Source organism: Erpetoichthys calabaricus, chromosome 17, assembly GCF_900747795.2.
Source record: "Erpetoichthys calabaricus chromosome 17, fErpCal1.3, whole genome shotgun sequence".
Classification (NCBI taxonomy): domain Eukaryota; kingdom Metazoa; phylum Chordata; class Cladistia; order Polypteriformes; family Polypteridae; genus Erpetoichthys; species Erpetoichthys calabaricus.
Genome location: NC_041410.2, coordinates 143,958 through 432,315, shown reverse-complemented (window position 1 = coordinate 432,315; position 288,358 = coordinate 143,958). Strand labels below are relative to the sequence as shown.

The 288,358-nt window shown below is 45.1% G+C and overlaps 6 protein-coding genes across 14 annotated transcripts in view; 2 read left to right on the top strand and 4 right to left on the bottom strand.

Moving 5' to 3' along the window:
- LOC114667923 (sodium channel subunit beta-1-like) overlaps positions 1-340 on the bottom strand; it is a 10,141-nt gene extending 9,801 nt beyond the window's left edge. The window contains exon 1 of the mRNA XM_051920767.1: positions 236-340. Within this exon, the coding sequence (XP_051776727.1) occupies positions 236-340 (105 nt within the window). The remainder of the gene's footprint in view (positions 1-235) is intronic.
- Positions 341-26,984: 26,644 nt separating this feature from the next.
- Positions 26,985-60,875, top strand: ppox (protoporphyrinogen oxidase). 4 transcript variants are annotated; one of them, XM_028823197.2, is made up of 13 exons: positions 26,985-27,168; positions 30,227-30,331; positions 30,524-30,658; positions 40,219-40,334; positions 40,416-40,548; positions 44,447-44,600; positions 47,556-47,746; positions 48,109-48,169; positions 51,165-51,283; positions 54,222-54,335; positions 56,882-57,031; positions 58,320-58,362; positions 60,556-60,875. In XM_028823197.2, exons 2-13 carry the CDS (start codon positions 30,245-30,247, stop codon positions 60,684-60,686), a joined length of 1,434 nt encoding a protein of 477 aa, XP_028679030.1. In that variant the 5' UTR covers positions 26,985-27,168; positions 30,227-30,244; the 3' UTR covers positions 60,687-60,875. The 4 variants fall into 4 exon arrangements, with proteins under 4 accessions (XP_028679030.1, XP_028679029.1, XP_051776771.1 ...); XM_028823196.2 differs by having other exon boundaries at positions 47,553-47,746; XM_051920811.1 differs by lacking the exon at positions 60,556-60,875 and adding an exon at positions 60,003-60,091 and having other exon boundaries at positions 47,553-47,746.
- Positions 60,876-94,329: 33,454 nt separating this feature from the next.
- kcnj21 (potassium inwardly rectifying channel subfamily J member 21) lies at positions 94,330-113,219 on the top strand. Of its 3 annotated transcripts, none has more exons than XM_028822876.2 (5): positions 94,330-94,674; positions 95,752-95,949; positions 109,360-109,455; positions 110,668-111,508; positions 112,574-113,217. In XM_028822876.2, exons 3-5 carry the CDS (start codon positions 109,363-109,365, stop codon positions 112,927-112,929), a joined length of 1,290 nt encoding a protein of 429 aa, XP_028678709.1. In that variant the 5' UTR covers positions 94,330-94,674; positions 95,752-95,949; positions 109,360-109,362; the 3' UTR covers positions 112,930-113,217. The 3 variants fall into 3 exon arrangements, with proteins under 3 accessions (XP_028678709.1, XP_028678708.1, XP_051776772.1); XM_028822875.2 differs by having other exon boundaries at positions 95,749-95,949; XM_051920812.1 differs by lacking the exon at positions 94,330-94,674 and having other exon boundaries at positions 95,790-95,949; positions 112,574-113,219.
- Positions 113,220-119,695: 6,476 nt separating this feature from the next.
- On the bottom strand, positions 119,696-224,971 carry dyrk1b (dual-specificity tyrosine-(Y)-phosphorylation regulated kinase 1B). 3 transcript variants are annotated; one of them, XM_028822874.2, is made up of 11 exons: positions 224,514-224,971; positions 139,304-139,461; positions 138,784-138,903; positions 137,969-138,157; positions 136,747-136,894; positions 136,041-136,327; positions 132,397-132,543; positions 131,622-131,783; positions 124,471-124,774; positions 123,334-123,437; positions 119,696-120,987 (listed from the first exon to the last, which is right to left on the bottom strand). In XM_028822874.2, the coding sequence occupies exons 2-11, from the start codon at positions 139,364-139,366 to the stop codon at positions 120,361-120,363; spliced, it is 2,151 nt and encodes a 716-aa protein (XP_028678707.1). In that variant the 5' UTR covers positions 139,367-139,461; positions 224,514-224,971; the 3' UTR covers positions 119,696-120,360. The 3 variants fall into 3 exon arrangements, with proteins under 3 accessions (XP_028678707.1, XP_028678705.1, XP_028678706.1); XM_028822872.2 differs by lacking the exon at positions 224,514-224,971 and adding an exon at positions 157,997-160,125; XM_028822873.2 differs by lacking the exon at positions 224,514-224,971 and adding an exon at positions 157,997-160,125 and having other exon boundaries at positions 131,643-131,783.
- A 9,240-nt stretch (positions 224,972-234,211) lies between these two features.
- Positions 234,212-244,338, bottom strand: fbl (fibrillarin). 2 transcript variants are annotated; one of them, XM_051920383.1, is made up of 10 exons: positions 244,218-244,301; positions 243,239-243,280; positions 243,119-243,172; positions 241,319-241,435; positions 240,626-240,720; positions 240,050-240,220; positions 239,232-239,364; positions 236,784-236,896; positions 234,953-235,098; positions 234,212-234,504 (listed from the first exon to the last, which is right to left on the bottom strand). In XM_051920383.1, the coding sequence occupies exons 1-10, from the start codon at positions 244,225-244,227 to the stop codon at positions 234,480-234,482; spliced, it is 906 nt and encodes a 301-aa protein (XP_051776343.1). In that variant the 5' UTR covers positions 244,228-244,301; the 3' UTR covers positions 234,212-234,479. The 2 variants fall into 2 exon arrangements, with proteins under 2 accessions (XP_051776343.1, XP_028678710.1); XM_028822877.2 differs by having other exon boundaries at positions 243,119-243,280; positions 244,218-244,338.
- A 16,228-nt stretch (positions 244,339-260,566) lies between these two features.
- On the bottom strand, positions 260,567-284,623 carry rbm42 (RNA binding motif protein 42). Its single transcript, XM_028823129.2, has 11 exons — positions 284,412-284,623; positions 283,791-283,890; positions 278,658-278,793; positions 275,233-275,302; positions 268,109-268,174; positions 267,105-267,259; positions 266,594-266,752; positions 266,340-266,486; positions 263,427-263,544; positions 263,131-263,325; positions 260,567-262,124 (listed from the first exon to the last, which is right to left on the bottom strand). Exons 2-11 carry the CDS (start codon positions 283,844-283,846, stop codon positions 262,012-262,014), a joined length of 1,215 nt encoding a protein of 404 aa, XP_028678962.1. The 5' UTR covers positions 283,847-283,890; positions 284,412-284,623; the 3' UTR covers positions 260,567-262,011.
- Positions 284,624-288,358: the final 3,735 nt, after the last annotated feature.

The window sequence follows — 288,358 nt, the reverse complement described above, 5'->3', positions numbered from 1 at the left end:
ATCAGTGGAAGAAGTAGCTGCCATCAGACATAAGACAGCTGCCCATTCGGGACGCTGAATCTGGGCATTACGTGAAGGGCACTATATTATCGCAAGCCTGGATGACTGCCCTCATGCCCTTCACTGGTCACTCACCACACATGTCACATTAGCCTCGGGTGCTTTGTGGGTCCCGCCGTGCCCAAACCAAAACACGTTTTGACGACAGGTGTGCCATCCTTGCTGACGGCCTCACCTCCCCAAAGGCTTCCTGGAATGGCACGGCTGCGGCTTTATCCGTCATTAAGCCTGCAGTCCGCTGAGACTGGCGTGCCAGGCGGGGTGGCACCTGCGTCAGCATGGCATTGTGGAGTCTAACATGGGTACTGCCCTCCTATGCCTCTATTACACACTGTAGGGCCTCTAATATCTGCACATCAGTCAGCCGCGTTGTTATATAGCGCCTTTCACATCCACGTCTTGTGCCTTTGATATCTGTATGCTGATGGGGCTCTTCATGGCACGGTGTGCCCATATGCCAGTCCATGACAGGGCTCACCTCCACACACAGTGCCAGTCTAAAGATGCCAAGTGACCTGGCAGACACGTGCCACTCTGGCAGGCACAGGACCCTGAGTGAATGACTTGCCCAGGGATGTACAGACTGTGTCTACACAGTATGTGGGCACACGGGGGGCAAAATCCCTGGGCCTGCCAGTACCATCAAGCTTCTCCACTCCTTTCCTTTGCCCACTTTTGGCAGTTCCAGGACAGCGTAGCTCACCTCACCAGCAGGGGGGTTTAAGGCAGGAGCCCACACTGGCCGGGCAGCCAACCCATCACAAGGCTAGCCCACTCAACCAGGCCCAGGTCAGAGCATGCCACACGTGGGAGGAGGCGGGCGCACTTCACTGCATCACCTCTGACCTGCCGTCACTGACTTGCGCCCGATGCCCGCCTGCATTTGCTGCTCCTGGAGCCCCTAATGGCTCTCAGATCAATAAGTAATTAACAGAAAACCATCAAGCCATCTCGAGTGAGCGCGGCCAGCGCATTAAGGCACTTTGTGACGCCAGCGGGCACCTCTCATCTGGACCCTCTGCTGCGCCTGCCAGTCCACCGAACGAGGACTTCAGCACAACTCACGAGTCGGGGCCCAAATTTGAATGTTCTCCTCGTGTCACAGGCCGTGGTGACATTAAGTGGCCCAGCCTTGTAGCCAGTGCTGCCAAGATGCCATCAGGACCCCCAAGGGCAGATCATGTGGAATGAGCGGAATCGCAGCAGGGGGCCCTAGCTGGCATCCATGAGTGGGCAGAGGGGAGTGCGTGGAGGGGGTAAGTGGCGACCCGGTGGGCTGCTCAGTGTCCGACCAAGCAGACTAAGAAGATGCCTGCCATGTCACGGGGGGCTACGCTGAAGGTTCAGCTCACGTGGAGTGCCAGCAACGCAGGGGGGCCATTGGAGGGGGGAGCCGAGACCCTGGTGGTGCTCATGAACGTTGTAAGCTATGGGGGGGGGGCATCCTTAAGTCCTGGGTGGTCTCCATATTGCAAGAAGGACACCGCCAGGGCTGGACAAGAAGACCCCATAGCAGCGACACCAGCCGAGGGGGGACATCTGACTGAAAGGTGGCAGTTTTGGGTGGGCGATTCTGGTGGACCCCAGCTGTGACTTTAAAATGAGCTCAGGGGGCACACGGAATAAGGGGACCGGGTGGGGTGGTGGGCCGCGGGGCTTTCAGGACATTTAAATCTCATCGGCGAGGTCACCGCTCTTGTGACAATCGTCCAAATGTTCTTAAAGACCACTGGGGCTCCATTGCTGTTGAATGGGGTCTTCCCCTCCCCCAAGTGCAACATCCTGGCTGAAGCCCCTCCAGCCGTGGGAGTCGTCATTCCAGTCTGGTGGTCTGCCAGACCTTTGGTGGTCACCTATTGCATTGTTTGTGGTCCACGCACGTTTGATTCAAGGGGGTGACAAGGGGACCCCAAGCCCGACTGCATTAACTTGGCCAGCCCCCCGAGAGTCCCCACCCGGACAGAAGGCCAGGTCAGCACCTTGGACAGCTGTTGGACACAGCAGGGGAGACCCCCGTATTGGGGGGCCAGCGCTGCCACTTAGGTTGTATATACGCCTTTCCACAGTTCCTCCCATCTCTCCTGTACTGCGATTACGCTGAGGTAACAGACCACCAGGCGGCGGCGTCTTTATATAGCGCCTTTCCAGTTATTTTTATGTGGCCCCCTCCTTTCACCGGTGACCACGGAGAGCCCTCAGGTGACACAAGTGACCCTCATACAGTGTCTTGTCATTGTGGCCGGCCACCAGATCAGAGGTGAGCCCTTTATATAGCGCCTTTCACCATCTTGTGCAGACAGAGGGTGCAGTGCCCCCTGACAGGGGGCCCAGCTGGCACCCCATCCTTTATAAATCATTTCCTGCCATCTCCAGCCACTGTGACGAGGTCAGCAGCGGGCACACGTGGCACATATGGGGAGTGACATGGGCAGCACACTGAGGTCCTCACCTGGCACGACAGTGGCAGTGCTTGAACAGAAATGAAGAAGGAACAGGAGAGAGTGACCATGGGGGTCAGGCAGAAGGGACACGGCGAGTGCGGGGGTCCACATGCTGTCACTCTGCTATAAGGTGTGACTGGGGTCTGGGGGCTAAGAAGTCAGTGTGCCTGCCAGCTGTGACTGAGGGGGAGTCTGCAGACAGGGTGACCGGGCACTGCCAGCGTTCAGAGTGTCTCTGCTGGTGTCACAAGGCCGCCATACCATAGGCATCTGCTCCAGACTGGTCAGACAGGCAGCCATCTTTGTTCCTTTCTTACCGTCTCAATCGGTCACTTGCTGTCATTCCGTCTTTTCCATTAGAGACACATGGGGACAGGGACACACTGGACATTTGAACTCAAGTCCCGCCATGCTGCCCACAGGACTCCTCCCCGGACATCGGGCAGAAAACCTCCCAAAGCCTGAAAATGGAGTCAGGCTGGCAAATGGCATTGCCCACTTGAGCCTGGCAGTAGGTGTGCCATGTGGGCCGTGCTTCAAGTTACAAAAAGGTGAGAGGGCACAGTGGACCAAAAATCGGGGTGGCTGAGATCTGCATGGAAATATGGGGGGCATGGGGCATCAGATTTACAGAGGTGTGCAAACCACAAGGGAGGGATGACAACACAAAATCCCAAATGAAGAAGAGAGCCTCCTGCCCGCTGTGGCTGGTTAAGCGACGATGTGCCCATGCCTCCCACTCAAACCCCTTACGGTGCCATCTCCAGCCTTGGGTGCCAAAGGCAGGGTGGCCAGTCCAGAGCGCCCCCCGGTGGCTGCTGAAGCCCGTAGAGGAGCACGTGCTCCCATAAACCTCACGTGCCCTGAGGTGTCACCTACCAAGTGTCCTGCCAGTCCCGCCTGGCCACGCTACAGTGCCAGTATGGCCCTGATCCTTTCCTCTGCCACCTGTGGGTGCTTTAAGTCCCCTTGTCATGTCCAAATATATTGATACAGACTGGCAGCAGGAGCCTCGTGCCACCCACTCTGCCCTTCCTAAAGAAGACAATGCCCACTTTTCACCCCCAAATCCATGCCAGCCTTCTCCTGTAACTTCTTTCTTCTGCCCAGTGGTCCTGCGTCCTTCTGCTCTCCCTGAGCTTTTGCCTTCTCTGCCCAACTGCATTATGGGGTCCGAATTGAAACACGGGCACTGGTGGGCCGAGCTCAGGGAGTCTTCCACAGCCAACAACAGAATGCCAGCGAGCGCTGACGCCCCCGTCACCACATGAATGCCAGCTTTGTGTCGGAGGCCGATTCTTCTCTCAAGGATGTTGTGCTGCGTGGGCGTCTCAGACTTTTGAGTGGAGAGGAGGAGGAGGCGGGGGGTCCTCAGTGTGTTAACCCGGGCACAGAATGCCCACGCAGAGCCAGTGTAAGTCTGGCGTTACACTTAAAGCAGTGGGCACCTCTAACGACATGGGTTCAAGTCATCACATGGTCACCATGAGGGGCTCCTACACCCCTTCAAAGACGTGACCACCACTCCCTCCCTCCCTTGATCATACGTGTGGTCTGCATGCCCTAATGCCCCCTGTGTGCCCACCTATACCATTGGCAGAGTCCTGTCTAACTCCTCAGTGTTTGGGCAGGACCCCCCAGTCTGCATTTTCCATGGCTTTTGCTGCCTTGTCTGCCATGGCTACCCTTTTCTTGTCCATCCCTGGTGGTCTGATGTCAGGGACTTGATCGTTGTGATGCCACCTTGCTGTCAATTTTGGCCACTCTCCTGTGATTGGCGCTGCCCATGTGTCTGTGCCCGGCTGGGTGGGTGCTTGTGAAGACCCTTATGGATGGAGTTGTTGAAACCTGTGGCTTCACCTTTGGATGGCATCCCAACGCCCACCCTGTTAGTCCGTCTGCCAGGGTCTTTGGGAGTGGGGGAGTGGGACTGTGACAAGCATTTGTGTGGCATGATGGCACCAGTCAGCGTGCCTTTGTCACACCTCAAAGGTACACGGCAGACAAAGAGCCACAAGGAGAGAGGGGACACCGAACAGAAGTGAGGCACAGCACATGAAAATGGTGGCTGGGACTGCGGTGGTCTTCTTCGTGCCAAGTGCCCACCGTCGGGCAGTCTGTCAGCCCCTGCGTTTCCTATTTGTGTGAGCCCGGTAACCGCCGGAGGGGATCGGAGCGATTTGTGATCGTCGTCCTTCATGTCCTCGCCTCCCCTTTGCCCCGAGTGTCCCACGTGTGACGTCCCAGCGCATTACTTGGCTTTCGAGGCTCGTGACGGTCATGTGATCCACTCCCAGTCCAGTAACTGGATGTCCTGAAGTGTCACAAGCTCAGCCACTGCTGGCCCAACTTCACGCCTCCACTGTCAACGGACGTCACGATTCGGGGGGAATGTCATGAGGCCTGTGGTGGGCAAACTGCACCCCAACTTCTGCAAAACCATCCGAAAATGCGAGCCCTTCAAGTGTATTAATGGGGCAAAGCCTACGTGACGGTGACCAGTGGTGGCATCACAGGCGACACGGCCGGGCAGAGCAGCTGCTGTCAGAAGGGACGACGCCATCAAGAGAAGGGCAGCAACATCCAAAATGGCCACCGGTGACAAAGACCGCCGAGCGGACGCTGAGACTTCACCAGCATCGACGAACACAACGACGGAGACGTCCCTCACTGTTTGCCCCGCACATCCCACCTGTGGCGTCCGAGGGCTACTTTGTCATCTAAAAGCCAGCAGGACACGGGTGTGGTGGGCCAATCGGTGCACAGCATCAGGCCCCCCCCGAGTCAAAACGATGCAAGTCAGAAGATTGACCAAGCGTGTGTGTGTGTGTGTGCCCTCAGGTCTGGACCCCCGCCACCATGCCCAAGACTGCTGTGGGGAGCCCACCGGACGTTTGCTTTTCAAAGGGTCTTCTGACATCGATGAACACCAGCAGGGTCGGGGCAGCAGGACCCCCAGGCTGCGCTCCCACACAGGCTGTCTGTTATTTAAAAAGCAATCGTCTCACTGCCCCCCCGCTGACCTGGAGGGGTCTCACTGCCCCCCCGCTGACCTGGAGGGGTCTCACTGCCCCCCCGCTGACCTGGAGGGGTCTCACTGCCCCCCTGCTGGTGCTCCTTCATTACACGCCTGCAGATGTTGTGGTGACCGGCCAGCCGGGGGGCTCCGCTCGTGCTGACCGTCTTTCTGGGGCACGACGCCCGCCCACTGAAGCTTTTCATCTTCTGGTTGCTAACACGTGGGGGTCTGCTGGTCCCCTCCAATGTCTCGGAGTTCAGAAAGCCCCCCAAGTTTACCCCGTGTCCTGCCGGACCAATGAATTCAAAAGTAAAAACCGAGCCCCTTGTGTCAGGTCGCCTCTCTCTACCCTGATAACTGACAGTGCAGGGCGCTATATGGCCCCGCGTCCTCTGGGCCTTCCTGGGTGGGCTGGCAGCGGGGGGGGGGGGGGTCCTTGAAATATTAATATCTCTGGATGTTTTATGTCGAGGAAGGTTTCAAGGAAGAGACGCTCACCAAATCACCGGCCGGGCCCATTAGGAGGCTCCATCAATAAATGATAACAGGCCTGGGGGGGCAAAGCAAACTCAGAAGTGCAGAAGGTTCTGGAAATAAAACCTGAAACCTCCTCGGCTACGAGACTTGAAACCCTATTGGCCGTCACTGAGGGTCCGTCTGGTAGTGAAGTCACACACCTGTCACGCTGGCGAGAGAGCTGGCCAAGAACCCAATGGTCACTCTGGCTGAGAAGGTGGCAGAAACTTCCAGAAGGACGACCTCCGGCCCAGCAGTCCACCGACGTGGGCTTCACGGCCGAGTGGCCTCATGAAAGTCTGATGAGACCGTCTGGAGGAGAGCGGGGACCACCAGTGCCAGGTGAGCGCAGACCAGGAGGAGGAGGAGGAGGAGGAAGGTGAAACATTAATGGCACATCGTGATGAAGTCCGGACTATTTATACAAGTTGTGAATGTTTTGGACCCGAGACTTGAAGTGGGGTTCTGGTTTGGGGTGGGAGGCACACACACACACACACACACCCACTGTATATATGAAAGGGCCCTAAAAACGCGGCCCCATTTCAACACCCCTCAATATTTACAGAGAAGTCGACGTGTTACAAATGTCACCGACAACACGGAGCTCAGACTCGCCAGCCACACGTCTGGAGGTGTCAGCTTCTCTGTTAAACCTTTGAAAAAGTGAAATGACGTGTCACAGGTGGGCTTCACAACGAGTGGGCCTGGGTGGCATGAAATGTGCAAAGCATGGCTGCCACATTTAATCGAAATGAGCGCCACTTAGGAATGTCACCGCATACTGTGAGGGCCTGGCGTCCTGTCCTGGGTCTGTTCCTGCCTCGCGCCCTTGTAACTGCGAGAGGCTCCAGCAGGCCCCAATGACCCTGTTCAGTGACGGGTATGGCATAGGAGAAGGTCCGTCCCAGTGCTCGGGTGTGTGTGTGTGTGCCCACTTTGGCACTGCGCTTGTTGTGCTGTGTGTCTCTCAAATGAGCCTTAAAAGAGTGAACACTTCAGCTAAACGGACCTGAAAGGCGCTATACAACGACCCACGCCGCCCCCCTGTGCCCCACTCGCCCACAGCCCGGATGTCGAGAAGCCGCAGTCGGCCATTTCAGCTTCGCTTTGTGTGAATTCGCCTTTCACTCCCCGCATTGCTGACCCGCTCACGTTCTCCTCTAATGACTCGAGTGGCCTGCGCTCTCGTTTGTCACTCGCCGATCCCGCCGCTTTGCTGACCGATGGCCTCTGTAACCCGCGGTCACTTTGAACTTTTTAGAAGATTCGACTGGACTTTCTGTCCCTCCACGAAGTCTCCCCAGGTCCCCACCCGCGTCTCCCACTTTTCGCCGTTATATAGCGTAGCCCCGGGGGGCTGTGCCAGGTTGTCATCCCGTCTGGACTTGGGACTATCACGGGACCGTCTCTCTGTGACACTAGGCCCAGCTAACGACAGCGGCGCCCACCCCCGCACCCCACAGGTCCCCGGAGCGACTTACCACAGAGTACGCAGAAGACCACGAACCCCACAATTCGGTGAGAAGTCATCGTCTTCTTCAAACGGTTCGCCTTTCCCAGTCCGGTGTCGAGCTCGGCGCTCCGGTGGCTCCTCTGGAAATGCAAGGCTGTTTTGAATCTCGATCCCGAGCCGCGGTCCTTTCGGTGAAGGGGCTCACCGCCAGTCTCAAAAATGAAGGAAGGCAAAAGTCGGGTGGCGGGGGCTCGCTCGCTGCTCTGTCCGCCAGTAGCCCCTCCGAAGCCGTGCGCGGGTCCGTCCTCAGCGCCTGTTCATCTGATATTCCGCTCAAGGGGGATATTTTTAGAGCCGCTAATAACCCCGTGTCCAGAATTCAAGACGTTCTTGGAATGAACTTGGTCAGTGTCTTAGGCGGCAGGGGGCTCTTCTCATGGGGGTGCGTCGCCGTCCCGTTTAAAACTTCCCGACAGACAGACGAAGGCTTAACAGGGAGACGCTCTGCACCGATTTTAACCCGAGAGCACCGGGGATGTCATCGCCATTCGAAGGCCCGTCCGAGATGGAGGTATCCGCCGAGAATATGCGACAAATAACAATGAAGCAAAACATTCAATGCATCCGCCACACACCCGCATACAGCGCCTGAACACGCTGTCCGCTAAAGGTGTTGCTTAAAAAACACGATCCTCGATGTTAGAACTTTGGACGAAAGACATTCACGGTCTTATTGCTTTACAGTGTAAAAGGTTAAAGTGCCCGTCACGCTTGGACATTCGTGCATTTGCTTTCCGATCGAGCGCCGTTCTCGCGTTTCTGGTAGCGCCTCGGTCGGTGGAGATACTTTGGCCAGTTGCCGTGGTGTCGCGTTTAATTTTAAAAGTCGCCAACAGATTTCGCGTAACAGATGGCCGAAATAGAAGACTCGTTCATTGAATCGCGCGTGCATGCAGCTGACAGTCCCTAAACTCTACCTAGACGCGACACCAGTGACACGATTAGGCCGAGCCCCGCCGGATTTGGACGCGCGCTTGATGCGGAGAAGAGCCGTCCGTGTTAGCGATGAGAAGCCCCGGGCGCGGAGAGGAGCGGGGCTTGAGCGTGTCGTCTCCGTCCAAGGCTCTCCGTGCTCTTCTCGGTTCTTGAGGTCATTGCACTATCGTGCTATTCGGCCCGGATGCTCGAATCAGTTCCGATTTCGACTTCGTTTGATTTTATGACGCGAAACGCATACTGGCACGCAAGACGAGCGGCTTCACAAGTCATCCATACTTGTACCAAGTGTTAATGTCGTTTAGGGAGCCGAGATCAACTTTAGGTAGCGATGCGCATCATCAAATTAGCACCGTTGCAGGCGAAGCGAAGCCGAACCGGACCCGGCGCAGCCCGCCACACATTCGCTGAAGAGCCCAAAGTAACCGGGCGTTCACAAAACCTTCCTCCACATCCCGCGGTCTCCTATGGATTTATTAGAATTTGTTTTATTTCTTATGTCGTTTCTCCAGAGGGAGTGACAATAAACTCACAAACAGCAGCAGTCCGTGTGTTCCTAGTGCGGGTGCGCTGAGTATTCCCAGGTTTCGGAAGCCTCGCTAATCCTTACAATCTTTGATCCGGGAATTCGTCCTCTTGCCGTTTTCGGGTTTGATATCCTTGCCTTAATCGCTCAGCTTCTTTTTCCTTTTGGACCATCTGGTGAGAATGCAGCGTTGTCTTTCCGTGGAGATCTCGTCCGCAATCGAACCGCAGCTTGCATGGTGTGCAGCCTACCGGTCACTGCCAGCTACTTTCAACTAAAGGGCCAACGGGGGAAAGGAAAGGAAAAAAAAAGCCGCAGCTAGAAACGCGGAGACCGAGGGAGGGAGGGAGGGACGGAGGGAGCGAGCGAGCGAGGCAGCGGTAACGAGCGTCGCTTCCGAGGCGTCTTTGTTGCTATAAGCAGTTTTTAAATTCATATCCTGAATCGCCTCCCATTAACTCTTAAGGCGCACCGGAGCTGCAGCACTTCGGAGGCTGAGAGGGACGCAGAGCGCGCGGAGGGGGCGGGGCCGAGACAGGGGGAGGGGTGGGGGTGGGGGTGGGGGGGGGGCCGAGGTGATGCATTGCAGTATGGAGTGACGATGTACAGGAAACGGGGGAGCAACGCGGCCGAAGCAGCGCTCGAGTAACCGGGACTGCTGCTCTCATGGCCGGCATCACCAGCGAGTCAGCTCGACGTCCTAACTGCTGGCCGGTGGAGGAGACCCGCAGTCCGCCTACCGCGTACGGCGTGCGCTGAACGGGAAGGATCGGACAGCCACACATAAATAAGGGACAGAGAGAGACAGCCGAGAGGCGCTCCCTCAGTTAGGAAAGGCACTATATATATCGTTGCAAAAGTACTGCAAAATCAGCGATGTGACACACATGTATGGGAAGTGTGCCTGGTCCGTGACAGCGAGCACTGGAAGCCGACAGAGGGGGTACTCAAGTGTGACAGGAGGCAGGGAGGGCGCAAAAAGTCACTGCAGTGGAAATGTAAGGTTGACGATAAATACGGCCGATAAAAAACTAAAGAGGTTGTATAACAGCAAAGGTAGAAAACACATAAAGAAAGTGTCCAAGTAGGGCCAGCTGGTTCTGAAGGGGGCTACAAAACAAAAACATTACAGAGACAAACGGGTAGTTACGAAAGGCGCTATATTAAAGAAGCAAACAGAAAAGGCCTTATAATTACACAGCCACACGGATAAAGAGCCCTTGTACAGTAGGTGGGAACGAATAGTGCAGTGAAGGACCGATAAAAAGGCGCTATATTACACAGATAGAGGACGATGTGTTTCGACAATGTGCCAAAGTTCTGCTAGGTGTGTATGGGGGGGCACCGCTGAGTTACCTGAAGGGATGTCATGGTCGTCATATTACAGTGCCAGACGGAGAAAAGGAAATGTAGCTGTGAGCGACCCTGCGTTACAGAAATACAGGAGAGAGAGAGAGATAGATGTGAAAGGCACTATATGATAGATAGATAGATAGATAGATGTGAAAGGCACTATATGATAGATAGATAATGTGAAAGGCACTATATGATAGATAGATAGATAGATAGATAGATAGATAGATAGATAGATAGATAGATGTGAAAGGCACTATATGATAGATAGATAGATAGATAGATAGATAGATAGATAGATAGATAGATAGATAGATAGATAGATAATGTGAAAGGCACTATATGATAAGACAGATACTGTATGAAAGGCACTGTGCTACGTTGAGAGATAACGGATGCCGTGAGGCTCTTATAGGGTAAGTGGGTATGGAAGACCCTTTAGGAGGTGAACAGAGGGGTCCCGTACTCAAGTGGTGACAGATGGTCACAGAAGGTGCTGTAATACACAGGCAGATAGATCAGGCGACACGTGAGACAGCCCTGTAGATCGATACGCTGCGTGTGTTTATGCCCGGCGCCATATTACATATAAACAGACAGAGAGAGATGGTAAAGCTGAATGAAAGGCATACACATATTGTGTAGTTTGTTTGTTAGACTGGCACCCTAAGCACAACTGTTGGCCGTGTTGTGCCCAGTGCAATAGCTCACATTTCAAAGTGTACGTCACCCGATCACGTCCCATTGGTGTCTCCATGCACACCCAAAGCGCTATACCAAGAGCAGCAGTGGCGTGTGGACCACCATGTGGCTACAATAAAGATAAAAACTTAACAAGTTGGTGGGAAGCCCTCCTGGAAGAAGCAGACGCCCTTAAGGCCCTGCTTCCTGCATCTGCCTGGCACTACTGCTGGAGAGCTCTCCTGGCATCGGCTAAGAGCGAGTGGCCTTACTCCATTTAATAATTTAACGGCTATCTGCTGAGTAAAGTGATTTTTCAGAGCAGCGCCTTGTTAGTTTAGCTTGAGGCAGGCAAAAACAAAAGGCAAAGGAACGCAGAATAAAGTGGCCTGTGTGCCCAGATCAATGCCAGGCTGCACTGCATGCTGTGTGGCGTCTGCATGTCCACCCCGTGTTCATGTGGGTCCCTCTCTAAAGGCATGTGGGGAGTTAGACTGGTGACTTCACCTCTTGCCCATGTGTGTGGGTGCATCTGGGTGAGCCCAGGCATGAACTGGTGTGCCATCCTTGGTGTTTCTTCTGTCCCTTGCCCCACAACTGCTTCCGGAATGAATCAACTCCAGTGACCTGCAGGCCTGGCGCAAGTTTAGAAAACAAAGGGACACGTGGATGGGCAGACAGCATGGCAAAACAAGTCAGATCCGTGCCAGGTTTGATCAGATCTGTAGAGTTCATTCACTCCTTCATTCTTCCTTTTGTTCACTCATTCATTCCTTCACTTTCTTTCACTCCTTCACTCGTTTGTTCATATTTTCACTCATTCACGGTGGTTTATTATTGCTATGCCCAGTGCCGGTCACATGACATGCCATGTCGTCATGTTCCTTCTATATAAGATGGCAGCACCCAGCAGCACACACCGAGTCCTGAACTGCCCCTTAAACAAACAATTAAACCAACCGTGATGACCTCCGCTCAGATGTGACAACAGGCCGTGACATGGAGCATCGTGTCAATGGTAGATGCAGGAAGTGTCATTTGTTGGCTGGTGTCCTGTGTGACAAAACAATGCCAGCAGTGTAGAAGGGCAAAGCGTACAAGGCCATTCTTAGGCCTGCCCTCAAGTGTGGTCCAGAAAGTCGGGCAAGAGAGGAAAAGCACCAGCAATGAATGAATGGAACTGAGATGTGGGCACTGAGATGGTCACCTTGTGTGACTGGACACGTAAGGAGCACGTCCATCAGAGAAGAGTCTGCCAGCCAGCCAGGCCTATTCACCTCCTGTGTGGACACACAGTCCTAGTGTCCACCACACTGTTGGGTCACTTGGCTTCTCTCTGTGAAATCTGCACTTGACATGAAGGTCACTGCCACAGAATCCATTTTAGGACCCCGTCTTACTCCTGGCCAATCCCTAGCAGAGAGCCACGCCCCTGGTGTGTGTCTAGGTGGGCGGAGCTACCTTTCCGATGCCCTCGTCGCCAGTATGTTCTCTGCCACGCTGCTGGTCATTATGCCTTACATAAGAGTTTAGTAATCAGCTCAGCACCTTTCCTTTTCTCCCGATGCTTGGTCATCTCTGAAGCGCGGAGGGGCAGTCAGAGGCTGTTGCCCATTTCAGCCTGGCGTATTCACTTTGCGATTTATCGACTCATAATGAGCTCTGCCTGTGCTTTTGAAGGTGAAGCCTCACCCACCCAGGTGTCCTTCTAAGCCCCTCTTCAGGAATTGTGCCCCTCCACCCCCGATCTTCCAGCTTTGTGTCTGAGGCAGGACAGAGGTTGTTATCGGACACTTCGAGGACCTTCAAATGTCCACTCGGTGTGTGAGCCGCCAGTCATGTGACTTTTTGGACCCCAGCTGCCCACTGGTGTTGGTGTCTATATGAGGCCGAAGGAGCCACTTGCAGCCCTGCTCAGAAGGTGAGGGCACAAAAACACAGTCCGTCCACCCACTGATCCCAGCGGACACACCCACGCCAGGCCAATGAGCGCAGAGACTGCAGGCCACCAGCAGGCCACCAGCAGGCCACCAGCTGAATTTGGTGACGCTGCAGCGCTAACTGCTGAGCCCTCATAACATCAACCTTTAACAACGTGAGAGCAAAAAAGACACAACGGATAAAAGATGGAAACATGACAGGGACAAAAAGGTCAACAAACAAGCAGCTGAGGGACACGGGGGACTCCCGTGTGCTGGCATGGAGTGCAGTGGCTCTGTGGGAGGGCAAACTCTCAAAGAAGCGCAGGCCACAAATTGGCTCCTTTAAAGATGGACAAGCTGGCCTGGAAAGCAGAAACTCCCCGAAAACGTCTGCAAACAGGGAAGGGGCCTGCAGAGGAGTCCTTCAGGTGCCAGCCCCTCCCACCCTCTTGGAGCAGGGCACGCCAGCTGGGCTGACGGGCACAATGTCCAGTTTGCGGTCATGCCACCCGTGCAGGTGTTCAGCATGAAGACGCACCTCTCAGTGTGCGTCTCCCTATTCAGGTTACAGCCGACGTTTTAACAATGCGCGGCCTTTTCAGCCTGTGCAGCTTGCGCCCAGAGCCACAGAGATGGCAGCCGTTACATGTGCACGCATGTGACTGCTGATGCCATGAAGGTCAAGCATCCGATTAACGGACAGCAAACTGGCAAAGAGCTTATGGGAGCAGAACAGCGGCCATCTGCAAGTTTGGATAAATCTCTCGTCCCCACCCCTGGGCATTTGAATTCACATTTGGGGGATTTGTGGCTCACCCCTGACCTGCGCGCTTCAAGGCAGGCAGCCGTGCCCGCTGTCGTCATGCCAGGCAGACTTCGCTGATCACGGCTCATTTTCCCTTCAACGTCACAATGTCATTGACAGAATGAGAATGATTATCATTAAGCTTGTCACCGGTAGAGAATGACATGGCTGCCCACTGGCCCACTCGGGTGGGCCGCCTTGGATTACTGTGCTCAATCACTTGGGCGCACGTGGCACTGGAGGATTTATCACCAGCCAGCCTGCTTGTAGCCCTAAAGCCCTGCTAGTCTTTCCCATGGCCACCTGAGGATCACTTATGGGGACCACCCACTTACATGGAATACTAAAAACGTAAAGTGTCTTCAGGGGTCCGTTCAAAAGGCCTCCCCTCAATGCAGATGCCAGGCAGCTTTTGGATTCTACAGGATGGCTAAGAACTTTCCAGTTGAGAAAAGGTTCATGCAGGACAGAAGACGAGCATATACAGGCCACCAGTGGGACAGGGCATCCCCTCTGGACAGAAACTGGCTGGCGCTGTGATCCCACAGGACAAGCAGCTACGCTGTGTCGTGATATGCCCACCAGGCAGACAAATGCCCATCAGCTCTCCAATTATACCCGGTGGAGGTGGGTCAGGATTGAGACGTGCAGGCCTTCTCATTGGACATATGCCAGCTGACCTGCCAATTCCACAGAACTCACAAGTGGGTCCCTTTCCCATCTGTGCTGTGAAAGCCCACCACCCAGACAGATGCCCATTAACACTTTAATCAAAGAAGAGCAAGCAGTGAATTGGTAATGGGCACCCAAGGCTCACTGATGCACGGGGGGAGTGAAGACCATCACGTCAGGTCTGATCCCACACAAGAACGACTACAACACGTAATGCTGGCCACGACAGAGAGGAGTCAGAAGACACAGAGCTGAGCCCACCCTCTGCCAACAGTGCCTACCATGGACACGAGGGTCAGGACAGAAGCTTTTCGATCATGTGGACAGCCAGCTGCATGGACGTCATTTACCTGGGAAGAAGGCAAGTGGGCAGAGCCAGCGTGTGCTGCCGAGTCCTGGCATTCATGTAGACGTCATATGACACCCACACCCCCACCAACCTAGCTAAAGGGTGCTGCAGACCACGTCCACACTTTCACTGCAATGGTATTCCGATGGCAGTGGCCTCTTTCAGCAGGATAAGGCGCCCTGCCTCACTGCAGTAACTGTGGGAGGAAAATGACAAAGGGGTCAAGGTGTTGGCTTTACCCAAATCTCAGTCCCATTAGCATCTGTGGGATGTGCTGGAAAAACAAGTCCCATCCACCTTGGAACTTGCAAAGGATCTGCTGCTAACGTCTTGGTGCGAGACAACATCCATGTGGCGTCCATGCCTTGAGGGGTCAGAGCTGCTTTGATGGCACAATACACAATGGTGAGCAGATGCTTTTCAGTAAATGACAGTGCAGTACTTGCATATCTGTGATTGTGTGGACATGTCTACACGCGTATATGAACTGTACACACACACACACACACACACACACACACACACGCACACGAATGCCAAGAGCACAGCACATACCAGAGGGGCACTAAAGTCACAATTGTCTGACTGGGCTCTCATACATCACATCAGCTAACAGGACACACTGAACCCCATTAATTGGAGTCGCTGAGGGTCAGTGGCATATCTAAGAGCAGGTAGTGTCCTGCACGGGGTGGTGCCACTTGGGGGCAGTGCCCGTTTCACTCCTGTCACAGGCGATGCAGTGGAACAGGCCGAGCGTCACTTCTCATCTCCCTGCCTCGTCTTTCTCATCCCCTCCTTCTCACGCACTTTCCCTGCTTCTGTACTTCACTCCCCCCTCAGGGTAAATGGGACAGCAAATGTGTAAGGTGACCTTGATGCAGTGCACTGACTAAGAAGATCCTGCCAGCTCCGATTGTGGGCGATGAGACAAAGCTGACAGCGATGCTCCGGCCCTTCCAGCTGAGGAGTCACGTGGCTGCAATGAGGGCGGCGGAGCAGCCACAGGGGAAGGAGTAGCGGAGACACCAGCGTGCGGGGCCCAAGCACACAGGACCATAAGCTGGTGAAGGGTTAAACCTGGAACAGGGGCGTCACGCAGGTGATTAGGGGAGGGGGCTTTGATCAGACGGATGACAAGGGGCCCAGAAACTAAGGAGATGGCATCACTCACAGCCAGTGGAAGAGAATCTGCTGGAGACGGGAGTCGTGAAGTGAATGTCACTGGCGTAATGGAAAGCATTTATTTAAATGAAAAATCAGGCAGCCACAAGAACGACAGGGAGATGTGTGTGTGTGTGTGTGTGTGTGCGCGCGTCTGCGGACCCCTAATGAGACGCTCCATAAATCAGGCCGAGTCAGCAGAGCCTTGCAGCCATACAGCAGCCCTGCAACATCAGAGTGGAAAACTGAAACATGAAGAGGAGGAACAAGAAGAAGGGGGCTGGTGCAAGGAGCTCCAGGCAAAGGCAGAGATCTGTACTGAGGTGGGTATGAAAGGCGCCATGTGACACAAAGACAGACAGAACAGGAGATAGAAAAGGCGCCATCTTCGAAAGAGATATAGAAGGTACGACAGAGCAGACAGACAATAAAGGCACTAGATAACAGATAGCACCTGTGATGGTCCATTACCAGGCCGGGATGCCTCTGAAATGGAAGGACAGGGGGAGTGGGTTTCCGAGGGGCGCCATCTTCCCCAAACTGTTATTTGGCAGCCCCCCCTGGGTTGCAATGGTGACTCAGACACCCGAAGGGCTGTATGGGAATTACTATTTGCCGGCACAGCCCTGTTGGGACCAATGGATGCCACAAGGGGGAGCTGCAGAGCCCTCTGTTGGGCTTCAGCCACACCTGGGAGCAATTCCTGACCTCCGTACTGAACCACCTGGAGTGCCACCCCCCCAACGTGTGGCTTACAGAGAAGGTCTGCAGCACCTGTGAGGGAGAATGGGGGCTGCAAGGCTCTGGAGGAAAGGGACGGAGTGTCACTGTCCTCTGGGTCTGCTCTGGGTGTCTTTCAATGAATAAAAGGCTTTTGTTGGGCTGAGCTGGTGTTGGTGCCCGTTGGTCTCAGCCCGTGTCCCTAGTCTTCACACATTTTTATTCAGCTGCTCACAGATGTTATGGGACATCATTATTTTTCACCACAGTGCCCCGTCTTCCAATCCCTTTCCCTGTCCAGCGTTTGGATATTTTTAGTAAAACATTTCTGACCAGGCAGCCCAGCACTTCACCTGGTAGCCTCTTTTAGGGTTTGCTCAAAACAGTCCAGAGTGAGGTGGGCAGAGTGTGTGGAGCACTGTGCATGTCACCGGGTGCTGCTGTCCTGTGGCATCCACCTCGATGACCCATTGGCTGAGAATTTCGGTCCTTCATTCTGACGGGATGACCCTCTCCAAGACCAAACAATCACAGCAGAACAAAAACCTTATTCTGTACCCCCATGAGGCACAGAGTGGCACCGCAAGATCCCAGCTCACAGAGAGGAGAGTGACACTTTGACTTGCACGGCCCTGGCCAGAGCTTGAAGGGACAGACACTGAGGTGACCGATGATCTGGTCCTGCCATGTAGATGGCATGCAGCCAGGCAGTGGTGCCCATGGTGGTGGGGGGGGGGGGGCTGCCTGCTTAGTTCAGTGGGTCTACCACTGGCAGCCACCTGCGGCTCTCCAAGTCCACAGCAGCACAGAGCCAGCCGTTCACTGAAGGAAGAGGAAGTAAAGCACTAGGGGCGGGCAGTTCTTGGGCATAATCCACAAACAACGCAGCTCAAAGAAGTGGCACAGTGGCATAAATGGCACTATGCAGTACATATAGGCCCAGATAACAATCTGAGCAAGGACAACATGTTTGCAAGGGGCATAAGCCTGGGCACACTAGGGTTCTAGAGGCCTATTTGAGTATAAGGTGAGTGGGCACGGCCTCATTCCATTACTTAAACCCAACACAAAATTGAAAACCCCAAGAAGTTTATGTTAAGGATGCTGACACCAACAACTTCACCCTGCTGACCGGCCCCTCTCGTCTCCCTGATGCCAGACCTCCTGTATCTTGCCTGGAGGTATACGTTACTTTCCCTCTTTAAAATGCCACCGCCAACTTTGGGTGACACCAGGCTGCAGTGACCTCTGAAAGCTCCGGTTGGCTTTCCGCCCTTAAACTCGATCCACATTTAAAAGGCCCCAGGAGTGCCCTCCTACATGGGTTCCTGGTTGGTGACCTAACTTGTCGAGTGTCCTCATGCAGACCCCTCAACAAAGCATATGACCACTGCTCCCTAGTAGTGGTAGGGGTGTGTGGTTGGAAGGCAGCACTTTGTAACTGCAGGTCTGCTCAAGGGGTCTTTGTGTGCGACCCCCTAACAGCCTGGCGACAGCCATCTGATATACATGGACACCCCCAGTGCTTCACCAGGCAGAATTGTATAAAAAAGTAAACCAATCTTCTGACCCCTGGAGATGGCAGTGGTGTACTCAGGCCAACACCCTTCCCTTACTGGATACCTTCCTGACTAGCAGTGCCACCCTCAGTGACAAAAGCAGTTGGACCCCAAAGGCAGATTTCCACGTTCATTTCTGAAAATCAAAAGCACATCTTCTGAGACAGGAAGGGAAGGAACAGAAAGAAGGAGACGTCCGGGACTCACCCTCCACTCGGCTCCTCCGCTCCGTTTACTTTGCACATTTGCATTGTGAGGAATGTCACCGTCAGGCTCTCATTTACACTGTCGCCTGCAAGTGTTGACTCTGCCAACGATGGGCATCCAGTATTCGTGTACTCCGTCACTGAAAAAGCAAAGAAACAGGGAAACCATCTGAGAAGGAGAAATAAAGAGCTGGCAGCCCATCATGTATCCTTCAATCCAAGTTCTGAAGTTGGGTGGCAACAGGTCAGAGCCTGGCACAAGACTGGGACCAACCCTGGACAGGACAGCAGTCTCTTTAACAAGACACACTCCCACTCACATTGACGAAGGGCCACTTTGGAGTCACTAGCCTTCTACTTATCTGGCATCAGCATTCTGTGAAGTGGCAATGCCCTGGGATGCCATGGGAATGGTGGCCAAGGAGCTTACCTCTGTGGAGATGGAACACAAGATATCGGGCCAGGAATTAACTTGGCATTGGCATTCTGTTAGGCAGCAATACCCAGGGTTGACATGGGGATGGCAACCTAATGGGCATCTCTGTTAACACCAAGTTCAAATGTACTGTAAAAGGGGCGCAGTGCTGGTGTCATAAGATGTGGACAAGGACAGGTCTTTGTGATGGGGTGCCCCCGCCTGTAGCACAGATGACCTACAAAAGCCTGCAGCTGGTACACTTGGGGTTGCAGGGTGCCACATTGATAGGGTCACCTGTGCGCTTTAGCTGTAGTGAGCCAGCCACCCTCAAACTGGTCAATCCAGTTTAATTTTATAGAGCGCCCTTTATTATTATTATAGTAATTGTTATTATTGTCCCTGTCACTGGTATAAGCTGGCAATTAGGAAAGGTCATAATGAACAAAGGCCAGCCACCCATGAGACTGGGCAGCAGAAGGTACAAAAATACTAGATAAGCAGCTCCTAAAAACTGACACTGGGCACAAGGTGAGGCGAGACGTCCCTTATTGCCCACTTCCTTTGTATGCCCCTTCACTGACTGACCGCCAATTCAGTTCAAAAGACACAAACATGGGCACCATAGACAGCAGGCAAGGCTTTGGTGCATTTCTTTATCTCATCACCACTGATGGCAAGGGGAGTTATTAACATTTTATACACTTTTAAGAACAGGAATTGGGCAACATTGTGGCACTGCGGTAAGGTGATGGTGCCCAAGCGCTTCAGTTCCCAGTACGCTCATCTTCCAGTATCCTCATGCACTGCCTCTTGCTCCTGGCGCCTTTAACCCAACTGTATGTGTGTGTGTGAGGCATCATGGTGCCCGTCCAGGGTTGGTTCCTGCCTCATACTCGCATCATCGCAAGGGGTAAAGCCCTCCACAGGCCCGTGCGAGTCAGCAGCACTATTTAAATTGTATAGCGCCTTTTGCAGCTGTATGACAGAGGACACATTCCAACAGTACAGTTACAGGATACACAAATGTTAAGAGTCTGAACAGAAGGCCGGGAGCAGACCTCGACGGGGTGCCAGTCCATCACAGACCAGTTTAGTGTGCCCACACGTGTTTGGAGGTCAGAAAGGAAGCCCACCTAATCACACAGGGGATCATCAGGCACCACGTATCTAACAGCCAGGCTAGCATTCGAACCCAGGACACCGGCCGGGTCTGCGGAACAGCAGTGCTAGAATGAGGACTGCCCTTAAGAAAGACGTGGCCTTTTGGGTGAAGCTGCATCAGATTCTGCCATATTGGTATCAAGTTGGCTTCTTGATGTTACAAGGATGCCAATTCACTGCCAACAGCTAAACTAGTGTGCCCTGCTATAGTTGGTTCTCAGAACATTGCATTCTGAACGCCTTTCAGTTCAGCTCAGAGTTGCTGGGAGGCTGAAGTCCATCTCAGCAGCATTGGGTTCAAAGCAGGAACCAGCCTTAAACCGGGTGCCCATGTGCCCACACCATGAGTCACGAGTTAATCCATCCTGCAATTATTTGGAATGTCTGAGGAAAAGTGGAATACTTTAAGAAACCAAACATTCCAAGGAGAACATGCAGACTCTACACAGACAGTGCCCAGCCTGGGATTTGAACCCAGGATGCTGTATAAACACTGCACCACCCGGCCAACCAAAAAAAGACTCGCTGACTATTTTCATTTCATATTGTGCCAGTCTTAAAGAGTATTAGGAGAAAGAGCTGTAGAGCAAGAAATGTTCAGGGACGGCCTGATGAGACACAAGAAGGAGGAGCTTGCAGAGGACTGGCAGAGGGAGAGTGGACAAGGGGGCTGTGATTGACAGGCAGGAAATGGAAAGTGGGTGGGGGGGGAGAGTGAGGTGGGCAGAGATTTGTTAGAAGGAGGAGGAGCCTGGAAGGGACCCACAATGCTTTAGGTTTGTGTCAGCCACGCCCCTTTTCATAAGCATGAGAAAAGTGGACAGTAGAGACACACCCCATGGGATAGCTCAATGTCACCTTTATTCCGGATGGTCGTCGCATGTCCACAGTCCTGAGTGCCTCTTCAAATGCCACTTGTTGGCAAGACCTTCTGATTCACCACACTGCAGTCTCAGAGGTTAAAGGTCATGCAGAGCCTTGACAGCTGCCACCATCCACACAGAAATAGAAGCTGTGACGAATGTCTGAGAGGGCACAGGCCAACGCGTGCCACTGCTGAGGTGCTACGGGATTTACAGCAAGCCCACCAGAGTAGTGCCTGGCACATCAGCTGCTCTGATGGTCACAAGAATCAGCACCACGAGCGACCCCTCCTTGTCTGTGTGCCTTCTGACCCACTGGGTCCTTAAAAAAAAAAAAAAACAGTCCAAATCAAATAAAGGAGAAAAGGGGATTAAAAAAAATAATAAATAAATACACCAAAATGAAAGGCGCAATAGAAGACAGATATTAGAAAACACAAGCCTATGGTATATAGTGCCTTTTAGTAAAGAACACCCCCCAAATGGACTTCACAAGTACAGGACAAATTAAAGATGGCACACGAGACAGTCAGTAGTGGGAACTGAGCCCGTGGGAGTCAGCGGGTCCCCTCAGAGAGGCCACAGTGCCACATCACGTGATGTAAAAGGTGCAACACAAGCCCATTTCACTGTATATAGCGCCTTTCACCAATGGAAACTTGCTCAATTATGAGGTGGCACACTTGACATAAGACAGTCATGTGCAGGACTGAACCAGCAAGCCAGCCATGGAGAAAGCAGGTACCCACCCATAATTAGTGAGTGCCCACCCTACCCCTAGGGGGCCTCTGTCCCTGGACGATGTTATGAAAGGCGTAGTACAGTAAAACTGGCACCTTTCAATGATGAACACCATTCCAAATAGGCGCAATCCCATGGCCAGTGACTTGCATTGATGGGTCAGGCCCGTAGCCACTATGGGGCATACGGCCGGCCTGAAGACGGGCACAGGCAAACACAAGCCTACTGTAACGGGTGCAGCGCCTTTCAGCACAGACCACCATCCCGATGGGCTTCACAAACACAAGACAACTACTAAGTGGCACGCTTGACATCAGGTACTCCTAACTGGTAATCCCCAGCCTTACCAGTAGGGGGTCCCATTATCTGATTGACTGATATAAAAGGTACATTTTATATTAGTTTATAGTGCCTTTCACCAGTGAACACCGCTCTCAGGTGCTTTAGGCATTCAGAGGAACAGTGCAGGTACAGTTAGGGTTTACAAGTCAAATTAATAAAACCGAAAGGTGCAACATATGACAACAAACAGAAAGACTGAACGTGCATTTTACAGTGTTCCCCCCCCCCCCCCCCCCCCCATCCTAAGTAGTCTCATGCATTCCCATTTAATTGGAAAGTCTTCACCCTGCCACCTTGCCAACTTCACTGCCTGACAGTGACTCTGCTCTGTTGGGCCCTTAACCTGCAATTGCTGAGCGCTTTGAGTGGTGAGAAAAAGCACTATATAAATGTAAAGAATTATTATACACAACCTAGAAGACAAGTCTCCTTTATTTTCTATAGTGCCCATCAGCGATGTTCACCCCATGAAGACCCCCAACACATTTGGTGACATGTTAGGGCCTGAACCTGCTGCCTCGTGCTTTACAGGCTTGTGTCCTACAACACTATTATTACCAGCTGAGGTGGCACCAGTTGAACTCATGAGCCATTCATAATTCATAAATCCTCACTGAATGACACATCAATTCTACATTCTTCAGGTCCACCCATCCCTTTTCCTGATCTTGAAGGGTGTCACAGGTCAGCAATGGACATGAGGCAGGACCCAAGTCTGGATGGGATGCCAGTTAACCCGACTGCACAGCCTAAGTCTGCATTTCTGAATGAAGTGGGTGTCCCCTGAGAGGCAGTGTGCCATATGGTAAAATTAACCTGCTGTACCCTCATGCCACCAGCTGGGCATGGCTGCCTGCCCATTTACATTCCTGCTTTTAATGGTCCTCAATGGACTGAGCACCACGTGGCACACCTAATAAAGCTGAAGTTTGGTCTAACAGAACACGCACCTCAGCAAGCCAAAAGTGGACCAGGGTTCAAGTGATGCTTTACTGTTACCTTAGAGCATTACATGCGGTAGGATACTGAAGACTATGGTCAAACAGAGCCAAGGGCACCATACACGATACGCAAAACATGATTAACCCAATGCTGGCTAGCGCCCTCTTCAGGAGACACAAGGTAAGTGCCCTGTGAAGGCGGGAAAAAAAAAACAAAAAAAAAATTGGGGGTGCTCTCCCCTCGACTTTCTCGTATACTCAGATATGGGGATGAATATTTGGGGAGTAACCCACATATATTTTTATATTATGTACATTAAAGAACCGTCAACAACAAATCCAATTAATAATATACTGAACAATTATTACAAAAGTTGAATAAATCGGACTCTGCAGCTGCAGGAACAAAAGGCAAAGGACCACCTCTGGTTAGCGGAATACTTGTATGCAACATTTGATTGACTTAAGTGAAAGTGTCCTCAAGTGATCATGTTTACACACACACACATCATTCCAAAAATGGCATTTTTCAGACTTGGGGAGGTCTAAAACAGAATCTCAAAATGGAATTTTTGGAGGATTCCAATACTTTCCCTATACATGAAAGTAAAAAACACACACAACCCTTGCCTTCCTCAGACTAAAATGTCCTCCATCTGAAAAAGGCAATACACGTTCATTTGAAGACGTTAATTAACACACCAAACTCCCAGAACAGATTACACCAGCAGAATATTAAATATGAAGAAGTAGGACCCCCGGGACTAGCGCCGCACCATATCCAGGAGGAATTGGGGTAGAGGAATAATGCATTAAGAGTTCTGCTGAACCCAGCGTGGCATTTGTGGGACATTTTGGGCAGAGTACCTGCGGTTTGAGAAAGGTGATACACAAGTAGAGCCTGCTGTCTTTTAAAGGGGCACCAGGTGAACTCCTCAAGCTGGAAGGCTCTCCGCCATGACACATCCCGTTACCCTGGCATCGCCACCCTTCTGGCTGCTCCACAATGTGCCTGTAGCTGCGAGGCGACTGTGTGGTTGGCCTTTCGGTGCTCTGTACCTTCCAGCTTTGCCTACCAGCTGGGCTCGCTTGCTGCTCTTCATCTTGTGTTCATTTGTCACCATCCATTCATTTAGATATTTAACAGGACGAGCAAGCGAGCCTCAGGGCAGCCATTAATCATCGTGGGTCTTCTCCCTTTCTGTCCACCCCCACTGTCGCTTTAGCCATCCACCTCACTTTCTTCACAGAGAATCAATCTTACGAGCACTGGGTTACTCAATCTACCCAGAAGTCTGTGAGGTCACTGGGGTGCCATGATGGATCACGTCTCACATCGCCCACTGGGACTACAGGAACAAATCGCTCTGGAGAAAGCCAAAAATCAATCAATCAGTCCTCCCTTTCAATATTGACCACTAGCCAATGTGCTTCATACGCACTGAACAATTATGAGGTGGCCCACTTCACATCATACAGAGGTCAACCCGGCAGCGGTCATCAGGTAACCCTAATGAGTGTGTCCACAGCCATACCACTAAGGGTGGAGACATTGTCTGATCACACAATAAAGGAGATGCAAAACACACAGCGGGGCTGCTTTTTTGTAAAAGTCTGTGTAGTGCCCCCCCACCAATGGATACAGCCCTTCAAAATGAATGGGTGGCCCAAACTGAAATGGTGGCCCTTTTCCACATTGCTATCTGAAATCAGGTTAAGCAGATTTATCAACTTGAAAGCCAGAGTTACGGTGAAGGAGTCTTCAAAGAGCAGGAGGGCCGCCTGCACTTCTTTAACTGAGTGATGAAATGTCGCCACTTAGTGACACATTTTGGAAATGCAACACAAAATGAGGTTTATTTCTTTTCTAATAGGTATCTTGTTGAACCAGCATGGGTGGCATGACCTGCTTTACTACCCCTTATTTGATATGTAGCCTATGATGAATGACATGAGGAGAGTTCATTTGGAGGACCTATGAAGTTGGTGTTATCAAGATAATTAACTTACGTTCAGGTAAAAAGCCAAGGCAGGTAAGCATTGACTTGTTTTATATGAAAGCAATGTAGTAGTCACAGGTAAATGGTACAGTTGGACATGAAGTGTAGCCCCCAGGGAGTCAGGGCTGGCATAGCATGTTCTAGAGCACCAGCAGGAGAAATCAATGCCATATGTGGCAATAGGAAGGACTGAAAGGTGTGATTTTATACAGTATTTTTCAAAAGGACACTCATCCCTATGCAAGTATAGCAGTGCTGTTTCCACGGGCAGAAGCAACTCACTCAGGGTCACCCAAGTACTGAGTGGTGGCCTTAGTCAGTAGGTTTCCACCGTCTACAGTATTGATCTGGCGAGTGTCCACAGCCACGTATTGTACAGATGGACTTTCTTGAATGTTCCTGTGCCAAGGCACTTTACAGGTACAGCTGGAGCTTTGACTGGTTAATTGACACAGTTGGGGTCACACAGAGTGGCAGTTGTGGCATCTTGGATACCAGACGAAAGGGCCTGCCATGCACCTAAACATTGGGAAACTTAGAATGCAGCGAAAAGTATTTGTGAAAGAGAGACGATCCAGTGATTCTGGACATACAGTAACTTTAGCACGTGCATATTAGACAGTAAAAACAGGGAGACTGATGGACCTGAAAAACAGAAACACGGCAAAGGAAGAAAAGGAAAATAACCTGGTGAGGCAGCAATACATGGGCACAATACACAGTAAGCGTACAGGGGCCTGACTGTCATGTGTACAGACACACCATTCTGCAGTGGCATAATTAGGCAAAAACAGAGAGCTCTAAAAGTCAAATATATTCTAAATAGATGTCTAATAGATACACACTTAGGGTCATTATTGTCACGTGCACAAAGTACAGTGAAATTCATACATGGATGTGCTAATCAGCTTGCAACACATTACCACACTAAAAAAAATTAATACTTTCTTAAAGTAGTAAAAATGCATTAATGAAATATTCCATACAGTACATTGAAAAAGAAACAGCATTGGAGAATCGCAAGAAAAAGATGGATACTTACAGACACGACCTTTAGATTGTGAAAATGAATGTAGAGACGGACAAGAATGACGCAGACTCTCTCACCATTTTGTTCAAACCAGTTTCTTAAATAGAAGCCCCCCGTTTCTGCTAAAGAAACACTTCATTCCATTCTGTGGTGTGTATTTCACCACGTCAGTATTTTCCAAATATTTTTTGCTTTCCCATTTTTATGGGAGACTCCTCTAAACGTTTTCTGGATCAGAACAAATCGATATTTCCAAGCCTTCTCTTGATTTTCTTTTCGTACATTTTATTAAACACATACCGCATGACAGGGACACAAGTGCAACAATGGAATCAAGTTTGATGGAGATCATTTAATTGTAGCGTCGCAACGCTGTTCACCTGCTAGACAAGAAAACAGAAATGCATGAAGGTTTGAGAATGTTAACAGTACGAGGCAGTCCAAATCTGGACAAAGAGGCCCGTTAGCAGCAGCAACTCTACAACAATCAAGAAAGTACCCGACAAGAAAACCGGAGGCCCTCCGGGACGTCCTGTCTGAATACTCGAGCGTAACGGACGTAAAAACCAGCAGCCTGTCGCCTAATGGACAGCCATTCGAACTGAACGGTCAGGTCACCTGCCTGTACCTGTCAAGGTCTTAGAGGCTTTTCGTCTCCGTTATTCAGTGGGTTTCGTTTTCTAAGAGCTTCATATTTCCACTCGACACACGTTCTGAACAAAACGTGTTTCTACATTTTTGTCATTTACACAGCAAACTTTATACTATTTTATTAAAAAAATGAAAGGACACGTCACGCCGATAAAAATGTTCTTCTTTCTTACACTGCCACAAAGAAGTCGTCGTCGTCTCACTCCGTAACTACTAAGAAGTCACCGACCTCTCTTTAAATCGGCGCGCAGCTCCTTTAACGCCTTCTGCCCCGCCCACATTCGCAGCGCAACGCGTTCTGTCTCCTCCCGCCACAAGATGATTGGTTAAGAGGCTCTGGGCGCCTTGTCTTCTCATTGGAGCAGGCAGAGTGGTCTACGGCACACTAGGCGGAATGTGAGTGACGTAACAGATGCGACGAGGCTCACGGGCGGCTCCTGAACGACTGGTGACAGAAGTTGAACATTTTTAATGTCGCCTTTTAACACTCGTGCTGTACCTTTGAGGTGTTGCTGTTAAGAGAGCGGGCCGTTCAAGAGCTTCAATTAGGTGTCCGTTTGCTGCCGCAGGTGACAGGTAAGCGGCGGATACTGTAAATGTGTGTGGGACACTGTAACAGACTGTCGTCAAACGGTTACAGAAAATGCAATCGACGTTTGTCACCTCGGCAGGCGGCACTTTCGAAGGACTTAGTTATGTGGACACACTTTGGTTTAGTTTGTTGCCGTAAAATGTCGGTCCGTTTACTCGAATATAGCGCCCAGCACGCAGTGCCACACCCCCGCAGTAAGATTTAATTTAAACCTCTCAAATGTGTGCCTTCGTGACATTTGCATACGAGTGTTCTGTTCGTTTTCGACTGTAAACTGACCCCGTGTGATTGGGTGACTGTGTCCCCTGATGGAGGGGCTCCCCAGCCTGGCATGGTTAAAGTCCGTGAACCCAGTTGGGGTTACATCAAAGTCAAAGTGAACTTTATTGTCATCTCAACCATAGACAAGTATACAGATAGACGAAATTGCGAAGCTCAGGGTTCACAGTGTAACAACATGACGTGCAATAAATAAATTAAAAATAGAATTAAAATTTAAAAATAAAAACACAAACAAGACAAGACATTGTGCAAAGATAGGACAAAGAAGTAGCAGCAATATTGATGTGTAAGATACGTAATATAATAAATAATTTCTGTATTATCTATTATTTATTATCAGTGTATGCTAATAGTTGTTTAAGACGTGTAAACAGTGACAGGTCAGAATGTTTCACAGCAGAATGATCTCAAGAATGTCAAAATACTTAAAGGTCAGTATGAGATTTTCAGTTCTTCTCTCCCTGCACACTCGTCTTCACAGGACAGTGGCTCGCATGTATGAAAGTTCTGTTTTTAGAGGTGGTTGAGGCCATGTGGAAGGTCCCAGGGGGCAGCCTGGTGTTAAGGAGTCTAACAGCTTGGGAGTAAAAACTCTCCTGCAGCCTGGCAGATCTGGCTTTGATGCTGCAGTATCTTCTCTTGGATGGCAGAAGTGTGAAAAGTCCATGTGAGGGGTGTAAGGGGTCGTGCTCAATGCTGCAGGCCTTGCGGACACTGTGTTTGTAAAATATGTCCTGTAGTGAAGGGATGGATGGATGGAAAGCATTTGCTCAGGAAATGGAATCACAGCTCTATATGGACTCCAAATTAAATATATAAAAAAAAAAATCAAAATTTATTTATATAGCACATTTTCATACAAAGAAGTAGCTCAAAGTGCTTTACATAAAGAAGAAAAGAAAAATAAAAGACAAAATAAATTAAAATAAGACAACATTAGTTAACATAGAAAAAGAGTAAGGTCCGATGGCCAGGGGGGACAAAAAACACAAAAAAAAAAACTCCAGACGGCTGGAGAAAAAAATAAAATCTGCAGGGGTTCCAGGCCACGAGACCGCCCAGTCCCGTGGGCATTCTACGTAACATAAATGAAATAGTCCTCTTTGTTTTTAGGGTTCTCACGGAAGGACTTGATGATGATGGTCAGGCAGACTTCTGGCTTTTAATCCATCACTGTTGGAACATTACGGTGCTTTGAGTAGATGGTGGTGGCACAAGCCACCACCATAAGGACACTGGAAAAGGAAACAGAAGAGAGAGTAGGGGTTAGTACAGATTTTAGAGCCACCATGAATAGTTATTATAATGAATTGGATATACAGAATATCAGGATTAAATTACAGTGAAGTTATGAGAAGGCCATGTTACAGTAATGTGTTTTCAGCAGTTTTTTAAAGTGCTCCACTGTATTAGCCTGGCGAATTCCTACTGGCAGGCTATTCCAGATTTTAGGTGCATAACAGCAGAAGGTCACCCGCCTCACCACTTCTTTTAAGTTTTGCTCTTGGAATTCTAAGACAATTCAGACAACACAGGTACGACAGTTTGGTGACAAAGTGAGAGAGGCGAGATTGCGATGGTTTGGGCACACACAGAGGAGAGATGAGGGGTACATCAGGAAAAGAATGTTGAGGAAGGAACTGCCAGGCAAGAGGAAAAGAGGAAGGTCAAAGGGGAGGTTTATGGAAGTGGTGAGGGAAGACATGAAGGCAGTCAGTGTGGCAGAAAATGACATAAAAGATAGGAATAGATGGTAATGGATGATCTGCTGTGGCAACACCAAAATGGGAGCAACTGAAAGAGGAAGAATACCTGCGTTTTATCTCAGAACTTGTCACAAGACTGCACCTGCACTAAGTGAATAGCACTTTATGTACGAGGTGGAGCCAAGCTAAAGTTCAAAAATGAAAATGGAGGTCATTTCCCAATGGGGTCTCCACCCTTCTTACCACCACTCGTGCATCGCTTTCTTCACGTCGGCATCTGTCTTGAATCGACGACCACCCAGATGTTTTTTTTTTTTTTTTTAGCGCTCCAAAAAGATGGAAATCAAATCTGGCGAATAAAGAGGATGTGGCAATACCTCAAACTTCACTTTCCCCAGATAAGCCGTGGTGTTCTTAGCAGCGTGTCATTGTCTTGCAACAAAAGGACTCCTGAGTCTCCACCACTTGGATCAAATAGCAGGCTTCACATTGGCCTCGGCATGTCATGTTTGACTATATTTCGGGTGCACAAGTGGTTGTGAGGACAAGGCAAAACCTTTTATTCTGCTGGAATCTGGGTACTGCCAGGCAGGTGGTGCAAGTGCATTGAGAAGAGTGGAGACTCCATTGAGAAATGACCTGATCATCCATTTTCTAACTTTAGCTGGACTCCCCCTCTTAAAGTAACCAAAATGAACTGAATCGCTTAATGGGCCCGGAGTGAATATCCAGGGCAGCTGCACGCTTTCTTCACCGGAGTGTGTCTGCCTGTGACCTCCGGAAGCTCCAGTGGGGAGGGTCACGTGACTTGTGTGGTTTTGGGTGAGGTCTCGATAAAGCCAAGCTGCCCCCTTATCACAGGACAGAGACTTGGCTCCTCCCGTCTCCTGGCCCCATTTTTGGTGATGTGACAAAAGTGAAGAAGCCCAGAGACCGTTCCTTTTAAATAAAGCTGTGTGTTGTCGCCCTTACAGTGGGCCCAGTTCAGTGCCAACTAGTGTCTGGTGGGAGGCACCTTGAAGTGTAACGTTTTTTTTCTGCTCTTTCCATTTAGTTTTGTCCAGCAAGTTGAATGCAGAAGACTGTGGTGGTTATAGGCGGTGGCATCAGTGGACTGTCCACTTGCTACTATCTTAGTAAAAACTCTCAGTCATCCAAGGTAAGCCTTTTGAGAAGTTCTCCTTCGGGGTTATTTGTACTCTTATGTGTGATATAATAGCCGACTGCAGGGCTGTTTCTTGCCTTGTGCTTCTGTGATAGTCCCATGGCCCTGAATTGAATTAGCAAGTTTGCGACTCGGTGAATGTTCTAAAACATCATTTCATTGTATTGTGGGTTTTTCCTTTTTCAGATTATTTTACTTGAGGCTAACAAACGTCTTGGAGGATGGATGCATACTATCAGAAGAGAAGACGGAGCAGTCTTCGAACAGGGACCACGAGCTATCCGCCCTGCTGGGGTCATTGGAAGGAATACTCTAAAAATGGTACCTGTGTGCTTTGAGAAGTGTTATCATTAATATTCATTCGTTCGTGCTGCATTTATTATTTTACATGAATGACATTGGCACCCCACCTGGGCTTGGTTTCAGTTCCCAGAGTCAGATGTGTCTTGCTATTTTGAGCGCTTTGGGTTGGCAGGTAGGTTTATGGAGCTTCACTCGATCACAGCCTCAGAATGAGGAACTGGTGGTTGGGGACTCAACAGTCAAGCCGAGGATGTGACGCACAGACCCTAGGGGGCCACAGTGGCAGGCACATTTTAAATTGTCTTTATTTGAACTGACTTGCTTGTTAAGCCTTAATTGTTTCCTTTCTCAATAATGAGATACTTAGAACATTAGAACACTCTAGACAAGAACAGGCCATTCGGCCCAACAAAGCTTGCCAGTCCTATCCACTTATTTTTTCCAAAAAAACATCAAGTCAAGTTTTTAAAGTCCCTAAAGTCCTACTGTCTACCGCGCTACTTGGTCGCTTATTCCAAGTGTCTGTCATTCTTTGTGTAAAGAAAAACTTCTTACTGCTTGTGCAAAATTTACCCTTAACAAGTTTCCAACTGTGTCCCCGTGTTCTTGATGAACTCATTTTAAAATAACAGTCTCGATCCACTGGACTAATTCCCTTCATAATTTTAAACACTTCAGTCAGGTCACCTCTTAATCTTCTTTTGCTTAAACTGTAAAGGCTCAGCTCTTTTAATCTTTCCTCACAATTCATCCCCTGTAGCCCTGGAATGAGCCTAGTTGCTCTTCTCTGGATCTTTTCTAGTGCTGCTATGTCCTTTTTGTAGCCTGGAGACCCAAACTGCACACAGGACTCCAGATGAGGCCTCACCAGTGCGTTATAAAGCTTGAGCAGAACCTCCTGTGACTTGTACTCCACACATCAAGGCGCTATATAACCTGACATTCTGTTAATGGCTTCTGAACTCTGTCGGGAAGTCGATAGCTTACAATACAATACAATACAGTTTATTTTTGTATAGCCCAAAATCACACAGGAAGTGCTGCAATGGGCTTTAACAGGCCCTGCCTCTTGACAGCCCCCCAGCCTTGACTCTCTAAGAAGACAAGGAAAAACTCCCAAAAAAAAAAACCTATTAGGGAAAAATGGAAGAAACCTTGGGAAAGGCAGTTCAAAGAGAGACCCCTTTCCAGGTAGGTTGGGCGTGCAGTGGGTGTCAAAAGAAGGGGGTCAATACAATACAATGCAGTACACAGAACAATTTCTCATTATAGTAAGAAATAAAAAATATAAATTTTAGAAGTACAGAGCAGAATTTAACAGTAGATGATATATCCCATAATAAGATTTGGATTTGTATAGAGTCCTGGAGACCTCATCCTTCAAGCTGCCTCCCCCATTTGGCCACTCCACGGCTGAAACAGTGCTGGGCCAGCCAATCCGATGAAAGGACCCCTGATTCCCGCGATCCTCCATCTGGGATGACTTTTCCTTAGGCAGGCAAAACAACTTGGCAGGTGGGCCGTGGCACCAAGTGCCACATTTGAGTACCGAGAAGAAAAACAGAATAAGTGAGGGTTAGTATACAATTATAACTATCATGTTACTTATGTTTAAGTGCTAATGACTAACAACAGAGATGCAGTCTGTACAGTTAATCAGCAGCTCTAGCCAGGATATGCTAAACTGAAGTAGTGAGTCTTCAGCCGGGATTTAAAAGCAGAGACCGAAGGGGCATCTCTTATAGTAGCAGGCAGACCACTCCACAGTTTAGGGCCCCCCTGTAACTAAAAGCTCGACCTCCCATTGTTATTTTATTAATCCTTGGAATCATAAGCAGACCGGCATCTTGAGATCTTAATGTGCGCTCTGGCTCGCAAGTCATGATAAGTTCAGACAAGTAAGCCGGACCTCGACCATTTAACGCTTTATATGTTAAAAGAAGGATTTTGAAATCTGCCCTAAACTTAACCGGGAGCCAGTGTAAGGATTTAAGAACTGGAGTTATGTGATCGTATTTTCTTGTTCTTGTAATAATTCTCGCAGCCGCATTTTGGATTAACTGGAGGCTGTATAAAGAACAGTTTGAACATCCAGTGAACACCGCATTGCAGTAGTCAATCCTACTAGAGATAAATGCATGAATTAGTTTCTCAGAATCCTGTTTATTTAAAAAGCGCCTTAATTTCCTAACATTTTTAAGATGGAAGAAACATGTTTTGGACAACTTTGTAATATGCGCTTTAAATGACATGCTAGAGTCAAAGATAACTCCTAGATTGCGGGCTGATTCAGTAAAATTGACTGGGATTCCCACTGAGTTAAATGATGACAAAATATTGTTGTGATCAGCATCATTCCCTCCAACAATTAACATCTCTGTTTTATCTGTATTTAAAGACAAGTAGTTCTTTTTCATCCACTCCTTTAATTCACTAACACAACTAATTAAAGACAACATCAGGGAAACTTCATTTGATTTGAATGAAAGGTATAACTGGGTGTCATCTGCATACGAGTGAAAATTAACATTATGTTTCCTAATGATAGATCCCAGTGGAAGCATGTAAAGTGAAAACAGTAAAGGTCCCAGTACTGAGCCCTGCGGGACACCATATTGAACTTCTGTGTATAATGATGGAGTACTGTCAGCACATTTCTGCACATATTGGAATCGATTTGATAAGTAAGAACTAAACCAAGCGAGCACGGTGCCTGTAAGCCCAACATCATTTTCTAGCCTGTGCAGTAAAATAGAATGGTCGATGGTGTCAAATGCTGCACTTAAGTCCAACAACATAATTACAGTGGAGTTTCCTTCATCAGAGGATTATCAGAATGTCATTTACAACCCGTGTTAGTGCCGTTTCTGTACTATGACCAGTGCGAAAACCAGACTGGAATTTCTCAAATAAATTGTAATGCATAAGGTGTGTCTGAAGCTGACTGGCGACTACTTTTTCTAGTATTTTAGAGAGAAACAGTAAATTTGAAATAGGCCTATAATTATTTAGTATATGTGGGTCAAGGTCTGACTTTTTAAGTAATGGTTTAATGACTGACACTTTTAGTGTATCAGGTACTGTGCCATGCAATAATGAACTATTGATAATGTTTAGGATAGGCGCTGCAAGAACATCCATTGCACTTTTTACTAGTTTTGTTGGCACTGGATCTAGGGAACAAGTAGTGGGCTTCATTTTAGAAATTAAACTTAAGACTTCCTGCTCAGTTACAGGATTAAAATTACCAAAGTGATGAGTGCAACGTGAGACAGGGTCTGCTAAGCTAGTATTTGGTTTGTACTGTGATGCAGAGATCTGGGATCTTATATTTTTAATTTTATCATTGAAGAAGTTCATAAAGTCTGTACTGCTAATGTCTGTTGGTATTTTGCACTGTTGATCTGAATTTCCATTTGTTAATTTAGCCACTGTTCTAAACAGTGCCCGAGGATTTTTATTATTGCTATCTATTAATGTAGAATAGTATTCTGACCGAGCTTTAAAGAGGGCTTTTTTATATTTATTAACACTCTCTGTCCATGCAATTTGAAAGACCTGTAGCTTTGTTGTTCTCCATCTGCGTTCCAGTTTTCGACACTCTAATTTAAGAGCTCGAGTGTTTTCATTAAACCAGGGAGAGTTTCTATGTGCTTTGATCACTTTTGTTTTAAGGGGTGCCACTGTGTCCAGAGCATCTCTCAAGGTCACATTATAATGTGGTGTTAGCTCATCTAAATTGTTTTCCGTGTTTACATTTGATGTTAACTGATCTAAATGGTTCTCCACAATTACACTCGACTTACTCAAAGTATCTATAAATTTTGGAGCAGAATTACAATCTAGATGTCGCACTGTCTTTGTTTTAATCTGGGAGTGTGTTGGCAAGGGCAGGACTAAATCAAATGTAATTAAGTAGTGATCAGAAATAACTTCATTTAATGGAGTAATAATTAAATTTTGAATTTCAACTTTGTAAGTTATAATTAAATCTAATGTGTGGTTATGATTATGAGTTGGACCTTTGACATTCTGACAAAATCCTACTGAATTTAACAAATAAGTAAAACATTTGCTAAAAGTGTCAGTTTCCACATCAATGTGTACATTAAAATCCCCCATCAGTACTACGTGATCATAATTTATAGCCAAGTCAGATAGAAGGTTGCTAAATTCACACATGAACAATGAATACGGCCCTGGTGGTCTATAGACTAGCACTATAATTGTGTTGGAATCTGTTTTAATATTTAAAATGAATGCTTCAAAGGATATAAAGTTGCCTAAATTTTTAGAAGTGATTTGCATTTTGTTACAATGAATTATTCCAAGGCCTCCTCCTCGACCTGAATCTCTAGACTTATGAAGGAACGAGTATCCATCTGGTGACGCCTCAGCTAGGGGGACAGTGTCACATTTACTAAGCCAGGTTTCGGTGAGAAGACACAGATCAGATTTTGTACTTAATATAATATCATTTACCAAAACAGCTTTAGTGCCAAGAGAGCGAATGTTCAATAAGCAGCATTTAAAACTGTATGCTTCTTTCTGAATTGCTGATATACTTTTTGTTTTAATTTGTAGTAAATTTCTATTACAGATGCCCCTGGTGGAGGGTCTGGTTTTATCCCTTGGTCTAATTATACACCTTATTTTTAGAGTACACTATGACTCCTAAATCCTTCTCATAAGGTGGACTCTCGATTTTCCGACCGCCCATTGTGTATTCAAACCTCACATTTTTACTTCTTATGTGTAATTCTGTACATTTACTGACATTAAATTTCATCTGCCACAATTCTGCCCAAGTCTGTATGCTGCTCAAGTCATTCTGTGATGATATAACGGATTCCAAATTATCTGCTAATCCACCTATCTTGGTATCATCTGCAAACTTAACCAGCTTGTTACTCATATTTCTATCTAAATCATTTATCTATATACTGTGTATAAAATTCTTTTCGCGTTTGAAACGGAAATTACGTATGAGTACAGAGGAATAGGAAAAACATTCTTAATAAACCTGAATCTTTCCAAGCGAGCGAATGGTGACATAGCTCTGGCTGTAGCGTCATGGGGAATTGCTTCTACATTATTAGATGGAGGCCGTACAGCACATTCGGCATTGCAATTACCATTAAACCTCGCTCACGACGAAAATCCAATTTGCAACATACACAAGGGCTCTGGAAAGGCAAAGTCTTGCAGCATTCAAAGATAATAGTTTGGGATGAGTGCTCCATGACACATAAAATAGCTTATAAAGCCTTGAACCGAACAATGCAAGATCTCAGAGATCCTACCAAAACAATGGGAGGTACTGTCGTTTTACTCGCAGGAGATTTTCATCAAACATTCCACGTTATTCCACGAGGGACACCAGCAGATGAACTGACGTGGAGCGGTCAGTACTTTCCTTGACGTTTCTCCATCTGTTGTACCACACCCGCTGATGAGTGCACACTGGTTGGCTGTGATGGTCATGATGTTTTGTATTCATCTGTCCTGCACTCGTTCAAAAATCTTCATGGTGTGGCAGAGTAGGTGAATTGGGCGGTAGGTTGCACAGTCACTTATGTCTCAAGGATCATAGTGCTGGTAGACCAGTGTTTGGGGATCTTGCCTTCAATGACGATTCGACTGAAGAGTATTGCCAGTAGGTTGGCACCACTGTCACCAAGTATCTTCCATACTTATGCTGGCACGGCGTCGGGTGTTGTGGCTTTCAGATTGTTTTCATCTCTTTAACGGTTATCCAGGGGACTGGGTCTTCAACCAGCTTAACCTCTGCAGTGGGTGGGTGCAGGAACTCTTTGTTGAAGATCTTTGAGAAGATTTTGTCCCACTGCTTCAGGAAATTGGTCAGATTTTGTAGGAGTGGCTGGTCCTGTGCCTGGATGTTCTTGACTTGTCCGATGTCCTGTGTCGATCGATGACCTGCATTGGCAGTAATTTGCTGGCACTTCTGGGTTTATCCAGCTATCTGGACAGTTCTTCATAGTGCTTGGCTTTTGCATTGGCCACAGCCCGCTTTGTTCTTGATTTTAAGTGCTTTATAGTTCTGCCGGTTGGCATCTAAGGGTGATTTGTGCCATTTCTTGAGCACCAGTTTCTTCTCCTTCTCCTCCCCACCACCATGCATGCTAGTCAATAAACCACTTGCCAGGCTTAATTGTCCCCAGTGTCTGGGTGGCACCTTCGTGTATCTGGTCGATGATGCTTGACCAGAGGTCTTCTGCTGATTGATTAGGGTCCAGTCCTAGGTTCCCAAGCACATCTTTGAACTGTCCACCTTTTGATCCTCTCTCCTCTTGTCTTTCGGGTTATTGGTTGTCCATTGAGCTTGATTGCGAGGTCCAGCACAAGGAGACGGTGCTGTGGGGCCACATTGTCTGACGGGCTCACCTTGGCGTCTGTCACCAGCTTTTGATCACCTTGTCCACCATGGTGCTGCACATCACCTTCTATGGTCAATCTAACGTGTCTGTTCAAATCACCGCCAGTAAGAAGAGAGTCATCGTCAGGTGTTGATTGTGTGAGCGTGTCGACGCTTCCCCAACACTCATCTTTACTTGTATCCCGAGTAGCTGGCTTGAGGTGCATAGCATGATGTAACTCGAAGTGGGGTTGTTCCACAGTCAAGTTTGATGGTGAGAAGATGGTCAGAGATTTGTTACACTTCCACAACACCATCCCTAAGTCTTTCACTTACTGCCATCGCCACACCATTTCGGGTGGCAGTCTAGCTTTAATAATAAAGCTTGAAGCCGACTCCTTCACTTTGGAGCCTTTCCATTCCCTTTGTTGGACACAGGCGATGTACACTCGCCATCTCTTCAGCACTTCGGCCAACTCGTGGCTTCAACTGGTGAGTGATACGATGTTGATGCTTGCCATTCTAATCCGCTGATGTTGCTGTTGATGTTGGACTTGCTTCTTTAGCCCACCTCATCCATGGGCAGGTAGCCCTTGAAATTTGTCCTTGCCACTTGAGTGAGGGCAACATGCGTTCCTACCGGGCGATCCCTAGCAGAATCTTAAAGGTGATGACTGTCCAGTTCCATGAGATGCAACAAAATAATTCTGAACAGTGTGACACAGCACCTGAGGCCGTACCCTCACCGTTGGGCAAAGTCCCTAGGGTTCCTGTTACCAGCTGTCACTGCGAGGAGGTAGTGATGGGATTTCATTGAGACAACAGAGGTGAGGACAACAAAACTCAGCAATTGGAAGCATTAACAGGGAAGATAACCCACTGTGGGAATCTCTTATATAAGTATATTTAATACAGTGTGTTAAAGCACCAGAGTGGGGTGAAGCTTATCTGGATTTAGGATTTTATAATAATTACGATAGAAGTGAGGGTGTCGATGTGATTGGACCACTAGGGTCAGGTGACCAGAATATCATACAATTCTCAGTGTTTTGTGAGAGTGCAGAGGCAAAGACTAAAATTGTTAAGTTGAACTTTGGTAGGGCAAATTTTGAGCAGATGCGGCAAAGTCTAAGAAGGATATACTGGGATAAGACAGTCGAGGAGCAGTGGGACAGGTTTAAAAATGTAATGCAGGACAGGGACAGACCTACAATTGGAGTTAATAGGAAATTTAAAACACTGCAGTGGGTTTATAAAGAGTTAAAAAAGAAGCTGCAAAGGAAAAAACAGACTAATAAGATGAATAAGATTAATAACTCCAAAGTGAATTGTAGAGCGCATGAGAACACAAGGGCTACCATTAAGAAGGATATCAGGGAGGCTAAAAAAAAGTCAGAGAGGAATATAGCAGATAAGGAGAAAGACCATCCTGTTGACACACATTCTAAAGGACTGGAAAATGGCAAATATCATCCCATTATATAAAAAGGGTGACAGGGCAAATCAACCAACTACAGGCCAGTAAGCTTAACATGAAACATCACAGGAAAATTAATGGAAGGAATTATTAAGGAGATTGAGGAACACCTGGCAAGGACAGGACAGTCAGCGTTGGCTCAGAAGAGGAGGTCGTGTTTTACTAACAGGCAGGAATTCTATGAGGTTGCAACAAAAGGATACGACCAGAGAGGAGCAGATGAGATTATTGATGTGGACTTTCAGAAAGCATTTGATAAGGTGCCACATGAGAGGTTGGCATCAAACTAAAAGAAGTGGCAGTGCAGGGTGATGTTTTTAGATGGGTGCAGAATTGGCTCAGACACAGCAAGCAGAGGGTGATGGTGCGAGGAACCTCATCAGAATTGGCTGATGTTGAGTGGTGACCAGCAGGGGTCACTGGAGGGGCCACTGCTATTTTTAATATCTATAAACGATTTAGATAGGAGTATAAAGGACAAGCTGGTTAAGTGTATAGATGATACCAAGATAGGTGGATTAGCAGATAATTGAGAATCCGTTATATCATCACAGAAGGACTTGGACAGCAGACAGACTTGGGCAGACTTGTGGCAGATGAAATTTAATGTCAGTAAATGTAAAGAATTACACATAGGAAGTAAAAATGTGAGGTTTGAATACACAATGGGCGGCCTGAACATCGAGAGTCCACCTTATGAGAAGGATTTAGGAGTCATAGTGGACTCTAAGCTATCGACTTCCAGACAGCGTTCAGAAGCCATTAACAGAATGTCAGGTTATATAGCACCTTGATGTGTGGAGTACAAGTGACAGGAGGTTCTGCTCAGGCTTTATAACACACTGGTGAGGCCTCATCTGGAGTCCTGGGTGCAGTTTTGGTCTCCAAGCTACAAAAAGGACATAGCAGTACTAAAAAAGGTCCAGAGAAGAGCGATTCAGCTGATTCAGGGCTACAGGGGATGAGTGATGAGGAAAGATGAAAAGAGCTGAGCCTTTACAGTTCAAGGAGATGAAGAGGAGACCTGACTGAAGTTTTTAAAATGATGAAGGGAATCAGTACAGTGGATCGAGCTGGTGACTTTAAAATGAGTTCATCAAGAACAGGGGGACACAGTTGGAAACTTGTGAAGGGTAATTTTACACAAACATTAGGAAGTTTTTCTTTACACAAAGAACAATAGACACTTGGAATAAGCAACCAAGTAGTGTGATGGACAGGAGGACTTTAGGGGCCTTCAAAACTCGACTTGATGTTTTTTTTAGAAGAATTAAGTGTATAGGACTGGTGAGCTTTGTTGAGCTGAATGGCCTGTTCTCGTCCAGATTGTTCTAATGTTCTAACAAAGTAGGCAGATCATCCACAGCTTTGGTGCCCTGTACCTAAAAGCTTGATGACCTACTGTTTTTTTTTTATCCTTGGAATCTTTAGCGGGCCGGCAGATTGGCGTCTTAATATTGTATCTGGTTTGTAAGTAATAATAAGATTCAGATAAGTAAACAGGGCCTCAGCCCTAAGCTTACCTGGGAGCCAGTGCAGGGACCTAAGGACGGGGGTTATGGGGTCAATCTTTCCAGTTTATTTCTATAAAGAATATCTGTTCATTATAAGATTGAAGCAGGGATGGAATATGGATTGGTGGTTTTAAATGTGAATGAAACAAAATCTATTATTCAGTACATGACCAAACCCTGGCTAACAAAAATCTTTTTGTTTCTTTCTCAGGTTTCAGAATTGGGGCTGGAAAATGAAATCCTCCCAGTTACTGCTGAGAATCCTGCCTCTAGGAACAGATTCCTTTTTGTCAATGGGAAGCTGCAGAAACTGCCTTCTAGCCCTGTGTAAGCTTCTGAATAATCTCCATGAAAGACAATATAACTTCATTTTACTCTAAGACGTCACGAGTGATCTTGTGATTACAGGGCAGCTTTGAAGGCCACCCCACCTTTCAGCAAGTCCATCTTTCACAGCATCCTGGAGGAGATCTTCGTGAAGCGTGGGACCCTGGATGATGAGAGCGTGCATGGCTTTGTGGAGCGACGCTTGGGGAAGGAGGTGAGAAGCTCTGGCGGTGCTCTCCGAGTTTCATTTTGGGCTCTGACTTTGGCCAGTAGTTTCTGGTTGGGTTGTAGCAGCGTCCTAATTAAGAATAACTTATCTGACTGTTAAATACATGCAGTCTTTAGGTCTGGCACATGGCGCATGAAGGTATAAAATTTCATGAGCAGGTTGTGTGAGTGCAAATACACAGAATACAGTGACACTTCACGCATTGTCCCACCATTAGTTGAAGCAATAGATCTGACCTCCTGCTCACAGCACTAAAGTGTTAGCCTGGTTAGCTCTTTATGATCTGCAATACAAAATAAGAAGAGGATCGACAAGAACAGAAACCATTTAGCCTAACATGCAGTGGATTCAGAAAATGTTCACTTTCTCTACACTTTATTGTGTTGAAGAAGTAATTTAAATGGTTGCATTGGCCATTTTTACCCATCAGTCTGCACTCAATGACCCATAACTGCAAAGTGATAACATGTTCTACAACATTTTGCAAACTTACTACAAATCAGAAAGTGAAATCTCTCATTCCTCGAAGTATTCAGACCCTCAGTTTAGTACTCTGTAGTAGCCGCAGTTCCAGCTTTGAGTCCTCTTGGCTAGGTCTCTACAGGCTTTACATGCCTGGATTTGTGCAGTTTATCCCATTCTTCCTGGCAGATCCTCCCGTCTTCATGTCACGTCTCTCCACAGATACTCTGTGGGGTTTAAGACTGAGCTTTGGCAGGGCCTCAAAGGAGAGTCACGCACTTGTCTTGAAGACGCTCCAAGGTTGACTTGCTGAAAGTTGAGCCAATGTCCCAGTCCCAGTCCGGAGTGGCTTGCACTCTGGGGCAGGTTTTCTTCAAAGGCCTCTCTGTATTTGTCTAAGTTCCCCATTTCCTCAGTTCTGCCCATTCTCCCTGTCCCCATATCATGATGCTGCCACCTCATGCTTCGCTGTGAGGATGGTATTAGGCAGGTGACAAGTAGTTCCTGGTCTTCAGCAGACATGGCGCTTGGAGTTTTTCCCAGAGGGCTCAATTTTTGAATCTTTTTCTTTATGCTATCAGAGTCCAAGCAGGGTGTCATTTGCCTTTACTCATGAGTGGCTTCCATCTAGCCACTAGAATAATGGGTGTCCTTCTCACAGGCTCTCCCAGCTTAGCAGAGGACTTCTGAAGCTCTTTTGGAGTGACCATTAGAGTCTTCTTGCCCAGTTACTCAGTTTGACTGGATGACCAGCTCTAGAAAGAGTACCGGTGGTTCCAAACGTCTTCCATCTCTCAACTCTTGAAGCCACTGTGCTCCTGGGAGTGCTCAGGTCTTTAGAAGTGCTTTTATCTCCATGCTCTGACCTCTGCCTCACCACAGTTTGATTGTGGAGGTCCACAGAGAGTTCTTTGGTCTTCATGACTTGGTTTCTGTAATGACATGCACATGTGAATTGTGGGACCTTACATACATAAATGACGTCCAATCGATTCCATTTTCCACAGGTGGACTCCAGTCAAGTTCAGGCACATCTCAAGGAGAACTAAATGGAACAGGGGGCACCTGAGCACAATTTGGGGTGCCACAGCAGAGGAATGAGAGGTTTCAGCTTTTGAATTTTAGTAAATTTGCAGCCCTTTCTGAAACCTTGTGTTCACTTTGTCATTGAGTGTGGACTGATGGGCAAAGATGGCAGATTTCTCCGTTCCAAATGAAACCTTTAACAACAACAACATGTATTTATATAGCACATTTTCATACAAAAAAGTATCTCAAAGTGCTTTACATAATGAAGAAAATAAAATAAAAATAAAAGATAAAATAAGAAATTAAAATAAGACAACATTAGTTAACATAGAAAAAGAGTAAGGTCTGATGGCCAGGGGGGACAGAAAAAATAAATAAATAAATAAATAAATAATATTTTAACACGCTCCAATGTGCTGAAAGTGAAGGGACCTGAATACTTTCTGAAGCCACTGTAACTTGTCGATATCTCCTTACCTGGGCCTTTTCAAAACCTCAAAGTGATTTCTAAATATCCTTAAAGTTATTTTATCTGCCACACTGCTTTGTATTTTATTTTACATGTTTGTGGTTTTTGGGAGTTGAAATAGCTTCTCACATTGGGGTGAAATTTCCCTGTAAGCGGTTACTCTCCCATTTTAAGGTAAGAGCTGGCATCCACCGTATTTAGTCCAGCCGTGCTTCTGATCTCTTACATCATGCTTCCTCTTGGTTAAAAGAAAAAGATTTGTCTCCTTGAGTCTTCTCGGGTGAACTCACTGACTAAAGTGGCAGGCATGTAAAACTACAAACACAAACTGCGCACATTTCTAGCAGATGCTCTTTGGTGGTCTTCCACTGTGTGGCCATGTCACTTCAGAGTTCCTTTGGGTCATCTCACTGTTTGCTAGAATCGCACAATAGAGGAAGATTACATAAAGTCAAATCATATATATACGATTACACATGCAGGAGGTGGACAAGATAATGGAAGCACCTGCCAGTCTGTTAATATCAAGGACGTGCGAAGGAGCAGGCCCGGCTGTCCATCACAACAGCCCTTCTTAAATGCTGCCGTCCAAGTCCAGAATTGAGTCCAGTGGGATCCACAGATACTCGGAGAGATGAAGGAGTCTGACTTTGGACTTTGTGCTACAGGACTTTCCTTAAAGGTTCAGTTGTTTCAATGGTGTTCAGGTCTGGTTATTGTGGAGGCCATGGACAGCACTTGAGTTCATCCAGCTGTCCGTGATGCCAACTTTAAATTAGTTTTGATCTTTGAATGGGTGACATCATGAGGGAGCAGCGTTTGTAGCACAGGGTGCACCTGCTTCTGTAAAATGGCCTTATGCTCCTTAGATGGGAATCCCATGAGGTGACTGTGACGGCTGTGTCATGGCTGATCCCCCACCATGTTTAGCCTTGTAGGTTCTAAGCGTCTTTTTTTGTTTTCTTCTCCTTCTGGATATAGGACATAGAATGAAAGAAGACCCCCTCAGACCAGATCAGGGGTCCAGGCTTCAGGCTTGTTACATCAGGTTTTGTGTATTGGTCTTGGATGCACCCGGTTTGCTAATGACCACCTTGCCATCAATTTTAACTCTGCGCTCACAATGTTTAGTTTTTGTTGAGAAGGGATCACACATTGAATATTCAGTCGTGTGTGTTCGTCCCCATCAGTGAGTTTCAGCTTGACCCCTCTTGGCCAGTGCAGCTTCTTCACATTTGGCAGATGCTACCATTCATTTAGAGATTGCCCCCCTTGACGTTTTTGTGCAGCTGTTGTGGCCAATATCCCTTCAGCATGCCCCTGTTAGTTGTCATGTGTGGCTTTGACAGTCCAAGTGGCAATTTTCAGAGCTGGTTGATAGCTGGCACATCCTGCTGATTGGCCACCCACCTTGTACGGCTCATCTGGATTTGGAATTGGACCGTAGTGACTTCAGGCTTCAGCTCCTTCTCAGGTTATTTTGTTCACTGCATGCCGTGTCTGAAGACATTCTGTTGAATATTTACTTCTGGCAGGTGTTTTTGAGTCTCCTTTTCTTAGTTATTTGTAAGATCTTGAGTGGCTTTTATTTTATTTTATTTTTCTACTATTACTTTCTCTTTGTAGTGTGATGGGTGAGTGTGAGTAAGCCCAGCGATGGACTGGCAGCGCGTCCCAGGATAAACCTCAGCTCTGGGCACCTCTGAGCTGGATATGCAGGTTAAGGGATGGATGGACGGATGGATGTGTTGAAAGCCTTGTTGTTGGGTCACTGATCTTAATTGTGCCTGTCTTGTTGTGATTTTGCCACCTAATTTATTTCCTTATTCAGGACTAGCTTTATTTTGGGTCTGTAACCTTATTGCTGGAGAGGAAACTCATTGGCACTGCAATTCACTTTTATTCTGTGATCTCCCCCTCCAGTTGGCTGACATTGCAATAGACAGCCTTTGCCGTGGAGTGTTTGCTGGAGACTGCCGGAAGCTTAGCATGCGTTCCTGCTTTCCTCCGTTATTCCATGCTGAACGCAAACATGGGTCCATCACACTGGGAATGGTGCTTGGAGCAAGAATGAAAGGTAAGGAAAAAATAAACAGTACAGCTGAGAGGGAGTGACTGCAATCTGTACGCGTGACGATCTGACTGAGATGGCGGCCCTGATTCTGGTGTCACCACTACTGTGGTGCCTGGTGATTGACACTGGGAGAAGAACTCAGTGTGTCATCGATGTGCACCAATACAGAATCCACCAGGACTTCTTCGTCGTCTTCTTCTTCTTTCGGCCACTCCTTTTAGGGGTCACCACAGCAGATCATTTGTCTTCATCTCTTCCTGTCCTCGTCATCTTGTTCTGTCACACCCATCACCTGCATGTCCTTTCTCACCACATCCATAAACCTTCTCTTAGGCCATCCTGTTCTCCTCTTCCCTGGCAGCTCTATCCTTAGCACCCTTCACCCAATATACTCAGCATCTCTCCTCTGCACATGTCCAAACCATCACAATCTCGCCTCTCTGACTTTGTCTCCCACCCATCCAACTTGAGCTGACCCTCTAATGCCCTCATTTCTAATCCTGTCCATCCTCATCACATCCAATGCGAATCTTAGCATCTTTAACTCTGCCACCTCCAGCTCTGTCTCCTGTGCCACTGTCTCCAGCGTCCTGTAGACGTTCACTGTCACTCTCGCTGATACCCGTCTGTCACAAATCACTCCTGACACTCTTCTTCACCCACTCCACCCTGCCTGCACTCTCTTCTTCACTTCTCTCCCACAATCACTGTTACTCTGTAGTGTTGATCTCAAGTATTTTCAAAATCCCCCAGGACATCTCTGAAAATATCATTTACAAATGCGGCTACAGGAGATTATACAGTAAATACGTGCTTATAGGGTCGTTACTGTCTCACGCACAGTACCTGCCTGTGCCAGTCGACATGCCACACATTACTACTCTCTAGTGCCATGACTGTGTGTGCACTTACAGGTAGAATTGAGAGACACTTTAGAGCTGTCAGTCATTATGAACCTGTGGTGATGGGGGCCATTACTGTCCATGTAGACTGAAATACTAATCAACCTGCAACACGTCCCCACTCCCTGTACTGTGAATGGTAATACTGGCTTTGGAAGACAATATCTGAGATGAGACCAGTGTCTTCTGTACTTGGTCCAGTGAAATTCTTACTTGCACGTGTTAGTCAACATGCAACATGTCCCCACTCTCCAGAGCTGAGGTTAGTAAGCAGAACCATGTGAGGTGCTTATGGCGTATGTGCGCTGCCAGCAGAGTTAGGCGGGCAGGCAGGTGGAAGTCCAAGTCGGACCAGCACATTAAAACATGAACCAAAGACTAAGCCTAGTCAGGAGGACAAGTGATCTTATGATGTGTGTATCAGGAAACTCCGAGCCAAAGGCCAATGATCGGACTGTCAAAAGCAAAACGTTCCCGAGACAATGTTTGGTTTTAGAATTGTATGAGCATAGCTTGGCCTCCAGGGCCGGGCTCCCGACAGCAGGTTGTTGTGTTGTAGTAATGGATGCTTAAAGCGCCAACACTCATGAAAAACAAGAAGTTGTTGTGGTAAATTTAAATAACATCAATAAAACAAGTTACGGGTTCAAAAACAAAACAAATGTGAAACTTAATTCTGCAGGGTTCAAAAAACAAGAAACCTGTATAAGTCCCAGGGGACGCTTAGCAGAGTGCTGACATTCGTACGAGCGGACAGGCCAGTGCCCCGGGGGTTCTAATTCTTTTACAGGTGCCTTGGGAGTCAAGGTGCTGCTCTGCATTGGTGACCTGCTGATGGTTTTCCCCTGACATTGATCACCATGTGCAGCAGGTCAGAAAGGTGTTCATGTGTTCCAGCCTTACCTGTAGCTGAACTTGCAAGGAATGAGGAGTTTCATTCAGCAACGAGGACGATTCTAACGGAATGTCTGAATGGTCTCCAACCTCCATTACTGGACACAGCCTTTGGCTCATTGACCCTCGTGTTTGGTTGTGTTGAGAGACAATTAGAGTAAAGGCAGATCAGGCAATAGGAGTGTAAACTTGAGACAGGCTAAGGTCAAAACTGGGCCAAAGTTAGGAAGCACTAACCAAAGTCAATGCCCTAATTTGTTGCTAGAAATTCTAAACTAGAGTGGAAGACACCAATAAGATTGTAGAAGTTGACGGTCTTGGCCTAAACCACATCCAAGATGGCGCCCTTTGTATGCTTATGTTGATGAGATCACTGTGTAGGACGTCTGTGGCCACACCCCCTAACAGCAACTGTTCAAATAAAGAGAAGAAGGCGGTACCATTTACAAACTGGTAACAACAAAATGTGAAAAAAGGATCTCTTTGTTAAAATGAAACTAAAAGTAAAAATTAACGAGAAAAACAAATTTCACATAAAATAAAACCCATGGAGGAAAGTGCAAAATAAAACAAAAACTTTACATAACCATAACACTGTTGATGGCGGGTACCTCTGCCAAGGCATTTGCTGGTTGCCAGCGTTAATCACCTGCAGAGTTTCAGGCTGAGCAGAGGGTGTTGGCGTCCACCAGAGAGATCCACCTGAGGGTGGCTTCACAGAAACTTACACCTGGTGCCTTGTAAATTGGCCCTCCATCTTGCTGTAGGGGGGTCTCAGTTAAAGGCAATTCATTCCTGTCCTGATTAGAGAACGGCGATTCTGCACCCCTAGTTCATTGGGATGGGGCAAAACATTGTAGCTTCATGTTCAGTTTTTTATTTGGTCCATTGGCACTGGGCATCGTTCCTGGGTGCCTTTATGTCATCTACATGCACCCTGTTTGTTGTACAGATTTCACCCTTGACATCTTTTTCTGAGACTTTGTCATTTGTAGTCTCTTACTTTTTGTTTTAGTTTTGACTTTGCCCGTTTCTCACTGTCTTCTGATTTTTCTTCATGTTTATTATTGTTGTCTAGTTTTTAGTCTTGGTGAGGACAGTTCGATTTTAGTTTAAGCCCCAAATGCACAATGCATTCATTTTATTTCTTTTTCTTCAGAAGAAAGTGACGTGAAGCAAAACAGACTCGTCCAGCAGTCCCGGAAAGAACACTGGTCCCAGTGGTCACTGAAGCAGGGATTGCAGACCCTAGCTGAGTCTCTGGAGGACCACCTCAGAAATACGGACCGGGTAGAGATACACCAAGAGGCTGCTGTTCAGCAGATACAGATGGGCAGAGAGGGTGCTTGGGAGGTCAGTCATCTTTGGGTCGTTTTACTAGTTTAATAAACACAGAATTGCTTGATGACATTTACTCCGGTAAAGGCAGAGTCCAGCCTACAGCAGGCGAGAGGAGCTTTTATGTCTCAGGGTGGAAAATGAGTGGCATGGATGCACAATCTGCTTCTGTGCCCTAAACCAAGACAAGCAATTGCTGAGAGATCTCAAAATGCCATGGACCATGCTGGGCACAAAAAAGCCAGTCGTGTTGAAGAAGGGTTGCTGATTGTCACAATCAAACAGTTACTCTTCAACACGTTAAGGATATTTGATGAGAGATCATTTCTTTTTGATTTTCCACTCCTACTTGTTTTCAATTTCTTTTCTTGCTGTAGGTTCACGTAGAAGGTGGCCGATTCAAAGCAGATTATATTGTTTCTGCAGTGCAGGCGAAAGGTAAGTAAAGTGGACTTGAACAGTTTTAATAGCCTCTTGGGACTGCACTGAGATTTGATCAGAAAAGGCTGAAAATTGATTTTTTAAATGAACAATTGAGATGTATTGTCTTCCTAGTTCTGTGTACCCTAATGACATGTGGATCAGTTGGCCAACAATTGAAATTAGCCAAATGATCTGCCAGTCATCTTCTACCATTTATCCAGTCTGGGTCATTGTGGTGGTGGCAGTCTAAGCAAAGATGTCCAGAAGTCCCCTTGACCCCCCCATAATATCCAAAATCATCCACCTGCAGAGCCACAGCACCATACATCACCGCACATTTAGGCCAGCAGTTTCAGGATGGAAGTGACATCAGCACAGTTTCAGGAGGTTGGAAGGTTTTGGCAGGTCTCGGCAAGGTCCGGAAATAATGTGTCATGGACCTGTTCGAAAATGAGAAGGAAAAACAATACATCAAACCAGACAGTATGTATCATTGTGAAGTTCGTGTCATGTCATGGATCAAACTAAACAATGCAGGCTCATTTCTGAACCTTTACCTTGTGTTCGGGTCTGTAAGAACCACGTAACATGTCGACTCAACTAAAATCATTACAAACTGAAAATAGTTTCTTGTTTATGTTCATGAACACGATAAATAATAAATTGACAATGTTTACGTCATGTCAGATTTAAGTAAAAAGTTCATTAGAAATATGATTAAAATCAAGAAATACAATTCATGTATATAATATTGTTCTAAATCAATTTAAAATGAAAAGTTCAGCCAATCTGTTATATTTGTAAAGAAAACAACGGGACACATTGCACTATTCTTTATTTTATTTGCCTTGTATAGAACTTCTCTTGCTTTTGTCACTTATTATGAATGACAGGCCACCAAAAGAAAAAAAATAAACATGAGTAATAACATAATTTATTTATATGGCACCTTTCTCAGGCTCAAAGCATTTCACAAAATTCATATATGTAGGGTCATATGTAACATTGGCTACAAATAAAATAAATAAAGATAAATCCAGGATATACAAAGCGTTCAAACAGAATAAAAGACAATAATCCAGGCTAAAATACAACATTGAATACTACAAATAACATAACTTATGATACAAACACACAGACAAAGAAGGGCCAACATGTCGGGTCTGTTTAGTGCCTTCCTAAATCGATGATTTGAGTCGACTGAAGTCATTCATTTCAGGAGGTCATTCTGGGTGCTATACAGGTGTCACCCGGAGCAGAGTGATGGTGCTGGAGAAGATCACTCATGTATTCCCATGAAGGTGAAGCAGGGCAGCTGTGATGTGCCCGCTGTTTCCAGTCTGCGTCTGTCACTCCATATTGGTCTTTCTGATCTTCTATCAGAGCTCCACTTGACTCACAGCTCTGCTTTGCGTGTCCTCACACAGACGTTTAGATTCTCTTGGACTCTTTTGGGTTTTTTCTTTCTTTATTTGTCTTCATGCCGTTTTCCTGACTCGCTCTGCTTGTTTGTTCTTTTTATATATGTTACAGCCAAAACCTGAAGTTCGGCCAGTTCCTGAATTGGCCGACCGTTTCGCATTTTGGCAGAGAGGTGTGGCCAATGTCCGAATTACCAGAAATGACCAGTGTATATGCTACTTTGGCCGGCCATTTCGCGAAGTGATGAGAACTCCCTGGCCAAAATTTGATGCGCTGATGTAAGACTGTCCGCTCGAGACGCAAAGATGCTTAAAACTTTCACATGCAGATTCAGAAGTGAGTTTTCCATTCTGCACAAGAAACTGCTCAAGGAAGGTCTTGTCCAGAAAGTGGACGCCACTTGAGATGGCCTTCCCCTCACCCAAACGCTAACCTTAAGGTCAATTAAATAGCTCCCTGATGTTAAGTCACTATTTTAGGGCTAAAATGATAACAGAAATGTGAAACCTACTTATATACCTAATCTTAATTATTGTGAAACAACCAAGTGGCGTCCACTTTCTAAACAAGAGCCGCCAAGGCTACACTCGATGCAATTGCACTACTAAGTGCGCAACAAATTGTTGCTCATGCCTTTTTTCTTCCGACTTTGGCTGATCGCCCCGTGCCATTTCACAAATCCTGAAATCGAGGAAAAGATCGGACATTGGCTGCTCAATTTACAGCGACATTGGCCATTTCCCGCTTTGGCCGACTTCGGGTGTTGGCCGTAACATATATATTTTTTTAATGTCATTTGTAATGTTGCCCTGGTCCCTTATGTGTTTCAGACTTTCGGTTATCCCACCAGGCCTTTATATTCCAGTGGATGGCGGTGCCGCTAGTCAGTTATCGCCGGCTTTGGCTCTTCACCTTCCTTTTTTTCTTCCATTTCTGCTGATTTTGTTCATCTTTAGACCATTTTACATTTTTGACTTTTGCCCTTTATTTTAGTTTGCTCTTTTGACTTGGTGGGTTTGGTGTGGTAATTTTTTGATTACATTTTGCTTATTTCGTATGAAATATTTCAATTTTTATAATTTTTTGAATATTATTTTTGTTTTAGAATGTATTACTTTTGCATTTTTGTACCTTTTAAGATGTTTCATTATTTTGTTGTATTGCGTTTTCTTGATTTAATACAGTAAATTTAGATCATTAATAGTCTTGCCTATTTGGGCCAGGGCTGTGGAGGCTCTCCTTCCCCTTTTTGGGTTGTTAGGCCTTAGCCCTTTATTATCTTTAGGGCATTTGGCCCCTTTTCTGTGTGCTTCGGCCCTGAGTCACAGTGGCGGCACATTGTGCTTGTCTGGTGGCTCACACTTATGTACTAACGGAATGACACGACAGTGGAGACCGTCATTGGTCCATGGTACACTTGTGAGAAGCAGGAGATGTAGTTAAGCAAGTCACTTCCTAATCCTTTGGAGATATCTTCTTTTTAATCACATTGTCTTCTAACTGGACATCAATAAAAATCATTTCTAAGTTGTTGGCAGTCAGATAAAATATCTGATAAAATATCTGATTGACTGTTTTCTGTCTGCAGTCCTGAGCTCAATGCTACCTCCTGCTGCACAGCCCCTTGCAGAAGAACTTCAGAAAATCTCACCAGCGTCTGTGGCTGTGGTCAACCTGGAGTACGATGGACTCGTTCTGCCTGTTACAGTAAGTGGAGGTGGGCTGGGGTTCATATTTTATGGCAGCTCCCCTTGTGATGACCAGTGTCGATGCCTTTTTGATTTTGTATGTTTATTAATTAGCAGGGCTGCTGTTTGTGATTACAGTTTTATTCTGCTGCTCTGTAAGCTGCCAGTGAATCTTAGAAAAGAACAATTAGAATATTAGAACAATTCAGAGAACAGGCTGATTAGCCCAGTATGGTTGCCAGTCCTGTTCACGTCATCTCTCTAAAATGACTCTGAGACTTGAAGGTCCCCACAACCTGCTGTCCACCACACTGTTTGGTCACTTATTCCATCAGTCTGGGTGAACTTTCTAAGATTTGTGCAGAATTTGCTCTTATCAAGCCTCCAGCTGCGTTCACTGTGGTCTTGTAGAAGAGCTCATTTTGAAGTAACAGCAGGTATCCTCTGTACCAATTCCATTCATCATTTAGAATTTTTCAATCATCTCTCATCTTAAACTCTGTTTGCCTAAACTCTAAAGGTTCATCTTCTCGAGTCTTTCCTCCTCACTTGTTTTGTATGGTCTTCTTCTGTCTTTTGTAATATGGGGGTCAAACCTGCACACAGGTTAGGCTTCACCAGTGTGTCGCATAACTCAAGAGTACCTTTCATTGACTTGTCCCCCACACACTGGGGCGCTATATAACCTAACAGCCTATTAGCTTTGTTAATTGCTTCTGTCCATTGTCTGGATATACTGTAGGTAGTGACCGGTCCACTACAACTCCCAGGTCCTTCTCATAAGGGCTATTTTCAATCAAACATATTTCATTCCTACACATAAAATACTTTAATACGTTTGCAGCCTCACACCATGCATACGCACATTTCTGCTCAGTTTTCCGAAGGGTGGCACCCAGCATCAAGGCAGTGCATTGTTTCTGTGTGATCTCCCATTCTTTGTTATGATTCATATCCATGACACTGGCATTATCAAATACACGGAAATTAATTGCATATCTTTTACACATTTAGGGCACTTTTTTGTAATCTTTCTTTAACGATATAATGGTGCACAGAATGGCCAGACTATTCCAAATACTGTAGCTGCTTTGGCGTTGTTAACCCATTGTATCTGAGTGTGGTATCACAGCAGCTGATCGGAAAGCTCTACGGCGAGTCGTGTCGAGAGCGCAAGGGATTATATGGGATACAGCTTTACTTCATTTAAATAATGTATACTGTTAATAATTAAACATGTGAGGGTGCAGTGGCACAGCAGTAGTGATGAGCTGGTGCCCCGTTCAGGGATTGTTCCTGCCTTGCACTGTATGCTTGCTAGGACTGGCACGACCCTGGATGGATAGATAGATGGAATAATTAAACATGTATAATGAAGATTTTTCACTGTTCCTTAAAAGTTTTGAAGAATTGTCACTCTAAGCTTACCGCTGGTTTTACATTTATTACAGACGCTTATTGTGAGGCAGTTGGTTACATGGAGAAAGAAAACGGAAGGGCAGGAATTGGGAGTCGGTACGTTTGCTAGACACAGTGCTGCTGCAATAAATGTTTCCACCCAGGGTTGTACGTGTCCTGGAGGTCTGAAATCTGCAATATCATGAATGTAATGTATTCTGTGTGGCATTCACTGCCTACGCGCACCTGTCAGCGTAACAGAATTCCCATTTAAGAAACATTTGGTAATTAACGAGTGGGTCAAGGAACACTTAGAATACGAAAGATTTAACATGCTACTTTAGTTACAGTGGGCTTTGAGAAACTAGTAAATTAAACATTGATTTTAAGATGAAGTTCGACTTTCATGACAAAATAAGTACAAGATTAAAGTGGAAATTTCAAGATTAAAATTGCCATTTTGATTGTAATCTCGACAGACTTTGTCTTCTTTACTGTGTCCCTATTTTTTTCGTTCTTTTCTGTGGTCCTAATATGTTTCTGTATGACACTCAAGACATTCGCCTTTTCCTGTCAACTTTTTTTTTTGGCACTGTTTGAATTTTTGAGTGCCACACCATCGGTTTCCTTTTGTTGCTCATATCACTGCCTGAGCCACCAAACAATACGTTTTTCTTTGCCTCCACTTTACTGAGCAGGACCCCCACTTCGCATTTGGTGAAATTCTTCTTTTTTACATGTGCTTTTGACATTGTCTTTTAACAAAACACTGAACAGAAAGGGCTATTTATATTGACTTGCAAATTCAAATAGGCGTAATTCTGGGAGGAGTCGAGGTGGGGCTGTAGGAGCGTGCACGTGCGTTAAAATTCATGTTGATTGGAATTTATAAAGTAGAAGTGCATGGAACTTTGCTTATGCACCTTTCTATGCATCTGAGTTTTTTTGTGCGTACACACGTTTCTGTTTCTGTTCGTAGGCCATGTTTTAGTGTGAGTTCTACTCATGAGGCCCCTGGTGATTTGTTAGATTTCAGCATGCTTAATCTTGGCAGCTCCTCTCTCTTTACATTTTCTGAATCCCACAGTAGCTCTTTGGCAGTCCCTTTTCCTGCCTCTTCATATAGGAATTGAATGTGAATTTAGGGCATGTGCCGCCCATAGTCCGTATGCTTTAGTTCTCTCTGACTTTTCCTAATGTGCTTCCAGTCCTTTCTTGTCTCTTCATTTTCTCCTACAATAATAAGAGAACCTCAGTGGTCTCAATATTTTTCTCTAGATGTCTTTACGCTTCCCTAATTCCTTTTTAACTGTTGCCCTCATGTTCTCTTAAGACCCTTGGTTGGCACTGCAGTTAGTTTACTTGCACACTTTTGGCAATTGTTGTGTTTTTTCCTTTTTCTACTGCTGGGTTAGACAAATTGGACTTCCATTTGACTGAATAACTGGCAGAGTTTTTTTAATGGCCATATTTAAATGTAACACTAACTTTCTTGACAATTGAAGTAAGATGGTAACCCAGAATTCCAGTGTATTAATGTCTGCTTTCTCTTTTTAAAGGGCTTTGGTCATTTGATACCATCAACAGAAAACCGAGCTGTGCTGGGCATTGTGTATGACTCTGACGCTTTCCCCGAACACAACCGGAAAGGCCCTCCTAGCACCCGGCTAACGGTGAGACGCAGCTTTAAACTTCAAACAAACCAGAGAACTTGAGTACAGACTTTAAACTTTTGTGGTTTCAGAATTGCTCAGGTTCTGTTGTGAATTCATTTTGCTCTTTATTTTTTTCCCTTTTTAATGGTCTTCTTGGAGGTTTTATTACTCCAGGATAATTATTCACTAGTTATTTTACTTTTTTACACCAGTCTAACAGTGTTGATTTTATTTTTACAGCATTTCATGTTTGCCATGTGTTTTGATGGCATTTTGCAGCCTCATCATCATAACGCTAGTCGGGCTGTCAGGGTCTCAGTCACTTCGACACCAGTTATGACATTAAGGTTAAGAGATGGCCTTGGTGTCCATTTTCTGTCCTCGTTTCTTTGCTTTGCTTATCTAAACTCTTTTCAGTAACAGCTTTTTGGCTGAGTGGGTGTTCAGCTATTTTTAAAGGAGCTTTTTGATTTCCCGGCTACACTCCTGGTGTGTCACATCGTGTGTCCTGGTCTTCTGTTCTAAATACGTGTCTCTCTTTGAGACAATACGGGTTACGCATGAAACAACTGTTGTAAAAAAATAATTGAATATGTGATAAAGTGCATGATTCTTATATCCATTAAAAGTAGGGTTTCTATATTAAAACACGAGGTTCAGTCATAAGCTTGACATCTTTATTTAACTCTTAGTTAGAATACAAATAAATGATGAGGTCTCTGAGTGTTGAGCTTAACTTTGTCATCTGTAAAGTGTCACAGGGGGCTACCCACAAACCCATCCTCAAACCCCTAAGAGTCTCGTCACACCTGAAACCCCATAAATTCAAACCACAAAAGAATAAAGAAGACACAAAGAATAAAGAAGAAGAATTTTCATATAATGATCAAAGAAAAAATAAGTCTAAGTTAATTCTTGTAGAATTGTGTTGTTAGTGAGATACAGTATGTGCGGCAGTTCTGTCTAACAGTAGGAGGTCTAACTCTTTATATTTAGGAATGCTACAGTTTTATATCCTTCACTATGTTAGGATTAGGGTTGTATGTGAGGTTCATGAAGCTCAAAGAGTTTAAGCGGCCGGCCTAAAGGCTCCACAGAGGCCTACTCTGAAGGCCGCACCCTAAACTCTTGAAGCAGGCTTCTGGCCTGCAATGTAAGTTCAGAAATCTCAGAGAAGGAAGAGGCCCCTGGCCCATGGTAAGAAAAACAGTGTTGTTTCATATTTAGAAATGTACCGCAAATATTAAAAAATAAGTACAAACACAGCACAAAAAAAAGAAATCAAAGTCTGTAATCCATAAATCTTAATACTAATAACAACAAACGTTTAAATACCTAAAACACGAGGAACAAAACATTAAGAACCTAAATACCAAAATACTAAGTAATCAGTAAACCAAACAGCATTCAATAATAAAAGCAGAGACAAAATCTAAATTACAAAATCTAACTCAACAGAAGACAAAATGAATAAATAAAAAGAAGAGGCAGATGAGCCAGGACGAGACCAGGGCTACTTCCTAACAATAAGGAAGATAAAAAGCTTTGAGGTCAGGCAGTTGTAGACACAAATGATGGCGGCGGGTGGTGATGAGTTGTATGTTTTTAGCACATGAAAGTAACAATTTCACTGGAGTCAAGGGACAATAAACAAGGTCTAGGCAAACCCATCGTACCTATTATATAGCGCTTTTCACATCCATCCATCCATCTATAATGTATTGCCTTTTAGAACCATCTATCATTAATCATTGTCCCGGGTGTGCCAGTGTGCTGCGTGTTGATTGGCACATGCCAGTAAGAACATCACTGGACTCTGTGCAGGTGACAGTAAAGTCCCAATAAATCCATTCCATTGGGCCAATGCAGGATACGCTGATTTAATTGTTCAGATTTTAACCTTAAATCAGATTTGATATGAATAAGGGACACGTCACCACAGTGGGACCGTTAACATTCTGCTGGCAGAGGCCTTCATGCTACGTGGAACATAACTGCACTCAGTGACACTATGGTCACCATATATGACTAGTTAAATGCAGACCGTAGCTTGGACTTCGAGATTTTCCTTACCCTGAAAGTGATTTGTTTGGGAGGTACAAAGGGATTAGTGTGGTATTAGTGTGTGATCTTCAACTAAACATGGCTGATTAAGGCGGACTCCTTCAAATGGAGACACTACACCTTCAGCTTTATCTGGCCTCATTCAGACAGGAGATCACACTTGATGGAGCTGACAGCACAAGTGAAATGCGCCATACACCTGATTTAGCATGTGATGTCAGTCTGTGATTGATTATGAACTTCCATTTCATCTCCGTTGTTCCATTGGTATTTCATCTTGGTGTGTATCTGCTCTTGATGTCCGAGTGTGCCCAGTCATTACCCGTGGTCTGCTTGGTGTTTCTAAACTGGCTCCATGTGAGTGTGGGTGTTGTGTGTGACCGACCGTACGGTGGGCAGACACAAGATGCGATGCTCTTGAGACTCTCTGTTTAATTAAGCAGATTAGAGAGTATTTCAACAGTATGCCCATTATTCGTTTGGCACTTTTGTATTCTCAGGTGATGATGGGAGGAGCCTGGTTTACAGAAGAGTTTGGCAGCCCAGAGGAGGCCGACCGGACACGGCTTTTACATGTGGCAGTACAGGCAGTCAAGTCCCATTTAAATGTCAAGGAGATGCCGTCGTGGAGCAATGTTAACGTTCATAAGGTGGGTTTCATTGGTGAACTGGAAATTGAAAGGTGGACCAGGGTCCTCTGTCACTGCAGCATCAGCAGTGATCACTATCTGTAGACTCCCCTCTCATAATAACAAAAGGTGAACTAAGGATGACAAGGATTTCTTACCATTGTCCGTCTCTGTTTTACACATTTTAATCAACATGTCAAGTACGTATGGCAAACGTCTTAAGGTAAGCTTGTTCTGCTCACTGATCGTGGCATCAGAACGTGGTGACGTGATTAGCACATACTAGTAAGAATTTCACTGGACTCCACACTTGACAGCGAGGACAATAGAAACCTTTTCATTCACACAGCATTCTCTGATCTGCTTAATCCCAGCAGCTGTGGCCTTGAATCAAGTATCAACCCAGGATTGGGCACCAGGCTATCATCCGGCCATTCACTCTTACTGGGCCAATCCAGAGTCACCTATTTATCTAACACGTAACTCTTTAGAAAAATCCACACAGACATAAGAAGAATGACTGAGCTCAACACAGGCAGCAACCCACAGTGAGATTCAAGCAGAGGATGCTGGATCCGTGAGGCAGTAATACCCACCACTGCGTCATCGTACTGAACGCGGAGCCTAAGGTGCTGTCATAAATGGGAATATAATTAACTACAGAACGGTTCTAGGTCATGGGGGCCATAGCCTGTTCCAGCATGGCAGGAGTTGGGGTCTGGGCAGGCTCACTCGTCGCACCCTACACTGTCACTCACACAGGGGTGACTTGGAATCGCCAGTTAACCTGCCACACTTGTGTTTGGGGATGTGAGTGAAAAGTAGGAGTACCTGGAGGAAAACTCACACAGGCGGACACAAACCCTGGATGGTGTATCTCTGTGTATACATAGGAAGGGCAGCTAAATGCCATGATAACCTAAACTTTTATTTTAAGCCCTTAGCCATGGCCATGTGTAGTGTATGCCCACCCTTAGGCAATGCAGTGTCAGGAGGCCCCAGTGGGCTCAACATACACATTTAACAAATAAACAAATGCACATAATTAAGAATTACAGTGTGCAAATACCACAAAGAAACACAGAGACATAGCAAGATATCAAATAGAAGAAAATGTTTACAAAATACGCCATCTAAAATGCAGAAGCCTGAGGTCGGGGCGGTAGGACGCCCTCTACAGGTTCCTTCTTGTTATTTGGCCCTTCTCTAAGATAGAGCTGTCAGGTTGTATGCTGGAGTATTCCGGTCTGTCATTTTGATTCCACAGGTGCTTTTTGTTGACCACTCAGGTGCCTTTCTTCTCTTTCAGGACTGCATACCTCAGTACTTGGTGGGACACTGGAAGTGCCTTGGTAAGTTGATTTGCTGCAGAGGATTGTTGTTTTCCAGTGTTGTTTTTTGCATTGTGTCCCATCTGTACTGCTACTTCAGGGTAGGAGATCTGCAGAGGCAGATAGAGCAATGTCCAGTACACTGCGGGGATTTTCAGGTGATTGCTTTACAAAGCCTTGTCATAGTGGAAGGAAACATGGCGTAAGAAAGGCTGGAGAGCGTAAACTCCAAATAGTTGATTGTAAAAGTCCTTGTTGGCGTGAGCTGGACACCTGGGTGCTGCACACATCCTTCTGACCGGTGGTCCTGTCTTTAAGCCCAGCATCCAAGCAGTGGTTCTCTAGTTTAGTCCTGGGGACCCCCGGGCCTTCACTTTTTCAGTTTCACAATCAGTCATTTTAGCTTCTCATTTATTTAGCACCCCTCTTGTCTTATACGGCGTTCAGCAGCGTGGCACGTAGACAGTCAGCAGAGCTTTAAACGTCAAACTCTCTTCTGGTTTTCCTATCAGTTTGCCTTTTTTGGTGGCATTTGCTCCCCTAATTGTGTCATAATACTAACGTTTAAGAAGGAGCAGAGCAGACACAGGCCAAAACAACACGGGATGCTGAAAAGCCAGAACTGCTTCAGCATCACACTATCAAAGTGCTCAGTAAGAAATAACGTGTGAAATAAGCAGGACACCTGGAAAAGCAGGGTGAAAATCTTAAGAACCAAATTTTAAAAAACAAAACACTAAATTATCCATTTAAATTATCACTTAATGTGCCAGTGCACCAAATGTCAAAATGAAAAAATGCACACAAGAGCCGAGAGTTACCATCATCCCCTATGTTGCCTTGCACAGGGGTGTCTTTAATAAATAGACGAGTATCGACTGTCTGTGCCCGGCCTTGACAGACTTAGCCCTGCATTACCGCCTGGCTGCTGGTTTTCATTGCTTCCCATTTACTTCTGCGTATAATTTGGCCCTTATGTTATCCTGACATTTCCTTGTTTCTGTCTGAAAATACTCCGTTGTCTTGTAATGTTCAGGCTGAAGTTTGTTAAACAGGGAAAAGGAACGACAATCTGAAATGCTAAGTCGCTCGTACAGTAGCTCATTAAATGTAACAAAGTCAGAAACCCCATGAACTCTAACACCAGTTATGTTGCACACGACTTGCACTAGGAATGAAACCCCTGAAAATCCAAACTTAATTGTTTTATACTTCTGCACCATCTTAGAAGTCGTCAGCATTGACCTTTGTGCCAGAGTCTCAGTGAATTGTGGCTGTCATGGCACGGCCTCTGGAGCCGCTGCTACCCTGAGTGCTAAAATGACATCAAAATATGATGTTAGGAAATATAAGACAAAAAAAAATGCAATGAACTGCATCTTTCAAATCATCACAGTCCCAAACCCACGATGCTCAAGATTAAGCGTAGAACAAAAGAAGAATCTTCCTAAATAAGAAATGTCTGTGGGTTTACCTCAGAGGAGCAGATTACAGCACCTTTGTAAGCTCAAAATGGCTGCACACAGTTAGACAATCAAACTGCTGCTGCTGCTGCTGCGGTGGTCTCATTGGCACCAGGGGCTGATGTTTATTTTTCAAATTTGAAGTAAAAAGAGGAAGACCCCCCCACCATCCATCGATTTCATATTGTGAGTATTTAGTTTAGGGTCACAGGACGCTGTTGTCTCTACTGGCAGGATTTGGGACCCGGGTTGTGGTGCCAGCCCATCACTGGGCACAGTCACCCGCACTGGGCCATTGTAAAGTCCCCCTTAACCTGCAAACTCCACATGGTCAGTCCTGGGCTTTGACCCCGCTGCGCCAGCCCTTTAGTATGAAAGTCAGTCCTTCAAATGAAGCTGAATGAAGAGCCCTGAGTACCACAGCCTGCAACACGGCGGTCCGTTCATTGCATCGCCCGACTGTTGTAAGACACTTAAAGAATTTACAGAACGTCAGCAGCTACACACGGGTGCAAATTCAAGGCAGTCAATGGCCTCTGAGTAACAAACTGGTTACCTGACAACTGGAAGCCATGGCAGCACACCATCCACTTTGGCTCAGGGTCCCAGAGTTTAGGCCATCGCAGCAGCAGTAAGTGAACATACAGATGGCCTGGTGAAAGAAGGCCTGTGGGATGGGGGGGCTGCGCTGGATAACACGGGGGTCCAGCACTCGGAGTGTAAGTTCTTGTGCCTCTCTCTTTTAACACAGACAATATCTGGAGTTTGATCGAGCAGCACCGCCTGCCTCTCAGTCTCGTAGGAGCCTCGTATGAAGGGGTGTCGGTAAACGACTGCATCTTCGGTGGGAAGAGAGCAGCAGAGAGGCTGCTGGGAAACTGACTGCTCAGTTGAGCCTTGTTCAGGTCTGAGGTCCAGAGAACCCTTGGGATGGGCCCACTCTCGATTGGCACTTTGGGCTTTTCATGGCTTGCTGCTTTGTCTTAGCTGGGCTTTGTTTGCTTGGGCAGTAATGTAGGGGCCTTGGGATCAAAACTATTTTTGAAATAAAAATGTACCAAAGTGCTTACAGTGAATGTTCTAAAATGTTCTTGGTCCTGTTCCTGTCCCCATGCCCCGGTGCACTGACGGCTTAGGGGGCACAACTCGGTGGGCTACTGAAATGGTCTGAAGGTGGAGCAGGCAGCAAACTGGTGTATTTGGTGAATTGGGAAATTAAAGGGCCACATAATGTCCTTCAGACTAAAGGAAAAGACCAAGCAAGCGTTATGTTGTGTTGCGTATTTGACCGAGTGTGCCCACCCGCTAAGTGCTCTCGTTTGCAATGCAGCTTCACCCTGCTGTTCGTATTACACTCACACACTGATGACAAGTCATGGAGGTATCGTGGATGTGAGTGCCACCATCAGCATGAAAGTGTAAAGCAACGACCGAAGGAGCTGGCAGGGGTACGGTCACTAAATAAACTCTCCAGGCACCCCAAATCGGACATTAACTCGCCATGAGAAGTAACTTCAGGTAGCTGTGCCAAGTCCTAGGTGGCAGCTCTGACGTGTGATGCTAAACGTGCGTTTGTCAAATCCACTCGTCTCCGCCACGTTTTGCATTGATAGTCCAGTTGTGCAGGCTTGGGGCGCACAGGCGGCATTTTATTCCAAAATTTGATTCCTTGTGGAACTTAGAAAAGCCCCTTGGAGGCATTTTTGTAACTTAACCTTTCAATGATGTTCAGTGGGACATCTACAGTGAACAGGAGGGTGCAATGAGTAGTTGATGAGTTCCTGGTCAGTTGTCAGTCGATCCCACAAGCATCGGACTCAAGTTATCGTAGTGCTGGAGAGTGGCAACACATGAAAGGCATCGAGAATTTCATGGCCGTCCTGCTCTGGGCACATGCCAGTAAGGACTTGATGCGCCGCTCTTCTCTCTTATATCGTCTCTTTATCTCTGTGTTGTCGCTGCTCATGTTGATGTATTGTGTGATGATTACTAGCATGTAGGACTAAGAAGTTCATTGAACTGTACGTGAGGTGGTACACCGCTATCTGGGGGTCTGTCATGTCCATCTATCTGTTATTTCTTTACCTGTCTGGTCAAGTGAAGCTCTGTACGTTGATCCATTCTGGTTTCTCTGGGCACTAGAGAGTAGTGACATGGAAGTGACTGGAACAATAAGGACTAATCTCACTTCCATCTGTGACACGTCAGAGCTTTGTGTCTGTCGCTGGACATGGCGCGGCCGAGCGTTCCTGTGGATTAACACACACAAGTCTGCACACATGACAGCCTGAGCAGGATGTGTAGCGTCCCCTAGGCCGTGACAGACCAGCATTACAAACGGGAGGGCACACGTCAAAGACAGCCACCTACTGGCGGTGGCCTTCACCCAAAGTGCGTCACAATCATCTGCCACATCCACTGCTAAAGCACAAGTTGTTGCAAGTCCCGATGTGAGGGGGACAGTTTGTTTGAAAGGCTTACCGAGGTCCTCTCTGACAATGGCAGGGGTAAAGAGTGTCCCACAATGTGCCATTAACAACTGTAGGTCCTCGGCTGGAAACCTACTGGTGGAGAGAGCCGTTGAGAAGACTAATGAATGGGGGGTCTTGTGTCCAGAAATGCTGGACTCTTGACAGGTGGGTGGGCGCCACGCGAGTTACTGGAGGTGTTTGAGTGAATGTTTTCGGATTGTCTGCTGTTGTTTACGCAGGGTCTCCATTCAGGAATGTCCTCTCGGTGTGTGATGGCTGCTATCCACTTGAACACGAGGTTTAAATGATTTCTCAGCCATCACTACAAACATGTTTGTATCATATTCACGTGAAGTACAATCTTGTTGTGTCTTTTCATTTTACGGTTCTTCCCTCATTAAAGCCGACTAAGACTGCAAATGTGACCGGTGGAAGAAACACAGCGGCTTGCTGCCCTCCGTGTGGCCGCCATGAGTTAGGAGACACCCGGGCACAGTAAGAGAACAGGCCTCTGCGCTGGCGTCTCTTAGGAAATAAGCCGATTAATTATTCCAAATGAAAGGCCAGGCCGAGGCTCACATCCTCAGCAAGTGCGATAAGACCAGCAGCTCCCTGCTCTCTGGCCTGTCATGCTATGCCAGCCCCAGCAGGTGGCGCCCTTGGCCTGCCATTTAATTCTGCTGCCCCGATGGCCGTCACATCTTGTAGCCGCGTTTGCATCGAGGACTCCTTATGCCTTGTAGGCTGTGGCAGGGGTCTGAAATGTTTAGACTTTGAAAGTCTTTGAGAAAATGAGCTCTACAGGAACACATTTTATTTTTATCTTTCAACTGGTGAACTGGTGAACAGGTTCTGTTTGTCTTCTCGGTACTCAAATGTGGCACTTAGTGCCACGGCCCCCCTGCCAAGTTGTTTTGACTGCCTAAGTTAAAGTCATCCCTGATGGAGGATCGCAGGAATTGTGGGTAGAGGGGTCCTTTCATCAGATTAGCGCTACTTCAGCTGTGTGTGGAATGGCCAAATGGGGGAGACAGCTTGATGGATGAGGTCTCCAGGGCTCTGAACAAATCCAAATCATATTATGGGATATCATCTACTGTTAAATTCTACTCCGTACTTCTAAAGTTTTTATTTTTATACTGTATTGAGGATGACTCGTGTTCTCTTCTGTGTATTGTATTGTATTGACCCCCCTTTTTCTTTTTGACACCCACTGCACGCCCATCCTACCTGGTAAGGGGTCTCTCTTTGACTGCCTTTCCGGAGGTTTCTTCCGTTTTTTCCCTACAAGGGCTTTTTGGAAGTTTTTTCTTGTCTTCTTAGAGAGTCAGTGCTGGGGGGCTGTCAAGAGGCAGGCCTGTTAAAGCCCATTGCGGCACTTCTTGTGTGATTTTGAGCTGCACAAAAATAAATTGTATTGTATTGTCTTGTAACTCTTGAGCCTTCTGTGAGTCTCCCCCAGTCCAGCTTTAGAGCAAGGAAGGGGGCCGCGTTCAGGGAGGGGTCATTAGACAGGCCAGACTCTGACTGGCAGCGCCACCTTCATTTATTCTCGGGTGTGTCCTTTAGCGCCTCCGCCACTATCGTGTCATCCCATAGGAATGTTTAGTTTGGAATTCCCTCACACTGACCGCATCCATCACACTCCCTGGTTTCCACCTTGTGTTTTACAAATGGACCACTTTGGATGTCCTCCCCACCTTGAAAGTTCACTTTACAGTCTCCTGAAACAACAAACAGCAGCAGCCTTCCAAGACTGGCACTTGGGGGCCAAGCTTAGTAGTTCAGGGTCAGCACTGCCAGCTGCGGTGAGGACACGGGTGGCAGCAGGTGAGTCAGTCCTCACCCCCTGAGGGTGCCTGAGTTCTCCTTCATCCACTGATCCATGTTTCCCTTTTGGCCTTTTTCCACCATAGGCCCAGTACACAGTGGCCTGCCGTGACTCCCATGATGCCTCATTAGTGTCAGGAAATGGACTTTCCTCCAAGACAGAATAATGTCAGGCTTCCAAAAGCTGCTGCTGCTCAAGCACTGACCGGGACATCTGAGCCCCTCACCTTAACGCAGCTGGGACCCCCTGAGCTACCTGCTGCCTTCAGCCGCCAAAGGCCCAAAAATGGGGAGCCGGCAAACAGCCAACAAAATAACAAAAGCCACACGAGAGGAGGAGTGACTGGAAACACTTAGCTTGGAGTTAAATGGAGATTTTTTAATAAATTGAATATTTATTAACACAAATAGTAAAATACAAACAAGGGGATAAAAGAGGCAAAGTCGCTGTCTAAGAGGCAGTTCACAGCTAACAAGTCCCAAGAGGACGTCCACAGATCCGAATCGTTAAACGGAGATAAAACACCGGAGCGCCGACAGAGGATCCCCCAATCCTGAGCCTTCTCAGCCAATTCAAGTAGCCAGAGTGCTGGGAGGGGCCAGGGGCGGTGATGTTAGGCTGGCCCCGCCTCCTCGAAAGAGCAATGAACAGAACCGCATGTGAAATCAACACAACAATAAGACATAAACTGCAGCTTGACAACGCACAGCAGATCAGTAAGAGTCGGCCTGCGTCAGGACATGTAGAACTGTCCTTGGGGGGACACACTCGGGCGGTGCCATTTAAGAGTTAATAGTCACTGGGACAAGGACGAGCGCAGAGCATTAAGACTGTGAATGGGCCGTAATTTGAACCTGCATCCCAGGAGGGAAGGGGCAGCCAAAGAGCCAAACACACAAGCTAAGCCCGGCGGCGGCGGCGGCTGACCGGAGGACTTTTATTATTTAACATCGAGCAACAAGAAGTCACTCCAGTTGTAATGAGCTGTGACGTGAGCAGGCAGCAGTGCCAGGGGACCCCGAAACTGGGCTGTCACGGGCAGAATAATTAGGGACCTCGTGAGTGACCGTCCAGTGCCAGGTGGGCACAGGTCAGAGGTCACCGCCATCACACCAGGAGATGAAGGAGCGGAAATCCACGTCCAGAGCTGCATGGAGGTGGAGAGCAGAAAGTCCGAACATCCGTGCGCTACAAGCTGTTTCACTCGGCTTCATCGGACCAAATCTCACACCAACACACTAGGGTGGCACCCACAAGCCTGGGCATCATGTGTGACCACACCCCCTGGTACCCCGTCAGCGCCATGCTGCCACATCAACAAAAATCAAACGTGAAATGAAATAATAACAGCGAAGAACACATTTTATTTATCAAATTCTAGCGATTCCAAAACCAAAATCAAAAAATATTTAAATGCGAGAAGAAATTAAAAACGTATTTGATTAAATTTGACAAAGGAGGGGCTTAAGATAGCAGCTCTGTGTTAAAGGGTGGCTGCGGACCCTGGGCCCAGCATCGTCCACTAGGTGTCACCCCGCCAGCTCCATCGGTGGCTCACTTAGTGGGAGTGGTGTGGCTGGTTGGGGGTCCTGACTGGCTGACTCTGCCATTCTAATTCAAAGGGCTCACTTAGCATGGCCCCCTCAAGAAGACAGTCCAGCAGCCTCTGACATGAGCCCTGCTCACGCATGCAGCGTGGTGTCTGATGGGGGTCTTAACGTGTGCAGATCCCCCCACAGCAGGCTTGGCCATTCTAGAACCTTCCGTTTCTTTCTTCTCAGACACTCCGTGACACATCCCCTGGTATGCTTAGGGTCGCCGTCATGTCGTGAGGTCCACTTCAAGCCCCTTCTGATCAATGGACAATTCTTAGAGGACCTGTCATGGTGGGCTGCCCAGACCATGAAGCCCCAAAGCAGAGCTCCATCCCCTGCTTTACCGTTGCCATCAGGCTCTTCTGGACAAGTTCTTTCTTTGGTGTTCACCAGACATGTCCTACGTTACCGTGGCTAAGTAGCTTTGTCCTTGCCTTGCCTGTCCGTTGTTCCACAAGTCCTGGTCTTTGCCAAGGGGTTCTTTAGTCTTTCTGGCCAGCACAGGTTTCCTCCGGCCTGTAGATGTCATTGGTGCAGCATATCTCTAATGGTGGACTCGTCAACTTTGACAACTAATGGTGGACTCGTCAACTTTGGTCCTTCAGCATTTTCCATTCTTCTCATGGCCTGGACAAGCCGGCAGTCATCTGAATTCTCCTCCATGTGTGGCTGATCCTCCAGACGGTGGACGATTGACTTCACTGCCATCTAGAACCTTCTCACTGAAGATCATCACACACTTCAAACCAAATGGCTGCCGTTTAAGTCAGACGGGTTCAGATGATCCGAACCTCTCCTTATCTGCACTGGTCCTGACTGGAGCTGGTTGAGGTTTTGATAAGTGGAGGGACAGCAGTGACGTCGAGGTGGACATCACAGAACACAAGTGATGAGTAGTGAAGACGTGGAATATTCATAATAAACACCGAAATGTGAAACACGAGCACAAGGCTGAGAATAAACCCGGAGGCTGTCAGCAGGACGTCAGCGCGGACTCTGAGAGGCCATTGCTGTGTTGTACCTTCTACAAGCTGCTTCACTGACCCCACGGCTAACTCAGTCCCCCTGCCCCACCGAGTGTGACGTGTTGTGACAGAGCATATGAGCACCGGCGTCACATCTGAGGGCAAAGTGACACGGAACACAGAAACGGGTGTGACACGCCGACTTCAGTGGCTGTAAATAAAGCAAAGGTAGAGACAGCCGCTTGGCTTCTCACGGACACGTGTCACTGGCGTCTGGGCACACGGCTGCACAAAGGGCTGCCTAGAGGCCTAAGGGTGCCCTGAGAAGAAGCTGTGGGGCTCGAAGTGCCTGATGCCAAGGCACCCGTCTGATGCCAGTCCTGTAAAAGGGGCAGGAGAGAAGAGAAAGTGCTCCGTGTACATTCGGGGGGACGGGTCAGACGGGTGGAGAGCACAGTCTTGGGGCATAGGAGTGAAATTAAAGAGCTGGCACCTCCTGGAGGATCAACGAGGAGCCTTCATGTCACCGAGTCAGACAGACAGATGGGCGTGAGCGCAGGAAACGTTTAAACTGGGAGGACTGCACCTGGGCAGGTGATGATGTGCGGCCCGCTGTGACAGTTTACTGGATTGGGGGGACCAGAGGGCTAAACCCACGGTCCGAGCGCCAGGGCTGAGTCGCTTAGTTCAGGAGGAGAGGCCTTCGTGAGTGGTCTTGGAGGAGGAAGTGTTTGGTTTGTTTCAGAAGCCCCTGTAAATATTACAAGTCGCACCCGCACTCATTGTCTTTGCTTGGGACGTTTTGTGTAAGACCTTTGTTAGTAAAGTAGTTTGGTCAGAGCTCCTGTTCTGGACATCTGGCTTCAGTCCGAGGCTCTCACTCCGTCCCCTGGCAGCTCCGCCGCGCCCGCTGGAGTTCTTACCCAGGGTGTCACGGTGAGCAGAGAGCCTGGGTGACAAGGATCACTTTATGGGCTGCTCATCAATAACAAGACAGAAACACATTTACAGTAAGGTGCCACCTGGCCGTAGGGTGTGGACTACGGTGTGACAATGCCAGTCAAAGACTGGCGCTTACTATCGCTGGAGTCTGGCCAGTCAGGGCAGAGGGAGAGGGGAGCGACACTGATGGTCATACGCGGGCGCGACACTAGATTGTATTACGTGTATTACGCCACTGATGTGTGGCACACGACTGCGGTCTGAGCGTTTGATCAAAGGGGGCTTATGTGGTAAGGACAGGTGGGCCCAAAAGTGCAGGGGATTTGTGGTCGACAGCAGTGAGTCTTCACCTCGACTTCGGTCCTCAGTCATCTCCGGTCTAATGTAGTTGGACCTCAGATGGTCAATAAACAAGGATTCACTTACTGAGGTCGGAGCTGAATAAACGTAATTACAGTGGTGTGAAAAACTATTTGCCCCCTTCCTGATTTCTTATTCTTTTGCATGTTTGTGACACAAAATGTTTCTGATCATCATACACATTTAACCATTAGTCAAATATAACACAAGTAAACACAAAATGCAGTTTTTAAATGATGGTTTTTATTATTTAGGGAGAAAAAAAATCCAAACCTACATGGCCCTGTGTGAAAAAGTAATTGCCCCCTTGTTAAAAAATAACCTAACTGTGGTGTATCACACCTGAGTTCAATTTCCGTAGCCACCCCCAGGCCTAATTACTGCCACACCTGTTTCAATCAAGAAATCACTTAAATAGGAGCTGCCTGACACAGAGAAGTAGACCAAAAGCACCTCAAAAGCTAGACATCATGCCAAGATCCAAAGAAATTCAGGAACAAATGAGAACAGAAGTAATTGAGATCTATCAGTCTGGTAAAGGTTATAAAGCCATTTCTAAAGCTTTGGGACTCCAGCGAACCACAGTGAGAGCCATTATCCACAAATGGCAAAAACATGGAACAGTGGTGAACCTTCCCAGGAGTGGCCGGCCGACCAAAATTACCCCAAGAGCGCAGAGACGACTCATCCGAGAGGTCACAAAAGACCCCAGGACAACGTCTAAAGAACTGCAGGCCTCACTTGCCTCAATTAAGGTCAGTGTTCACGACTCCACCATAAGAAAGAGACTGGGCAAAAACGGCCTGCATGGCAGATTTCCAAGACGCAAACCACTGTTAAGCAAAAAGAACATTAGGGCTCGTCTCAATTTTGCTAAGAAACATCTCAATGATTGCCAAGACTTTTGGAAAAATCCTTGTGGACTGATGAGTCAAAAGTTAAACTTTTTGGAAGGCAAATGTCCCGTTACATCTGGCGTAAAAGGAACACAGCATTTCAGAAAAAGAACATCATACCAACAGTAAAATATGGTGGTGGTAGTGTGATGGTCTGGGGTTGTTTTGCTGCTTCAGGACCTGGAAGGCTTGCTGTGATAGATGGAACCATGAATTCTACTGTCTACCAAAAAATCCTGAAGGAGAATGTCCGGCCATCTGTTCGTGAACTCAAGCTGAAGCGATCTTGGGTGCTGCAACAGGACAATGACCCAAAACACACCAGCAAATCCACCTCTGAATGGCTGAAGAAAAACAAAATGAAGACTTTGGAGTGGCCTAGTCAAAGTCCTGACCTGAATCCAATTGAGATGCTATGGCATGACCTTAAAAAGGCGGTTCATGCTAGAAAACCCTCAAATAAAGCTGAATTACAACAATTTTGCAAAGATGAGTGGGCCAAAATTCCTCCAGAGCGCTGTAAAAGACTCATTGCAAGTTATCGCAAACGCTTGATTGCAGTTATTGCTGCTAAGGGTGGCCCAACCAGTTATTAGGTTCAGGGGGCAATTACTTTTTCACACAGGGCCATGTAGGTTTGGATTTTTTTTTCTCCCTAAATAATAAAAACCACCATTTACAAACTGCATTTTGTGTTTACTTGTGTTATATTTGACTAATGGTTAAATGTGTTTGATGATCAGAAACATTTTGTGTGACAAACATGCAAAAGAATAAGAAATCAGGAAGGGGGCAAATAGTTTTTCACACCACTGTAGATAACAATCTGGGGAGACGTGGGCACCCTGCGTACCTGCCTTTTACAAACACCCAGTGCAGTTGGTCAGGGAGACGAAGCCATGGCTGCTGCTGCCCGTCCGTCCATCCATCCACTGAGCCCCTTCAGTTAGCCCCCACTGGGCCCCGGAACAAAATATTGGGAGTGTGGGAAGCCATCCGCTTAGGTCTTTGAGACAAAGGGGGGCTCATGAATCAATGTACCTGCGCTGGATGCCCAGGTTTAGTGCAGATGCTGACTTTGGTTATGTCGTATCGCTATGACAGTGACGTCACTCTGCCACCAGCCTGAGCAGCGGCCACATGTTCACTCACATTCGTTACTAGCGTTGTTGCTTTGATTTCTGCCGATCTGGGCTGTTGACACCATGTGACTGGCACTGGCACACATGTAATGTCACCGTGCAGAACGTCCAGCATTTCAGATGGTGACACAGAAGCTCAGATGTGCTACCACTGTGACAATTCGACAGAGAATGAAGTCTATTCTTGTGTGTAGTTTATGACGAGGGTCTTCGTCTGCGAGTTCCTTGCTTAAGGGGTCTCCGTCTGCATCTCCTTTGGCTCCGTGTGCTGCTCTGACTCGCCCAGGTTCTGCTCGTTTCTCTGAGCACTAATCCCCCTTCTGTCACACATGGATGTCACTCAATTTCCTGATCACATTTTCTTCTGCAGTTGTTATGTTCTGCTGGCTCAAAAATAAGGACAAGGCCAGCCCACCCACACTGGTCTGAGCAGAACCTGCCCGAGTCAGCCTGGCCCCCAAAATCAAGAAGCAGGCCAGCACTGGCCACAAGAAATAAAGGATGAAGCCCTACAGAAACGGAGAAGGAGGGCTGTGTGAACCCCTGACCCCGAATAGTGGCTGGCCCAGCCCATGACAGATTGTGAACTTGTGCTTCAATCTGAGGGCAGAGGCATCAGCTCATTGAAATGAAGTCACTCACAGAGTCACCCACCTCACAGTCACTCGAGGACGTCATTCTTGACACTCCCTTTCCAAGGTGCTTTGCACTTTTCATTCCAACAGGTGGTGCACACAACCTACACTACCACTCCACAAAAGCCTCCTTAAATATGGGCAAACCCACCAGCAAACACTTGACATGATAAACACGACAGACAAAAATGGATATCTTTCGGGGGCGAAACCTGAGGAAGAGAGAGAGCAGAAAAATCCAAAGCTGCAGACATCAAGAAGCTGGAATGTTCGTTGCTGATTTGTCGGCCTCCTCTGTCAAGTGTTTTACGGTCGTCCTCCCCCCTAAAGTACATTTTGAGTATTTTGAACTCCATCGTAAGGCCTGTGTAGGCTGAAAAGCCTGCTGTTTGAGTCTGGGGCTAGGCTGCCTGGGGTGAGGCCTGGCCTCTCTCCTCTGCTTGTTTGGAGACCTGCTCACCCTTTTGGTTATTTTGGAGCTGCTGAATCTCAGCACCAAAACCCTTTTGTTTTTCCCAGTCAGTGCTTCACTTGCTGCTCCTTTTCTTTCAGTCCTTCAGGTCGAGCATCTTCTGAGCTCACCACATTCATTTTATCTTGTGTTTTGTATTTACTTTGTAATTATTAATGATGTTAGTTTATACACTGAACCCAACCTCAGGGCACCCTGCTACTTTGATAGGCCTCAGACCTTTCTTTATAGTAGTAATAATAAAACAAATGACAAAGAAATAAACGTTCAACAAACTGTCACCCCGTCCCGGTCCTGCTGGGTCACTGGGTCGTGTCCTCACTAAACGTAGTCCATGAATCACAAAGCCAAGCGGAGCCTCCTGGGTTACAGGTGCCCACCGATCCCTCCATCCATCTTCTCTGTTCACTGGTTCCCAATGCTGGTTGCAAGAAGGCAGAGCCTGTCCTGGCACTGATGAGCACAAGGTTCAGTCCAGGGTGGCACACACAGGGCCGGGTGGGAGCAAATGAGAGCCGGAGAACCCAAATGAGGCCTTGTGAGGTCAACCATCCCAGTAGGAGCACACATGCTAGTCAGGGAGTGGCTAGCTGAGCTGGAGGTGTGGCCTGTGCAGGGCCGGGGTCATTGGGTTTTAAAGGGGCGTGGCCAATTAAACTGGAGTTGTGGACTTTGTAGGCTAATTTAGGGCCCTGGGAGGAGCATTGAACTGTGTGGTGTGGGGGTGGAGTCACAAGTGGGTGGGGCTGTACAAACAGTCTAATTAGATGGATGCTGCCAACATCCGCTGGCAGTGCCCACTTAATCAGGGTGTTTCTGAATAAGCCGTTTAAACGATGGACTGCGCATACTGTAAGTCCGAGGACAATTAGGGTACCCAGTTAAAATCTGCTGAACTCCTGGCCTGTGGCTTATAAAAATGATCCATGAGATCCCATGACACAAACAGCTCGTCATGTGCATTCAGTGAGCTTCTTGTGCCTCCTGAGAGATTAGTGCCATGGGCAGCTCAATTAGGACATTTAAAAATGCCAAGCATTGATTTGCAGCCCCTCTAAGAGAGAACACGTATTCTGTAATTGTACATAATTCAAGGTCGCACCACAGAATGGTCTCTTCAATAATTCATACTGTCATTCCTCACAAATCATGCCACGTGTCTCATGTTTGCATTCAGTGGCACAGCTGTGTGCCTCCTTTGCCCAAATCCAGCAGACTCCTAACCACCTGGAAAGGGAAAGTCACAAATGACATTAATCTAGGGAGCTAAATTTGGGAGAAATCTAAAATACGCGCATCCAAAGCACACGCAATATTCACTTAGGCGGCTTTATTATGTGAGGTCAGAGTGTAGGAGAGCCAAAGCAACAGGGCACACCCTGGGCAGGATGCCCATCCATCACAAGTGACACACTCACATTATCAGAGTGTGAGGATAAGCGAACGTCAGGTGAACACAAGGAGAGCACAGACACACCACACATCTAATGTGCCATGGGGGCCGTCAGAATGAAACCATTTTAAAAATAGGGTTTGTGAAAAATGATTGTGCCTCATCCTGGCACTCAGGACCTCTAGCTGGGAAAGGTGAAACCGCGTTACCTTCCTGAAAGAGTGGCATCCGAGGGCGGCTGGCAAGAGGTGAAGACGTTACTGTCTGGCCTGCAGGGGGCAGCACACCCACACCCAGACTTTCCTCCAGGTCATTAGGGGGCAGCGTTTCAGAAGGCTGGTGGGAGCTGAGGATGTTCCCTTCAGACCATTAGGGGGCAGCCAATCAGCTTTAAGTCAAGTGCAGAGTCACCCAGCGGCATGGCCCTGGCACACCGTACAAAGTAGAGGAATAGGTGGGAGAAACTAAAATAAAGCCATCTTCCTCCAAACCCTTAAGGGAGGCCCTTGGAGGGCTGGAAGGAGGTGAGAACATTCACTTCAGACCATTAGGGGGCAGCACACAATCCCTGATTGGAATGAGTGACGCTGTGTGTGTTGCCAGTCATGGCGCCAGCTCGTTTATTACTTCAGTACGTCACCTCTGAACAGCAGCGGCTTACGAATGGGCTACACCTTGGTGAAGATGGCACATGTGCTGCTTTCTCTCATTTTTAGAAACACAATTCTTCTCCATGTTGGCTCCTCCTCCCCGTGAAACTTCCACATATATTCGTTGTCATCGTATTTTTGTCTCTTCACCCTGTCCTTAGGTTCAAATAATGGGGCGATGTCACCAGTCTCGCCTCCTGCTGGCCAAACAAGACATTCAGGCAGTGGGTGAGGCTCAAGAGCGCCCTCTGCTTTGGCTCTTTTCTAACTTATTTTTGTGTAGTGCCTTTCACTGAGGGTCTTTTATGTGGTGTCTGTCCATCTATATGATGCCTAGCGGGGATGCTTTTAGTAAAATAAACCACATCAGAGGATTGAAGATATAAATACATTAATAAATAAATAAATGTTATGCGTCACTTTGTTATTCTGACCAGTATTCTGGTGACAGGTCCCTGCCAGGTTACAAAAGATCCCTACGAGTTACAAATGGTCCCGAACATCTATCTATCTGTTATATAGTGCCTTTCACATCCCAATACTGCGACTACGCCTGCTCCTCTGCATTATAAAACTGAGACTGGTGCCCAGTGTGACGCTTTTATCCTTCCAGTCCTCCGCACCCTGACCCAGATGGCAGCCCCAACATCACCCATGGGCACTGCTACTGCTAGGTGTCATTAAAGAGATGCCTCCCTAGAAGGCCCCACAGGTCCCGGCAGATGGAGGGCAGCACGATTGATCGGCGTCTTCCTGTCAAAAGTAAAATGTCAAAGTAGAGTTTAACCTTTCCGAGTGGCGCACCTTGGGCTGTGCAAAGAAACAAAGCAAACATGTGGGCCTGGATATCGGAGGGGGTCATGCCATCTACGCTAGCCGTGTGCCCGTCACGCCTCTCATCCCAGAGGGCAGCGCAGACTCGTTTCTGTTCGATCCGTTTAGGGCTGAGGGAAGGTAATCAGAAGGAAACAGCAGGCCATGTTCAGGTGTGAGACTGGCACTGCCTAAAGCTCGGTGTCGCTCATTCCATGACCGTCCGCTCCCTTTTATCAGATCGGCTCGGGCTAGCAGGTCATTGATCTTCACTGACCAGGGCAGGGTGGTCTCAGGACTGACGACCAGGAGAGGAGTGCAGAGGTGGACATGGCAGACATGACAGACAAGGAGCAACCAGAAAACCTGGGTGGCAGCAGGAGTTTCTTCTTCATGACAAACACTAAGGTGGCTTTTGAAGAGAGGGACTCTTGTGGCTCGTGGTTTGTGAGTGTCCCGACTCGAGGTCTCTCCTTACGGTAGTTTTGGATACTTTAATATTTCTGTTGTTATTTTGTGAAGTTTGGGTTGCAGGTGCCACTGTTTTGTGTGTTTTTGCTTTGCCACAACGACACGTCGTTTACGGTTGCTATGCCTGTTGCCAGTTACATGACCTATTGCATCCTATTGTGGCGCACTTTCCTCTGTGTCCCGGTTCTAGATGACTCCTGTGGGTTTCCGTGTTGTTCTGTCATTTTCCTTTCCTTTGCTGTTATTTATCAATTGTTATATTTTTGTATATTTTTGGCCGGCATACTTTTTACAGTTGCTATGCCCGCTGCTGGTCAGGGGTCACATGACGTATTATGTCTTTGCTGTCCACCAATAGAAGAAGGCGTCACGCTACTGTCGGTGTCCTGGCTTCTGGATCTTGTCGACATTTCTAGGCTGTGAGTTTGCGGTTCGGTATTTTCTAATTAGCCTTTCGTTTTTATTCATTTGTAGGGTTTTCTAGTTTGGGTTGAACCTTTCTGGCCCTGTGGCTGAGGTCATATGTTTTACTGTCCCTGTTGCTGGTTGGGTCACATCATGTTTTTCTCACCACTTTCTACCTCTGTAAGATGGCGGCACAATTTCCTCAAGTCTCCAGTGTTTGGATTTCCTGAAAAGTCTTCCTGTGTTCACGTCATCGGTTTCGCTCATAGTAGTTGGAGACGTCTTCCTTCCCTGGAATTCAGACTCCCATTTTTTTTCCTCCAAACACACCTTTGCACATTGTGGCCAAAAAATTCTATTTGACTTCATCAGTTGACAGGACTCGTTTACAAACACATCAGGCTTGTTTAGATGTTCACTTGCAGACATCAGGCGCTGAACTTTGTGCTTCAGACACACCATACAAGTCCACCATACAAGTCCTATTTGTTCAGGTGTCACTGGCACCACGCCACAGTCTGCTGAATCTTCTTGAAGGGTCTTTAATTTGCCTTTCTAGCAGTCCAATAAGAAGTTCTTTCAGGAGTTTTCTTGGTCTTCCGGACCTCAGCTTGACTTCCACCATTCCTGTTAACTGCCTTTACTTAATAAAATTATGAGCTGAGGAGACAGAGACCTCAAAACGCCTTCTTGTAGCCTTCTCTGACTTTGTGGGCATTGACTCCTTCATTCTTCACAATGCTAGGCAGCTGCTTAGAGGAGCCCATGGCTGCTGATCGTCGGGACAAGAAGACTGTGAGGGGTCCGAGAATTTAGACAGCTTTGACATCACCTGGGGTTTCCTAATGATGACTGTGAACGAGACCACCTTGAGAAAGTCATCTGAGACCTCCAATATCTTAGGGTTCCCAAATCTTTGTGTGGTGCTCCTTTCCTTTATTCACTGTACAATTGTACAACACACTAAAATAAAATAACATATAGAATGCTGAAAGAAAACGCGTCGTCTTGAACTTTGGTGGTCAGCTCGTCTTCTGCTCGCTTAACTATTCACACATACTGACATTTTACCTTTTACATACCACTGTAGGTACATAAAAAGAAACGAACAATAGATAGATAGACAGATAGATGAAAGGCACTATATAATAGATAGATAGATGGATAGATGAAAGGCACTATATAATAGATAGATAGATAGATGAAAGGCACTATATGACAGATAGATGTGTGTAAAGGTGCTATTTAATAGACTCTTAACTAGAGATTTCAAGGTAGAAATGAAAGGCACTATATAACAGATAGACAAGGCATTATAGTAAAGAGACCCTCCATCACAGATGACGCCTGGGTATGTAAGTCCGTGTATTTTAGATTTATAGACAGAGAGAGACAGATGCATATTTAGATGATACGCAGATAGGAGAGGCGCTAGATAATTGGCAGCCCCATATAACAAAGTGCCATGTGGTAGACTGGCATGCTGTAGCTCAGTAACTGTGCCCACTCAGGGCCTACAGTAGATGAATATCAAAGCTCTTGGTGTGTATGAGACACACAGACAGATGTGCAAGTCCCTTTTTAAGTGGCCGACAGGGAAGGCGACCCAGAGATGTAGAGGGGAGCGGCACTATACACTGGTACTGTAGAGAGACGTCAGAGTGACAGACAAACATGAAAGGCAGAAGCCGATGGACAGACGGACCCCCAGACTGTCCTTTTATATTCGTGTGTATACTTGTATTTACTTTTCACTCGGCCGGTTGTGCTCACACTCTTCAGGTCCCCTCACACACACACACACACTCTCACTCCCTTGCTGCCATCATCTGATAAGTCCTCAGCTCAAGATGAGTGTCTGCACAGGCCTGTGATTGAAGAAGGCCATCGCCGCAGTGACACCTCGTGATTCCGGACCAAGAGCCGCTGTTTTCTCATTTTCTGATACCGATGGAGAATTCCAACAGCAGAAGAAACTCATTATGTCGAGTGTATAAAATGTAATATAAATGCAGAGTCAGCCGCAATGCGCCGTTGGCACACGGCGGGTGAGTTGCCTGCAGTCACCTTCTCGGAGGTCACTTTCTCAAAGGCTCTGGAGGCTTGTGACGTGGTTGGCATGTGGACGCGGTGCCTCGATATTTTGCTTTGCCTGCTGCCTGCATAAGTGCCCCACATGCCATTCCTTCCATTTCTTGGGCACTTTCTGGGTGAAGTCCCCGTGACTCCTTCTCAGCTGCTCCCTTCACCTTTGACCCATCAGTGGCTCCGCCTCTCCCCCACCCTTCACATGTTTCTTACTCCGGCCCACCCATCCAGACTGACTGTGCCACCATCACATAACAGGAGGTGCCCATCATCTGACTGCTGACTCTTCACAGACAGGACAGACAGTGCCAGTCCATCATGGGGTCCAGTGGCACCCACTCACTGGGCCAGCTGGTCTCCAGTTAACCTCCATGATAACCTCATGGTGACAACAGGCCACTGGATGTACCCCCGTGCTGCCCTACTGCTAATTCAGGATGCCTTCTAAACATCTCTCTGTGGCACTGTGGTCAGATTTGGTGGCTTGGTGACTCAGAGGACTCAAATGGCCGCCACTGAGCTAATGAGAGCCTTTCATGTCCTGACCTCCGTTTTGTTCCTTCACCGGCCTCCCCCTATTTTGATGTGCTGTACAGACAGATGGGCACGGTGACAGAAATCCTGGGGAGATGTTAAAAGTGATGCCCACGGTGGCATTGCAAGGTTTAGAGCACAGGTGGCTTTTCAGTGTCAGCCGTGGTGAGGACAAAGGCACAAACCTGACACCCGGGGCAATTGAGCTGATAAGAGCACACCAAGGGCTAACATGTGCCCGCCTGCAGATCCCTGGGCCACTTCACATACGCGGGCACCGATGAATGTCATGGGCCTCATTGGCGGCTGGTCTCTGGGATGCCCTCGCTCTTCACTTGCTGCTGTGTCTTCTTTTTAATTATGACTAAACGTTATTTCTCCTGGGATCATCTTCCATAAAACAGCTGCCAGGCTCTGGGCGGGCACCTTCTTATCTCACCAGCCCTTCTTCTCTGTCTATTAATTTTTTTTATTGCCCACATAATCCAGCAGCACTTATCTGTAGTAAGAATTCTGCCTTGGCAGAGTCGCTGACTTGAACGACCTCATTAAATCCTTCACCTTATTTTAATGTGGTCATTAGCAGTTGGGGGTGGGGGGTGTGCACAGGTGTATTTGGGGCATGGCAAGGGGCACTGACATTAAAGTGGCATCACAGGAGGCTGCCCACATACACAAGCTGGACGGTGGACTGTGTGTGACCACTACATTCAGCTGGGAAGGGCTCGGGTTGTGCTGGGGGAGACGAGCCTTGGCACACTACCTGACTTGCAGCCTGAGAGCGTGGTACGTCCCTGTCACACTAAACGGCTTTGCCAGTGATTTTAGATATCTGGGCGTGTCGAGGGCACTCATCCATTTACCTGTCCATGAATCTCCCAGCTCCTGTTGCTCCAATGCCATCTGGCTTGTTGGTTGCCCTCTTGGCCACTACCAGCCTCATCGCCATTGGCCTTGCCTCACTTCTGCACCACTCCGTCCAGTGCTTTGCCAGTCCCAAACATATTCACGGGCCAGCTGGCAGAGCTCCTCCCACTGTCACGTCCCAGGTGTCTTCCCATATCCCAGCTCCCCAGCCCGCGTCTCACGTTGTTTGGCTTCTGCTCCGCACATCCATAAAGAGAAAAGCCATTCGGCTCCCACTTACGGCTCTTGAGAGCGGAGCCCAGTGGTGCTCCATTACGGAGCGAGTGGCACACGGCCTTAATGACTGAGCCGGCTCTCCAACGCTAATGCAGACGGAGAGCAGATATTATATGGAGTGAAAGCAAACATCAGCGCCTCGGCAGCACATCAAGGGCCGATCAGCTCTCCATCACCCTGACAGCGGCAAGGAAGAAACGAGCGAACAGGAAAGCTTAATGGACTCCACACCAGGCTCGTCACCCACAAAGTGCCCGCCTGCCCTCTGCTTCCCTCGCACACGATTTCATCAAGTGTCACACAAAATGAATTCAAAACTAAAAACAGTCCCATGGCCAGCGGCTGGAGCTACATGGGCACCCGAGAGGGTCGCTTTAAAGTGGGCACCAAGTTCCCACATCCAGACAGCCAGCTGCGTGTCCTCGAAGCCGGAGCTCATTGGTCAGTAATGTCACCGGCTTCTCGAGAGCCAAGTTCAAGGTCACACGATTGAACAAGTGGGCCGTGGCACCGGTGCCAGGGGGTCTCTGGTCAGGCTGGTGACTTTGTTGTGCCCAGTATTCAGTACGCCATTTGCTCCGACTCCCTGTTCTAAGCCCTTTTAAAATACGTCACATCTTCTAATAAGCGTCCTGCCTCGCTGCTTCAAAGATCTGCTCTGCTTGCTGGCTGTCCTCTCTTTGTTTGGGGGGCCGGGGGGCTCACGTTGGGTTTGATTGTTGTTTGCATTTAAGAACATAAAAAAGAAGGCGCCATACTGGTCTAAATCTAATATGTGGCGGTGTAATGATGGCGGTGCTGACCTCAAGGCAGACCAGTCACCGCATCTGGAGATCTTAATTGAAGCTCCGGTTTGTACGGGACGGTAAGTCCAGGCCGGTTAAGCAGGGCTTCGGGCTTCATCTGTAAGAAGGAGGACTTGGGAATCGGCGCCAAACTTACCTGGAAGCCAGGACAGGGACACAAGCTCAGGGGTTATGAGTTCAGGCAGCAGGAATAAACAAGAAATCATCATTTAAGGTGGGCATCCCTCATTTACGCAACACGTGCATACCCAGTCTACCGGCATCATGACTGGCACACACTCACAAGACCTCCCATCAGCCCCAGGGCATACATGGTGAATGCTGGGAATTGAAGTCCTCTTGGCAGCCTGGCCTAATGGCAAGTGGCAGAAAGTCTTACTCAGTGTGCGCCACTTGCACTTCCAGGCCACCCCAGTAAAGGGCTCGCTCATTGAAGCACAGCAGAGCGTGGCATCTGTGCATTACAGGCCGGTCGGGCACACAGACCTGGCACAGCCTGTGCAAGAAATGAGCTTCCCAAAGTCCTTCCATTTCTTCTTAAAATGTTTAGAAAAATCCTCGGCTTGTCCTCAAGCTCCTGTCACGAGCTCACTAGCATGACTTGTGTCTGGTGGTCTGTGACATTGCCTTCATGGTGGGATCAGCCAGCGCAGGGTGCAATCTGAAGGGGTCTTTATTCACATGAGGACCACCTAATGCTGATGCTGATGTTTCTTTTTATTGCGTTTTTTGCAATTACGGCCCTGCAGCAGAATCCAGTAATGATGAAGTTCACTCCCTTGGAGAAGAAAGGAGGGCGCCACTCACAGGACGCTGTGCCACATCTTGACTTTCACCACCTGCTGAGGATGACTTGAAAAAGCCACCAAGGAAGGCCACTTGTGCTGCTTCCACTTCAGCGGAGTGTGGAGAAACGTGAGGCGTGAGCCGAGGCGCCATGCAGACTCACAAGTGGGCGCGGGTGTGTGTGAGTGCCCGCCACTCCAGGGACAGTTGTGGTGCCAGGCTGAGCGCGCCAACACGTGCGAATGTGAGCATCACTCTGGGTGCCTCATTTGTGCCAGCGTCTCCCACCTGCACACAATCAAGGCAATAAAAGGAGCCAGCATGGCAGAGTTGGGGGGAAAGAACAGGGAAGTAGAAAAGGATGGAAGTTAAGAGAGGAAGACGAAGGCACGAAGGACGAGAGCCCCTCAGAGGGACCTGCAGTGAGTAAGACCGAGGAGGGGCAGCCAGAGGGCACAGCACCCAGCTGGTGCCACACATGGGCCAAAGAGAGGTGAGTTTTGGGACCTCAGCCTGCGCCTGAAGGATCGCTGGGCCTGTCGGCAGGAGGTCTCCTCTGTCAGCAGGGTCCCATGACAGGTGAGCAGACTTTCCCGCCCTTTGGACCTTATTGTAATGGATTACTGTAATGGGTTGATTTTGACCCCCCCACCCCTCCCAGTATGCTCTTTATTCATTCAGTGGATTTGACGCACTGCACTACTCGACACTCTTTGCTTTGTGCTCCTCACTTCTGCACCAACGCTGAGCTCCACGTGTGTGTCCTCATTTGACGGCTCATCTCACAGGAGCCTGGAGCCAACCTGCAGCATCACAGTGACTGGCTGAGCCCGCGGCGTGTCAGGTGCCTGTTCTGTCCTTGCTATCGCCACTTGTCCTTTGTCACTGTCACTTAAGATGTTTCTGTTTCTGCTGAGGTGCTTCACAGCCAAAGCGTTTTGTGTAGCAGTGAACGGTCGAAGCTCCTGCTGTTTAAATCTCTCTTCCTGTCAGGTGATGATGATGATGATGATGTCACAAAGATCTGATGCCAGTCGAGAGTTTTTTGGGACAGGAAGGTGTGACATCTTGCATGTCTTGCTACTCATTAGCCAAAGATGGCCAGGCCTCATTAGTGAGGTGAGCTCTGCACACACACAGAAGATCCTGTGATGGCCCCACCACAATTTTCTTGTCATAAATGTCACTGAGCAGCAACACCGCCCTCTAATGAGTCTGACGAGACATTTCCACCCCGTCGGCGAGTGTCAAATACTAAACGACTAGACGTCATGTAACGTCATGTAACATTTACATTTACATCATTTAGCAGACGCTCTTATCCAGAGCGACTTACAACAGTGCTTAGTAGTCTACGACTGTTCTTCAGTCTTTAAGGCTAGGATTAAATCTACTGTCATTAAACAAGTTACCGCTGACCAAGTTGTACACAAAACCATGCTAGAAGAAAATAGTAGTAAGTTGTTAGTACTAGGAGTTAGTACAAATTTTATTTATTTTTTTTTTTTTTGAGAAACGGGTAGAAAAAAGTATGGGGACTAAAGTCCCCCAAGTGCTGTTTAAAGAAGTGTGTCTTCAGACGACGTTTGAAGACAGTGAGGGTCTCCGCTGTTCGTACAGCAAGAGGAAGTTCGTTCCACCACTGAGGAGCCAACACTGCAAAGAGTCTTGATGCATGTCGTCCTCTTCTTTTAAGTAAGGGTGGTTCGAGACGAGCAGTGCTTGATGTTCTGAGAGAGCGAGAAGTGACACACTGCTTAACCAGTGCTGATATGTAAGGTGGTGCAGTTCCAGTTTTGGCCTTAAAGGCAACGTAACGTCACGTCGTCTTTATGTGACTTCTAGTCGTGTCAGACTGCAGCTGCTGCAGAGAATATCGAGTTCTAAATCTGGAAATCGGTGCACATGAAGTGACCGGCGTGTGTCTGCCTGTATGAAGCCTTCACGAGGACGGCGAGTTCGGCCACAATCTCAGCCTCCATTTTTTCATTTTCTTTTCTTCCATTTTGTCCTCATCTCCAAAACACCCGTGTCCTTCATGGCCATATTACGTGCTCTCTTCTTCTGGTTGAGCATCCACTGGTCGTCAGCTCTCATGTGCACAGAAAAAGCAAACCGTTCTGAGGGGCGAATTGAGGACTACTACATGACAGATCACCACCGACTGCCTCCGACTCTCCGAGATTATGTAAACGACAGCCATGGCTGAAAATCATTGAAAAGTCGTCTAATGTGACGTGGCCATTACATCGTGCCATCAGCAATCGCAGTTTCTCTAAACTGACGTCATGTCTCTACATTAATGTCTGCCTGGGCTTCCCGTTTATTCGTACCCTATGAAAGTCTCCTCCCTCTTTCTCGAACCCTTCTGCTGCCAATCAAACCTGTAGCCCCGCCCAACCCGTTGCCAATCAAATCTGTAGCTCCGCCCAGCCTTCTGCCTCTCGCTCCGCGCGCCCCGCCCAGCCCGTGATGTGCTTTCGGACCGCCGCCCTTTTTCTTTAATTATTATTTATTATTATTTATTATTATTTTGTATTTTTTCAAACTCGTTTTGATTTTCAGGCGTTCAGAGGGTCGTTCGTGGTGTTTATTAGGCGATCTCACGCCCATATTCCCCACCTTACAGATGAGTCCTGTAGACACCTCCCGGCCCCGGTACGCCGCACTTCTACTCTTTGATTTCTCGGCCACCGTAACTTCCTCGTGGGAACTTCTGGCTGGGCCTGTTTGAGCCGCTCGTTCATCGGCACAGGGGGGCCTAGCGTGGGCCGCCTTTAAACGAAGGGCGCAAGTGAGCGACGTGCACTCGGCATCTTGCTGCTTTTTACTTAACCAGGACGGCAATCGGCCTGATGAAGGAGCCGCACGAGTGCGTGAAGCCCACAGCCTCGAACGCACGGGAGGCTCCCAGATGTCCGAGCTGCACGTGAACCTCACGACCGCGGGGGGCGCCTGGACGAGGCACGGGACGGGACGTGCAGTCTGACGGGTGCTGTCGCCTCGGATGTGGCCAGGTGGACACCTTTGACAAAAGCACCGTGGCCTTTTCAAGAAGAACCGGTGAGTGTGCTCATTAAGAACACGCGGTCTGCCAGTCACTTAAAAGCCAAGCCGTCCTCTGCTTTTATTAACCTTTCCAGCTGGCACGTCTCCTCATGGCATCGCGTCAAGTGCCAACACCGCAGTGGGGGAGCAAGGAGAAGAAAAGTCCAAAAACACGGAAGGTTAGCCAATAATGAGGAGACGAAAGGTGTGGATGATGGCCGAAGTCTGATGCTGGCTCAGAGTAACTGGGGAGGACCCGAAAGATGGGATGCCAGCAGCTGCTTCAGGGTCCTGCCATGTGAGTTCCAAAGTCAGAGCCAAAAAGAAAAAGGCAGAGCTGCTCAGTGAAACAGCCTGGCAAACTCTTTATAGCGCCTTTCAGATCGAGTTGTTAACTATAATATATATATATACTATATATATATATAATATATAGCTATAGCTCCAGCCACCTAGCTCTTCATCCTTTATACAGGGCCTGGCACAGACACCTGTCCATTTATTATATAGTGCCCTTCACGGACCATCCATCTCTTACAGAGTACACCTCATTCCTACTGTATATACTGTATTCACCAGTCTCTCTGTTTTATGGCACCTTTCACACCAAATTGAATGTTTTATTTTATAAAGCGGCTTCTACGTTTGTCTTTGTGTCATATGCCATACCTCTGTTTGAGTGTCTCTTATATGGCGCCTTTCACATCTCTCTGTCTGCCACATAGTGTGTAGCACCACTGTACTCTGGATGTGCCTAAATGTTATATACGTTATAATTATTGCAATGCCATCTGCGTCTGCCCGTCACTCATTGGTGTAGAGTTTGTTTGTGCGTCACCTTCTGTTTTATTGTCTTTTATCTTTCACAGCTGTCTATTGTTAAGCCTTTTTCTAACCTCCCACCGGCGTCTTTTCTGCGTATTTATTCACCTTTACTGTACGCAGGCCCATTCACGTTCAGTGCCTTTCACGTGTCCCCTTTCACTTTGTCTGTTATGTAGTGCCTTGCCATTCTGTCACTTCTGCTTTGTCTCTCTGTTTGCTTTATTGTTCAGTGAGGCACCTTCACTGTCACCCAACTCATCATTCACATCACCTCCCTAAGAAACGTCCAGATGATGAAGATGATGGTATTTCAGAGATGGAAGGGAGTGAGCCGACTGTAGTTGAACCCGTGACCAGGAGAAGCGGCCCCTGCATTCCCACTGGGTGAGTGTCGGGCTGTGCGGACGTTTCATTCGGGGTACCATGAGAAGAAGACGACGGTCGGTGACAGACATGTGGGGTACAGACTGACTGGCGCAAGTCGAGCCCAGGGACGCACGGCATGGGGGCACCGTAAGTGTCAGCAAGACCCACACGAGGACGAGCACACACACCTCATGCCAATCTGTGAGGCTTGACAGCCCCTTGAGGTCCTCTGAAGTTTATGGTACTTGGAGCCATGACACGTGAAACTTGCTGTGCCCGTCTGTCCGTTCTCTGGTGCCATCAGTAAGTGTGTGACGTCCTTCATAACTGCATCCATATTGTGGCCACCTTTGTTCACAGCTGTTACACTTTTACTGACGTCTGCCCCCCTTCCAGGCCCCTCGTTTCTGGGCTTTTCTCTCCATCTGGTTGCTGGTGTCCCCTTCTGTCCCTTGGCCAGCCTCTCGCCTTGTTGTGTCCCCTTTAGGGCTTTGTGGGTGTTGCTGCTCGCTGGTTTTGTCCTCCACTGTTTGCTGTTCTGCCGTTGGCCTACACTTGGGATGGCTTTCAGTCAGTAGATATGGAGGATCTTTCTTCTGCAGTTGCTAACGAGTATCTGACTTTCTTCATGGCTGTCGCTGGTGTCCTCCAAGTTTCTGCTCTGTACAGTAAAACTGAGGTAATGTTGGTATTGAAAAGCCTGACCTGACATTGTAATGTAGCTCTTGAGTATCCCAGATGTTCTTCACTTGCTTCTGATCTTTACGTTTGCATCATTTCTGGGCCCACCCTGCTTGTTGGTGACGCTGCCCAAGTAGATAAAGGCTGCCACCGCCACCTCTGCTCCTTCCATTGCTCTGCGCCAGTTGCCGTGGCCTTCAGGATCTTGGACTTTTCTTTGTTAATGCGGACACCGAGTGCCTTTGAGGAGTTCACCATATTGTTCGTCTTGTGCATCTGGTGGCTAGTGAGAGTCTGTAGGGCCAAGTCATCAGCAGAGTTCAGAGCCTCGAGTCGAGTAACGCGTGTCCGTTGGATTCTGGTCCTTGACTGTTAATTAGCAGCAAGAAGAGTAATGGTGAGGGTAAGCCGACCTCCACGGACTGGTCACCCCTTCACACGAGCTCCTGATGATGCCGATGGGCTTTGTTATGGCCCACCGTAATGCCGGAGATGTTTCCAGAGGATTTTCCTGTCCAGACAGTTGGAGGCTTTCTTCTAGTCCATGACGTTGACACACAGAGAATGTGCAGCAGTGCCATCTGCTCTATGCATTGTCCGATTCTGTGCCCACCAGCTTCTTGGTCACATTGAGGTGTGTTGAGCTGCTCCTCCATTCTCTTTCAATTGAGCGCCTGCCCTGACGTGGACAACTTGGCGGCTGTCCGAATCTCTTATCTGCTGGGTTTGCTGATGTCTCAAGGTAGATCTTGTGGTGCTGGTTCTGTGTTGGGTGGGCTCAATGGACGTGTTCTCCCCAGTCTTTCCTCCACGTTGACCTTCTCCCAGAGTTGGTTTCCCCTCTTTGTCTTCCGCTGGTTTATCGATCTGGCTGAACTTTCATGTTTTCCTTGCTTGCTGCTCCTTGTCGTCTTCCGTCTTTTACGTATCGCTGTTTGCCAGCTCTGCTCCTCTTCTTAACCGTTGCTGCGTGTCCTTCATGTGCCCTTGTGTTTCCCACTATTGTCCTCCTCGTGTCCACCGCAGCTCTCTTCTCTTTCTCTTTCTAGATTGTTCTTGGCGTCTCACTCTTTGCCTCGGTATCTCCTTGGACTCTGACATGTTGACTCTTTGATGTCCTTCCATTTGCACTCATTGTACCTTCCTTCGGTTCTTGCCCTACGTCTTCTGCTGGACTTGTGTCTCCAGCCTTTCATCATCCTCCGTGTCATTCTGGCCATCAGTAGATCTTCTGCTCTCTTGACTCTTTGGACCCTCTTATCAGTTCAGATGTGATCTGGTGAAGGTTAAGTTCTCCCCCCCCCATAGCCCACTCATTCAAGCCACGCCAAACACTCTCCATTCTCATGCATGTCCCCAGTTCCATCAGTTCCCATCACTTCTTCATACTGGTGCCCCCTTTGTTTTTGTTAAATGGAGCCTTTGCTTCTTTTTATACTTTGTCTTTCTATCATCTCTCAGTTTCCGTATTTGATTATCTGCCTGCCCTTTTACAGGTGATGACAGAAGAGGACTTGACAGAGCTCCTCATCGCTGCCTTATCTGTACTGGATGTGCATTCGTTTTCATTCTTAGATAGCTTGTCATGTTAACGAAAAATAAATATTTAAAATTCCTAATCACTTACTCCATGTCGCCATTGGAGAACTGGTGTGACTGGGCTGTCATCCTGGGCTGAGTGTGAAGACGTGCAGGGAGGACAGCCAGACACCAAACCATTATTAGTACTGGTCTATCACTGGATGGGACATGTGTGGCCACGCCCATCCCGTCCCGCTCCTTAGTGGACACGCCCTCTTCGCTGTATGAGCACAGGGTCCTCCCCTTTTCTTGATGGACTCCGCCTTCTCCTCCTTTCGCTCTCCGGATGCGCCATCGGCCCCCTGGTGTCGGATTAGACCCCTTCTAGTCCGGAACTGGCCTGACTGATGGACAGTTTCATTCATTTGGCAGTTACTAAGTATATTCCCAAGCGTCTGTCCCCTTGTCACTTGTTAGACATATACTAACAGCTATTCATATTTCAGATCCCTTCCTTGGGGGGTTCACGGCCCACTCTTTAAAAACACTGACGCTTATCTACTCCCGCATTTCAAACTTTTAGTTCTTCCAAAGCGTCTCTAAATTCTCATTACTGTACAGAAACCAAGCCGAGTCCGGACGGTTTTATCGAGTGGCCGCTAGAGGGCAGCATGTGCTCGGCTTTGGCCGCCTCCTCGCGCTTTCCCTCGCAGATCCCTAATGAGCGCTTAGCGCTGTGGCAGATAAAAGGAGCTGAGACTCAAGGTCAGATGGCAGCAGCCATTTATCATTCCTCTAGTAACGAAGGGGCGGCATTTTTAGCAAACAGAGCGCTGATTCCCAGCGAGCCCCCAAGACCTGAAGGAAGCCGCTTAACAAGCAGCCCCGAGGCGTGGGTAGCAGCGAGTGGGGCCTTCGGGTGGGCGGCCGTGTGCTTTTTACCAGTAAAAACCGACCCGGTATTAACAAGCCGAAACATCTGAGAGCATCTGAGACGTGAAGCACGTCAACAGATGACTAGAGAAGATGGCGCGGCTGAACCAGCAGCCATGAACTAAGCCGCATCTCCTGCCTCTTCATCTCCACTGAACTTTGCCAGCGAGGAACTGTGAGAGCAAAGATAAAAGACGCCTGAGCCAAATGACAGTGACATCTGGCCGTTGAGACGCCACTGAAATGCCTGCTTTAATCAGACGTCACAGCCCACGCTATTTAAATTTTAAACGTGCTAAAATCGTCAAAGAGTAAAAGTGCAGTCGAGCTTGATGGCCCGAGGACGTGTGGACAGGACAGCGCGACTTCATATGTTCAGGCTCGTCCTGCCCGCTGCCCGCTTTTAGTTCACTTAAAGGGCTCAGGGGGGTTGGGGGCGGGGTTTATGCTAATTAAAGACGCGTTGGCTCACACCTTGGTCGCGCTGGGTGGGCGTGTCGCACTTGAGTCATCAAACAAATTCAGTCCCCCGGGGTCCCCCAGTATCGCATACCCACTGGTACTAAACCTCCATTTCAGACTCCCTTCAGTTTGCTGCGACGTCTTTGTCGCTTTCCGCGTCCACCGATTCCTGTTCTGCGGTTTTCTGTCCCTTTAGTTTAGTAAGTAATGAAGTTTTGTTGAAGTGTCAGTTCCGCAGTGACATGTTTACTAAAAGTGACATAAGGGCGGTCGTGTTACACTTGGTCCCGTATAGTGCCTTTCACTGCGTGTAGTGTCATGAATGGGTGACACGACTAATCAGAGTCATCCCAGGTGTGGACGATGGGAGTTCTTGTTGTTAACAGGCCAGCTACTTCAGTGCTGGAGACGACAGCAATGCACTTTGATCCTGGAAAAAGTGTCCCTTGGGTCTGCCAAACCGTTTAAATGAAGCTTATTTTATATAGCGCCTTCACCAAGTTGGTGCCATCTCAAGGCACTTTGCAGATAACGGCTCTCAGGTTAACACGGTGCTTTAGTGTTGGGGGGTTTGGTGGACTGCCTTCTGGTCCTATATAGCGCCTTACACATCAGTGCCTATGGTCTTTTCAAGGCGTGCTGTGTCCTCACTGTAAGCACTGGCAAGTGAAGAGAGTCCTCTGAGGTGACACAAGAAGCGGCCTTGTCATTTACAGCACACCTGCGCCATTAGCAAACGGCAGATGAACTTTGAGAAGATTAAACCGTCTGAGGGTCTGCACTCTTCGACCAGGCGGCCATACAATACATTTGATTTATATAGCGCCTTTCTCTATGCTCAGGACTTATTTATTTATTTTTATATCGCGCGAATGCTTGCTATTTATTTATGGTTTTCTTCTGTCGTTGTGCATGTTTCCCCGTTTGTTGTTTGTAATTCTAGTTCAGAACTTCATCTTCCATAGTTTAGAACATTAAGGTCGTTTTGACGAGAACTGGTCATGCAGCCCACCGAGCCCACCAAGTCTGTAATCTCTTATTTTATGGGACGTTTTTGTGTTTTGAAAATCTGAACATTGGAAAGGCGCTTTATAAATAAAGTGTATTATTCTGGATTATTATTAAGAAGATATATTATTCTTATAACACTGCAGTTTCACATTATCTTTGTATTTATCTACTATATAGTGCCTTTCACATATCTTATCTGTCTGTCGCATATAGCGCCTTTACACAGTCGACCCTATCGGCTCAGTGTCACGATCTCGTTCGTAAAGTGACTTTTAGGAATCAGACGAGGACTCAAAGCGCGGCTGTGACTATATAGTGCCTTTCATGGCGCAGGTGCTTCACTGACACGTGCAGTACTTGGGTTTGCTTTTCTGCGCAGGGACAGCAGGCAGGTGACAGGACCCTCACAGTCGAGGCCACGACACAGTCACCTGAGGTGGCTCGCGCAGCTTCGGCCCCTTTCCGAGGTGGGCACATTCGGTGGGCTCGCACCGGGTCGGTATACGTGTCGGGTCCTTGATGCTCCGACGAGAGCCCAGCCACTGCAGCTCAGACCCGCGGCCATGTCGGACGTGAGTGACAGCCGTCGATTGTCTAAACTGCAGGCTGCAGGGCCCTGAAGTGGATCTCAACTTTTTCGAGGCGCGTTTTCTCTGTCATTATTGTCCTCCAAACCATTTTCCCATTAAAAAGCCCTCTGGAGGACGTGAAATGACGAGCCGAGTGTCTTTTCAAATCGAGGTGTACTTTGCATTTGATGCTAAAGCGGATCGCAGGGCGGCACTTGTGTAAAACAACCGGAGGAGCGGCCGCGCGGCTCCGCTCTCATTAACATGTACGCCTATGCAAATATGGAGGCTCCCCGCGCCAGGCGACACTTTCTGCACTTGTCACACTTTCAGCCTCTTGAATTGTTAATTGAACGACAACAACAAAGCGGCGAGCTGCCTTTAAATCGCGCCTGTCTTTAAATAGAAATGATGGACTCCTCTCCCCGCCATCACGATAATGCGAGCGCTTATTAGCCCGTTAACAGTCCCCGTGGACCCCGCCGACAGGCCGCACTTTGTCCGAATTGAGAGGCAGCAGCTGCCGCTACTCGATTAGACAAACCCTTTACAAATTAAAATGGAGTACAAGCGCCAGGTTGGTTACGTTGGGAATGTCTCCTGTCCGGCCCTGGCGAGCCATTTGACAAACGGAGCCACTTGAAGGGCCGTCTGGTTTGTCACTGTCATTCTCTTCACAGATCACTTCGCATGTTCTCCCCGTACCTGCGTTGGGGTTTCCTTCCACATCCCCAAAGTCGCTCAGGCAGGTCGGCCATTTTAAATTGGTCTTGTGTGGCCCCCGCCCTCGCCCTCGCATTGCCCACATCGGATTCCTGCCTTGAGCCCACGCCACCGGGGTTGCCGTCGTCTCCCAGAACGGGTATAAAATATATCTGGAAGAAGGGCAGCAACTGGTTTATAGCAGGCACTGGCCGTGGAGCGCTGGTATATAGCGCCTCTCCTTGGGTGGTTAAATGAAAGAGCTGCTCTACGCTGCTGCTGCTGCTGCTGCCAGTTTTGTTCATTCTGTGCTCTCGAAGGACTGCGGGGGTTCATTCAGCCGACATCGGAGTTCCAATCCAAACCGGGAAGGGAAAGAGGAAAGGCCAGAAATGATGCCATGAATTCCCAGCAAATCTGAACGTAACATTCTGGGAGAATCGAGTGGATGTTTGGGAGACGGGGGTGGATTAGTGAGCCTCACTATTAACGGGGGGCTTAATGGTGAACCCACCCAGAGGCATAGGGTACAGTGCCAACAGGCTGGTATCTCTGTGAAACAATCCATGTGTTCTTCAAGTTACGGCAGCACTAACCGTAGTCGAGGTCGGCGGTCAAACGTCTCATCCAACGACAAATTCAATTACCCGCAAAGACTGGCATCAACATAAGATAGTGAGTGGCGCACTCCGGGCCCATAATGTCCACCTCAGCAAAAAATATTGACAGAAACCAAAGGACCCCATTGTCTTGGTGCATCCATCCATTTTCTGGTGCTACTCCTTCCAGTGCCGTCTACAGCAACTTGAAACTTGTCCTGGCTGAAGGGGACACAAGATGGCACAAAGCCATCCAGGCCTGCACTACTGCCTCCATTTTACATTTAAGGCCGGGCCGCGTCTGTACAAGAAGACACCTCGAGATCTTACACCTGAACTTGTGGGACCTGCATGAACCCCAGTACAAGAATTAGGACACTGCCATTGTCACGGTCACCGTCACTGCCAGTTCACACACACCAGAAGCTCACATCAGCACGCACTTGTATGTTAAACGGCAGCGTTGGCACCTGCGTGTGGCCGAGCCAACAGAGCCCCCCATCCACAATGAGTTACACACCGCGATTGTCTGTAAAGAGGCGGGTGACCCTGCAGAGCAGGACTTGCATTATGTGCTATATAAGGTGCCCTACCCACCTAATAGGCAGCTTTCTTTTTCTGTATATAGCGCCTCCCATATATATCTGTCTATCTTATATGGTGCCTTTCTATCACAAAATGTGTATCCACAGTTGATGGTGGCGCTACATAAATACAGTGTAGTATGATGATTAGGATTATGATGATGATGTTAGCTGTAGTAATATCTCTTTGAGATCAATGAAGTGTCTCCTCTACTGTGCCTTCCTCTGTCTCTCTGTCTCCCTCACTTTTTATATTGTGCTCCCGGTGGTCTCGGCCACATACTGTATACAGTATACTCAGAGTGACAGACAGGCGGCTTTCTAGGCTACAGCGCACCTTCCATCGCGACCTCCCCCCGAGTGACGGACCGGCGCGGCAGACAATAATAATCTGAGCCGACTACGACAGTAAGCCGTCAAGGCTCCAGACTGGTATGGGCACAGGCCTAAGGGGGGGGGGGGGGGGGGGGGGGGGGCTCAGATACGCTGATTCGGGGACTGCTGGGCTCGTCCCGGCCCCCCCCCCCCCTCACCCACAGGCCCGTGCGGATGGCGGCCCGGCGCTGTCTGAGGTGCTGAACCGCCGCTCCTTTCGTTTTCTGTTTTCTTCAAGCTGCCGCTTCACGGATGCCAACCCCGAGCCCCCGAATTTAACGGCGGGGACGCGCGGACTGATTTGCTCTTCGTTAATCGGCTCAGAATTCTTCCCATTCGCCGACTGCCCTTCGACAACCAAAGTGAGGACCCGACTCTCTGTGGCCACAAGAAGAGCTGAGCCGAGTGTACCCCGATGTCCCGGCCATCCCGCCCCTAATCGTCCCCTGTCCCTTACCGCTGCACATTGGTGGCGGTTGACTAACTGTCTATGGAAAGAGCCGTCAGAGTAGTTCGAAAGGCGCTATAATTCTTTAATTTATTTACATTAAGTGAGCTGATGTTTCTATTGTGTATCTCGTTATTGTCGCCATATTGGGAGTCCAGTAACGTGACACCTGACCTTGAACTTCTGGCCTTACCATCTGGGCAGTGTGGTGGGGGCCAAAGACAACGCCACTTGAGACTTGTGTGTTAATTCTGGAGATCAGATGCGCCAGGCTAACGCCACGGGTCGTCTTTTGTTATTTTTCATAAGCACATTGTAGTTCTATACGCTAAATATATGCATAGAATTGGGGTGCTCTTCAATGAACCCCCTCAGTCTCCATTCATCGTTACATTTCTGTCTTCTCCTTCTGCGCCGCCACCACCCGAATGTACCCGGATACCCCAACCTGCCCCGAGGCCCGCTGCGTCCAATCCCGTAACAGAAAGCCATGAAGTGTTTGTTAGGCCAAAGGCCCATCGGGGGGTGGCAGGACTTTTGTCCCCCTTGATCCCCTTTTGATTTTTTTCCTGTCATTTCAAGACGTAAACGATGGATATTTAAGGAGCCCGTTATCTTTTATGTAAGTGTGACTGATTTCTTTGTGTTGAATGTTAATTTGTTTTGTTGCCTTTGCACGGAACTTCTGTGCCGAGTTGTAAAGCACGTCGTCTGAATGAAGATGTGCTGCCCAAGTAAAGGACGTTGTCATTGTCACCTGTCAGAACCCGCCCAAAACACCGAGAGTCGGGCTGGCGGCGGTGGTCCTACTTTTAGGAGGACTTGTGACAACACGAAGCTTCTCTGCTAGCATAGCCGTGTGGTGGTCCGTCTACAGGGCACTACTTGAAACGCTGCTGTGTGGCGAAGCTGTGCCACTGAAACATCGCTGGCATTTCTGGCCACTTCAGCAATGAGAAGAGGGCTGGCACTGGTGACAACTGCGCTGCCTGTTCGAAGTGCCCACAGATTAAGAAGTCGCCATGGTGGTGCTGGGCCTAGTGTGGCAGCAGTAAGCGACACTCTGTGACATCCTTACAGGAGTGGCACTGAACAGCAGAGATGGTGTGGTATGTCAACGTAGGGGTTTGTGAACTGGCAAGGAACACAGCGATGGGTGGACCCTCTCACTTGGCAGGTGCCCATGGAGCTGATGTGGGCGGCCGAAGGAGAGCCGACACAAATGACAGCATTTACAGTGCATGGCATTTGTCAAAATCCGTGAAAAACTCCGAGCGTGGCGTTAATTAGGAAGATTCATCGGCTCATTGACTTGAGAACTGTGTTCCTGGTTAGCGGCATGTGAAGGTTTTCAGTTGGGTGACATTAATTCATTATCATATGTATATAGCGCCTTTCATGCTCAAAGCACACAGAAGGTTCAAATAAATGCCAATGCGGATACAAACGAATATGAAACCTTAAAGGTCAAACAAAAGCAGCAGACAATCAGGCTCGTTATATGTCACCGTTTGGTGCTGCCGTCCGCCGTGACAGTCACAGACGCCAATAAGCGACGGATCGCTGGCATTTGGTGCCCTCCTCGCGCACTGTCTGGGTGGCCCTGCGCTTTGAACCCGCGTCTTAAAACTGCAGAGGGCAGATTCAAACTAACGAGCGCCCCCCTGAGGATGGTTACTCCCTTGCACCCCTTCTATAACAGACCGCTGGGCCAATGGAGGGCAGTGTGGTGGTATCGATGGGCGCTGATTGACACCTGCTTTCGTGTCCCTTCTTTAGTGCCACAATAAACGCCCCTTTAATATTAACGAGACCAATTGGATTCCTCAAGGATGCTGTAAGCGTCTGGGTGGCGTTTGCTGCCAGCCCCCCCCCCCAAAGCTCCGTGAGTGTTTTACAATCGCAAGCCGTGCAGGGGCATAAAAGAGGGACAAGGACCTCCTGAAGATATCTGGACGCCACGATGTCCTGATTTGCCAAGTCATGCCCGCCGACTCGAATTTTAAGAGGGCTTCACGTTTCCGTTACTTCTCAAACGGAGCACATCCGTTCCAGCCGAGCGACCTCCAAACTTGGAATTCAGAAGTCCCGTCCACAGGGGTCTCTCTCGCAGCTTTCCTCGCCGCCCTGTAAAGGGTTAATCTGGAGAGGGGCTTCAGCAGACACATGAGCGACATCTCCTCCCGTTAATGTGCTCTGCCTGGAGCACTCGGCTCGCCAGTCCTCCCGTCTAAGGATCCGAGCGGCGCTTCAGATAAATGCGAGCCCACGTCACCTTCAGGGGCTCCGCTCTCCCGCCGACCACGGAGGCGCCCTGACGAGCGATGGAAGCAGCGGCCACCGGGAGGGTAGGTGGAGACGTGCGGTCGGCGGGGCTCGAGCCGAAAGTGCAGATTCACGAGTGACAAAGCGGCTCGCCCCGTACGGCACGGCGGAGAAGAGGAGACTGCGGCGCGGGGGCCGTCGGATCCGCTCCCGGGGGCTGCTTGGTCCTTCTCGTCGGTGAACAGATAGTCTTTACGGGGCAGCACAGTCCGCCGCTGGAGCTTCTCATCGCCCTTTCATCACAAATTAGAATGGAGAGCCGAGGAGGAGCCGGAGTGGCGAGCACTGGAGCACCGGACCTCCGCCGCGGTCACCGGGAGTGCCAATCACACATTACGAAGAAAGGACGGCAGGCGCGACCTGCTCTCGGTTGACGGAACAAACCTCTTTAATTCTCCGAACAGGTTGTACTTTTGCCGCCATATTATTTATTATTTATATCGTTGTTTCGAACCCGCCGACCGCCTCAGAGAGACCGCTCGGTCCTGCCCGATCCCGGGACTGGATGGCCTCCCCGACCTCGAACATTTGACACCCCGAATGATTTTAGTCGGTCCTGACAGGACTGGGGCGCCCCCTCAGACCGGCACAACAGGTAAGACTTGGACAAGTCACGGCGTGGGCTGCCGAAGCCTCCCTTAACGATTGATCGTACAGGAAAGTGAACGGTCCCAAGCAATTCACCTGACGCCGGGCTCCGTGCGTTCATCTGAAGGATGATGAGAACCTCGATTACTCGGGAATCGACCGTAAAGTAAGGCGGCCCCGTTAACGTGCTCGCTGTCCGAACGCAGTCCGCTGGTTAATAATTAATGAGCGCACACACCGGGCCTGATTCGGGGACTTTTTAATTAATGGCTGAGCGCTGCGGAGGGACGCGACTTGTTTTCCACTTGGAAGCTTTTATTAAATTTGCACCGGACTCGTTTTTCTTGCTGTGAAGGCGGTCATGAAGTGCGATCTGTTATGGTGACAAACGCCCGACAAGTTCCTTGTAGTCATCCGGCTGCACTGAGCGCCTCGAGCGAACCTCAAGTCTCCGCGCCGGACACCTCGCACTCTTCCCTGGGTGACTCTCCCTTTTTCTTTTCCTTCAGCAGCTGTTTGCCATGAGGAGGACGGCGGCGAGGTGATCGCAGACAGATTCACGTCCTTACCGGTGGAGACCAGGACTGCCTTCGGGGGAAGCGCACCTCGACGGCGGCTGGAGGAAGTCCCACCTACCGCCCCCTTCTGGTATTTCGGCCGATCGAGGAGCTGCCTGCTGGACAAGCCCTGACAACCTCCAAGAAACGCAGGTAAATCCCGGAGGACGGCGGAGCCTGGGGAGGGACGGCATTGGCCGGCTGGCCGGCCTCGTTATCTCAAGGCTTTAAAGAATTCCATTAACGGCCGGTGCGGGGTGTTCGGCGTGTACTTTCTGGAGGGTTGCAGGAGAAGAAGTGGAGCGCGGCGACGGGCTCATTTTTGACAGGTGACGTTAGGCAAGAGGCGAGGACAATTACAGTCGCCAGGGTGACAAATGCCGCTGACCAGCACGCCTTCTGCTCGCGTGTCCGAGCGCACTTTTATGACTCCACAGATAATTGAACACAATTACTTTCCGACAGGCACATTTGTAGCCCGGGGCGGCGGAGCACCGCGTTCAGATTTTTTTTTTCAATCCTTTGTTATATTTGTAAAGTTGAACGCCAGAGTGGGGTCCCCGTTCAGGATGCTAGACCCCCCCCAGCCGCCCTCCCCGGGTCCTGTGAGGCAGTGGCTGATTTAGGGAGCGATCGCGGATGGCTGTCTGATTGATCGCGTTAATTTGCCCCTATCTGTTCGCTAAATTATCCCTGCTGGGAAATCCAATATAGCGGTGCGGCAGGATGTGACGGTCTATTAAATAAATTCAAATTAAAATACAATGGAGTGGGATATTCATCGGAAATATTCCTACTAGGTCTGCTAAGTGGCGTGTGTGTGCGTGTGTGCGTGTGTGTGTGTGTGTGTGTGCGTGTGTGTGTGTGTGTGTGACGGAGTCAACGGAGACAATTCAGACGGTAAGCGCATCTCGCTCATCGCGCGGGGATCCGGAGCCTGACCCGGCGGCACACGAGCCACGCAGGAGCCGACAGGACTGTAAGTCGAGGGCTCTGCCATATCCCGAGCTGACATTTTTACTGTGCCCGTGCAGAGCCAGTCGTCTGCGCGGCTTTGGAAAGCTCGCCATGTAAAAAGAGTGAAGAAGGAGGACCGGCGCTCATCGCGCTGATGGGCAGTTCATGGCGGGCGGGCGAGCTCCCCCTGTGTGCCCTTTCCGTTAAACCCGCTCGATCAGCAGTTTCTTACCCACAGACTCCTGGCTCACGGCGACTGTGAATTAAAATTAAGAAGCTCGAGAAATTGGATCGATATCATTTCATTGACATTCGGATAACAAAAGAAAAGAAAGGCGCCCGTGAATATAAAGTGGCAGGTTTGCCTTCTGCAGTCTGCGTGTTCTCCCCGAGTTGACCTCACTGTCCTCAGGGGTTCAGGCGTCCCGAGCTGGCACCCCGAGCAGGGTCCAGGATGGCATGATGAACGTAAATAGGAGTCGATGCCATATCGAGGGCTCAGTTAGCTGCTGGCTGAGATGTCGCACTTCCTTGCTGTCCATTATGGCGCCCTTCTGACTTTGGGAGTGACAGAGGCTTGGTGTTCGTGCTCGTTTAGCGACCTGCTCAGGGTTTGGTAGAATGGAGGGCTGGCTGGCATACTGAGTGCCTCCAGCGAGTCGCTGCACCATTAAAATGAAGGTGCCAGGGCGGCCATCCCCTTGACCCTTTACTCGTGAAGAGATGGCGACACATTTGTGAAATCCTCTGGCTTCTTCATTTTTAAAGGACATTTAAGTCTTCTTGATCTGACACATCCTGACCATTAGACCTTAAGGGGGTTTGTTGTGTCCACAAATTGGGAACCTTTTAACAGCCGCCTTCATGAGTGGACCTTTGACGTAACGACAATGGGGTCTTTGGTGGAGCCAGGCAGCCCAGTAAAATGCCATGAGCGCACGGTGGTCTCTTTAATTCAAAAGGGGTCTTGTGTGCTGGCAGCACTCGCTCCCTGCCAGGAGTCCCTTCAGACGCGCCCGGCGGCCCTGATTTCGGAAGAGCTCTCCCTTCTCGTGTAGGTCCTGGAGCTCGTTGGGGTGCAGAACATCCCCCCCATTTCCATCATGGACAGTGACAAGTGACACACCCACTGTCAAACTGGCACCCAGCTATATGCCCACGGGGTAGAAATTGGGTCGGCGGTACCCAAAGTGACTTGGGTTTCATGTTTACGTCACACGGCGTCTCTCCATGGCACTTGAGCGGGTTGCGGTTTCTTATTTCTTTACAGTGCCAGTGCTGGCAGGTGAATGTGTGCCCTTAGGGTCACTCCATGTGCAGGACAAGTCGCCCGAGTGACCTGCATGTCCGACATTAATCAGGGCCGAACCCCGACCCTAGATGGGGGTCCCAAACGTGCAAAGTCAGCGGACGCGTCACGACTCGCACCAGACGGGACGCCCCGCCAATTCGAATGCAATGGCGGGCTCTTAATGGGACATTAGACGCGCCGCTGGGCTGATCTCTCGGATATTTACCGATGTTTTAAAAAACCTTCTCGGACCTCTTAAAAGGTCCGCCATGAACTGGCCCGTCACTTGCAGCCACTCCGTGTGACAGATGAGGCTCCTCGTCCCTAATGCGGCAGACTCTTACGAGACGAAAATGTGGAAAATGACCTTGAGAGGAAATGGAGACAAATGGACGAGCCGGCCGATTGTGTGCGCCGGAGCCGGCAGTGGACGTGCGGCGGCGTCTTTATTAAATAAAACATAAAAAAAATAAAAACAAGCAAACAACGACTTTAAAACGGAGACGGCAGCGACTCTCGGGATGTGGCGAGTGGCGAGTGGCGAGTGGCGGCCCTCTGTGAGCTGCAATGCGATTTACCAAACGGACACTTCTGTGTATTGAGTAATCGGCGAGGATGTGCTGTTGATGTCCAGGCAGGCGTCTCTTACTGCTGGCTCTTTGCTGGTCCTGTAAATGACAACACTAAGAACAATGACATCCCATTTTTAACGTCAAATCCAAAAGTGTCACACTCGGCGTGAGGTAGGAAGCGCGCAGACTGACGACCGCTCCGAATGGTTTGCAGTTTGCTGCTTCATCCCGCTGCCTGTTTGTCATTCCAACAGATGGCGCATCTCAAACATCACCCTGGCTTTTAGCAATCCCATACCAGATGACATATAACAGAGACGGGGTGCACTGCAAATGTTAACGCTCAGGTCTACATTGACTTTCAACCCATCTTGGACAAGGCAGCAGAGCAAGTAAAAAAAATAAATGGGCAACACAGAAGAGTGGCAACTCCTGGACGTGTCACAAAACTGGGCACCTCAGCTTGTGCCACCACCAGACACCACCAGTGGCCTTCTTCGAATGAAAATTTTGGAGAGACCTTGCAGATCTGGGAGAGAGATGCAGTGAGAAGGGGCTTAGAGAAGCTGTGTGTGTGTGTGTGTGTGTGTGTGTGGTGATGACGTTCCTCTGCTTAAATCCATTGCTCTGGGTATGTGGCCACCAACGACCCCTAGTTTGGCTGATGGACTTGATGTGCAGGAGATGGGCGAGGCAGAGAAACAATCAGCAATGGCCGATTAGAGGGGGCACTGGCCTATGGGCGCCATCACTCATCCAGCGCCCCCCCATCATCCACTCTTCAAGAGGGACCCCCCAATACGAACACACTCCAGTCTCTGAGGGGATTGTTCAGCCACCGCTTCCTAGGGTCACCATGTACTCTGAAGCATGGAAGCAGGGCTACTGGGGGGCTGCTGAAGGTGGCCAGTGGAGTCTTAGTGGCAGACCCCTCTCCACCTGCTCCAGCCACAGGACCCCATTTTCTAACAATCATCGACAATTTAGCAGCCTTCTGAAGTCGTCTCCTCCTCTGTCGCTTTCCTGTCGTTTTCTTTCTCTCACACCTTGTCACCGCCTCGCGTGTCGTGTCGCGTTTGTGGAGTGACAGCAGCGGCAGGCGGGCGCCCCCTTCTGGTTTCAGTTGTGGTCACCAGTGGTGGCGAGTGGATGTGACGCCGGCAGAGATGTCACTGTGATGACTTTCTTTCTTTCTTTCTTTCTTTCTTGTGATGCCCGGTGGCGATCTGCGGTTGGCACGGAGATGTCCTGTCCAGCTGGAAGAATCCAAAGTCATCTGCTAGAACTCGGGAGGAGAGCAGGGGTCCGAATTACCTGACAAATGGGGGGAAAAGTGGGCCTTAGTGAGGGTTTGTTCAGTCCTTGGCACTGCCAAGTGAGCCCACCGATCGATGCCTTTAGTGGCCATTGGCTGTGGGGCTCCTGTCGGGTGGTCCCGTGCTGGGTGGTCTTCACAACTTCTGATTGTGCTGGTCACACTTTTTCTTCCTAATTCGACTGTGCGTTGGTGCGTTTCGATGTTTAAGTAAATGTGACAAACAGCGGATGGCGACACAGCGTGACAAGATGGAGTTCACTTTCGGTTATTTATTTATTTTTTATTATTTGTTTATAGCGCCCCTCCCTGAGCGCAGCTTCAGTGTCATACAACTTACTAAATACAGAATGGAGGACGCTGAACCAAATAAACGCATTCTGAGTGCGGGCACCGGACAGGGCGCTGGCACAGTGGCCCCCCGGACCCCCACCCCGTCACCTCGCGAGGAGTGATGTGGCCGCTCAGCTCTCTGTCGTGTCTGTCTAATGACGTTAAGGTTGAGTCGAGCCGCCATTCCCCGAGTCCCCTGAACTCTAAATCGATAAATCCAATTAGTAAGTGAAGACGGATCGCCTTGTGGGGTCGTTAGTGGTCCGTGCGCCTGCTCGTGCTAATTAACATGCGGTAGTCCAGCGGCATGACGAGTGGCAGATGGGACAGACAGCTGCTTATTGTCACACACACTGCGCTGCGGTCACATGGCCCTGACTACATCGCCCTCAGTGTCTGAACTCTCTTGTTAGGTCCCCACCGTCCCGAGTGGAGTGAAGTTCTCCCCTGCTGTGCTGATCAGCGTACCCCACTCCAGTTTCGCGTCCGCGCCCCCAGCCTGTACTTCTTTAAAAGACTTCTGGCCAGTCACCCCAAAGCCAATCCTGACAGCGGCCAGTGTGAGGCAGGAGCCGAGGAGGACTTGCGTCGTAAAGCACAGACCCATCAAACCCAAACTATTTAGATTTTTGTGTTCCTCACCCTGATGGGTGTCCTTGGGGGGCTCTTTGGCAATCGCCCAACATTCTCAGTCCATTTTCCTGAGGGCACTCCAGAGGGTCCATTGCAGGGCACACCCTTGTGAATTTGCTTGACAAATCAGCTTAGAAATTCACCGTCGTGTGTGCACTGGCAGCAAACTCCCACAGCTCGACGGACCCCCGGCTGTCGCTCCTTCATATCACCAAACATTGAAAACTCACCAAGAGACCCCCACAGTCCTGAAGGTCCCATCTGGACTGTTGAAGACCACGTCGGGTTTTGGCAGGACAAATCACGGCTCCTGATGGGAGGCGGGGCTTCAGGCTGACCAATCCACAATCAGGACACCCTCACTAGTGGGAGTGGCTCAGGTTAGGGTGTGGCCAGGGTAGTCTTCTAGTTGGCCATGTGTGACAGTGGATGGTCATCCCATCTGGGGTGGACTTCTGATGGGAGTCTGGGGACATCGAGATGTAGCAGTGGCTGTCAACAGAGTACGGAGAAACTCTAACCTCTGTGGGAAAGGCGCCATATAAATTAGGTCAAATATGACAGGCACTGTGTCACAAATCGAAATAGACCCTCATAAATGGACGGGTGCTGACAGACGGTGTCTGCACTGGTCATTCGGGCGCCATGGTGGAGGGGCTGTAATTGGCGTCACTCCGCTGGGCACAAGTCCCCCATTACATGTACGGTAACAGCCTTGTGAAGCTGCACCCCCCCGCTGGCCGACATGAGTGGGTCTCTGGAGCCAAAGCTACGAACGTTGCATGGATTTTAAGCCAACTGGGCCTTCGCCTTTAAATTGTAACGCTGAGCTGACGTGGAGCCGTGAAGATCAATGCAGATGGCCTTCTGGGAGCTCGGCAATGGACGCCTGACAGCTAAATCCTCCAAAGCGATGGAAGTCTGACTCGGCCGAGCACCTGGGGGGCTTCACGAGGTCGGCGATCGAGCGGCTAATGGCGAGTCTGACAGGCGGGCCGGACGACTCTGAGGACTCCATCACAAGCCCGCTTGGTCAGAGGATTACGTCCGGCAGGCTGAGCTTCTAATTTTACTGATCAAAATTCAAGTCGCGTGCCAACTGAAGGTGAGAGGCGATCCTCAATAGTAAAGCTTGGCACCTTGTGTTTAATGGCCGGCCGGCGGGCACAGAACAAGCTGTGAGGTGATGGCCACGAGGACCCTTGGGTCTTGATTGTCTAAGGGGACTCTTCTGTGGCACCCCAGTATCCAAATGTGAGGGCCGGGCATAACGATGTGTGCCCGGTAGAACCCACTGGCAGACATTTTGGGGGAAATGCAGGGTCAGCATGGAGTGAAGGCTAACCTGACCAACCAAGCACAGGGGCAGAGTGAGAGAAGCGATGGTCCATCCATCTATCAAATGAGTCCACTTAGCCCTGGCACCCATCGTGATGGGTAAGGTAGTACTGGGTGGGATCAGGCCATCACGGTGGTCTTGTAGTGACCCACGTGCACCGGACGGGTTCACACCTCACGTGCCACCCTCACCTCAAAACGGAGTCTGAATGAATCCTGAAGCAGATGGGCCAGCAGCGGCTCCTGATGCCAGCTAAACCCACGTGTGCGCTCACGTGTGCCCGGTCTCCTGAATTCGAGCCTCACTGATGTCTGCCTGTGCCGAGATGAGACTCTGAAATGTGAGACTGGCAGCGCAGATGAAGGCCCCGTCACAAACCTGGCGCCGGTTTTGATGCTGCCGACTCAAGTCACCCGAGGAGACGTCTCTGAAGTGCATGTCGGGTTTTCATCCTCGTCGTTCTCTGAAGCGGAGACGTCGCTCAGAACTTGTGGCGCACCGGCTGAGCGTCGCACACGTGGGGTGGTGAGGGCCTCGCCTGCTCCCTGGGGGTCCGTGAGGTGCTCATCATCGATGGCTTGTCCTCGCTGCTGGTCTCATGTTCTCCACTCGGGTTCTGCTTTTGGCCAAATCACATTTCATCAAATCAACGGCCTCGGCCTTTCACTTCTTGGTGCAGATTCTGATTTTCTCTTCAAAAATACCATTTTGTGGTTTGAGTCCCGTTGTATCATTAAAAGCAAAGATGCGGACCCCAACTCTGACATGATGGCAGAAGGAGTGCCCAGGGTGGCTAAAGGAATGTGCATGGCAGGGCTGCTTTGCTCCTGCTCAGGTATGCCAGTGTGAGTGCCACCTGGCATGGCCACAGCACCAGGGTGATATGCCATTTTATTTATTGCAATCGCTGCAATCTGGAATGACGTCTCATGAAGACCCCACTTGGAATCGGATTAAGGTGGGGATTCTGATAGCTGGGACCCCGTGACCTGCACCGATGGACGGAGCTTCTGGTGGGCGGAGCTCTGGGACACATGATTAGTGATGGGGCTTCTGGTGGGCGGAGCTCTGTGACACATGATTAGTGATGGGGCTTCTGGTGGGCGGAGCCCCATAACCCACACTGATTAGTCAGGGCTTCTGATGGGCGGAGCTCTGTGATACAGGAGTAGTGATGGGGCTTCTGGTGGGTGGAGCTCTGGGACACATGATTAGTGATGGGGCTTCTGAAGGGCGGAGCTCTGGGACACATGATTAGTGATGGGGCTTCTGAAGGGCGGAGCTCTGGGACACAAGATTAGTGATGGGGCTTCTGGTGGGCGGAGCTCTGTGACACATGATTAGTGATGGGGCTTCTGAAGGGCGGAGCTCTGGGACACAAGATTAGTGATGGGGCTTCTGGTGGGCGGAGCTCTGTGACACATGATTAGTGATGGGGCTTCTGAAGGGCGGAGCTCTGGGACACAAGATTAGTGATGGGGCTTCTGGTGGGTGGAGCCCCATAATCCACACTAATCAGTCAGGGCTTCTGAAGGGTGGAGCTTCTGGTGGGCGGAGCTCTGTGACACATGATTAGTGATGGGGCTTCTGGTGGGCGGAGCTCTGGGACACAAGATTAGTGATGGGGCTTCTGGTGGGCGGAGCTCTGTGACACATGATTAGTGATGGGGCTTCTGATGGGCGGAGCTCTGGGACACAAGATTAGTGATGGGGCTTCTGGTGGGCGGAGCTCTGTGACGCATGATTAGTGATGGGGCTTCTGGTGGGCGGAGCTCTGTGACACATGATTAGTGATGGGGCTTCTGGTGGGCGGAGCTCTGGGACACAAGATTAGTGATGGGGCTTCTGGTGGGCGGAGCTCTGTGACACATGATTAGTGATGGGGCTTCTGGTGGGTGGAGCCCCATAACCCACACTAATCAGTCAGGGCTTCTGATGGGCGGAGCTCTGTGATACAGGAGTAGTGATGGGGCTTCTGGTGGGCGGAGCTCTGTGACACATGATTAGTGATGGGGCTTCTGGTGGGCGGAGCTCTGTGACACATGATTAGTGATGGGGCTTCTGATGGGCGGAGCTCTGGGACACAAGATTAGTGATGGGGCTTCTGGTGGGTGGAGCCCCATAACCCACACTAATCAGTCAGGGCTTCTGATGGGCGGAGCTCTGTGATACAGGAGTAGTGATGGGGCTTCTGGTGGGCGGAGCTCTGTGACACATGATTAGTGATGGGGCTTCTGGTGGGCGGAGCTCTGTGACACATGATTAGTGATGGGGCTTCTGATGGGTGGAGCCCCATAATCCACACTAATCAGTCAGGGCTTCTGAAGGGTGGAGCTTCTGGTGGGCGGAGCTCTGGGACACATGATTAGTGATGGGGCTTCTGATGGGCGGAGCTCTGGGACAAATGATTAGTGATGGGGCTTCTGGTGGGTGGAGCCCCATAATCCACACTAATCAGTCAGGGCTTCTGAAGGGTGGAGCTTCTGGTGGGCGGAGCTCTGTGACACATGATTAGTGATGGGGCTTCTGGTGGGCGGAGCCCCACTGCACACGTTGAGTGACAGGCCTGAGGTGGGCGGAGCTGCAGGTGTCCATTGCTGTCTGCTTTCTGTCAATTCTCGCCATTTCTTTTCCTTTTGTTTCGTTGTTTTCTTTCTTTCCTGTTTGATCTCGTTTGTATGTCGTGTTTTAGGGTCGGGTCATTCAAGGACACCCACCTGCGCTCCCCTCCTTTGTTGCCAGCTCCAAGCCAAGCGCCCTGACGTGCGGATGACCAAAGAGAAGCAAGAGAAAGGAAGAGGAACAATAAGAGCCCAGGAAGCGCAGGGACAGCACGTTCAGGTGACGAGCAGCCGAGGCCGAGCCGGGTGGCCCTGACCTGCGCTGAGCTCCGCCCCCTTCAGCTTTTCCCCACCTTTCCAGCTCAGGTTTTGGGGGTCCGCTTGCCTTTCTGCTTCGTCGTTGGGTTCTGTGGTTTGTATTTTTTGGCACTTTAGTGACATTTGTGAGGTCCTGAATTTCATTTTGCTTTGTCTTGCTGTTGTTTTGTTCTTCGTGTTTCGTCCTCTTCAAATATTTCAGGATGTTTGACCAATGGCCTCCAAGCTCCACTCACTGCCAGGTCGCCTCAGACCCTGGTCACAATGACCACCGAGCTGGCACCCTCGTGTGTGGCACTCCTCTCTTAAAGACGTCAGTTTCGCTCACGTCGGGCCAAATGTAAGTGCAGGATGGCGTGACGCCCGTGATGCCCTGCAGCGCGCCACCTTTTGTCTGCTGCATTGTGTGCTTTGTTGGTGGCCTTTGGGCTTCCGTCTCACTTGTGGTGACGCCCTTTTGTATTATGACAGGTGGCAGCTTTGAAAGGCAGGCTGCGGGACATTTTGTTCAACTTTATTATGAAATGAGAATAAACGACACAGGAGGGGCACAGCGGGTACCTGATCACTCTGAGACGCCAGCTGTGCCAACTGTCCAGCTTGAGCATCACCTTGTGAATGATGTGGGCTGGGCAGTTGGAGTTTGCAGGGCACCACCATTTCATTTATAGAATGGCATTCTGTTGTGGGGTGGCATGGGGGCACAGAGGTAGCATTGCTGCCAGGGTTGAAGTTCTGAGTGTGCAGGTTCTCCCCATGCCAGTGTGGGTGATACACTGGCGCCCTCTCAGGGTGTTGTCCCTGCCTTACACCCGATGACTGAATTCTGGGGTGGACCCCACCCTGGGTAAGCCAGTTAGGATGATGGGTGGGTGGATTCTGAGGTGATGTGGATGCCAGTGGTGGACGCCAGTGGTTGGATGTCCTGAAGAAGCCACCATTTGGGAGGTTTGGGGGATTTGCTTCTTCTCTGATTTAACTTATAAGGGAAGGTCACATCTGGCCAGGGCCGAGTGTCACGGGGTTCTTGTCTTTAGCTGAAGGTTTGTCCCCTGTGGCCAGCGCTGTTGTCACCTTGGCTTTTTTGTTGTAAACCTTCGCCGCGGTGGGCTTGACCCCCTAATGCCGCCGCTGCTGCTTGAGGTCGACTTTCTGTGTCGTTGCCTTCTTGGGTTTTATTGCTCCATTTTCTTTTTTTTTTGGCCAGGGCTTTCTTGGTTTTTCCTCTCCCTTTTTTTCCATGTTAGGCCACGCCTTCTTTAGGATTGGTGGGCCCCCCAGTCCCTTCCTGAGGACACATGTTCAGAAGGGGTGGAGCTTGGGGGGGGGGTTCTTGACCCCTGCTGGGCGTGGCCTGCTGGTGCCGACTTCCCACACACACACCAGGTGGTCTCGAGTCACCCAGGAATAGCCCTCCATTTTGGGGTCCACCTCAATCTGATCTGGTTTGTCATCCCTAAGCTCACCTTCTCTCGTTGTCCACGTCTTTGGCAGCAAGTCCATCATCAGGCCATTTAAAAGGAGGGCCGCTAATGCCCACCGTAGACTCTTTGTGTCCCCCGAGTGTAGACCCCCAGACTTGCACCCCTGCCAGTCCCCGTTTCAAAGCCCCTTTGTGCGTCACGCCTTCTGCCAGGTGCTGCCGTAACCACTTGGGAAGCTAAATGGAAACTGAAGAGGAGACAAGCCGGGGAGACGGGGGTCTGGGGGGCGTCCTTGTGCCACTTAATCGCTGCTTCTCATAGGCGGCCATCAAAAGCTTTTCGTTGAGTTAATTGTCCACGCCGGCCTTCTAAAAGCTGCTTTACGTTCAAGGCCACCATCAAGTGTGGCGTCACTCTTAGAAATGCTGCCTGCCAAAGAGAGAAAACAAAACGCGGCCAGGCGGGCAGGCGGGCGGGCGGGCGGGCGACCTTGGCTCCCACTCAGATGACGCCAACGCTCATTCACCGCTGACAGAGGCACAGAGACAAGAGAGCAGCCTGGTGACGTGGAAGGTGGCCTTCAACGAGCGCACGAATGTCACGTCTTCGGTGTGTTGGCGCCAAGACTGGCTTCATTGAAATGGCAGCTTGGCTTTGTGGTGCTGAGGTGTCACCCATCGTGTGGCTGCACTCCGGTCCTAAGCTGGATCCTGATTTGGTTTGTCATGTGGTGGGTATCGGTGCCCGCTCCTAACATCTCTCTGTCTCTCCGTCACACCGCAGGACCGCCATCTGACCCACTCTCACAGACACTGGCCAGCCTGCCATTTTGTGACTCGTCGGTCCCCTTCAGTGTCGGTGGCGACCAGAGCCAACCGTGAGGGTGCAGGGCACAGGGCACAGACAGCTGTGGTGATTTAGTTTGAATTCCATTTAAGGTACAAACCTCAGAGGATCTGCTGGGCGCCTGGCGACTTTCGGATGCCCATTGAACTTTTGCAGGCTGTTTCCTTCTTTACCTTCAGCCTTCTGGGTGGTCCTGTGTGAGGGTCCTGTGTGAGGCGTCCAGTGGCAGGCAATGCTGGCACCATTTTTAGCTCCACTCTCGTTGTCTTTTGGTCTGAAAGGCACAATCCGAGTCGCTGACCACACAAGACGTCACAAGCGCCAGCCTGGAATTGTCACCGAGCTGCAGGTGTGCGTGACTCGCCGTCCTCGCTGCCATCTAGTGGTCAAAACCAAGTAACACCTTCTACCCACTGATGTCAACGCCAGCCTTGAAAGAGTTAATAAAAGTACATGCAAAAATATTACAAACTTCAAAACTAAATGAAAATAATGCAAAAAACTGCAAATGACACTAAAAGAGTCCCAAAGGGGGGTTTGTTCCTGCCTTGCGCCCTCTGCTGGCTGGGATTGGCTGCAGCAGACCCCCGTGACCCCGTGTTAGGACAGAGCGGGATGGTTGGATCCTAAAGGGAAAAGCTGAGAGTAAGAAATCCTTAATGCAAACGAAAAGACAAAATGCAGGCAGCCAGGTGGCACAGCGGAGGGCACACTGGACCCCCAGCCACCGTCTGTCACTTCTGCTCTCTCTGCCTGCACTGTCGCTCCTTACTTAGCTGCCATATAGCGATGATCAGCCGTGTCCGGTCCACCAGAAGACACCCCCTGAGTCACTGCCCAGTGTCTTTGAGTTACCAGGGCACTTTCAGTTTGCCCATTAATGCCCACCCCAGCCAGCCCAGGGCACCAGGGTGAACGCACACACACACACACAAAGGCCAATTCAATCTCACTAACTCCTCAGGCTTGTGTGTCTCTGGATGGTGGGACCCCCACAGACACCTCCGACCTCCTGACTGTGCCAGCACTGCGCCACTTGCCACCCGGACGCTGACCTGAAGCCGGCGTGAGTGTGACGTGACGAGGACTGCAGTCCTGCACCCTGCTGGACACGGAGGCCAGTTGTCATTTTAACTCTTTGCTTGCAGTCGTACTTGTGGGGCACACAATGTGGGTGTCACCCTCTACCTCTGTGCCCACATGGCATGTCCTCTCTGTCCAGTGCAGTGCCCTAACCTGAGTGAAATTCCAGTTTGCCATTCGCCCCTCAGCTCTGATGAATGCTGAAAATGTGTGGCATCGGGCACAAGTGGCAGGTCAGGGCTGTGACTGGCATTGGTCAGCAGTGGAGTGAAGCCCCAATTCACCAATAAGCACTTTGATATAGCGACACTGGCGGCTTGGACTGGGCTGCTGTGGGTGAGTGTGCCATGTTTGGAGTTGGTGTTCTCCTTGTGCCCAGCACTTCTAGGAGAAATATCGAAAATGGATGGCACAAATCCAAGAGAGGGGCACCCTGGCCACTGGCACTGAACGGCTGGGCCAGTCTCGGGATGCCACTCCTTTTTCTCACTCCTCGCTCTCTGGGTGCTGCATGAGGACAGTAGGCAGGCCCACCCATCTTTAGAGGCCACTGGGTGAAGAGAGCAGGGCACACCATCCAGAATTTGAACCCATGTCTCACACCCTCTGAGGTTCCTTTGGAATTCATATTTTCCTGGTGGTCCTCAGTTTTTGGATGTCGTGAAACACATAAATTGAACAATTCACGAGGTGGCGAGCACGAGTGGCATGGTGCCACTAACCAGCACCTTTGAACTCTCAGAAGGCCCCTCTTGTAGGCCACTGACCCCGGGCGCCACTGATCAGCCCCACTGTTGATTCTTCAACTCTTGGCCCAGCCGCGTGGCGCAGTTGAGGGCACGAGTGACACGGGGACCACCTGTTGACCTGATCCTGGATTGTGTCTTGCAGGAGATGAACGATTACAGAGGCTACTCCATGGGACAAGACGTGGAAAATCGCGATGGCAAGTTGCCAAAACAACGCTGGGATGCCCCCAAACAGAAGGTCAGTCGGGTTCATTTGGGACCCCCAAGTATCCAGTGGGTCAATTAAAGAATAGGGTGTGTGCCCCTCCAGTGCCCCAAGGACATGTGGTGCTATTGGGCCCAGTGAGTCCATCACTCCCACTGGACATACCACATGGACTCCTCCCTCAGCGAGGTGACGATGGCCACTGCGGCGGGTCACTTCACCCCCAAGGTCTCTGAGCGACTACATGCATTGAGGGCCCAAATGTGCCCACCCCAGAGCCACGCAGATGACCAGTACAGACAGGTGGCGCCAACGTCCTGACGAGGATGGGATTCGAAGCCGCAGCCCCCACAACACCACCCTCTGTGATGATCTCATGTGAACTGGGCAGACTGGGCCAGGTGAGTGTCACTGGGGTAACAGGGCAGCAAGGCAGGTGGTCTGCACCCTCAAAGTAATCATCACGGCATGCTGAGCCACCTTGGTGCCCTCCCCCTCATGGCTTTGTGAGGCCCCCTTGTAACCCACAGGATGGCTGCTTTGATCTCCAGTGTGTGACCCCGAGAGTGTCACCTGACCTGTCAATGCCCCTGGAGGTGATCACTACACAAAGGCGCTATGTAAATGAAAGGTGTGCCACTACTTCACCCCCGACTACTGTGGCATGGTACTGAGAAGATGGCAGCACGCTCTGTGCCCATGGCCCACCATGCCCCATGTTACTGCCCTGTGAGCCCACGTGAGGAAGCCTGGTGGGAGACGCTCTGGCATCCCTGAAGTCACCGCGTACTTCAGGATGAGACCCCGTCATCTCATCCCCATGTAGGTGCCGGCATGGCGAGGTCTGGGGGGTCAAAGTGTTTCTAGACAACAAGACCCCAGGTCGCCCCTGCAGTGGCCATCGATCACCAGACTGGCATCCTCAAGGTGGCAAATCTCAAATGGCCCAGGGTGCCCAAACTGGCCAATGACTGGAGTGGGCATGCAGCCATGGACATCGACACAAGGGGGTCACAAGGTGGTATGGAGCTGGTGAACAGAGTGGCAAGCTCCACGCAAACAGGAGGGAATCTGAGAGGTGCCGGCATGGTGTGGCTTCACTCCCTGGCATCTGACTGGCATGACGTGCCCCCTTCACAGAGTCAGGTGATCCTCTCCTTGCCCTCCGGCTGCCTGACCCAGAGACGCCACATTTGTGATCTTCCGTTAAGGCGCCTTTCACATGTGTCTCTTGTCGTTCTCAAGGTGCCCACTGACCGCACTCTGGTGGTCGCCAGCGAGCCCAGCAAGAAGAGGCGCCAACGCTACGTGGAGAAGGACGGCAAGTGCAACGTTCACCACGGCAACGTGCGCGAGACCTACCGCTACCTGAGCGACATCTTCACCACGCTGGTGGACCTCAAGTGGCGCTTCAACCTGCTGGTCTTCACCATGGTCTACACCACCACCTGGATCTTCTTCGGCTTCATCTGGTGGCTCATCGCCTACATCCGGGGGGACCTGGAGCACGCCGAAGACCGCAGCTGGACCCCCTGCGTCAACAACCTCAACGGCTTTGTGTCGGCCTTCCTCTTCTCCATCGAGACGGAGACCACCATCGGCTACGGCTACCGGGTCATCACGGACAAGTGCCCCGAGGGCATCATCCTGCTGCTGGTGCAGGCCATCCTGGGCTCCATCGTCAACGCCTTCATGGTGGGCTGCATGTTCGTCAAGATCTCCCAGCCAAAGAAGAGGGCCGAGACCCTCATGTTCTCCAACAAGGCTGTCATCTCCCTGAGGGACGGCAAGCTGTGCCTGATGTTCCGGGTGGGTGACCTCCGCAACTCCCACATCGTGGAGGCGTCCATCCGTGCCAAGCTGATCAAGTCCAAGCAGACCAAGGAAGGCGAGTTCATCCCCCTCAACCAGACAGACATCAACGTGGGCTTCGACACGGGCGACGACCGCCTCTTCCTCGTGTCGCCCCTCATCATCTCCCACGAGGTCAACGAGCACAGCCCCTTCTGGGAGATCTCCAGGGCCCAGCTGGAGAAGGAGGAGTTTGAGATTGTGGTCATCCTGGAGGGGATGGTGGAAGCCACAGGTGAGTCAGGGGGGGTGGGGCCTTATGGTCGGCTTGTGAGCCCCCCGCTTAGCTTACCTCATTTACGTGCCAAGGTGCCGGAGAGGGTAAACGAGCAGCACAGGATACAGACCCCCAAACCAGCGTCAGCCACGTCTGCACTCGCTCCGGGACCCGGGCAGTGCCCGCTGTGTGAGATGACGCCATTTACAAGCAAGATGCCCCCTTTAGCTCGATGGGTTCACAGGACGCGTGTTGGACAGGACGGGACCCTTGAGGACGGGTGGCGCCCAGAATGTGCACCCATTTACGAATCCGAAACACAAGCCCCTTGAAGGGGCCCCCTAGTGTACATCCCGGGTGCCTTGAGCAGGGGACAGGCGCTATATAAATAATATTCTAAGGCTCCGCGTGCAGGACGAGGGCCCAAAGCAGGTGACGCGCCCCTGGCATGTTCAAGACCCTGAGGCTTCGGGGGCTCATCTGGACAGAATCTCCGAGGTGGGCACATCAGCTGTTTTTGCTTGAAAGCGTCAATTGGAGGGGGCCAGAAGTGAGGTGGGCAAAGTGTCAAGTGATGAATTCGTGGCGGCCGGGCCCGGGACTTTGGGTGCTGTGACAGAATGACGTCCCTTCCGGGGATGGTCCGTTATAAGCTTGACGCTGCCCGCGGATGACTCAAAGGCGCTATATTATATTATTAATAGAACTATAATATATTATTATATTCACCTGTCCAATAACTAAGTGTACTTGGTAAGTCACTCGACCACCCGGCCCTGCCCTGCGAGCGCTCGACTCCCTCTCGCAAAGCGCAGACACGGGTTCAAACGCACTCGCTCCGTGGTGACGTCAGCGGGCACCGCGTCCTCTTCAGGCGTCCGCCGCCGATCGACTCGGCTGTTTGCACAAAACGGCCACAAGATGGCGACATCGGCCCATCTGCGATCGGCATTGAAACGCAGGCGGGGAATTCCGGGAAAGACCGAAGACTTGAACGGCGGCGGTGGCGGCGCCTCGGGCTTGGCCCAGGGGTCCCCTCGCTGGCTGACGTCTCCTTCTTCTTCTTCTTGTTTCCCCCGACAGGGATGACGTGCCAGGCCCGCAGCTCGTACCTGGACTCGGAGGTGATGTGGGGCCAGCGCTTCATGCCGGTGCTGACGCTCGAGGAGGGCTTCTACGAGGTGGACTACGACACCTTCCACAACACGTACGAGACGCCGACGCCCACCTGCTCGGCCAAGGAGCTCGCCGAACTGGCCAACAAGGGGGAGGCCATCCCCCTGGCGCCCCCCGCCGGCCACCCGCAGAGGCTGACGCCGGGCACGGAGAGCGAGCCGGGCGCCCAGTCGGAGCATCAGCAGGCCCGGGGAGCCGACGAACGTGACCCGGAGGAGCAAACCATCAGCAACGGGGACCTGAGCCGGGGAGACGCCGAGTGACCACGACGGGGACAGCCGGGCCAGAGATGGAGTAGAAAAGCAAACCGCCGACGACAAAGATCTGAGCTCCGTTTGGGCCACACGTGGGGACTCGAAGGACAGACGCATCTTATGGGGTTTGTGGGGGGGACATCGAGCGAGCGCCATGGACACCCCGGAGGTGACCCGCCAGGTGACACGTACGGGAAAGGCGCTAAATGAAGGAACGATGTGAAAACAAACCCCAAACTGAACAATCATCAATTATTGTAATGGGAATTGACTTTAGATGATGGTGGGGGGCAGAGGGGGGGCGCCTTTAAATGTGCTTGAGGGGCACTATATACTGTACAGACAGACAGACACATGTATATTTAGGAAAGATGAACTCCTATTTTAAAAGAAAAGTCTTTTTAAGAATCACCAACTTGAAAAGAGCCACAAAATAAACTCTTTGGAAAAATGCTGCCAATCAATCAATCAAAACAGAGAGCGAGTGGCGCTGCTGGTGTTTAGAGGGGCATCTGGATATGGCACCCTGCACCACGCCAGGCCGGGCTCCACTGTCATTGTCACTTCAGGGTGACAGACAAACATCAGGCCTGGATGGGACGTTCACAGTGCGCAGTCAAGCAAAAGGCCCACTGAAGGCCGCTCGGAGCAGTGAGCAGGTGGCAGTGCCACCCAATGTGGCTTCACTGTGCTCATCAGCCTTTTTTTCCCCAAATCAGCTGCCTACTCCCTAAGAAAATACCCAGTAAGACACAAGGAGACCTCCTAGAACTCCCCATTTTATAAAATTACGAGCCAAGAATCAAATAAAAACCCTCTGGACTTTGAATAAAACACACGGTGCCAAGGGGCTTCTTTGGAGCCATGCCACACGGGAGCAGTCGGCATGAAAGCCTCAGAAAGTGCCTTTAGATTTTGGTAGAAGGCGCCATAAATAAGTGTGAATGGAACAGCAACGATTGGTACGGCCCCCCGGTTTTAGAAAGACCCCCGGGCACGCGGAACGCACACCCCAGGCTCAGTGCTGGCTCTCTTGCTCGGTCGTATCCTGCCGACTACACTTTGTCACCATTTGTCAAGTGAGCCTGGTAAGGGCCCAGCAGCAGCAGCCGCCCGCAATGCGAAGCCAAAGTCCCACATCCCGCCAAGTCGCACGTGACCCTCACCCAAAGTTAGGAGGTGGGCGCGCGGCTTAGGTAGGTGGGGTGGTCTTCATCAAAGGGGCAGACGTGACCCTTATTTATCGTATTCAGGATTTCATTTTGCTCAATGCAGAATGTCGAGGACAGCGGAGCAGATAAAGTCTGCATTTTTCATTGGCGTCTCCCTCCCGATTTCCCTTTCAGTGCGGACGAATACCCGGCGCCACGTTTTGGGGTACGTCACTCTGCTTTTTACTTCATTAGGTCACAAAATAAAACCCCACAACGTGGGCGAAACTCCAAAGGCCGCAACAATCGTCACATGGAGGTGAAGGGCGCTGTATGAGGAGCAGAAATCCACACGTGTTGGAAAGCATTTGCATCATCACTCCTGGTGTGGCACTGGGGACCGATGGGCACTGCCATGTCAGTTTAGGGTCCGTGTGTTGGTGGGACCACTGAGCAAGTGCAGCAGGCATGTCTCAAGTCAAAGATTTGATCCAAAATGGAGGACAAGTGTCCCATCATGAAGCCACAGCAGTGGATGGCACCCATTGGGCACAGGTGGGCGGTCATGACCACTATACTGGCACAAACGAATGGTCAGCCCCTCTAGTCAAACAGACTGAGCTCATCACAGGAGACCCCCAAGCTGATTCATGTCGGACCACTTAAGTGGTGTCAGTCGGCCCAGCGGGCACAGGGAGGTCCAGCACATTCAACTTGACCCTGAACTCGTGCCACGGAGGCCCCCTCGTTGTTCATTCCCTCACATCGGTGGGCTCGAGTTTAGGCCTCGTTACTTTTAGGTACAGAGGGTGACAAAACAGAATGAGGGACAGCTGCCATCTGTGACTTGGGTCTCAGAGATCCATGGCACTGGGTTGAAATCCCGTCCCAGTTACCTCCTGGACTTCTTCTCTATGTATGCCCTGTGGTGAGCTGGCATCCAGTTCAGGCTGTGCTCCTGCCTTGTGCCCGGCGCTGCTCTAATGGTCCCCAACAAAACCTTCGGTTCTCAGTTGGGTGGCATGATGCTGGCATTCTCAGAAGTTGGTGGCCCCCGCTGATGCCCATCTGACCACGGACAGACTGGCGCCATGTCTAGGCCGTTGGCAGCCTGGAGCTGGGTCCCCATAAACAGGTTTGAAATGGTGGTGTTGTTCAGACTAAGCACACTGAGCTGAGCCCAGCCATGGCATCATCTGTGCCACTTTATCCTGCTGGTTTGACAGAACCCTGGTCAGGGTGACTCGGTCATGCCAAGTAATACGCTGGGAAGACCCCAAAGCCACTTCACCTGCCAGCCATACGGCTTCACGATAACCGGGCATCATCTGTCAAAACACGAAGCACCAAGTCTGCATCAGAAGTCGAGTGCCAGGGTCCGGTACCCTCGTGTCATCAGGTCCGGCTCTGAACTCTTTCTCTACTGCCCTTGAACTGCCAATGCATTAGCTATGAAGTGCGCCAACAGTGAGGACATCCCACATGGGCAGGCCCGGCAAACCCACCGAGATGCCACCAACACAGTATGGCCACTTCTAGGGACACTTGAGAGTGACGGACCACTAAGCTCCACTCTGACCGTATGCCCCCAGAACACAGACTCCCTGCTGACCCTCAGGAGTGCCAACGGGCTTGTGTACCAGATGAGTGTCACGGGTTCGGCAATCGCCGTCTCCCCCCCCCCCCCCATACAGGTGGGCTGCGGTTTCCCATCAAAGTCTTCATCCAGCCGGCGTCTCAACTCCTCAACAATGTAAAGGATGAGCTCTCCTAGCCCCGCCCACCCAAATGCTACACACGCCTCTAGTCCCGCCCATCGGGTCTGCGTGTGCCCACTTGTGCTTTACGATGGACTGGTGACCCGTCCTGGCTTGGTCACTGCTGCTGTGGCAAAAAAAAACAACATTCACGCAAAGGTGGACACCACAGAGGGGCTCAACGACATGACCAAGGACAACCACCGAGCTGGCGTCCGCTGTTAGGTGGCACAAGTCCAAGTGGGCAGAGCTTTACTACTCGCTCTACACGAGCTTAGCCACCCTAACAGAGCTGGACCATGAAAGGCACCATATAACAACTGAGCCCTCGAGACCGAGGCAATCCACTGAACTGTCCTCTTTGATCCAACGACAACGTGTCCAGCTTTGTGTGACATCCACCTTCAGGCCCCCCCGATGTCACACGCGCCTCTTCATCCATTCACGGAAGTAAAAGGAGAAGAAATCAAAAAATTGACATCAAAGTTGAGCATCACCTCAAGGGACTTTGGGGTGGCTGGCCGTCAAATGCAAAAAGTCGAGGACCTCGAGTAACTCGCGTCAATGTCACTGTAGGATCAAAGGTCACCAGCAGACCCTCAGACAAAAGGCCACCTGTCTCAAGTGGTGGACACCCTCACCTCACCTCACTTCAAGTCCTCGGCTATCAATTTGAAATTCATGTCCCGGGCCTCAGGTGTTAATGACATTAAAATGCGTGGAGACCACCAGAAGGCTTCCCTTTAGCATGGTGAGCAGTGACCACCACGTCCACCTCACATTACCTCCTGCCCACCCAGAGCCACAAAGGCACAGGAGATGCAGGACCAAAGCAGACAGGCCGGACCACCTTGAAAGGTCCGCAAACAAAACGAACGGCCGGACTGGACGCCAAACAACAAACATGTGCCTTTGAAATGGGGGACGCTTCGTGAAGGTGGTCTGTCTGCCAACAGTTTAAATGGAAAGCAGCTTTGTGGCTCGCCAAGTGACACACAGGACATCAAAAGGTGGCACTTAGCTTCACGTTCAAACGCCTTCAGACTACTGGGGTGACGAGACCCCACGACCCTCATGAGAAGAGGCCAGCAAGCCCACCAGTATCAACACAGGCTGGGAGTCCAAATGCCAAGGTGAACTCTCTGCCCCACCGCCCACCTGGGGGGGTTGGGGGTTCCTGGCTTTTTGTCAGGCTGCTTCCACCATCCTGGTTACCTGGCCATGGTAAGCTGGCACAGCACTGCCTTGTGCCCCATCAGTGGCCTGGATGAAACTCAATTTGAATTTATTTCAGTCATTTGCCACCCAGCTAAAAGCACACGCAATGCCAGCTGTCGTCTCGAGTCCCGTCGAGCTCTTCCTTGCACGTGGTGATCACATGTGCCACTAAACCCAACACAGACACGGGACTTGCACTTCAATGCTTCAGCCACAACGTTCTGGAAGCTTCCACTCCCCCACAAAGTTCCCATCAATGCTCGTCACCTGCTTCACACCTTTGCCTTGATAATCAAGGTGGGCAATGCCACAGACTACAATGGAGAGAGTAAAATGGTGGACAAAGCCGCCAACCCAGTTGCCACTGGCACGCCTGAGACAGTTTGACAGACGGGCATCGCCAAAAGAAATCAGACACCCCTTTGAAATGGTAAACCGACGCTCCTCCACTTCTTGTTCTCGCCCGTCCTCTCACGTGTGGCAGTGGTGATTCTGCTCAAAATGGCATCGAACGTCTTTCACAAACGGCATGAAACAGCACAGCAGTCCTCGTTGTGCTCCCTTTGGTCACATCCAGTGGTACCCACGCCCATCTGAATGGAGCTGCAGGTGAACGTTGCCTTTGTGGCCCACTCCATCATCACACACGTCAAGCATCGACAGACCTGAACGACCACTGCGCCAATCAAATTGAATCCATGAGGCGTCCTTCTCCAACATGGCGAACGGCAGCAATTCACACTCACCGTCTACACGCTTCTGTCCTCTGTGGCTTCATCGTGAAGAACAAACGTTCAAGATGTCATAAACTGTCCCCAAAACCCAGCTTTGGGCACACGTACCACGTCTTGGGCTCGATGCACAAAGTCCTGTGCATTTCACGTCATACACCATAGCAGAATGCAAAGGTGGGCATGTCAATGGCTGGCAGTCTCGGGGTCAAAGAAGGTGGTCTTCACCTGACAATTAGAACGCACAGCCACTTGCACCTACTTTACTGTGCCCTGCCTGGCACCATGCACTCAAATTCTTACTAGCGTGTGCTGATCAACATGAAACACAATGTCACGACTAACGACAGACATGACAGGCAACACACAGAGACGGAAAAAAGGTGAAAGGAACCATCTGCACGTTCAAAAAGGACCTGATGAGGCGCCACACGACAGGCTGGGCTTCAAACTAAGAAGTGGCAGGTCAGGGCATGGGGGCAGAATTGGTGCGAGGAACCTCTTCGAGTGGCGACCAGCAGGGGGCAGTGCTGGGGCCGCTGCTATTTTTAATAAATATTAAGAACAAGCGGGTGAAGTCTGCAGATGATGCCAAGATATGCGGATTGGCAGATAACCAAGAATTCATTGAATCATCACAGAGGGACTGGCACGGGCAGATTTGTGGACGATAAAGTTTAACGTCAGTCACTGTAAAGAAGTACATACGTGAGGTCTGAATACACAACGGCAGATCAGCAAGCCGAGAGACCACCTCGTGAGAAGACTTAGTGGTCACTTGACGCCATCAACTGTCGGACAGAAGGCTACCAGAATGTCAGCTTATATAGCGCCATGATGCGTGCAGTGCAGCTTTAGAAGACACTGGCGAGGCCGCAGCGGGGGTCCTGGGTGCAGCTTTAGTTTCCAGGCTACGAAAAGTCCAGAGAGGAGCAACTCGGCTGACTCCAGGGGGCAAGTAACAAAGACAGGGCCCACCAAACGACGTCTGAAGTGTTAAAGGGCTCCTTTGTTTTTAAGAACACGGCTGGGAAGAGAACCACAGCCATGTGGGGTGTGCCAGTCTGTGCCCGCTCTTCTGGGCCTGCTCTTGCCCATGTTGCTGTTACGCTCCAGTCTCTTCTTCGTGTTAATCGCCCTGACTAATGAGAGCTGTGTAAAGACGCTCGACTCGTGGAGGGCGAGGTCACCAAAGCCTGGCGTCGGGTCCTCCTCAACATGGAACACGGCAGCAGCGTCACGCACGGGAAGATCCTTACCTGGTAAGATTCAGACTTCTTTACCCGAAAGATCTCAGCAGACAAAGAGAACCACCTGAAAGGCCGAGTGGTCAAGTCAGTGAATGACCGGGGGGCTCTGTGCGCGGACCCAAGCCACAGACGAGCATTAAAGGGCACAAGAAAAACAGCAAACACAGGCAGCTTTTTTTTTCTTTTTTGTTAAATAGTAATAAATACATGAGATGCAGTGGTTCTTTATATTTTTAAGCAGGAGGGTTAAAAAGTTTCTTTTGTATGTTTGTTTAGCAGCAATCCTGACATTTTTGAGTGGATTTAGCAGCCTAGAAAAAGAGATAAGAGAGGCAGAGAATGCTGAAACAGGAATCAACACTCACAGAGTGCTGACGTGGACTGGGGCTCAGAAAACGAGAAAGAACACAGGAGGGCATCTGTGAACGCTGCAGTGACAACAGAGGAGGCGGCCAAGGGGCCCAAGATCATTAAAATCCCTACGTCCCTCCTCTCAAATGACAAGGGAGACAAGCGAGCACAATTTGGCCTGTAGCTACAAACCAGACTTGAACCTTCCAGAGTCAGAGTCAGGGCAAGACTGCAACAGACAGCAGCAAGAGACAGAACGACAGGGAGAGAAGAACGATGGATGGACAGACAGAGAATATAAACCGGAAGCATTTGGGTGTCTTTCTTGAGAAATGTTTCTTTTTTGTTTTCCTTTGACACGGTTCATGGTGGCAGATTCCTCCTTCCTTTACATGTAAGCCAGTGTGTAGCAAGAACTTTTAAAACATAGAAAATAATAAACAATAAAATTAAATGGGAGAAGTCCCAGAGTTTGTTTTCCTTTGTTGTTTTTTGGAGGAAACGAAAACGAAAAAAAAAACAAAAAAAAAAAACAAAAGAAAAATTAAAATTGAAACAAAAATTAAAACCCCACTCACTGCCTTTTGTCCTCTTTAAGTTTGTTTCTCCCCACACGCAGGTCTTGCATACCTCATGTAGTGATTATTAATAAATTAACAATTTACAATTAAACACCTAGACTTCAGGAAAAAATAATCAGGTTCCATTCACCTTGCGGAAACCCAGATTCCAACCCATTTCACGTTTATTCCTAAATTCTCGCCAACCCCCTTCTTTAAACAAAACAAAATAAAATAAAAATAATAAAAATTATAATAAAACAAACCTATAAACTCCCCTCTCCTCCTCCTCCTCCTCCTCCCCCGAGAAGATTCTCTTCATGTCCCCCGCCCATGCAAACAAAACTTCTGCTTCTGTTTGTCTTGTTTCACGTTTGTTTCGTCATTATATTGTATGGCTTTTTGCATTTGTTCAAGATTCATCAAGAGCTCGCAGCCGTACTCTGTGGGGGTCCGCTGCCACACACCGTTAGCATGACCGATTCTTCCGAGTCAGGGCGATTGCTACGAGGCTGCCCTGTCAAAGAGGGGCCACTACCCTGTGGGTTGTTGTTGCTACTACTAGGATATGGAGGGTAGTTGAGCCCTGAGCTGGCAACTACAGTGTCCTGGGGGGGGGCTACTACCGTCCTAGTCCGGAAGGCGGAGAGACCCAGATGCAAGTTGGAAGAGCCATACTGGCTGGAGTCCAAGCTGGAGGGCAGGTTGGAGGCCGGGTGATGAATGGAAGACGGTGCCAGGTGGTGGTGGTGTGTGAGGTTCAGTTCAATGGCATCTGGGAGTTGCGGAGAAGAGATCGGCATCAGCTGTTGCTGCTGTTGTCGGTGCTGGAGCTGCCGACCATTACCGTGATGACCGTAAATGGCGTGAGGGTGGTGGGGTTCGATGATCCCTCCTCCTCCTCCTCCGCTGCCAGCGAGGACACTGGAGTAGTGGCGAGGCTGCTGGTTGGTGGCAGTCTTGTGCAGGAGCAGTTGAGGATAAGCATCGCTGTTGGTGATGGGGCCATCCCCTCCAGGCCAGAGTCGCATCTGCTGCTGTGTCAGTGCCTGAGTGGGAGAGAAAAAGAAAAGAAGCAGAGTCTGAATAACGGATCAGCGGCAGGGCAGCTCGAATGATAACAAGCCATACGGAATTAGTAAAAGACATTGTGCCATCGCCAACTGATTGGTGACTTACACCTTTACTCATTTTTATGTAAAAACAAGTGTATACTGTTGTTTTGATCCCCATAGTGTATCTACATACATACATACATACACACACACACACACACATATTATATATATATATATTTTTTTTTTTTAAGTTGCATCCAGCAATGGCTAAAATGTACATGCAGAGGCCCTTGGGACGGAATGATCACAGCAGCAGGTGGGCAGCCTGTTAACAGGCCTAGCTGTCCAAAGCCACCAGGACTCTGACTCTGTCTTTGACTTTCTCTGCTGTGACTGCCCATGGACACCCTTTGTTTTCAATAATTAATGAATGGACGGACAATGCCAGGCTCCAGTTGTGTTGATCAGTTTCAAAGTACTCTGATTTCATGTTTGTGTTCTTAGTCTTTGTGTGTACTCACTGGGTCTTCACTAGTTTGTACTGTGCTTAACAACTTGCCGCAGCACTATACACAAATCAACTGAAATACCAGAAAACATCAAGCAGGCTATTATTACAAGGATTTGTATTTTGTCTTTTGCAGTACATTAAGATTCAAGTCTGAAATATATGAACTTGGTCAACTGCGCCACAATCGGGAGCACACAGTGCTTTCCTGCACTGCTGTTGGAGTTACACAACAGTCTGTGTCGACAGAGACGGCCCACAGTCCCCGAGTGGAGGATCTCTTACAGAGGAGCTTGTAGAAAAGCCACGTGTGTCCATCCATCGCTCCTGCCCTGACTGACCATAACCTACAGGCCACAAGAGCCTCACAGTCATCACTGCACGCGGCTCTCTATTTAGTATTGCTATTCTGACATGTACAAGATGGTTTAGTTATACTGTGAGCATGTGACAAACTGTCCATTAACCTCACTTTAAAAGTTATAAAGGCAAATACCATTTAAGTCAAAGTGTAAATAAAGCATACACTAGGAGTAAAGAATAAAAACGTACAACAGCTAACAACCACACTGTACATTTCACAACAACAACGTGCAAGCGCCATATCCAGGACTGCCTCCATTGCCATCTCTGGCCCTCATAACCCAGAAATGTATTTGACAGGTTAAACTGATGGACGGACAGTTAAGCCAAATGAGAAACCTCTGCCATTGTGATACACTGCCAGGGCCATGCAGGGGTGACATTTCATTTAAAACCAAGCTATTGCAACTACTTGAGTGAAACTTGAGGAGAAAGGAGTTTGGTACTTAAACAAAATAAATCAGTTTAGGCTGTTATTTAAATAATGCATAGTCCATTATCCTATTGAAAGCTTCTGCTCAAAATGCGTAGTATGGTTGTACCTCTTTCACTTCCTAGGAGATTCCCAGATCCTCAGGACACCATGTCTATTGCAATTAAAGAGCTCAACTCAAAATAAAATCACCACAAATGCATTTCCCCCTCTAACTGATACATAAACACTGAGACGTTACCATCGAACACTACAAAGACTGTTGGTGTTTAAATACAGCACATTGAACTGAATTGGACAGACGAGTGCGTATTTGTCACTTTTGGGGTAATCAGTGGTCATCTGACCACAGAAAATACACAACTGGTTTTGACGTGGCACAGTTGGTAGGTGAGGTGGGACGGTCCAGCTGAAGGGGCGATACTGTGTATGTCAAGGCAAACACTTGGATCATTCAAACAGGGGGACTCGCTTCATTCATTTATCTAAATCAGACTACCATTGACTTTCTGAATAAGGTGCACATCACTAGGAAACTGTAGGCCTCACCGCAGCACCATAAAGGGTAATTATTAGCAAGGTGTTGGGCTTTTTGATACTAATGTAGAAGTATTCACTTCATAACTTCATGTATGAGGTGTAACAACTTCAACTCCTGGAATGGCCAGGTAGTGTTGCCCATGTGCTGCCTTGAGGGTTCATCTGGTGTAATCAAACAAATTAATCTACTGGTCTTCACCCCCAATTCTTTGGTCTTAACAACAATACTTAAAAGCAACACATCTTTTTTAGGACAATAATATTTGAATATACAGGCACTGCATATACATGGAAAAATATAAATAATTAAAAAGAACCATATGGAACTTGTAAAATTGAATTTTAATCTGATTCATACAAAAATACAGAGGAAAAAATACAGAACAGAGGGAAAAGTTAAGTGAAAACTGAGCATAAATAGGTACATTTCATCACACAAAACACAATGCAGTATACAGGGCTATAGTGACATTAAAAAGAATGACATCTATACCTGAGGACTTTGCATCTCATAATCCGTATGGGTAACAGCGCTATTGTAGTATCGATTACTGTACCGATAATTTCGGTTATCATTGGAAGAACCACTAGATCCACCTGCAATAAAAGGTTTAAAACGTTATTTCTGTTGCCATCTGAATCCATCACACCTGCCTTTTCACGATAAGCTAAACAGACAGAAAGACATTAAATACTTGTTGGGAGAAGGGAACAACCTACAGATTTTTAAGCAATCAAAGAAAGTTTACCAGAGTGCATCAAAATGAAAACAGGCCAAACATCTTTGAGGTTCTACTACGATGTAAATAAATATAAGCACCAATCTTACAGTGGCGGTGACTAAAACAGGGCAGCTAAAACCAAATTAATGATTTGGATTTGGGGAAAAAAAGAATTACATTTTTTCCAGGAGATATTCTACATGTTGTACTTAAATTTCATAGGGGCCAATAACAGAGACCAGGAGCTGGAAGACTACCAAATTTGTGTCGAATCAGTGCCTGGGAAGCACACAAAAATATTCATTCTTAAGGCCAGCCTCAATCAAAAGAGACCTGCAGACAACAGTCCTGAGGCCTCAGACACCACCAATAGGGCTCAGACCACTCTTTAAGGTTGACATTTGTGGTTCAAAGGCAATCGTCACTTCATTCACTTTGCACCTTAATACTGTATATTCCAGGCACAGTGAGGCTGCCTTACATCACAAGACGTCTCCAAGCATAAGCAAAAAAGTGCCCAATTAAAGACAATCCTCAAATAGGTAGCTAAAACTACATTAGTTGGACCTTCAGATGCTTACATTAATTATCAAGCTAGGCGAAGGTTCAGTTTGCAAAAGTGTAAAAAGATGGAGGACAGCGGATAAGCTGGGTGATGAGGAAAACAAAGAAGCCAAGTTGAGTGAGGTCTTGGGAGTCACAGAGCAGGTAGGGTGGGCTACTCTTAGAACACCGACAACGGCTATGCAGGACAAGCCTTGGACCTGCACAGCCATTAGTGACCAGTAAGCATATGCGAAGTATGGCTGTGAAACGGCACAGACAAATGTCAGAAACATTTGGTCACTATGTGTATTTCAAACAACATTGTGAATAGCAAACAGTAGAAAACTTCAGCTCTTACTCACCTGAACTGGAGACAGAACTGGTTGTACTAGTAGAGTGGCTGTGGTCCATGGCAGGACTTGTTGAGGTGCTACTGCTAGTGTTTGTCCCTTCGTCGGTTGTCTTCTTGAAGAAGTTATGCTGCAGTGCATAGAAGGGTGTAATGCGCGTTTTAGGGTCATAGTCCAACATGCGCAGAATAAGGTCCTTAAATTTCAGGTAGTCACAAGGAGCATGACCCTGCTCCCCTGCTCTCCGACCCCCAGGGCCTCCTGTCTCCACCCCAAGTATCTCATGCAGCCGACGTGTAGCTGGTAACTTGTACTCCTACACAGCAAAACAAGTACAGCTAGTTAGTGGAGGAGCCTCAGCTAAAAAGACATCACCACAAAGCTCCAGTTAGGCACTTTTAGAAGATTCCTGACAGCACAACAGAAGACATCAAAAACAAAACGTCATCAACTTGTCTTCCTATCTATACAGGAAAAAAAGGCAATGTTGTAAGCAAATGTTACATTTAAAAAGTGCTTTGAAAGAACTGAAAATGGTGATGAGCTTAAGGGAATGCACATCACTTGATCAGGCACTGAAAGATGAGTAGAACACAAAGTAATCAAGTTGAAAATGATCATTCGTGAAACCTTGTCCATGAGAAATCGAATAAATTCTAATCAGTCAAAGCTTTCTGGAGGCAGTGGCATCACAACAGCAGGTGGCAAGTGAAACAGGCTACAACGAGCCACGACTGCAGGCATACCCAGGCCATGAATTCGTTTAATTGGAACCTTGTCTGGGATGTTTGACATCTTCCACATGGGTACCATATGCAGTACCGGGACTGAAGAAGAAGGGTATATGTAAATGATGAAGTAAATGCCATTTTAAATCAGAAAATGTACTCAAATAAAGCTCTGGACAAGCTTCAGAAGTGGGTGAAGCCTTGGGAAATGCACTTTAATGTAGGAAACAAGAGGAACGATAATTATAAATTATTAAATAAATATAAAGATTTTATAGGAAGCCACCACTGAAAAAGATTTAGAGGTTTATGTTGATTGTCTAAGCAGTGTGTCAAATTGATTAAAAAGGCAAATAAAGCGTTGGGTCATACTGTTGAAACTGTTAATATAAATCAAGGAATGTTATGTAAAGGATGGTAAAGAAACTACCTTGCAGCTTGTGGGTCAGAATAGCACTGAACTCTGGAAAATGTTCTTAAACACCTGAAACAGCCAATTAAGCAACGCTGTTTACCTCCATCATGTGACTCTGTTGACCTCTCACCCTGTTCAAGTCTGTTTTTATAATACTTGCAGAATTGTCTACGTCCTCTACACACTAGACAGTACAATAAAATTTATATTTACATGGGATCAAATAAGATCTATGCTTCAAATAACAATTATGCAAATTTCCTTAAAAATGCATTTGTTTCTTTTCATTAACAAAGGTCTTATCTGAAAGCAAGCCCACTGAAATGAATTTGTAATTTATGTCACAAGTTGTGTGAGTGCAAGGTGTACTGTCTGTCAGGACAGGCACTGGAGGACGAATAATGATGTTCTGTCCAAAAAAGAAATCTGAAAATGACCACCAATCGAACAAAACAACTCAACATCAAATAAAAAGAAAATGCACACAATGAAAATTATGGTAAACCAGGAAATTAAAGTTAACATATACTGATAAATTTAAAAATGTTCAGCCCTTTAATGTACTTAAAAGATGGCCCAGTAGGACTGTCGAGCCATTTTAGATTTAATGTACTTAAAGAAGAGTCAAGACAAATTCTGTATCTTACTGATGCCTCCAAATAAGATAAAACCAGACTACCGCAGAGTAATGGAGATACATTTATAAATTAAAAAAACGTGACTTTTACTTAGCATGTGCAACCCCAAAGTATGCATATTACTAACAAGACAAGATTTGATTAGTGAAGCAAGGATGTGGAAAAACAGAGAAGAATGAGCTAAAAACAAACATTGGAGACACAAAGTGATACCAAAAATGTGACAAGAGTCGGCGGTGCCTTCAGAATCCCTTTAGTAATGGAGACACAGGGACCTACCTGGGAGTCCTCAACCTCTACTCAGTGTGGCCTCCAATAGGCCAATCTCATGTTAACTTACAAGGGGTTTACAGGCCACACCACCTTCTTGATATTCTATAGAAACTAAGCAAACAAACGAATCTGACATCAAACATTAAACTGATTGTAAGAACCAAGCTTGGAAAGTTAAACGTTCATTATCTTCACTTCATGCTTTTTTAACTCAATTGCATGCTCTTTGAACGAGAAGTTCAGAGCTTCTATGTCCAGAGTCTAAAGTGGCACCCAAGTTCAGTCCCTGCACACTTTTATCTTAACCAATTTAACAATCCAGACATCGTTCTTACTTTTGAATGACCTTTGGTCAGTTCAGTGCGAGACCTGTGATGTCACCAATCTGCTCAAGTTACACAGCATTGATCACATATACGTCATGAGATGTATACCACACTAGCGGGGCCTTGCCTACATACAGTATTGTGGGTGTAGTTTTAGTCTCCATATTACAGAAAGATACAGCAGCGCAGAAAGTGGAAAGAAATCCTTAACATTTTCATTTTAGGTACAGGAGATTTAGGGGTCAAAATTATGAAAGGGATGAGTGGGGCGGATTCCAGATATTACTTTCAAAGGAGTTTTTATTCAAAAAGACTATAAGGGCACAGAAGTAAATGTGTCAAAGGAAAATTTCACACAAACATTGGAAAAAGTTCAACCACAATCACATGGTGTAGTGACCAAGCAGTGCTGTGGTGTCCTTCAAAACTTAACTGCATGTTCTTTACAAGAGAAACTGGCTGGCCTTACTGGAACGAAGCGCCAGTTCCTGTCAAAAATACTGAACAATTATGATAAACCACATAATTTAACACAATAATAAAAAATTATATCCTGTAAAATGAAAAGTTGCATTTCTATGATGGTGATGACAAACAATACATGCGATCTTCCAGTTAACTGTATGGGGGTGGGGTGGGGGGTTGCGGTGAGGTAAAAAACACTCTGATTTCATTTAGGGCCGATCATTAGAAACAAAACAAGCATTTCACAAGTACTGCGTAATACTACACGAACACTAACACGTAATGCTATATCAGTTAGACATTACTGTCTCTGAATATACAGTGGAGACATGCACGTAAAATAAAATACATAATTTGCTATTTACCACTACCTTGTTTCTGCATAACCCCCTTAACACACTAACAGGGGACTGACACATGTCATCACTGACAGGTTATGGAGACAAGTGGATGGCTACTTTTCTTCATTTTTGGAAAATATAAGTCCAGTGTATTTCTATTTGCAAACCAGTGTTAATTGAAATGAAAAATACTGAAAATGGAATGAAAACTAAATAAAACGAGGTCTTTACCCTTAACTACGCGCACCATTTACCATCTCAAAAGTACTTGCGTGGTGTACTTTATGCCCCAGTGTTAAAATGGCTACTTATATGCACGCTGTGAGGTCGTAATAAAATAGTACAATACATTTAAATTGTACCCGTTTTGAATGTAATTTAATACTATATGACTGAATAGTATGACACAGTCTAGGACTGTCTGAAAATAAACCCTATCAACTTCTCCAGTGCTATTCGTCACCGGTCACACTTTCATCCACTGCAGGACTTGCACAAGGATCACATTTCAGTTCAGTTGTCGAATGTTCTTTGCAGACAAAGTCATTGCACGATGAATATCTCATCGTTGTCATACATACTTAAGTGCCCGGCACGGTGTAACAAATCCACCATACAGAACTTGTGACCGTGCATCCACTCATGAAACCAGCTGAGGGCACACTGGAGGGAAGCCACTGTGACACTGGACTTGTAGTGAATCAAGCTGAGGATAGACGGCGATGCTGCCAGTAGGTTCAAATAAAAGGACGTTGGACAAAAATAACTGAGATTGGTGTACAAAATACACCAGCGTGAGTAGTTAAGGATTAATGACGAAAACTAAGATGAATTCTTTTAAAATCATTGTTGACGAAAACAAAAAAAAAAAAATGAAAATGTTACAAACAGACAAGTGGACGATGAGCAATGTGAAGCTCTGTGCACATCTCTATTACACATGACATGGTCCTCCAACAAATAGGAAGCATGCATGCAGTGGTGCAATTTTAAAAACTTGCTTGCATGCTAATAATTGGGTAACATTAGTTTGGGCGCCATCAGGAAACTATCACGTCAAACCAGAATCCTGCTCAGCACTACTCCGCTATGTGGGCGAAAAAAGCAGTCAGGAATATGGACTAACTTTAATTACAACACTGACAAAAATAAAACCCAATGTAAGCCACGTGGAGTGAAGATCATGGGAAAGAACACCACAAACCTGAAGAAGCTCATCCTGAGATTCATGCCAAGGTATGTGACGTTATCGGGGTGGTGACTTGCCTGACGCCAATACTGTTATCTCTGGCTCTTGTTCACCCTGCTAATACTAATGCATCAGGTACGTCAGTTTATTTTAGATGTGCTGTTAGTTGGCTGGTCACAAGAACTGATACTTTAATGCTGTGTGTTTGAGAATTTCAGCGTGCAATTATGCTTATTAATGAAGAAAAATGCCAACACAGACACACACAGGGTTTAACCCTTTATGAGTTACTTAAGAAGCTTGGAGAGTGCAGTCAGATGTGCTTGTGTTACACATTTGTTACAGCAGATTAAATGACGGGGGAATTAATGGCTTTTAATACAGTGTCCTGCACAGTCCAGATAAAGGAACAGAAGCTTCGCATTCCTTCTGTGATGGCGATGAGCATGTCTCAGTCCATTTTGGAATTGGTGTGATGTGAGACACTTTGGCTCTTTTACAAGAGTTCTGAGATTCATGTCAAAAATTGGACTTGTCCTTTAAATGTTACTAATGTTTTTTATGTTCCTCTTTAGTGAGTTTTTTAATAAGCTAATGATGCAAACATAAATCTTACAATAGCAATGTTGCAAACCTAACAGAGTGATTCTCTGACAAGCCGGATTTTAAAAATAATTTGTTACAAAAACAGCTTTTAAGGGTTCGTTTAAATGTAAGTATCCTAAATTATTTTGGAATTCCCCATTCAACAGTACAGATATAATAATGTTTGAATTTTTATTTTTTAGTATTTTAAGCTGTATTTTTCAGATAATACATTTAAAATGGGCACACGGTCAGATAAATTAAGACAGTCCATGATGATCTCATTCTCTATAAACCCTATGCTGAAATGCCCCCCAAGATTATAACATCACCCTATTTATTGTTATACTAGAGGGTCTCTATGACTACCACACATTAAAATTCAAGTCCTGCATTGTATTTTGATATTTATGAATTAGCCACTACTAGTTTACTGAAATGACTTGATGGATAGATCACTATTTTAAATCTGCTGTTAGCTTTAGTGTTTAAAGCTGTTACTGTGCTCTCACTGTCATAGTTGTGAAAGAGAAATCACATTTGCTGCCATATCTTTTTGCTGTATGAAAGATGCATTTTCTACATTAAAAATGGTTAAATCATATTTGCTGGAAGGTTCTTTTAATGTTGAACGACCTTGTCTTTTTCTGTGAGAAAGATTACATGCATGTTGCTTGGTCCAGGCTTTTCTGGTAAAATCGTATAGCAGCATAACTAAGGCATGTTGACGGCCAGAAAACTGTGATGAGAGCGAAGAGCTGCCATTATCTGACCAAGAGCTTTCGGAGTAAATCCTTTGCATGTCTACTCTACATTTGAAGTTCGATATCACTACATGTGGTTTGGCTCGTTAGTGTACATGTTAGTAGAATAGTTTAGAGGTAAGTGTATATTCTGTGCATATTCATACGTTAAACAAGATATCCGTCTGATTTGGACTGTCTGACTGATTTACTTTTACTTGACTAAAATGAATGTCCAATTTGTCGACTAAAAACTAACAATAATTAAATGACTAAAATGCAATTTAGTTGTAAGACTACGACTAAAACTAAATCAAAATGTCTTGTCAAAGTTAACACTGTTGCAAATGCAGTGTACACATTTGACTCCATTCAGGTACTTCTCCTGTGCGTCTTGCCAAAACAATATTTAGAATTATGGCTAGGTATGAAACACAACCCTTTATCCTATTGCATTTTTACACACTCGGGTACTCTTAAGTACATAAAAAGTTTGAATTGTCCTAACATCAGCTGCAGAGGACACAGTTAAGCAACACAAGAGAAGAGATATTGTAGATTACAAAGATGACAGAATGGAGCTGCCAGGTCCTCACTTGACACTCAACAGTAAGACAACATGGATGGATATAAACAAACCTCTTTCTTTAAAAAAAAGCCCTAATTCAAAATATGGTGTCTGTTTAAAAAAATTGGAATAAGTAACTGGTGACATCTCCTTTAGCAGAAATGACTTCAAAAATGTTTTGTATGCCTGTTGATCAACTACGAATAAAATATCTTTGCCCAGTTCAGCCCACTGATGCCATAACATGTCAATTAGATCGGCTCCTTGCCCATTCCAAAGCATATCATTTCTTCTGCTGATCTTCTTACAATTGTTGCAGTTCTGTCTGTGAAACATCTCCTCAATGACACATGCTGATACAGTCCAGAATGCATTTCTGCTTTAGCGATTCTAAGCTGACCACACACACACACACACATATATATATAAACTATTATAAACCCCAAGACCCTGCTACCCAGTTGGGATGAGCTTGTTCTGTTGGGTTCTGTTTTTCAACAATGTGACAAAGTTCCACTTTAATCTCATTCATCTAATATCCTACTGGATCATCCACATGGTATGATGGGTGACAATATTTTTTGAAGAGAGCAGAGGTTTCCTCTTGGCAGCCTGCCATTCATTTGACTCTGGTTTAGAAATTCTCTTATGTGAACTTAGGCAATGGGATTAACCAATGTACATCAATGCGTAATTCAATTTGACTTTTTCTTGCACTCATCAATATAATTGAGTGTTACCAAATAAACCGACTTTTGTTTAGAAAGCTGAAGAAGCAAAAAGGAAACCACTGACTAAGGGAAAAACAACATGTGCAGCAACAACTTTTTTTCCACATGAATTGGGGCATGGTTGAATGGAAGAAAAATAGTAGCCGTAAGTTTTTACTCACAGAGGGAGACGGATAAAGTACCTTCTTTATGTCCTTATTCTTTTTGACTGTCCAAAGCCCATCAGACAGCTTGTCAAAATACTTCCTTGCTTTAGGGGCCTGATCGAGCATGTGAGATGGTGGAATTCCCAAAACTTCTACTATTTTATTCATCTGATCAACCTGTGCAGTTAGAAATTGGAAAAAGACAAAGTTAAATAAACAAGATCAGACTGTGTCTACAGTGGCAGACAGCGGTGAATGAGCAGAGCATCCTAGAAGTCATTTCTCATAACTGTTATGTATTTAGAGAATATTAAACCAGTTCCTCAACGCCAAGACCTTCAATTAATGTGGATATGGTTGTCAGTGATGAAAGGAGCTACACATAAAATTATTTTTGTATGAAGGCAGTCATTTTCTAACCTGCTTATTACTGAAGAGTGTAACAAGGGGGTGCTGGAGCCCATCCCAGCAAACACAGGGCAAAAGGCAGGAATAATCCTGTGGACAGGATGCCAGTCCATCGCAGGGTGAATACACACACACACCAGCCACACACTCAGGCCAATTTAGAATTGCCAATTCACCTAACCTGCATGTCTTTGGACTGTGGTGGCACCTGGAGGAAACCCACACAGACATGGGGAGAACATGCAAACTCCACGCAGGGAAGACTGAGGTCTCCTTACTGCAAGGCAACAGCGCTACCACTGTGCCACGGTGCCAAGTTTTCATTAGTTCAAAAAGCAGCACTGCCACAATGCTTCATTGCATTAACAGTACCAAACCGTACCTCATTTGAGCCACTGAAAAGGGGCTCTCCTGTGTGCATTTCCACCAAGATACAGCCAAGGGACCACATGTCAATTGCCAGGTCGTATGGCATTCCCAGGAGCACCTCTGGAGAGCGATAAAATCTGCTTTGGATGTATTGATAGATCTGAAATACAAATAAGCTAATAATTTATTCTTTTAACATTTACTTCGTTTACTGAATATAAAATGTTAAAGGAAACAGAAAACAACAGGAATCTGAGTGGACAGACAAGAAAACAAGCAATATTAGTTAACTAAATCTGTGTGATATACAAATGTTCTGCTTCTGCTTAGTTTTACAATAAAAATGTGTTCATTCTTAAGACATACTTTGCTCTTACAAACATTAAAACTAGATACGGTTTTCAGACACCGAATCTTACAAGTGACTTTTACAGGTGACATGAACCATTCTGCTCAGACTTTGCACAACTAGGACACGCATGACCAGATTGATGCCATGATTCCGGGTAGATTTTAAAACATTCTGTAAGTTGTTTGCAAACTGAGTACCTTTATCTGAAAAGCAGGCCATGAGCTGTACTGACCACAGCCACACTTTTATTTTAGCGTTTTGTATCCTGTTCCTTTTCACTTACTTTTTACTTCCTCCTTTACATAGTATAGAGAAAGTACAGGAGTGGTGAGAAAAATTCTACCTCAAGATTCTGATGAATCTTAACGTTTTAGACTTTGAAAATACCATTTTTAAAATGATGTCTGCCTGAGTGTAAACACGATAACTTGAAAACGCTTCGACCTGGTCAACTGCTTAATATCAAAAATAAGGAATCCTGTCGACTTTTGGGCCACTTCCAGCAACTGGCAGTGGTACTTTAGCTGACTACTTTTGCAAATTTTCAAGTAAACTATGGTTATAATTACAGACATATGATTCAACTTTTGTAAAGATGTTTATAATGATAAATATCAAACAGATAGGAAATTTGAGAAAAATTACTCAACCGGAAGTGGTATATTATTTAAACAACCATCCAAATTTTTTGTACCATGGAAACATAAATGTGTACATGACATTAAAAACTGTATTCAATAACACGCATATTCTTTTAATAACCATTATTAATTTTATTTTAATTTATAAATCATCAGTTTATCAATGACATGTAAACACTGAACATGCCATGTAAAAATATAAAGATGTAATGGGAACAATAAGCTGCTACTGTATGTCCCCGTGGTGTTCCTGGTAAAACATTTGATGTTATGTTCTTTAAGACACTAAGTATTTTGGTCTAAATGTCCCAAAACGCAGCACCAGTTATGCCACCTACCTTAGCAATACTAAACATAAATTAAAGACAATTAGACTTTGCCCAGTAGGGAGGCCATTAAAATGAACAGTCAGATAGAACAGAGGGACGTTCCGACAAAGGCATAATGTACCCTCTTTTCCAGCCAGAGGGTGGACGCAGATGGACAGAGTGGGTGGACATGCATCTTGACATGAATGCCTAGCACTTTCTTTCCTGGTTGAGAAGCTGAAACAAGTGAGGGACCATGGAAGACTGCCTACCATGGTCATGAGGTCCGCCAGTACACTGGGAGGTAGCATCCTTCTTGGTTAGCCTGTTTAAGTACCTGTAGGGCAGCATGGGAAATGTTTCTTTGGTGCTTGCCAATACTGATGTGGGAAGTGCTTCCCAGAGACAAAATTTTGGCACTTCTGGGTCTGGTGATGCATACTCCCATGCAACTGATGGCTTATAGGGGGAGGGATGTGGTAGAAGACATTTGATGTCAATGGTTCTGCACTACTTTTTTTTTCCCCTTTTAAATAAAAACAATGGGCACAGGCTCCGGGTGAGTGTTGATGCACAAGGTAGCATGGACAAATGGCCTAGGGGTATTGAATGGGAGGAGGCTACACTCACACGCGGACACTCGCACTTCAGCCGATTTCCTCATTAGTGCTCTGGGGGTCGTAATGAAGGCACCTGCGTCCACTAAAGTATAAAAGAGCCTGAGCAGGAAAGACAAGAAATGAGAGAGCTCAAGAGACTGGACAAAAGAATGATATGTCTGGAGGTTACATGGAAAGTAAAGAAAAGACGAAGAGGCAGGATTATGGTTGAGCCAGTGGGATAGCGTGGAGTCAAGCAATCAACAAGTGGCCATGAGTGGTGGGCGCTCACGGGGCAAGGTCGCTCCAGTTGTGCACCCAAAGGGCATGAACGACCAACTGAGTGACCCCGCTGAATGTTGAGGGATGGCAATGGAAGAAGGAGGCAGGGCTTGTGGGGTCCCCTGACAAACGCCCTGGGATGGTGATGGGGACACAAACCAGACTGAAGGGTGACTGTGCTTGTTGGTGGACACCTGCCCTTGCTGAAAAGCCTAAAAGGGTAAGCAGAGGAGATGTTGATTTTAGGAGGAGGCACCAAAGCTTGTAATGGTTTTAAAGAACAGATCCACACAGTGACTTTAACTCTGTTTTTACTAGTGGATAATTGACTCATTTGTTGTGTTTTTTAATCTCCATGGACCACTGTTTTATGGATAAATGATTTAAGACTCTTGCACTGTACTGTGTTTGGACCAATGCATCTCGGTGTTTTGTTGCATACGATTGTGTCTGCAGTTGTATTCCTGTCAGTTTAATATCTGATGGGCTTGCCCGTCTGCTGTTGCTTTTAGCAGGCAGTGTGGCATAGTTGTTTATGCTATGGACTTCAAACCCTGAGGGTGTGTGTTCAAATCCTGTTACTGACACTGTGCGACCCTGAGCAAGACATTTCACCTGCTTGTGCTCCAACTGGAAAAAGTTAAGAAATGTAACCAATTGTATCTCAAATGTCCTTTGTAAGTCACTTTGGATAAAAGTGTCTGCCAAGCAAATAAATTTAACAAAAGGGGCTGCACACTTTACACCATCTCCTGCTGTAAAACACATCTTCACTGCCAAGTCCATCTCAATTTTTGTCAATTGATGTTGTGGGTTCAAGAAGGTGATGCCAGCTGTAGCCTCTGAATTGATCATTTATACTCCTGTAATTTTTTTCTCTTTAATTTCACTTTAAAAAGTGATAATTTTTGGGAAGAAAAACACTAATTCTGACATATAGGAACATTTGGGATATCAATCTAGACTGTGCTAAAATTTGTAAGGGGCCAAACAAGTACATGCCCAGCATTAGCTACTGAAAAGGCCATCTAAAGGAAAGGACAGACTTGAATGATTTGACTGGACAAATCTTTAAAGCAATATGCTCCTCTCCATGTAAAAATGAAATCAGCAGTTAAAGGTTACTCCATGTACCCAATTCCTGGCCAAGACAAATTTAAAGAAACTGGAATAAGAAAAAAGAAACACTGATAAGCACAAGAGCGAAACTGAAACACTAATTAAAAATCTATTCTAAAAATGCTGGTCTTTTTCAAATGCTTACATAGACCTGACAGACACAAGTTATATATACTATAACACGCAGCCCACCTGTAAAATGATGGATTTAAAATAACACACTAGAGCACCAGCATGAAGATAAACGGAACTTGAATATCACCACACAACATCATAAACAATACCTTTATTATATATATATATATATATATATATATGAAAATATATATATAAAAAAAAAAAAAGCATCAGCTTACCCTTTGTCCTAACTGGCAAGAACTGCCAAAGTCAACAATTTTGATGGCACTGCGTTTGGGATTGCACAGAAGGATATTTTCAGGCTTTAGGTCGCAGTGAATGATGCTGAGTTCAGGTGTGGCTAGGAATAGCAGTGCTGTACACAGCTGCTGTGCAAACTTGCGTGTCAGGTTCAGTGAGACACCGCGAAAGTTGGTGTTGCGCAGAAGATCATAAAGATTGTAGGAGAGCAGCTCAAAAACCAAGCAGAGGTGGTTTCGGAACATGAAGTGCCGTTTTAAATGAACTGTGAAGTTAAAAATATATCAATAATTATACATTTATTATATATGTACTCATACACATTATAAATAACACTGAAAAGAGAACAAGCTGACCCAAATGTCCAATCAAAACAAAAATGCCTGTAAGAGACCTCTAGGCGCCTAACCAATGAACAGAATCCCATATGAAGTGCTTCACAATAAAAGTGTTTATGAAAATGGCCAGTCTTCTCACCCCAACAATCCAGTTTATACTAAATTAAGTTAGAGGAGAAATGAACAAAAATAAGCGATCAATAATCTTAGCTGGACAGTACCCACTGACAACTTGCAAACCAACAGTGAAGTTAACCAACTAAATGCTGGCAGGAAAATCTTCATGAATACAACTTTTAACACAAAGACAAATTCAATTGGCAAGCAGATCATTTCAATCCCCCACCTATGTAGTACTTCATTTCAGTATCATGTTTGTTCATGAGCTCCAACAATCGCAGCTCAATCTGAGCTTGGTTCAGAAAGGCCTTCTTGTTCTTGATGATTTTCACAGCCACCCATTCTTGCTCATGGTGATCATATGCCTTCACGACCTGAAAAAGCAGCAAACAATTACTCCATTTAACAAGGACAAACTGGCAAATGTAGTCTAAGATTTGCACTAATTCCACAATTAGTACAACAGAAATTGTCATTATTCTTTTGAAATGAATGTGTCACATAATCTATTGACGTGATTAGGAATGACAGCAGAAGACTTTAGGAAAGCAGTTAATATGAAGGGATTAGCAGAGACAAACTTGGGCCAGGCCTAAAATTGCTTTTGAGTTAGCAGAGTCCTGAGAAACACTGTGCTGGGTTCAACCCTTCTGAGGCTGAGACCCTCAAGCCAAGGCATTTCTAAACCTTGTTGTGGGAGTCCTTTTCTATGGTCAACAACTTTGGAACTGTCACAGAACAAACATCCAATTGACTAGACACTGTTGACTCTAACAAGCTGATGAAGAACATTCTGTGGAGACAACTGTCAGTGAAACCCATAGAGGGGACAACAAACAGTTTGGTGCAAACTGTTTAAAAAAAAAAAAAAAAAAAAGAAAGGTTAGGAGTCAAGGGTCCGCTGCCACGGAACTACAAGGGAAACGCTACAGAAATAGAATTTAAAGTATAATATCCTCAGCATGAAAACATACACAAATGTCCAAGAGATTTCTGAAATGGCTAAGAATAAGCATGAGGGGCAATAAGCATCAATGTGCTTGGAAATATCCATGGACAAGGAGATACCGAGCATTCCAGGGAAGCAAGAAACAGCTTAACATTATACATACACACACACACACACACACACACACACAGAGTCAAGAAATACAATTCTTGGTGCAAAGTGTTCTTATGCTGAATTAATAAGGAAAAATTATGTTAACAAAGAATACAGCTCTGTGTTTACTGTAAGATGTGCATCATAATTGTGTGAACAATGCTGAACAGAAGCTATCCAACATCAACCAGGAATGGTCACAAGACACACCTACTGCTAAGGATTTGGCATCCATGAAACATTTCATGTGTTCCTATGTCATTCAACTCTGCAAAGGTGAAAACATTCAAAATGGATGCCTTCTGCTGTACTTGTGATGTCATGTATGTCTTGAAAGAAGCCTCACCTGCCCAAAGGAACCTTTGCCAATGAGTGAATCAATCTCATAGCGGTCCAGCCACTTCTCCCCATTCTTGACTATATAGTCATAGTTGTCATCATCAAAGCCATCATTGTATACTTTCCTCTCCTTTTTGGTGCTAGAATCATCAGGGGGCACCTGCTGAGCACGTCTCTTTTTCTTTGTGTAGTACACCTAGCAAAATAATTTAGAAATACAGTTATAGATTTCAAGATATAGGACACCCATTCCCTATTCCACTTACAAAGCTCAGGATCAGAGGGAACTGGTGTCCATCTCAGCAGCACCAGGCTGGGAATAGATAGCCCTGTAGAGGGTGCCATTACATCACTTGACCCCAGACCAACACTCACTTTAGAGATGCCCATCAAACAAAGATAAGCGGGTCTGGCTATGTTTGAAGAAGAGGCCTGCTGAAAGTCCATACATATAGTAGGAGTGTATGCAGGCTCCCCACAGACAGTAGCCTGCTGGGACACCAAGCCAGTGACACTTAGCACGGTGTCACCACGCTACTCTACAGACACCTGACAGTCAAAGTCACACAGTTTTTGAGTTACAATTACAGAGCTGGTTAACCAAGGATGCTGTGTTCCGAGTGGAGAGAACCACAATGCATAGAACTGGAGAGCTCCTTGGAGGCCACAAGCTGGCAGGGATTCCAGCACAATTTCAAACAAAATAATAAGCCCAAGCTCCCCCTTAAAACCTATAAACCAACTCCAGTGGAAGTGTGTAATGTACATTTTTATTTGTGGTGGCTTTTCATGTTTATACAAAACCACAAGGATGCTTCTAACCTCGTTGATGTGCTTGTAAGTCTTTATTAGATCAACAGATAATTTCCTAAGAGGTGCATTGGCTGGATCACGAAATGTTGGGGGAATCCTCCTCTGTAAAATAGTCATGTCTGACAGCACCTAAGGAAAGAAAGAAGAATATTTACACTAGAAATGACCCCCAATTGCTCAGGAAAGATCAAGTTAACTAATAACAGACACAATGAATGCAAGGCAGCTCATGTCAGTCAACTAATCTTAATAATCAAAACCTTTACTCATTTAAATCTAAGGAGATACCATTACTGGTCATCACTTTCTAGACCCTCAAAAAGCAATTTAAAGGTTGTGCAAACAAAGAACAAAGCCAAACAAATGAAAGGAATGTCAACTGCCTCATTTGTATAGTTTGCTACTCTTCTTGGATAGAAATATTTACCCATCATTTATTTGCTTTAAAGAAACTCAAAATGGACTCACATTTTAGGAAAAGAAAGGAAATTAAAACTGTTAAAATAGAAGGTAAAACATGGAGCTTCACCTGCTGTTGGTCGGCCATGGAGTGAATGTGGCTGAAGGTGGGATGGCTGTGCTGGCTCGACATGGTTGGCTCAGCTGGGGAGAAGCCCAAGGCAACAGGCTGGCAGAGGGAGGAGGAGGAGGAGGAAGAGGAGGGCTTGCATCCTGAGCTTCTTCCACCTGTGGGGGAACAAAAGAGAAGATCAGAGTGAGTCAGGTTATTCAAAAGACAATGCACCATGGGCCTTCTGTCCATTTTTCCCCAGTAATGCCATTCAACAGAAGCGTCTCCGGCATGTGGAAGTGCTCAGATTCAGTTATTCATTTTAATATTATAACATACACACACTGATCAACTTATATTGAACACAACTGGCAATTTTTTTGCCAAGACCTCCATATTGAAATTGCTAAACAAATATCCTTACAATGAACCAACCACAGCAATTACGTAAGACAGGATAAAAAGTTTAATGCAAAAAGGGAGTCTGAAGAGAGATGAACAAGAGTCAGTTAACAGATTGAGAAGCGCCTACTCAGCTGAGGTTATCTGTTTTACTTTGAATGAAGACCACCTCACATAGAACCCTCGAATGTGCCAAGCTGCTCTGCACTATAGGCCTCAACACACAGGACTGTGAAAATACAGCAGAGCAAGTAGAAGTGTGGGCACCACATTGGCAGACAAAAACACCTCAGAGACATCTTAGTCAGACCTCACTTGTGCTCCTGACTCATCCTGAGGTAGACCACGGTACTGGGTGGCTTCGACCCCTGAAACTCCTAAATTGGATTAGGTGATTCTGACAGACAGATGGCATCTAATAGTTCGTCAGGCTTACCCAGACGGGGCAGCACACGGAGGAGATGAGAGCGATGAGTGGCAATCGCACCTTATCACAGACATTAGAATGACAAGCAGAGGCTGGCACAAAGAACACATAAATCTAACAACTTGTACTGTTAGACCCCACAAGTTGCCTTCAAATACTTAATGATGATAGAAAAAGGGACAGACTGCTGTCAAAGTGGAAACAAAGTGCGTATGCAGAATTACTTGACCAATAAAGGCTGAATGACATCAAATGTAAAAACAAGAGGAAGTAACCAAGCCCCTTACACACACACACACACACACACACACACACAATTAACCATCCAAAACTTTGCTCGTACTAAAGAGTTGTGACACACATTGTCAGCATTTCTTATCTGCCCATTTTCACCTTTACTTTAGGACTGGCCAGGGACTACTTTATACAGGGGCTACCTCATCTCACACTTGTCAACATGGCGATGGAGAGATGCCACACAAGTGAGAATTTCACTGTTACACTCCATAAAATCAAGGCAGCCACCACAACTGCTGCGGCATTTCGATGAGTGACGTCAATAATGGTCCATAGTTCAAAGAACACATGCAGGTAATTAGCAGACCAGCCTAAAATGGGAATAAGGGGCCACACTAGGAGACATAATCATCCATTATAATCTACAACAATAAAACAATATTTAAAAAGTGAATTAAACACTCCTCGTCTCAACATTACTGTGTACAAAGTGAATGTATGTGACTAAAGTTAGCAAATGGGAAGAACAGGAAATAAAACAAAATCAAAATGAAACAAAAGCATAGTGCACAGCAACCAGTGCCATCACATAAATCTAGGCATGCATTTCAATATTTGGAATTGCACTTAAAGGCTATCACAATAAATACGAGAGTTTAGGGGTCGCTTGAATGATGCAGGTTTTGCTGTTCCATATTCAGAAGTTTAAAATTCACACACAGATGGCAGCTCTTCATGATGGCCTCATATGCCCTGCTTTGCCAACATGACGCTGACTCTTTTGACTTTATCTTTCCCTACGGCTTTCCATTGTCATAGTAGAATATACCTAGAAGAGTCTGGACAACAACAGGTCATCCAGACTAACAAGCTCGCCAGTCCTGACCTTCTTTCTCCCAAATAGCAGTGTATTGAGATCTGAAAGTCCCCACCGTCCTATTGTCCACCACATTACTCGGCCACCAATTCCAAGTGCCTGTGGTCCTCTGTGTGAAGAACAACTTTCTAATGTATGTCGAAATGTGTATCCTTGGGTTTCAACCATGAAAAATTCATTTTAAAATAACAGCTGGAGTCCACTGTACTAAATACTTTCAGCATGTTAAACACGTCTCACACGTCAGCTTTTACTTTTGGCTCTTTCAAAAACACTTTCTTTCTGAATGTAACATTGAAGAAATATAACAACGTAAACATGTAAGGCTGATGACTTGAAACAGAAAGCTGTGAATGGGACTCACAAAGACACATCCTGCATGCTGCACAGCTACTGATGAACGGACGTTCTGAGATGAACATCCCAGCAAGTGCCCTCATCACTCCTATATTAAAACACAGCCCACCTTAAAGCCTCCAGTGACAATAAGCAAGACTTGTCATCTGCTTGAGGGGAGAAGCACAGCCTCATTACCTGTCATTAACTGACTCAACTGCTTCATTTACTAGTAGTGCATCTTCCACTTTTCCTTTAAAATTTAGCTTAGAAAGTTGTATTAAATGGAAAACTAGCGATGCTTGACTGATGTAAACCATCTTTTAAATGACTTCTTAAGTAAAGCCTTGTGTGACTTTAATCTGTGACTCACTTTAGTGGTCTACACTTCTCCCCGTGCCTTGTCACACATGAGATGACCAGTAAAATTCAGGCTTTTCTTGAAAACCTTTGGCTGTCTGCAGATGGAGGCACACATTCCAGTTCAACTTTCTTCATACTATCTTTGTACATGCATCCATTTGCTGTTAAAGTTTAAACTATAGATCCCAAAGAAATGTTAATATTACCAGAGTGAACGGCAAACAATAATTCAATTCACTTGAGATGTGTTTAAATGATTAGCGAACAGACAGTGATGGACTTTTCAAAGCGCTCTTTTTGTGCTTGCCTCTGTAAGGCACTGACCTCGTCTTTGCTGCCTACTCGCTGCATTCCCCGTTATCTTATGAGAGTGTCCCATCAATGGTCACATCACCAACAATAATGAGACGGCCTCAAAAGAAAGGAGCTGGTCAGACACTTTAGGAGAGGGGTCACCATCACTGACTACTTGAACTTCATACGCAACATATTGGCTACTCACTGATATCCTTCCTCCCCTAGACATCTACAGGAAGACCACAGGTCCTCTTGTGTGCTCACCCACCTCCACAGGTACACAGTGATGGCTACATTACATTCTGGGATGGCATCTGCTCAGCCTGGAGTTACAAGGCATGACAGAGGGTGGTGGGCCTGCTTTTCAAGACTATTAACACTCAGGCCATCACATATGAGGCCAGAGTCATGAGGCTCTTCATACTGACCTGACAGAGCTGGGGCTGCTTCTTATACACTGCATGTGTCTATATCTACTGATCTATTTGAAGAGCTTCTGTAAAAAGCCAAATTTCCCTCTGGGGACAAATAAACTACGGTCTAAAAATAAAAGCAGCACTTATTGTCAAGACAAACTTCAAACCTCACTTCCCAAACAAGAACCAACTGAGAATAACAGGAATACAAAAAGCAGCACACCACAAACTCCATTCTATCAACTAGTATGAAAATGCACAACCACCATCTTGCCATCCCCTCCATATCTTGCGTGACAGCCTCCAGCAGGCACCACTCCTCTATCCCCACTGGCACAATGAGTCAACGGGTCTTCAGTCATTAGATGGTATCCTGTAAACAGGACTGGTGATGTCGCTGGTCCCTGGCAGGCAGGGGGCAGGACTCCAGATATTGTGATTCAGAGGGTCCCAAAGGTGCCCTAGTGGGGCTAAGGTCAGAAAAGGAGGCAGGGCAATGCCATCAATCATTCCTCAGGACTTCTGTGGCCACAAGAGCAGTGTGTATCCTGGCATTGTCCTGCTATAGACCCTCTGCTCAGGACACCAGTGCCCAGTTCTCCTGTTAACCATGTGGGTGTTGATTCTGCAGCAGTACAGGTAACGGATCTCAAAAGATCTCTCAGATGGACAATGCACCGGTCTGGCTCTGATGTGGTCTCTATAAGATGGTGGATAATCAACTGTCCTGGTCCACTGACACCTTTACCTTGGTTAACCCACAGAGGCCAGTGATGCCAATGGTCCTCTTTGCTTCCGGTGACATCCAAAGGTTTATGCAATGCACAGAAAGCCGTCCACATGTGGCTGTGAGCTAAGCTTTGAATGGAGGCTTTTGAAAGGTGACCTGGTTGGATGTTCTTCCAACTGGGCCTTGCTGGATAGAAGTGCACCTGATGAGCTTTATGGATTGACAAGCTGGATTGTTGAACATCTTTTTGTCAAAGTACACAAGCTAGAAGTCGAGTTTTCTCATTCCATGATGGTTGTTTTTTGGGGTCTATTGTCAGTATCGTACTACTGTCACCAGTATACGGGTGACATGCAAATACGAATTTCACCATACTGTGTGCACAGGACATGATTTTGAATTGTGTAGAGCTGCTGTGCATTACCAACTTGGTGCCACATTAGACTGAGCTACCACACCACAGTGTTGGGGACCTCAGTCCAGTGTGCCAACGGCTCCTTTTAATCATGACCTCCGCCAATGAGCACCATTCCATTTGGTCAGCAGACACCAAACTAGCTTAGAGTCCAACCGAGGACAGCACAAGTGAAGAATGACAACAGGCTCCTCCATGATCCACTGACGTCCAAACTACTCATCAACTTTGCATTTCTTAAATGTAACTTTATGGACACCTCAGGAGGTACTTCAGTAGTTTCACAACTAAAGATTAGTTTTCCCATTGGTTAGTCTCTCAGTTACTAGCTTCACTTATTTGCGACTTTACAAATGTGCAACGTTTCTGCAAAAGTGCAGGTATTTTATCCAAAAATAAAAATATTGCATGCCTTGCATAATGCTCTTTCATAACAATCACGCAAAAGTCCTCCATTTGGCAAAAACTATGTTACTAAGTTGGCCATGGCCTGAAGGAGGCTGAAGCCATTTTTATCTGTGCACCCAAGTTGCTGCCAAGATGAACCGAGTCTCATGCATTTCAAGCTGTCATATTCTTTATAGTACAGCGTCAAACCCCAACCACTGTCATCATCCAAAGAAATAAATCCTCTAGAGGAGAAGCTTTGCGTAATGCCGACAACTCAGATACTGCCCAGTCCAATGAGGAGTTGGAACTGCCAGAAGAAACAGAGAGAAGAGGCACACTGAGCGCTGCTGGACTGCACTCAGTGCCCATGAGTGAGAATTGGCGCAATGGGTTTTTGTTTCAGATGCTCCTGTGCCAAGGGAGCTCATTTTTAAAGATCCTGTGAGAGACAGATTTCTTACCAGTTGAAATGACTCCACACTTAAGTTCTTTGGTCTTCCACCCTGCACCATATTTACAACATCTGTCTCTGCTACATCTCACACTCAGTCAAGGGGCACACGTGAACAAATACACAACAAGGTAACCAATCGCTGCTGTGATCAGATCTCACTATCAACAACAGCCATTAGCTGTTGTAGCCCCACATTTCTAGTACCTGAAGTATAAATGCTTCACTGGTCCTTGAGGGCCTCCTCTTGAGCAAGTGCCACCGCCTGGACTCTTCCACATGCAGCACTCTCTCTCTCATTCATGACAATTCTAGAAACATAAGCCAACGTGCCATGATGATTCACAGTGCCACACTTCACATCATTGCTCACAGTATGCTAAGGTTTGCTTTTGGACCCAAACATTGAAGCTGCGTATAAATGCCAGCTGGCTCCAGCATCTATGAGCGGGTCTACGTGTTTGACAAACACATGGCCAACAATTTGGAGATAACTGGAGAGCTGTCCTCAAAACTGGGAAGGGGAACAAGCAACAAAAATGTAATCAAGCCAAATGCAGGGTACCAGAATTAGTCTTCAGAGGGTCAGGTGGCAGGTCAGACACACTCTGGCTGTAGATATGGAACTTCTCAGAAGAGAAGGCCTCAATGAATAACTACTTTACCACAGTCTGCTACTTCTTCTGTGGAGAGAACCCTTAACTTCATCCGCGTGTCCCTCCATCAATCTCACACAACTCTCATTCCAGTCGAGTGATCCACCGGCTGAGACTGATGTGGGGACATCTGAAGGGATGAGTCTCACTTCTCCACTAGAACTAAAGGCTACTGGGGATGTGCGGCACACCACTGTCCAAAACTGACACCCCTTCTGCTTTTTAGTGGGACATTTGCATGTTTATAAATTTAGGAAAGCTGGTGTTCAGCCCGAAGGCCGATTGAGGCAGGTGACACTTTCCAAAAGGATACGTCAGGCCACACAGAACATATGCCTTTTCTGGAAATGCCAATATGATGGGAGTACTGCATGGCTGGGATAGTCCCCTCCACACACTTCATGGGGCACAATAACCAAAGAGGGGTTTAGTAAATGTGCCAAAGAACTCAACTGGCATGGATTACCAATCTAGGAAACAGGGTGCTGAGAAGACAACTCATATGGAGACTAGTTTGGGAGCAGCACATGATTTCTTTACATGGCTTTTGTAACACACAGTAACACTCTCCGATTGCATCTGTGAGGACCCCCGCCTGGCTTCGGTTTCCCAATCAGTCTAAGGCAGCACCTCTAAAATGGCTATTGCTTTTTGTTCTTTCAGTTTTCATGGGATCCCCAGTCTAATTCATCAAGTTTCTGTGGTTTGATGTCCATGTAGAAATGACAAAACTAAATTTGGAAAATTATTACTAGAAAATACCAAGCACTTATGTAAGTTACACGAGCTCATTTAGTGAGTTTTGTGCATTCTGTTTTTACGAGTGTCACTCTGCTCTTCCAGGTGTTCTGGTTATTTCATCCATTATTTCCCACTGAGCACCTAAGAGGGGTTGACACTCAAGTGGCCCTCGACGTCTACTCCCCTCATTGTCAATTGCCATTATTAGAATACAATTAAAAGAGAGCAAACCCCACAGAAAGGGTGAACTAATGGGAAAACGCAAACAAATTTTTACAAACGCGATTGCACTTTTCTAAATATGGAAAAAGAGAAGAAAAAAGTAAAAGAGCAATTAATTAAACAATGCAAATCATTTCAGAGAAAATATCTGATTGAATGGAACACTTAATGAGAACAAAAAAAGCTGCAAGCCACAGGGGGTCTGCTGTCCCTCGTACTGTAAATTTCTCTTTAGAGCTGCTAAAGGAAGACTAGCGTAACTAACTAATAGGCCTGTTTGGGTAAAGGGGGCTTCAATAAAGTTGGACGTTTCAGCTCATACAGCAGCATCAAGGATATGCTTAACATGCCTTCAACCACAAAAGGAGCAGTTATACACCAGTCGCTGCGGAGTCAAGTGACCTGCTTACACATCTGGTCCCACGAGATGGTAAAGGCACTATATAAGAAACGGTAGCCGTAGTCACACTGTCACAGGTTTGGAGTCTAGACAAATGTCCAGTGACCCTCACACAACACGTCAGCACACTCTGGCACCATAGCAGTTAGACAGCCCAAAGTGCTAAGCCGAGGCTCCGGTCTGGTTTGCACTTCATTATTCTTGGCCCTGTGTTAGCGATTGCTACTAGGAGTTGCTCCATGTCTTGCAATCAGTGCTGCTGGGATAAGCCCACGGCTCCCAGTCATCCTACACCTAAAACGCAGGTTGGAGGATTGATGGACAAATTCACTTTACAAAATACACCAACAAAATTAGAAAGTGACACACATCAAATGCCAATTAAGTACCACAAACTGAACAATGGCCAAATTAACACCACTTACTGAGCTTGTGCATCCACACGGACTTTAAATGATCTGAACTCATCAACCCATCTTGTTAATCCTTGTTACCCCAGCTGCCGCCTAACTGTCCTTCACAGGGGGGCATCAGGCCATCCCTACTGCAGTAAAGACCACCTTAACACAGGGACACTACACTGCACAGGCTGTGCACAAAGTGCAGCCCAGGATGACAAAGGTAACATTCCCTCAGGAATGGCCAAGCCAACGTACAACACACACACACGGAGGCCACAAGCTCTGCAGCCTTAACATCTGCTTGCACTGACCCTCTGAAACGGAGGTCCTATAACTTGTGCTTGAAGGTTCCCATTTTGGGCCTTTTCAGCACACAGACATTCAGCTACTGTTTCACCCGATAAGAGACGAGAAAGACAGACGGGATACCACTAGTTGGACAAGATGAACGAAAAAAAAAAAAAAAAGTTACTTGTTGGTTTTGTGACAATGACAGCGGCACAAAAGGCAGCCTTCCCAACACACCTCACTGACCCACCATTGGCCAAACACCCTCCTCCCCCACTTCCCCAACATCTCCAGTCACCCAATTGGCTGCTAGTATCCAGGGCCAGTCCCGGGGCCTCTAAAAATAAACCTGCTTCTGTGCTGCCTCAGCAGCCCTTCCCATAATTCACCACACCACGCCGCTGCCGCTGCTGCTGCACACAGCTGACTAAACACAGCTGCCATCAGCCACTCACAGCATCACCTTGGCAACCAGCTGACTCCACCCAATCAGTGACCCAGGCCAACAGCTGAGAGGTGCACAGCAGCTGTCCTCCCCCTCCAATCCAGCCGCCAGTGCGGTCACGTCAACTCCCTGTAAGGACAAAATACGCTACCCCCACAGTCGCGCTCCTCCCAGCTAAACTTGCTGCCTAAAGTTGGGCATCCGTAAAGGAGCAGCTGAGGAGAGGAGAGGGAGGCAAACAATGGGCAACGGCAACAAAGCGAGGAAAATGACATCATCGACAAGCTTGTCACAGCGGCAGACTTGAAGCAACCACGACGGCCGCAAGGCGAGACCCTCCAGGAAGGCGCACAACAAAGCAGCAACTTTTAGAGGAGAAATGTGAGCCCAAAAAGAGCAGCTGGCGGACTTCAGATTCAAAAATCCACATCTGAGTTTTCACCAAGGCTGGGAAGAAATGTCACCAATGTGTCCCCTTCTAAGAATCGCACCGCTGCTGGCTACAAGGGGCTGTCAAATACTAAAATGAGCCAAGCAGGAAAACGACCAACTGCACTGACTGATGGGCACAAGCAAAACTTTAGCTACTCATTCTGAATGACGAGACCCAGAGCAGCACACTGGGCGGCCATAGTCATCCTCTCAAACAACAGCACAAAGTGATCGTAAGGCAATGCAAGTAGCCATCCTGTCACTTGGGGTGAGCAGCCAATGGCTGAGCTATCCTCGCTTGCATATCATACCAACTCTGTGCCACTGATGCCCTGTGGGCAGACCACCTTGCTTATGCCAGGTTGGTGCCACATGTGTCTTTTCATACAGTGTACACAATATGGAGAGGCAGAATTTCTGAAGTTCACTGTAGTACAAGCAAAATGACACCTTTTATTGGCTAACTAAAAAGATTACAATATGCAAGGGGCCTGAGTTGCCTCGAAAGCTTGCATATTGTAATCTTTTTAGTTAGCCAATAAAAGGTGTCATTTTACTTGAAGTTCACTGGAGATTCAACTCAACATCTGGACGCGGGGAGGAAGATGACCAAGTGGCATCTCCACTGGACAAAAGGAGGCAAGAAGGAAGCAGAGATGGAGAAGCCAACCGTGGTTTCTTCCAGCTTTCAATTTCTCAATCATTTTCATTTGCATCATTAGCACATCAACATCCATTCATCAAAAACTGCTAGGGTACAATGATGACAGCTCTTCAGCCACATCAACTGCACGTGTTTTAGAGCTGGCATCCACAGCACTGCAAATGGCATAACACATACAAAAAGAGAGAGTCAGGACCATGCCAGCAGGATTTTCACAATGGCAGAGAGAGAGAGTAGGGCATGCTTTGTAGAAAACACCATCAAAATCAACCCTACATGGCAAGAGCACAAACAGCTCAAGAGCCAAAGGACAACAGATGGCACGACCAGTGGTGACAAGTGACAAACTGTAATCAAGAGGTCGGCATGAGCCACAACAGCCCACAGGTCAATTCAACTTGAAACTACGGCCGTCCATTTTAATGGACACAGCAGACGTCATTGGGAGGCAATGGTGGAAAGGCCCTTCCAAATAAACTGGTGTGTACTTGCTGAGGACGGTCACAAAAACTCAAAACTCCGTACAAGACACCGACACAAAGAACCACAGACACGTGGAATAAATGACCAAGTATTGAGGTGGACTTGTAGTGACCTTCAGATCTTGACTTAGAGAAATGAAGAGGTTAAGATTGGCAAGCTTGCTGGGCTGAATGGCCTTTTACCCTCACAAATGTTCTAATAAAGACCAGACACCATCTAAAGCTGCCATCCTCTAGCTTTAAAGACAGCGCAATAAACAAAACAAAAACTGAATACCGGAGTAAACAGGCTTCTACCACAAGAGCATTTCTTGAAACTCCTTAGCACAGGATCATGTCTGTCCCACAAAAAACTTGTGCATGCTGGCACAGCCTGGAGTGTAAGTTCACACCGAGTCAGATGCCAGTTATTAATAAAGATCACCTGGGTCTCAGTTTCACAGAGTAGCAACAGTCACATCTAAGAATGGAACGCCGCTAAGTGGGTTACAGGAGTTCTGTGACATCCAAACCAGAGCACAGTAAGGGACTGTCACACGCACAGTTTGGCTGGGCCTCTTCAGGAGCTTAGTACCAAGGGTGTTCAGCCATGGCAGGGGACCCTGAAGGTCACAACATGCTTGATATCGCCAAACTGAAAAGTCATGGGCAAGCAGAGGAAGTCAAGTGCTCTCTTTGTCTCATCTCCAAGCCCCCATGTCCTTTTCCTCCTCATCCAGCGGTTCAGGTTCTTTTCCATCACCTTCTCCGGGTTTCTGCACTTCCTTCACTACCACGTCCTTCCATCTCCTCCTCTGATCCTTTCCTGAGCACACAGTTGGTCTGTACAGGCCCTTCCATCATTTTCCGTTCACCTTTAATCTCCCGGTATTTTCTACTCAAACCATCACAGCATTTCTTCTCCTGAACTTCCATTCTTTCAGTCCATCTCACTTCTAGTTGTTCCTCAATACCTAAACAAAGCTACATATGAGAAACTAAACAATGCAAACTGATCCCAAAGTAGTACATTCATGAATTGTTAATGCTCCCAAAACCTCCATAAGCAGCTTGGTTTCCACAAGATGTGCCCTGTGCTTCAATGGCACTCCTGTTGTTGGACAAGACAGCCTTTGATAAGGAAGCAGCCAGAGCAGCTTAGCATCCTCCTCAGCCTGAATGGAGACGAGTGTCCTGATTTTCAAAACCTAATCAGCTGGCAACTAAACAAACTGGCAGTGAGTTGGTGAAACTTTCAGATTTAAGTGCTTCACCGCTTAAGCCTTCGACGTCTTGCTCATTGCCATCAATGTCAGCATGTCTTGTGAAAGACTGTTGAGATGTGCTGGAATTCTGACTCATCAAATTCACACATAAGCCAAGCAGATTTTCATTTCCCAAGATATCACCATTGTTCACACACACACACCTGACTAAGTAACCAACAAGTACCATTTCTATGATGGACTGCACTTGTGAAACTTAAAATGTAACAAGCTGCCACTTATTGAGAAGCCTGATGAGCACAAGAAATGAACGTTGAGCACCAAAACTAAAATCACAGCCCACATCAATTTACACTCGCTACAACTTCAACACTGACTGGTAGTCCAAGACTGGCACCACAGTTAAGCCTCCTAAGGTATGCCATTCATTATCGAAAAGCAACCCACTAGCCTTCAAAGCTGCGCACCCACTACATGAATCCGGTGCATGATCGGTCTGTTGGAAGTGTTTTGGGGGCTTCAAATCCCCCACTGCTCCGTCCCACACACCTCTATGAGAGCAAGGTGAGAACAGAGCACCAGCCTAATGCTGTGCGCCACAACTCACACTTGACAATACACAGCTGGTTATTAATCTTCCACTGTTGGGATGCGAGAATAAAACAGACTACTGTGTGCGACCCACTCAGACAGGGAATACATGCAAACACCACAACAGAAACAAATGGGCCGGGATCCGAACAAGGAATGTGGTGCTTACAGACGGTAGGCCATCCACTGTGCCACAGTCGTCAAACAAATGAATACATAAAGAATGAGCACAGGGGACGTTGCCAAAACACACCAATGTCATACATCAGTGTTATTAACCTCAATGTCATATAGAAAAAGCAAAGGCTATTGTGAATTCAAGAGTTTCCAAGCACAAAAGTCCCAAAAAAACTCAAAAATGCCCACCCGGCTAGTCACACAAAGGGGCAACAAATCCACTAGAACAAAAAGAGTACAAAATTGAAAGGAGTTACCTGAGCAATAGCATTGCCCAAAGCAAACAAGTCCTAAAACAGAATCCAGAAAGCAAAGATGTCCAAAACCACCAGAGCACAGAAGAAACCTCAAGTAACACTCAGCCGCCACAACACACACACACAGCAAGCAAACAACAAGCCAAACAAAGGCAAAAAGTGATCCATACAGTATTTGTAACATAATTAATGATATGAACAAACAATAATCTAAAGAAAAGAATCAAACACCAAACACATAAAAATGGCATCTGAACAAATACATCACTGGCCACATGGAGCCCTTTTATGTCACTGTAACGTTACGTTTACAAGCTGCTTTCCCGTGTGTTTAAACAAATCGGTGTCATTATACACACTAATTACGCATTTAGAAATTTGTAAATTGTGTACTTGTGACAGCTCTCTCTGTGCCTGCACTCAGTGAAAAGCACTACACAGAAATCAACTCAACTAAGAACATTGAAAGTGAACTAAATAAATACCAGTAAAAGCGCTGTGAGCATGTGGACGCCGTCCATCACACACAACAATGACCCATCAAACAGCCAACTAACTTTCAGAAGCAGAGCAGTGAAGTGAATGCCATTCATGAATGGGAGGCTCACCCTGCAATGCCAACGTGTGACGCGACTGACGCAAGTTTCCCCAGTGCTCGGATTTGCTAGTCCATGCGATACCCGCAGGTCTGCTGTCTGCAGCCACTTCAAACAGCGTCATCCGCTTCAATCATGTCAATAAGAAGATTTAACAAGAAACACATCAGGAAATGAAGGCAGCTGAGCAAACAGGGAAGAAATTAGGTGGCTTCATTTTTTTACTACCATTTACATAGGCAGCAAAATAAATGACTGCAACAAAACACAAAGTTAAACTCCATTTTTAACAAACTACTGTACTGCGCTTGCCCTTCCAGCAATGTACGCATTAAGTGGCTTGAGCAAAAATCTGCCACAACGCGAACAAGCACTTAGAAAAAGCCCCTTAATATTGACGGGTGCAAGTGGCCACAGGCAGGTAAGGTAACACTAATTAGAAAGGCCAGGAGGACCACACCGGCCGCCGAAGTGTTACATAAGAAGAAGTTCCAAGTAACGCAGAGTTCTCAATGAGAAGAATCAATTAACAGTGTAAAGACAGGGCAGGGCTCTGGTGTCCTGGTGTGCTCATCTAATTCTAGTCACCATAATAACACCCCAAAATATCCCACTACACGAACTGGGGGGGGGGGGGGGGGGGTTTACTGCCATGAAAAGACAAGCAGAGACCAAAGAACAAGTGCAAGCTACCAGAATGGAGGCCACGTCGAGGCCTGTGTGGTTTTCAAAGTTCTAGAAGGCAAACTGAAAGGAAGTGCAGTCAAGACTGAAAGTAGGAAAGGCCGCGCGCACACCAACACGTGCAACACGTACTTTCAGTAGAGGAGCTTTGAGAATATCTGAATGAGAGAACATTTGGCCGAACATGTAAACGCACATCTCATAAACAAATCTAAATATTACACAACACAAATTAGACATAAGCGTATTTATACCACGCACATGCATTAGAGGAGAAGAGAAGAAGAAGAAGAGGAAGGCGGGTCATGGAACACGTGTTGTGTTATTGAATTTTCTAAACTTTGTTTTGGTGCAAGTTGGCGTGGCTCATGACAGGCTCTCACTTAGAACCAAATGCTTATAGAAAAAATATAATTTTTTAATAAAGATTTCCCCCCCATCTTAATATTTAACAAAAAGACAAGTTTGTTTGCAGCAACAAAAAAACATTTCTAAATCAAAAGCACATAACAATGCATCTATTATCGGTAGATTTGTCCCGTGTCCTTTTGTCAAAAGACTTAAACATATTCTTTGTGCATGGCCATTAGGACGCCTTAAAAGTACTAAAAGACGTTACAGTAACAGTGTTGTAAGACCCCGACTCTCAGCAGCTTGCCAAGGTTCGCCCTGTTAAGCAGTCATCAGTGGCCTGCATTACTAGTCCTCTTAGACATGAGCGACACCATCGTAACCTGCTTACTCGGCGGCCTCCCCTTGAACTTTTAATCTCAGTGGGTGGCCGGTTTAGACACTTGCATCTCCAGCTGGGCAGTTTCTTTAAAGAGTGTGAATGCAGATTTCACTTAAAAACATACAACTGTAAATCAAGAGCATCACACAAACAGGGATTCCAATATTTGTAATGATAGAAAAAGGATTCACCGATGGCACTGCTGAATGTTCTGCATACTCGTCTTTACTTGTGGCCTGGGACATGGAGGGTTTAAGTTTTACTTGAACTTAGCTGCCAACAGGACAAGAAGGGCAAACTGCACAGCATCTCAATCCGATGAAGGAGTTTTTAACTTGAATATCTGTTTCTTAAAAGAAATGATTTTTAATAAGCTCTGTCTCCAAGCCTACAGCTAAGCGTTCAAAACACTGGGAGCTGTGTGTTATTATCGGTTACCAGGAACCCGTATGTCTAAAGTTAAACTTTACAGTTCATGGCTAACATTGAATTACAAAGACACCCTAACAACTCACACACACACGGTCTATTCTGGTCGTCCAAAGCTGTGGGCCCCTTTAATGCACAGAGTTCTGCAATAAACCAGCCTTCGACTGTATAAACTCTAACTGGACTTTATGGAGGTGTTTTAACTCTATTTTTCAAAGGTCTAATAATCACCCATCTAGCCAAGCAATTTTTGGGATAGGATAATATCTAAATGATATGAAAATGAAGTAAAGTGTAAACGTCAAATCAAACCTGACATTTAAAATAAAGAGCACAGACCGCATAAAATATTTTAAATGATCACAAGGCCAGCATCCAAAACACCTACATTGGAGACCTTAAAAGGCAGTCACTGAACACCCAACTCTCGCACCCACACATGTAGCTTACAGCTTCTTTAGGGCCATGGCTTCTTTCATTTACAAAAACAATCTCACTTCCATCAACTGGGATGAAAGCATCTGTCCTCTCAAATGTCAACTCTCGTCTCAGCAGAGAAGCCAAACCCTATTACTCAAAAGGTTTGGGGACCATCGGGTCTTTAAGGTGAATAAGGAGGCCTCACCTGACAAGCAGTGCAAGTGTATATTCCCAAAGCTGAACTCATACTGCGCCTCCAAAGGTAAGCTAAAGGTTCAAATACCGTGAGATCAGACCTCCACGTAACTTGGACTTTACTGTCAACCTTCAGACACACTTCACGGTGCTTCCATTCAGAGGGAAAGTTATAGTTTGAATACAATGGAAACATAAAGAAACCAAAACTTGTTTCTGGTATTTATTTGTTCAACAAAAACACGATTTCCAAAATGGCAGTTCTGTAAATTCTAAAAGTATCTTCTATTTATAAAACTACAAAAGGTCGACAACACAATTCGTCTTGACAGATATAAAAAGTGAAGGATTCTGTGTTTGACATGTCCACGTCCACATGAGCAAAGAGTGGAATCAAAACGGGTGGCAATTCCCAGATTCCCACTTCCTACACACAAACATCACCAGACGGACACAATCCCACTTTAGTTTAAGGGAAACCGCCGAGAAGACACAAACTTTCATATTACAATAGCAGAACACCGAGAACAGACACATTACTGCAATTCTGGTGAAAATATATGACGCTCTTCAAAGTCGCACATTAAACCCCACCACTCTGGTTAAATGTAGGCCAGCGATTATTTATCAGCTGACTGAAAGACACACAACCCTACATTTAGACAATCAAAAAAAAATAAAAACTGACCAGATCCCGGCCTCATATTCGTCAATAAGCTTGTCTGAGCAGATTTCAATAGTGGATGGCCAGCCGTTCTCAGTGTCTTCAGGCCTCCTAGTTCACAGTTTGGAACTCAAACAGTTCTATTATGACTGCCTTCATGCCAAGTTGGAGCGGCCGAGTCATAAACATGGCATTTAATGAAAAGAAGGAGAGACATCTGCTTTACAGTGCTTACATACATGACTATATATTCTAATATTTTAAAAGGTGACATGATTAAGAAAGAGACTGGCACATGCAAGATGTCCCACATCAAACATAATTTAAAAGATTATACAACAACTGAAAACAATATTCAGTAATTAGCACAGGAAAACGCTGATGCGTAACGCTGCTGACCCATTTCAGAGGGTCTACTACACGAGTCATTCTTTTTGGTTGCCCTATCCTAAACAGCATTGGCAGCCCACAACTCTTGGCTTATCACGGTATTCTGCTTCTTCAGTTTTCCCTGATGCCGTAAATTAATAGTACATTTTTAACTGTAGATAGTATTTGTAATGGCACACTCAATCCATACCTCAAATAGGCATCTATATGCTACTCAATAAAAACGTGACTGAAGGTTATGCAACACAATATTAGCACCTACACCTACTTGGAATAGTTATCTGCTCAAATAATTTTAAAATTACTTCTTCCTGATGACACGCGACAATACAACTATGTGGAATCCAAGCATACACAAGAATGTACTTTTTAGGAGATGTGCCAGTTATCCCCAAAAATACCAGCTGGTGGGAATTCAACTGCCAATGAAAGAATTCTTATCTAAAAGAGGGCATTGCAAGTGGAGATGCACACAGTACCCTGGCAGCTCTCAATTCAACTCAAGGGGGGCTGGGTGGCATCAGATCCTTTGGCTGCACAACTGACACATTCCCATTTTGCAGATTGTCCTAAATGACCCGTGCCTCCCAGTCAATCGTTATCCTGGTGTAACAGACTTGATGAACGGTCTTTCCTTACCTTCATTGTTCTAAACATGCCAGGGGCTGTTCACCTTGGAGACCTGCAGCAGATGCATGAACAACAGAGTTTCAAGGCGGGAAGTTTAACACAGTTGTTTCTGGAGCGGGCCTGCATGTTAAAAGAGACCCAAGGTCTTTAACGTTGCTCTTGTAACTCATTTGATTTTAGAATGTCTTTGTATCCATCTCTGGTATCTTTGAGACAGCTACAATTTGTCAGAGTCTTGTGCCTAATCACGACATTACCGTCATATCATTTAGTAGGACTATACTCCAATAACATGCATTGGTTAACCTCAAGTGCAAAGCCCGATGTCCAATCAACAATTAACATTTGGGGGACTACTACTACTCATTCCTCTCCCACACTATGCGACTCTTCAGGGGGGTAAACGTTAACATTATACAATATAAGTTACTGTCTGTTATACCTGCATTTTTATCAATCTTTAATTTAATATTGTATTTTGTATCAGTATACTGCTGTTGGAGTACGTGAATTTCCCCTTGGGATTAATAAAGTATCTATCTATCACCTTATTGGTGCACCTCTAAAACATACCTAAATCCTGCAGCACCACACATGTCAACCATTGCTCATATCAACATGTGTAGGCCAAGTGGCAGTCGTGAGGGCTACTCCGTCTCCGACTAGCTGCTGCTGGAGTATGCAATCGTTACCTAAAGTCAGCAAATGCCAAAGCAGACTGTGAATCACACAAATGCAAGAAGCAAGAATGTGTTGTTAGTCATGTACTCACCTTTCTTTTAATTGATTGTAAAGAAAAATAGGAATAGGAATAGGCAAAAGATAAATGTCACAAACTTCAAAAAGCCAGAAACAAAGTCCCAAGCCTTTACCCCAATCCCTCTAAAATTAAAAGGTGTGACAAGAGTCACTGAAACGAAGTAAAAGCCAAAACAAACAGTGATGTGTCCCAGCATCATGCACACTTTCCATCCACTTTATAAATTGCTACCAACATTTTCTTGAAACAAGAAATAATACCACAGGCCTCAGGATGGTCAGCTAAAGTACTTTAAAGTGATGGTGTTAGGAAACGAACCTCCTGCTTGAGAGGAGTGCAGATATGTGTCCACAAACCATAGGATGTAGTCCACATTATGAAGAACCGACTTGTACTTGAGAAAACGTGTGCCTACTTCACGGCCTCCACAAAATACCCATAAAGGCAGGGGTCTACAGAACTGTCACCACAACATTCAATCTCATAGGTGGCCCAAGGTTTCTTGTTCATTTACAGCAGAACTACCCAAAAAATACTAACCACACCTGAAACTGGAACAAATGGTGAAAAGGTCACAGGCTGAACGTTGACAGTTCCGCTCCACAGAAATGTCAAACTACACTATGTATGGCTTATCACAAACTTGCTTTGCACAGAAGCTTTCTGCATCATCAAGTAAGAGATGCCCATCCTGTGGACCAGTTTCACTGGGCTGAAATCAGTGCCAAGATGCCAAATAAGCCACACTTCACAGCCTTCCCATTACCTATCATGACCCAACGATACAATCGTTAAGATTCGTCTAGGTAACAAGAACTTGACATTAGAATCCTTTCTAGAAAATAAACACAACATAACTACTAGCTGGCCAGGACAAACAAATTGGAAAACACTGATAATGTACTGACTTGTTTTCGGTGGTCGTTTGGGTCTGGGCCGGCAATGACCAGATTCTTGTGAACTTATCCATTCTGTCTGTAAGGAGGCCAACAATCCTTGGGCAGAGGTTTCCTCCTCCACTGTTGAGGTGATCACCATTTTAAATATTTAAAAGGATATCCTGTAATCCAAAATCCTGCAAAATCCACGTTGCAAAGTGAACAACTCAGAACTGAAAAGGATCCAGTCAAGTGTGATCAATAATGAGAAACAGTAAAGACAAAAGCGATGGGAGGAAAAGTTACAAGAAAAAAAAAATGGAAAGGCAAGCTAGGTATGTGTATATCCCAGTCTTATTATTTCTTGATACTCCAAGCACCCCTGAGTTTGAACAGCAGCTAAAAAGGAGGGGAAGGCACCAAAATCCCTTAAAATCTCACTTTCTTTTAGCGAGCTAACTTGTAATTTCCTCTTCGGTTCTCTCTTTTAAGGCAACATCATAAAAATCAGGCAACATTTTGTTTTCACTCCGTTACAAAAAAAAAAAGTTAAAAATATATCATCTGCTTTCATTTGGTTGCACAACATAAAAAATAATGAGCAAATTCTTGGGCAGAAGTTTTTCCCAGCTAAGTTAAGTTACAGTACAATCGGCACTAGAGCAGCATGACCAGGGTTGGGGGGGAGAGCCGAGGAGGCCGGGGTGTCGTCCACGTAAACAAAGGTAAAAGAGGATGGAATCACGAGCGACGGCCAAACGACAATTGAGGGGGCGGGGAGGGAGTTTCTCAGGGGTCTCTGGATTGGATTTACCCCATCACGACTGTCATCAGTCGTAATAAGTAACCGGGCGTTCGGGATATTCCAAAATGGTGCTGGTAAGTGACCTGCAGTCTCTGGGAGTCGATGAAGAGAGAAGCGCAGCTCACGAGTGTTTTTCCAAATCTTTCCACTTTTGACAGACGCACTCTTCAGGTTGGGATGTTCCAAAGCAGCTGAAGCCTACCAACCGCTACTCACGGAACTCACGCCGGACACCTCCACGGACTTTGTCCCCGTCAACTAGCGTGGAAGTGCGCGCTCCATCGCAGATGTTCACTGGTGACCTCTAATGCTGGCAGGTTGCGTAAGGTCAGCGATTTGGCGTAGCTTTAATGACAGCTCTTGCCTTTGCACATTCACCTCCCTTTAAGAGAAAGAAGCAGAAACACGACAGGCGATTCTAGGCACAACTTGAAAAACAAAAATTATTTTTTTTCGTTAATGCACGGGCGGTGGTTCCAGTCCATAACATCCATGAGCTCAATCTTGTCGTCAAGCGAAAAGGAGTCGCGTGTGTCCGATACGAAATCCTGCACGTCTCCTTTCATTCGTTAGGTTCCATTCCCAAATTAAAGCAATCCACAGCCAGCTGAGACTTTTCGATCAGGGTGCAGCGTCAGAATATGCGAATATGAACAATGAAAAGCGAACACACTACATCCAGGAATGCGCCTGCTGCGTCGCGGCCTCGGCGATCTTGGGCTTCAGTTTCAGCGTCTCCTACTGCTCCTTCTCCCATACGGAAGCGGACACCAAATCCGCGCCGCCGCCACCACCACCACGTTCACGTCCCTGGTCCACGTCCTCACAAGGCTCCTGCGTCGCCGAAGAGCTGCGATCTTGCAGGGTATCGTTGAGTGTGCAGCAATCTGCACCGTTCGGGCCTCTCCGGAGCTCCGCTCGCCGGAACCCGCGTTCTGCTAGGCAGCCTTCGTCTTCCACCTTCGCGCCCCTTTTCACTCTCCTCACTGCCCCCTCCCCGTGTCTTCTGCGCGGTCTCGCTCGGTCCCTGCACGTTCTCCGACACTTTAGCTCATAGTCCGTGCTCTTTCCGCCTCTTTTTTTTCTCCTCCACCGGGTTTGAAAAGCACTCCCCGGTTATGATCCACACCCTGGGCACGGACTCTCTCCGCCAGCCACACACCACAGGAGGCGGGTGGTCCGGGGAGGGAAGAGGCGGTCCTTAGCTCATGAATATTCACGAAGATCTGCTCACAGCGGCACTGCGCGTCAGAGACCAAAACACAGGCGAGCTTCCAACTTTTAAATGACAAAAAGAGGCTCAAACATCGAGTGTGGCATGTGAGCGCACATCTCGGTGCTTCGACAAACCCTTAATTCCCCGTTTTTGGATGGCACACCGGCTTCATTGGGCATCGGCGATTATTCTGCCCAGACGCCCCTCTCCATTTATAGTAAGCCAGTAGTTATATTTAGACTGGGTAGGCGCCATTGTCCGCGCGCTCCCGCCAACCCTCCCACAGCGAGCACGCGCTTCGCGCAATTCTGTGATCCAGGTGCGGTGCCGTACGGGCCCTGACGATAGCCCATAATGTTCTGTCCATGGGCAGCTCTTAGATCACCTCAATGGCTTCATTCTGATCAGCGGACATCTCCTACAAACACGGGCACGTGCTGCTCTTCTGCATTACCTTTTAAAATGCGTCTAACGCCATCTTTCTTGGTTAGTTAGCGAATGCGACGATCCTGTGGCGTTCCAATGGGCTACACATGCATTTTACTCTTCTCGCAACTCCCTAGGTTTTACTCGGTGAAGCTCCGTGCTAACAGAATCGTAAGAAAAAAGACTTTTGACACTTCCTCATTAGTTTCTCAGAAGTTTCAATTAGGAAAGTTCAAAACAGTTTTACCTGGAAAACATCCACAGTTGTTAATATTATTTTATTACTTACTTATTCTGCTGACGTCATTATCCATGGCCACTTAAAACATTTGAAAAGCAATTGATTACACTTTTGTTTTTTTCCAATGAAATGACTTGCTCAGGGCCACCCTGTCAGTAGCAGGATTTGAATCCACAACCTCAGAGTCTTAAGTCCAAAACCTTATCCACTATACCACTTTGCCTGCATTCATTTAAAACTTAACTAGTTTTTCTAACCACAAGTGTTTACTGTTCCTGCACAGAAAACAGAAGAAAGACAAAAACCTAAGAAATTTGACAAACAAGAGAAGACCATTCAGTCCATCAAGCTTGTTTGTTATCTACAACTACTGTGTGGTCTTGTTTGTGTCCAGCCAAACCTAAGGTCATTTGCAACAGTCGAAGTTTATGTATTCACAGCATACCCTTTAGAAATGAATTCTGTCAACTAAAACAATATGGAGGATTCTCCAAATTCGATCATAAATGGAGACTGTGCAGAAACACCCAACAAGAGCCTACTTCAAGGCATTCTACTGGCACTCCATCTTCACGCACATTAATAAGTGTATACAAATTACACAAAAACTGCAATTCTACGTGGGCTTCACCCTGCCAGACACATCCCATAACTTACACCAGCATCAAATGGTAAACTGAGAAGACGACCAACAAGCACTGATGGAAAGTTGCTGCATAAACCAAAATATTCCGGAAATATAAATGCCAGATTTTTGGAAGTATCATACAAAGCACAAAATATTTTGAAACAATAATTGTCATGATGCTCATCTGACCAGCTGTATTCATTCTAAATGAGTGCTACAGTAAAGACAAGTTACCTTCATATCGTCTTCTAAGAGCTTCGATTAACCTCATATCCTATGGTTTGTCCTATTGCCACCTTATGAAATCATGTGTCTGTGCCCCTGAAGATATCTTATCTGTCTTGGTATTATTATTAATCTACAAAGCCAACAACTCCGTCTCCCCATCCTACTCCAGCAAGGCCGAGTGTCATTCCAGGAGACTGAAGGACAGGGAACTAGAAATGTACAACTCTTGGCAGTGCCATGTTTGTCCTTTGAGTGCAGCTTGTGTACCCTGACAGCAGGAAATGCATCATAAGGAGGGGTTCAGAACATATGGAAAACACACTCAAAGTGGACTACTTCTGCCTGACAGTCTCTGAAGAATAAAGGAATGCACATATAGTTAGTGTGTGTGTGTGTTTGCACATGTTGGAGTGTATTTATTATAAATACATTTTTACATCAGCTCAGGGCTTTCACAATGAACTGTCAGTATTATAAATGTCAAACTGTCACACATCTTACAGGGTTGGCCAATATTAACGTATGGCAAAGACATTTGGTCCAGCTTTTCAAACACTTTAAAAATCTACTGCACATGTCTGAACCCCACCAGACCCCAAACAAGTGGGAGCGCTAGCCCACCGACATCAGGTGACAGGCAGGGACCAAGCCTGGACTAGAAGCCAGGTCAGTCCTCATTAACTGAAGACGTAGGGTCAAAGTGCAAACTACACACCGTTAACGGGTAAAATACGGAATTCAGATGTCTGGTGAAATGGATGGTCATCGTTTACAAAGTGTCCGTCTCTTCCTTCATCTGCATTGGGCACGAGGCTACAGTCTCCATACAGATGCATGTGACACTGACATTCATATTGAGAGTCCACAGTGACTTGTGACTTCGCCTGCTGATCGCAGAAAGGCGCTCCCAAATCGCGGCGCGCGCCCCCGACCGCCCTGCATTCTTCTTCTTTAAGGCATCTGAGCAAACTTAAATGCAGCAACGTCACCGCGCCCCCCTCCCCGCCGCCGCCTGGCGCGTCCCCGCAGCTGTTGCTACCCGACGCCACGGAAATTTCCCTCCGATTGGTCAAAAAGGTTCAAGCTCATTGGACGCGATGTTGGCGGGCGGAGCGACCAAAATTTCTTGTCCTCCGTCGTAGCTAAGGCACTGAATGACGTGCCCGCGCAAATGAAACGAGCATTCGGGCGACTGCAGATATTAAAGCATACAGTCAGCTCCTAAAAGTGCTGTAAAATACATGGCGCACGATTGGCGAGATATTCATACCCTGTCAGAGCAACTAGTAGCCTAGAAATCGGAATATGCCAAGAAGGCCAGTGGGAACCAGTTGCTATTATAACTTGAAAGATCATGCTTACTTTACTGTCTTTTGGCTTTATTTCATTTATCAAGCAAATTCTCCATTTCTTTGGGGTTTGGAATGTGGGCGTCATTGACTTTTCACCTCTGGCTAAGTCGATCTGAACTTATGAATATCTTTTATTTGGTGTTCATTTTTCCGTAAGCCGTTCGTGAAGAGTATCGCTTGGGGAGGCGGCTTTAACTACAACATGGGATGATAACCCAAATTCCTGCAGCCTTCATTTGGCCAGGATCAAACGACTGCTGCATCCCAATTCCAGGGGAAGGGGGTCAATGATGTAAAGCTTTAACAATTTCCCACCCTGCCTGTAATGCCTGAAAATAATTCAGAAAGTCATGAGTAAGAGGCTCGAGCGGGAGGGGGCGGGCTTAGTTAACCAGCGAGTCGGCAGGCTCCGCCCCTGGAACTCAAAGGGGGTGGGGGTGTTGTCGTGGGTTTAGAGAGGCCGAGCGCTCGACGGCCGCCGGAAGCGTCCGATCGATTTCAAAACAGCCCGTCCATTTGGGCCGCTTGACGAGCAGAGGCTTCACAGTTCACGTCCGTGCGTTTAGCTGTGCACTTAACGAGCGTCTTCTGGCGCCGGAGGAGCGCCATGCAGGCGGATGTTGCGTTAACAGTAGGTGAAGGGTGAAGCGCCTATAAGACACGCCGCCTCCCCCGCCCTTTCATTTCGGAGATCCAGAATGAGTCTTGTGATGCGCACAATTTTAGTGTTGCCGGCGCCCCCCAACTCCTCTTTTTTGTAATATAAGTGATGGCCACAATACACGAAGCTACCAATTCCGACAGGAAAGCCCACGGCATGGTCGTGAAACTGGCAAGCATTTCAAATCCTTCACAATGGAGGCTTGCTTTTTGTCGAGTGAAAGTCGCGTGGTTTCACTGCGCTGTTAATTCTGACAAACTTGTAATCAAAATTAATAATTAAAAAAGGTGTCAGCAGCGTATCAAGCACCCTGTCACCCATAGCAGCGACCGCTTCCCCGTGTGTGCGACTTGAGTTCCAGTAAATCACGTTTGGAGCTTCCAGACACCAAAGATTAAAAGGCAGCAGGAATCCGGGCTCACGTGCCTGCAGCAAATTCCACCCGGCAACACTCTCCGTGCCATGGTAACAGGACAGCGATTGGTCTGAGCCGTGGTTTGAAATGACCAATAGGAAGGCCAGTAACGGGTGATGTGTGTTGCTAGGTAAACACGATGCAGTAGGAAGATAAAGTGAACGAACGGAGTCAGAGCGGAGACTGGAGGGAGGAGAGTGCGGATCGTGGCGGAGGGAGCTGCGTGGGAATAACACTCGCCTGCCTGCTTGGGAGGTGATAGTTTGATTAAAAAAAAAAAAAGGCTCTGTGAGAGACCCCCCTTGCCTTCCTTTCCTTCCAGGAACAAGGGAGTAAATATAACCTCTCCTCGCTGCTCCATTTCACTCTGCTTATTCACAGGCAGAAAATCCAAATATACACCATAGCGCTCACAGCCAACATTTTCCAGTGGCACGTGGCCGCTTGATAGGCAGGGGGATCTTGTCAACTAAATAAGGTTACATAGCGGAGTTTGACCCACCAGTCCTCGAATTTCTTAAATAGATTCTTCACATGTAATCCCCTACAGCACGTGCTCGGCCAGCGCACGCTTTCCCAGCTACTGCATTTCGGCCAGCTCGAGGTCTGCTGGTCCATTCCGGCCTTCTGTTTCCATGTCAACTGCAGCACATTTTGCTTTGAACAGTTCATTCACAAGGAGACACATACATGACATGTGCTGCTCCTCCTCTACCTGGCACATACAGTATGTAAACGGAGGGAGGGGAGCTCAGCCTGGTCACGTCCTTGTGCATTCTGTCGAACAAACATGACTACAGAAGTGCATTGGGTAGTTTATTCTTTAAAACATGTTTGATATGTTATATATAAGTAACATGATAGTTAGAATTGGATACTAACTCTCACCTATTCTGTTTCTCTTCTCGGTACTCAAATGTGGCACTTGTCATCCCTGATGGAGGATCGTAGGAATCGTGAGAAAGACGGGTCCTTTCATCAGATTGGCTGGCCCAACACTGTTTCAGCCATGGAATGGCCAAACGGGGGAGGCAGCTTGATGGATGAGGTCTCCAGGAGTCTAAAATTATCTAAATCTTATTATGTGATATCATCTACTGTTAAATTCTGCTCCGTACTTCTAAAAAAATTTTATTTTTTATTGAGGATTTGTTCTGTTCTGTGTATTGTATTGTATTATATTGACCCCCTTCTTTTGACACCCACTGCACGCCCATCCTACCTGGAAAGGGGTCTCTCTTTGAACTACCTTTCCCAAGGTTTCTTCCATTTTTTCCTTACTAGGTTTTTTTTGGGAGTTTTCCTTGTCTTCTTAGAGAGTCAAGGCTGGGGGGCTGTCAAGAGGCAGGGCCTGTTAAAGCCCATTGCGGCACTTCCTGTGTGATTTTGGGCTATACAAAAATAAACTATTGTATTGTATTGTATGTACGTTTTCAAAAGCTATTTTGCAAGTTTGTTCTTCTTTATGCAACAAAAGTTGGATGCCACTTAATATTGCTGAAAGGCCACAGCCATTTTCTTAAAAGTCCCCTCTTTTTCATTTGCATGGAGGGCCACTGAGCCTTAACTGTAAACAACTGAAAACAAATGAAAAGGACTAAAGCTTAACAGTGGCCCACTGACAAAGCTACCCAGTATTCATTCATCCATCCATTTTCCAAAGCGACACATTCACATAAGAATGTCACAAACACAAGGTCTTGTTACAAATGAGGACAGTCCTATCAATGCTCATACGCATGGCCTCTGTAATAGCTACTTGTGGAAAATGGCAGGCTACACGGACATCATCTGAAAGCACAGTGGAATCAGGTCCTTTCAACAACTCCATAGTAATAACTTCTCATCTCAAAAACAGCATGAAAGCTCTGGACACCACCTTCAAATGGGCCTTGGAGTGCATAAAGATATGAACACCCTCCTTGGTCACTGGAGGCATTGGTGGCTCAGTAAGTGACAATGCAATATAGTACCGTGGCTCTCTGGGCAAAATGTAATCCCATTTTACAAAGACAGTCCTATCAGTCCCATCTGACTCCGAGGAAACAATAGCCTCTATCTGAGCTGGTAAGAAAGGAGAGTCTAGTGACCAGCCTGGAAGAAACTTCTCATCACAGCACGACCTTTTCATCCCAATTTAAATTAATTTGCTTGAGAGCAGCAGTAAAAAAAAAAAAAAAACTTCATTTTGAAAGTGGTTTACTGCTGCCATGAAACAGGTCGCTCCTCTGCCAAATTCAAGAGGTGAAGCACATTACCGGCCAGCAGGTCACTTATTGCATTAGACTGTCTGCTGGACATTTTATTTGGCAAAGGGGCAAACACATCCCACTATTACAAGCACTGCACTGAAATCATTATGACAGTTGATCTTGAAAAATATAATTAATCAATCATGAAAATGAAGGCATATGTCAGTTTGTGACAAGGATGGTGAAATGTTTACATTTTTCAGATTTCCTGTTTTCAAGGACCTGGACACTGGGGTATCCTCACTACTTCCCTATGTTGGTCCTCCACACTCCTTAACACTAAAACATCTCCGTGGCAGTTGTCTGGAGGATATGGCATATAAAGCATTTACAAGTAAACTACACATGAAATGTTGGATTTCTCTGAGGGCATTGGGCAAAAGAGACACTTTAGTCAATGTCAATCTATTTAAATAGCACATTTAAAGCAACATAGTAATGCTGTGGCCAAAGTGCTTTACAATAATAGAATAAAAGCAAAACAAAATAATTAACATAAAACATAAGTAGAAATAAAACATATGAACATAAAATAAAATACATAATAAATAGAAGTAATGTTATATAATCACAAAGAGGAAACCATCAGTATTACTGAAGGTCATGGAATGCAAGTGAATAGAAATGAGTCTTTAATCTTGTTTTAAACAGTTCAATTGTAGACAACTCCTTTATATGATGAGGTAAAGAGTTCCACAGGCGAGGACCAGCAGCTGCAAAAGCCCTGTCTGTCCCCCTTGGTTTTACACTTGGTATGAGGGACAACCAGAGACAGCTGACCAGAAGATCTACGCACTCTGGATGGCTGATGTAAAAACACAGTTCAGATAAATATGCAGGAGCAAGCCCATGTAAAGATTTAAAAACTAGCAGCAAGATTTTAAAATCAATTCGAAAACTGACAGGCACTGACTGACTTTGTGCCATCTCCCCTGGCATTGTAAGGTACTAAGACACTCCTTGGATTGTTTTTAGTAAAACAATCTGGTAAAATGACATTAGTGTATAGGATGCCAGTCAGTATCACAGAATAATCTCAATGTTGCCTGCTAGCCAAAGTGCACAGCTATGTGTTCTGAGCGGTTAGCAGAAGTGCTGACACTTCATTAGAAACTTCACAAATTCTAAAAAAATAAATAAATACCTTGGACCATTCCTAATATGGAACATTGCAATTCTTATACATTTTACACAAGACATCCTTTTGCCATTAAACAGTGGAGAGTGGGTTAGGGTTTAAGACAAGGTGCTGAGTATGAAGTGATGTTACATACAATGTCAGAAGACAATCTCCATGAATACATTTCTGTCCTACAAGGTGTTCTCTGAACAATTCTGTTAGAAGGATCTGAAGGGACTGACAGCTCAAGACTGTCTGACAAATGAGGCACCATTTTATGAACTCAATGTGGGGAGTCCCCAAAGCACGAGACGCCATTCACCATCCAGGTCTTGTCCCAGATATGATCTGAATAATCGAAATGTGTGTGTATCTGTGCGATAGAAAGTTATTAGCTGAATTACGCTGTGAATTTCTAATAAATGATCTCGTTGCCAGCACTGTCTTGCATCATTTCAGGACGCACACTTTAAAATAAACTGCATTTAGCATTCATCCTAGTTAGTCAATCACCCCAACTGACAGTCAGTTTATTTTAGCAAAGCTCTGACTTGTGTGGTTTGGAATGTCATTATTGTTTGTTTCTTGGACATTTCTTTCCAGATGTGGGTGACTTAAAAGAGACGCATATCACAAATCGTCATTTACTTTCATACATGCAGATAGGAACCTGGGGATGAACTTTTTTCTCCATTCAGACGTTGTGTGCCACCTACTGCAGAGCTTCTGACAGCCTCAGTCTTCAATATCCAGTGTCTGTAACCGGGTTCGCTGTTTAAAGGTGTAGATAATAAACACTTTACAGTCGGGAGTTTCTAAAGAAGACGCTGGCATGAATGTAGAGGGAAGACAGTCGGTTCAGCCAAGGACACGGCCCACAGCCGCTACCATCAGGCCAAGGGGACGTGAAAAGCTTGTGTCTTGCTTGATTTTACCATTACACCATGTAAAGCGGGCCAAGATGTTTATGGATTATTTCTGTAGGTATATTTTTTAACCAAACCGTACTTAATACTTCTCAACTTAATATATGCGTAATACAAAAATATTTATTTTCTACAGAATGAATCCATTTCAAATCTGCCATGCATTTGTGAATGCTAGCATGCTGATCTCTCGTTGCTTTAATTCTTGTCCTAAATACATAAGGTGGCGCAGAACCAGGAGGGTGTCCTTGCTTTTTTGGCAGGTAACTCTCTTTTACATTCATTACATTGAGTACAAATATGCTATATGACAGGCCGCTTAAGTACTGCTGAACTTCACAGTGGGACAATCTGGAGAGAACCCGAACTGCTTAAATTGACTTTTCATCGCATTTTATTACTGCAAATCATCAAGCCAAAAACGGCATTTGGAGGGGGCATTGTATTCTTGTGCAACACCACACCTGCTTAAGGCATTTATTTCCTTTACTTTCCCCCCCTTTTTGCAAATTTCAAGCAGGAAGTCAAGAGCAACCATCATTTCTGCAAAATCTGACTGGAAATGTACATGAACAGAATGAAGTGGGAAGGTGTGACATCACAAATGGTATCGCTGAAAATTACCATAACATGTGAACACAGAATTTCTCACATGGAAATATGGAAGAAATGATTGCAGTGCTAATGGCTCATTTTGCCTACTATCTCAATAATCATTACTGTGATTGCCTTTTCTGTTGTGCATTCTTTGGCACTGCACAGGGCACCCATTTCTTTAGGCTTCCTTGCTGTTAACCTGCACACCGTGGTGTACGTCAGATACAACTACAGCCAGTGTTTGAAAATGGCACTCAGACCAACAGCATCTTGAATACTGTCTTCTGGTTACATTGAGGATAAAAGCGGAAACCACAAGTGATGGTGATGTTTCTACAGACTCAACGGCCTTCCTGACAGGGGTGGCATGGACATGACTTGTACAGAAGGTTCATTATTTAGAAAAAGTGTGTCAAGAAACAGTGAGTGTCTCATGGTGGCTGTGGCTACTCTTTGTATCTGTAGCCAGATACCTCAAGCCATGTTTTGAAGGTCTCCACAGTCTTACTGTCCTCCATGCTATACAGTCACTTATCTACATGTGTCTTATAGTCCTCTGTGTGAAGAACAACTCTGTAAGGTTTCAGTACAATTTCACCCTTGACGAGTTTCCAACTGTGCTCCTGGTTTCTTCTTCAGCAGTCGTAACAGCTGGGTTCCACTATAGTAATTCTCTTCATAATTTCAAACACTTTAATCAGATCACTTGTTAATCTCCATTAATTTAAACTCTACGGGCCCATTCACACCTGAGCGTTATTGAGCGATTTTCAGGCTTTTTTGGGGCCTTTGCAGAGGTCTTTCAGGTGTTTGTCAAGCATTTTTACAGAGTTTTCAAAGAAATGTTTCTTCGAGAAAATATGATTGCTATTTCTGTTTTGTAGGCTGTGAGGTGAGTGTTGTCTTTTATGACTTTAGTTCATTTAATCCTGGCGATCACAGCACTGAGGAAAAGGTGTTGTCAGCTTTATGAGCATAAATATTGGGTTCACTCTGTTCAGCAACAAAGGGAGTTGAGAAGGCAATTCGGGACGTTCTATGAAGAAATTGGACAGCATCTTGAAAAATTCCAGGATTACATACGGGTGTCAATAAGCATGTTAAGTTGTGATATGTGAAGAAGGGGGGGGGGGGGGGCTACTGCTGCTGGTGCAACACAATGCAAGCATGTGGTCCAGTCATCAGTGAGACCTAGCGAGGAAGGGGTCATCAACTCAAAAGAATCAAACATGCGTTGTTTTCATATTCATCTAATCCTGCATGTGCGGACGGGGCCCGGTTTAGAGGCACAGGAAGCCCAAAATCACTGCATCAGAACTGGGTGTAACGCAAGGAGCACACATGGTGGACGGTGTGCTGATCCTTTGTAGGGCTCAATTGTACAGCCACGGAGAAAACAGTGGGCTGCGAGTAATCTGGCACCAGAAACCCATCACTGCACTGTCTGGTTAGTTTTAATTCAGTGATCTGCTAAAGATATTTTGAAAGCATGTTATCAGGTGGCACAGTGGCCAGAGTTCACCTGGGGGCTCAGACTGGGGACAGAAAAGTTGGATGGATGTCATTTACTTCATGAAGGACTAAACATAGTATTTTCTTTATTGAAAACTCTCACTGACCAGTGCTTTGGAGTCCGTTTACCAACTCCGACTAAATGTAAATAGTATGTGTTACAATTTCCAATTTCACATTGAAAGTGATTACACACATTCTTTTTTTCTAGACTTTTGATAAAAATGCAGCTTCGTTTAAATTTGTAAGTTTAGTGTTGTATGTTACAAACACTGAGTAAGTCACAATAACATTACTACACCCTTTAAACCCAAACTTTAAGAGGCTGGAGTGCTAAACAGTAGCCTGTTGATTCGTGCTGCTAAGTGCACAGGTTTAATTACAGAGAGAGGAGTCCGACTCCACAACCCTGTCACTTACACATTTCCCATAAGCAGTGTGAAAACAGGTGACCATACTCTGTCAGACACACTCACCAATATCGATGAATCCAGAAATTCACTGGTGGAATACGTGCACGCCACACACATAAGGCAGGAATGCCAGCTTTGCCTTGTTAAAACATCAGTACTAAATATCAGCCGGACTCAAACTCAGTGTTTATGAATTCTTGTCTCTTGATTGACGGGTAGATGCACCTCTCCCTCAATAGGTGGCACTAAACAACTGAAACACACATGTAGACGATGATACCGGCATATATATATATATATATATATATATATATATATATTAATAGTTTCACTGAGCTGATTCATCAAAGAAGAGGCACTAACATCCTATAAAAATACTTCCAAAATGCTCTCATATTTTATTTCTAGCATTTTATCAGTGTTACTATTGATATCAGTGGAATGCTCAAAAACTGCTCCCTGCCAAAAGGCTTATGTGTGAATTGTGCCATTGAAAATAACGGCAAATAACTTCTCAAGTGCTTTAGGAGTGTTCTGGTCTAGTGCTATAATGGTAGAGAAATGCTTAGGTGTGAATGGGCCTTAAAGGGATGTCCTTCAGTCTTTCCACCAAACTTGCTCTTGCTCTCGGTGGTCCTGTGGTAGCCTAGTCGTTCTCCTCTGGATCGTCTCCAGCACTGCTGTCTTTGTTTATAATATGGAGACCAAATTGCCCACAGTACTCCAGCAGAGACCTCCTTTGACCTTTAACTGTGTAGCGTGGCTACATAGGAATATTGTTTTTCAATGTGTGTACTGAGTGCATTTTGTTTCTTTCGTCCCGTTTGCTGTTTAATTTGTGCATCAGTGAATGTCGCTTTTATAACCAGTTTGTTTTTCATTCCGCTGGACTTACTTCAAATCAATCATCACCAGAGACCCCGGGGTTGGACTACATCATCCACCACAAGCCGAGGATTCACGCTGAGGTTGCTCCATTTTTTCCAGGAAATACAAACATCACTTATCTGTTGACCAGTCATCCCCATTCAGGACAGTTGTATACTCGGACTCAAGTTCACTATCATTGGCATTTTCCAGATTTCATTCATTGTTATTCGTGTTTTGTGTTTGTTATATGTTACTGGGACAAGGGAGGGTTTGTTATTGTATATATGGTGTTGTTAGTTTGGTGGAGGGATATACATTTCTATACTTATTTTCTACGTGTGAAATTTGCCTTTTTTGTTATTGTTCGATTTAATATATTAATCCACTTATTTTTACATATCTGCTTTTGTGTGCTTATGTTTAAACTGTCGATCGTGGGGAAAACATTATTTGTTAAAGGTAAGGATTGGTATTTCTAGATTAGCCTCAGTAATTTATCCAGGCCACAGGTCTTGGAAGTGTAGCTGCCGGCTGGGTAAGGAGTCAGCCGTTACAACTGTACACATTAGGGTGCAATATAACCGAACATCCTGTTAGCCTTCTAATTCACTCTAGCTCCATCTGTACAGTGGAGAGTGACCAGTCCACTACGATTCCTAGGCCATTCCTGTTAGTCACATTTAAGGAAATTGAGAAAAAAAAAAAAAAGAAAAAGTAATTTAAATTGCCCCAGTCCAAAGAACAGATAATTTGTTTATAAGGAGACGTGCATAAAAAGGGATTGTTACCTTACAACAGCATTTCCTAACCTGGTCAAATACATGAAGGCAGTTTGAATAGAGGCACCTCAAGTTTCTCCTAAGTTGCTATTAAAATCTCTTGTAGAATCAGGTGTCTTCATTTCGAAATGCCAGTTCACACCATTCTCAGCTGCTTGAGTTGAAGATGACATTGGCAATGAATTCAAAAATCACCAAAATGTGTCCCTTGCATGCAATCAGATGACTTTACTTGCCATCAGAAACGCTAATCACCTTGCAGTGTTGGGCGCATGTAGGCCCAAAAAAGTAAAATTCACCAAGAGAATCACCCTATGTGACCAGAGCCCAAGCCCAGCCCTGCCAACCTGCTAATCAAATGCACAGTATCAGAATCGTTCGATGAGAACAGGTCATTTAGCCCAGCAAGCTCACATCTCCTAAATGAGAGGTCTGATTGTAGGGCCCCATGTAAGCAGCAATGGGGTGCAAGTTCATTCACAGTATAAGGAAATCCACCTCAGATGACCAAATAAGAGGATTGCAGACCCTTATTCACTGGGGGTAAGTTCATAGTGAGCTATTTTTAGGTAAACCTAGGGAGTTGAGGTTTGTCACAGTGATACACTCACTAGAAACAGAGAGTAGTTTGGGGTTCAGCCACAAAACCTCTGGAGTTCAAGTTCAAAGTACACAGAAGGCCATAATGACCTGCAGTCAAATAAGGTGTTATACATGCTTGTACAGGAATAACCATTGTTAAATAAAGCAAAAGGGCGGATGCACTCAAGCTGTATAACCTTATGAGTGAAACTGGGTAATGTACTTGTGATGCCACAAGAGGAATATTGTGTGAAGTTTTGCTGTCTAAATTATAAGGAGGACCTTACATTACCAAATGGCATCCAGAGATGAGCTACAAGACCAAAGGATTCTCAGCTATAGCAAACTGAGGTTAAAAAAGTGATATGACAGTCATAGGGCAGCATGTTGGTGTAAAGGTTTGCTCCACAGTCGCCAAGCTTAAAGATGTTAGCTAAGAGAAGGGGCACGCATGAGGATGATGTGCAATAAGCTGGCACCCCCAAACAGGGCTGTTTCTCAACTTTGTACTTCATGCTGCCAGGATCCCACAACCTTGAACTGGACAAACAACTTAAAAGTGGCTGAATGGACAAACAGATGGAAGACATGTGCCAGAATAGATTTTGATTTTCCTTAAATCTGAACAGAACTAAGTTGGATGGATGGCTGGAGAGACAGAACTTTATTTGTGTGCAGGGGGAAGTTTGGCTTTTTACAATAAATAAATGAATTCATTAAATGTACTATATTTTATATATATATATATATATATATATACACATACAGTGGGTACGGAAAGTATTCAGACCCCCTTCAATTTTTCACTCTTTGTCATAGTGCAGCCATTTGCTAAAATCATTTAAATTAATTTTTTCCCTCATTAATGTACACACAGCACCCCATATTGACAGACAAAAAAAAGAATTTTTGAAATTGTTGAAGAGATTTATTAAAAAAGAAAAACTGAAATATCACATGGTCCTAAGTATTCAGACCCTTTGCTCAGTATTTAGTAGAAGCACCCTTTTGAGCTAATACAGCCATGAGTCTTCTTGGGAAAGATGCAACAAGTTTTTCATACCTGGATTTGGGGATCCTCTCCAGTTCTGTCAGGTTGGATGGTAAACATTGGTGGACAGCCATTTTTAGGTCTCTCCAGAGATGCGCGATTGGGTTTAAGTCAGGGCTCTGGCTGGGCCATTCAAGAACAGTCACAGAGTTGTTGTGAAGCCACTCCTTCGTTATTTTAGCTGTGTGCTTAGGGTCATTGTCTTGTTGGAAGGTAAACCTTCGGCCCAGTCTGAGGTCCTTAGCACTCTGGAGAAGGTTTTTGCCCAGGATATCCCTGTACTTGGCTGCATTCATCTTTCCCTCGATTGCAACCAGTCGTCCTGTCCCTGCAGCTGAAAAACACCCCCACAGCATGATGCTGCCACTGCCATGCTTCACTGTGGGGACTGTATTGGACAAGTGATGAGCAGTGCCTAATTGTCTCCACACATACCGCTTAGAATTAAGGCCAAAAAGTTCTATCTTGGTCTCATCAGACCATAGAATCTTATTTCTCACCATCTCACGAGTCCTTCAGGTGTCTTTTAGCAAACTCCATGCGGGAGTTGGCCTTAATTCTAAGTGGTATGTGTGGAGACAACCAGGCACTGCTCATCACTTATCCAATACAGTCCCCACAGTGAAGCATGGCGGTGGTAGCATCATGCTGTGGGGGTGTTTTTCAGCTGCAGGGACAGGACGACTGGTTGCAATCGAGGGAAAGATGAATGCGGCCAAGTACAGGGATATCCTGGACAAAAACCTTCTCCAGAGTGCTAAGGACCTCAGACTGGGCCGAAGGTTTACCTTCCAACAAGACAATGACCCTAAGCACACAGCTAAAATAATGAAGGAGTGGCTTCACAACAACTCTGTGACTGTTCTTGAATGGCCCAGCCAGAGCCCTGACTTAAACCCAATTGAGCATCTCTGGAGAGACCTAAAAATGGCTCTCCACCAACGTTTACCATCCAACCTGACAGAACTGGAGAGGATCTGCAAGGAGGAATGGCAGAGGATCCCCAAATCCAGGTGTGAAAAACTTGTTGCATCTTTCCCAACAAGACTCATGGCTGTATTAGCTCAAAAGGGTGCTTCTACTAAATACTGAGCAAAGGGTCTGAATACTTAGGACCATGTGATATTTCAGTTTTTCTTTTTTAATAAATCTGCAACAATTCCAAAAATTCTTTTTTTTGTCTGTCAATATGGGGTGCTGTGTGTACATTAATGAGGGAAAAAAATAATTTAAATGATTTTAGCAAATGGCTGCAATATGACAAAGAGTGAAAAATTGAAGGGGGTCTGAATACTTTCCGTACCCACTGTATATATATATATATATATATATATATACACACATACACCACTAAAATGACTAAAACGGAAGAAAAATGTAACAAGAAAGAAAACTTCTGCCTTGGCAGCCTGAATCGCAGCCCCCATTGCGCTTTTTGATTCATTTCTGCCGAGTAATTTGCTGGGTTAAGTATTCTCTTGGTACTGCTGTGTCAGAGACAGAGAGAGAGAATGTGCAGCATTGTTCATAATGACACTCAGTTTTGTTTCAATTTTCTCCTTTGCTGCGACTTCCAGAGGGTCCACAGCATATCCCACAATAGATAGATACTTTTATTAATCCCAAGGGGAAATTCACTTACTCCAGCAGCAGTATACGGATACAAAAAATCAATATTAAATTAAAGAGTAATAAAAATGCAGGTAAAACCAGACAATAACTTTGAATAATGTTAACATTTACCCCCCGGGGTGGAATTGAAGAATGGCATAGTTTGGGGGAGGAACAATCTCCTCAGTCTGTCAGTGGAGCAGGACAGTGACAGCAGTCTGTCGCCGAAGCTGCTCCTCTGTCTGGATAGGACACTGTTTAGTGGATGCAGTGGATTCTCCATAATTGATAGGAGCCTGCTGAGCGCCCATCGCTCCGCCACAGACGTCAAACTGTCCAGCTCCATGCCTACAATACAGCCTGCTTTCCTCACCAGTTTGTCCATGCGTGAGGCGTCCTTCTTCTTAATGCTGCCTCCCCAGCACACCACCGTGTAGAAGAAGAAGGCGCTTGCCACAACCGTCTGATAGAACATCTGCAGCATCTTATTATTACCATCTTATTATCCATATAGTGTCTGCCCTTTTAATTAGCATGTTAATTTGGTGGGCATCTCATGAAGTGATGTTACCAGCCCAGCAAATCACCTTGTAAAAAAAATTGCACTGGCCCTCACAGAGTTGTAGAAGATGTGAAGGATGTCACTTTCTACATTAAAGGTTGATGAAATAAATGGCCGACTTGATGACAGGTGTTTTCAGAGTAAGTAAGGCAGATACCCATCTGCTGCTACTTTAAAATCAGTTCTTCAAAAAGGACATGGTGTACTGGCAGCTTATTGAAATTTCACAAAGCACTTCTTAATGCAGAGAACTCCAGACCCCTGAACCCCATTATATAGGGCCGATATTTAGTGTACCTCCTGGGGATTGTCACAGCTTAACTTTTTGGACACACCATGAATGGAAAAAATGCAGACTGTTTTAGGCTCAATAAGTTGTACTTTGTAAAATGTGTTATCTTTACTTTGTAAAATGTGTTATCTTTTTATTTAGACTTAATATCATCCACTGCTCCCCGCAGCAGTGACAGTGACATCAACCTCTTCCTAAGATCCTTCTGTTCAGCTTTATAAGCCATGCAGTTACACATGGAGGACAAGATACCAATGAAGCAGTCATTAAAAAAATCTACAGTATGTGGTTTCACAGACTTAACTCTAAAATTAATTGGAAACACTCAGTGACTGCTTTATTTGATCCAACTAACCAGTTGGCCCCTTCATTTGCTTCCAGGGCTTTAAAAGTGCAACACAGGGACATCAGTCTACATCTGCTCCAGCATGGCTGCTCCACAGTTGGTGTGGACACCTCTAAAGAACTTCTTCCACCTCTTCCCCCAAGTACATGAGTGAACAGACACCTCCTCCATTAGACTGTCATGATGTTGCAGCCAGGCTTGTCTGATTCTCATGCAAACCCCGAGAACCATGGAGATTGAACCTTGTGTTTACTAAAAGCATAGGATGTGATATGTGTAACATGACCCAGAAATTTTTGGAGAGGGCTAACTCAGCCATGTAATTGGGTTTCAGCTTTTTCTTGCAGCAAGCAGAGGCATGGTCACGCAAGATGGTTCACAGGACAAGAACTGAGGGTCAACATCTGCTAACAGTGAAGCACTCTGCACAGGCCAACCGATCATTTTCATCACAAATACAAGTCACCCCAAGCTCAAAAGACAGTCATACCTACCACAAAAGAGGTAGGGGCACCCTCATTAGAATGGCCTGGTTTACTGTGTTTCATACAAAGCACATGAAACACCTTTCTTCAAGGACCGGAGGTGGAGGTGTTTCCTAGTAATGTAAATGTTTAAATACTCACTATTAAATGTACCTCTTTTTAGACTACTGCATCTTTCCTCACAGTTTTTTCCTCACAGGTTTCAGGAACTGAAAGCCCAAGATCAACAAGATGCAACCAGGGAGATGGGAACAATAGTCAAGCAGATTGGTGTTTTCTGTTTAATAAATTAACCCATTCTTATGTCTCACAGCTCCATAGACTGCCAATTTGTTGCATGTTAGTTGGACATGCAAGTTAGAACATCACTGTACTCTCCACACATCACAATACTACTACTGCTAAATGCTTATTAGTTTATTTTTTAGATTCAAGACTGGCCCACTCGAATGTTTCAGTCTAATTCTGTACTTTGACTAGTTAAAAACAATGCAAACCATGAAATACTATAATTTGTGTAGTTCAATTTTCAAGAGAGGCGTTTATTTCTATTTATTTGGGTTACTAAATTGTGTTTGAAGATGGCAGTCCAGGAGTTCACCTTGTTGCCTTAAGACCCTGGAACCAAATGAACCAGTAGGCATCAAAATCAGAGAACACCTTCTGTAAATCAAAGCTTTAGATGCGCTCACTGCCAAAACCCTAAATGAGTATAATAGAGGAGTCTGGCTGGATTTCTATGGGACTAGTATAGCATTATCACGACACAGTGTACTTGCCACATAGATGGAGGCATGCATTTTATATTAGGCTTCTGGCAAACCAGTCAGTCAAACATGTAGCAAAATGCATGCACTTCACAGCAATGCAAGTCTGAAAACATGTACTTCCTTTCAGAAATACAAAACCAGTGCTGCCTTTAACATATGCAGTTTCTATTAGCCATCCATCTTCAGCAGCTGCTATTATATCTGTATCTCTGTCTATGTCCATATAAAGTCTCTTTTTTATCTATAGACATATATTACACTCAGACACACACACACACACACATACACACTATAACTGTGATCCATCTGAGGCATAGACTCCACAAGACTTCTGAAAGTGTCCGGTGCTGTTTTGCACCAAGATGTTAGCAGCAGATCCTTCGCGTCCTGTAAGTTGTGAGGTGGGGCCTCCATGGACCGGACTTGTTTTTGCAGCACATCCCACAGATGCTCAATTGGATTGAGATCTGAGGAATTAGGAGGTTAAATCAACAGCTTGTACTCTTTATCGTGTTTATCAAATAATTCCTGAACAATTTTTGCAGTATGGCAGGTCACAATACCCTGCTGCCTTTAGTGCATACCTTTGCCACGAAGGGGTGTAGGTGGTCTACAACACTCTTTAGGTAGGGGTATTTGTCAAAAGTAACATCTGCATGAATGCCAGGAGCTAAGGTTTCCCAGCAGAACATTACTCAGAGCATCACACTGGCTCCAGCGGCTGGCCTTATTTCTCCGAGTGCATCCTGCTGCCATCTCTTCCCAGGTAACTGACACATACTGCACACCCCAGCCATCCACATGATCCAAAACAGGTGAGCAATGTTGGTCCTGCTGGGCCACAGTAGCTGTAGGATTTTGTTCCAACCCAGTTGCTTAATTAGAAACCAATCTTTGCCAATATCAGGCCTTATTAAATTTCATGACTTGTCAGTGTTTAACTCTGCCATAGCAGGTCATTCTACCATCATAGATTTTTCCTTTCCAAGGATTCCACCCTAACGATCTGAAGCGTAAAACTGGAGTAATTCTCAGTCCTTCACTTTTTTTCTCTATGGTTTAATAATTTATTTGGAAGGAAACCAGAGAGTTCATAGCTGGTCGCTTTGTCATTTGCATCTTGTTGTTAATAAGGAGCAATTGAAAATAGTTAATAGCTTATTTTAGTCTTAACCAGCTGCATTAAGGGTGGGGAATCTCCAAGACAACTAAAATATTGCACAAAAATGTTACTTGAGCAGTAAGTGCTTGAGTAGCAAAAATTGACTTCTCATTAAGAAATTGGGACAGAACAAAAATCTGCAGCCACCGCACCCCTCTGGGACTGATGCTGCTCACCCTGATCTAAAAGAAAAAGCGATTTGAAAGACCAGGTCACCTTCTTCCATTGCTCCATGGTCCAGCTCCGATGCTCAAATACCCACTGTAGACATGTTTGGTAGTGAATAGGAGTGAGCATGGGCACTCTGACTGGTCTGTGATGCACTAGATGTTCTAACCCCTTTTTACCAGGGCGAGCATTAAAACTTTTTCATCAAATTGTGCTCCTATAGCGCTCTTCTGGGGGAGACAGACCAGACTTCCCTCAGACTGCACATCAATGACGTTTGTGTGTCCAAGACCCTGTCACAATTTCACCAATTTTCCTTCCTTGGTAGGTAATAACCATTGCATACCACAAACACCCTATAACCACAAGATCTGTCGTTTTGGAGATGCTCAGACCCTTTAATCTAACAATCACAATCTGGCCCTTGTCAAAGTTGCTCAGATTCTTATGCTTGCCCAACACATCACCTTTGAGAAATGATTGTTCACGTATCTATACTAATAAAAGGCAAAGCCCTCACTGACTGACTCATCACTAATTCTCCAACTTCCCGTGTAGGTAGAAGGCTGAAATTTGGCAGGCTCATTCCTTACAGCTTACTTACAAAAATTAGGCAGGTTTCATTTCAAAATTCTACGTGTAATGGTCATAACTGGAACCTGTTTTTTGTCCATATACTGTAATGGAGGAGGCGGAGTCACGTATCGCGTCATCACGCCTCCTACGTAATCACTTGAACTAAAAACAAGGACGAGATTTACAGCACGAGTCAAACGCGGAAACGAAGGTAAATGACGTTAATTTTTGAGTGTCTTTTAATACTGTGTAAGCATACATATTAACACATGTGCAATTAAACGTGTGCATTTACGGGGTGATTTCTCAGGCTTAAAAGCTCGCCTTTTCTCAAACGCGGGAACAAAGGTAAATGACGTTAATTTTTGAGTGTCTTTTAATACCGTGTAAGCATACATATAAAGCGCTAAGACGTTCTAGCAAAAGAGAAAAAAAAATGTTAGGATTACAGCCCCCACCAAATCTCCAGTTAAAGGGAAATGTAGCTGAAAATTGGAAAAGATTTAAACAGAGATTCGAGTTGTATCTTGCTGCGATTGAAGCAGATAGGAAAAGTGAAAAAATGAAAGCGTCTATGCTTCTACATGAAATTGGCGAAAAGGCGCTAGAGGTGTAGTACAATTTTCAGTTTGAAGAAGATGGAGACAATATGAAATTGAACAAAATAGTTGAAAAAAATCGAAACGTATTGCAACCCAAAGCGCAATGTGACATTTGAGCGGCACAAGTTTTTTTACATGTTTCCAGAAAAGCGGAGAAACAATAGACCAGTATGTGACGGAATTGCGTAATAGGAGCTGTTCTAAGAAGAAACCGTCAAGACATCAAAGGACCAATAATCTCTAATCAGAACACTAACACCAGCGAAACAAATATTAACGAGAAAACAAGTATAAATCAGGAAAGAACATCTCAACTGCAAACACAATTAACCAAAATATCAAGTAAAACCACCAGAACGACTCATTGAGACATGTTGAGGATTAAAGGAACATTTTCAATTAAGAAATGCTGAATTCCTTTAACAGTTGTGCTTTTTATACATAGTTTGAATGATAAAGAATTAAACGTGTGCATTTACAGAGTGATTTCTCAGACTTAAAAGCTCGCTTTTTATTAAAAAGTTAAATGCAAACTGCTTTCATTCTGAACGGCACAAACCACGTTAGATTTCAGCCGTTAAACGCGCAAAAATGTCGGTACACCAGATAAATAAGCGCAACATATTATCATTTGTATTGTATGCTTACAATACATATAGAAATGTGTTAATCGTTAACTAATAGTATCGGATAGTGTTTTTCAACTTGCGCCTTGATTTAAATGATTGCATGTCTTGGTGGGTTTCCATAGCTTATTGTCAATATCTTTACACCTCTTTTTAAAACTTATTGACTGAAACGGGCTTTCATGAAAAAACTTAGGGCTTTGCTACAAGATACACCCTCCACAAGTTAAGGAAGTAAAAATAAAAGGTATATATTTCTGTTTTATTTAAACCTTTTAACTTCGTATGCATAGCCCCATTTGGCTGTTTTAGGTTTTTTTTTTTTTTCTTCAGTAATATTTAATCTCTTTAAAGAAAAACAACATATCCATTTTACTTTTTTTGTATCTCTTTAGTAATATTTTAGTGTAAAAGGATAACCAGTATTTAAACCTTTTATGTTACTTTATAGTTATTTTACACAATGTTGAAAAATTAATAAGAAAGCTACATATATTGGCAGCTGCTGCTTTAATTTTCAATGAAATGAAAAAAGCTCTCCAAGAGAAAACCTCAATGAAGAAGAAACAGTTTGCACTATCTAAAAAGGAGAAAACCTCATTTATAAAGGTTTGCTGCAGATGACTTAACTGAAAATAAATGAATAGTTCCTATGTGTATAATACATATTTATCTATTTGACTTATGCCTTTATTCCAGCAACTTGCAACATCTGAGGTACAATTTGTTACATTACTTTTGTTTTTTGCAGCACAGGCAGGTGAAGTGACTTCCTCAGGGTCACACAGTGGTGTCAGTACCAGGATTTGAACTGACAAGCTCCGGGTTTGCTGAAATATTACTGAAGAATGAAAAAAAAAACGACAACGGCCAAATGGGGCTATGCATACAAATGTCCATCCATCCATTATCCAATCCGCTATATCCTAAATACATGAGCCAATCCCTGCCAACACAGGGCACAAGGCAGGAAACAAACCCCGGGCAAGGTGCCAGCCCATCCCACGGCGCACACCCACACACACCAGGGACAATTTAGAATTGCCAATGCACCTATCCTGCATGTCTTTGGACTGTGGGAGGAAACCGGAGTACCCGGAGGAAACCCAGACAGACACCGGGAGAACATTCAAACTCCACGCAGGGAAGCGAACCCGGGTCTCCAAACTGGCACCTTTCACTGCATCACCATACTGCCCGCATACAAACTTAAAAGCTTTAAATAAAACAGAAATATATACCTTTATTTTTACTTCCTTAACTTGTGAAGGGTGTATCCTGTAGCAAAGCCCTAAGTTTTTTCATGAAAGCCCCTTTCAGTCAATAAGCCTTAAAAACAGGTGTAAAGCTAAACTTGCAGCACCGCTAATCAATTACACTTGCCTAACGCCTCTCCTAAGGGGACATACTGTGGGATCTGGGCATCCGTCAAAGCACCAATCACAGGCCCGATTAGAAAGCGGGAAGCTGTGATTTGTCGTCTCCCTCCCATGTAACAATCACAGCCCGTGTTACAACGCACTATGTATGTATGTATGTATATGTGTGTGTTTATGTATGTGTATATATTATATATATATATATGTGGATGTGTATATGTATGTAGATAGAGATTATATCTATATAGATATCTATATATATATAGATTATATATCTATATATCTGATATAGAGATAGATCTATCTATATATATATATATATATATATATATATATATATATCTCTATATATATATATATATATATATATATATATATATATATGTTTACATAACCTCTTTAACACACTACTTCTCCGCTGCGAAGCGCGGGTATTTTGCTAGTAGCCTAATATATCCCACTCCTTGACAGGTACCATTGTGATGAGATAACCAATGGTACTCACTTTACCTCTCAATGGTTTGAAAATTGCAGCTGATTGAGGTATATATGTGTGTGTGTGTGTATATAAATACATATAATATATATATATATATTATATATATATATAAATATATTATCTATTATAAAAGAAAATCTTGAAACGAGACTATTGGCAAGAGATTTTTTCCAAGTCCCACCTCCTGTCAACCATTTAAGGTTCACTGCCCACACCCACGGTCCTCTCACCCGTGTGAATGCTTTTCTCACACACGCTCCCTGCGCTCTCGGCTCTTATAAATTTTTATGTTTTCCTCAGTTTAAGTTCCCAATAAAAGACGACTTATTGTGTCCAAATCTTATTGAAGAATTTCATCCTAAAAGGTTATCAACAGAAGAAATGAGTACATGAGCAATCCTAGCACCAAGAAACGAAGTGAAACGAATTTATGCGAAAATTGTCAATGGGCTACACGGCAAATTGGTGAAATGCGTATCAATAGACTCTGCTGAAACAGTTGGTGGTGACGATACAGAAGATGAAAACATCAACTTACAATATCACGAAGAATATCTACAACCATTAACACCGTCCGGTATTCCACCGGCTGAATTACTGTTGAAAGGATGTATTGTAATGCTATTACGTAATTTATGTATGAGTGATGGGCTATGCAATAGGACAAGATTAATTGTATTCAAAATTGTTCAAACAATTCTGACATGTAAAATTTTAACAGACAACAAGAAAGGTAATGTAGTACATCTTCCACGGATAACACACCAAAGGAGATCTTGATATTACATTCGTATTAAAATGTTTACAGTTTCCCGTTAGAATAGCTTTTGCTATGCAACAAGAAAGGTAATGTAGTACATCTTCCACGGATAACACACCAAAGGAGATCTTGATATTACATTCGTATTAAAATGTTTACAGTTTCCCGTTAGAATAGCTTTTGCTATGACAGGGACAAACATTCAAAAAAGTCGGTTTATTTATTAGAGAGAAAGAAACAAAATTCACCTGATATTCATTCACATGTTGCGTTGTCACTATGTTACTCCAAACAGGGAATGAAAATTCAATGCGATACTGATGAAAAGTTAATTCCAAATATTGTTGTTTTTACTGAAGACTTACACTTTATCTGTAAGTTTAAAAAGTATTTGCGTGTTAATTTCAAAGCCAAACAGAACGAAAATGTATAATGCAACGAATACCTCTAACGCAACATAAAACAATTTTCTTTCAATTTATTACGTTTTACTTTTTTTTACTATGGTTAATTACTCTCTGTAATGTAAGATAGTCAGGTCTATTATGCATATGTAACAATTCCCATGAAAAAAATCTGTTTAAATTGTACATCCGCTTCCCCATAAATGAGTTGCAAATCCATGTAGTGCCCGCCCGGGTGTTGGCAAGCGCTGTTTCTTAGCTCATTTATATTATATATACATATATCACACATATACACACACACAGACAGACACAGCACATATACACACATCTGTTCTCTATTGGGTTATAAGAAGCTGGTGCCCACAGTAGCTGCATTGAATATAAGGCAGCAGTCTACTTTTAACAGGACATCATCCATTCCCTAGACACACTCGTGAAAACATCCATAAATTTAAGGTCACCAGTTGCGCAACATTGGAAACACAAGAACTTCAAGAGCACCCAAACAGGACAGACATGCAAACATGAAATAAAAATCAAGTGAGCCAGAAATGGAGCCCAGGTCCCATTTGAAGATCACCTTCCTGCTATTACTGCTGACAAGCCTCTTGCTACTTTTGATTTGCGTCTGTGACTTAGCACTTTAGCTGCTGCGTCTGTTGCCATGGTAACAACGTCATCTACTTGGGAGGATTCCCCACAAACAAGCGCCTGTGCTCTAACTAAATGGAAGAACAACGTTTAGCATAGGCCAGCTTCTGAATACTTGCATTATAAAATAGAAGCTGACAACTGAGCTGATCAAGCCTCATCCACAGTGTTATGTTGCTCAGTTCCGTTAGTTTACACTGTGACCCTCATGAGTTAATAATGAAAAACATGTAATGCTTAATGTAAGGTTACATAAGCTAAAGATAAAAACAAATCTGAAGCCTGAACTTTGTTTTACAATAAACAGATATCAAATGTAAATAAAGGAACAAACAAAATTTGATTTAAATCAGTACATAAAAACATACCAATGGTGATATATGGTGCAACCCAAGATGGAAGTGTCCCCCATACCATAAGAAAAGTTCATCTATTAGTATATGAGGACAGATACTTCCATCACTCACTCTTAGTTTCAAACAGCCATGTCAGACTAGTAGCAACAAAGCAGCCTGTCCTAATGCATAAAACTTTGGAAGTGGACTTCATAATGTTGAACTACTGTTAAAGGTTTCACTTTAAAAGATCCTGACGTCAAATGCAGCACAGCAGTGACTCATTTCATTAAGTCTCTCTTCTTAGCTCATTCATTATCTTCTGGATGGATGGATAGCATAGATACAGTACTTCGACGATTTAGATTACGACCTTAGTGGGGCCTTAGTGAAATACATGTGGGGTTTTATCCATCAGTCTTTTTTATATTGTGCCATTAACAACAAGGACCACCACAAGCATAGCATTGAGAATAATAAACTGATCAGAACAAACAAACACAGAGCTAACAGACATCATCTATACCCAACTTATTTCAACTGGTAAGTAATATTATAAAGGAGCCTCTCAGGAGCAACGCCATTACAATACACAAACCCCAAAATGAATCCTGGGTAGCCCATTCACAGCATGTGGTCCAGAAGGTCAGCACCATCATGGTCACAGACACCAGTTGCAAAGGCACTGAGAAAGCAGGTGGGCTTTTCATTTTGTCGTCTTCATTACTGACTATCAGACCCTGATACCAGAAGGCACACATTCTCATGTCCCATCAGCCCATGGCCTATCAGAGTGCAGCCTTCCCTGATTTTTGTCCAGCTCAATGAATGTGTCCAGACAAAGTCGATCTGTGAGAAATTCTGGCTCCATGACAAGCTGAAAACTTGGGTAGCTGGATGAGAAGAGGAGCAGCTGACTATAATGAATTACAGCAGCCCGGCACAAGAAAATAAATAAATGAACTCGCACAGCCAGTTTTCATGCAGTCCAGATGGTACACAAGTGTGTCAACTTCTGAAGTTTTATAAAGCCTGGTCAGGCTGAGGTTTGCCCAACTTAAGTTGAGACTTATGCGAGTTAAACCCAACTAAGCTGAGGAGCAAAGAGGTCAGGGTGAGGACCACACTGGCAACTGATGCTTCACACTTCAGAAATGGTCCAGACAAGATGGCTTACTCTACCATTAAAATTTGAGTGTTATGCTTCTCTTAGGGGCAAGTAGAAATTAATTTGCTGTGAGGTATGTAGTAGGCATACCATGTATAGGTTATATGGCCATTACTGTCACAAGTCTAGGGAATTTCTTCCATTCATATGTTAATCAACATACAATCCATTACCTGTGTCCAGTGCCATCATTAATGACTTTAAACCTTACCTCAAAACGCCCATCTTCCTTAACTGTAAAATCTCACACTAGCATAATGAAATAAAGTCAACTATGATTTGAATAAACAGGAGAACTGAGAGCAAAGCAGGTCCTCAACTGAAATTCAACCAAATCCACCTAATGATATGCAAGCAGTAAACTATCAGACATGAGAACCAAACAGCAACACAGCATACTAGCCCAGTAGGACTTGGGAAAATAAAGCAGGCCAGACTTCAACATAAGAGATTAGCATGGGTCAAGAAGTCCAGCTTTTAACTCAGGAAAGTCCAAGTTTGGTATTGTAGGCAAGAAATATTTAAATATAAAAAAAATACAAAGATGACATCAGTGAAGTCAGCAAAAATGATCTGAAATCCTTATACACAACTCAAGAAATGTAAGGTAAAAATGGACCAAGAAGAAATTCTCACCCTGGCTTTAATAAGAAGTTCAGAGTAAGGACTAATGGGGAGAGATCAGGCAGCAATTGAGCTTGTGATGGTGTCAGAATGAGAAAGAACGAGCAAATGCCATGGATTTCAAGTACATTGACGGTACTAAAACACAGGGCCAAAACATAAACACACACACGGTGTCATTGAGCATACACTGGCAAATATTTTCAATGGCTAGAAACATGGGCCGTGAAACAGCAGCAGGCAAGAAAACTGCAACTGATGGAGATGAAGTGCCTCTGACAGGAGCTGAAAGGAAGGACTATTGGAGACAAAATTTAAAAATCAAGGTTGAGATGCAATGAATGGAGATGGGAAATGTACTAAAAGAAGCAGCACAGCAGGAATGGGAAGGACAAAGAGCAAGAGGAAAACCAAGGAAGACAATGATGGATTGCATCACTGAAGATAACCTGGAGATGGGCCTGCACAGACAGACAGGCATGGACAGCAGCAATAAAATGCCCTGACCTGTAATAAGAAAAAGGGAGGAACAAGGCAAACACCTTCATATAGTGTCTTCCAAATGTAAAAACCAACCAATCTATTTATTGACGGATAGGTGAGCACCAGGCAGGAGTCAATCCATCACAAGGCATACATACCACGTAGCCACATTAGGAAACAAAACTACAGTTCAGGATCATCTGTTAAACTGCCATGCATGTGGACTTGCCACAGTCCATCTTCAATGTGTAACAGAAGTGTTAAAAGAGCACAAGTTTGAGCTTAAGGTACAGAGCACACCTGTGAGGCCTCATCTGGAGTGCTGTGTGCCGTTTGGCTCTGTATCACAAAAATGTCAAAGCAGCACCAGAGAGTTTAGAGAAGAGAAGAGCCACTAGGATGATTGAGGACCACAGACTGCCAAAGAAGAGGAACAACTTGAAGGATAAGTTTGGTATTTTTCAAGTCAGTTATTTTGTCACAATTACGGCAAATATTTTTTGCCTGCTAATGCTAAATTGATAATGCATGCACGAAGAATGAAATCAAGTGACAAGAATGAAACGGATGGTATGGGCATGGATCCAAGGCTGGATAACAGGACAACTGGAGCCTGTGCAGGCAAACCCATTAAGCACATTGCAGGAACACCACCTGGACAGGGTCCTAGTCTATCGCAGGGTGAATGCACACACAGGCTAGGGCTAATTTAGCATCACCAATTCATCAGTATGTTTAGTACAGATGGTTTGGCACTGGCAGAGGGTTGTGCAGATCTGTCATTTCTGCCTCACAGTACCAGGGTCTGTAGGAGTTTTACATGTCCTCCTCGGGTATTTACAGTGCGAGTGAAATTAGCGAGTGGCAGTCAGTTTACTCACGTTGTCCTAGTTTTTCTTTTTCTCCACCATATCCTAAAAGCAAGATCAACTTATTAGGCATTAAAAAAAGTTGATAAAATGAATGACACATCAACACTGGGGACTTTCAGAAGACAAAGTGTGTCAGGAAACGTGACTGGGGCTTCTTTATACCAACAGCAATACAACTGTATAGCACCTTACAGGGACTACGGCTTCCAATTCAGAAGTTTTCTTCCTTTCCAGCAAATCTGGTATGTGTGTGTATTTATTTATCCATCTACTTACTTAAAGAGCATCTGTAAAAAGCCAAATTTCCCCTTGGCGACAAACAAAGTTCTTTCAAATTGGTTTGTGGTACTTCAGTCTGCTCTATCGTATACCCTTTTTCACTAGGCTGCCTCTTGGCGTGAACCTCACTCTGTAGGCTATGTAAAAAAAATGCAATGGGCAAAAAGTCAGCATTGTTTAGGTAAAAATAATCATATTACATGAGCACACATCTGTCTGTTACAGTCCATGGCAGAACACAACTGCTGAAGAAACAAGTGCAGAAGCAAAAGCAGAAGAAGCAGAATATAACTTGGCGCTGGGGGCTTGTTGGGGCTGTTTTAACTCCACCCGCGACAAGCAAACAAGAAATGTATTCATACCTTTTAAAAAAGTTCTAAAAATCTGATAAAATAATTTCTAGTTTCCTTTCATTATCACAAGGATACCACATAAATGCAGAAGGCATGTTTTCTTCTTTTCTTGGTTGCTTTAAAGTAAATAGAAAAGGAGTTTTAAGCCTTTTTCATTCACCTGTTCACAAGGTACCCTTCATTTCCATCATAAGCTGCAAAAGCAGACAAGGCATTTTTAAAATTTATAAAAGACAGCCCATTTCAAAACACAATTTTACCTGGAAAATTAATATACACAATGATTGTGAAGAAATATGTTTGACTTGAAAAATACCAAACATATACTTTAAGGAGAGAAGGCTTTTCTGTTTCAGCAGAGACAGGTTAACAGGACTGAAGTGTGTAAACTCATGAGGAGAATTGGCACAGTGCATCCAAGCAGCTACAAGTTCTTCATCAATAAGATGGGGGCGCCGGTGGAAGCTGGTAAAAAGTAAATTTTAAACAAATGTCAGAATGTTTGTCTTTCTCAGAGAACCATTGATATGTGGAATAAAATGCTAAGTAGTGTTTTGGAAAGTAGCTGGATTGGGACTGGCAAGCGTTGCTGGGCTTCATGGCATATTCTTATAAAAATGATTGTTCTTTTTGAAATTTGGAACAGAAACCAAAAGGACTTCTTTAAAAAACACAACAACAAGCAAATACCAGGCCTGGAGCTGCGGTGTAACCGTGCCATCCAGTCACCGTCCCAACACATATTGCAAGTACACGGCTATAATAAAATGCTTAACATCTGCATGGATTTTCTAAGTACTAAGCCACGGGACGTCACTCAACTGACTGCATACAAGTATACAACACAGAAGGGAATATGTCATTCCATCTGAACATGTACAATCAAAGGGCCGTACAACTGTGTAACCAACAACCCAGATCATATTAAAAAGAGACTGTCATCTGAAGTATGCAGCACAATGAATAATTTGAATCATGACTTCTTAGAACTTGCTCTTCAGCTTTCCATAAATTTCAGCCAGTTCAAGCTGTGGAGAGAACAAACCAAACCAGGCAGACCAGACGTCTTATTTTGAAATTTCTTCTCCTCTTCTGGGAAATTCCCAGAGCCTCCTAGACATCTGATAAATATAATCCATCCAGCCTGTCCTGGGTCTGCACATCGGTCCGACAGACCTTCAGTAACAGGTGCCAGGAGCAACAGCATTGGGCTTGATGCCCAAACACACACTTAAATGGCTCCTCTGCATCTGAAGTGGCAAGCAGAGATGCAAATGTTATTCTCGGAAAATTATATTCCATCATGAAAATCACAAGCAGGGAAGGCCATAAGACACATCCTTGGTGGAGTTCTGTGCCCGCTTCACATGAAATCTACTTAAGGAACCACAAGCAAACTGCCAAAAGCAATGGGTCTACAGACCCAAAGCCCATGGAAAAATAAATCAAATTAATTGTACATCACATAACACAGCATAAGACTGACAAAAATCTCAAAGCAGCTATATATTAGTTGTCCTATTCAGAAATAAATTGTATTTTTGTAAGCTCAGCTCTAACGTCTGCTAGACTGGGGCTACATTTGATAATCTGTGACCCACTCGTTTGTACTTCCTTTGAACACAAATACAGTCCACTTACCCACCCCGGACAACCACAAACCCCCTGTGCCACACAGCATGATTCTCATGCTCCTTACTGTCGAGCACTACATATACCACAGACATGTCAGCTGACACAGATTTTGTTGCCACATTTGCCTGCACATTTGTAAGGAGGACTCATTCACCAGTCATAAAGAGTCTGTCTGGCACAAATATGGCCTCATTTTCAGTAATGAAAGGTGGTGGGTATGTGCTCAATCACAAACAATAACCGCTCTCAAAGTGGCACTGATATTTGTAGAAAGGTCAACAAAGATGAAACAATAACTGCACATCAACTGTGACACACAAGTATACACAGAGTCCTTCAAAACAATTTATTCCCATTTGATTTTTGCCTGGTTCCACATTTATTGTGTTAAAATTGATGAGATCTTTATAGAAAGATAGAGCTCACCAAACCTGCACACTTCTGGAGGGATCACTCTGATCAGAGTAGGCCAATTCTGTCCAGTATAAATGTCTTTGGCCCCCAGTAGCACATCATGCAATAAAAGAAAATGACAAAACACACTTATGGTTCCAGCTCTACTTCTAACTCAGTGTGGCTCCACAGACCCACGGCCAAGCTCATGTTGTTCAAATGGAGAGTCTGCAACAGTAATCAGTCTTCCTTGCTACCAAAATCTTCACAAATGCAAGATGCATCACTTTACAGGAAGCCATGAGGGGTTCTAGCCCACGATATACCTCTACTGTAGACCACTACGGAGGCCTTCTCTTCTTTTATGGATAGCTCTTCACCATGAATTAGTGACTTGGGGCAGACTTCTACAGATTTTAAAAACAGATTCTGATGCAATTACAAAATTATAAACATAAGCCAAAAAAGAAAACTAAAAGATGACATTACAGACATAAATGGAAAAAGCCATTTACTACCAACAAAATAATTTGTAATTATTCTAATTTATCATAAATGCTGTTTGCATACAGTACTGAAGGGATCTTATAACTATAATATACTCTTGGGTCCAACCAAATAAAAATTAAGTTTATTATTGATTATTATTAGTATCATTCCTACATTTATTTATTGCCAAAAAACCCAAAACAATTGTAAACCAAGTAAAGGTTGTAAGGAGCATTGTGATACATTGAAGATAATGTCAGATCTCAGACAGTACTGCTGTAATTACCCATTTGCAGAACCGGCCTCATCCATCTCAGAGTCGCAGGAGGACTAAGCCAATCCAGGCAGCATTAGAAGGAACTTGAGCAGTTCCTCATGGACCACTGTAATCCATGTCTAACTAGGAGATAAAGCACGCACAGGGAGTGACTAGGACAGGAACTGAACCCAAGTCTTTAGTGTTACTGACTACTTTGCTCTTAAAGACAATATTTAATGTCCAACAGACAGTCCATTCAAGGTCCAACGTGTCTACCAATATCAATGCATGTCTGATGGTCATTAACTGACTGTTCTGCACCAATTTTTTTTTATATCAGGTGATACAAATATAAAATTGACCACTGACTGCTAACCCAAGGTGCTTAGAAACCAGATGCACTTTAGGAAAACCCATTAATACCAATTGGCTCACATCAGGCTGGCCTTTTATCCCAGCAATGCCTTCCTTAATTCTCTTATTCTCCATGTTGAAATCTCTCAGTAGAGGTAGGTGGTACACCCCGAGGCACCAACACAGTGATCCAAAGAAGTATTCGCAAGTTGCGTATGCAGAAGCAACTCAAGTCCCAAGGATTGGCAGCTTGTCATAATGAAGAGCAGATTAGAATTCAGTGATCCTTGGACCTTTGTTGCTCAAAACCAAGGTTACCATGGCCAAAAAAAGGGTCATGCTAAACTGATACTGTTCTGAGAAAACTGCAAGAAGTGATCAGAGGAAAATACAATCTGGAAAACAGCATAGACATTGATATGTAGGACACTAAAAATGTTGAAATCTACATTAATGACAGCAAAGGAAAAACTTTAAAATGAAACCTAAGAAGTTTGTTGTAATACTCACCTTCAGAGCTTGCACCACCAACACTGTGCACACAGTTAAGACATCTGGATAAAAGTGCTCCATTATTAAACACAATAGTGATATCCAGATGTTCTTAAGTATTGTGGTCCAATTTTAAATGTACTCATTGTTGCATGTGCTTTAGAGGAAACTGTCGGTCAAAAAAGCATAATCGTTATGATCACCAAATCTCTTATGGAAATTCTCCCAGGATGTTGCACTAATGGGCTGTACTGTTAGGGGAGATGAAACGGATTAGAGGAGTGTGGGGAGAATTTTAAGAATTCTCTGCAACTTAACATCTGCAAAATTAAGGAAAAGCTTATTGACATACCAAAAGACCAGTTACGCCTGATCACTATTCCTAGATTTGATGTGCAGGTGGTGGACCACTACAAGTACTTGGGGGTCCACATCAAAGTCTACCTGAACTGGTCTCGTAACAGAGGAACTGCACAAAAAGGGCAGGGCAGAGCAGACTCTTACTTGGGGGCCTGTGCTCCTGTAATTCAGATAGTGACATCCTGTACATATTCTTGGACTCTGCGATGGCTAGTGAGGTGTGCTGGGGCAGTAACGTCACTTCAAGAGAGGCCCACCAAATCAACACGCTGATTAAGAAGACACACTCAGTTATGGGATGTACTCTGGACCCACTGGAAGTAGTAGAGGAGGAGAGAATGAACTCAAAACTGACAGTCATTATGAACAATGGGACACATCATCAGCATTGAGGACTTTCAGCCAATAAATTAAATTACTCTGGAAAGGTGTGTCAAGAATGTTTACTGGGCTCCTTTACACCAATGGCAATACGCCTTTCCAGTGCTTCACTGGGGCTACAAATGCTATTTTTATCTTTAGCCAAATCAGAAGCCCTAGAAATGTTGTTGTTCTTTATTTATTTATTTATTTATTGAGTTTCTGTAAAAAGCTACATATCCATTTACCTATCTATTGAACTTGGCTTGCTTGCTTAGATCACTACAAGCTATACAAAACAAAGTTTACTGGGAAACAACTTTGCATACTGGTGAGTAAAACTATAAACATATTGGAACCTAAATTTTAAGGCTTTAAGAATTCCTAAATCTCAATGTACAGGTAGATATCGCTTTCCAGGTAAGACATTTTATCCATTACTGCTATAACTCTCCAAACGAGGATGCATCAGGCCTGATGTTGACACAACCCATTTCTGAATTATTTAATCAGCATGGATATCCATGCTTTATTTACAAAAATGCAAGAGGCAAAAGACTAAGAAAAGTAATGCAAAAAATATGAGGGCTGCTGAAACGCTTGGGCTTAGATAAATTGTACAGAAATGAACAAACAATAGAAGATGGCTGGGTGGCTACTCACTCTTGAGCAGTGCAGTACTGGCCTGTGTTCTGAGCAGAGTGAAATTCTTCTTCACAGGTCAGGCCAACATGCAACATATAATGTAATAATGAAATGTGTTATAATGCACAGCTTCATTTGAATTAGCAGAAAACACAAATCACTTTACTTGACGTCCTCCTCACTCGTATATCTATTCTTCCATTACTTAAAACTCTGTGGGGCAGGGGGAATGAGAAAAATGACAGTAAAGCCTAAATTCTTATAGTGGCACCTCATCTGATACCACAGGCTGATTGAATTATTTAATGTGCAGGTGGGCACATCATTCTTGGTTGGCACTGCCCAACTACACACTCTCTCCACTAGCCTGTAAAGGTTTGTCTTCAGGAACTCCCACCTCACCCCATAGCACAAAAGATGGGCATAATTTAGTTTGTTTAGCACTTTTATTTAACAGTTACTTGATGATAGAGGTTTTAGAGCATCTTTACCATCATCGACTCAGATTTGAATATGAACACAACATATGCCCCTTTCCAGCTAATCACGTTACTTTTATCACTGCATTCTTGCAAAACACAAGAGTGACACTTCTATATGTGGTTCCCATGGCAGGGCTGCCATTACAGTTCGACAACCCTTGAAAATCAGCACTTGTGTATGCCCAGGCAGGCCCTAGTGTCCACAGCTCACACACATTAAATCAACTCACCCACAAACCAATCAAGACAAACTGATAACAAGGACACACAAAGGCAGAACTGAGCACCATCACATGTTCCATGCTCACAAATAACTGACCCATTCAGAACTCCAAAATTTGTGAGAGGAAACCCGAGTCCCTAGAGAAGACCAACATGACTGGAGAGGACACTTGCAAACTCCACACAAAAGTGACTGACACCAGTGTCTGAGGGAGCATTGGGGATCTTTACAAGTACTAGTCTCTGCAGAACACTGACCCGAGTGGGCGGATTTCAAGTACTAGAAGTGTATTACAGTGGGTGGTTTCAAAGCGTTGTTCTGATTGGCTAAAACAAACACTGGGTGGATTTCAAGCGGAGTAGGCGGGTTTCATTGGAGTTTCTGATTGGCTAAAACGACAACTGGGCGGATTTCAAGTTAAGTATCTGATTGGGTGTGTGACGGGACTGCTTATCATACCGGAAAAAGAATCTTAGTCTGGATGCGTGTAGCACAGCGTGCAGAAACAATGGCGGCGGATCGGATGCAGTACATGACCCACTTTTACTGTATACAATGACACTGCAAGTCCCCATCTCAGTTGAATTAAACATTGAAATCACACAGCATAAGACTTGGCATGAAAAACAACGTATAAACCACAACCAAGGAAGGTAAAAGTTAGTAAAATTGACAATCATGTAAAAGATAAAAATATAAAGTGCTTAAAAGTGTAAGGTGTAATGAGTGCCAGATTACAGCAGCCAGTACATGTATTATGAACAAGATTTATAAGTATGGATATTAAAGACGTTCAAAGTTATTATTGAACGACTGGAATTCTTTTTGAAATAAGCTGCTCGGCAGTCTGTTAGTGCGTATTTTGATTGACGTTACGTTTTCCTGAGGGCAGAGGTTCGAAGTGTTGATGACCAGGATGAGACGTGTCCTTGATGATGTTCTTTGCTCTGCTATGGTACCGGGTGTTGGCAATGTCCTCGAGTGAGGGAGCCATTTGTTTTAAAAGCTGGTGTTAGGTTTGTGGAATATCTACACATGAATAATCGTATAAAAGGTGAAGTGCATGAGCATTGCACAGAGACAGAATATTATACAGGAGCTAAATACAAATTAATTTGAATATTGTAGCAGAATATAAATATACGTTGGACAAAAGAAATATTGGTATTGTACAGTCATGTTACTGTGCTAAGGGGATGGGGAGGTAGACAGAATGTACACACAACACAGTGACAAGAATAAATGTAATGTGCAGCGTATCTGACATTGACATCCGGTACAATGGTAGGTTGATTAAAAAAAAGCGTGCTCAGCAAGAGATCGCGTGTGGATGTGTGTGGTTATAAATTGGAACGGTACCGCTTAATGCAGAGCAAAGCAGGTACAGTACACATCCCAGCTCATCGCATTTTAAATATTGAAAGTTAGTGGCGGAACCAAGCCGTTACAGTTGTATTTTGCAGGTTGCGTTCCAGTTTCCCCGTTTTTTGTCACTGAAAAAAAGGTTTAACGATGATTGGATGCTTGAAATCAGCCCATACAGCTTGGTGAACGCCCATTACGTTCTCTGATTGGATGCTTGAAACCCGCCCATACTGTTGGGGAACGCCCATATCATTCTGCAGAGACTCCCTTCTCGATCTTTAAGCCTCTTCCAGTCTGTCGTCCAAATGGGCAACAAACAGCAACCTAGAAGGGCCAAACAGAAGTGCTTTGGCTTAATTGATTGATCACCGTTAATGCTCTTGATCATTTTATGACCTGGGTACTGTTACATGTGTAATGCACACATTTTAAACTGGAGTTGCTTTTCAAGAGCCCTACCTTGTAATGGTGCCTATTGCTCAGTGTGACTCACTGTAGTGAGGAGATCTGGACCTCTGACTCACATTTACCCAACTATTTTACCGATACCAAATCCTCTAGATGTTGAGCTGATGGCCCAATATGGCAAGACCAAGAATGCAGAATGAAAGCCTCCAGCCTGCACCTCACTAAGGCTCAAAGGGGTTTCACAAGAAGGTTCAAGTGTAGGAAAGCACAACACCATAAATACGTTTTAAATATATCTGCCAAGCTGTCGTTATACCTAAAATAGTGAAAAATGTATTCAGCAAAAGAAAAACTTTTTCAACCATACTGCATTCATTTTTAAATCATTTTATAAAAATCCAAGCTGACATTTACTACTACAGTGCTGTCACATAGCAGCAGTGGATAGCAAAGGATGGACATTTGCAAAAAATACATTCAGATAGGACATAAAAGCACAACTTTGCAAGAATAACTTGAGTTCAGCCTATAGTCTGCTATTTGAATTCACAAAGGCATAGCTTGAACAAGGTGACAAATCGTCAATGTCATCTCCAGCAATCTGGACATGGTTAGTTGAATTCTCGGATGCACAACAAGCACATCTCTACACGCAAAACTGGATTAGGAGCAGACGGGCGAAGACACTGCTTTAAACCAAATTCACTGTTTGGGACCATCCAGTGACTTTTCTGGTCTCTTAGCAAACAGCATTATACTATTAGGAAAGCCCACTTGGTGACGGCAACACTCCTGCCACAAGTTGTCAGATATCATGTACCCTTCAAAGTCACAAACGCATGACAATGACTTCTTCACAGCCCGAACTGCACTAAGAGAGAAGTTAACATTTTTATGTTAGTAGTAACTACCTTGTCTGGAGTATCAAACACATTTATTCTCTTTTGATACACTGATTTTCTTAAAAACAAACGAAGTTCTAATATTGGTAATGAAAAAAAGTGAAATTTTGGCCATTTTCCTTAGAATTAAGCGAGTAAGAATAAAGGCAAATGTTGGCAACTTTGAAACATCACAGAAAAAGATCCAGCGTCTCAAGCATCAGGTGACATTCATATATACTGTATATATATATTTTTAAATCCCTGCTGTAAACAGAGTAAAGTTCAAAGAAGTCTTCAGTAACCAAAGTATAATAAAGAGAAGCTGTAGCGGAGCTCAGTTCAACGGTCACTCGGGCCAGGCGAGAGGCTGGAACTTGTCAGACATCCTCTTTGACTTAATGTACTTTCTTATCACTAATTCACATTTAAAGATGAAAGGCTGAAATTAGAAATTGCAATGTTAACACTCAATAAGACCATTTCATCCACACTGCTAACACTGCAGTCCCCCATGGTGGCTGACGGAGTTTCTCTACATGCATGCTGTACTGCTGCAGTGACCACAGCTGGCTGTCCTGCCCACCATTTCTTTCACTGTTATTCTCCAAATCTCTCCAAGCTGAACATGTTATTCATATGCTCCTCATAGGTCACACCGGTCACAATGTCCAACTGAATGAAGGTAGCTTTCATACAATGAACAAATTGGAAATATTAGTGTGCTAATATTTCCAAACATGAGATTAGCTACAGATTTATTAAAGATTTTTCTCCAAAAACAATAAAATATTCAAACATTAATAACAAAACTATCAAGATATTCTACTGCACCCATTTTTTCAGCTCAGACCAGCAGAAATTTTAAGTCAACTTTGGGACAAAAGGCAGCAAAGCTTGCGTGAAACTCACTGAACCGCATGAGAACCTGATATTGAACTAACATCCTCCTGTACTTCTGAAGGCACATAGACACTGGAGAACAGCTGGGAGACACCAGTGTGTACTAGCACCACGGCACTGGACAGAAGGCAGATGTGACCCTGGAGGAGAAGGCAGTCCGCCACCTAACAAGGAGTCACATTAGGCAAAATAACAATTGCCCGGCACATGCACTTGTTAGATCAGGGAGGAAACTGAAGCACCCAGACGAACGTCACATGGGTGTGTTACGAAGCTCCACACAGAAGCCAGGCTGACCACCATCCAGATGGCTTGACGTACCCAAGCAGAGTCCGATTGGATTTCTCTGCCGAATTTTCTTCCACTATCCAAGAAAAAGCCAAACCTTTCTACTAACTCATAAGGTCGTATTAATTTTGGAAAAAATCTTAAATGTACATAGTGTAGGAGAACCCAGGAGAAAGTAAAACAATTATTCTGTAAATGCTGCTTTCCCATTTTAATGACTTTTCTGTATAAATAGCGTCACCAAACTTATCTATCAACATTTAAAACCGGCGCATGGGTGGGTGCATCATGTGTTGGACTGGCACTTCCACCATAGTTTGACTGACTTGCTGCCAACACTACTGACACCAGCTTTAGTTACCCACCACATTGAATTAAAAAAGAAAGCAGGGTGACTGACGGATAGATGGGTGGATTGACTTATGTGCCACGATAAGTGAAGAAAGGACTCTTAAATCACATGGGATTAAACTGCTAAGTCACTTCAGGATGAAGGCCATATTAGAGAAAGTACAAAAGGCAGCACAAAATTTTAAATGTTTCTTGAAAGTTGTAACACAGAGTTCCTCTATAGTTTAGATATTTGGCTTTTTTTAATGGTTTATGGCTACATGTCACAAACTGTTAATAAAATTTCAGTTCAGTAAAAGCGTCACCAAACTCGCCACCAGTCTGACGGGCACTAGATGATGTATTAAAAACTAGACAATCATCACTGCCCTTTCAGCTGCTAGGTGCCAAATTATTTTAGTTCCAACTTTTAAGAAATGTTCTACTTTTCACTCAGTTTTTTTCCATTCAGTTCTTTTTTAAGTTACAACTATTTCAATTTTAGGTTTTATTACTGATGACTTCCCTCAATGAGTTTTTACTTGCCACAGGTCAGGCGTGCTGAATCTAAACCTCGCCAGGATAATGACGTGCTCACCACAAGGTTTTAGCACACTATGTCTGCCGAAGGACAGGAAGAACTTTATAGTTACAATAAAAAAATGGGGGTGCCAATGTAATAGGGTGGGGATACTTAAGAAGACTTGCCATTATTGAACTTAAACAGAACATTCTTGAGGAGAACGTCTGTGACCAAAAGCTGAAGAGCTACTGGGTTATGCAGCCGGATGACAACCCTAAACACAAAAGCAAGTCTATAATTGAATGACACAGAACTTTCTGTGTGGCCTCATCAAAGTCCAGACTTGAACCCGACAGAGGTATTGAAACAAGTAGCTAACACTCTCAATTCTGTCTGAATTAAGGCAGTTCTGAGAAGAGCAGTGGTCTGATATTTCTCAAGAGAGATGCAAAAGGCGGACAGCAAATTACAGGAAGTGTTTAGCTGTGATTGTTGCTGCCAAGAGCACTACAATCGACAAAGTACTGAAACTATGGGGGTAATGACTTTTTCACAGGGGTGAAAGGAGTATTCTGAAACTTTGTTAACTAAGTAAAGAAAGTCCCAATTTAAAATGATATTGCACGTTCACTCAGGTTCTTTAAATCCAGTATTGCATTTTAATTAAAGGGCTGAGGTCATGCTTTGTACAAAATACACAAAAACTACTTTGCCACAACACTGTATCTTCTGAATGTTTTGTAAAATACACCTCACCTCCCTGGAGCAGGCCATTCACTTTGAAGCTTCGCAGGACGGGCTTTATGCAGATGTGATGTCTGTTGCCCATCACAGTCTGTTCTTTTACTTTCTTGGGCAGATTAATGATTTCTCAGTGTGCCACAGTTCTCAACTATTTTATAGACAATGTTGTGAAAATACTGTATTGTTTTTTTTTTTTTTAAGTTTCATTTTTATTTCAGTTAAATAAAGGCCTTTTTAGTCATTTTAGTTGTAGTTTTTGTAAGATATTAACCATCTCTTAACTTAGCACGTTGTCAACTTAGTAGAGATTTTTAATGTAAAATAAACGAGCCCATCTAGAAAGCTCTGGCATAAAAACAAAAGTTTCTTAAAAGTTTTACTTTTAATATTTAAAAAAAAAACATGCTTGTATGGATTAAAAGCACTGGACAGTATGTTGAAAGCCCTAGTAGTTCATACACTTGATTATGCCATGCTAATATACTGCTTTGCAAATTCCTTTGAGATGCAGCAAGTTCAAACAAAGAAAGAAACCATGAAGACAGGAAACAAACCACTTGAAGTCCCTAATTTAATAAGAAAACTCACATCCATCTCACCCAGGCAGCAACTAAAGCAGCAGGACAGTCTAACCTCACACCCAAATTCTACATTAGCTAAAAACATCCACAGCTAAATTCTATCGGAATAAAGGCAGTAAACAACATTCAGAGTCAGAAATTTCTTGGAGTGTGTTCAACCAAACACAAGAGAACTAAGCAGAGTTAGCCCCTTGCATAGGTCTAGACCACCTGAAGCCACCTGAACACAACAAATGAGGGGAGGCCATCTGGTTAGCTGACAGGATATTGTTCTGAGGAGCTTTAAGGCACTTGGGGAGAAATGCTGCCCGCTACCTGCAGTAAGATCTGCAGAGTGGTTTAGATGACTGTCCATTCATTCACTGACTGCTCACGTCAACTATCACCCTGCAAGATCCCACCAAAGGATGAAGAGGACCATTCAGAATTGCTTATTTGCTCCAAGTTACCTTACTTTCTAAGGGAAGCAATAGACATAAGCCATGCTGTAATGGGGCCAAAAGTGTTCTTCAGGAAGGAGACAAGCATGCAGCCAACAGACCCCTGATCAGTGCCTGAAGCTCGGCAGACTAAGCCTGAACACACTGTCCTGCTGTGCTGTTCTCCATGGAACAGTCTTGATGAAGCTTACTCCTCCCATCTTAGACTGGCACATGCAGTCAAACTATCTTTAATTGTCCGATTTTTTAATTTATATATCATGGACACCATGCATGCTTGTAACATGATGCCTTTGTGAAATAACAGCAAGGTGCTCATTACCAAAACCCCTGCCAAATATTCATCAGCTATCTCTGAAAGTCTAAATGTCTCACTTTGGGACCATGGAGTTGAAATCAAAACCAACTAGCCCTGCCTATTATAGAGTACTCACATACAGCATTAGAACTCATGATAGCCAGCCAAGTAATTGCGGTGAAGGAGAGGATAGAACTACCGTATTATGTTTATAATAAAAGTTTGCATAGCAGAAAACTGTACTGTAGCTGCACTGTACATTCCTGCTACACAACACCCAAATCTGTGCATTGTGTGCCTCGTCTGACTTGACTAGAGCTGTGAACAGGGAAATAATTAAATTAAGCCATTTACTGAACATGTTGGGTTACACTTAGGACAAGGATTCTAATTCAGTAACAGCAAATGAACTTGAAGAGATTTAAAAAAATATTTTTACATTCCGTCTGAGCACCACTAAGTGCGTGCAGCCACAACACAATTGGCTTAAGGCAGCCTGCTGCACATTGCACGGGAGAGCGCCAGTCCTCCTTTTTCAGGAGATTAGACACAGACCTGCAGTGTAAAACTCTTCCAGATCTGAAGTTCTGGAGGACATTACATACATTACAAAATACAAACCCAGTGATGCAGCAACACAGAGCGCAAAATAGAAAATGATTCACATTACCTAACGAAAGAGCTGTGTCCAAGCTTCTGTGGCCTGAAATGAGTTTTAACCAACATTTCTGATCACCATCCATTCCCCAAATCAAAGTCTCAAGCTGTGCGTGGATGACAGGCACAATACACACCACATACAGTGACAAGGCAACTAACCCACTGAAACCACTCACAAGCAATCAATAAGTGGCAGACGCTGCACAGTTACAGCTGAAATTCTTAGCACTCTTCATGTACACACACCTACATGCGCGATTGTGTACACGTGTGACTGATAAATATCAGGCTTACCACAAAGGTTCAGGCAGCACAAGCAAAAAAAAAAAAAAAAAAAAAAAAAATCAGGTAAGCCAGCTTGTGTTTTCTATTATTTAAAATGAAGTACTGCATTTTAATAATTCATGATCCTCATGACAGCAGAAGGTGAGGAGCACAAGTAATCTGTGCACAAGATAGTATTAATACTACAAATACTTCTAATACTCTTCATCATTATACTGCCAAATTCCCAACTGTTATCTAAACACAGAAATGATGTCCACTGCACAGTCATGGAGAGCCAAAACAGAATGCCTGGGCACCCTCACACACATACCCACCCCAGGCTCGTCAATACAAGCAACCTGCAAGACTCTGAAAGTGGTAAAAGCAGCAAGCGGTTTCAGGAAAACAAATGCAGACAAGCAAACAACATGTAAACTCCACGCAGGCTGAGCCCTGGCTTTAGCATGAAGCCACTTGGATGACGAGGCAACACTAAGCACTTTGCCCACCTACGAGACCAAAAACTAGCAGCCAATCAGAAGTGATCAAATGTTCCTATGTACTTCAAGAGAAAGCACAGAGAATTGTGGATACTAGTGACTAAATTATAAGGGACAAAAAGCTTTTTCAGTAAAATACATTTTGGTAAACATACTTTACCCTAAAGAGAAATGTTTAAGCAGCACTCTATAATTCACTCTGGCTTATTGACACACACCCTTTTAATGAGAGACCAACTTTCTGAAAAGACACTAAAAGTTGCAAAGTCAGACCTCCCCTCAAGCAGAGCCACTCTACAAAGCGGCCACACTGCCTCCTTGTGTGAGCTATGCCCGTCGTCCAGCAGTTACAAGGTGTCCACACAGCAGCACTCAGCTACGTGAGCAATTGGAGGCACCAAGTGCATTTTTATGCACATGAAAATACAAATCCTATTGGTGCCTTGAGATGTCCTACTAAGACTGCTTTAGGATTTAGATTTAAGAGAATATTAAGTAAATAAGACAACCAAACACAAACTGTGAAACAATTACAAATGTGACCCCTTATCAAATAAATTAGTTGTTCTCAAATTCAGTCCTGGGGACACACAAGTTTTTGTCCCAGCCAGTTTCTTAATTTAATCAGACTCCAGCATTAGTTAAGCAAGCTTTCCTTTGAGAGATTCTAGTTTAACTGATCAATTCGGTAAATTAATAATAATTAATTCTTTACATTTATATAACACTTTTCTCACTACTCAAAGTGTTTTCACACAGGGAGGACCCATGACGAGAACCCATGATCTACTTACTGCAAGGCAGCAGCGCTGCTGAATAAAGTAATAACTTGTGTGTTGGACAGAAGTCATTCTTTCTGCTTTTTAGCTTCTTCTCTTTTTATAAATGAAGTTGGAATGACATGCTGGTGCAGTGGCTTGCAGCTGCTGCACAACAAGGAGACTGGGGTTTGTGTCCTGAGGAGATCCCTGTGTGGAGTTTCCATGTTCTCCTCATGGGATTCATACCACAGTCCAAAGGCAGGTGAATTGGCATTGCTATACTGGCCCCAGATGTGTGTGTGTGTGTGTGTGTGTGGTCACTCTGCGAGGGGCTGGTGCCCTGTCCAGGGACTGGCTCCGGCTTCCTCATGACCCTGCTTGTGATAAGCAGCTTTGGAAATGAATGTATGTATATATAGATAAGAACACAAGTGGCCAGTAAGAAAATGACTGCCCTCTAGCACTGCACTGGTGTCTGCTCTGCATTACTCGGATATAATTAGGGCTGCAAACACAGTTAAAGCTAATTAAAAAGAAAATAACACAAAGTTAAGCAATTAGAGATATGGCAAAACAATACATTTTTTTAATTTACTAAAATGTAAATTTCACACTATTGTATTTTTCAGAATGCAGAACGAGAAAAGGAGAAACAGCCAATTGAGTAAGAAGAACAATTAAATGTAAAAATGACCGATTGTGAATTTGGTTGGAACAAAAATCTGGAATCCAATGAAGTAACACATTTAATAGGCGTGTCACATCATCTAAAGGAGATAACCCTAAATTTTAGCATTTGTTTAATATGTCCAATGAAATTCCTGTAGGAAGCATGAATAATCTCTACAACTGATAGGCAGAATGCGCTCACAAACAACGAATAAACCGGCTGAAGAGCAGAGTCGGCAAAGCTCCATTTGAAACGCATACAAGTCAAAGTACATACAATAGTAAATGGAAACAGCAAAGTAGAAATCTCCTGCAACAAACTCATATCTTGCCATGGCAATGCACTAATTTTTTTTTTGTTCTTTATTTCGCCTAATACAATTTCTTGTATTAGGAATTTGTTCGTTTTCGCATACCCCTTGGGGTCAGAGTGCAGGGTCAGCCATTGTACAGCGCCCCTGGAGCAATTACAGGTTAAGGGCTTTGCTCAAGGGCCCAGCAGAGTAGGATCTCTTTTGGCAGTGACGGGGATTCGAACCAGCAACCTTCGGAATACCAGCGCAGATCCTTAGCCTCAGAGCCACCACTCCGCCCCATTTCTGCATAAATATGACCTAAAACATCATCAGATTTTCACTCAAGTCCTAAAAGTAGATAAAGAGAAACCAGTTAAACAAATGAGACAAAAATATTATACTTGGTCATTTATTAAGGAAAATGATTAAATATTACATATTTGTGAGTGGCAAAAGTATGTGAACCTTTGCTTTCAGTATTTGGTGTGACCCCCCTTTGCAGCAATAACTGCAACTAAATGTTTCCGGTAACTGTTGATCAGTCCTGCACACCGGCTTGGATGAATTTGAGCCCATTCCTCCATACAGAACAGCTTCAACTCTGGGATGTTGGTGGGTTTCCTCACATTAACTACGCGCTTCAGGTCCTTCCACAACATTTCGATTGGATTAAGGTCAAGACTTTGACTTGGCCATTCCAAAACATTAACTTTACTCTTCTTTAACTATTCTTTGGTGTGCTTAGGGTCATTGTGTGCTTAACTTGTGTGCCTAGGGTCGTTGTCTTGCTGCATGACCCACCTTCTCCTGAGATTCAGTTCATGGACAGATGTTCTGACATTTTCCTTTAGAATTCTCTGATATAATTCAGAATTCATTGTTCCATCAATGAAGGCAAGCCGTCCTCGCCCAGATGCAGCAAAACATGCCTAAACCATGATACTACCGCCACCATGTTTCACAGATGGGATAAGGTTCTTATGCTGGAAAGCAGTGTTTTCCTTTCTCCAAACATAACACTTTTCATTTAAACCAAAAAGTTCTATTTTGGTCTCATCCGTCCACAAAACATTCTTCCAATAGCCTTCTGGTTTGTCCACGTGATCTTTAGCAAACTGCAGACGAGCACCAATGTTTTTTTTGGAGAGCAGTGGCTTTCTCCTTGCAACCCTGCCATGCATACCATTGTTGTTCAGTGTTCTCCCGATGGTGGACTTATGAACATTAACACATGAACATGTGAATTTCCCCTTGGGATTAATAAAGTATCTATCTATCTATTAACCAATGTGTGAGAGAGGCCTTCAGTTCCTTAGAAGTTACCCTAGGGTCCTATGTGACCTCGCCGACTATTACACGCCTTGCTCTTGGAGTGATCTTTGTTGGTCGACCACTCCTGGAGAGGGTAACAATGGTCTTGAATTTCCTCCATTTGTACACAATCTGTCTGACTGGATTGGTGGAGTCCAAACTCTTTAGATATTATTTTGTAACCTTTTCCAGCCTGATGAGCATCAGCAACTCTTTTTCGGAGGTCCTCAAAAATCTCCTTTGTTTGTGCCATGATACACTTCCACAAACATGTGTTGTGAAGAGCAGACTTTGATAGATCCCTGTTCTTCAAATAACACAGGGTGCCCACTCACACCTGATTGTCATCCCACTGATTGAAAACACCGGACTCGAATTTCACCTTCAAACTAACTGCTAATCCTAGAGGTTCACATACTTTTGCCACTCACAAGTATGTAATATTCAATCACTTTCCTCAATAAATAAATGACCAAGTATAATATTTTTGTCTCATTTGTTTAACTGGGTTCTCTTTATCTACTTTTAGGACTTGAGTGAAAATCTGATAATGTTTTAGGTCATATTTATGCAGAAATATAGAAACTTCTAAAGGGTTCACAAACTTTCAAGCACAACTGTCTATCATACATACATACATACATACATACATACATAACATTCCCATTTAGAGTCCAATGGATGCAGCAGCAGCAGCATACAGAAAATTAATTTTAAGAAAGGCAAACAGGGAAGAGCTTAGCCATCCTGCATAGCCGCTTTTCTCACACCTTCCTTATGGGCCACTGGGACTCATGGCAGATTCATGGCAGTTTCTACCCACAGCACACAAGGTTACTGAATGGCAAATCATATGTGCAGATATATATTGCATAAAATATCGCAACTTAAATATTATGCGTGTATGTACATATACACATACACACTTCCAACACATAATGAATACAGTGTATATAACAATCTCTCAACAAATCTCTTGCCGTTTACACTTTTAGTATTTATCATCAGCCATTTGCTTTATACTAGGTAGACGTGACAATACATTTGAACATCTCCTCTACTTTTCCTGATGAGGACTCCAATTGTAACATGCTGAACTGAGCATGCCACCCTGTCCTCAGCAACTTCAGTGTCTACTGAGAATTCTCAAAGACAGAATCCCTCCATCAGCTCATGACTGTGCCCCTGGATCATCTGCCAGGAGTCAACAGGCTCTGAACAGACAACCTAACTACATGCCCAGATGTCCAAGCAAATAAAAAAAAAAGACTCCTCTACCCAGAGAGGAACCTGATCTTCTGCAGGATCCGCCTGTATCTCCAAGCTCCATACCAAACCCAGGAAGTGATCCCAGCAACCCTGCACATAAACCTCATTTTGGCTGTTCGCAGTTCCAATTCAATTCTTCCATTCATAGTTGATGATGAAGATGTAGACTGACTGGTAAACTAAAGGTCTGTCCAAGGACTGGGATCCTGATTCATCACCAGAGACCACCTATAAAACTACTCCCACTACACGGATTTGTCATTTAATGTCAAGATCTACTCTATGCTTACTTTTTAGCAGGACACCAAGGTGTGTGATCTTCTCCACTTGGTCCCCACCTAAATGGCAGGACCACAACCTTAGATTCACACACGGCTGTGAATCAGAGATCACTGTCTGAGGAGTGCAAAGATACATTCACCAGGTTGTTAAAATGGATAACCTACACACCTTTGCTAGATCTTGACATTCTGTCTATGAAAACCATGATCAGGAGAAGAGGTGAGCCTTGGTGGACTCTAATGTCCACAACAAATGGTGTCAACATAAAACCATGTATGTAAACAACTATTTGCTACACAAATGTGGTGACCATCGTAGTCTTCTCCACCAAATACTAAAGGAGGGCATATCAACTGGACGGAAGGTTTCTTCAAAGTGCTCCTCCCACTTTTTGACAATATTTTCAGTTAAGGCCAACAAAGGACCTGCTAAGGCATGGAATGCTGCCAAAGAAGATACAAAAGGTAAAGGAGGCTATTCTTAACTGGCCATTGTCATATTATGGGACATATGGTACCAAACAGGCAGCATGAGGCTTTGACACTTTTGGATGGCAGTCATAGGAAGGAGTTTCAGCCTTGTGCCCCAAGAACAAATGCAGAATTGACTGTGGGACTCAGCTGGAAGGCTGCTTCATGTTAATAGGATCATTGTTAAGAACCACCATGGTGTATGCTGGTATATGATGCTGTGTACACACTAAACACACATTTACAAAGACTATAAGCAATCAGTCAATTTCAGAATAGAACTAGATGCAACATATGGTAATGTACCCCATAACAAGCCTATTTCAAACACAGGAATGGTTAGGATGAGGTTTTTTTCTTTTACTTTTCACTGAATTAAATCCAGCAGTTCACCCGATAGATTTTTCCACTGTAACTGAACATCAGGTAACTTGATTTGCACTGTCAATATCATAAAATGAAGATGATCATGGTAATGGAGAGTGACAACATGTTGCATGTTGGTTGAACATGCAAGTAAGAATTTCACGGTACTCTGAATATGTCTTGACTGCTGCTGCTGCTACTACTACTACTATCTCCTCAACTTTGTGAATGACAGCATGAGCGACATGCCAATTATTCCAACAATCCCCAGTCAATCTTCACAGCAACCTCTTCAAGCCATGTGAATACCCACTTGACTCATCAAATGCCCCCCACATGGGTATTCACTTTAACCACTGCTATAGCTGCTACCGACACCTCTGTGTTATCTGGAGATCCTCTTGCCAACATTACATAGAAGGCCTTCCATCACTGTCAGTATCCACTAGTGAGTCCACATTTCCTCACAGGCTTAATGTCCCCGTCTTCTTCCATGATGCAATACAAAATGTCCACAGGTGACCGATGTACTCATCCCAAACAAAGGTGTCCGGGAGTCTTTACCAGAAAACTCCCCACCTCTGTCTGTCTTGAGAGGTTTAGCTCAAAGCAACTTTGAGTTTAAGACAGTAAAACTTCAACTGTTATTTGCTTGTAAACACCAGGCAATTTATCTGTGCACCCATCCTCCATACTTGCAATGGATTCACTGCTCGAAATGGCACCATGTACAGAGTATAAAGTCCTACTGGAAGACTTCAGCGCTCAAGTGGAAATGACCGAGATATGTGCATGGTCAGACTGAATTGGTTTGCATAATCTGAACTTGAGTAGTGAAATGGTATTGAATTTCATCACTGGCCATGGACTGTCCAAAATGAACACCATGTTTAAACACAAGGAAACTAATAAATTATCCTAACCTCATACAATACCTGAAACCCTGCATTCCTACTTGTCAGAAGCTTTTAATTTTGAAATCTGCCAGTAAATGAATGCCTGTACTGATGGTCATCCATCCATTTTGGATCAAAGAAGGCAACCCTTGCTATAAAAAACACAAGCAGAGATGAAGCAGTAAAAGAGCTACAAGTCAGTCATTTGCACTGATGAAGCACCTTCTGATGTTTGGAGGATAGACAGAAAGCAAACTAGCAGAATAAACTTCATTCAGCACTAACTACAGAATTGAAAATTTAGGAGCCCCCCTCATTTTCTGTGCTAGTAATGTTTCTGGTAACACAGAAGAGATGTGCCAGTTTCAGAGCACATAAAGTCATAGCTTAGACTTGTGTAACTGCCTCTACAGTGTGTCCTCGCTCCTTTAGAATGACAAAACTCATGACAATATGGAAGAAAGGTGGCTCCAGACTCAGTGGGCAGCACCAATGTGAATATGAGGTCCTACATAGTGGACAGCCTTAGCCAAGGCAAATTCTCAGTTGAAATCCATTCACATAATTGGTACAGGGCTAATACAGCAATTATATGCCCCCAAAGAAAGTAATATTCACTTGCTATTATTTCCGCCATTAAACAACAACATTTATTTATATAGCACATCTTCATACAAATAATGTAGCTCAAAGTGCTTTACATGATGAAAAAGAGAAAAAAAAGACAAAGAAAGAATTAAAATACGGTAAGACAACACTAATTAACACAGAATAAGAGTAAGGTCCGATGGCCAGGGAGGACAGAAAAAACAAAACAAAAAAAAAAAAAAACACACCAGATGGCTGGAGAAAATAAAAATAAAAATGAAATCCTTTTATTTGAAATGGGTGGAACACTGAAATTGTTGCAGTTCCCTCTCTAACAGTGTATATCTTCGAAAATGTCTCAAAGGTAACACTCAGTACTTTCATATCAAGTTCATCTCTTCCTCTATAAGACAGTCTGCTTCTCTAAATGGCCAAAATAGCCATTTAAATTCACCGACCAGAAACTCTGAGCAGCCACTGTATCCAATTTCAATACATAAATCCAACCAAAAATGGACATCTCCACCATAAGCCTAAGGGATCCAGTTTTCAGACTCAGGCGACTGTTTCCTTGGCATCACAGTCTTGCACAAATGTACTCTATTTCTTTGATTAAAACATATTGTCAGATATCTCATTATAAACAAAAAAAAACAAAAAAAAAAAAACACAGTGACACTAGTAAGCCATAAACATTTCTCACACCAAAAAACATGACTTCAAGTAAAACACCATGCATGAGCATTCAACACCGTGACTGGGGTCCAACTGGAAAGACATCAGGACAGTATCAAGAAATGGAAAGTGATTCAAGGAATTTGTGGATCACCAACCAAGTGAAAAGACATTAAACAAATCTGGACAATGGAGCAAGAGGATTCTGCTTCAACCCATCAGATTCCACACTGAAAGTTGGTACTTTGTTGGAAATAAGAATAAGTAAAACTGGCAACAAAATGGAACTTGTAAACTCTGCAAAGAGAAAGCAGATAAAAGGGACAGAAATATGACACTCATAACATCATCCTTCATGTTAAAGTCAGCAATGCCATCTTTAATTAGCATTTCTGCCTTGCCTCTCCTTAATCTGTTCCTGATGTTGGGCTTCCCTTATGATGGCGTGGAGGTAGAGCATCCTTTTGAAATATTACACAGTCTGACATTTTTGGTAATAATTAAGAATTTTATCTGTCTTTTTTTCTCAAATTTTTACAACATACGTGACTAATTAAATGTTAACATTAACACAGTGAAAGAAGAGTATGTGGCAGTCTGATATCTATGAGCACAACTTAAACTACGCTGCATAAAACAAAGTACCCTGGGAAAACAAGTACCAGGTCAATAATGCCAGTAGATGGTGATCCAGCTCACCCCGGTGACAAGTTCCTTATTTGTGCAGAAATGCACTTACCAGCAATTTTATGTGGGGACAGCACAATTTGGACAATGAATCAGAGCACCCTCCTTTGGTCATATGTAGTAACTGAAATACTGATTCCAAAAATGAGCAGGAATAGAAGGACTATCCATGGCACAAACAATGCAATATCTCCAAAACTACTTGGAGGGACCAGCAAAGGCTTCCAAAAACTCCACAAACTTTCCACAGCTCTGAAAGATCAATTTATCCGGATAACATCCTTCCAAACAATTTTTGGGCAATGTCTTCCCGAAGTTAGTGTTTTTGACTCAAAATATTTGAAAAAACAGAAAAACTATTAGTGACTTCAGGCAAGAACAACAGAAAGGAGTGACACCCAAGGTGGAAATTATTTTCAAACCAAATTCATCTTCTGCAAATTCAGCTCATTTAAATTTCAGAAAACTTAAGAGGTTGTTTGCCAGCATTGTATCAAAAAGGCAGTTGTTAAATTCGCAAATACACTTACAGGATACAGTTGGTGGTGAAGCGATTTGCAATATTTAAACAAAAATGCATATTGTTCACTTTAAATTAAAATGTAAATTTAAGGGAAATAAATCAACCACAGTACATGAAATCAAAATGAACATAACCAGCTGCTGTTTTTTCTTTTATTGGTGTGTTAAAGGATACCAGTACACCCCTAGTCCAGTTATGATGCTTTTTTATCATGTATCACTGCTAGAAGAGGGAGCTGCCAGTCCCCCATGATGTAATGAAATCCACATCACACAAAACAAGAAAAACCCAATTTAACTCGTCCTCCTTAAAACTGAACTGTGGAGATTCAATTTGAGTATCTCAAGTAAGAATGAGGAATGCTCAGTCATGGCACAAAATCCAGTCTTTTTAAAGATGATGCCTTATGCTTGCAGCATGGCTATCATCTGAACCAATAACTTGGTTAGACTGCAATCTTTGTGTTTTTCTATACATATTCAAATGTGAGTTTAAATCTGTGGAACTATGAGCAGACTCATTCCCTTCTGAGGTACATGACACAAGAAAACAATTAAAATGACATTTCCACAATCAGTTATTTATTGAATGCATACACATTTACCAAGTCACTGTACTAATGTTAAATAAGCCATGTAGTGCAAGTTCAACACTAGTCAGTAGTTCTCATATACCAGTAACTATTCCACGTTATGCCTGGTCTTCTATTTTACTGAACACCATGTTCTCATACCATATAGAATTTTCCTTAATTGTAATATTAGAAAGACTCAAGAGTGTCATTTTTGGGACAATTTCTAGTATAAAAACATACTAGTATAATGGAAATCTAATTATGTTAAGAAAAATTCCTCATTTAAAAACCAATTAACGGAATGTACATTATTTCCACTAAAACAACATACTGTACTTTACATGGTTCACAGTGAAGCTGTATGCACACCAATCTAACTCTGAGCAGCCAGTCAGTAAAGCAGTCTGTCTTTGGATGGTGAAATACAACCAAAGAAGCAACTATCACAAAGACTGGGAGAACAAGTTGACAGTATGTGGATAGCAGGACTTTAGGGACTTTCAAAACTCAATGTTATTTTCGAAAAATTAAGATGACAGGAAAAGCAAGCTTTCTTGGGCTGAATGGCCTGTTCTCGTCTAGATTGTTCTAATGTTCAAAATGTTTTAACAAGCAAGACTCCACACTGATAGAACACTACTTGGATATTCACCAAGAGTTAAAATGCTGTAATGTACCATTTAACACAAAACATTATTATACAGGAGTGAGTATGGGTAACTGAAGAGTCAAAAGTCCATTAGCAAAAAAATGAGTGAGCCTCTGAAAAGTTCTGCATAAAATAATCTGAACAAAGGAATAGATTCAATGTGTGTGTGTGTATCAGAAAACTGAGCACACATAGTACTTTGGCCATTATACCAGCTGTGGCCTCAGCCATGGCTCTGCAGCAATTCCTTCTGTTTTGTAACTTCTGTGCAGATCTAGAAGATTAACTTGGCTGTTAAAACAAAATGCTTACCTTAAAAAATGCTTGAATATACTAAGACTCAGTGGGTAAAACTGCATTGAAAGAAGGGTACCACATTCTTGAATGAACTAAAGAAAAAAAAAAAATCAAAAAAAAAAAAAAAAAATCAGTAAGATGCAGTGAATGCACTTCTTAGACCGTATCTGATAAGCTTGTATCTGTGCAGTACAGTACTGTATATGTCGCTATGCTTGGCTGGCTGTTACACAAATCTACATGCCCCCATGTGGTTCTCTTCCAGGTGAGGATGGCAAGCTGACCTGCTAACAACCAATCCGTTCCAAGATCACCTGGACTGCAAGCTGCAGGTCATATTGTGTGGACTGTGTCTACTAGGCAATAAAGAGATGCACTGCACCCAACATGCTACAGTGAGCGAAAAAATCATTCAACAAGTTAAAACACAAAAGTAGCAGTAGGCTGAACACAGCAAACAGTCATTGCTTACACCATAGTGCTTTTACACCAAAAACAAGCTCCTCAGACAATACTTGGGCTTATTTCTAACCAATGTGACTTGTTTAAGCATTCTAACCACACTTACTATAGAAGCACATTCTTCACTTCTGCGTAGGGTGAACAAGGTAGGAAACAAAACCCAATTAGAGAAGTGAGCTTCTGCATGCAAGAACGTCCCACACGCTGGAGGATAAAAACCTTTCATGTAGTAATATGTTCACAGCTACAGGACACCACAGACCCAAATCCTGTTTGCAGATCTAAGGCCATCCAAGACCACGGAGGAGTTTAATATTGCCTTTACACAATTCAAAATCTCAAGTATCTAAATCTAGCCTTCTTCTGACTCGTGCTGGTCACATACATTATGCCTGTATATGTCTTATTTTATTGTTACTCACTCCGACTTTGTCCACCCCTATTTTAATGCATCTGTCAATGTGCTTTGATCTTATGTGTCAAATGTTTTATATATTCAGCCTCTACAGCACCTTTAATATGTTCATTTTCATACACATTATTGTACAATTCAGTTTAATTTTTTTTTTTTTTTTTAATTTTGGTTAACCTTCCTATGTCACAAAAGGATACTGCATATAAATAAATATATAAAATATGGTAAAAAGGTACACATAGTATAATTAAATTAAAAAGGGCCCCAATTACTCTATCTTTTTTGAAGTAAATTTTGCCAGTGTGGACATATGGTGGTCACCTGCATGTAATCTGCACAAAAATTTACATTTAAAATGAGAAATTTAACATGTGATTCTTGGGATGGCAGAAGCACATTACTAATATCTACTTCCTACAGAAAATGTTACCTTGCAACTGGCACTATAAGAGCATCTGAAAAATGAAGAAAGAAATTCCATTTACCCAGCTTCTTATTCTCACACTACGCAGAACCAACCCTTACATCAAAATGATTATTTCTGCCCAGTGCCATTAAGACAGCTTCTTCCAAAGTTTCTGTGCCTGCTTCCTCAAAGAATTTTTTTACCTCTATGAACCTGACATATCTAAGTGTCTTCATCACTAACATGGCAAAACAATTTTACTTTAGCTGTAAAAGTAACCTAATCATGATACAAGACTCCTGATCAGCATCCTTTTAACCTTTAGAGCATAACTACATCTGATGTTACATATAATAGAAACAAATATTTCAAATAATACAGTGTTAATCAAATCATTGGCACTACTCATAGCCTTGCTCCCCCTCTTCGTATTTTATGAATGCTGCTGCTATTCATCTTTCAATGTGACCCACTATGAGCTCTTGTCAACTACCAAGGACCCATCCATATCAGATGTTCTGGATAAGCATATCATTTCTTTTCTCAAATCCTGGTGACAAAGCTCATTTTACCTGGACTCATTTAGTAATATATGCTAACTATTAAGGTACTGTTATTTGGCAACTCATAACTTCTAGCAAAATAAGCTTGCGATTACAAAATAATCAAAACCAGGTAAACCTAAACCCAACATCCCCACATCAACAACAAAAAGCATACAAACATTTGCTGGTTTTCCCCACATGTGAAGGTTCTTTGACAGGCCAGTATGCAAGAGAGTAAGAATGAGCTTTGGGGTAAGGAACACTTTATATATTGATTTCACAGAAGGTCACAAAAACAATACAAATTCTCTTGGCTGGTCAAAATTAGCCTTCCCTGTGATAAAGGCCTTGATGAACTGAACGGTTTCCTCTCATTTCTATCAAACTGTTTATCTTCTTATAATGCCAATGCCATTCACTGGAGTCCTACAATACATTCTACTAATTCCTAACCACTGAACATTTACACAGTGTTCTGCTTTCCTTCAAAAAACTCTGCATCCTCAATCTGAACTCTGATTTGAGGGTCATCTTCTATTTTTTAATTAGTTCTTTGTCTACTTACTACGTAAACTGGGAAACATTCATGCATGAAATGTTTGATGTATGGAAAAATCTCAGTTCCACCTTCAAGATTTCTAAACAAATATCACAGAAACCATTACATTTACTAATAAAGCAAGAAAAAAAAAAAAAAAAAGGCCCAGACGATTAGAAGGAAAAAAACACAAATCTGGTTAATTGATGTTGTCTCAAAGGAAACTACACTACTTGTATTACAGTAATCACTCCTCCATTGCGGGGGTTGCGTTCCAGAACCCCCCACGAAAGGTGAAAATCCACGAAGTAGAAACCATATGTTCATATGGTTCTTTTTATATATTTTAAGACCTTATAAACTCTCCCATACTATTATAAACATTTCCCGCACAATTATACAGCATAAACCCTTTGTATTCTCTTAGATATTAGGTAAGATTCGTTGAAATTATGTATGTAAACACAGTTTATATACAGTAAAACCTAAATATTACTTTAAAGATAGAGTGTCTCTGATATCACATCTGTTACAGCCATTACGACAGACAGGCCACCAGCAATAAATACATACAATGCAAGAAAAATTGTTTACAGTAAAATGTGTGTACAGTGACACTAAACTATGTACATGTAATAAGTACTGTACGTAGATAATTAATTATGGTTACTCACCAACAATGACACGACGACTTGTCCGATAACGAGGAGTTTAATTTTACTGCACAACAAAGGAGAGCGTTACAGCTCTTCTAAAGGAGCCTCTTCAGGCAATTGTGTAGCATCGCCGCCGTTCTTCTTCCAGCACTCTTCAATCCAAATCCCTAAAGCAGATTCCATCCAGACTACTGCCTTATCACGTCCACTTCCAACTCGTTTTGCGCCCTGGTTAAAGTACACTGCGGGTGTAGATCTTATATGCTTTTCCTCCTTTTTAAATAAAAAGAATCGTGGACTCATGCCGTAATGGTGTCCTGCAGCGGTGTAGCAGTTCCCTTCCTTCAACATATCCAAAACTTTTACCTTTTCTGAAATCATTTGCATCTTCTGTTGGCGCTTGGACACGGCCCCTGAAGCAGTAGCAGGAGCACGTTAATGCTGAATGAGTGAGATGAGACTTCCTGGTTAATGCAGCACTCTGTCGCTGAGCCAATCAGCACACAGGAACTTTAACTGTGTGCTCTGATTAGGTAGCTTCTCAGTCATCCGCCAATAGCGTCCCTTGTATGAAATCAACTGAGCAGACCAACTGAGGAAGCATGTACCAGAAGTAAAAAGACCCATTGTCCGCAGAAACCCGCAAAGCAGCGAAAAATCCACTTATATATTTAGATATGCTTACATATAAAATCCGTGATAGAGTGAAGCCGCAAAAGTCGAAGCGCGATGTAGCGAGGGATTACTGTATTCAGATTCATTACAGACCTGCAAGATGCTTAACTAAATTCTGCTTTTATATGAGAAGTTTTAGCACTTAAAAGACAAAAAGTTACATATTTAAATTTGGCCCAAGCATAAACTTAAAACTAAACAAACAGTTACTCACAAAATGTTTTAAGAGAAAACTGCCTCACGTGTAACAACATATTAGCACAAGCAAAGTATATGAATATCTAGTATAAAAATATGCAAAAGAACCCCCTCACACCTCCAATAAAAGGCCAGTAGAAGGAACCAGAACTACAGCCTGCCACCCAAGAACAATGCACCGTTTTTCCGGCAATTAATGCGCAAGGTGTTCTGCTGGGACTATTTATTAAAAAAAATATTCCACAACTTTTTTTAAAACAGGTTATTTACCCCATGTAGTTTGTAGTAATGGCCAAGAAAAGTTTTGTGAAGCACAGACAAAGTTTCTGATAGAACAGGACCCAATGGTGACCAAGACCAACACTGCACAACAGCAAGTAGTATCAAATAGGTCCGTGAAGAAATGTTACCCCATTTATTTTGCATAATCCACATGTCTACAAGTTGCTTAAACATTGCTAAATAAGTAACTCTGGAAAATGAAAGTAGTCTGCAAGCAGGATGCCCTTTCATACAGGACTGCATTTTGCCCAGTGTAGGTTATTATTGGTTCCCTTTCTATTAGAAACTTTATGTCCTTCTATCATGAAGAGTGTAATTTTTTTCGTGACCATCACCACATGTTACATGGAGTAAAAACATTTTAAAAATATATTTGGATGGATTATTTTAAATAAGAAAGGATCAAACATGAAATGCCTTATGAAACACAGCACCTGTGATTAGTGTACAAACATCTGTAAATCTTGAACAAACTCCTTTTGCCAGTGTAGGACAGACTGGTAGTTTACTTTTTATCAAAGGAGAAAACCCTGACAATATGAAATGCTAGTCTGGGTGAGGCTATGAAACGTTAACAATGGTAACATTAACATCCCAGGAAAATGTCTAAATGTAAATATGTGCTTTATTGGTTTATAATAAAGAATAATCTATCCACCCATTCACCTCCTAATAATCTTGACCCAATAAGTAGTCTCAGGAAGCATGGGGGGGGTTAATACATATGTATATATACACATACTGTGTGTGTCACAACAGAATCAGAAGTTTCTGAGAGTCACCAACTTGCGTTATGGGCGCCTCACAGGACAACGGGCTGAAGCACAGCTTAACAGGGGTCCAAGTAAGCAAGTATCACTTTCAACTGTAAAGGGAGACCGTGAGCTGCAGGCTTCACAAGTTGAATGGCAGTAAGAGAATCATTACTAAAACTGCAAAATATGAAAGTAAGGCTGGTCTGCAAAAGGTGTTTTACTTTGAAGAGTCAAATATTTAGATAAAATTTTGTTAAACCAAACAATTTTATGATTCCTTTTTACCTACTTTGTTTTAGTTCGATCCCTTAGTTTCAGAATACACTGAAAGATTATACTGTGTAAATTCCATCAAAACAAAATTTTAAAGTTTTGACCGATAATATCTTCAATGTAAGTAGTGACATCCTTTACATATTCGACAACTCTGTGATGGCCAGTATGGTAACACGACTTCAAAAAGAGGCAAGCTGATTAAAAAGGGAGGCTCAGTTATGGGGCACACTGTGGACCCCTGGAGAATGTAACAAGGGAGGCAATTCAAACAAAACTGAGTGCTCTTATAAACAATGCTGCACATCTCCCCTATGACACACTTAACACCAAGGACTTTCCTAGCATGTTTTTCTAAATGTTTAATTGGATGAAACATGTTGGAAGCTCCCTTATACCCACAGCAGTATGTCTGTACAGTTCCTCACTGGGACTGGGACTGGCACTGCCAATGCTTTGGTTTTTCTTTATTTTTACTCATTCTGGTGTGTGTTCAGACCTGTGTGAGTGTGTGCATATATTTATTTAATGAGCTTCTGTAAAATGGCAATCCACCCAAAGAGAACAAATAAAGCTGTGTCTTATCTACCTATATATTACACATACATTTTATGATATTTATCTACCTCAGAACATATTTACATATATTTATTTTTACACAATGAGGCCAGATAATTTTTCTCACTAACCATGGCACCAGAGAGTGGGGACATGCTGCATTGTTGCATATGCAAATAAGAATTTCACTCAACTCTGTCTTCTGACAATGACAACCTTAAAAATCTACATATTTATTTATTAGGCACACATATACATGCATACACACACAACACAAAAAAAGAATTGTTTTTAAATGCAAGTACAACAACTTAAATTATCAAGTTAACAAAACAAAAAAAAAACAAGAACCATAAATACTGCACATAAAAGAGTGACAATGTTGATTAAATATATTTGTCTGGACATAAACATGAGGATACCAAACTCAGTATAAGGGCAAATAGATAATGATGAATCAGCCGAATCACTACAGAAGTACTAGAATACAGGCTTGTGGATGATAGAATTTAATGTAAATAACAAATAAAAAAAAGACATGTAGAGCATAGAAATATTAGATTTGAATGCACAATGGAAGAAGGTCTTATGAGAACTACTTGGACTTGTCATGTACTCATCACGATCTACATTAAAACAGTGGACCGGAGCAATCAAAGCTAACAGGATGTCAGGCAGGTCAAGTGAGGTAATGCTTCAAGTTATTTAATGCGCTAGTGAAGCCTCAATCTGGACAACTGGGTACAGTTATGGCCCCCATGTTACCAAAAAAAAAAAAAAAGATAGAGCAGCAGTAGACTAAGTCCAGAGATGAGCAACTTGGCCGATTTGGGACTGAGAGGTCTAGCTATTTAGAGAGACTGAAGGAGTTGAACGTTTTCATTTTAAACAAAAAGACCAACTATGAGGGGACATGAAGTGTTCAAAATTATGAAAGGAATTGACACAGTGGATCACAGTTGTTACATAAAAATAAATTCTGACATGGGGACATATTTGGAAACTTAAGAGCAAATTCCACACAAATGTTAGAAAGTTTTTCTTCACACAAAGCACCAGACATATGGAGTAAGTAACCAAGTAGTGTGGTGGAGTAAATAAATACGTGCAAAACGGACATCTAACACATAGATCTCAATGAAACCAATCATACACCTTAACTGCTAATGAAGGCATTTAACCAGGATGGCAAATTTGTACCATGTAAAAGCAATGAGATCTTGAATTACTGTGGTGGCTCAGGAAAGTGTGTCACTCCACGCTCTCAAGAGACCTGTACACAGTGATTGACAGACTACTGCACACGTAGTATCTTGCCAGATACACAGCTAGAAACAAGCAAGATCTCCTACAATGCCATACAGCAGCTTTCTTCATAAAGGTCAAAATTACAAAATGGAATGCAGCAGAAAAGCAAACCTTGTGCACAAACCTAACTGACATTGTTGCGTCATGCTGAGATACAGAAACATTTAACAAAAAACGTGGAAAACATGACAAGAGAACATTAGACTATAACATACTTAATGAGAAAAAGATGATGTAATAAGAATTTCTGCTGACTGTGACGTCACAGATGGCAGTGTGTAGGAAAGCCGCCAGCATTTAAAGACAAATTCAAAGGACCACTTTACTTAAAAAATACTTCTGATGGGCATTTGACCCCAAGTTCAACTATGAAAGAGGTGAGACAAAATTAAAAAGAAGTACAAACTGAGCACAAATTGCATAGCACATTCCATTGAACACACAACTCAATGTGCTAGTCACTAAACGCTGGGGCAGTGGACTTCATGACAACTGTAACAGGCTAAATATTATACTAAATTATAATAACTGGAATCACAAATTGGCCACTGAGGTTAACAGAAAGGAATGAGAAGCAAGTGGATATCTTATTAGACGATTCACTAAGTCTTTTAAATTTCAAGTCACCATATTACACAAATACTCTCAGGAGAAGTTGGGTAAAATAATAGAAATGACATTGCCAAGGAAAACTGTGATTTTGAGCAAATGACAAGTTAATGCAACTACCCTACTGTTAAAAAACGGAATGCAAGACCAAGGTGCACTAAAGTGGACCATGTTGTAACACCCTAACTTGAAGTCTATGTCTTCTGTCAAGCACTTGAGTAAAAGTAAGAGATGTACAATTATACGTTTGTGGGTTGAATAAAAAACAAATTCTTTAAAAAGAATAATCGACTCTTTTGTGGTTTATTTAACACATGCCTCTTTTTATTATGACAGTCTATTCTAAAAAGCAAGTATTGAACAAAAAAAGAAAAAAAAAAGTCCCTAAAATGAGCATTCTGCTTAATACTACTAACATAATCAAGTCTCAGACTGATGTTAAGATAAGAGCTTGATGTGGATAGAAAAGGTTTTTGGCTACACCCATAGTTACACATAAAAACAGCACCAAGGATAGCTGCCTCAGGCATCAAGGCCTGAAGTCAAAATTGTAAGTACCTAAACACAGTTAAAAACAAAAAAAAACAACAAGCTATTTGCATGTTCTTTTTAATCCAATACCAATTTTAAGTTTTTGTAAAGGAGCTTTCACAAACTAAAGTAAAAATTGAAGGTAATAACTGACAAATACAATGCAAGTACAGAAAGGCATCCTGAATCAAATATGTCCAATTAGACAATTTGCTTTATTCCCTTAAAGCTGGTCTTTGGGCAGCTGTGCTACTAGTTTTAGAGATTAATTTTACCTATATAAGGCTGGTCATGACAGCACACCATCAACAGGACAAACAAGTAACAAAGACCAATACACCCTGAAGTGATAAATATACCACGAGAAAGGGGTGAAAGGTCCATTAAACATTTCAGTGATAGTGCATTTCAGGTATATAGTCATCACTCCCAATACCATAAGCAGCAATGCAGACGTGTTTAAGAAAAGCCTGCTTTTAAATTCTGAAGGCGTCATACATTCTCAGCCACAAGGCACCTACCAAAAAATGTTCTCATTCTCAATAATACTTGGCCACAAGAATACAAAGATACAAAGTTTTTTTCTCTCTCCCTCTCTCTTTCTTTAAGACACACTTTTGTAACTGCAGTAAGAACATCCCGGAATATTAAGTTCAAACACTGCAGTAAGACACTGAATTAAATCTGACAAAGGCAGTATTGGTAGAGTATCAGATGCACTTAGATATTAGAAGTAGTGGGGTGGGGGGACTAAATTAATTTTTCATTAAAAAGAAATTTGCTTTGCCACACATAAACCTGTTAAGATATAAAATGTTAGAATTGTATGGCCTTTACCCACAATAGCCAGCATTCATTTGCGACAGTGTGCCTGAAACTCACCAATATCCCAAAATCATCAATTCACTACAGGGTTGACTGTCAGCATTTATGACAGAGTCGTAAAAGCCAATAAGTCACAAATTTACTGTTACAGCACAAACTAAAAGGAAAACCTAAAAATGCTATTTAAATGTCACATATTCCATACCAATTATTAAATAAGAAAATAAATAAATCATTGCCTTAACTGTATCAAATCTCATCCAACGTGTCAATGCAAGTTCTTTGGCATCTAAATTAAGCAAGTCTTACTCTTGACTACTTGGAATTCCCCATTTTAATACAATAAGAAGTCAAGCAAAATGTAACTTTTTAGTCAGCCAATAAAAGGTGTCAATATGCCAGCTTTCCAGGCAGCTGATGCCCCTTCTTCAGGCAAGACTGCATATTGTAATCATTTTAGTTAGCCAATAAAAGGCGACATTTTGCTTGACTTCTCACTGCATAATGGCCAACACGGTATAACACCCTAGCACCATTTTAATACAGGTAGTTCAGCAGGACTGATAAGAAAAATCACTTTGGCTCCAGCGCCAACTTCAAATGACTGAGCTCCCAAATAACAGAGATGCTGGGTCTACCAGCTCCAGCACGGATGTTACACCACAAGGAAAACAATGAACACTCCAAATCATACATATTTCATCTGCCTTCTTCTTGATAAGGCTGAATGGAAACAAAGATGATCAGAAAATGTTTGGCATTGGATGTACAAAAAGACAGGGAATATTCCACAACAAATAAGTGGCTGCAGAACTGTACTTGCAGGAACTTTCAAACTTATGATCCCAAATTCATTTCAAACAGTGACACTCAGTATATTTGAAAATTGCATCTTAGGAAAGAAAGGTTATGCTCTCAAAAACTTTACACATATATTCCAGTCAGACTCAAAATTTTCAAACTAGTCATGGGAACTTTCTTAAAATTGTCCTGTGGCTTGTAAGTGACAAACTCAAAAATATAAACAAACTGATGAAAATTCTACTTTTTCATGACTACATAGACATTAAAGCATCCACACATGAATTATGAGAATGTGATGGCTACTGGTTGGCTACACTCGTGCTTTACTCACTGAAATCACAAACCCACACTCTCACCAGTCACTGAGTGAGATGCTGAAGTCACTACTGGGGTTACTGGAGTCCACAGAGGTTCAATCAATCCACCCAAGGCATTTACTTAATCATCTGCAAAATACAACTGAACTCTAGCAGTGCTTACAGGTGTCCACAGTGACAGCTTGCAACTACTGCAATTCAAAACTAATTCGGTGCCAATAATTCGAGAGGTTTCAAACTATTTCCATTCTTACCAGCAAGACGCCATCCACATTTTAAGTTTCCTAAACCAACAAACTTTTCTTTAGCTGAGAGTACCGTTATTACAGAAGATACCTTTCGAAAGGAAGCAAAGGGGCAATCAAAAGCAACAGACAGGAAACGAGGAGGGACTGTACAAACACCGATACGGCTGGTTCTCACTACACCACCATCAAAAGCTGCACGAGTGAGGACAAACAGCGAAACATCGACAAGCTCACCTGTTGTCGGGCATTCACAAGTACCCTCATCTCATCTCGCAGAAACGAAATAGCTCATTCGTTCTACACTAGGTCAATACAGCAGCTCTGATCAGGATCCAGATATAATGGGATTACTCTACAAAAAAGGGTGGGAGTGAATAACGGGAAGGGGACACAGGTTTTGATCATTAGCCACCGACGCTTGTGTCTCAACCCACTGGACAGTCTCTCTCTTTTGCACCGGAGTCAACCCTGCGTATGCAGCCATACAAACACACAAGCTGTGGACAGCGACCACAAACAAGTTACTCGAATGAAATTGGGCTAAATAGTGCAAGCTGGTAAAATAAATAATATAACAATATTAACAGTAGAGGGCTAAAATACAAAGCCCACTTCACGTCCAATTGTACAGCAGCAGCGTTTCGTATGAATCCACCGGCTTTTTTGGGAGTGACAGCGCCGGGTCTCGCTCCTTCTCTCCCCATAGCGGCCTTCGCACAACCCCACCTCCCGCCCTCCCTAAACCTGAAGCCAGCGGTAAAATGCAACACATTCCAAAAAACGGCAAAGTGGTAGCAACAGTCACACTGGAAAAGGTTGCCGATCGTCAGAAAAGGCGCAATTGCCTGCCGGCTTGTTGGCTTACCTCAGGCGGCGGTTCGGTTCGGCTGCCCCGGCGCGGCCATTTCTCCTCCCTCACCACCGGAACCGGGCAGTTTCGGTTCCCGTTTTTCTGGCCACCCCCTTCTAGTGGGCTTCGGTCCGGCTTCTTTTCCTAAACGTGCCCCCCTCCCCTTAGAAGAGGCAAAAGAAACGGTCCTCCTCCTCCTTCTATTTCTCCAGCGGTTGTCCTGACGCAGCGGCAACACTCAAACAGGGGGTCGGTGTTCAACCGGCGCGGCGCAGGTAGTAGCGGGCGGGCGGATTTGCTTTAAAGGTACAGTAACTGCCCTCGCTTTTCTCAGCGACTCCCTCCTAAGAAATCGCTCACATCCTATCGGGGTATCCGTATCGTCCAAGGAGGGTCTGTCGCGCCGCTATCGCGATATACAACAGCCGAGGATAAGAGTGCGTGCGCGTCGCTGCCCTCCTCCCCTCCTCCCAACTTGCTAATCTCGTTCACAAGACTGGCGGGCTCGAGGCTGCAGTTTCTCTCTCTCCCGCGCCCGCGCGCGCTCCCGCCTTAGCACTAGAGCGTTGCCACACAAAATGGCGTCGGAGAGAAAATTCCTGGTGCGGGCAAAGCGGAAAGTAGCGCTTGCGTATGAAGGTGAGCCTCGTACTACAGCGGAGCTGGGTTCTGAAGCTCGCTGGTTGAATCCCCGCAAGAGTAACATCCGAAACCCCTTCTAGTTGTGGATGTTTCCCACCCTACCCCTTCACACGCTTTGTTCGTTACAAGGGCACCGGTGAGCCCACGATGGGCTTTTAGCTTGGGTTACTGCGACCCCCATTTGTGCGCCGTGTGAACTGGAATTAGTTTTGTTGAGGCCCGGTCCGAGGTGGCGGGCATCATCACGTTTGGTTTTTATCCTCGAGTCGGATGTCTGCCGCCAACGTGTCTCGTGACGTAACAGACGGATGCGCGGCGGCGGCGGCCCCCTTTGCGGTCTTCTCGACCGGCAAGGCCATTTTTAAAATTCGCGCCAGCCGTGCGCGCTGCCACTTCCTGCTCGTTCACCTTCACAAAATGGCGTCGGTCGGAGTTTGGGGTTTGCCGTCTCATTGCTGTTAGCTACTTGGGGGGAGAAGGAGGGCGTCTGGGACGAGAGATCGAGGGACTTGGCGTAAGGCGACCCTGGCGACAAACGCCGCTGAGATCACGAAAGCCGCAGCCTTTAATGTAACCGCTTCCGTGAATCGTGTCTGGCACTCCAGACGTACGTGTTTTGCACGACGGGGCGCGTTCACCTTTTTTAAAATGGCGCAGCACAGTTTGAGACGAGACTTCCCAGGGAGCAGGCGACAGCAGGGCGAATCGAGAGACTACGTGACTCCCGGAGAGCAGGCGTTGACCTCCCCAGAGGTGACTGCAGCATTCAATGGCAGCAAATTCGTCAGTCGCGGGGGTGATTTCTCGGCTTTTTCGCGTTCCTTACACCCCTGAGTTGCCAAGCAGCATGGACACCCGGCTTTGAGACTTGCCTGCTTTCACCGTTATCAACAGAGCGTGGCCCAAAAGTCGATTGTCTCGAGCAAAAAACATTTAGGAAAGCCTCCGAGAATTTTCTGATTTCAGTTTAAACCAGTTGTTAATGAGTCCGTTGAAAGTATGCAGTAAATATTTCAAAGAGATCCTGTCAAAATAATAATGGTTTATTTATATAGTGTCTTTCCCATGGTCAGGATCCCGCACAGTAATTCAAAATGAACATCCGGAAATACATATCATCGGATTTAAAAACACCGCATAAAACCTGAACTACGAGAAATACGCCGGAAACGCAAAGCTTCGAATACGAGACGAACACCTCTGCCCATCTCAATCGTTATTTCTGACCCGCTTCAATTCCATTAGTCAATCCGATTTCATTTGTCACATAAGGTGTACACAGTATAAGATGAAGTGAAGTGAAGCGCACATTTGCTCAACCCCAAGACTGTGCATTAGAAGAAAGAGTCTGAGAAGCAAATGCCCAGCTACATAAATTAATCAATATGTATAATGCAAGTATTAATATAAAAACATGAGAGTTAACAATAGGGCCTAATGTAGCATTAGGCACTGCCCTCATTTAAGATGTGGGTGGACTGCAGGCAGAAGCTCCATCACGGTCTCATTGAACTGGCCATCAGATGGCCGGAGCAGCACCCTGACTGCAGAACAAAGAAAGAGGCCATTATTAGGATGGCCGGTTGCCCTGATAATTTCCTTTGCCCTGGTCTGATGTCACTTGGTGTAAATGGCCTGGAAGGTAGAGGGTAGACACCCAGTGATGCATTGAGCGGGCACACTGCTCTCTGCAGAGCCTTGCTGTCCAGCTGCATGTTGTGCTCAAAGCAGGGCACTCATTATAACCTCACATAAAGACGGACAGTATTTTAATGGTAGGCCATGGCAGCCTGTTTTCAAAGCCTAATCAATTTCAGTTATTTTGGGTATTTTTTTTTTTTTTTTTTTTTTTTTAAGTTTCTTTAAGTTTTCAACAAACATTCTTCACCTATACTTTTATGTTTATACAGCTGCTGATAATATTTTTCTTCTATTCACAAAGTTGAGTTGTCTTTTTTGAAATGGTTTCATTTTTTTTCTTACAATTCCTCTAACGGGTCACACCTTTCTTTAATTCTTTTTAAATCTTTAATAGTCTTCATCTTATTTAATTCTTCCCACCTTGACACTTTCCTCTTCGCTAGTTTAAAAAAAGTGATTTAGTCTCGTCTCCTAATCCATACTGACGCCCATATCTCAGAGTGGGAAAAAGCTTGTCACAGTGCTTTGTACAGTTTTCTTTTTGCTGGTCCTGCCTTCCTTGTTTTCCAAATTTTTAAATGAAAAATCCAGTCTACTTTTAATAATCTCACACCATTGCCTTTTGTCTTTTTAAGTAAGCTATTACCAGTACAAGCTGTCAGAATTTTCTTTCATTTTCTAAGAGTTTTGTATGCACATTCTAGATATTCTTTCTTTTTGTAGACACACAGGTAAGACAGAATGGCTGTAAATGACACGTTTATTTAGCACACACAAGCTTTTACTTCCAAATACAGAATATTGATGCTTTCTTGTTTCTTCACAACTTTATGGAAAACATCTAATATCCTGTATTAAAATCATGTTTATGTCATTTGTTTCTTTTTGAGCCAAATTTTTGATCCCGTTGTTTACCCTTTATCAGTCTATTAAAATGTCATATTAAAGTTAGTTCTTTCTCATTTGCCACTTTTATGTCCACTCGTTACCTCGATACATCTTCACTTCAAATATGAGTTATTTTTTGTTTGAAATCAGTAAATAGAACCAAAATGTAATCTGTTCAGGATAAAACTATGTAAAAAAAAAAAAAAAAGGTAAACATCCCATAATAATACAGATTCAAGAAATGTTGTGCCTTGCTATAATCTCTCAGGTCAGTTATAGTAGTTTGTTTGTTCACCACTCATAAAAACTTCCTGAAAGTCATCTTTTCAGATTTTGATAACATGATCTAAATTTACAAAAAGCAACACATTTTCCAAATGGTACGCCTGCTGCACATTTTGAGTGCTGCCATGTTCTGTGGGTCAGTTTTGACCCACAGTGAACTTCAATGGATTTTCTTCAGGATTTAACAGCCCATAAAACATCCTAAATGACATCTGATCTAAACAGTCACCGCTACAACAGGTATGGGCTGACAAGCCAGATGTCCATGGCACCTAAAAAGGGTGTCAGAAGAGACCTGGAAGGCACAGTGTTAGGTTAGCTTGTGAAGAAGTTAAAAAACTCCCAGCAGCTGTGTTTCTGCACAAGTGCTTGCACATTTATTCAGGCTGCCATTTCTTCAAGTCAAATTAATAAATATTCTGCAGCACATTATCTCTTCCACCTTCATTACCCTTATACCTAAAGTTTTGTTTAAGATTTCTAATTCTGTGTCCTACACAAAAGTCATTTTTTTTATAAGACTCTAATTCCTAATGTTGTATAATTTATCAGCTAATATCGTCCTCTGATATTTAAGCCAAGCTTAGCCCCATCCTGATATTTCCAGTAATCATAGCTGGCGTGTTTATTTTAGCACTTATTTTGTTCAGTTTTCCGTCCTTTTGCACTCGATATTCTTCTACTAGGATGTTTCCTCCCTTCATGTTTGCTACTTTCTTTTTAGATGGTTTTGGAGTTTGTCCTCCCTGGGTTAGTTTCATCATTTGTGAAACTGTGCTTTTACTTCCTCACTTGTGCTTTGTGTTCTTGGGACTCGGAGGACAAAGAGCATATTTCTTTTATCTTTTCACTTCATTGACTCATTTTATTTTTCTCTCACTAACTTTTAGGCAATTCTGCTCTTTCTCTTGGATGAGCCTGCACTTGGCAAACCTGAATTATTAACCCTTTTACTTAAAGTTTCTCTCAGAACGTCTACTGGGTTTTTTAATGATTCATCTTTTTTGTCTTTCCTTCATACAGTCATCTTTAACTCAGTTTTTTCTCTTAATTGTGTCCTCCTTAATTTTAAATACACTTTTTTTGCTTGCAGTATGTTGTGTGTACAGTGAAAGGGCTTTCTTTCACAGACAAAATCTTGTTTTTGATGGTATGTGTGGCATTAAGAACACACTTTCATGATCCTGTTTTTCTCTTTCTTTACTGCCTTCTCTCATTTTCATGTATCCTGTCCGCTCCGTTTTTTAAATAGCATTGTTCAGTTTATTCTACCAGTTCTGTGTTTACAATGTCTGGATTGATCACTGTCTTAGACTTTTCTTGTTCTGAATTATTTCTTTTACTATTTTCAATAGTTAACTACTCTAGCTCTACTTTGAGAGCACAGGACTGCCAAATGAGAGGGGACAATTCAGGCCATCAAGCACATTTCATTTGGTCGTTCTCGATAGCTTTATGCAGATCTTTTTAAAATAATGTTAAGGTCTCAATGCCAACTCCTTGATTCAGTAGTTTGCTCCCAGATTCCCACAACTCCTTATATGAAGAAGTGCATCCTGGCTTTGGTCTTCATCAGTTCCCCTCCATTTCCACCATAGACGTTGCATGTATGATTCACTATTCAACCAAAAACTATTTGGCTCTATCAGGATTATTGATGCCTTTGAGAATTTTAAAGGCCTACATTAGGTCCCCATGCTACTTTGAGGATAAGAATAAAGAGGTTTAATTTGCCCTTACATGTCAGAGTACGGCACGGTGGCGCAGTGGGTAGCACTGCTGCCTCGCAGTTGGGGGACCTGGGTTCGATTCCCGGGTCCTCCCTCCGTGGAGTTTGCATGTTCTCCCCGTGTCTGCGTGGGTTTCCTCCGGGTGCTCTGGTTTCCTCCCACAGTCCAAAGACATGCAGGTTAGGTGGATTGGCAATTCTGAATTGGCCCTAGTGTGTGCTTGGTGTGTTTGTGTGTGTCCTGCGGTGGGTTGGCACCCTGCCCGGGATTGGTTCCTGCCTTGTGCCCTGTGTTGGCTGGGATTGGCTCCAGCAGACCCCCGTGACCCTGTTTGGATTCAGCGGGTTGGAAAATGGATGGATGGATGTCAAGAGTAGGACAGGCCTTTTACTCCCAGAATGCACTTGGTTTCTGTTATGCACACATGTGGTGGCCAGTGTTGTGCACAGGACAACAGTTCTTCACAATACAGCCTGTCAGTTTGTTGGCCTTGTTAATTGCCTCTGTAGAATGCCTAGACAATCAGAATACTGTGTCAGTCCTTTTCAGAGGTTTCTTCCAGTAAGACATCATTATTAGATTAGATAAACTTTATTAATCCCATGGGGAAATTGAGCTGCATACAGCAGCAGAAACAAAAAGGATAGAGACTCATTATCATGCCTATGCATAGCACTTTAAACCTTTCCACATGAAGCTGCGTATTCCAAGTGTTGATCCGTGTTTTAAAGCACTCTTGGCCCTAGTGAATTGTTTTGCTGCTGTCCCCTCCCATTTCAGTGTCATACCATCTATACCAGAATCAAGGTCACTAAGATAGACCAGAAAGAGTAATAGAGACCCCACCAAGACTGTGTTGTTGGACTTCAGTACCGGTGGGTGCCAAGATGGTTACCAGGTAAGTAATGGAGGAGTCCAAACACCCAGTGTTACTCCAGCTTCCCTGGGGCACTGCACTATGCCCACTTGCTTCTTGACAGTATGAACTGTGCATCAGTGCCGTGGGGGGTCACCAGCACATCTAGGCATGTATCTATGGAGTGCTGGGGAGAGAGGTTGAATGGCAAGCTGACATTTACTTCCAGCACTGAAAATCCCAAAATGCTGGTACCATACCATTTCAAATTTGGGTGTTTCAGTACTGTTCCAGGACCAATGCACCACACAACCCCTTAAAGTTATTCAGGTACTGTCCTTTCTGATGAAGTGTTCCCAAACATTCCTCAAGGGTGTTGTACTGCAGCACGATAACCTCACAGACCTGCTTTGACTTGATGACTTGGACTGAAGGTCAGAATCCTCCACAGACCTCCTCGTCTGGTGCCACTGCTCATAGTCCACCATTCAGGTTTGTTTGAATTGGTATCACGTATTGTACATATGAATTTGTGGCTCCTGGCTGGTTGTAATGAAGGAAAAATGCTTTCTGCATTTGTTAGAAGTTAACTCCTTACAAAATATTTAGTATATCTTGAAATAATATTTGTTTTAATCTTCCTGTCTTAGCAGACATACAGCAGTAGGTTTGTGACTATGACTGCGTACCATTTAAGCTCACACTTTTTGCTGTTTTCTAAGAAGCACTAGTCTTTCAGTAAGCTGTTAATGCAAATTTTAAGTAGCTAGAAAAGTACTTTTCTTATTTGTTCAACCTCAACAAGATTTCCCAAATCATTAAGAGATTGGTTTTCGGAGTGGGTGACTGTACACGCTAAGACCAAGCCTTCTTTGCAGGCTGGAGCTTGGTGTACCCGAGCACGAGTCAGTGAAGCGCGTTTAAGTCATAAAACCACACTGGGGTTTACAAACAAGACCCCGTCCTGACTGAGGGAGTTTGGGAGAAGTGCCGCAGTAAAACTACTCCATTTTTGATATGGGGAATCTGCTTCAACTTTCTATATAGAGTGAGTTTCAAAATACCAGCATGCATTAAAACTATTTATAGTCAGATAGACACAGGCAGACATGGACTTAGGACAGTAGAGCTCAGAGACCCACTGAACATCTTAAAGTACAAGAGGTTGGTTGAGATATTCCACATGTACTGCAGGCAGTGCTGTTCACGAGTAGTGAAGCAAAGGAGGTCTCTTTCTGTGGATATTGAACTTGTGTCCACAGCTGCAGGGTGTGTTTATATTAAAAAAGCAGTTTTGTGTATTACTGGATTTGGCCTTCAGTCTTCCACTTGTTCTCTCCGGTTACAGTCACAAACATTAAGAAATGTCCAAAAAAGTAAAAGGGACCTTTGGTACAAAAAACGAAAAAGTGCATTAAAACCAACAGTTTGGAATATCTTGGAGAAGCAGCCGCCCAGCGTACCCAACACTGCAGACAGATCAGAGCTCTAAAGAAAACCGGCAAACCAGCGACATGAGCAGGGCAGGGATGATGGGAAGACAGCCTACCATCTGATGTGAACAGCAGAATTCTAAAGGCCACAAATTCTGTACGAAAAAATAGAAAACAATAATAATGGTAATAATACATTGTATTTATAGAGCGACTTTCTGATGATTCTAAACAGAAGAGGGAAGTACCAGTGCAGTTTTAATAAGCAGACAAGACTAAGAAACGTCAATTAGAGACATAATATGAAGATTGGAAAAGAACTCCAGAAATGTCAAGTTCATCTCTAGAACAGGACCTACTGTACATTTAGTTTTTATGGGGGGTTTGCACCATCAGAAATGAAAGGACAGTTGGTTCCATGTTGGTTTTTACAAAGACTGGCACAATCATCAGACTGTCCATCTGTCATACCAAGCGCACATAACAGATCTCTTCACTGCCATTTTCTACCCAGTACCTGAAAATTAAACACTGCTTACCAACCAAATCCAGCCCTGTGAATTAGAGAAGTCCAAGAGTATTGGGAGTGCATTCATTTATAAAAGCTCTTTGTGACAAAATGCTTTTCAAGTCAGCCTTGACGATGGCTCTCTTGTTAACTTTGAGATTTTTAGAAGTGCAGGCAGGTTAGCAACCCCAATGATGAGCGTTTTAACTGATAAGTCAAATTCTTTATAAATGCAAATGCTTCAAAAAGTTGTGATGCCGTCATCCTCCAAATTTTGCCAGACTGTCTATAAGTAGTCATACATCTCGACTGAAGCTCTGGTCCGTTATTTAAGAGTTCCTGTCGTGCTCTCTTCAAGATATGCCATGTAAGGGGGGCACTCGTCTTTGATGGCTTACTCTGTGGAATTAACCACAGAACAGAACTGGCCTTGATGCACTGCGGTACGTTCTTGTACTTTGCTATCCACTGCATTCACACAGTCACTTTACTTACTCACTGTAATAATCGAGCTCTCTCTTTTATGTTCGAAGCAATGTTGTGCCCTCTGCGTCTTATTTGACCTGCTGACACTCATTGTAGGGTGCCCTGGATGTCACATTTTTCACCCAAATATACTTTATATTGATTGACCATCTTCACCTGTAGTAGTGATGATGTTGAGCACTTTTGAGAGCAGATGACATTTAGCATTGTTGTGGTATGTAAGAAGGAAGGAAAGTGTGGGGCGAGTGGTTAAGGCTGCAGCCTTCAAACCCTTCTACTGGCACAGTGTGACCCTGAGCAAGCCACTTCACCTGCTGTTCTCCAATTGGGAAAACAAAAGAAATGGAAGCGGTTATATCTCAGATAATATAAAGTTGCCTTGGATAAAGGCATTAGCCAAATAATAATTAGTAATTAGATAAAACTGTGACCCAAAGGGGAAATCTGTCTTTTACAGGAGGTCCAGAAATATAGGAATATAACAGATAAAGGTGAAAGATGAGCCAAAGACATTGTTTCAGTATTTTAGTAGTAAAAGATCAGTCTGGGGGGATTTGAAGTGCATCAGCAATATACATTAGAACTCCTTGTAAGGTTGGTTAAATAGTTGAATTCACTTCAGAAATGGCCACACTACGTCATGCTAAATGACCCGAGACTGACCTATTCAGTCTAAGTCCCACACAGTCACAATTCACTGCAGTTTCAGTGATTCTCGATATTCATGACACAACAATGTGGCCCTCATTCTTGATGTCTGAAGTTAATCAAAGCTAACAAAGTAACACAAAATGTCCTGACAGTGTGAGCCTAAAGGAGGATTTATGATTTGCTTGAATTTTTCTCCTTACCTTAGTATGCCAGTTTTCTGGTTTTGTTTTTTTTAAATATGTTTATAGGCATTAGTTTTCATGTGTTTAAAAAAAATAAAATCAAGCCAACAATATACTGGTGTGATAAATACCAGAACCATCTTGGACTTTTATTTGAGATGGTCAAGAACAGCAGTTCTGTGCCCTGGCATTGCTTAAGATTTCCAGAAGTTGTTCTGATAGTTTCAATGGACACCGAGACCCCACTGCATTCATAACATGCATCTGCACAAAGTCAAATCTATGAAATATTCAAATTTAGGACACACAAACTAAGTGACACTGTTATGTCCTAAAATATAGTACCTTAAACTTGTATTTTTCTACAGTAAGATGGCACTAAATGTTTACTAGAAGGTAAAATGAATCAAATTTAAAGTTTGAAAGAGTTTATAAACAAATATTAAAAACAAAAATAGTACAAAATGTTTGAATTAACATTTACAATATTAACTGTTTACATACAGAAAACAACCCAGTGAACTGAAAAATTCATAACTCCAAAAAGATATATAAACAAAAACAATAAAAATAAAATTATGTGGGACTGGCTGTATGACTGGGGTTTTAATTCACCTTCCATTATTTTAAGTCCATCCCTTAGTTTCAAGTTCAGTCAACGTATCACCAAAGTGAAAAATCACTTCTTTTGCTTGGGTGGCGGCCTGCAATAAAACAAAGCAAAAGAACACATAGGTGGGCATGTGGCACATTCTCAACCTAAACCAGCTTTTTTGTTCTGTTCAGGTGGTCTCATGTAACACATCACATTAGCCAACGTTAAAGCAGCTTTGCCCTGTCACAGCTCCCCTCCCCATGTCAGTTCACTTAAACACACACAAAGACTAATTCTCGCTTTTAGCCAACTGTAGGTAATCCAGTTTCTTTTAATTGCCATTGATGCCAGTAAAAGACAAGGGCAACGTGCATTGTGGTAGAAGCTGTTTACTCGGCAGTAATAATTTTAAAACTTTATAAACTTTAAAAACAATCCTAGAAACGAGGTACAAATAGCAAAAGAATGATCTCTAACTTCAACAGCTGACTTACCTTTTTTGAAACAACTCAAACATTGCTATACTGCCCATAAAAGTATTAAAACAAGGTGCTTACCGATAGACGCCAACAACAACTGCGTGGTCTCGTTCATAAGGTTCAAGTGTGAGCTGTTCTTGTGGTTTCATATTTTCTTGCGTCATCTTCTTGACCTCAGCTGCAAAGACTGCCTCAGGAGCAGCCGTGGAGTCGATGCAGTTTGCCTTGGTGGTGAAAGAGAGGTTCTGTAACTCTGCGTATTCTTCAGCTTACCCTATCCAGGTAAACATCTAACAATTTGGTTTTCAATATGAAACAGGCTGAAAGTTGGCTACACTGTTAGATGCTTTCAGAAGGTTTGTTAATGATTGTTTTAAGATACACATTATTTTCAAGAAAAAAAAAAAAAAAAAAACACACCCCTAAAACACAATCAGATGAGAATATCCGACAAAACATCCCGCTGTATGAAATGAAACAGTCCTGCGATAAACAACAATACACAGCGCTGAATGTCGTGTCAGAGGGAGAATGACCCCATGCAAAAGTAAAATGGGGGGGGGGTTAATGGCTTGGAGATATTTTTGCCAAGAGTTTATTAAAATGATAAGTCAGGTGATCATAGCAGGTGCCCAAAAAAAGGCATTTTATCTCCAGGAAGTGAAAAATAAATCCTGCTAAAAATAAACACATTCCGTCATTGCCATATGAATGTGTGAGTGCCACACACCAACTCATACCAGGGGTTTGTGTCATTTGCTGTTGTCAAATGTAGGTTTACATCAGCATATGGAGAAAGTATTAGCTGGCTAGTAATTCTTACAGAGAGTAACAGTTTAATAGACAAGTCACAAACTACTCACACTTTGAATCACAGTGCCGCTCAATACCCTCACAGACCGCCCGTCTATTCAATTATTGCACCACCTTATAAAGAGTTCCCTTGGACTTCAGACAAGATGACTGACTGACACACAAATGTCTGGGCAATATGCAATTTTTCAAACACTAGGTATATTTTATAGTGACACTTTAGTAGTTACTGAAAAACTGCATCTACTACTAATTCAGTCCTTAACAAAGGCTTCTGTTGGTCTTAACTAGCCACTATGCTTCAGAAGTGTAATTATCTCGGTTTAGCGTGGCCAGTCTTTGACACTTCAATTAAATTTCTTAGGAGAGATTCCCAGGTCTGATACTGAAATTGCAATATCAACAGAAACTCGAGGCAGTTCTAAAAGTGTTGGTAATTTTACTTTGGAATGAGCATACAGACCATCACTTTTTCTTAACATTGTAAATGAAGGTAAGGGTCTGTGCGAGGCAGGCACCCTATCCATGGTTGGACCCTGTCCTGTGGATAGGCATAAGTCTCCAAGTGACACTGAACTGGATAATCTGGTCAGAAAATGGATGGACAATCATAACCATGTCCAAAACAGTCAGAGGTGAGCCGCCATTTCTTAAAAGGGCCGTGTATGGCACTTTATCAAAGCGCAATTAATCTCGCCATCATTTCAACTCGCTAAAATACACAACATCCACCCATCCATTATCCAACCTGCTATATCCTAACTACAGGGTCAAGGGGGTCTGCTAGAGCCAATCCCAGCCAACACAGGGCGCATAAAATACACAACAGTAAAAGGTAAAACTGTATAGTTGGTTTCTCAACTAACTCTAAGATGCAATAATGAAAGGCTTTTCTTGCTTTATTTAGCAAAATCACACAGGATTTTTAAAAAGGCATGGTATTTGTAGTCCCACCCTGAAATTCACTTCTTGCAGGTGATCAGAAATTAAAAGGGGTGATGATTACTAGGGTACCTTGTGATAGTACTGTATTTATTTTCACTACATACAGGCAGAAATGTGTGTTTAGACGATGATATTTAAACCAACCTCTTACCTTAATTGAAATTACAAAATGCCCACCGTTCTTTAGGAAATTGTGTGCATTAATAGCAACAATCCTAGTTTGATCTGGCTGGGCCACATCAGCGAAGATTACATCGACCATTCCTACAGAGAGAGAAATTTGAAGGACCAATTAGCATACAAAAGAAAATGGCATATCCAATTCAGAATTATACAATAACTTGGCCAGTTTTACAGGCACTTGTAATGATGCACCCTAAATAAAAACAAACAAAGCGTAGCAGAAACTACTTTTTAAAGTGCAGAGATCTTTTCAACCATTTATTTGGCATCTGTTAAAAGTGGGCAGCTGGAAGAAACATGCAGCTGGAATTCTAATTGCTCATACCATATGTACCAAGTAAATTCTAAATTCAGAACTAATGATAACCTAAAACGCAACGTAAAAGTAGAATCCTATAAAATACTCCATTGGAGACACTGGTTCAAATTATGGAAGAGATCAACAGTTTGTAAAACTGCAACAAACAAACAAACAATCATGTGAGGATGGCGTCTTTTTAAATACATTGCTTTGGCCGATTCCATACGACACTTGAAGGATGCTGGCTGTGGCCTCATTGCTCACCCAATGTCTTCTCCACATCAGACATTGCCTGCTGCCCATTATGCCTGAAGTAACGGCCTTCACTTTCTGCTCACCACCGTCATCTGTCACAACATTCCCCATATCGACTATCCATACACTTATCATATATTTTAAAGCCTTTATTAGGAATCTCCGTAAAATAACCGAACACTACATCAGATATACTTAAGGTAAATTACGGATCTGCAAAATGCTAGGATAAGATTAAAGACAGTGCCAAAAAATAAATCAAAATACAGGCACCAGTAATCATTTAGACATTAAAGGAAAAAAAAAATGGTTCTGTGCTCATTTCATATCTCTCAAACTTTTAAAAGTACAGTGTATGGACAGAATTACAAGTGTTTTGATGCTAATGAGAACCGTTAAAATAAGGCAAAAATGTGGAAAAAAGCTTTTGCCCAAAAAAAAAAAAAAAAAAAACATTGTATAAAATGGAAAGATTCCACTGAGTAAGAAAGTCTGATTTACACTCTTTATAATCTGATCAGCCTGTGCATGTGAACAGAAAGATGGAGCTCTGTTAATGTTACTGCTGTTCAGACACTCCATGTGTCCACCCCATAGTATGTTCTAGCCAAAACAAACAGTGCTAAATATGCTTACAAGTGAACGACATGATGATTGTACAGGACTCTTTATAAAACTGTGGCAGTAATAGCAGACATTCTTATAGTCCACCACTATTTACATGGGATCGATCATGAAGCTTTCTGGTCTCTCCACTGCAATAAAGGGAAGACACCATAGGGCAGGGAAGGAAAACATCTGCTTGTTAGCCATTTCAGTGTAAGGGTCAAAGAATGCGTGTCAAGATTTGCACAATCCCAACAGATTGTACTTAAAATGGCAAAAGTGACTTCAGGAATGTACCAACTTCACCAAGTGCACATAACAGGGGGAGCCACTTTGTTCTCATCCTGAATCCTAAAAAATGTCCAAGATGTTCTAGAATAGTCGTCCAACAAATATATCCACTTACCAGTCAGTCTTGCCAGTTTTCTTAAGAGAAAGTTCCATTGAGGTGACAGCAGTATTTTATATATTGGGATTAGAGTGATGGTAAGTGAAGGGACACAGCATTTGGACTACTTTTAGGGTGCCATCAAAGTGCAGATACTGTAGATGACACTTTAATTATGGTGCACACAGCATATAACTGCTGCTCACACCTGATCAGTTGCATTCATCCACCCGTCTTGTATAAATGGCTGGCTGAATAAGTAAGACTAGTTACTCCAGAGAGCCAGCCAAGCGTGTGTACGCCCTGTGCTCCTGCACCACAATATCATCCGAAGTCCATGTGCTGCTCCATTGTTACGTGTACATTTACAGTATTTGCTTAGCTGATGCTTTTACCTAAAGTGACTTAAGAAGTAAACATAATCACAGAAACATCAGTCTGGGGGGACTCCATGTGTGATGCTGCGCGAGGATGCTTTTATATAAAAGAGCAAACAGATTTAATCACAAAGTTGGCTCAAATAGTCTTAAAATGTCTTTAGTAAATCTAATTGTTGTATGGCCCATCCATAGGTAATACAGTAACATATTGTTAGCATGCAGACCAGGCGTAGCATTTGGACGCCACCTTTTGGGTTATACAGAAAGAAAAAAAAAAATACACGGAGACTTGAGAAAGAAGCCGTCTCATATTTGTTTAGAAGATCACTGGCTGTGGTAATCCAACCTCTCTCCATCCTTTCCCTGCAACTAACAATTGTGTCCTTAACCACTCAGACTTAAAACGGATATTAAAAAAAAAAAAAAAACAAGTTACCCAAAGACATTCATGCATTTCGAATTCTGTTCAAAGCAAAGGGAACTTACCAACAAGCATTCTGTACTTATGTGGGTGTCTGGCGTCTTCAATGATGGGGATGATGTTGGTTCTTTTCTTGGCTACATTAAGGAGGTCTCTGCCAGACCTGTGAGAGAACTCCACTGCATACACTAAACCTTCCTAGAGGGCAAAAAATAATCACACACCGGGAAGTTTAATCCAACAAACCCCTTTACTTGTAACGAAAGTATCCTACAATTTAGAGATGCTCCCATTGATCGGCTGCTGACTGATCTTTTCAGCCCCTGCTTTTCTAGGCTTTACAGTAATTTAGAGCTCCTTTACGTAAGGTAATACGGTATTTGAGCCAGCGTTCCTTTCCGTTGTTTGGTGGTTTTTTTTTTTTGTTTTTTTGCAGCTAACCTCCAGTCACCTAAACAAAGCAATTTAAATGTAGTTTTACAAGAGTGAGAGACGACAAAGAAAGCGTCTCTACTACACTATGCGACTCTTCAATTCCACCCAGGGGGGGTAAACATTAACATTATACAAAGTTACTGTCTGTTATCCCTGCATTTTTTATCACTCTTTAATATTGTTTTTTATCAGTATGCTGCTGCTGGAGTATGTGAATTTCCCCTTGGGATTAATAAAGTATCTATCATTCTAAAATTCTGCACTTCTAGGAAGAGGTACAACATCTGTTTGCTCTTCAAAGACTAAGCAGACTCCAGTGGTTGTCCACCCAGTCTCACAAATGTGAAAAGGACACTTTATAAACCTATCAGCACAATACTACAACACTGACAATTTCTTAACATGAATAGTAAAACACCCTTTAAAAGCCTGAGCATGTAATACTTACAGGCCCCACAATATCAGAGACGTGAGACACTGTAGTCCCAGAAGCCGCTCCAAGGTACATCACTCGCACACCAGGCTTAATGTGGATCTGGTCAACTCCCCCAAGGATGGCAGCTGCCAGTTTGGATCGGAAGGGATTCCAGGCTCTGTATTCAATTTTTGTTTCTCCTTCCTGGAGACAAAGAGGGCAGAAGTAATGAGCAGAACAAATTCAACAAAATATAAAGTCAGCTCACAGCTTCACGGGCATACACACAGAAAAGACACATGCACAGTTGTCTGCAAAATAATGTGTTTTGCTGGTTTTCTCAGTGCAAAGTAGTTAATGTCATCTACATGAAACAAACTTAAATATGGTGAATACCATGGCTTAGCAAGGAGTTTGAGTTGCTTAGGTGCTCCCTTTGGTTGTGCTGGATTGGGAGTTTTACATGTCCAGACCCAAAAGGCATGAGCTGCCACCTGAGTGGAGATGGCGACTAACAGCATCTCCCTGTACACCTTTAGCCATAAATGGCACTGCAGCAGGAGTTCTTTTGCAAAACCATCAATGTAAGATGAGCGTCTTAGTACTCACCTCAACGTTTATTCTTTTCTCTCCATATACGGACTCACCAACCACTAAGTTTTTGGTAACTAAAGCATCCTCTTTTCCACGACAGATGAACACCCCTACAAAGGTAGGAAAAATAAATGGTCACAAAAATAACAGACTAAAGTTGTCCGTGTAAATAGTTAATTTTAAGAAATACTCCATTTAGAAATCTGTTATTCAGAAAACAGAGTTATAGTCTCGGTGCAACAGTAACTACCACTTCATGTTATTAAGCACATCCTGAATCTACTTAATCTGGAATACGTGGACAACAGTGGGACAAACAAGCTGGTTAGCATCTCTAAGCTATTCTTAGAACTGAAGACTTGCTTTCAAAGGTGCTGAAATTTAGAAATGACAGTCCCCTTGATATAAATTTGATGAGTCGAATTGACAGTGTTATTGAATTTAAATTATGGCCACTATTTAATACTGCAGCACAAACTACTACTCACTCAATTTAAATGCTAATAATAATAATAATGTAGGGTACAGGTAAAGTACAGTTCAACTTCAAGCAACAGCAAGTGAAGGACCAAACAGCCAACTCACTGAATATAAAGCAGAACAGATCCACGGTCAGGACAGGCTCCCTTGTCTTTGCAGGGCCATCAGGAGGACTCAACATTAGACCTGCGCCATTTATAAGGTTATAGAGAGGGAAAAACAACTCACCTTCATGTCTATGGGGCTCGACTGTTACTTTATTTCCCCCTCTAAAGCCACCTCTTCCTCCTCTACCTCTTCCACCTCGAGGAGTGCCACGTCCACCGCGAAACCCACCATCACCACCTGGTTAAAAAAAAACAACATTTCTACACTGACATCACATGTTGATGGCAGCTCACAGTTACTCCGTTTAAAAATACCTGCCCACCCATGTTAGAAAGCAACAGATTGGCTTGATGAGGTCTTCTCTTCTCTCAGTCACAAGTAAAGTTTGATCGAAAATTCCATTCCCATAAATTCACCACCTTACTGCATTTATTAGCAGGAATCAAGACTGTAAAAATATTCACCTAAAAATGTCTTTGCTTTGAAAATGCAGTCACTACACTCAATTTTAAAATACCAACAGTATGCATTTGTATTGGGTCAGAGGTTTTATTTCCTCCCAGTTCTCCACTTTTAAGTTAAGTCCACAGAGAAAACACGAAGATGTTTTGTCAGTTGAGGTTCTTTAGCAGTCTGCATAATTCAAAAAACAAAACAAGAATTCTCCCACCTAAGAGGCTTCAAGCCTGCGTGTATACAGATATACATACGTGTGCCCATACAAGTGGTGCGTTTGTCCTTGTTCTTTTTAAATTGTATTATCCTGTGTTAACACACTTTACTTGTGCTAATTCTTAATAGTCTTGTTATTGTGCACTAGGAAAAGAAAATCATGGAGACCACTGTAGGATCAGATGCCTAGTGCTCGACTTTAACAGTCTGTAGCTTTAAGAGTGCAGAGAATTGTGGGAAGGGTTAGAATTTCAAATGTAGTTTTGCTGCTGCTTGTTATGTTCACTATTCATGGTGCCTGAAGAGTGGCGAGGTGTTGCAGATTGATTAGCATGTGCAAGTAAGAATTTTCCTGGACTCTACACTTCACAATAAGGACCATTTTAAACCCATAATACAATATTACAATGGTGTACAAGATCCTAAGTCTGGTCTCATTTGTTCCATAACTGAGCTGTTTAACAAATAGGTAATGGAAAAAGCTGATATGTAACAAACAAGAGGCACAGCAAAACTGATTTAATTTCAGTCGTTTATTCTACCGGGGCACCACGAGAAAGGATGACCCTTCATCATCGCTACTTTGTGTGCTTCTCCCACCTTCACCAATCTCACAGTCTTCTGTGAACTGAACTGTGCCAGAGTAGCACTCTTCAGTGAGTTTTAGGCCAAGGCCATCAATAAGATGCATACGAGAACACAAATCTGAGGCCATTGCCTGCTACGTCAGAGAAAACAAAAAGCACATTAAGCTCTTCAAGCAAATGAGAGCACACCAGCATGACAACATACAAAAGGACTCCACCATCAGAACCCACTGGTGTGATAAACGTGTTTGTGATTTTGTAACCAAAAATATGAAAATTGGTCAGAGGTCACCGAGGATGCCATGTGGTAGATGATGTCCAGAGCAGGTGCCAACAGCTGCCATGACAGAAAATGGCATTGCCTTTCCTGGCAGCATTGGGCACAAGAAAGGAATTCTCTCTGGACCGGGCACTGGTCCACTGCAGAACCCAAAATTTCCTCCAGCTGTTTTGATTGGAGTTTTCTTTCATTAAATTCATTCAACACAAGTAATCAAGAACAGAACATATTTTCTGCATAAAAAGCGGGATGCTTCATGAATGGTTTTATCCACAAATGAGAAGAGAAGTTAACTTACCAATATGTTATAACTTCATACTGTTTAAGAATAAAGGCAAACAATCAAACCCATAAATTTGCGTTTCAGTTAGCTACACCAACCTCTGCCACCTCTGAATCCTCCTCGGTCTCCAAAGCCACCACGACCTCTGCCACCTCGGTCTCCAAAGCCACCACGACCTCTGCCACCTCGGTCTCCAAAGCCACCACGACCTCTGCCACCTCGGTCTCCAAAGCCGCCTCTTCCACCACGAGGGCTAAAACCTGGCAGAAGAAAAGGGGTGCAAACTTTATTATTTGAAAAATACAAAAACAATGATATTCCTGTTCGATACGTCACAACTGACCAGCCACAGCTCACATTCACGGAGACGCTCTCAGAATTTGGTTGTCATTGAAAACAAGCGCAGGGTCCATCGGCTACTCGTTAATAAATCACCTGCTCGGTCTGGGGGCTCTTCGTAGATATTTGGTTTACTGGGGTGACGATCAGCTCTGCATTAGGCTTTTTATTTAGCTACTAGATAACAGGAGTTGTAGCAAACATTTCTAATGGATTCCGCTATGGCATCTCTTTGCTACGTCCACCTTTCTTCAGTAGCCTCGTGTGTCTGAACCGCTTCTCCCGACACAGTCGCACTTTGTGTGAGGAGAAGTACACGTCTGGGCGCTTTAAGCCGTCTTTACACTCCACGGCTTGCTGCATGGTTATAATACAAATAGCGGCGTCAGCGGGCGCAGGAGACAAAGCCCGGAGCTCACCGCTCACCACGGCTCCAGGTCCAGCGGGCCCGACTCAACGGGCACAACACACCGACCACGGGGCGAAGCGGGTTCTTGCTGGAATCCCGCACGAGGTCCGCGCCACACCGTGGTCCGATATTTAAAGGCCCTCCTGCTGCTGCGCCACGTGAGGAGCTCTGCACATTCAAGCCCGATGTCATTCTTCACCCTTTGAGCGTCCACGCGGACTCCATTCGACTGGGCTAAACGGCACCGGTGGGGAGCCAGCAGACTGTGTTAGGGGCACGCGAGTGCGGCCACGTGTAACCGTAAGCGGTGGCCACGGCAAGCGGATTTGAAAGTGAATGAATCGTGACCACGTGTTCGAGTAGAATGCTTGATCCAGGACACGGGGCGCATAACCGTGCGATACCTACAACAGAACACTAACGGCCTAAAACAAATCCGCGAGACTCACCTGGCCTCATCTCTCCGCGCTCCTCGGCGTCGTCTCTCCAGCACCGGAAGTCCGCACGACTCGGGCGCTCAGCATGTGTTGAGCTTCAGCGCGGGCGGGTGGCTGGGCGGCCGCGTCACGACAGCGAGCATGTCGCCCCCTGGCGGCCGGAGGATCTGCCTAGGCGCCCTGCGGAGCGCGACTGCCGCCGTCTTCAGTCCTGGAGGAGCTCCGTAAAGCGCATTTTACTTTCTCTTCTGTTTAGTCACGATCTTCAATTCAGTGCCCACCATTTCAAAATTATATCAATACGTCATCTCTTTCGTTATAAGACCCATTCTTAGCAAAAACTCGTCCATTTTTACTTCACTTGGGTTTTAACCCTTGTGTGGCTGTCGGATATGTGGGACCCATTTTCAATGTTTCCTAAAATCAAAATTCAACCTGAGATTCGATGTCCTTGGCTCATTTTCTAAGACCATGGTAATAGTCAATTCTTTCATTGAGTGCATATTGTGCCCCCCAACACACTTACTTTCACTGGTGGTATTGGGTCGCAGGAGCAATAAGAGAAGCACTTCAGGAGCATTGTTTCCACGTACCCCAAACCCAATCCCATCCTACCAGTCATGCCATTCATTGACATCATCGTCAACCACCATGAACACCCCATCAACGTCTCCTAGCCCACCCAACAGTAACTTTCCTATTCACGTATAATCCCTAATCTCATCTGTCCGATCATTCTGGGGATTGGAAAGGACACAACAATTAAATAGCTCTGCGTTTGTGGCTTCTTTCCAAAAACAGTCCAGTATGGCAAAGACAACCTGGGCTCAGATGGCCTTAGACATCATTTTAGAAGAGAGAGGAGACAACGTGGATGGAGGAGTGCTCACTTTGGACGATGAGGAATTTTCAGAATACGAGGATCAGTGGCGAGTTTGAAGAAGACCACAGAGCCGACGCTCAGACAAGCGGAGAGATATGGAGGTCAAAAATGGATGAAATCGAATGGCACGCTAACCCTAACCCACCGTGCCCTGCTGCCAATGTGATAAAGATGCCAGCAGGGCCAATGCGGATGGCACTCACACGTGTACATGACATCATGTCTTCTTTTGGACTTTTCATTCCAGACACTCATTTGGAGGGGAGGCTTGTGTTTGGAGAGAGGTGGAAGGAAGCGGACCAAACTAACTGACCTGCGTACTTTGGGCTTCAGATCCACTGGGGAGGAAAGCAGAAAGTGGCCGAGACAACGTCTCTGAAAGACTTTCACAATATTCCCAGGATTATCTGCTTTGACAAGCTGGCTGCAATCAGGTCAGTGTGGGACAAGTGGGAGAACGTCTTTGGGCCCAGCGTTACTGCTGACGAGCAGCTTAGAACATTTCGGGCCGCTGCCCCTTCAGGCAGTACGTGCCGTCTAAAGCTGCCAAGATCTGGGCTGCCTGTGACGCTGCGCCATCTTATGCATGGAATTTGCAGGTATACACGGTTGGAGGAGCCCCTGGGAAAAACCACGGGATGCAGATTGTCCTGGACCTGACACAGGGACTCCGAGGTCACAGCATCAGGTGACAGTTTTTGTACTTTGCACAAGTTGGGACAGAAACTCTGCCAGCTGAGTAACTAAAATACGAATACCACACAAGGGTTAAACTTTCTGGTTTCCTGGTACGACTGGCAGGGTGACGTTGGTGTTGTTGTTGTCATTTTCATTTCAAACTCTTCAGTTCATTTCTGTCCCTTTAAATGTCCTGCCATTCCTTTTGGGGCCTCGCTTGATGTCACCACTCCTGGCTATATAAGTGAGCTGAGAAGGCTCAGGACTGGGGAGTCGTGCGTCGCTGGTTGGAGTTTCGTTTGTGTGGTTTGATTGAGTATTGTGAGGTCTTGTTTTTGCTCATGGGATTCTGCCAGCGCTGCGGTAGGTTGGCACCCTGCCTGGGATTGGTTCCTGCCTTGTGCCCTGTGTTGGCTGGGATTGGCTCCAGCAGACCCCCGTGACCCTGTGTTCAGATTCAGCGGGTTGGAAAAAGGATGGATGGATGGATTCTGCCAGCGTTCAGGACTGGCTTTACTTAGGATAGCCTTTGATGCCCCGTTTTGCTCTGTGCCACTGCGCCTTGTATTTTCCTTTTTGGTTCATTCATTTGGTCTGTTTCAGAAGGAGCAGAGAGTAAAGCCGCCACTGCTCGTCCACCTCAGAAGGGGCTTCTGGTGGAGGCACTTTGGGCATGTCCAGCCAGGAGGAGACCTCTGGGCACACCCAGGGCACGCTGGCGAGGGGATTTCACTTGGCTGGCTTGGGAACGCCTCGGTGTCCCTCAGAGGAGGAGTTGGAGGTGCCCATGAAGAGGGACGTCTGGGTCTCCCTGATTAGCCTGCAGGCCCGTAGAAGTGGCAGAAAATGGCGGGATGGTTAGATGGGTGATAGAATTTAAAAGCAGTTAGAAATACACAAGAAAAATAAGCCAAAGTGGGAGTCTGGAACTTGAGCTTCAACTTGGCCCACCCTGGAGGGCTTCATGACCACATCCAAGATACGCCACCAGGCCTAGCAAGTCCACCGTCTGGGGCTCACACTGTACGGGGAGTCACTGCCATTCTGGAACACAAACCTCCGTCTGCAGTGACATCTCGCCTGTCTGCTAGTCGGGACGATGGAGGCATTTCCATGCTCCTCACCAACCCGGTTATTCACCCTGAACTGCTTTCTAAAACGCCGTGAGAGAAACCGAGTTAACAGACGCGTTTCTGTGGCCACTTGAACCCTTAACCGGGTTACACTTACGGACTTTGTAGTCTGTGCCTGTCCGCAGATCTCTGTTATCCACAAAGATCGATTTCCTGAGGCGGGTGATCGTGAAACTGCGTCATTCCTTCTGCTGGCTGAAAAAAACTCGGCAGAATATTCCAGAAATCACTAAGTCCATGTGGGTGAGCTGAACGAGACACACGAGACCCCCTGCTTGTCACCACTTGTCACCGAGGATGTCACACTACACAAGAGATGGTGCCTTTTCCAAATCGTTGGCTCTCTGCTCACCCACTGAAATCGACATTTTTTGCTGATGCCAGGGAGTGATGGCGTGATTGGCACATGCATCATAGTCACGTCTACCTAACACATCTATAATGACAACATGGCAGAGCCCGACATGCCTGTACACACGAGCTGCCCAGTTCAGACTGACTTCTCAGTGGCACAGGGCCAGCTGCCAAGTGGGCAGACGTGGTGAAGCCCTGCTGAGCCCCTGTGATGCTGGTCCTCTGGAGGGCCCTCAACAAATGTGGATGTGACGGGACAGTCAGGCCTCATCCTCTATGTGTGTTGTAAAGCAGCAGCCTTGAAGGGACTGGGCACACCGATGTCACCTGCTGGCACTCCTGGCCTATTCTTCCTTGCTGCCAACATTAGCTAAGGTTGCCAGGATTCATCTATACCACCCTGGTAGTGATGCCCATGCTGGGCTTCCATCCACATGACACTGAAGAGACACAAAAGCCAAAACGCCCCTGACGTCTGCTGCCTCCCACAGTTGCGCTTGTCCTGATCACAATGGGTATGCCTGTCATGGCCTTCACCCGGGACGGAGTGCCCACTGAGCTGATGGTCACCTCAAGCTGCTCTACGACCTCTCAGCATCATGCCTGGATACATGAATAGAAAAGGCGCTATATACAAGATCACTACCTAGATGTGAGAGGCACTATACAGTATAACTGATGGACGTGGTGGAGAAGACGCCTCATGAGGGCAACTAACCCCGTCCCTTCTGGGCCACACCGTATCAAGCCCTGCTGTCCGTGGGAGGAGGCGTCTCATTTTGGAAGTCAAGCGACATCAAGCCGGACCCCCCAAGTGAGCGACATCCGCAGATCCTGGATGGCCGTGGTGGATCTGTCGTTGTTATTCTGCGCCATCATGCATCTGTTTAGTTCCTTCATTTACAAAAGCATTAAATGGGGCGACCCGCCATTTCTTAGGACTCGGTGCTTATTTCAACTTGACCTCAGCAGATAGACAGATATGAAGGGCACTATATAGCAGATAGATAGATAGATAGATAGATAGATAGATAGATAGATAGATAGATAGATAGATAGATAGATAGATAGATAGATAGTGTAGTTGGCAGGATTAGATAGATAGATAGATAGATAGATAGGATAGATAGATAGATAGATAGATAGATAGATAGATAGATAGATAGATAGATAGTGTGAAAAGGCACTATATAATAGATAGATAGATAGATAGATAGATAGATAGTGTAGTTGGCAGGATTAGATAGATAGATAGATAGATAGATAGATAGATAGATAGATAGATAGATATAGATAGATAGATAGATAGAAAGATAGATAGATAGATAGAGGGATAGATAGATAGATAGATAGATAGATAGATAGATAGATAGATAGATAGATAGATAGATAGATAGATAGATAGATAATGTGAAAGGCACTATATAATAGATAGATAGATAGATAGATAGATAGATAGATAGATAATAGATAGATAATGTGAAAGGCACGATAGATAGATAGATAGATAGATAGATAGATAGATAGATAGATAGATAGATAGATAGATAGATAATGTGAAAGGCACTATATATAATAGATAGATAGATAGATAGATAGATAGATAGATAGATAGATAGATAGATAGATAGATAATGTGAAAGGCACTATAGATAGATAGATAGATAGATAGATAGATAGATAGATAGATAGATAGATAGATAGATAGATAGATAATGTGAAAGGCACTATATAGATAGATAGATAGATAGATAGATAGATAGATAGATAGATATGAAAGGCACTATATGATAGATAGATAGATAGATAGATAGATAGATAGATAGATAGATAGATAGATAGATAGATAGAAAGGGGGGCACCGTATCAGAGATGGACACATACGAGATCGATACAGTATATGAACAGAGAAGGCACTACATAACTAAGATTATTAACGGCCGTATATTTTACAAAGCGCAGATACGAAAGGCACTATGTAACTGAGAGATAAATATGACAGAACAGAGTCATAGATGTACATGATACAGTAGGTCACCACAAAGACAGATGATTTAGATAGGAAAGGCACTATATAATAGATTAAGTAGGTAGGAAAGGTGGTATGTAATAGAATAGGTGGATATGAAACACAGATAAGTAGAAATAAAAGGCACTATATACTCGTATCTGCACTTTGTACATTTTGCTCAGGTTTCACACTGTATCTTGGTCCTTTTTAAGATGGATTCCTACAACTTGTCCGTCTACCTTACATGGCGCCTTTCAATTCAGCCTGTAGGGTGAGTCCGTGACGCACGCCCACAGCCAAGTGCCACTCCACTCAGGTACCTCTGAGTGACCCCCCGGGCACAGAGCAGTCTGCCTCCAGACGTACACAGAGCGCCCTTTCTGCTGAAGCTCAGCGTGTTGAGCCCATCAACTTTAAAGTTTCCAGCTGACGTTTCGCTTTCGCACAAGTGGTGCTGCGGTGGTGAGGACCTGCACGGAGTCTCCGCTCTTTTTAAGAAAGCCGGGGATACCCCGCACGACATGTCTGCTGGTAATCGCGTTTTGGCGTCGTGGGGTTTGCAGAACTTTGTGTTTGTCATTGTGAACGTGAAGCCAACAAGGCCGCCTTATGATTTATTAAGTCGAGGACAGCGGCGACCAGAGGCGGGACGTGTGGGACAATGTCGCCATCTACTGTTTAAACGTCGCCATAGCGGCCCATTGTAGCGCTCAGACGAAGTAGCCAAAGAAGTTGAAAAAGGCGGCGGTCGTGAACGGCCCTCAGTGGGGACTGCGTGGGGGGCAAACGCGGGGGGAACAGACGTGGAGCTCGACAGACACCAATTAACGATCCAGGACTTTACCGTCCCTCACGGACTCACGGTGGAAACGTGCTCCGGGTCGGTCCGACGACTTTCTTACTGTCGCAGGTGGGTCACAGCGTTGTGGCCGTTTAGGCCGTCACATACTTTAGGGGGGTCCCCATTCAGTGACTGGAGCGCTTGGGGGACTTGACTTGAAATTAGACAATAAAAAGGAGGAGGGCCGGGAAGGCCTGCCAGTCTGTTATTATATAGCGCCTTTAATATCCATTTATAGCACGAGTCATGTTTGGTGTGTTCTTATATGTTTGTAATGGAGTTGTATATTTAGGTGGGGTTATGTTGACGTGGTGGGCACTGACGTCTGAAAATGAACTTCACTCTTGGGATAATAAAGTTACCGATCTGTCTCACGGTCTACGTACGTAGTGCCATCTGCTCCTTATCTGGATACTGTAGTGGTCGATTTATGGTACAGTACTTTCATTGCTATTATATTGTGCCTTTCTTGTATGCTAATCTAACTCTTACATAGTTCTTAGCTCTTGTGCTTTGGCACAGCTGACACTACCCAGAGTTCTTGGTGGGCACACTCTCTGTATATCCTGCTCAGAATCAAAGGGGGGACTTGACAGGCTGCTTCGTAGGCTAATATAGCGCCTTTCAAGGTGTCTTACTTGCACAGTAGACAAGTGGCTCTCTATGCTGGAGATCATTTTTAATCAACCTATTATATTATATTATATAGTGCCTTTCATATCTATCTTATAAATGGACACAGCGTGGCCAGCTTGGCCCCCTGACTGAAGAGGGTCCTGCAGCATGCATGCACTGTGCCACCTGGCTGTTAGTTGCGTCTGGGGCGCCCTGTTGCGTGACAGAAGTGGACAGCTGGCGGACCATGCTCTCTAATGTGCATGACAGTCCCCGCCTGCATCGGGCACAAGTCAGGAAGCAGTCATGGATGTCATGCCACTTGGGCGGACCCTCAGTCACGTGTGCGTGGCAGGGCCAAACCTCTAACCTCCAATCCGCCCTGCCAGTCTGAGGAGAGCAGGTGTGGTGCCCACGCGCTCCAAAGTACACTGCCAGCCACTCAGGTCACCATGGCATCGCCCAGTCAGATCCGAGGAGGCACCAGGGCCAGAGGGCGAGGGGCGCCCAACGTCAACGCTGTCCGGGGTGCTGAAGCCCACAGGCATCCTCGCTCCTCAGCTTTTAGCAGCAGCGGCCGCCCCTCCGACGAGACTCACACCGGTGACACCGGGTGTGCGGGTCGTGAGTGTGACAGACAACGATATGACGGCGGTGACATCCAATGACACCATTCATCCCTAGGAGGCTCGACCCGCCGATGTTTTAAAAGTGTAATGCGAGGTCCCAGGTGGCGACCCCCGGCTTTGACTGGCGACGTGACAGCAAGAGGAGGTGACGCGCTTTACAAGACACACGAGCAGAAAGGCGGACGACCATAGCGTCGAGTGGCGGGGGTGCCTTCACAACAAACCCAGGGGGCTGCCGGGGGGCTCACACGAAGCCCCCTTTATGTCCGCAGCCTGAGGGGGTTTCCGTGAAGTCAGAGGACCACCTTGATTGACAGGCGGCTCCCCAGACACAACAAACAGAACATTCCAGACTGTCCCGCTCGCATTGCCAGAGGGTGGCACATCATCACCATTGGGCCACACAAGACTCCGTATCCTTTGCTCTTCATGCCACCCTGGTACAGTTGGCTCACACAGGCCGCCCATTCCACTCTGCCAGTGTCCCCTGGTCGTATGGATGGCCCTCAGACTCTCTGCTCTATTTAGGCCCGGGTGGCGCGGTACGGGCAGTCTGTTTGCTCGCCAGCTCGTCTTTGTCCTTCTTCTGTTTTTGGATTTTGTTGAATGTGACGACTCATTTGACTTTCTGATTTTGGATTCCGCCTCCTGGACTTTTTAACTTGCCTTTTGACTGACATGTCTGATGTGGTTTTGGTTGTTCTTGCTATGCTTTTTGAGAGGATTTTGTAATAAAGTCTTGTAACATTTTAAGGAACGCTGCTCTGTTCTGGTGGGCCAGGGCCGGGGCTGCTCCCCTCTCCCTTTCAGCCCATGTAGGCCACGAGGCCTGCTTCTTGAGTTTGGGCTCTGGCTGATTTTGGAGCCTTGAGGCCTCATTACGTCTTCTTTGGAGTTGGGAGAGTCGCCAATGGCATCCTCCCCATGGGGGGCAGGAAATGGGTCACAGTGGGGGCACCAACACCAACAGGGGGCCCTTAAAATGGAGGCAGCAAAGGAGGCCCAAGTGTGGCAGACTCACCCGGTTGGACGTTGGCTTCTCTGGGATGTCAGGACATCTCGTATGGTGTGTGGCCTTCTTAAATGGAGAGCCAGGAGCTTCACCAGCACATGGCTGCGGCCATCGACCAACACATTGCCAGAGGGTGGCGCCCTCATCAGGACAGAAAACGTGACAAGAGGAGATCAGAAACGAGGGGCAGCACAAGAAGAACTCACACGAGGCGCTCATGCCGGTGCTGGAGGTGAGGTGACCTCATTTCATTTTATTACACTTTCTTTGCTTCATCTCCACTTGCTGCTCCAGCTGTGACACGGGTGACGTCAGCACATTGCCACTTTCTGACATGGCAGTGCCCAGGTTCAAGTTTGAGTTGTGGGGCTCCTCGCGCTTACAGAGTCTCCATTCAGGTCTTACTTGTGTGTCCCCAAACGGGCTCAGAAGAGGAACACAAGAACCAGAACCAGGCGTCCAAATTCAGGAAGGGAGAGGGGAACTGACAAAGCCCTGGCATAAAGGAACAGACACTTAAAGATTCCAAGTTAGTTTAACAAAAGACGCAAAAAAGCCAAAAACCGACCTCTGCTCCAAAGGAGCAAACACAGCAATCAGCAAAGAGCAAAAACTCGAGGAAGAGGAAGAGGCCCAAAAAAAACCATAAAACTCAGCAAAGAAGGACGCTGAGCACATGGGAGCAGGTGACTCTTCAACAGGGCTGGGGCCCCCGCCTCCAGAGGCAGTAGCCAATAGAATACGAGAACTAGAAGATAAAAGGCCATGATGACCAATGGCATCGCTGCGGTCAGTCAGTTAGCCCCGCCCCTTCTGGCCCATCCACATAAATGGACTACATGGACCAGAAGGTGGCGGTCACTTCACTCAGCATGTCACTAGAAGGTTTGACATCATCTGTCACACTGAGGTATGTGTTCAGAGTTTAGGAACATTCATCCTTGTGTGTGCCCGGCCCTCGGACCAGCGACCTTCAAAATTTCTGCTGCCTTTGGCCTTTAAATGGGTGCTTTGACTTCAACATGTCACCTTGTGCTATTTGCCCAGGCCTCCCAGAGGTGACGCCCACCCATTCTTCTTCCAGATATCCCAGTAGGACAAATCAAATAACAGAAGTGAAAAGGCCGACATTCCTCAGATCCCAAGTGTGATCAACGCCGAGCTGCGGCCATCCATCGTGCGGAGCGACACTAACGGCCGCACCAAATCTAATATCCGTCTGAGAAAGTGACGGCGTCCTTGGCGGGGTGGCAGCCGGGCAGTTTTATCTGTCGCCGAGGTGCTGATTTGCCCATTCAGCACATTACCAGGCTTATTTCATTTATGATGCGCCGTAAAGCGAGTTATTTCGACACCTGCGGGCTGCAAGGCACGCGGAGGAAGAAAAGAAACATCGGCTGTTACTGTGAGAAGTTTATTAAAACTGGTGAGGATACGCAGCAAAAACTAATTAAAACCATCTTTCACAAACATCCTGCGGCCGGCTGGCTGGTTGGCGAGGCTCTGAGGGTTTGAGTGACACAGTCTGGGCACATCCAGCGTCCTGGCGTAACCTCGCCGTGTCCCACAGACGCATTTGTCTTTGTTGCTGCACATAATTAGCCTCAAGCTGCATCCGCTCTCGTCACGGAAGGGGGGGCCGCGCCACAGTGGGAGTAAGGGGACACGTCCTCATGGAGGCCACCGCAAGTCACAAGTGACACTCCTTAAGACGTGATGGAGGGCCACTCCGCCATGAAGAGCACCAGCGTGAATTTTAGAGGAAGAAAGCACAATGATGAAGAGGAGGAAGAATGACTACCTGTGGAATCATGGAGGTGTTTAGGAGAGATGGCAGTGGAGTTTGTAATGGAATCTTGGAAAGTGAGAGGATGATGACGAGTGGAGAAGAAGTGTACTGGTGGGCCCATATTTAAGAATAAGGGGGCTGTGGAGGACTGCAGTAACTACAGGGGGATAAAACTGATGAGCCACAGCATGAAGTTATGGGGAAAGAGTAGTGGAAGAAGTGAGGTGATGATTAGTGAGCAGCAGGATGGTGTCATGGCAAGAAAGAGCACCACAGATGTGATGTTTGCTCTGAGGGTGTTGATGGTGAAGTTTAAAGACCAGAAGGAGTCGCACTGAGTCTTTGTGGACCTGAGAAAGCATCTGACAGGGTGTCTGAGAGGAGCTGTGGTATTGAATGAGGAAGTCAGGAGTGGCAGAGAAGTACCTAAGAGTTGTACAGGATATGAACGAGGGAAGTGAGACTGTGGTGAGGTCTGCGGTGGGATTACATCAGGGATCGGCGCTGAGCCCTTTCTTATCTCCAATGGTGATGGACAGGTTGACAGACGAGATTAGATAGGAGTCCCCGTGGACTGTGATGGTTGCTGATGACCTTGTGATCTGCAGGTGGAGGAGACCCTGGAGAGGTGGAGATCTGAGAGGAGAGGAATGAAGGTCAGTAGGACCACCAAGACAGAACACTTGTGTGTGAATAAGGGAAGTCAGTGGAATGGTGAGGATGAGGGGAGTAGAGTTGGCAAAGGTGGAGGAGTTTAAAATACTTGGGAACAACAGTACAGAGTGATGGGGATTGTGGAAGAGAAGTGAAGAAGAGAGTGCAGGGGGGGTGGAATGGGTGGAGAAGAGTGACGGGAGTAATCTGTGACAGACGGGTATCAGCAAGAGTGAAAGGGAAGGTCTACAGGACGGTACTGAGACCAGCTATGTGATATGGGCTGGAGACGGTGGCACAGGAGACAGAGCTGGAGGTGGCAGAGTTAAAGATGATGAGGATGGATAGGATTGGAAATGAGAACATTAGAGGGTCAGCTAAGGTTTGGGGACAATGTCAGAGACGTGAGATTGTGTTGGTTTGGAGAGATGCTGGGTATATTGGGAGGAGTATGCTGATGATAGAACTGCCAGGTGAGAGGAGAAGAGGAAGGTCCAAGAGGAGGTTTATGGATGTGGTGAGAGAGGACATGCAGGTGATGGGTGTGACAGAACAAGATGACGAGGACAGGAAGATATGGAACAAGATGATCCACTGTGATAACCCCTAACAGGAGCAACCGAAAGAAGATGAAAGGCACTATATATGAGATAGAGAGAAATTCATTGGTCTTTGCACGGAGTCCAAAAAAAGCCTCACTTGCATATCCCACCTACCGTATACGCCATGTTGTCACACTCACTTTGTGGCAGTCCCTTCCTTGTCCCCCCACTCACGAGTGGACGTCATCGCCACTTCCTGCTGATTCCATCTACAAGTGAGTGGGACGCTTGTGGTGTTTGGGGGTCTCACTGATCACGGAGGCTGTAGCTGCGTCTTTTCCAGGACCCCCAAATCGAGTAGCTACTGAGTTAGTAAGGTAGAATCCAGCGGGAGTCAAATGTGTAACAAAACAAACTTCATTAATGACAATTTAAAAACGAGCAAATCACAAAAAACCACAAAGTGATTCCACACTCGCCGTCTTCTGTGCTCCCCGCAGGCTTCGTTTGCTTTGGACATTCTGGACTCTCTGATGGGCAGGGTGGGGCGCTTTGGGACAGTTTGGGGCGCTTTGCCCTCCCTGCCATAAACTGAACTCGTCTGAGGGCAGAGGGTCAGCTCCACTTGTAACTGAGCTTGTGGGGGTCCGCGCCCTAACAGACAGGCCAGCGTTGGAGCGTTCAGCTGCACACACCTGACTGACTTCTTGGTATTTCTGACCCCTTTTCTGTGTCCCTTACTCGTTGTGATGGTCACAATCGTCCCCTGCTTTGTCTACTGGCCCCTCTTTGAGTAAGGGTCCCATTCTGCTGTTTTTTGTCTCCTAAAATCGCCTTCCACTTCTAGGTGACCACCACGACGGACTCCTCAAATAACAAAAGGCTGCCGTTAACAGAGAGGGGGACGCAGAGCTGAGACGACACGAGCCGACGGTCCACGATGAACAAACACACGCAGAGGGCAAGCGGGCGCATTAAGGACATTCAGCGAGGCCACACTTTCTGTAGCTGCTGTCACTCCCTGCCATGAGGCCCAACATGTACTGGTCCAGAAGGTCACGTGTTCTGATGGCTATCAAGGCGCTATACGGCTTCACCCCAGACTCTGCCCATAATGCTAATTGAACCAGAGGCCTTGTGGGGTACTGGCCTGTGGAGGGTCAAGCGACAGCCAGCAGGGGGTGCAGACACGTCCAGTAGTGGTGGTCCTTAGCCATGACATCCAGCTGGAGACGTTCAGTGGTCTTCAGCAGAGCGGCCGCCAGCGGTTCATGAAACGAGCCGATTGCTCCGTGGTAACCATGGCAGTGACCACGGGGTCCTACAAAGACCTTCAGCGGCCTCACAGACAGCTAAAAAGGCCAAATAAAATAAAATAAATAAAGCAGCAGTTGTGGGTGGGACGGACAAATCAAAAGTCCACAACAAACCAATTGAAAATGATGAAGATCAGGTGGGCACAAACAGCAGACCACCAAGAGAGAGGAAGAGGAGGGAAAACAAAGGCACCCACACCAATCAAACAGGACAGCAGTGGGCTGGTATCTTGGGCAGAGGGGGCACAAGTTGTGGATCTCACCAGCATGAGCACAGCGAGGGGGCATCAAAGGAGAAGGAGCAAACAAACGACACGAACCAACGAGTGAATGAACACACACCACAAATACACCAAAGAACAAAATGAGCGAGCGCCTGCCTGGTGACAGTGGTCACTTCAAAGTGAAGACGCCTCACTGATTGGTGGTCTCTCATCAGCTCGTCAAACTGCCATCCACCCAAATGGCGCTAAGGGCTGCAGGATCGGTGGCACCACATGGCCCTGCTCACCAGTGGCAGATTTTAAAATGGCCAGCTGGCTGACGAGGCCTCGGCTCCATTTGTCGTCAGTTGTGTTTTGCCCCCGTTTTATTTTATTGCTTTACGTTCTGCCAGTCCACCCTTATGAAGTCTCTGGGACCCGAGGGTCAAGAAGGGTTGCGGGCTCACCTGGAATCTACACGGGATAAACTCCAGTGAATTTCCTCAGAGGTGACGTGGGAGCAATGGGGGCACTAGCCAGTCTTGGAGATGGGCACTAGTCAGGCTCTTTAGGTGGCACAGCAACAAGCCTTAAAGAGGCCAGGAAGGGCAGCAGAGGGCATCAGTTTACAGCCTCACAGCACCAGCACTGCTCTCCTCGATCACCTGGAGGACCAAAAGACCCTCACAAAATTGACAAACTCAGGGGGCACGAGATGCCATCAGGTCACTTGGGTGGCCTCAGAGTGGACAATCACAACATCAGGACAGTAGACACATTAACAGCACCCTGATCAAAGGTGCACCCGTGTGCTTAGAGGGGACACTCTGGGGTCCTGGTGCCAAGGAAAACAAAAACTTCATTTGGGCACCTTTGGGGCATCAGGGTTTCCGACTCGATCACGAGTTACCATTTAATAAAGAAAGTGAAAGGGTGACGGATCAGCCAAGCAAAGTGCACACAAGCGCCTATTGATCTGGGCCATCGATCTCCTCGGCCCCCCAAGCAGACAGCCCTCAGCTCGTCGACTCAAATCACCCGGCCGGCTGCAATATGTTGGTGATGAAAGATCACAGAGGACGTGTCAGACCACAGCTTGTAGTCACATTAACCGGGCAAAGGGACATCTCTGCAATCACCTCCTGATGAAGACGTCACAAACACCGGGGACAAGTGACAGGAGACGTCAAGCCCACCCAGTTACATTTAGTAGAAGGTGAGAACAGCCTGAGGGGCCTTCAGAATCGGGAGGGCCTTGTGGGCTGTGAAGTCCACTTGAAATTAGAAATGCCATTCTAGGAATGCAGGGCATATAGCGCCTTGGAGAGAGGACTGGGCACTGCGAGCACTTCACCACTCACAGGACCTGCTCATCTCTTCTTTGGGGTCATCGTCTGCTCTGCTCTGTCTGTCGGTGACTTTGTGACGGGCTGAGAAAATCCTTGGCATCCAGCGTGTTCTAGAAAAGTCAAAGGCCGATTGGCTAATTCTCTTAAACATACCGATAATAAAAAGGGCTCAGCACAGCCTGGGGTTTGAGAGCAAGACCCTGGTCGGAGCACCAGAAGAAGAGCAAGTGGGAGAGGGCACCGTCATCCTGGTGCTCGACTCTGCCCATCGGTGGTACTAGCTGGACACAGACGACTGCCCGTCTGCCATCACAATGAAGCTCAAACAGCGAGCTGTGCCCCCTTCTCAGCTCCTCGATTCCTGGGCATTTCACCATTTTATGACTAAAGGTGCCCTTCAAACGCCACTCGGGTCCAGCCCTGCTGCTTTGTCAGAGACGTGTGACGACCGAGTGTGTGACCTTTGGTCTGAGGGGCAGTCGCCACTGCACTTTGATTCCCTGCCTCTCTTCCTTCCATTTTATTATAGAGTGGCCCACCACAAGTCCATGGAGTGGGTCCCATGATGTCACTGCAATTAGGGATCAAACCGAAAGTGGAGGCCCAACTGAACATCGGCAGTGACGGAGAGATCCCATTCCCCGATTTCCTGGCAGCAAGCTGTCTCCATCATCGTCCTCCTCGGCGTCTCCCGATTGGACTTTCGCTGCTCGGTGACTTTGTACAGACGGCTGCACATTTTCTGGAGGCCTGGGACGCCTTCTTGCAGGTGGCCATTAAGTTTGGTTCAGAAGCGCAGCAGTTAACATCTCGTCATCGTCCTTCCTGAAAGGTACAACAGATTTAGGCAGGAGAAGGAATAAAGAGAACAAAGTCCGATTCATTTGCATGTTGTTTTGAAGCCTGAAGTCCTTTGGGGTCTAATTAACAATTTTCACTTTGACTTTGAAGACGTATTTTTCGTTTGCTGGCTCACTAATTTGTCAAACTGCAGAATGTAGTTTGGGGACTTGGGAAGGGGCGGCGGAGCTCCGAATTTGATGCGTCGGTGGCCGAAGAGGGCAGCGGGTCACATTGTGTGGCTGAGTGGACACTCGGGCACAGGGCGCTATAAACATGTTGGCTTAGTGGAAGACCTCGGCTTGTCCATCGTATCCAACACAAAGGCTGTGCGAATCTCAACAGTTAAAGCAATCCGACTTGAAGGGCTCGGAACGACCAGAACTCTGGAAAAGCGGGGAACCTGTGAGCAGGACACGTGGAGCCCAAACACTGCAACACCAGTGCCAGCTGGTGAAAAAGGGGGCTTAGAAGATGTCATCCTAGAGTGCCATGGCAAGGCGAGTGCAACTCCAATGGGTCAACACAGAGCACTTCAGTACTATTCAATCAAGAGTGGGCTACCGATTGGAAACTAAAACACGGCCAACACAAGCGCCCCCCCGGGCCAGCTCATCCACCACCCCATCATCTTTGCCTGCCACAGCCTCCCAAATCCAGGCTCCTCTTTCAATCCTGAGACACTTCCACGTACCCGGTGGACATAACTTATAGGTACCCAAGGGGACCTCATAAAGCCCTGCTGCCACTTGCATAGCACTGGCCCTGGTGGCACCATTTGCCCAAAATGAGACGACCAGAATAGCTGCACTTCCTAGTACAATGTGTCACTTTCGCTGTCACCCATGCCACAAACGTGCAACACCTCGGTGGCCCATTGCAATCAAGGGCACTACGCCACTATTGACTATTTATGATTTTCCACCTTCATCGTTTCCTTGGCTTTTTTTAATGCATGTGTGGCGTTCAAAAAGCAGAGCATATGCTGAATCTGTCGAAGGCTCTTTTTTATTAGACTGCATGTACTGTACACCCATGACAATAAAAGGCACTCTGTCACCCTCTAGTGGTCTCTAGCGGAGCCTCAAGCAGTGCTTCACCATGCTAGCTTGTTTGAGGGTACCGAGCTCTCCAGGTCCTCACAATTACATAAGACTCAAGTGGACACTGCTGGTACGACGGGGACCACGTCTGCGAGTACCCAAGTCACCAACAGTGACAAACTGCGGCCACCCCCAGGGTCAGGGTCTGCTCATTAGATCGAGGGGTCATGGTTTGCTTTGTGTCTTTTGCACTTTAGCATTGCATTTTTCACAGAGTTGTTACAATTGGATTAACTTGTTATCCTGATTGGTCAATGGCTTTGTTTATTGTCCCGCCCATATTTTCTGTATGGCTCGTTTTTTGACGAGGCCTTGTTAACAAGCAGTGGTGGTCTACGCCGATTTTCAGGCCTCCCTTTTGTTTGGAGGGGGGCACTGACTGGTTTCGCTCCTTCTTTTGTGAGTTAAAGTTTAGTTTCCTGTCACATCAACCCTTTGGCTTTGTATTTATTGAATTGACATTTAGCAATCTTGTTAAATTTTATGCAGTTTTTGAATTCTGCATTCTTTACATTTTGCTGGTAACCACATATTGAATTCTCTAGTTTAATAAGCCCAGGTTTTGAGGGGTTCCCTTCCTCTTTTGGCATTGTCTTTCGAGTCTGTTCACCTAAATCACCACCTGCAGGACAACAGCCCACTTTAGAACTCTTCTCAAACTCCATTAAGTGCCTACCAGATGAGGACGATGCCGACAGGGTAGTTGACAGCAAACTGACTGTGAGTGCCACCTACTGATAGCAGAGGTGCAGGCTACCTTGGCGATACATGAAGGCCTCCGGCCCTCATCATGGCACGCTCGCACCATTGCTGACAACAAAAGAACAGCAGCGACATCTGCTGTGAGTGACGCACTTTGCACAAGTCCATCAGAGGTGTGCCAACTGCCAGATACGCAACGCAGACAGCTGCCTTGTGTAGACTGACGTCTGCTCAGCTCTTTACAACACACCGGTCCTTTTCATCAAAACTGAAAGTCAAATGCTCTGATCCCAAAACAAAGTGACACACACCATTGTGCCACAAAAAACAACAAGACCGGCCCCCTCAGCTCAGCGTGAATCCAAAAGCAGGAGCTGTTTCACTGACGACGAGCGAGAGATGATGAACTAGCAAAACGAGAGGCCAGCCTGAATGCAGAGCCAATGCTGCGGCCCACCTCCTCTACAGTACCTCGCAGAAGAACCCCATAATACTAAGCAGGAAAACAAAGTGCGTGAAGTGCCTTTCTAAGAGGGCTGGAGGTCTGAGCGTTTCCCAAGAATTTCCAAACATGCACCCTTAGTCAGTCACACTTGGATTAAAATGAAAATAGTTAAATGATCACCGGAGCTTTGTTAAAAACATTTAAGAACAGTTAAAAGTTGTTTCTACTCTCCGATTCAAAAGAGAAAGCAACATCAGAATTAAACTTTTTATACACAAACTATATTCACTTCAAACAGTGCAGACCAGAATATAAAACATTTAAAGGGGCAATCCTAAAGTTGACACCATCACAAAGTGAAGCAGCATTCAGACAAACCAAACCCCTTTAGAAATCGCCAGTCGATCACGCAGTGTCGATGTCTGCCAAGTTTAACTGCATTACATATCATACAATGGACCCCCAGACACTTCGAGGCTACTCAACGGCCAAAACACTACTGGTGTATTTTCCAAAAGCACAGACTGTTTCTGTGGTCTTCATGAGGGGGCCATATTTAAAATCACATTGCATAATTTAAAATCAGAATGTGTTTGCACAGTAACCAAATGTATTGCATGAGATCACCAGCGCTCCTCGTTCATGTCTTCACGCTCCAACTCTGTTGATTTTCTGCTGTTCCCCATTCGCGAGTCTCTCCCATACGACTATCTCAGTCCAAGCTTCTTTTTCTCTTTCTGTTTTTTCCGGACCACCTCAAGGTTTCTGTCCTTCCACATACTTTTTCGTAGTTTGATGGGACGGCTCCCAACATATTTACCTATAAAATAACATAAAATGAGACAAAACAAGCAAACCCATTTGTTTATTTAAATGTGCCACATGCAAGACTCGGACATTGTCAATAAAAGGTGAAATGTGGAAACAGCAGCCAGCATTCCCTGGTGGGACTCTCACGGGTCAGTAATGCTTCCATCTTTGAACACTTCAGCCTGCTCGTATAGGAGATGCCCCTTTGGTCTCAAAACGATTCGAGCCACCGACTGGCTGTGCATATTGCATCTCGGTTTATTAGTCATTTATGTAAGTGGCACAATAATTATGAGCTGTCACTACACCTTGATATCCTGCTGTGTTTCCAGCGCTCTACTGCCAAGCTGTGCTGCCCATGGAAAGACATCGGAGATAGCAGAGAGATTCTGTCATCAGATTGGACGGCAAGGCACAGATTTACACTGCAGAATGATCAGAAGGAGGTGGGCAGCTCACTGGAAAGGGGTCCCAGGACTATGACCGTGTCAGACTTTGTTACGGCTGAAGACCGACGCCCCCCTATCCATGATAGGTTTATTGTGCACAGTGACATTAATAGACAATTCTTGTTAGGATGTACTTACGTTAACCAGCTTGTAAACACTTTGTCCTACTGTGTGTTTAAACAAATCTGTGTCTATAGGCGTATGGATTAGGAAATTGGTAAATTGTGGAATAGCATTTCACATGTGAACTTTTTACAGTGCTGCAATTTTGTACTCTGCAAACAGCGCTGCACAAAAACAAACAAACTCAATTTATGGAACGATTGCCTGCTCAAAAACTTCAAACACGTTGAGATACAAACGCTGGAGTCTTATTGTGTCAGTCCAAGAATTCACTGTGTGGCCGTCGCTGGCCAAGTGTCACTCCGGTCTGGCTTGCTAACACACCAAGAAGCCATACACACGGCAGAGAGCAATACAGGGGCCTCCATTCCCTGGTGGATGCTTGAAGCCTCTGAGCTATTTGGAGTGTGTGGCGTCTGCTCCCCTATAGACGGTTACACTTACCATTCATCTCCCTCATTGCACGCACGTAGTCATTAGGATCCTTGAAGCTGACAAAGCCGTACCCTTTGGTCTTTCCCGTTCGTTTGTCTCGTACCACTTTAGCCTTCAAAAAAGAAGGGTAACGGCTAAAAGCTCGAGCCAGAATGTCATCATTGACCTCATTGCCGAGATCACCGCAGAAAATACGAAAGTCATCTGCAAAAACAGCAAAAGAAACAAAGAAATTTCAGGAAAAAACTTGTTTCCATCTTTTACTTTACACTGAATTTGCGCAAAGTGACTCATTCCAGCCTCACCAACGTCCCATTCCAGGAGGCTCTGATCCTCCCAGGTCATTCCTGCGGCTGTTCGGATGCACCTCTTCGCTTTCTCCTGTTTTCCTTTCTTCTTATCCTCTGCGCTTCCCTCCAGCACCTGAAAGGGTACAAAAGAAACAATTCTAACACTCCTACCGACCGTTTAGGCACTTAGAACTAGTTCTGAAACCACACACACACCATTTACAATATGATCTTCTGCAATAGGAGGAGCTTTTCACAAATGATTTACATTACCAAAGCCACAGACTAACATTAAAGGTGCAGACCTTCTAGAACTCCTGTGATGCAATTTAACCGTAGGCTCCTTCTCGGATGTGAACTGCTAAAACAGTGTTGAGGAAGCAGCAGTTGTTTGTGTAGATGTTTAGGAATGATTTATAAACCCTATTATAATCATGCTATCGAATTTATAATACGTTGACTTTAGGTCTCTGCACTGTAAGAATCAACTCAGATGCTGTACAAATGCCTTGAACTGCTCCAGTCCATGTGTGAAGATGCCAGAAACGTCATCCAAGTATGTGCAGTAGTGGTCAAGTCTGAGTGGGCATTTTTGAAAAGCTGCCTCTTCCCAGTCTGCCACATAAATGTTCCCTCATGGCTGATCCCTTTACTTGTACAGCACATAAAACTCTTCTCCAAAGCTGAAGTCCTTTTCAGTGAGGCTCAGCTCCAGTAGTTTTAGTAATTCCCTTTCTGCTCTGTATGGTTGGGGATATTTTTCAATTTATTTAATTATTTTTACAGCCAGGAGCCCTTGGGTCGTCTCTGTGTTCACATATAAGCTGTCAATGTCCGTTGTTTCCATGGTCTTTGCATTTAGCCTTTTCACAAAGTCACGTGTCCTTTATAGAACTGCTGTGCTTCATTGAAATTAGGTTAACACGGCAGTCTATAAATTCTGCAGTCCCCTAGGATTCACTGCTGCAGTCTGAGACCATCGGTCATCCTGGTGGTACCTCGTAGAGGATTCCCCATGTCTCTGGGTCTTTATGAATTCTAGGCAGCACAGAACATCTTCTGGGCCTGGGGTCTTCTGGTCCCATTTGGCATTGTTTTTTGGTAATTTTACCCATTTGGACCATGGTCTGTTGGAATATCGGACCATTAATACTTTGGAAATGGTTCTTGCATGTTTAGTTGAATTCTTGCTTCTAGGAGGTACTCGTCTCTGTCCATGATGGCATACTGCTGGTTTGATAATTGTGGTTCTTGGCTAGTTTGTACATAACCCGAGTGCTTGAATGTAGGGCAGGGACTCCTTCGTGTAACTGTTAAGTTGTTTCTGGTTCTCCTGGCATTGTTGGACCAGACCAGAGAAACTGATAATGGGTACGATGATGTGGGTGTTAGGAAAAGATTTTCTTGCCTGCCTGTACATATTTTGTAGCTGTTTCAGTGAAGTCCCTCAGACTTCCTGTTCTTTGTTATTGGTGCCAAAGGAGAAGATGATCTGTTGCATATCTTCCTTTTCTCTCGTTTTTCCCAGGATTACTGCCGCATAGTTAAAATCTGCCCTGGGGTAATGGTCTACTTGAATTCTGTCATCAATGTAGGGTGGGATGTGGGCAAGACTGGAGTCCCCTGGGGTGAGTACCTTCTTATTCACCCTTAGCTGCCTGTCAACATTCTACGCTGGGTTGTGCAGTGTCTGGTTGGTCAGATGGTTATGGCAGGTTGTTCTTATGGTGCTTTTATTATTTCTTGTCACTATTCCTCCTTGGTCTCTGACTCGGTCACTTGTTCCATTGGTGCTTTTTCTTTTAGTTCCTGAAGATGTGTTTACACTCCTCTCTTTATGGTGTTCTCTATCTGCTCTGTTTCCTTTGTCTGGAGCAATTCCTCCACCCTTGAACTCTTGTTGTATGTGGTCTTCCCCATGTTGTCCATTGTGCCTCTTTCCTCTCTCATTGGTGTTGGGGATGGATGGAGGGCTGAGGCCTCTTCTTCTTGTAACACTTATAATCTGCTGCTGGTTGTTACTGCTGGTGTGGAGTTGCTACCATGTGTTCTTTTGCTGTTTTGTGGTCTCTAATCTGTCTGGCATCTGGGTGAAGGTCCCTTGTTGTTTTCTTACTGGTGTGTTTGGGGTGGTTTCTTTGTTTGTCTGCTCCATGTACCTGTAGTGTTGCTTCACCTTGTCCCAGGTGACTCCCAGTGTACTGACTTTGAACCTTAGGCCGAAGTTCATGTAGCACAATCTGTTACCTTGTGTGAATGCTTCTGCTCATCTTGGTAAAGGACATCAAATCTACACTTTTTGAACGACATTCTACTAAATCACAATTCAAAACAGAATATCAGTATGATGTCATTTGAAAGTTGTGGAAAATAATGTGTATTCTGAGTTTATCTGTGTTATGGGGTCCCAACTCAATTTGATTCAACTTTCAAAATGTGTTATGTATGCCTTTTTGTGGGTACATTTATCATGATTGACATTCAGTTAAAAATGTCTTTTTTGAGAGCATGCCTTTTGTGAACAGAATCCAATTTAAAGTATTCAATTTGTATTATAATTTAACTCCAAACTTGTATTTTTTGTAAAAATAGTTTTCATTAAACAATTATTTACTATTACTTAAATTCTTTATTAGTGCAAGCTCTCTATGAGGGACTCCATGAATCAAAACCTTCTCTATATGAAGTTGATAAAGGGGAGGTGAAAGACCCTCAACAAGCAGAACTGCAAAACGTCCTTTAAATGGAGCAACACCTCAAACTTTCAAAAACTTACCACTTACAGGTCCCTTGACCTTTCAAGAGAATTTAAAGAGCAGAAGTTATCAATCTTAGGAGATAATTAATGATAAGAGTTTACCTAACAAGAAAGCGGGCTAAAACTTTACATTATTTAACTAACACACCTTTCCCCGAATACCCTCTTACCTCAGCATGTGGCGGCTCCTGCTCGGGCATACTGGGGCCAATCACAACCTCCTCCAAACCTGCTGACGAGTCCTTTTCTTCCATTAACATGGCATTTGTTGTTATGGCTGCAGTTGCCTGTTCTACAACCGAGGATGCCAGCTCCTCCTAAAATAAAACATCACAGGAAAATAAATTCTAGAGAAAGTACTTTTTTATTAACCTTTAATCACCTCTACCATTATAGCCCATCTGCAAACTCCATAGCAACCTACCAGTCGTGTTCTGTGTGTTAAGATGCGAGGCTCCATTTTCTTCTTGAGCTGTGGGGCTGTATACACGGTGGGAGCCGCCTGGATTACTGTTGGAGTGAGCTTTGGTGGAGGCTGCACCACTGGCCGGGGAACAGGAACCATAGGGGGCATCGGCCCAATCTGCCTCAAAAAGGATTAGGAAAACTTCACCTGAGATACACATTTGCTAAATATTCTACAGGTACAGAAGCAACGTAATCTAGATTATTCAAAAAATTAGGGAAACAACGTTTACAGCAAATATTTAACTTTTAAAACTGGCTACAATAAGAAAGGAGAGACTTAAAAACATAAAAGGATTCCAAATCATATGCAGTCCTCTTATCAAGTAACATTTTTCCCAAAACAAATCTGTAATTAAATGGAAATTTTTTTAAAACAGTTTACAGATTTTTTTTTTTTCTTTTTCAAACTTACTTTTACAGTAAAGAGGTCCTTAAGAGGACCACTACATATAAAGTTTAAACTTTACCGGAGTCAGAGGGTTCATGTGGCCCATGTGATGTGGAGGTGGTCCTGGCATAGGAGGTCCCACCATCATGGGTGGGGGTGGTGGCGGTCGGGGCATTGGGGGTGCCACCATTGGAGGAGGAGGAGGAACCTGCATCATTGGCATTCGATGTGCGCCTGCAGAAAGCACAAAAGGAAAAATATCACAAACGTTTGTTTACTGAGGTCCTCAAATCAAATGACAGAATAGAGCATCACAAGATTTTAATGTGGGGTGGAAACAAAGTAAACGGCAAAAAATTCAAACTTGCGTCAAACCAATAAAGTGATATCAGATACTTAAAAATGGTGTGCAAATAAGCAAGTTCTGTCTGAAATATCTTTCATGGGCATAAGTTTCCAAGTCAAGAGATGTCAAAATTGAATCTTTTACCCTTTTGTTAATTTTTGGTTGTGAAGGGTCTGTAACTAATTGTACTGTACTTCAAAGTTCTAATGTTTTAATAGCGTACTTCAAAGTTCTAATGTTTTAATAGTGAATGCTGGTCCCCTGTCCTGTTCACCCTCTTCACAACAGACTTCCAGTACACCACCAGCACTTGTCACCTACAGACATTTTCAGATGATTCCTCCATCACAGGCTGCATTAATAATGGAGAAGAGTCGGAATACAGGAAGCTTGTGGAGGACTTTGTCTTGTGCCGCAGGACCACCGGCAACTCAACATCCACAACACAAAACAGGTGTTAACTGGCAGGAATCGATGCAGTCAAATGCACCGTGTATATTTTGTACATAAAATAATACCTTAATGTATTATTTCTTGATGCAATCAGCTAATCTGTTAAACTAAACAAGCACTTTATTTAGCAGCTTTTTTATTATTGATTCCATCCTAAGGCACTTTATCTGCACACTTACACAGTATGACTTGATATGTAGTTTAGAGTTGGAGTACTGAAAGGTTAAATGACTCGCTCAGCAGATTGACTGCCTCTTTAAAGTCCACTGGATGCCCAGTCTTACCTGTTCTTTGTAGAATATGAGGTACAAAAGCAGGTCTCAACACAGGTGGGGGTCGTGGAGGTACAGCTGCAAAAGAATAAAAGCAGAGCAGTCATGCAGCAGGACACCACTGGTATGAAACGATTCTTAAAAGGCATGAAAACTACACAATTACACCAATTCATTGTTTTAATTTACTTAGCAGAGGAATAAAGGAATACAAGCTTGATATACTTCCACTTATGTTTCTTTTTCTTCTTGATTATAATTTACAATTTGCTGCACTTTCAATTCTATTAATGACTTAAATGGCACTCACTAATCATCATGTACACTAGGGTTGCCAATGATGTATACTTTAAAATATTTGGAGCAGGCAAGTCTTATGTGGTCTTACTTCAGGGTCAAAAAGGGGTGTAATAAGGGGGTGGAACATTGTTTTACTCAAACTCCATTTCCCTCCATAGAGTAGAAAAGCAGCAGCTGGAAGACGAGTAACATTTCCCCACAAATTCCATCTCTGCTGCCTCACCAGCACAAAAGCAGAGCTGAGATACCCAGAGGTGTTACTTGACCAGCACAGACTGAGCTGTGAACTTTGCCCACAAGAGGGCAGCAAAACCTCAATTTCCAGAAGCACTGCACTTTTGTTGAAAATTGCTTTAGTTCTCCCCCAAACCCCAATTTTTGGAGGCATCAAATTAAATGAAGGTCTGCAGGTTGGAGCCCCAACTATTCCCCTGACCCTCACAGGACAGTTTCTTATAAGATTCTGCCAGCATATTAGGTGACCCAGCACAAACCTTCTTGTAGAATGACTAGGACAGAGTGGGCGCCCAGTTGCCCGAAGTCTCCAGGATTGCAGTCGTGTCCGACTTTGTCCTTTATAGCTGGTCATTGACGTCCCAGTTTATTTTCTCCATTAATTCTGCTGATTAAACTTTAGTTTTCTTCTTCTCCACTGACAACTGGCCCCAGTTTAATGATGGTGTTATCAGCCAGACTCAGTTAGGTTCCATTTATGATAATCAATTTGAAGTTGCTTTGTTTTACTGTATTTAAATAAATCTTGTGTATGCATTATCAGCCAATATTTCTTTCTTCCCCAGTCCCACAAGGGCACTTGAAGCAGTTTTTCTAAATGCTTTTCCAGTACAGAAAAAGAATTATTTTGCATCCGATTCTGTCCCATTTGTTCCTGAACAGGAGGTCCCTGACTGTTATTTAAGGCTAAGGCCTTCTCAATAAAACAAACAGAAAATAAATCAGAATTCCATCCATCCATCGTCTTCCGCTTATCCGAGGTCGGGTCGCAGGGGCAGCAGCTTGAGCAGAGATGCCCAGACTTCCCTCTCCCCGGCCACTTCTTCTAGCTCTTCCGGGAGAATCCCAAGGCGTTCCCAGGCCAGTCGAGAGACATAGTCCCTCCAGCATGTCCTGGGTCTTCCCTGGGGCCTCCTCCGTGTTAGACATGCCCGGAACACCTCACCAGGGAGGCGTCCAGGAGGCATCCTGATCAGATGCCCGAGCCACCTCATCTGACTCCTCTCGATGCGGAGGAGCAGCGGCTCTACTCTGAGGCCCTCCCGGATGACTGAGTTTCTCACCCTATCTTTAAGGGAAAGCCCAGACACCCTGTGGAGGAAACTCATTTCAGCCGCTTGTATTCGCGATCTCGTTCTTTCGGTCACTACCCATAGCTCATGACCATAGGTGAGGGTAGGAACATAGATCGACTGGTAAATTGAGAGCTTCGCCTTGCGGCTCAGCTCCTTTTTCACCATGACAGACCGATGCAGAGCCCGCATTACTGCGGATGCCGCAACGATCCGCCTGTCGATCTCACGCTCCATTCTTCCCTCACTCGTGAACAAAACCCCGAGATACTTGAACTCCTCCACTTGGGGCAGGATCTCGCTACCAACCCTGAGAGGGCACTCCACCCTTTTCCGGCTGAGGACCATGGTCTCGGATTTGGAGGTGCTGATTCTCATCCCAGCCGCTTCACACTCGGCTGCGAACCGATCCAGAGAGAGCTGAAGATCACGGCCTGATGAAGCAAACAGGACAACATCTACAAAAAGCAGTGACCCAATCCTGAGCCCACCAAACCGGACCCCCTCAACGCCCTGGCTGCGCCTAGAAATTCTGTCCATAAAAGTTATGAACAGAATCGGTGACAAAGGGCAGCCCTGGCGGAGTCCAACTCTCACTGGAAACGGGTTCGACTTACTGCCGGCAATGCGGACCAGGCTCTGGCAACGATCGTACAGGGACCGAACAGCCCTTATCAGGGGGGCCGGTACCCCATACTCTCGGAGTACCCCCCACAGGATTCCCCGAGGGACACGGTCGAATGCCTTTTCCAAGTCCACAAAACACATGTAGACTGGTTGGGCAAACTCCCATGCACCCTCCAGGACCCTGCTAAGGGTGTAGAGCTGGTCCACTGTTCCGCGACCAGGACGAAAACCACACTGTTCCTCCTGAATCCGAGGCTCGACTATCTGACGGACCCTCCTCTCCAGGACCCCTGAATAGACTTTTCCAGGGAGGCTGAGGAGTGTGATCCCTCTGTAGTTGGAACACACCCTCCGATCCCCCTTCTTAAAGAGGGGGACCACCACCCCGGTCTGCCAATCCAGAGGCACTGTCCCTGATGTCCATGCGATGTTGCAGAGGCATGTCAGCCAAGACAGTCCTACAACATCCAGAGCCTTGAGGAACTCCGGGCGTATCTCATCCACCCCCGGGGCCCTGCCACCAAGGAGTTTTTTGACCACCTCTGTGACCTCAGACCCCGAGATGGGGGAGCCCACCTCTGAGTCCCCAGGCTCTGCTTCCTCATTGGAAGGCATGTTAATGGGATTGAGGAGGTCTTCGAAGTACTCCCCCCACCAACACACAACGTCCCGAGTTGAGGTCAGCAGCGCACCATCCCCACCACATACAGTGTTGACACTGCACTGCTTCCCCTTCCTGAGACGCCGGATGGTGGACCAGAATCTCCTTGAAGCCGTCCGAAAGTCGTTCTCCATGGCCTCCTCAAACTCCTCCCACGCCCGAGTTTTTGCCTCAGCAACCACCAAAGCCGCATTCCGCTTGGCCTGCCGGTACCTATCAGCTGCCTCCAGGGTCCCACAGGACAAAAGGGTCCTGTAGGACTCCTTCTTCAGCTTGACGGCATCCTTCACCGCCGGTGTCCACCAACGGGTTCGGGGATTGCCGCCACGACAGGCACCGACCACCTTACGGCCACAGCTCCGGTCGGCTGCCTCAACAATAGAGGCACGGAACATGGCCCATTCGGACTCAATGTCCCCCACCTCCCTCGGGACATGGTCGAAGTTCTGCCGGAGGTGGGAGTTGAAGCTACTTCTGACAGGGGGGCTCTGCCAGACGTTCCCAGCAGACCCTCACAACACGTTTGGGCCTACCACGCCTGACCGGCATCCTCCCCCACCATCGAAGCCAACTCACCACCAGGTGGTGATCAGTTGACAGCTCCGCCCCTCTCTTCACCCGAGTGTCCAAGACATGTGGCCGCAAGTCCGACGACACGACCACAAAGTCGATCATCGAACTGAGGCCTAGGGTGTCCTGGTGCCAAGTGCACATATGAACACCCCTATGCTTGAACATGGTGTTCGTTATGGACAATCCGTGACGAGCACAGAAGTCCAATAAAAAAAAAAACCGCTCGGGTTCAGATCGGGGGGGCCATTCCTCCCAATCACGCCCTTCCAGGTCTCACTGTCATTGCCCACGTGAGCATTGAAGTCTCCCAGCAGAACGAGGGAGTCCCCAGAAGGTATGCCCTCTAGCACCCCCTCCAGGGACTCCAAAAAGGGTGGGTACTCTGAACTGCTGTTCGGTGCATACACACACAAACAACAGTTAGGACCCGTCCCCCCACCCGAAGGCGAAGGGAGGCTACCCTCTCGTCCACCGGGGTAAACCCCAATGTACAGGCTCCAAGTTGGGGGGCAATAAGTATACCCACACCTGCTCGGCGCCTCTCACTGGGGGCAACTCCAGAGTGGTACAGAGTCCAGCCCCTCTCAAGGAGATGGGTGATGGCACTGCAGGTATGCAGTCAGGCGCAACAAGAAAACTACAGAGACAGAGAGCTACAGTTACAGCCAGCAAGTAAAAACTGAGACAAGAGTCAATCCAACAGGCCATATCAGAACCCATGGCTAATCGTCAATGCTGATAAAATGATATACTCTACACATTCACTCGGAAAATAAAATGAGCTGGTATTTCAAAGCACCTACATTAGCCAGACATTTGTGGCTCTGCTAATAACGCTATGCTGAAACAGGAGGTAGAGCTCTCTAATGATATGACATGCACTGCATTAATGGCAGCACAGAATAGCAGATGCAGAGCTGTGTGGCCATTAAAGTAGCTTACTTTAACACTAGAGATGAATTAGCGAACGTGACGTGTGTCATTTCTTGAGTTTTTAATGCCAACAGAGTGTCCATTAGTAAAAACAAGGTAGATATGATAAAGGCATCTGAAAAGTATGACAGTGACAAGAGATGCAGTCTCATTAATGGACTCTAATTTAGTGTTAATTTACTCTAATTAAGTGTTAATTCCAGATGGATTCATGCATACACAGTATCCAGCGTATGAATGCTTGTAACGTACCTTGAAAAACACAACACAAAGACTTTGAACATTCTAAAGTAATGGAGTTTTGACTGAAATGTTTGACTTTACAATGGCAACCCAAAAGTGCAAATTAATGTAAAAAAGGGACAGATTTAAAAAATGAAAGTAGTCTGCGATATTTGAAATCTGAATTCATTTGACATGACTATTAAAATGTCACTTTTCAGTAAGTGTTATCAGCAGATTAGTGTTTCCTGCATGTACAGAATCAAATGTCATAAAGCTAATAAAATGCCATGTTGATCAAAGCCTTTCAAATCAGGTAAATGCCAGTAAATGTATATAGTGTGTGCACATGATAAAATAAGTATGGAAGTCTCAGAAGACTGTATCACTCTTTATAGGACTCACTCTTAAACTTCTTCAAGCCTTTAAAATCCCTAAACAGGTTAAAATGTAACTGTCTACTAAGTTCACTGCATTCCCTTACTGTTATATCCATAGTGTTGCAATGGGACTGAATCCCAATGAGCTCATATTACTTACAATCAAGCATGGCCACTGTTCAGATTTCTATCGGTGATCATTCATAAAATGACAGCCAATGTGTTTTAATACACGTCATACTTTGCGTTGGCACACAATTAATATAAGCACGTAAAACCTCTCAGTACATTTCTGCAACAGTTTACCCAGGAAATTTCTGGGTTGTGTGAATGTGTATAACAAACAACTAAGCTCTGATGGTAAGTCTTTTTTAAGCTTTTTTTTTGTGTTGAACTATTGAACCACAGAATTTTGGTGACTTTTAGGTTTAACTGAGGTTATTAGCATCTGATATTGAATTACCACTCGCTTTCAAAACTGCTTCTGTAACCCCAATGTTAAAAAAGTCTGGTCTTGATGCTAACAATCTTAATTTTTGGCCTATTTCCTACTTACCTTTTCTGTCAAAAGTTCTTGAGCGTGTTGTAGCTTCCCAACTCACCAACTACATAACTTCTAATAATTTGATGGAAACCTTTCACTCTGGTTTCAGGGCGCGGCACAGCTGTGAAACTGCTCTGCTACGGGTAACCAATGATTTGCTTATGGCAGCAGACTCTGGACAAACCAGCATATTAATTCTGGTAGACCTCAGTGCAGCATTTGACACAGTCAGACATGACATCCTACTGTCCAGAATGGAGAACATGCTGGGTATCTCTGGCACTGCCCTCCAGTGGTGCAAGTCCTATCTGACTGATAGACAAGAGCTTGTTAGTCTTGGCAACAGGTCCAGCTCAGTGCCAGTCATATAAGGAGTTCCTCAGGGCTCTGTCCTCGGTCCTTGGCCCTCTGCTTTTCTGTATTTATATGCTTCCCCTTGGCCATATTATTCGTAGCTTTGGACAGGGTTATCATTTTTATGCAAACGATACACAACTCTATTATTTCAATGTTAAAAGTGGAACTTCAGAGTTTTCTCAGCTCACAACCTGCCTTAGTGAAATTAAAACCTGGATGCAGCAGAAGTCTTTAAAATAAAATTGCAACAAAACTGAACTCCTGCAAATTGGGACTAAAGTGCAACTTAATAAAATGAGCTCCTTCCCAGTCCATCTTGGCGGTGATCTCAACAGACCTGCCTCTACTGCAAAGAATCTTGGTGTCATTTTTGATTCTTCCCTTTCTTATTCCGCCCACATAAACCACATTAAGAAACTTTCTTACTTTCACCTTCGTAACATATCCCGTGTTCGCTCCTTCCTCTCCTATTCTAACGCTGAGAAACGTGTCCCTGCTTTTATCACATCCCGCATCGATTATTGTAATTCCCTACTGGTAGGTGCCCCTTCTAATCTTATATCACACCTCCAGCTTATTCAAAATTCGGCTGCAAGAGTCCTTACATGGACCAGCAGCAGCGAGCACATCACACCCATCCTGCTTCACATTCACTGGCTCCCTGTGTCCTACAGGATTGAATATAAAATTCTACTAATAACCTACAAAGCCTTAAACGACCTTGCGCTAAACTACATCAGTGACCTTCTCTATCACTATGTGCCTGTCTGCCCACTAAGGTCCTCCAATTCTGACAATCTTGTTGTGCCCCACACTAATCTACACTCCATGGGTGACAGCAGGGCCTTCAGCTGTATAGCGCCCAGACTCTGGAATGACCTACCGAAATTAATCAGGTCAGCTGACTCCATGAATTCTTTAAAAAAACAACTCAAAAGTAATCTGTTCAGGAAGGCTTTTAGCTCTACTTGACTTTACTACCCTTTTCTCAGTTTACTTCTCTGTCAAGATGCTCATGTAACCTGTGTGTGTGTGCGTGTGTGTGCTAGGCCATCAATTATGTTGTCTGTTAGGCTTTTTTCTCTGAATTTACTATCTTACTCTTCTTTATTTATCTGGTTTAGTACAATGTTATATACTGTATACCCTGCCATTCTTTCTTAAACTCTGAAGTGCCTTGAGCATGGGAAAGGCGCTATATAAATAAAATGTATTATTACTATTATTATTACCTGGGCCCACGAAAGCAGCTGGAGGAGAAGCCACAATAGCAGCAGCCCGCGCCTCCAAGCTTTGCTGAACCTGAGAGAGAGAGAAAAATTAGTTATAAGCACTTCATATAAAAGATGGCATCAGGCATGAACTAAAATACTGGATACTTACAGACCTGGCAGCTATGCTGCTAAAAGCACATACATAGAAAAAAAAAGTACAGAGAAGCAGAGCAAAGGACAAACATGAATTAAGCATTGCTTTCTATTCTAACTGGCTACAGGAGCTCAAGAGCCTTCACGTGGACTAAGTCTGACCAGCAGACATCCTGCTATCATCTCAAAATGACTGACTACTGGAACCAAACAAGCTAATTTGACTGAATGGGCTTCTCTAACCATCAAAAGTTGGATCTTAAGATCAAAAACCAAACACGTTTATAAAAAGATGAAACCGATGGGAATAAAGCTACAAACTGTGTTTGAGTAACTGAATGTTAGGACACATGTTCATACTGAAGATCAATCCTCTCTAAACCTTTACCAAAATTTTGCTTTATTTTGGATATTGTATACAATATTTATGAAGCAGTTCTACATCATACCTGGCTCATATGTATTGCTCTTCTCTGCCTTTACATGTAGCAGCAGTAGCAATACTGTCATGTAGAGAGTGCATGGAGTAATTATACACTGGCATGTAGAAAAATGTGTGTATATACAGTATGTATGTATAAGTGGAGTCACCTTTAGAGACTAATTCTATATTTAAGGATTCCGCACATATCTATCTATCTATCTATATATACATACAGTAATCCCTCGCTATATCGCGCTTCGCCTTTCGCGGCTTCACTCTATCGCGGATTTTATATGTAAGCATATTTAAATATATATCGCAGATTTTTTGCTGGTTCGCGGATTTCTGCGGACAATGGGTCTTTTAATTTCTGGTACATGCTTCCTCAGTTGGTTTGCCCAGTTGATTTCATACAAGGGACGCTTTTGGCAGATGGCTGAGAAGCTACCCAACTTACTTTTCTTTCTCTCTCTCTCTTGCGCTGACATTCTCTGATCCTGACGTAGGGGGATTGAGCAGGGGGGCTGTTCACACACCTGGACAATACAGACGCTTGTCTAAAAATGCTGAAAGGTTATCTTCACGTTGCTACCTTCTGTGCAGCTGCTTCGTGAAGCGATATGCTGCACGATGCTTCGCATACTTAAAAGCTCGAAGGTCACGTATTGATTTTTGATTGTTTGTTTTTCTCTGCTCCTGACGGAGGGGGTGTGAGCTGCTGCCTTCAACAGCTTTGTGCCACGGTGCTTCGCATACTTAAAAGCCAAACAGCCCTATTGATTTTTAACTGTTTGCTTTGTTCTCTCTCTCTCGATGCACTCCTTTGAAGAGGAAGATATGTTTGCATTCTTTTAATTGTGAGACGGAACTGTCATCTCTGTCTTGTCATGGAGCACAGTTTAAACTTTTGAAAAAGAGACAAATGTTTGTTTGCAGTGTTTGAATAAAGTTCCAGTCTCTCTACAACTTCCTGCGTTTCTGTGCAAATCTGTGACCCAGGCATGACAATATAAAAATAACCATATAAACATATGGTTTCTACTTCGCGGATTTTCACCTTTCGCAGGGGGTTCTGGAACACAATCCCCGCGATGGAGGAGGGATTACTGTATATACACACACACAGAGACTATTTACTTGTTTTTATCTAAATTTTAATTTGTTGTTCTTTTCTAGCAGTTGCTTGTTTGACATCTTGTGAAGCACTCTGAGCTACAGTTCATCCTTTGATTAAAAAAGTGACAGAAATAAATGTTGCTGTTGTGGTTGACTTTTCTTCTGTCTGAGAGTTGTATGGTGGAGTTTAATGGCACTGCACTGTAAAGGTGGGGTTACCAGATTTTTTTTTTTTTTTTTGCCCCCAATGAATGCTTCTGGATTAAATACAATTGCAAGAATCAATTAGAAAAACTCACATCACAAACAACCACATGCACGTGATGTTCAGTTAGATGCAGGACAAAGATAATAGATGCTGATGCCAAAAATCGATTTTATCTGCTCACATCTTTAAACAGATCTCACATCTAGTAAGATGGCTACCTGTGCTACTTCAGAATATATCATCACACCAAGGCTGACTGTATTCCAACATTTCAGATCAAGGAGGTCAACCTCTCCCTTGAGACGTCTATGCATTGCCTACATGCTGGTATTTCTATGCTCCCAGTTATCTACCTGGAATGTTTTAGTGTTCAAATGACGACTTTGTTGTTTACATACCATTTGAAGATTCACTCATCATTGTGTTATAATTACTTTTGTTTTGCATGTGCTTCAAGGTCTAGGGATGACTTTGTTACATGCATGGCAAATCTAACTGTTTAGTCTTACATTAAAAGAGCAGTAATAGATGTCATTTTTTTATTTATATACAGAATGTATGTAATAAAGTGCTTTAGATAGTTATTATTGCAGAGTCTTGAAGTGGAGTTTTTATTATTAATTTAATCTAATACACTGTACCTACCGTTCATTTTATTCATCTTGTAGTGATCGTGGGGTCAATGGAGAAAAGTGATTGAATCTACTAGAGCTTGGATTGTGAACACGTTAAAGTTGAACTAATGAAAACACAAAAGAGGTGTTTCAACAACCAATGAACAGGACTGTGCCAGCAGATGGGTAACTAGCTCACTGAGGTGACAATACTTATTTGTGTAAAATTTGACATACATTAATTGTTTCTTTTTGGATGGAAAAATGTTAGCAATGAAACAAAGCAATCAGTGCACCCTGTCTCAGTAAAATATAATCAAGCAGTAACGATTCAAATGTTCAAGAATGAGCAGGGGTATGAAGCATATGTGCATAACAATTACATGAATAAACAACCTCATTAGTTTATTGTTACAGAAAAAAAAAACAACCCACTGATGAACTTAAAAAGCACCTTATATTTCTGAATATTCGGTAAGCTACTGTTTACAGTGAAGTGATCTGCACCACTTAAATGAAAAAATGCACTTTTTTTAATTAAAATATATTAAAAATGTTAAACAAAAAATGAAGCTGTAAGGAACTGTAACTGTCATCTAACCCCTTTGATATAACCATCTGCCATCTTCTTATTGTTACTTTACTAAAATAAAATGTCCAACCAGCACACCCCTACAAGGTAAAGACACATCTTGTAATGAGGCGGATTTGTAAGGACTGAGTTTGCCTCCTCAAACCAACTTCTGCAATGTAATGTGACTTTTAAATCCCTCTCAGTACAATGAACTCTATGAGAAATCATGCTTATGTAAGTATGACATATTAAGAATTTAACTTTTATCCTGCCAATGCTGAAACAATTACTAACCAATCAAGAAAGTGATCCTAATCAACAACCCTGGGGAGTAAAATTAGCAACTAAACATACCTGTTGGTAGGTGTTGGTAGCTATGATAGGCCTAATCATAGGGACTGTTGGTACAGCCAGGGCCACTGGCACTGCTTCCACCACAGCTGTCACTGCTGGCATGGAGACAGGGGCTCCCAGGACCTCCTGCTCAAACCTAAAAGTCAAATAAATGGAGAAGACAAGTCTTTAATAAAAACAAAATACAACACTTGATGTATCAGAATAAGATTGTTGTTACGTAATTTAAATAAATGTGTGTGTGTGTGTATATCTATATATATATATATATGTATATATATATATATATACACACACACACATATACATACAGTGGAACCTCTAGATACGAGTTTAATTCGTTCCAGCACTGAGCTTGTATAGCGAATTTCTCGTATCTAGAACAAACGTCCCCATTGAAAATAATGGAAATCCAGTTAATCCGTTCCGCATCCCAAATATATTAACATAAAAATCAATTTTCCTAACAAATAACACTGATAAATTATATATACTGTAGTCTACCTTTAATAAATAACACTGGTAAATAATATAACTGATTATTAAAAGAATCAAAACAGGTGTCCAAAGTGCAGTAGAGCATTCAATAAATCTTTAAATAAATAATCCTTAAAACAGTTGTGAAGTGGAGGTTTAAAGTACATAAGAATAACAATCCTTTAACACGAGGTTAAAACGTCAACAGGAAGCAGTCTTTAAAAAACAGATGACAATCCCCGGTGCTGCTTCTCTGTTAGCGTCTCACCTGCTTCTCCCATGCGGGCTCTGCAACAGGCGAGACACTTAATGCAGCTGACCTTCTCTACACCGTCCTGCTTCAGCTGTTTGGCTCGCCTGTTCAGCTACACGCGAGCCTGTACTCGCTTGCTCTCTCGCACCGACTTCCTACTGCTGCGGATTCCTGCCTCCTCCTGCAACCTCCGTTCTCTCTCCTCTCCTCTCTTTTCTTTTACTTCTTCTCCCCCTTAACCGGCTCGCGCTTCTCTATATATGCGGGGAAGACATGGCAGCTGCTAGGGTTACCACTTTTAATACAAAAAAATAAGGGACGCATACATATTGATTCAAAACGGGACGCGCAATTTCATTCTCAACTACTGGACGATTCCGTATTTCAAAGGACGGGTGGCAACCCTGCCCAGCCCATCAGCCACAGGACAAATCATGGATGTGGGCAGTTTCCCACCTGTGCACTTAGGTGAGAAACGCAGACACCGCAGATCGCCCTGTGGCTCGCTACAGCTACCACGCCCCCTCGCTAAGCCGTGAGCTATACCCACAGCCTGGCTCGTGGCTCGTTACGTGAGCCAATGCTCGTATTTAGATCTGAATTTTTCGCTCATACTTTCCTCGTATTTTGAATTTCTCGTATACAGAGGTGATCGTATCTCGAGGTTCCACTGTATATATATGTATGTATATGTATATTATATATATATATATATATATATATATATATATATATATACACACACACACACACACACACACAGCAGTGTTTTTCAATCGGGGTTCTAGTGCTAGCCAAGGGTTCCGCCGAAAAAGTCCTAAATCTCCAGAAAATGCTGGGACAAAATCCAGCATTGTGGTTTTATGTGGTTATTGATCGTTCTTTAGTCAGCTGCTGTTTCTCTGTTAATCTATGTCACTGCCTCATTCTCATCTGCCTGACAGGCCGGTTAACTGCCTTCTCCTCCGTTCTTATCTCCACCCCTCTCTCGCTCCCAAAGTTAAATGACAGCCAGAGTACAAGGACGGTGTGCTTTCATTAGCTATAGGTGGCGATTGTGCGGGGACGGCAGTTTGCATGGTGTAATAGCAGTTAGGCTTGTCGTTTGCAATTAATTTTTGTAAATTATTGTTTTTATTTCGAACATGGACCGATTTGTTAAGAAGTATAAATTAGATGACGCCACAGCACATGACAATACTCAGGTTCCGAAGCAGTTGATTGAAGCTGCAGCAGCTACCGTTAGCACTGCAACCACTCAGCTGCAGTTGCCGAAAAATGCTGCCGGCAATCCACAACTCAAAGTTCGCCAGTACAGTGACAACTACAGTACTTAGTTCTAGGATTCACTTGGACGGGAGACCCTGACAGCCTTTCACCACTGTGTATTGTTTGTGGCGAAAAACTTGCCTATTACACTATTGTGCCATGGCGTCAGCTAAACTTAAGCGGCATTTAACAACTAGACATCCGGAGGTATCAGACAAAAACGCACAGTACTTTCAAAGGACATTGGCCTTGAAGAAGCAGCAAACGGCTGCGTTTAAGAAAAAGTTCAAGATAAGTAAGAAAGCTCAAGAAGCAAGTTATGCTGCAGCGGAGATTGTTGCTAAGAAAATGAAATTGCATAACGTTGCTGAAATGGTAATTTTACCTGCATGCCAAGAAATGGTGAGGATTATGTTTGGGGAGGATGCAGTATCAGAAATTAATAAGATTCCGCTTTCAGACAATACGATAAGTAGTTGTATTGCTGACATGTCCAGCGATATTGAGCGTAATGTTCTCTCAAAAATTAAAAGTCGTGGCTTCTTTGTAATTCAGGTCGACGAGAGCACAGACTTCAGCGGTAAAGCACAGCTGCTTGCGTTTGTTTGCTTTATTGACAATGAAGCTATTATGGAAGACTTTTTTTGCTGCAAAGAGTTGCCAGAAACAACAAAAGGACAAGATGTTTATGACGTTTTAAATTCACATTTGCAGTCTTGCGAGTTGACTTGGGAAAACTGTGTTGGCATTTGTACAGACGGTGCGCCCGCAATGACAGGAAATGTCAAAGGCTTTGTCTCGCTGGCACAAAAACAGAATCCCAATATTATCGTCACTCATTGTTTTCTTCATAGAGAAGCACTGGTTGCTAAAACAATTGGACCTGAACTGAAGTCTGTACTGGACATGGTGGTGAAAATAGTTAATTACATGAAGATGAGACCACTAAAATGTCGGCAGTTGGCGAAAGTGTGGAAGCAGACCACGTCACTCTCATCCAGCATACAGACGTACGATGGTTATCTCAGGGAAAAGTTTTGCGTCGTTTCTACGAGAAGAGATGCTAGTCATCTGTTCGCAAGGAAACTTGAAGGACTTTGCAGAAGTTCTGGGCGATGAATCTTGGTGTTCTAAGCTAGCATATTTGGCTGACATATTTCAAGAACTGAACTTCTTGAACAGTGGCATGCAAGGCACGAACGAAAACATCTTGACATCAATGGACAAAATAAGTGCTTTTCAGAAAATATTGACAATTTGGAAGAAACGCGCAAGTGCAGGGAACGTGGAAATGTTTCCTAGTGTTGTTGACAGAAACTATCAGGACATTTTGCCATTGATTTTGAATCACTTGGACACACTGTTGGCAGGTCTCAGCAAATATTTTCCGTCAATATCCATGGACCAGTACAACTGGGTTCAAAGCCCATTCGTAGAATTTGAACCATCCGAAGGACAGTTCACCTTGTCAGAAGAGGAACAGCTTGCTAGTGTTGCAAGTGACAGAACACTGAGGCTAAAGCACTCAGAGTTAAACCTGGATGCATTCTGGATGCTGGTTGAAAAGGAGTACCCATCAATTGCTCAGAAAGCTCTGCGACTGTTGGTGCAATTTTCAACTTCTTACCTGTGCGAGTTTGGATTTTCAGCCTTAACCACAATTAAACACAAGAAGCGAGAACGACCGCTGTCAGTCGAAGAAGAACTTCGTGTGTGTCTGTCTAAAACACGACCCAGAATTCAACTTATCAGCAAAAACCATCAAGCACAAATTTCTCATTGAACTTTTGACTACTGCGATGTAATGGTAACTATAATAAAAGCTTCATCTTAAATTTCTACTATAGAGAATTGCGGATTTTAACTTATGTAACTTTTTAAAAAAAATTGTTGTTAGTAACGCTTGGTGAACTGTGAATAGGCCGAACATAAATTTTGAAAATAGTATGATTAAACATAAAAGCTGTTTCCGCTCATCTTGTTTATTACGTGATATAGGACATACTGGTGGATAATTGCACAGGGTTCCGTGAGCAAGGTAACCATTCGCGCAGGGTTCCACTCCAACGAAAAGGTTGAAAAACACTGACAGACAGGTATGTAAACGTCAAAGCGGTCTAAATTGTCGGACTCCTCACAGCTTGCTTGTCCTAACAATCAGCAGCCATGGGCTCCTCTAAGCAACTGCCTAGCATTGTGAAAAATGAAGGAATCGATGCTCACAAAGACAGAGAAGGCTACAAGATAGCATTTTCAGGTTGCTGTCTCCTCAGCTCATAATGTTATTAAGTAAAGGCAGTTAACAGGAATGGTGGAGGTCAAGCTGAGGTCTGGAAGACCACACAAAGTGCAAAGGTATGTTTGGAGGAGAAAAAAAAAAAAAAAAGGGGGGTCCAAATTCCAGGGAAAGATGACGTCTCCAACTATTAAGCATGGAGGAGGAGCGATCAGCTTTGGGATTGTGTTACAGCCAGTGGCACAGGGAACACGTCACTGGTACAGGAAGAACAGATTAAAAAAAATAGCTGCAAATTCTGGAAGCAAACATCACACCTTCTGTAAAAACAGTTGAAGGTAAAAAGGGGAGAGGACCTGCAAGATGATAATCATCTGAAACACACCTCCAAATTTACAATGGAGCACCTCAAGAGGCCCTCACAGTCCTAAACATCATTGAAAATCTGTGTGGAGATCTCAAAAGAGGCGATGGCCCAAGAGCAGAATTAGAAGCCTTTTGCACGGACGGATGGGCGAAAAGACCCCAAGTAAGAACTGAAATACTCTCAGCTGGCTTGCCAAAGGGGGTCTCACTAATTACTAACCATGCCGGGGGAATAAACTTTTGTGTCAAACCCTTTCCATTTTTTTTTGGTACTTTGTATCTGAGAATGAAAGAAATAAAAATGTTTCCTTAATATTTTAAGCAAGATTACATGTCAGGTCACCTTCTGGTCATTTCACTATTCACAGTAACAGCCACTTTAAGCAAGCAGCCCACCTTTTTGCATGCCATTGTGTGTACACACACACACACACACACACACACACACACACACACACACACACACACACACACAGATGGTCACTCTCACAAAACTATATACAGTATGTTTTTAAAAATAAAATGTACTCACAAGGCCATTTCTGCCTCCATCTCCTTCAAGCGTTCTTCTCCAGTTTTCCCGGCCATTTTCAGTTATGGATCCTTGTTTTTAGCTTCTCGCAGTCAAATTCCTGTTAAACGTAACACCAAGTTACACTTCATATTTGACCGTCATTAACATATTGATCATACTCTAAATTAAAATAAGAATAAAAATGGTAAGAAGACGCCTCATCCCCTCGCTTGGTTGTTTTTAAAAGTACTGAATGAGCTGCGAAGTTTGTAAATGAAACTGATGTGAGCCAACCAACGTACTGACACAACAGCGACACGAGTGTGGCGTACACACGGATTAAAACGCGTCCCATGTTAACATCTAAATTATCTTTCTTGCCTTGCTTCAGTCACTTAGTAAATCTAAAAGGCGTCCTTTGACAATTTAAGCTGGCCGTTAAATATTAATCGTACAAGAGGCGCTGCTGCTTTGCAGTCAGGAGACTGTGGATTCACTTCAGAGTAGTGAAAAAAGCGCTATATAAATGTAAAGAATTGCTACGGCGTGCACCTCTAAATAACATGTTAACATTTAAGCTTCATTTTTGTACACTACATTTCTGTGAAACTGAACTCCGCGCACAGCCCCTCTACTCACCTCAGACAGAACTTTCCACTTTTACTCTTTTAAATCCTACAGAATGGAAGCAGGTCGAGCGCGCTCACGCTGCATAATTGCTCGTGTGTTTTTTTTTTTTTTTTTGTGTAATAACACACCGCCTGGCCGCTTCTTAATAATCTTGTTTCAATTACAACGCAAAGAGCGTATTACACTTTATAATTATTAACAGCGCAGGGCAACGCGCTAAACCACCGGAAACAAAAGTGCGTAGGGCTCAGCCGGAAATTCTACTGCGTGTGTTGATGACGTCACTCAGCAACAGTAGAAATGAAAAAAAATATATATATATATATATATATCCGAATAACAGGAGTGGAGGCTTACAACAAGATTTAAATGCTATTATTCCGCAGATGATCCGAGAGAGACATTATTCTGAAATGATGAAGTTTTATGAGTTCTCATTCGTCTTTCAGTTGTGAAAGTAGGACGTGCGCGGCCTTGACAAACGCATGCGCGGTGTGGCTGAGCTTTACGTCATTAAAAGGCGCCACATAACCTGATGGGTGTACGGTGAAGCTATTATAGTTTTTGATTTTTGTCTTACGTTCGTTTCGTAGTCTTCCACCTTTACTGACGGGTGATTAGAATTTTGTAAATAAGATGTTGCCAGATAACGTAATTTGTGATCTTTATACATTCAGCAGTTTGGCAGAAATTCTCTTTCATTCATTGATTGTCAATCTGTTTTAACGAACCAGCGCGGTAACTTCCTGGGGTTCCCTTTGCCTCCAGCAGCTAAGGAGGTTCACTATAAAATATGTAACGCCATCTGTCCCGCGGCAGAATTTCTTAGACGCAGATGTAATATTGATCGCAAGAATTGTTCATTTTCTGTAATGGATATTGAGAGTTTTTTCTCAAACCTTAATTGTAACACATTTTGAAATGATTTGTTTCAATAGTTACATCCAGAGGTTCCCTCTCTGTCCCATTTTACTAGCCATGATAGGATCTTTGGGATTCTAATGGCGTACAAGAAGGTTTTGTGTTTGTTGAGTGCCGGACTTATTTTAGGTAATTTCACAGATACAAATGTGTCCAAATTAAACCTTCATTAAACCTTTATTAAAGAATGTACATTGTGCTATAAATCATTAAAGTATAAGAAAGAAAACAGAGACCCTCAGCGCAGCCCTTCGTCCTTTTTCGGACTTTCTGCTCCAGATTTGTTTACTTCTATTACTGCTTAGATCTTTTGCTGTATTATTGTATTGTGTCGTGACTAGTGAAGTCTGAATTCTCACAAGTCACCCTAATTCGGGGTGTTCATAAGAAATGCAAAGGTTTGCTTCGTGGGGTAGAAGGGCATAACAAACATGAAGAGTTGTGTGTCAGAAAATATTCAAATGTGTGCTTCAAGTTAAACAATGAACGTCTAAACTCTTGATTTTAGTCGAAATTTGTCATTTGTCATCGTCTGACGGAGGTCCAAAACTGAAAAACAACCTCAGGGTGGTAATCACTGACGCTTAGAGAGTAGCTCTTAGAGGGCTGAAGACTCAGAAATCAGAATATGATCATGTTGGGGATCAGGACCATGAAATGACATCAAACGACACTCCACATGACCATATTACCGATCCACATCTTCTCGGAGTTCAGTGAAAAGGACTAACATTGACACTTCATATCCGGGTCGGTGGATGTGTCCTGTGCAACTTCAGGTTCTTCCGATCATTTTAGCTGAAGACAGACACCTATTAGTTTATTCTTTATCATAATGGTGCACTGAATTTGGTCCAAACAGGACCTAAATTAATTTTTTTTTTTGTGGTGTATAGGGTGAAAACTAGATAGATAGATAGATAGATAGATACTTTATTAATCCCGATGGGAAATTCACATTCTTCAGCAGCAGCATACTGATACAATAAATAATATTAAATTAAAGAATGATAATAATACAGGTGAAAAAAACAGACAATAACTATGTATAATGTTAAATATTAACGTTTACCCCCCCTGGTGGAATTAAAGAGTCGCATAGTTTGGGGGAGGAACGATCTCCTCAATCTGTCTGTGGAGCAGGACAGTGACAGCAGTCTGTCGCTGAAGCTGCTCTTCTGTCTGGAGATGACATTATTTAGTGGATGCAGTGGATTCTCCATAATTGATAGGAGCCTGCTGAGCGCCCTTCGCTCTGCCACAGATGTTAAACTGTCCAGCTCCATGCCAACAATAGAGCCTGCCTTCCTCACCAGTTTGTCCAGGCGTGAGGCGTCTTTCCTCTTAATGCTGCCTCCCCAGCACACCACTGCGTAGAAGAGGGCGCTCGCCACAACTGTTTGATAGAACATCTGCAGCATCTTATTGCAGATGTTGAAGGAAGCCAGCCTTCTAAGGAAGTATAACCGGCTTTGTCCTTTCTTGCACAGCGCATCAGTATTGGCAGTCCAGTCTAATTTATCATCCAGCTGCACTCCCAGATATTTATAGGTCTGCACCATCTGCACACAGTCACCTTTGATGATCACTGGGTCTATGAGGGGTCTGGGCCTCCTAAAATCCACCACCAGCTCCTTGGTTTTGCTGGTGTTCAGGTGTAGGTGGTTTGAGTCGGACCATTTAACAAAGTCAGAGGAGAAACTCCAAAAATATCAAGACAAGTCTGACGCGTGAGATTCAGGAGGTGCAGAACAAAAAGAAATAATTAAAAAGGGGGCGATTTAAGAAGGAACACAAAGCATGATTATTTGTACTGTATTCATATTTATTAAGAAAAAAACCTTTCAGACGTCTCGGCGTCAAAGCTTTAGAAATAGCGACATCTGGTGGTGTACATAAATCATAGCAGCCGTCAGCGCCCGCATGCGCGTGATGAAGTCCTGGGTGGTCGCATCGTTTCTGGCAGGTGCGCTCAATGTGTTCATTTTGATCTCCTAACAGTCGCGACGTCATTAAACCGCTGTAATAAATGCACATGTCAGTATGGGCGACACGTTTCCATGATGATCTATCTTTACGTGTCTCAAAAGTATCATCTGAGGCCATTTGATACGTACGTTGTATCACAAAGCTGTCCTGAGTGCTGCCGGTTTCTCGCTCTTTTCATCCTCCTTTTAGGCAGAAGTGCCACAGTAGTGTGCCATACAGGTTGCCTCTGACCCTCGGTGAGCAAAGTGAGTCTGGCATCTGTGCAGCCTGGAGTTCCACGCACCTCGACAGTACTTGGCATTATTGGAGTCAGACAGCCTCCCACTGCCCAACTCCTAACCATAGCGTAAGTGTGTGGGGCTATGGAGGTCTGCAGATGGACCCTGTCAGTGCCCACTGGAGTCAACCCCACCTACCTGGAGCTCCAGAGTGGAGCCTGTGGGCTGCAGAGATATACAGAATACTTGGACCTGGGTGGTACAGGTGAGCAGCCAAAGGACAAAGCGCCCGGGAGCACATGGTATTGTAGAGCGGTAGCAGAGCGTTGAAGAAATCAGCAAGCTCATTCCACTCCTTCAACTCCTGCGCCCTCGGATCATTACAGTAGTCTGTGACGTAAACGTCAATTTCCATTGTTAATCTCAATTCATTATTTGAAAGAAAAAAATATCAATGTTCCATGCTTTGGACTAAAGTTTGAGAGAATGGGTAAAGGATGAGTTCCAGCAGGTTTCCTCACAGGTTAGAGCTGCTCGATCCAGGACAGGACTGGCATCCTGTGCTGGATGGGATGATGACTTTAGAGCATCGGTGGATGTTTGAAGGTGCTTTGGTCTGCTGCAGTTCATTCTGGTGTGTCTCCTCAGCCCAAGAGGAAGACACACACAGGTAACCTGCGCTATAAACGCCACATGCTGCACATTCACACACGCGGTGCTTCTTATGTTTAATGTTGTTCAGTACCTTACAGCCTGCGGCCCAACTTGTTCCGATTTGCACTCTTTCTGTTTTCTGCACTATGAGGAATTCATTTTTCTATATTATTT

Bases quoted from the DNA above. Each gene is read 5' to 3' on its own strand.
- ppox (XM_028823196.2), top strand. From the start codon at position 30,245: ATGCAGAAGACTGTGGTGGTTATAGGCGGTGGCATCAGTGGACTGTCC. The intron at 30,659-40,218 runs GTACCTGTGTGC...TTTCTTTCTCAG, and splicing joins GAAGGAATACTCTAAAAATG to GTTTCAGAATTGGGGCTGGA. The intron at 44,601-47,552 runs GTAAGGAAAAAA...CTTTTTCTTCAG, and splicing joins GCTTGGAGCAAGAATGAAAG to AAGAAAGTGACGTGAAGCAA.
- kcnj21 (XM_051920812.1), top strand. From the start codon at position 109,363: ATGAACGATTACAGAGGCTACTCCATGGGACAAGACGTGGAAAATCGC. The intron at 109,456-110,667 runs GTCAGTCGGGTT...GTCGTTCTCAAG, and splicing joins GGGATGCCCCCAAACAGAAG to GTGCCCACTGACCGCACTCT. The intron at 111,509-112,573 runs GTGAGTCAGGGG...TTCCCCCGACAG, and splicing joins GGGGATGGTGGAAGCCACAG to GGATGACGTGCCAGGCCCGC.
- dyrk1b (XM_028822872.2), bottom strand. From the start codon at position 158,126: ATGGTGATCACCTCAACAGTGGAGGAGGAAACCTCTGCCCAAGGATTG. The intron at 136,328-136,746 runs GTGGGGGATTGA...TTAACTTCACAG, and splicing joins TGAAATGAAGTACTACATAG to TTCATTTAAAACGGCACTTC. The intron at 123,438-124,470 runs GTGAGTAAGAGC...CTTTTATTGCAG, and splicing joins CAGTTCTGTCTCCAGTTCAG to GTGGATCTAGTGGTTCTTCC.
- fbl (XM_028822877.2), bottom strand. The intron at 239,365-240,049 runs GTAAGTATTACA...TTTGCCCTCTAG, and splicing joins TCTCTGATATTGTGGGGCCT to GAAGGTTTAGTGTATGCAGT. The intron at 236,897-239,231 runs GTAAGTTCCCTT...CTCTCTCTGTAG, and splicing joins TAAGTACAGAATGCTTGTTG to GAATGGTCGATGTAATCTTC.
- rbm42 (XM_028823129.2), bottom strand. From the start codon at position 283,846: ATGGCCGGGAAAACTGGAGAAGAACGCTTGAAGGAGATGGAGGCAGAA. The intron at 266,753-267,104 runs GTAAAGTTTAAA...TTTTTGAGGCAG, and splicing joins ACATGAACCCTCTGACTCCG to ATTGGGCCGATGCCCCCTAT. The intron at 263,545-266,339 runs GTAAGAGGGTAT...GTACCCTTTCAG, and splicing joins AGGAGCCGCCACATGCTGAG to GTGCTGGAGGGAAGCGCAGA.